General features: G+C 43.7%; 2 protein-coding genes across 2 annotated transcripts; both read left to right on the forward strand.

The window, feature by feature from the left end:
• Positions 1–50,041: 50,041 nt before the first annotated feature.
• Positions 50,042–239,988, forward strand: Ptprj (protein tyrosine phosphatase receptor type J). The gene is made up of 29 exons (XM_058584037.1): positions 50,042–50,524; positions 159,559–159,577; positions 161,741–161,944; positions 167,719–167,982; positions 172,041–172,304; positions 180,792–181,055; positions 186,787–187,050; positions 192,701–192,964; positions 195,628–195,846; positions 196,781–197,011; positions 201,311–201,574; positions 202,778–203,035; positions 207,671–207,922; positions 208,817–209,095; positions 211,527–211,817; positions 216,595–216,726; positions 217,994–218,204; positions 218,317–218,441; positions 219,459–219,546; positions 221,501–221,542; positions 222,062–222,070; positions 222,173–222,260; positions 223,618–223,708; positions 225,619–225,692; positions 225,791–225,925; positions 229,900–230,019; positions 233,229–233,389; positions 234,121–234,256; positions 236,363–239,988. The coding sequence occupies exons 1-29, from the start codon at positions 50,075–50,077 to the stop codon at positions 236,519–236,521; spliced, it is 5,358 nt and encodes a 1,785-aa protein (XP_058440020.1). The 5' UTR covers positions 50,042–50,074; the 3' UTR covers positions 236,522–239,988.
• Positions 239,989–275,660: 35,672 nt separating this feature from the next.
• On the forward strand, positions 275,661–284,690 carry LOC124099997 (olfactory receptor 4B13-like). Its single transcript, XM_046455319.2, has 2 exons — positions 275,661–276,581; positions 284,660–284,690. The coding sequence occupies exons 1-2, from the start codon at positions 275,677–275,679 to the stop codon at positions 284,688–284,690; spliced, it is 936 nt and encodes a 311-aa protein (XP_046311275.2). The 5' UTR covers positions 275,661–275,676.
• Positions 284,691–288,358: the final 3,668 nt, after the last annotated feature.

Here is a 288,358-nt window from a genome sequence, read left to right on the forward strand (position 1 = left end):
CAATATATATATTTAGAAATAGATTGTAAATATAATTGTGAATTAAATTAAAATTATTTTGGTAAAGAATGTATTCTTATGGTTCAAAAAGTTACATAAAGGTTTATGCTAAAAAAAAAAAAAAAACAACTTCCCTTTTCCCATGTAATCTAGTTCCCTTCCCTGTAGCCAGTCCTCCTCATAACCAGGTTTTTGTATCTTGACTGTATGAACAAGTGAATGAATATATGTATAGCCCCCTCCTGTTTTTTTTTAAACCAGTGATAGCATACCTTAGATTTTTTTTTTTAATTTAATAAATCAGGGGAATTTTTCTATATTAGTTTACAAAGGGCTTTCTCACTTTTTTTTGGTATAGGGTTTGAACCCAGAGTGCTTAACCACTGAGCCACATCTCCAGCCCTTTTTTAAAAATTTTATTTTATTTTGAGACAGGGTTTCACTAAGTTGCTTAAGGCCTTGCTAAATTGCTCAGGCTGTCTTTGAACTTGCGATCCTACCATAGCCTCCTGAGTCGATGGGGTTAAAGGCACTTGCCACCACACCTGGCCTTCCTCACTTTTATAGGTGTGCATGGTATTGTAAGGGGGATTCACTTGATGCTTTGACTATATGCCTTGTAGCTTTGAAATTTACATGTTTTTTTCTTTTTCCAAATCTTTTCTCTGATCTCTCCTTCCGGGTCTCATTTTCTCTGCATCACCGCTATAAACACCCCCTATTTCTGCTGATGGGCGGAATCACAGCCTTTGGGACAGGAGTCCCCTGTGTTTCTCCTTTTCTAGCAAAGCAATAAGCCTACCTTTTCTTTTTTCTCAAAACCATGTCCTTGTTATTGGATTGGCATCCAGGACAAGGACCGAGCTTTCAGCAACAGTATCATCATTGCATACAGGTATCATCATTTATTAGCCAGGTAAATATTAAGGTTGTTTAGTCTTTTGTTACTATAAAGAATGGTGTAATAAATAACAATGATGAATGAGGTTGAGAGCTTCTCTTGGTTCCTTTAAGGGAACTAAGTCAGACTCACCCTCATAATCAAAGTCACTCTGAGTTTAAGAGTGTGTGTATTGAGCTGGGCACCATGTCACTCACCTGTAATTCCAGCAGCTCAGGAAGCTAAGGCAGGAGAATTGCAAGTTCAAAGCCAGCCTTAGCAATTTAGCAAGCCCTAAGCAACTTAGGCCCTGTCTCAAAATAAAAAATAAAAAAGGGCTAGGGGTATGGTTCAGTGGTTGAGTGCCAAAAAAAAAAAAAAAAAAAGAGTTTGTGTTTTTATACGTTTGATAGATACAACCATTCAAACCATTTAGCCCGTGGAAAGTTTTGACAAGTATCCATCCACCAAATGCCCACTTCAGGTTACCACTGTTTCATAATGCAGGAGATTCAGTGGTCTCTACTGGCCTTGTTCTTGCAGGGATGCAATTTGACTGGGGACTGGGGGGAGACACCAACAATCAAAAACCCAAATGAGTGAATAAGAGAATTTGATAGCCATATATGCTGGGGTAGAAAAAAAAAATCACATCCTCCACAGGTGATGTGACAGTCCTTGTCTGGGGCGCCATTTTGGATGGGAACCAGGCTGACCCTTGGATAATTAAGCTGCACTTGGGAGGATGATTTTAGAAAAGGAGAAAATGAACCAGGTCTTTGAAATTTGTGTGATTTTGAAGGTTTTCCAGACTTTCTCCATCAATGGATTGCCTAAATAGCAGTAATTACTTTGTTGGGGGTTGGGGTGGAACTGGATGGATGCATTTTCTTTTGTTTCCTCTTTCTAATTCTGTTCTTGCAAAAGAGTAAGCATCTTCAACTCTCTGCCCCAGTGAGGCTGCCCCTCCCTCTGAAGATAGGTGTTAGAAGAGTAGCATTGGCCAGTTGGGAGACCTGGTGTAAGGGTAAAAGAAATTGAAGTTAAAGCGTAAAAGTTAAAGGGTAAAAGACCGGGTGTTGTAAAGTTTCTAAGCTGCAAGGTCTGAGTTAAAATGTAAAGGATTAGGTATTGTTAGGTTTCTATGCTACCTGCAAAACCTGAAATTTCTGTAGCTGTTAAGACAATGCTTGGAACTGCCCAGTAAATATTTCCCCTGACTATTTGGTTGTTTAATAAGGGCTCTGTGTGGTCGCACATAGGCATTGCAGGGCCTGGACCAATCAGTTTAAATGTAACCCCCTCCTTAGGAATGACCTATCACTCCAGCCTGACCTGTTCCCGCCAATGAATGAACTAATCATGTTTAGGAGTTGTTGTTCAATTTTCCCGCGCCTCATGATGATTTGTTCTGATGTATACAAAGCCCTCTGCCCTCCCCAAAAAGTGTACTTAAGCAGTGCTCAGCCCCTGCTCGGGGCTCTGGGCTGCTTTCCCTTCTTGAGTGGGCACGGAGCCCCAGCATGCTGGTTCAATAAATCCCCCTTCTGCCAATTGCATGAGTGGTCATTTGGTGGTCTCTTTCTCCGACGTTTCGCGGGACCCTTACACTGGTATTCAAGTTGCCTGAATTCAGGGTTTTCCTGTCTTCTAAGGGAACCGCAGTTTTCCAAAACTGAGTCTCATGGAGGTACTGATGGTAGCAGTAGCTAAATTGAAACATATTGATGACAATTTGTTCTTCACTTTACTCAACTGTTTGATTCGGATGCATGAAGAGTCAAAAAAAGTCCTGAGGGCAGGAAATGTGGACCAGAGACCTGAGCACAGAAGCTGGTACTCTTTCCCTCCCTTCAGGGATAATGTTAAAAACTGACCAATCAGTTTAGCAGCAGCACCAACCAATCAGGCAGAAGCGAACCTGATGGCTGTGTCTCTCCCACTCCTGCCTCTGCCACAGACTTTGCTGGTGTCCCTTCTACCTGTAAGAAAGGCAGCTCCTTGTTGTTTCTGCCTTTTAAGATCGTTCCTACCTTCACGTCCCAACTCAAATGTTCCTCATCCATGAAAACTCCCCTTATCCTGGTTTAAAGCCTTGGGGTCTTTAAAGAGCATACAGCATCTTTTTTTTTTCTTTCTACAAGGTCATGTGGGGCAGAAGCCTCGGCACTCCCACTTCTGTCTGTCCCTGAGCCTGCACAATAGAGCCCTGTCCATAGTAGGACAACACACACGTTGAGTGTGGAGTAAAAGTGTTGCTTCTGATTTGTAAAGTGACACTCTGTCCATAAATGTACATGCTGGCGAAGCTCAGCAGGGCGATTAGCAAGTTGTTGTTGCTCGGAATTGTCCTAGAGGGTCTATTTCCCACCCAACTCAGCAATTTTCTTATTTTCTATTTTGGGTCCTATTTCACCAGAATGATTAAACAAAGGGGGAAATCATCAAAAACCACAACAGAGCCTGATGGGGTGGAGAAATGAGTATGTGGGGTTGTGGGGAGGGTGATAAAAATAAAGTCAGTGAGTGAGAGTCTTAGAAATAGGGCAGGGTGGACTAAAACCAGACCAAATAGCAGATGCAAAACAGGACCAGATGGCAGAGTCTTTGGGGAAGAGAGCTTTAGGAAAAGGGGGACTGAAGTCCAAATAACTTTATCCTGGGAACTGGTCAACCATCCCAACTTGTTAGAGAGAAAAGCCAAAATTACTCCAGGAAAAAAATTTTTTTTTTTTCCTGGAAAGAAGAGTGAGCAGGGCCTGGGGATGTGGCTCAAGCGGTAGCGTGCTCACCTGGCATGCGTGCGGCCCGGGTTCGATCCTCAGCACCACATACAAACAAAGATGTTATGTCCACCTAAAAAATAAATGAATAAATATTAAAAAAAAAAAAGAGTGAGCAGAAAATCCAGCCCAAGGGCTCATTTCCTCCCCCTCCCCTGGTTCCTTGGGGCTGGGTGTGTCATTCCTCTTTCTGGAGAAGAGGAACCCACTGAATGCATTCCATTCCTGGGGCTGCACTGGGAGAGGATGCTGGCCTCCCCAGTTCCTCCCCTTGGGGGGGGGGCGGTGCTGAATCTCAGACACTCCCTTAAACAGAGAGTCTGGTTCTCTAGTGGGTTACAGGACTGTTCCCGAGGGAAACTCTGAAATGGAAGATAAACTGCAAGGAGCAAGAACCCCCACCGCCCAAGGGAGTCCCCAGGACTTGAAGTGGTCTAAAGAAGGGGTCCAGGAAAGGAGAGGGAAGTTCCTTTCCCAGCTACTGCGGTGTGAGATTTTATACTGCCCCTTCCTTCAGGGCCTAAGTGGGAGCTGACTCTCTCCTCCAGAGATCACAGAGCAGCTCTGTCCAGTGCAGCAGCGCTTTGCCACGTGTGGCTATGGAACACTCGAAACGTGGCTGGTCCAAACTGAGATGTGATGTAGGTATAAAATACACCCTGAATTTTGAAGGCTTTCTATGAAAAAAGGAAGTAAAATATTTCATTAATAACTTTTATATTGGGCTGGGGGTGTAGCTATTGGTAGGGTAATTGCTTAGCATGCTCAAGGCCCTAGATTTAATCGCCAGCACCACAAACAAAACAAAAATAATTTTATACATATATAGATATATACCCATAGAGTCAACATATACACATTGAACTGATGATAAGATTTTGGGTGCATTGAGCTAAGTAAAGTATATTATTAAATTTTATTTTGTCAGGGTTTTTTTTTTTTTTTTTGGTACTAGGATTTGCACCCAGGTGTATTTTACCACTAAGCTACATCCCTAGTCCCTTTTATTCTTTATTTTTATTTTATTTTTAAATTTTAATATTTATTTTTTAGTATTTGGCGGACACAACATCTTTGTTTGTATGTGGTGCTGAGGATTGAGCCTGGGCCACACGCATGCCAGGCGAGCGCGCTACCGCTTGAGCCACATCCCCAGCCCTTTACTTATTCTTTAACTTGCTGAGGCTGACCTCATCCTTGCAACCCTCTTCCCTCAACCTCCCTAGTTGCCAGGATTACAGGTGTGCACCACTATGTCCAAATGCCACTGCCAGATAAGTTTTGTTGTTGTTGTTGTTTGTTGTTGCTGCTGGGGATTGAACCCAGGGCCTAGCACATGCTAGACATGCACTCTCCCACTAACCTATATCACCAGCTCCCCAGAAAAGTTAAAACTATGTAAGTGGTTAAAACTATTTCTGGTGATGAGATAGCTCTGGGCTAGAGTGTCTATACCTGAGGCTGAGGGTGGGACTATATGGGCCTGGGAAATTTTAAATTGACAAGTGCCACCAGCTTAAATACTTTTTTTTTTTTTTTTTGAACTGGGAATTGAACCTGAATGGGCTTAACCACTGAGCCACATCCCCAGTTCTTTTTAATATTTTATTTAGAGACAGGGTCTTACTAAGTTGCTTAGGGCCTCACTAATTTGCTGAGACTGGCTTTGAGCTCATGATCCTCCTGCATCAGCCTCCTGAACTGCTGGGTTACAGGCATGCACCACCGTGCCTGGCCTAAATACTTTTTTAAAATGCATCATTTTATTGGACCAATAACAAAATTCCATGAGTCACAGAAAGAAAGGGGTTCTGTCACATTTACTATGCCAGGAGATGGGCACAAAATCTGGAAGAGGGCCCCAAAGAGACAGGAATTCAATGTTCTTTCTACATTTATTCAAAAATATGTATTTTGAGTACCTATATGTGTATGTTCTAGGACCTGGGGATCCATCAGGGAAGAAATAAGAAATTCTTGCTCCTGTGGAAAGGCTAAATGCTTGGTGCAGAGATGGATAATATGATCTGGGTGCAGTGGCACATTTCTATAATCCCCCTACTCCATTTGGGATGCTGATATAGGAGGATCACAGGTTCAAAGGCAGCCTCAGCAACTTGGCAGGACCATGAACAATTTAGCAAAAACCTTTCTCTAAATAAAAATTTTAAAAGTCTGGAGGGGCTGGGGATATAGCTCAGTTGGTAGAATGCTTGCTTTGCATGCACAAGGCCCTCGGTTCAATCCCCAGTACTACACACATACAAAGAGAGAGAGAGAGAGAGAGAGAGAGAGAGAGAGAGAGAGAGAGAGAAGAAAGTCAGGTTGGGGGTTTTGTTTTGAATATGGTGGCTTCACTGTGCTGACTCTGAGAGCAAGCCTTGGGGAGCTGAGAGTGTTATGAGGATCTTGCATAGGAGCATGTTCTGGCCAAAGGCTGGGGTGGGTCTGACATGTTTGGGGACAGCAGGAGGCCAATGTCTGGAGGGAGTACACAGGGGAGACGAGGAGGAGATGAGGGCAGGGAGTGGCAGGGAATGGACTGCTTAGGGCGCTGCAGGCCATCATCCTGCCTTTGTGCTTATTCTGAGTGAGATGGGGCACTTGGAGAGGATGAGATGACCCACATTCCCACAGGATCACTGTGGCTGCCAAGGAGGTAATAGACTCCAGGGGGCAGAGGGAGAAGCCAGGAAATCGTCAGAAGACCATGCAGCAATTAGGGCAAGATAAAAGGGTGGCTGTGACCAGGGTGGTCAGAGTAGAGATGAATGGCTGGACAGGAACTGCCGGCATGGCCTTCAGTTTTCACTTCTCGCCTGACAGCGTAGGTGGCACTATTCCTGAGGCAGGAACCACTGGCCGTCCTTTTCTACACCCCCAGTGCTTTCCTCTCCACCTCCCAGCCTCCATGCCTGCCCCCCCACTTGTCTATTGGTCCATCAAGCTCTGTCCCGCCTCAGGGTATCTTCTCTGCCCATGCCACTGCCCTCTCTGAGGCCAGTTCCTTCTCAGCCCTTTGGAGAGGACTTCCCTGTCCAGTGCCTCAAGGAGTGCCCCCCCGCCACATAATCCATGACCATCATAATACTGTTCAAGAATTCCTTTGCCTTAGTCACTGGCCTGAGATGGTCTTCTTTCTTTATCTGTTTACTCCTTCATTGTGGGAACTTGGTTGTGGTCATCGCTGTGTCCCCAGTAAGGGCAGTGCTGAGAGGGATGACAAGACATACAAGTATAGATCTGTCTGTCCTGTCCCTTAAACTAGACACAGGAGGCAATAAAGCATGGACTCTTGGGCCCTGTGGACTGGATTCACCTGCTTCCTCTGTGACCTTGGGCAAGTTTCTTTCACCTCTGCAAGCCTCAGTTTTGACATTTTTAAAACATGTGTTTCCACTTTGTGAGGATGTCACAAGGCATGAGTGACAGAATGCATAATAAAGTGCTTGACCCAGGGCCTTTTATAAAAGTTAGACATTCTCTATTGTCTAACATTTCCTTGAATGTTCTGAGCTCCATTTTCCCTTCACCAAACACTTTAGAACAATGCCGTCCAATACAATAATGGCTGGGCCAGGGATGTAGCTTGGTGGTAGAGTCTTGCCTAGCACACACAAGGCCTGGGGTTCCATCTCCAGCACACCCCGCCCCCAAGAAAACAAAACAATAGAATAATTGCCTTTGATAATTGAAATGTTCTATGTCTACGCTGTCCAATATGGTAGTTACTAGCCTCCATGTGACTATTTGGCTCTTGACATGTGGCTCATTTGATGGAGGAGTCAGTTTAAATTTTTTAAATTTAATTTTAACTAATTTAAATTTACATCTAAAGAATAAGTAAGATGTGCTTACCCGGAGTAGAAGCCACACACTGGTAGGACTCATAAATGGCTAGTAGCCGCCATTTTGGGCAACACAGCTCTAGAAACTACAAGTGATAGGAAGGACAAGCTTTCAATGAAAAAAACTTGGGGGGATTTTAAATACATACTGTACTTTAAAAGGGTTCTTTAGAGGTGAAAACTCACTTTTTCTGATTTGTGATAATACAGCAATATATTATATAGGCTTTGATTAACTTGCAAAAACTTTGTGATATTTAAATATATAAAAATTCTGTGCTGGGGCTGTAGCTCAGTGGTAGAGCACTTGCCTCGCAGGTGTGAGGCCCTGAGTTCGATCCTCACCACCACATAAAAAATAAATGAATAAAAAAAGAAAGATATGGAAAAAAAATTCTTAACAAAAAGATGTCTTCTTCCACTCAATTGCCTATGTAATATGAAAATGTATTAGTTCAAACTAATAAAATATATGCTGTATAAAAAGAAAACAAAAGCGATGTCTTTTTCCTTCATTTCCTTTCTGCTCCTCTACTTTCTCCTTCCTCCCATTTCTTCCACCCCAGTTACTTTGCTTTTTTGGACGATCGTGACAAAAAAAGTTATTTATAAAGCCCCCCCCCCCTTTTCCATTCACTTCTTCCTCTGCTCCTCCTCTTTTTTTTTTTCTTCCTCCTACTTCCCCAACTCTATTTGCTGTTTTCTTTGTTTCTCTTTGCTTTCTTTCTGGGCCCTTCCCTCTCTGGCTAGAGCTGAAAACAGCCTCAGTGGATAGAGAGGGTTGACAGGGAGAAAGTGCCCCAGTTCTTTCTGTTGTCTAACCGTGTCCGGTTGCAAGTGGCAGTGACCCAGGACTGCACCATGCTGTGAGAGGGCTGCCTCTGGGGTGATTTTTTTGGTACTGGTAATTTGAACCCAGGGACGCTTTACCACCAAGCCACATCCCTAGCCCTTTCTTTATTTTTTATTTTGAGACAGTTCTCGCTAAGTTTCAGAGGCTGGTTTTGAGCTTTCGATCCTCCAATCTCAACCTCCCTAGCCAGTGGTATTACAGGTGTGTGCCACTATACGTGGCACCACTGGGGTCTTCATTAGATGCAGTTAATGAAGAACGATGCAGGATGCTCTGGTGGTAAAATCATAAATTTTTTTGACCTGAGAAATTCTTTAGAGATTGTCTGCTTCAATCCCCTCATTTTATAAATAAGGGAAAAAAAAAAATCCAGAGAAGGGAACTGACTTAACCAAAACCCAAGACTCCTGACCCCAGCTCTGTCACAGCCGATAGTCCACATGTTTTTCCAATTCTTTTTACCAAGAACAAAAGCAATTAAAACTCAACTACACTAAACTGAACCAGACTTTTTAGATTTTGTTTTCCTACTCCTGAGCCTTTTGGACAGATCTCAGTTTTAGAAAAAAACAACAACAACAACAACAAAAAAACTTTTCATCTTGATGTATGGGAGAAATGTTAAGATATTCTTTGAGTTTCTTTGGAAGAATGAATGACTCCATTGTATAAACATCTCTAAGTACTGCATCATCATCATGCTTTAAAATCCTTATTGTAAGTGACATAACTGAATATTGCCTAATATTGTCATTTATTTGGTGCATTTTGTTTTTAGAAAGACATATGTGCCTGAGTATTTGTGGTAAACTACTAATCAAAGCAGAGTGTTTCTTTTTTTTTGGGGGGGGGTACTGGGGATTGAACTGAGGGGCACACGACCACTGAGCCACATCCCCAACCCTATTTTGTATTTTATTTAGAGACAGGGTCTCACTGAATTGCTTAGCACCTCGCTTTTGCTGAGGCTGGCTTTGAATTTGTAATCCTCCTGCCTCAGCTTCCCAAACCACTGGAATTACAGGCCTGTGCCACCGCGCCCAGCTGCAAGGTATTTTTCATATTAAACATTCGTCTGATACTAAAACTAACCTTTAACAAAAAGGTGAGACCATGCCTCTTAACAATTTAGCTGTGTTTGGATAAGGTACCTATTTTTTCCTAGCAATCAGACAGCATTATATGTAGGGAAAAATGTTAAGCCTTTGGAGTCAAATCTTTGCTCTGATACTTAGAAACTGCTTTTGCTTGGACAGGTGACTTACCCCTCCTAATCCTGGTTTATTCATTTTGTAAAACAGGGTTAACAATAGTACTTTCATCAAAGAACAGGGCTACAGTTTAAAGGGAATCCTTGTAGCTGAATGACAGGGTGTGTAATTATAGTCCCAGCTTCTTTCGAGGCTGAGGCAGGAGAATTACTTGAACCCAGGAGTTCAAGACCAGCCTGGGGGGGCTGGGATTGTGGCTCAGCGGTAGAGCACTTGCCTAGCAAGGGCGGGACCTGGGTTCGATTCTCAGCGCCACATAAAAATAAAGGCATTGTGTTGTGTCCATCTGTACCTAAAAAATAAATATATAAAAAAAAAACCAGCCTGGGCAACCTAGTGAGACCATGCCTCTTAACAAAAAAGATGGGGTTACCTATGTAAAGATTATAACATGGGGGGCTGCGGATATAGCTCTGTTGGAAGAGTGCTTCCCTTACATGCACAAGGCCCTGGGTTCAATCCCCAGCACCAAAAAGAAACAAGACAAACAAAAGATTATAACATGGTACCAGGCACATAGTCTAAATATTCAATAAATTGTCATTATTATAATTTACTTATTATTAGGTATAAGATATATTTGTTTTACAAATTAAATGCTATGCAAGTTTAAATTATTTAAATTATATTGTTTTTTAAAAAATTAAGTGCAAAAAATACCACAGACTTTTTAAAGAAAAATTTAAAAATAAAGAAAATGTGGAAAAAATTAAGATCACCCATAATGTCACCATTCAAATATAGTCATGGGCTTTTTTTTTTTCAGTTTCTTTTTTTTTTCTAGACATGGTGTAATTTTACCTTCCATATATTGTTCAAAAATTGGATCTCAGGGGCTGGGGCTGGAGCTCAGTGGCAGAGCGCTCGCCTCGCATGTGTGAGGCCCTGGGTTCAATCCTCAGCACCACATAAAAATAAGTAAATACAATAAAGGTATTGTGTTCAACTATAACTAAAAATTAAATTAAAAATAAATAAATAAATAAATAAATAAAAATTGAGTCTCTGCCTTAACGTCATTTCATCATCCATATCATTGGAACTCGGAGGAAATGTGTAGCCACCAAAGCAACATGAGATTTCATGCATTGCCTCTTATTGAAACCCCTCCTTCTGGTTTAGTTTTATCTTTACATTTTTTATGGATCTCTGTAACTTGTCTACAAAAAATAAAAACATTCTACAAAAAGATAAAACTTTTTTTTTTTTTTTTAATAAGGCCGAGTAGAAACCAATGACTCTGAACCCTAGTTGCACATTAGAATCAAACAACCTCCCAGCTAGGCACTGTGGTGCAGGCCTGTAGTTTGGGACATCCCAATTTAATAAAAAGTTCTAGAAGTCTGGCTGAGCATCAGTCTTTTTTAAAAAACTCGCCAAATGTTTGTTTACATAAATAAACAAATACACAAGTCTCTAATAATTTTCTATATTGTTGTATATCTTTCCTAAAAAATACTAGATTTTTTTAAACTCAAAAATAACTTTTGGTGGTATTGCTGCCAAAAATGCACAGTCTGAATCTAGTCATTAGGAAATATCCCAGAAGCTTGAATTGAGGAACATTCTTTATTCTTCAAAAATTCCAATGTCTTGAAAGACAAAGAAATTTGGAAACTATTCCACAGTAAAGGAAACTAAAGAGATATGACAATTGAATGGAAAATGGGATGTGGGATTTTTTTTTCTGGTCTAAAGATTATTGAAATAATTTAATGAATTCAAATAAAGTCTTGCAATTTGATAGCAATATCACATCATCATTAATAGAGGTAAAAAGGGCTTCAGTCTAATTTACTCTGAAATGATTCATAAAAAATGTATGTGGATGTATTATGTGTGTGTATAGGCAGAAAAAAGAGTTATAAAGTGAAGGGGGTAAAATGTTATCATCTGGGGAATCTGAGTGATTCTTGGCATTTTTTTTTTGAAAGTCAGAAATTATGTCAAAATAACTTTTAAAAACCTAACAGTTTTACAAGCTCCTAAAAAGTAGAAATGAAAATTTAGTAGGAATGAAATTTTAAAATAGAAAACAAAAATTAAAGCCCTTTTTCGTTTTTGTAAAAATAATCCACAGCTACACGGGAAGGGACATTACTTAAAAAACTGTTTTCAGGTACATCTGTTGACTTAAGGCTTCCACAAATGCTGGCAGAGGCCCTCCAATAGAGGGCAGTGTAACCTTACAAAGACTAAAACCACATCACACCGTTTGGGGTTAATGCTGTTTAATCCTGAATTCTCAAGTGTTAACAAATGGGACATAGGTACTGAGAATCTTAGGGCTGAGTTCTAGCCACATCCTATGTTACAGATGAGCAAAACTGAGACTCAGTGGGAAAACAACTTGCTCAAGGTCATGGCCACAGCAACTCAACTGCCTTGCACACAGTAACTACAGCTGTCACTCCTTGAAGGTTGTGCTGTGCCAGGTGCTGACCAAGCGTTTGCCGTGCATTGTCTATTTAATCACACAGTTGCCTGTCCTTTTTTTAATTTCTGAGGTTGAGGATCTCCTAAGTCAATAACTTGTTGAGTGTCACTAAAAAAAGAGATTCTGGCTCTGCCCATGGCTAAAATGGCATTCTGTCCCCAAATTTTGCTAGGGTACTTAGTCTTACAGAATTGATCAACATGTAGGGGAGGCAGAACCCAGCTGTCACAGGAGAAACTGACTTCAGCATCTCCTGCTGGGGACTCACCCTCAAATTGTCAGAGTCAATGGAGGAAAGTTCTTGGAACTAAAGAAGGCAGAAAAGGAAGGTGCTTCTGGAACCAGAAGAGGTGAGGAATCTATAAAAATGGGTAGGTTCAGAAATGGTGATGAGAAGGCAGAGTAGACAGTAGAGGTAGAGAAAATGAAGAAACTCTTGGTTCTTGTACCCCAGGTCCCCTTCAGCGAGTCTCATTAGCTCTATTTCCAGAAACATCCAGGCTCCCTCTACTTTTCTTCACCTCTCATCTGCACTGTCACCTCCTGGCTCTGGCTCTCACATCAACTCTTCAAAAGCCTCCACGTGGCTTCTCGATACGGTTTAGATATTAGGTGTCCCCCAAAAACTCATGTGTTAGACATTGCAAGAACATTTACAAGTGAAGTGATTGGGCTATGAAAGCTTTAACCCAATCTTTGTGTTAATCCCCTGATAGGGATTAACTGAGTGGTGACTGTAGGCAAGTAGGGTGTGGCTGGAGGAGGTGGGTCATGGGGGGCTTGCCTTTGGAGTCTATATTTAGTGAGCTGAGCTTAGTCTCTCTCTCTCTCTCTCTCTCTCTGCTTCTTGGTGACCATGTCCTGACCTGCTTTCCTCTGCCATGATGTTCTGCCTCAGCTTGAGCCCCAAGGAATGGGGCCTCTGAAACTGTGAGCCCCCAAATAAACTTTTTCTCCTAGAATTGTTCTTGTCAGTTCTTTCTTGTATTTTTCATAATTTTTTCTCCATACAACAACCAGAGTCTTTTTTTTTTTTTGGTGGTACTGGGGTTTCAACCCAGGGGCATTCTACCACTTTGCTAGGTTCCAAGCCCTTCTTGCCTTTTATTTTGAGACAGGGTCTTGTTTAGTTGTCCAGGCTGGCTTCAAACTCGCCGTCTTCCTGCCTCAGCCTTCTGAGTTTCTGGAATTACAGACAGGCATCACTAGGCCCAGCCAGAATCATCTTTTAGAACATATATCAGATTACATCACTTTCCTACAAATATCTTCTAACAGCTTCCTGCTGCACTTAGAATAAAATCAAAACTCCTTACCAAAGCCGGTCATGGTGGCCCGTGCCTATAATCCCAGGGGAGGCTGACGCAGAAGGATCGCAAGTTCAAAGCCAGCCTCAGCACCTTAGCAAGTCTCTAAGTGACTCAGTGAAACCCTGTCTCTAAATAAAATACAAAAAAAAAGGGGGGGGTGGGGATGTGGCTCAGTGGTTGAGTACTTTATTTTGGTACCCTGAGTTCAATCCCTGGTACCAAAATAAAAAAACAACTCCTTGCCCATCTCTGCTTGAGCTGGCCTCTGCCTACCTCCCTGACCTCATCCCCTGCCACCCTGGCCTTCTTTTTACCTGGAAGACACATGGAGCCTATGTACCTGGTCTTCTCTAAGGTGGCCCCATGGAGAGGACTTCCCAACCACGGATCTCAGGTAGCTCCTTTGCCTTTCATCACCACAGCCTGCTTTGTTTCATGCTACTGTGTCATTATTGTCACAGCCCTCATCACCATCTGAAATAATCTGGTTCACTTGTTGTTGTTTATCATCCATCTCTCCCCCTCTAGATGCATACTTTATGAAGATAGGATCTCGTTCACCACACCAGCACCTAGAGCTGGGAGCATCCGGCAATAGGAGAGATGTAACAATTGCTGAATAAACAAATGATTGAAGCAGGGAATTCTGGTGACACAAACATGGGATGGGGTAGGTAGATATATTTGAAGGGGTTAAGGCAAAACTGACAAGAGCTTCCAATGGCACTCCAAAGCCTCCAGCTATATTACAATACTGGGGATTGAATCCAAGGGCACTCTACCATATCCCTAGGCTCTTTATTTTTTATTTTGAGACAGGGTCTCTTTAACTTGCCTAGGCTGGCCTCAACCTTGCAATATTCCTGCCTCAAATTCCTGAGTTGCTGGGACTATATGCATGTGCCACCATACCCCACTAGCTTTTTGATTTCTTGAAAGTAAATTTTGTCCAACAAATAGCAAGCAGTATGTAGGATGGATTGGAGAGGAGAGCCTAGAGGTAGGCTGTCAAGTTAGGAGACTACTGGAAATCCGGCTAGTGCAGAGTGACTTATTTATTTATTTATATATTTTTAGATGTTGATGGACCTTTATTTTGTTCATTTATTTATTTGCAGTGCTGAGAATCAAATCCAGTGCCTCACACATGCTAGGCAAGCACTCTACCATTGAGCCACAACCCCAGCTCCAGAGTGATTTATTTTTAAACTAAATATATTGCCTTCTTTGACCATATAACAACAAAAACTGCAACCCATGTTTATGTAGATCTCACTGTGTGCTTTTGTTTGAGTGTCTCAATGGACCAGCTGGAATGTCTCCCAGTGGTGGTGGGATCTGAAAGAGAACTGGAAATGGAATCAGATAGACTGAGGTTTCAGCTTGTCCTGATTCTGCAAGTATGATTTGTGGGGGACATCGCTTAAGTCAGTCTTTAGAGGATTAACAATCAGGTTTCAGGATTTAAGATTTTAAAAGGCTTAGCCCCAGAAGGGAGCCAGTTCCTTTTTACTTAACAAATAAAGGAAAATGAGATCAGAGGAGGGAAGTATCTTGCCCAAGGTCTGGAGGCCAGAAAAGCTTTCTCTGTCTCTCAGAGACACTTCACCTCTCTGAATTAGGTGACATTGCCTGAAAATGCAGAGACAAAGTCTTCTGCACAAAATCAAATATTGAGAGACCTTTGCAAACCAGGAGATGAAGGGCACACATGGTATTTTATTATTGTTTGGTTCTAACTGCCAGCTTGGCTGTGGCTGAGGCCCAGATTCATTCTTTCGACAAACTTCTATTTAGTGCCTACTATTGTGGGTCTTGCTCTTAACACTGGCTACATTGAAACGAACACAGCACTTTTGATTTTTACCTTCACTGTGCTTCCATAGTGTGTGTGTGTGTGTGTGTGTGTGTGTTCTGTGATGACAAGTGCTGTGGAGAAAAGTAAAGCAGGGAAGAAGAATAGGGAGTTGCCAGAGGTGGGGAAAGGGCTGGAATTGTACATAGCGGTTCATGGAGGGCCTCTCAGAGAAAGTGACCCAGATTCTGAGCTGTGCTTAGCACCATGAGGGGACTTTTTCTTTTTAATTTATATATATATTTTTAAAGAAACGTCTTTGTTCTTGGGAAGCAGAGGATTGGGGAAAAGGCTGATGATGCTGGGGTGTGTGGTGAAGACCAGTGACACTGTGGCTTGCAGCGTAGGCTGCTGAAACAAAACCTTAGCTATCGATGCTCTTTTGGAACATCAGAATTAACTTTCTGTTTCCTTTTGGAAGACCCCACCCAAGCAAAAAAGACTCATCCTCAAGTCTTCTTAGAGTACCTTAAGAAGGGTAGGGAACAACATTGGTTGACCCCTACTATGTGACAGGTGCAGTGCTAGGCTTCTACAGACCCCATCCTTTTTTTTTTTTTTTTGTACCAGGGATTGAACTCAGGGGCACTTGACCACTGAGCCACATCCCCAGCCCTATTTTGTATTTTATTTAGAGACAGGGTCTCACTCACTGAGTTGCTTAGCAATACAAGGGAGGTGTTGTTGTTTCATTTTGTAGATGAGGAAACAAGCTCAGAATGCCCAGGTGACTTGCCCAACATCAGCTGCCATTGGGAAATGACAGATCAGAGATTCAAACCCAGGTCTGTGTTCTCTCTGTGATGTCACAGCCTCTTCCACCCTCTGAGCCTTAGAAATCAAAGGTTGTAGTGTTGATGAAAGGGAAGAACTCTTAGGCCCACACTTCTGAGAGCTAGAGAGGTTTTTTTTTTTTTAAGAGAGAGAGAGAGAGAGAGAGTGTGTGTGTGTGTGTGTGTGTGTGAGAGAGAGAGAGAGAGAGAGAGAATTTTTTTTGATATTTATTTTTTAGTTTTCAGTAGACACAACATCTTTGTTTGTATGTGGTGCTGAGGATTGAACCCCGGCTGCACGCATGCCAGGCGAGCGCTCTACCGCTTGAGCCACATCCCCAGCCCCGAGAGTTGTTTTTTGTTTGTTTGTTTAATTTTTTTTAGTTGTAGATGGACACAATACCTTTTTTAAATTTGTTTTTATGTGGTGCTGAGGATGGAACCCAGTGCCTCACCTGTACTAGGCAAACGCTGTACCACTGAGCTATAACCCCAGTCACATTGTAATCTTCTGGGGAAGAAAATTCAGAAGTTACCTCGCCTGATTCCTTCATTTTATGGATCAAATGGGATAAAATTATGAACAGGAGCCTAAACACCTGTTAGCAAATGTTTGTTTTCTGCCTTTGCAGATTAGAAATAAAGCTGTTTGCCTGAGGTCACACAGCAGGTTAGCAGCAAAGCTTGCCCTCTAGGACAGTCTCTGGACTTCTAGATCCCTCTGTCCTGAATTTGCTACCCTCTGAGCCTTAGAAGTCAAAGGTTGTAGTGTTGATGAAAGGGAAGAACTCTCAGGCCCACAGAGGACTTGATGCCCAGTGCACAAGAACCCTGGGCAGGAGGGGAAGGAGAAGAAAGTCTGGAAGCTTTATCCCACTATCCCACTCCTCTAAGATGGGGGCGGGGTGGATTTCATTTAGATTTACAGTCAAGCAGTATTTTTTGGTGTTGTTTTTTTTTTTTGTTGTTGTTGTTTGGTACTGGGGATTGAACTCAGGGGCACTTAACCATTGAGCTGCATCCCCAGCCCTTTTTATTTAGAGACAGAGTCTCACTGAGTTGTTTCATGTCTCACTGAGTTGCTTCATGTCTCACTAAGTTGCTGAGGTTGGCTTTGAACTTGCAATCCTTTTCCTTGCTGGAATTATAGGCATGTGCAACCGCACCTGGCTGAAGCAGTATTTTTTAATTGGTGCATATAATTATATAGAATAGTGGGTTTTCATTGCGTCAAATTCATATGTTCATGTAACATGTTTTGATCATTCCAGTTCCCCTATTATCCCACCTTCCCCTTCCCTTCCGCTTCCCTCAGATTCCCCTTCCTCTTCACTAATAGTATCCCTTCTATATTCATGTCATACATATCCGCCCCTACCATACCACCACCAGATTTAGTATATGAGAAAAAACATATGATACTTGTCTTTCTGAGTCTGGCTTATTTTGCTTAACAGGACAATCCCTAGTTCCATCCCTTTTCCTACATATGACACGTGTTCTTTCTTCTTTATAGTTGAATAATACTCCATTGTGTGTGTATGTATATGTGTGTGTGTATCTCATATTTTTTTTGTCTATTCATCTGTTGGTAGACACCTAGGCTGATTCCATAACTTGGCTATTTAGAATTATGGTGTGACAAATATGGGTATGCAGGTATTTCTATAGTATGTTGACTTGATTTTTTTTTTTTTTTTTTTTTTTTGGTACAGGGAATTGAACCCAGAGGCACTTAACCACAGAGCCACAACCCAGCCCTTTTAAATTTTATTTAGAGACAGGATCTCGCTAAGTTGCTTAGGGCCTTGCTAAGGTGCTGAGGCTGGGTTTGAACTTGCAATCCTCCTGCCTCAGCCTCCCGAGCTGCTGAGATTGCAGGCGTGTGCCTCTGCGTTAAGCGACTTTATGATTCTTTCCCGTATATACTGAGGAGCGGAATAGCTGGATCATATGTTACTTCTATTTTTAGCTTTTTGAGGAGCCTCTGAACCGATTTCCATAGTTGTTGTGCTAATTTACATTCCCAGCAACAGTGGACAAGAGTTCTCCTTGCAGTACCAGACACTGGAGATAAATTAGTGATTGCAGAAGCAAGGCCCAATCTCAACCCTCCACAGCGCTGGCAGGTTAGTGGGAGGAGCCTATAGGCAAAGGGACACTGACACTGGCAATCATAGTACTTTGTCTTCAAGGCTGCAGGGCTGGTAGGAGCTTTCTGCCTTCACATGGTTATGTTTCTGGCAGAAAATATCCATACCTATGTTTGTCTATGAGACACGATCATTCAAAACTCCCATAAAAAATATTATTACAGGACAATAGCAGGAGCATGGGGGGAGGGTAATGGGCCAGTAAATAGTAGTCGAGAACCACGGGGGTGGTGCTTCATAGACACACATCTGTTACATCTCATTTGCTCTTGAAAGTCTCTGCTTTGAGAGGCAGGGTGGTGGCGAGTACTGAGAGCTGATGTGTGGGTTGGTTGTCTAGGCTCCACATCCACTGGATGAACCTAAGTAGCAGCTAATGACAACAGCTAAGATTCAATGAGCCTAAACGCAGTGATAAGGCCACACCTGGGGGCCTCACAACTCCTGTTGTGTGCCTGGGCTGGGGCAGGGCTAAGTCCCAGGGCGGGGCTAAGTCCCAGGGCGGGGCTAAACCAGAAGGAGGCGTGGCTTGCATTACATTTTCCCAGCACCCAGGAAGGTCATTCGAATGTACTTCCTTTTTCGCAGATGCAAAGGCAGAGGCTCAGGGATGTAAGGTTACACAGAAAGTGAAAATTAGAATTCAAGTCCATCGAGGCTCCATTTCCCCCATCTGTGTGTTGGGGTGTGTGTGAAAGGGTGACTTAATTCCTTCTTTCTATTTTAATGAGAAAATGACACTTGGCAGAGGTGGGGAGCGTGGGAGGGGTGCTGGCAATTTCCGTTCAAGGAGTGAAGGCTGTCTACTTCGGAGCTGTCTCCCTTTGTTTAGGAAATCGAACAGGAGGGACATTTTGCAGACGTGAGGCAGATCCCCACCCATTGTCCTTGGGGACAAGGGTGGAGTCACCAGAGTCTCCACACAGATGCAGTGGACTGCTCTAAGAGTTTTCTTTAGTGACCTGAATTGGGTCTTTTCAGCAGAACTTCACTGAGGAGTTGGGGAGAAATGGTGTTTCTCAGGGGATATGACAGTTGGTCCCTCCCTGGGAAGTTATTGAAGACTGAGTAATGGAGACTCGTGACTGCCTTCTTAGAGCCAAGTCATTCATTTATTCATTCACTCATTCCTTTGAGAGTTCTGCTAGGCTTTGGGAATACACTGACTAGTTACCCTTAGCTGAACTTTGGAGACTTGCAAGGGAAACAAACCAGCCCCAAATAAGATAGCTAAGACAGAACTGACATTTGGACCATTGAAGCCACCTGGGGTCTTGGTGTCATGGAAGTGCCCTCATAGAAGAAAAACAGTTTTGGAAGAATAGAAGGTTCTGAATGATATTAATATTGGGGTATTTTAAAGTGCCCTCATAGAAGAAAAACAGTTTTGGAAGAATAGAAGGTTCTGAATTATATTAATATTGGGGTATTTAAAAGTCAGAAAAATGAAGTGGGAGATAAGATATATTTACAGTTAGAGACTGGCATCTGGGAGTGCAGCCTAAAGATGTGTTTGGCTTGTAGAGATTATCTTTTAAATTTGAATTTAAACCTTTAGATGGAAATTGCAAACTTTCTAGGTTCTCACTGCTCTCTAACAGCCCCACATGACTCATAATGTATTCATCAGCCATCTGTCTAACCCCTGGTAACTAATTGCATTTTCTACCCTAACAGTAGATGTCTCCAAGTCTTGGGGTTTATTCATTTAAGCATTGGTGAACCAAAGGTGAATTTGTTGTATGTGATTTGTTTTTTGTATTGGGTATTGAACTCAGGGTCACACTACCATTGAGCTATGTCCCCAGCCACCACTATCCCCTGCCTTTTTTATTTTTATTTTTTTTTCAGTTGTAGATGGACACAATACCTTTATTTAATTTATTTATTTCTATGTGGTGCTGAGGATTGAACCCAGTTCTTCACATGCACTAGGCAAGTGCTCTACCACTGAGCTACAACCCCATCCCCCTTCCTTTTTAATTTTGAGACAAGGTTTTGATAAATTGCTGAGGCTAGCCTTTAACTTGTGATCCTCTTGCCTCAGCCTCCCAAATCTCTGGGATTATAGGTGAGTGCCACCATTCCTGGCTGTGAAATTTTCTCTGACTCTCAGTGTAATGAAATAGTAATGGTGAACTTTATTAGTGATCTCTGTTTTGTTTTGTTTTGGTGCTGGGAATGGAACCCAGGGACACTTTACTACTGAGCTACATCCCTAGTCCTTTTTATTTGGAAATAGATTCTTACTAAGTTTCTGAGGGTCTTGCTAAATTGCTGAGGCTGGCCTTGAACTTGTGATTTTCCTGCCTCAGCCTCAGTTACTGGGATTACAGGTGTGTACCACCATGCCCAGCTTGGTGATCTTTATAGCAATAATGAGAATTGATAAAAGATGGTGAATAAGCTGAAATTCATTTGTGTTCATTCCACATGTGTTTATTGAGAGCTGTTAAGTTCTGGTACTTTTTCTATGTCTTGGGAATACAATAATGAAGAAAAACAGACAAAAATGGAACTCAAAAGCTGGGCATAGTGGTACATACCTGTAATTACAGCTACTTAGGAGGCTTGAGGCATGCATTTGAGACCAGTGTGGGCTACATAGCAAGACCCTGTCTCAGAAAAACAAACAAACAAACAAACAAAAAAACAAACTTGCATTCCAGTGTGGGTGGGAAATCTATAAAGAAGATACATATTAGGTGGTGGTAAATGGGGAAGGGGTGTTAAACAAGCATTATGTGGGCCCATTCTTTGACTGAGGTCCTTCTTGTCTTATGTCCCAAGAAATCAGCCCAAATCAAAATGGAGTCACTCATGCTAAATGCCACAAAATCAAGCTGAAACTTTAAGGAAGCAAATATATTCTCAAAACAGATTAATTTTTCCTTAAAAAAAAGGAAATTCTCGTCTAGGTTACCTGAGTCAGTGTAATTAGGAAAACTCCTACTTTAACCCTTACAAAAACGTGACCTGATGTTAAACCAGTCAGCTTTTATTTTTTCTATTGTTCTGCTTTCTTTTCCTACCTTAAAAACCTTACTGGAGGCCGAGGAAGATGGCGGCGAGGGGAGTGCATTGCCCCCGTGTGCTGCTTCACTGTGTGGGAGTATGACAAGTCAGGACGGCTAAAGGCTATCTTTTTTTTTTTTTTTTTTATAAAATGCTTTAGGTGAGCAATTTTTTTTTTAATTTTAATATTTATTTTTTAGTTATCGGCGGATACAACATCTTCGTTTTGTATGTGGTGCTGAGGATCGAACCCGGGCCGCATGCATGCCAGCCGAGCGCGCTACCGCTTGAGCCACATCCCCAGCCCTAAAGGCTATCTTGTTAGGAATTTCCAGCAATAGTGGGGTGCTCCGGAACCTGGAGGAAGGATTTCCATCGCATGAGGATCGGCTACGGGGACTCAAACGCGAGAGGTTTGTCGCACGGAGGGTAACACTGCTTATTCAGCAAATCGCCCCGCGGCTGGAGTCTGCAGCGCGCGCTGGGAAACGAGGAGATAGCGACGCAGGGATACAGCGCTGCAGTTTCTGCCAGCCGTGCAAGCACCGTACTCAGGGCTGAATTCTGGGTTTGAGACGGGGGAAGGAAGCGGTCCATCTCGGTTCTCCACACCGGTCAGACCACAGAGGAGGCCGGCAGCCACCATGTTGGAGAGCTGACGTCACCATCCCTGATTTTGACTGACCGCAGCTCATTCAGCCATAGAACAGGTAATTTCAGGCTGCCATTCGCCTGCGGCTTGCAGACAGATTGCTAGGGTTCAGTGCCTGGGTGCTTCTTAGAACCTGATCTTATCGGAGCTTACACCGAGCACGGAGCGGCCTAGTTACGGCTCCCGGAACTTCCCTGGCCCAGGGCTAGGAGCCCACGGAAACTGCTTCTCGGTCCGGGACCTGCTGAGGGCCGGTCAGGACTCACCCGTTGCTTTGGTTGCCCTGCAAGGGGAACGAAATGCTGCCATTCGCATAGGATACCAACATGGCAGAGATCTGATGTCATCAGAAAGCGGCGGAGGAGAGAACTTCATCAATACCAGCGGCGACATAAACAGTTGGTCTCCTGGTAGGGGGGGTGAGGCACAGACACCCGAGTCTCCTCAATTTGTCGTCGAGCCAGAGGGGAGGAGCCGGGCCGCCGCCAGCACCCGGAGCAGGCCCAGCGGCTTGCCAGCATGGTGACCACGTGACCCCAATTGGAGAGGGGGCGGAGCGGAGCCACCACCCGCACCCGCAAGGTGGGCAGACCCGCGACCCAGTGGTACATGGGCGTGGTAGGAGGGGCAGGGCAGAGCCGCCGTTCGGCTTGCAAGGTAAACAGACCTGTGACAGCCTGGCGGGTCAGGCCCAGTGGCCTGCCAGTGTGGTACACACGTCACCCCAACTGGAGTAGGGGCAGAGCAGATCCTTCTCCCACGCCTGGATGAGGCCCTGCCGGTGTGGTGGCCACGTGACCCCAATTGGAGTGGGGGCGGAGCGGAACCGCCACCTGTGCCCGCAGGGTGAGCAGACCTGTGACCAACCTGCAGATCAGGCCCAGGGGTCCGCAGGCGTGGTAGGAGGGGCAGGGCAGATCCGCCGCCCGCGCCTCCAAGGTAGGCAGACCTGCAACAGACCGGCGGATCAGGCCCAGGAGCCTGCCGGCGTGGTACACACACCACCCTAATTGGAGTAGGGGCAGAGCAGAGTCGCCGCCCGTGCCAGGAACAGGCCCAGCGTCCTGCAGGCGGGGTAGTCACGACACCCCAATTGGAGTAGGGGCAGAGCAGAGCCTCACCCGTGCCTGAAAGGTGGGCAGATCTGCGACCGACCAGCGGGACAGGCCCAGTGGCCTGCCGGTACGACACATACGTCACCCCATTTGGAGTAGGGGCAGAGTAGAGCCACCGCCCGCGCCTGCAGGGTAGGCAAACCTGCAACCGACCGGCGGATCAGGCCCGGTGGCCTGCCGGCGTGGTACACTCGTCACCCCAATTGGAGTAGGAGCAGAACAGAGCCGCTGCCAGCGCCCAGAACAGGCCCAGTGACCTGCCGGCGTGGTAGCCACGACACCCCAATTGGAATAAGGAGAGAGCAGAGCCGCCGCCCGCGCCTGCAGGAAAGATACACAAGCAGTATGAAAAGACAAGGAAAGAAAGGACCACAAGCAATGCAGGTCAACGCAACTTTAGAAGAGGTAACAGCTGCAGCAGATGGAATGTCAGATAAAGAATTCAGGATATACATGCTTCAGATGATCTGGAGTATCAAGGAAGACATTAAACAGCAAAATCAGACAATGAAAGATCACTTCGACAATGAATTACGCAAACAAATCCAGGAAGCAAAGGATCAACTATACAGGGAGATAGAGGTTATAAAAAACAAACAAACAGAAATCCTAGAAATGCAGGAAGCAATAAACCAACTTAAAAACTCAATGGAGAATACTACCAGCAGAGTAGAACACTTAGAAGATAGAACATCAGACAATGAAGACAAAGTATTTCAACTGGAAAAGAACATAGACAGCTCAGCAAGACTGTTAAGAAACCATGAGCAGAACATCCAAGAAATATGGGATAACATTAAGAGACCAAACTTAAGAGTCATTGGGATACAGGAAGGTACAGAGCTCCAAACCAAAGGAATGAGCAGTCTATTCAATGAAATAATACAAGAAAACTTCCCAGACTTGAAGAATGAGACAGAATCCCAAATCCTAGAAGCCTACAGGATGCTGAATGTGCAAAATCATAAAAGATCCACACCTAGACACATTATAATGAAGATGCCCAACATACAGAATAAGGAGAGAATTTTAAAAGCTACAAGAGAAAGGAAGCAGATTACATTTAGGGGTAAGCCAATCAGGATAACAGCTGATCTTTCAACACAGACTCTGAAAGCTAGAAGATCCTGGAATAACATATTTCAAACACTGAAAGAAAATGGGTTCCAACCAAGAATTGTGTATCCAGCGAAATTAAGCTTCAGGATGGAAGATGAAATTAAAACCTTCCACGATAAACAAAAGTTTAAAGAATTCGCAGCTAGAAAACCATCTCTTCAAAACATCCTCACCAAAGCATTACAGGAAGAGGAAATGGAAAATAACAATGAAAACCAACAGTGGGAGGTAGGACAGTAAAGGGGGGGGGGAATAATCAAAGAGGAAAACAAACCATGTTTAGTAACAGAAATAAACAAATATGGCTGGAAGAACAACCCATATCTCAATAATAACCCTAAATGATAATGGCTTAAACTCACCAATTAAGAGACACAGGCTAGTAGAATGGATCACAAAACAAGACCCAACAATATGCTGCCTATAGGAGACGCATTTGATAGGAAAAGACATACATAGGTTGAAGGTGAAAGGTTGGGAAAAATCATATCACTCATATGGACTTCGGAAACAAGCAGGAGTGTCCATACTCATATCAAATAAAATAGATTTCAAGCCAAAGTTAATCAAAAGGGATAAAGAGGGACACTACATACTGCTTAAGGGAACCATACACCAACAAGACATAACAATCATAAATATTTATGCCCCAAACAATGGTGCAGCTATGTTCGTCAAACAAACTCTTCTCAAGTTCAAGAGTCTAATAGACCACCATACCATAATCATGGGAGACTTCAACACACCTCTCTCGCCACTGGACAGATCTTCCAAACAAAAGTTGAATAAGGAAACTATAGAACTCAATAACACTATTAATAACCTAGACCTAATTGACATATATAGAGTATACCACCCAACATCAAGCAGTTACACTTTTTTCTCAGCAGCACATGGATCCTTCTCAAAAATAGATCATATATTATGTCACAGGGCAACTCTTAGACAATATAAAGGAGTAGAGATAATACCATGCATCTTATCTGATCATAATGGAATGAAACTGAAAATCAACAATAAAAGAAGGAAGGAAAAAGCATACATCACTTGGAGAATGAACAATAGGTTACTGAATGATCAATGGGTTATAGAAGACATCAAGGAGGAAATTAAAAAATTCTTAGAGATAAATGAAAACACAGACACAATATATCGGAATCTATGGGACACATTGAAAGCAGTTCTAAGAGGAAAATTCATTGCTTGGAGTTCATTCCTTAAAAAAGAAAAAACCAACAAATAAATGATCTCATACTTCATCTCAAAATCCTTGAAAAAGAAGAGCAAAACAACAGCAAAAGAAGTAGAAGGCAAGAAATAATTAAAATCAGAGCTGAAATTAATGAAATCGAAACAAAAGAAACAATTGAAAAAATTGACAAAACTAAAAGTTGGTTCTTTGAAAAAATAAACAAAATCGACAGACCCTTAGCGATGCTAGCGAAGAGAAGAAGAGAGAGAACTCAAATTACTAGCATACGGGATGAAAAAGGCAATATCACAACAGACACTTCAGAAATACAGAAGATAATCAAAAACTATTTTGAATCCTTATACTCCAATAAATTAGAAGATAGTGAAGGCATAGATAAATTTCTTAAGTCATATGATCTGCCCAGATTGAGTCAGGAGGATATAGAAAACCTAAACAGACCAATATCAATTGAGGAAAAAGAAGAAACCATCAAAAGACTACCAACTAAGAAAAGCCCAGGACCGGATGGGTATACAGCAGAATTTTACAAAACCTTTAAAGAAGAACTAATACCAATACTTTTCAAGCTACTTCAGGAAATAGAAAAAGAGGGAGAACTTCCAAATTCATTCTATGAGGCCAACATCACCCTGATACCTAAACCAGACAAAGACACTTCAAAGAAAGAAAACTACAGACCAATATCTCTAATGAACCTAGATGCAAAAATCCTCAATAAAATTCTGGCAAATCGGATACAAAAACATATCAAAAAAATTGTACACCATGATCAAGTAGGATTCATCCCTGGGATGCAAGGCTGGTTCAATATATGGAAATCAATAAATGTTATTCACCACATCAATAGACTTAAAAATAAGAACCATATGATCATCTCGATAGATGCGGAAAAAGCATTCGACAAAGTACAGCATCCCTTTATGTTCAAAACTCTAGAAAAACTAGGGATAACAGGAACATACCTCAATATTGTAAAAGCAATCTATGCTAAGCCTCAGGCTAGCATCATTCTGAATGGAGAAAAACTGAAGGCATTCCCTCTAAAATCTGGAACAAGACAGGGATGCCCTCTCTCTCCACTTCTGTTCAACATAGTTCTCGAAACACTGGCCAGAGCAATTAGACAGACGAAAGAAATTAAAGGCATAAAAATAGGAAAAGAAGAACTTAAATTATCACTATTTGCAGATGATATGATTCTATACCTAGTAGACCCAAAAGGCTCTACAAAGAAACTATTAGAGCTAATAAATGAATTCAGCAAAGTGGCAGGATATAAAATCAACACGCATAAATCAAAGGCATTCCTGTATATCAGCGACAAATCCTCTGATATGGAAATGAGGACAACCACTCCATTCAAAATATCTTCAAAAAAAATAAAATACTTGGGAATCAACCTAACAAAAGAGGTGAAAGACTTATACAATGAAAACTACAAAACCCTAAAGAGAGAAATAGAAGAAGATCTTAGAAGATGGAAAAATATACCCTGTTCATGGATAGGCAGAACTAACATCATCAAAATGGCGATATTACCAAAAGTTCTCTATAGGTTTAATGCAATGCCAATCAAAATCCCAATGGCATTTCTTGTAGAAATAGAGAAAGCAATCATGAAATTCATATGGAAAAATAAAAGACCTAGAATAGCAAAAACAATGCTAAGCAGGAAGTGTGAATCAGGCGGTATAGCGATACCAGACTTCAAACTATACTACAGAGCAATAGTAACAAAAACAGCATGGTACTGGTACCAAAACAGGTGGGTGGACCAATGGTACAGAATAGAGGACACAGAAACCAATCCACAAAACTACAACTATCTTATATTTGATAAAGGGGCTAAAAGCATGCAATGGAGGAAGGATAGCATCTTCAACAAATGGTGCTGGGAAAACTGGAAATCCATATGCAACAAAATGAAACTGAATCCCTTTCTCTCACCATGCACAAAAGTGAATTCAAAATGGATCAAGGAGCTTGATATCAAATCAGAGACGCGCCGTCTGATAGAAGAAAAAGTTGGCTACGATCTACAGTCGGTGGGGTCGGGCTCCAAATTCCTCAATAGGACACCCATAGCACAAAAGTTAATAACTAGAATCAACAAATGGGACTTACTCAAACTAAAAAGTTTTTTCTCAGCAAAAGAAACAATAAGAGAGGTAAATAGGGAGCCTACACCCTGGGAACAAATCTTTACTCCTCACACTTCAGATAGAGCCCTAATATCCAGAGTATACAAAGAACTCAAAAAATTAGACAATAAGAGAACAAACAACCCAATCAACAAATGGGCCAAGGACCTGAACAGACACTTCTCAGAGGAGGACATACAGTCAATCAACAAGTACATGAAAAAATGCTCACCATCTCTAGCTGTCAGAGAAATGCAAATCAAAACCACCCTAAGATACCATCTCACTCCAGTAAGATTGGCAGCCATTATGAAGTCAAACAACAACAAGTGCTGGCGAGGATGTGGGGAAAAGGGTACACTTGTACATTGCTGGTGGGACTGCAGATTGGTGCAGCCAATTTGGAAAGCAGTATGGAGATTTCTTGGAAAGCTGGGAATGGAGCCACCATTTGACCCAGCTATTCCCCTTCTTGGTCTATTCCCTAAAGACCTAAAAAGAGCATGCTACAGGGACACTGCTACATCGATGTTCATAGCAGCACAGTTCACAATAGCAAGACTGTGGAACCAACTTAGATGCCCTTCAATAGATGAATGGATTTAAAGTGTGGCATTTATACACAATGGAGCATTACTCAGCACTAAAAAATGACAAAATCATAGAATTTGCATGGAAATGGATGGCATTAGAGCAGATTATGCTAAGTGAAGCTAGCCAATCCCTAAAAAACAAATGCCAAATGTCTTCTTTGATATAAGGAGAGTAACTAAGATCAGAGTAGGGACGAAGAGCAGGAGAAGAAGATTAACATTTAACAGGGATGATAGGTGGGAGGGAAAGGGAGAGAGAAGGGAAATTGCATGGAAATGGAAGGAGACCCTCAGGGTTATACAGTGGAGGGGGTAGAGAGAGAGGAGGGGAGGGGAGGGGAGAGGTGGGGAGGGTGGAGGGTGGAGGATGGGAAAGGCAGCGGAGCACAACAGACACTAGTATGGCAATATGTAAATCAATGGATGTGTAACTGATGTGATTCTGCAATCTGTGTATGGGGTGAAGGTGGGAGTTCATAACCCACTTGAATCAAAGTGTGGAATATGATATGTCATGAAATTTGTAATGTTTTGAACAACCCACAATAAAAAATTAAAAATAAAAACAAACAAACAAACAAACAAACAAAAAACCTTACTGTTCTGCCATTACCCCATTGGAACTTTCATTTTCTATTGTGTAAACTAGGGGCTTCCCTGATTCATGAATTGCAAATAAAAGCAATTAGGTCTCTAAAATTAGGTCAAATAAAAAAGAAATTAGATCTATACTAAATTTGTTGCAATTTTGTCTTTTGGCAGGGGGGTAAGAAATGTTGGAGGAGGTGGGGTTAAAAGAGTTAGCCATCAGAGGCTTCACTAAGAAAAGGCATATTTAATAAGAACCTGAATTAAGTGAGGGCGCTAGCTCACTGGGCTCACTGGGGCAAGAGTGTTCTAGGCATAGAAAACGCCTTGAAGTGGGACCAGGCTTGGTGTATTCAAGAGGTGACCTGTCACCACAACAGGTTCTATTCTTCACTTTCTCACCACTATGAGAGAGGTAGTGTTATTATTCCCTCACTGAGTTGCTTAGTGCCTTGCTTTTGCTGAGGCTGGCTTTGAACTCATGATCCTCCTGCTTCAGCCTCCCAAGATGCTGGGATTACAGGCATGCGACACACTGCACAGGGACTTCAGGTGAATTTTCAAAGCCTTGGAGGAAAACCCTGGGTGTGGTGGCAGGAGAGGGAGTGACTCAGGCCCTGGCTGGCTTCCTGCTGAGTCACTGTTCTTGCGCTGAGAGGGAGGCCAGTGGTGCTCAGCCCTCTCATGGTGGTAGGCTCCTGCCTTCTGGGGAAGATGCCTATAACAGGCCTTCACTGTCCCCTGACAGTGGATGAATTCACCTGACTGTCCTGACAGCTCTGTTGTGAAATTGTGGGTGGGCTCCTCTTCTTAACTAGGCCCCACAGCCAGCAAGAGTGAACAGCCAGCCGTGGAGGTTGACTTTCTGCCCAGCCCAGCACTTCATTCTCTACCGTGTCCTGGATGGCACATTCTGTCCCTTGTCAGGCCGACTCCCTTCCATCTCAGGTTGAACTGTTCAACAGCAGCTGTGTGCTTGGCCTGCCAGGACAAAGATGGGCAAGAAGCAAAAGGGGGCCATCCTTGACACTCTGGGTTCATGAAGCTCCTTCTTGACACATTCACAAATACCTCAAGAAAGAAACGGGTAATCACTAGAAGTGCACACCAGGCTCATGAAGTCTGTATAACGTGGATCCACCGGTCATAACTACAGTTAACATCTACTGAGCACTTCAGGTGGTGCGAGAAGGTATCCTAAACACCTAACTTGTTTAATTTTTCATAACCTTCACAACACCTTATAAGGAAGGAATATCCTACTTTATAGATTAAAAAAAAGGGGGGGGGGGATACAATGAAAGCCAAAGGGAGAATAGAAAAGGAAAAGAAAGAGGGAAAGGGGAAGGGAGGGAAAATACCAGGGATGATATTGGCCAAATTAGGTTGTGTGCATGTAAAAATACCTTACAGTGAATCCAACATTGTGCATAATTATAGTGCACCAAGAAAAATATGGAAACAAACAAACAGAGGAAAAACAAAATGGAGATACACTGATGTCACAGGAAAGGGCAGTGTGGGGACAAAAGCCTGAGGTCAGGAAAGTTCAGGTTGGATTTAGGAAGCTGGGTGTGGGGACTGGGCCAAGAAGATGGAAGGGGAGTTACAGTGAAGGACAAGGCGGGAGGGGGCAGCAGGCCCAGACCCTAGATTTGGTCTTGAGTTCATGGGTGGTAGGGAGTGAGCCATTGACATTATATTTCTTGGTGCTGGGGATTGAACCCAGGGCCTGGTTCATGCTAAGATGCCATAAGGTATACCCAGCCTAAGGAAGGTTTGTTCTTTTACATTTTATTTCAGGAGATAGAGTCTACTATGTTGCCCAGCCAGGCCTGTGACTCCTGGGCTCAAGCGATCCTCCTGACTTAGTCTCCCAATTAGCTGGGACTGCAGGCTCCTGCTACTGCTATGGCACCTGGCCTCGCTGGAGATTTTTGAGTCTGTTTCTCCTTGGTGCCTCAGAGCTGCATCTTTGCTAATCTGCCTTAGAGAGTGAATAGTGGAACGAAGCAAAGACAGCAGAAAGAACTCAGATTGTGTGGCAAGGAGACCTCTCACTTCCTCCTCACTTGCCAAGAACCCTCTGTGTTTTTGAACTTCTGCTCTAGCATGCTTAGATAAGAACAAAATGTCTCAGGTAATATCCTGACAGGTGTTGTCCTTAGCAGGACTGTCCTCTCTTTTTGTCTCCCCCTGATTTAACACTTTCACTTTTTTTGACTTTGATCTCCTCACTCCTCAATTCTGATGTGTATACCGGTTGTTTCTGTGTGGCTAGCACTTTCGATTCTTTGGCAAATTTCTCCTTCCCATTCTTTTTTTGGGGGGTGGGGGTGGGGGGAGGGTACTGGATATTGAACCCAGGGGTGCTTTACCACTGAACTATATCCCCAGTCCTTTTTGATTTTGAGATCTGGTCTTGCTAAATTGCTGAGGCTGGCCTTAAATAGCAATCCCCAGCCTCTGGAGTCACTGGGATTTCGGGCACGTATCCCAGTGCCTGGCTTCCCCATTCTTGTTATATGATCTGGTGAGGCTGCTTTACAATACCTCATTGTGATACATGCCATAGTTATCTACCCAATTTCGTCTCTCCCCTTTCTGCTGCTTGCTCAGGGTGAGTGCATGGCGAGTCCCAGGTGATGATAGATGGTCATATATTTAAGCTAACGATGGCGACTCTGTTTCCCACTTTTTCAGTCTCCTTTGCAGCTTTGCCAAGGACCTAACTAGAAGTCTGCTCTGTGGCTTCTAAGAAAGCTTTTGATTTTTTTTTTTTTTTTTTTACGAAAGGGGAGAGTCCCAGCTTCCTCTCACAGACAAACTCTTCCTCCCACCCCAAACTTAAAACAGTCATAATGGCTAGAACTCTGCAATGGAAGAATGTGAACTGAGGGTTATCAACAACCATGGTTTGCAGAAAGCCTGCCTGCTGGGGAGCAAGGATGATCCAACACAGAGAGGAAAGCAACAAAGTTAGGGGGCAGGTATGGATAAAAGTGGAGGCCTTGTTTGAGCATCTGGATCCATTCCTATCTGAAGCCAGCCCTGGAATTCCTAGTGATGTGAACAATACCTGCCTTTTTTTCCCCCTAATACTTGTTCGTGATGGATTTCCATTATTTGCAATGAATGGAGTTGACACCCACATATTTCCTGTCCTAACAATGAATGTCCAGTAGGGCCCTCAACCTTCCTCCACCTGTGTCACTTGTGACCTTGACTGATTATTCTGAGGACATGTGGGGGCTGCAGGAATAAGCCCATCCACCTGCGTACCCTCATCCTCAGCAATCCTCCCCTCAAGATATCTCTACTCTGTGCTCTTGGGCAAAATGGGCCCAAGGGAATGAGGAAACCCAAGGTGTCTCCACATACCAAAGCCACTTCAGCTCCATGATGTCCTCACAATGCCCTGGTGACAACCATGTTGAGAAACACTAGGTTAAGCAACGGGAGTTCAAGAAAGTAAGCAAGTGGGTGGGGTCTGACGGGGACCTGAGAGGTCATGAGTCCATTTTCTCATTAGTTCATTCATTGACACCACATTTTTTGTTAAGTGCCTATTTGGTGCCAGACTCTAAAATGGTCCCTGCCTTCTTTGTGTAGGGATGGAAACATGGTAACATTTGGGATAGGTTTTTGTTGTTGTTGTTGTTATTGTTTGTTTTTGTTGTTATTGGGTTTTTGTTTTTGTTTTTGTTTTGTACCAGGGATCGAACCCAGGAGTGCTTAACCACTGAGCCACATCCCCAAATATATTTTATTAGAGACACAGTCTTGTTGAGTTGCTTAGGGCCTTGCTAGGTGGCTAACACTGGCTTTGAACTCATGATCCTCCTGCTTCAGCCTCCCGAGCTGCTGGGATTAGAGGCGTGTGCCACTGTGCCTGGCTTGGGATGTTAAAATGTGTGACACATTGGGATTTGGAATTTCCTTTCCTGGAAGTCTTCAGGAATGAAGACTTAAGCCACTGACTCATCTTTAGTAGGTAGCTCCTGGGACGAGGTATGAAGCAAGGGCTTCTGAGTGAAAGGACTTGTTGGAATCCTGCTTTTTTCTGGAAATGTGATTTTGGACAAGTTGCTAAGCCTCTCTGAGTCTCGGTTTCCTTAGGTTTGTTTTGAACATTGTTTGAAGATGATAACACTACATAGGATTTATTGAGGGCTTAGTATCTTCTGGCTCTGATCCAAGTTTTATATGTGCATTAACGCATCTAATCTTTGCAACAAATGAAGGAACCAGACACAGAAAGATAAATTACTGGGCTGGTTGGTTGTAGGGTCTGGGGTCTCTGTAGGTAACATCACTTACTGCCACCCCCATTGGTAAAATAGGAATGATGCGCTCATTTTAGATTTGACCATCATTGATCAAATAATCTCCGTAGCCATTTCAGTGTGTGTTGGGGGTGGGGGGTAGAGATTTACTTCTTACAGCTCTCTAGTGAGAGGAGGTAGCAAAGTGGTAAAATGCATGGGCTCTGTCGCAGACTGTTCTGGTTCAGATCCCAGGCTTATCCCTCATTAGCTGGGTGACCTGAGTGATTTTGAGCAAGCTATTTAACTTCTCTATCCCTGACTTGATTTTGTTCATCTGTAAAGAAGAGCTGATAATATTCTTAGAGTGTGGGGGAGAATTAAGTGACTTAATACAGGCAATTTAGAATTGCACCTGGTACATTCTAAATGCTCTACAAATGTTGCCTCCTACTACCTTGTGGTCTTCCCTCCCTTCTCGATCTTAGTTATGCTGTTCTGCACTGTTCTTTTCCTATAGAGCACTCAGGCCCATTTGTAATCACATAGAAGAGGAACCGGCTCCCAGGGTGAGGATGATGGTCTGGTAGACAATGAAGGTAAACCACAGTGCGGTACGTGTTTGGTTCTCAGCCAGTGTGAGTTGTTATAATTATTATCATTATTATTACACTGGATTCCTTCCTGGGTTAAAATCAATTAAATATCTACATTATTGACAATTTCATCAAACCTAAGGCACCATCGATTATAACCCATACCATCCATTACTGCTGATACATTTCTAAGAAAAAGAAAAACTATGACACAAAGCGTTTCTGTCCCTCAGAAATTTCATGTTATGCATATTGAAAGAGCTCCTTTAAGTCTTATTGAGAAGTAGATTTTTCATCATATGTCAAAAAGCTGCTCTGTTTCCTTGCCTTTTTTAGTACATAAGAACTTCATTTTGGTGACAAGTCAGCATGGAAGCTTTTTGAAGTCAATGTAAATGGCGATTAAACTCAACACCTCTTGTACTAAGAATGCACATGCCTTAAGGGGAAGAATGACAAGAGAGAAAGAGCTGTGACCAGGTTTTACATGTGCAGGCAGTGACAACCACCTCAGGACCATCGCCTGGATGTCAGGAATTTCAGATGCCATCAATGGCAAGTTGATTTACACATCTATGTGAAAAATGTGAAAAAACTGTTGTAAGTTTGGTAAAACACAACATTTTTAAAATTTAAATGTTCCTCCCAGTAGACATGTTTCCCAATTTGACTTTCCCAAAGCTACCGTGGATTAACTCAAACTTGTTTCAGTTTTCCTTCTAAATAATGACTTCATCTCACATTTAGGTCTGTGTTAGTTACTACAATGCTAGCTGCTATAACAGGTAAACCCTAAAACCTCATCAGTTCCCACTGTACAGGTTTCTTTCTTGGTCACATGAAGTCCAAGTCAGGCGTTCCTTATTGGTAATGAGGGCTCTACTTTACATGGCAATTCAGGCATCCTGCCACATGGAGATTCTTCCAGGTTCAGCTGATCTTTTCAAGGGCTGCCATAGAGAGTAGAAGGTTTTAGGCTGAGCCCATTCCACTGCTAGAGCTGAGCCCATGCCTTACCTAACTGCAAGGGAGATTGGGAAATGTAGTCTAGGAAGAAAGGAAATGGGTTTGGTAGCGATTTCAAGCCTTGTGGTGGGCATGCTGGATAATTAATTCATGTCATCCTCACAACACTACCACAAGTGGATATTTCATTTTACACAGATAGAAACTGAGACTCAAAGAGGTAAAATGACTTGCCCAAGGTCATATAGCTCCACAGTTAGAGAGCCAGATTGAGCCATTGTCTACCTATGCTTTTCCTATTGCATCTATTTGCCTCTTTGGATTACTCGAGAAAGGTGAAGAGGAAGAGACTACAGTCCCTTATGTTTAGGCTGTCGTTTGTCTTTTTCCAAAGCCATAGAGTTTATCCATTGTCAGTGCCTCTTACTCTTACATTGGCCATCCACAAATGGTCCAGATTTCTTTTGTCTGGGTTTTGTCTGTGTCCTTTTCTGATTACATGATGCTTGGTAAGAGTCACTTTGGCACTGGAGTTGTTTCTATAGATGTAGATGAAATAGATGTAGATATTAAAAGGACATTTTAAAGTATAATTACCAAACATAATGTGTAGATGCTGATTGGACCTTAGTTTGAAAAGCCAGCAATAAAAAATATTTTGGGGACCATTATTTCTATGTTTATATATAGACAGTGTATTTGATTATACTAAAGAGTTATTGTAAGTTTTATTGAATGTGATAATGTGGTTAAGTAGAAAAATATCTATTTTTAGCGATGCATACCTAAGTGTTTAGGGGTAAAATGTTTGCAATTTATCTATTTATTATTTATATTTATTTTGGTACTGGGAATTGAACCTAGGGGAGCTTAATCTCTGAGCCACATCCCCAGCCCTTTTTTGTATTTTATTTATTTTTCTTTTTAAAAAATATTTATTTTTTAGTTGTAGTTGGACACAATACCTTTATTTCACTTATTTATTTTTATGTGGTGCTGAGGATCGAACCCAGGGTCTTGCATGTGTGAGGCGAGCGCGCTACTGCTGAGCCACAACCCCAGCCCTGTATTTTATTTTGAGACAGGATTTCACTGAGTTGCTTAGGGCCTTGCTAAATTGTTGAGGCTGGTTTTGAACTTGCCAGCCTCCTGCCTCAGCCTCCCAAGCCGCTGGGATTACATCTGTGCACTATCATGCCTGGCAATGTTTGCACTTTAGTTTAAAAAAAATATGAACAACAATAATAGCAGAAGAAGCCAGGCACAGTGATGCATGCCTACAATCCCGGAGGCTAAGGAGGATGAGGCAGGAGGATCACGTGTTCAAAGTCAGCCTCAGCAAAAGCAAGGTGCTAAGCAACTCAGTGAGACCCTGTCTCTAAATAAAATATAAAATCGGGCCGGGGATGTGGCTCGTGGGCGAGGGCCCTGAGTTCAATTCCCGGTACTCCAAAATAATAATAATAATAATAATAATAATAATAATAACAGAAAAATAGATGAAGTAAATATGGTAAAATGTTAAGAATTGTTAAATACTGGTAATAGGTACATGAATGTTTATTTTATTATATTTCTCTATGACCTTTACTTTTTGAAGTAAGATGATGGGATATTTGGATGAGGCTTAAATATCACTGTCTGATATTTTTCTTGTTATGTTTGTTGATTGATTGATTGTTTATCTTTACTTGTCACCCCCCACACACACTTGACCGTAACGCCATGAAAACAGAGACTGCTAGTTTTCATTAATTCCATATCTTTAGCACCTAGCCCTATAGCTAGGTGCTAGAATAAAAATCAAGTTTTTTATTTTATTTTATTTTTTTCTGCTAAATTAAATTCCTGGTGAATTTAATACATCCATTGCCTCTGGCTTTTAGTTCTCGCTGGTTCTGGTCAGATCTCTGTGTCTCTAGCTTTTGTTGTCACTTGCCTTGTCATAATCTGTCCCTGGTCACAGGTCCAGTTAGGTGGGAAGCAAAGGCTGCTGGTGGCCTAAGTGCTGGCCACAGTCTCAGCAGCAGCCTGTGGCCATCTCCCACCTGCCCTGAGGTTGCTGCCATTAATTACCATGATGACTCCTTGGCAGCTGATGAAGCGCTTGGTGCTGCACATAATTGATGCTCAGAAGTCATTTGTCAATTGATTGCTTTTATTCATCTCCTTCCTGGTCCTACTTCTCTCTTTTAAAATGAGAAATATTTTCAGGTTTGTTTGGGGTTTTTTTTTTTTGCTACTGGGGATTGAACCCAGGGGCACTCTACCACTGAGCTATACATTGCAGTCCTTTTTATTTTTGTTTATTTATTTTTTAATATTTATTTTTTGGTTGTAGTTGGACACAATACCTTTATTTATTTTTAAGTGGTGCTGAGGATTGAACTCAGGGCATTGCATGTGCTTGGCGAGTGCTCTATTGCTGAGCCACAACCCCAGCCCAGTCCTTTTTATTTTTATTTTGAGACAAGGTCTTGCTAAATTGCTCAGGCTGGGCTTCAGCTTGTGACCCTCCTGCCTCAGCTTTGCTAGGGTTACAGGTGTGTGTCATTGTGCATGGTGAGAATTTTCTTCCAAAGCAAGAGCTATTCATCTATACCATCATTTCCCATCCCCACCCCATAACACACACAGAAAATTATTTTTCTTTCATTTGACAGAAAAGGAAGAAGACAGTCTGGGAGGCTGGATAGCTTGTCTTCCAAGGGTCATCCAGGGACCTGGGCTATAAGACTTCTGCCACATGTCCCGAGGATTTTTCCTCTTTATCATGGTGGAAACTGGTCATCTCTAATAAACCAAGGCTGTAGTTTGGAAGAAGGGGAATAGAAGAAATGAACACCACGCTTTTTTTTTTTTTTTTTTTTGGTACTATTGGGATTCAACTCAGGGGCTCTCTACCACTGAGCCACATCTCCAGCTGTATTTTGTATTTTATTTAGAGACAGGGTCTCACTGAGTTGCTTAGCAAGCCTGTCTTTTGCTGAGGCTGGCTTTGAACTTGCGGGCTGCTGGGATTCCAGGTGTGTGCACTGTACCGGTTAAGCAGCTTCCTTTTAAGGACACAAATTGGAAGTTGCGGCACCCCTCTGGCCCCTTTACCTGGAAGGGAGTTTGAGAAGCATGGCCTTCAGGTGAAGAGCCTCACACCCAACACAAGTTCCTGAGGTTCTAGTACCAAAAGGGAAAATGGGAGAGTGATTGTGGGGCAGGCAGCTCATTGTCTCTGTCTCTGATATCAAAGGCTCTCCTCAGATGTCTGAGGGTTCTGGGCTATCCACTCATATTTAAGACCTAGGCATTAAGAAGCTGATTAGAAACTGATTACTGGTACTAAGCAGTGTTTGAAGAGAATCCGGCTTTCCCGATGGTTCGTTTGGCAGCTGGCCAGTAGCTCCATCATAGGTGTGAAATTCCTGAATGTCAATATTTGTAGACTTTTGTTTTTCTGGGACTGTTCCAATTTTTCAAGAAAATAGTCCTCCAATTCTGCCTAAGAACAAAAGTATCCATTTCCTAGGGCTGTTGGAACAAAGTACCACAAACTGGGTGGCTCAGAACACCAGAAATGTTTCCTCATATAAGGCTGGAGACCCGAAGTCCAAAATCAAGGTGTCAGGGTGGCCGAGCTCTGAAGGCTCCAGGCTCCCTTGTTGATGCCATCGTTTTCCCTACATTATTTTATTGGTGTATTATAGTTGTACATGATGGTAGGATTTGTTTCTTACATATTTGTACAAGCACACAATATACAACATAGCAATATAATTTGGCAGATATCACTCCCCAGCCCTCCTACCCTGTTCCTTTCCTCTACTCTACTGATCTCCCTCTGATTTTCCTGAGACCTCCCCCAACACACCTTTCTTTATCTTTTTCCTCTTTAGTTTCCAAATGTAGCAGAAAACATATGACCTTTGGCCTCCTGAATTTGACATTTCACTTAATATGATGGTCTCTAGTTCCATCCAGTTTCCTGCAAATGACATAATTTCATTTTTATTTATGGTTGAATAAAAATCCATTGTGTAGGGGCTGGGGATGTGGCTCAAGCGGTAGCGCGCTCGCCTGGCATGCGTGCGGCCCGGGTTCGATCCTCAGCACCACGTACAAACAAAGATGTTGTGTCAGCCGAGAACTAAAAAATAAATATTAAAAAATTCTCTCTCTCTCTCTCTCTCTCTCCCCCACTCTCTCTTTAAAAAAAAAAAAAAAAAAAAAAAATCCATTGTGTAAATATATCACATTTTCTTTATCCATTAATTTTTGATGAAAACCTGTTTACAGTTTGGCTATGCATGTATCACTGTAGTATAATGACTTCAGTCCTTTGGGATAAATACTGAGGAGTGGTATATTTGGGTCATATGTGGTTCTATGTCTAGTTTTTTTTAAAAAATACCTTTATTTTTTAAAATTTTTATGTGGTGCTGAGGATCGAACCCAGGGCCTTGCACATGCTAGGTGAGCGCTCTACCACTGAGCCACGCCAGCCCTCTTCCAGCATTTATTATTGTTGGTATTCTTGAGCCATTCTGACTCATGTAACATGAAATCTCAGTGTACTTTTGATTTGTGTTTCCCTAATTGCTGATGACATTGAACATTTTTCATATATTTGTTGACCATTCATATTTCTTCTTCTTTTTTTTTTTTGGTACTGGGAATTGAACCCAGGTTTAACCACTGAGCTACATACCCAGGCCTTTTTTATATTTTATTTAGAGATAGCATCTCACTGAATTGCTTAGAGCCTCACTAAGTTGCTGAAGCTGGCTTTGAACTCGAGATCCTCCTGTCTCAGCTTTCCAAGATGCTGGGATTACAGGTGTGCACCACTGTGCCTGGCCGTATTTCTTCTTTTGAGAAGTGTCTTTTAATTTATTTGCCTATTTATTGTTTGGATTATTTGGTTTTTGATGTTAAGTTTTTGAGTTCTTTATATATAATTTAGACCATAATACTCTGTCAGAAGAGTAGCTAGCAAAAGTTTTCTTCCATTCTGTAGGCTCTCTCTTCATATTTTTTTTTTTTTTTTGGTACTAGGGATTGAACTTAGGGGCGTTCAACCACTGAGTCACATCCCCAGCCCTATTTTGTATTTTATTCAGAGACAGGGTCTCACTGAGTTGCTTAGTGCCTCACCATTGCTGAGGCTGGCTTTGAACTCGAGGTAGGTCCTCCTGCCTCAGTCTCACGAGCTGCTAAGATCACAGGCATGTGCTGCTGAGCCTGGCTCTCTTCACATTCTTAATTGTTTCCTTTGCTGTACAGAAGATTTTTATGTTGATGCCATCCCATTTATTCACTCTCGGCATTATTCCCTGAGCTTTAGGAGTCCCATTGAGAAAGTCATTGCCTATGCCTCTATGCTGGAGTGTTGATCCTACACTTTCTTCTAGGAGTTTATGCCATCATTTTTAATATCTGTCTTTTATAACTTCAGTCCCTTATTGTTGGCCATTTGGGTTGTTTCTAATCCACTACTGTGTGGAGCACCCTCACATTCCTCTGTGTTGATGCTCACATCATTCATTTAGCAATTTTTTTTTTTTTTTACATATATACATAGAATCTCTTCTATGTATCAGGTTCTTTTCTAGGGGCTGGAGAAACAGTAGTGCTCCTTCTGGGGTAAAGATCACATCATCATCATCATTATTCCTTCCGCCTCCTTTTTTTTGGTGAGACAGAGTCTTATTATGTTGCTCAGGCTGGTCTCCAACTCATGGGCTCAAGTGATCTTCCTGTCTCAGCTCCCCTGGGACTACAGGTGCATACCACCAAGTGTTGCCTCCAGAGACCCTGGATTGGTTTCCATTCCCAACTGCAATGTGTGAGTCTCCTGTGACCCATCCCCCCATTGTCCTTAAGAGCCAGCTTCAGACAGCCTCTGCAGGGAGGTGCCCTGCAGTATGTTGGGCCTCTGTTCCCTGCTCAGCCTCTCCCCTCCTTCTAGGTCTTTCCTTGGCCTCACACCCTTTCAGTCTAGCTACATTTTGCACTGTCTGACTCTGGCTCACTGACCCTGGCTTCCTGTTTGGCTGTGAATAGGTCTTCAATTTTGAGGTTCCCTGCAGATATCCCCATGCAGTGCTCCCCACAGAGTCAGCTGCCACACAGTTGCCCCCAAATAGAGGGCTCAGATAACCACCAAGAAAGAAGCAAGCTGGAGTCTGGGGCTCCCATGACTGAAGGTTTTATCCTTCTTTTGTCTTTCTGTCCAATGTCATCAATACCCTCAGGAACCAATCAGAGGTCTCCCTTGAAACGCATGCAAGAGGCCCAGCCATAGCTGGAACTGACTCTCACCTTTGGCTTAAGTCTTTTTAGAAGGGATGTCCCTTGGCTTTCCAAAGATGTGTGTGACATAAGGCAACCTTGTTTAAGGAAAACGGGAATGGAGGGATCAGTAGTCCTATGCAAAGAGTAGTGTGTTCTAAGAGCCCAGAGGCCAGGGTTGGAGCCATGCTTCTGTGTGTTGTGTGATCTTTGGGGTGTCTGCCCAGCTCAACGTCACCCCTGTCTGTGCATTTGCTCCCCAGTGCGGGTGATCTTTGATAGTCATTTTCATATAACGTGACCCTGTCCTTTCAACCACATTGATTGGACTAGAGGTGGGCCTGGAATACCAGCTGGGCCAATCAACTGGGATTTGAGATGGGCTAGGAATAGCTGTAAGAACCTGAAACAGAGGCGAAGATAAGGGGAGACAAGTGTACAGAGAAACAGAAAGGGGGGCTATGAGAGAGAAGCAGGAAACAGAAGTATATAAAGAGAGACAGCTGGCTGGGCTTTTGGTGGCTTTCTAATTCTTAATATGAGTTCTTCTGGTGACCCTGATTTGCTCTAAGGTCTCTGAGGCCCACCATTACCCTCATAATAAAGCCTCTTTTTTTTTTTTGTGCTTAAACTACCTTTGTAACCTACAAACAGGCAAACACAGATCTTATGTAAGATGGTGAACAGAGTTCAATGTCAATCCTAAGCCTCTGTGCCTCTGTTTCCTCGTCTTTAAGGATGGGAACAGTAAGAGTGCCTGCTTCTCAGGGTTGTCCAGAGGGCCAAATGTATTGTTTGTAGGGCCACAAGCTGGTATCCATCTTGATTCATCAGAACCTGTGTCCAACTGGTTAAAATATTTAGGCTGTCATCCCTGATTATATGTGAAAGAACTTTTTAAACTTTAAAATGATATAAAATTGGGTACGCACGTGTATACTTACATTTGTATGTTTCACTGCCCATCTCCTTCTCCATCCTCATCCTGACGTTTACTCTAAACTTCTCCATGACCTTAGGCAAGTTTTTGTTCTTGTTTGAGTCGTCACTTGTTCATCAGTAAATCGGGATCCAATGTATGACCTTTCAATTCCCTTCCAACCCTACAAGGCCAATGTGGAGTTGGCTGGCCAACACCTGGGTAGGCCCAGGCATGCAAAAAGCACACCTGCTTCTGGTTGGTGCTGAAGGGCGGGCAGCAGGGAGCCAGGGATCCTCCCAGATAGCAAGTGCCAGGATGAGTGAGAGAGTCAGGTAGGACCCTTCACTGTTCTGCCCTGTTCAGATTGATGGTTCTGCAATGTGATGTCTTGCTCCAGGCAAAACAAGCCTCCAGATTTGTCATTGTGTCAGCAGGGACAACAGAAAGGCAAGTCTGGCTTTGCCAGAAAAACCAAGACCCCTGGGACACCTGCTGTAGCCTCGCCTGTACCAGGATCAACAGCTGGTCTGCAAGCTCCTCTCTGCCAGATTTCTCAGCTTAGGATGACGGCCAAGTCAGCCAAGTGAGAACCAGGACCAGGATCAGCCCAGCCCAGCTTGCTTTTCCAGGGCCCAGAGGCTCCAAAATTGCTTCATATTCTGTGTGTCTTTGGTGACTGCAAATTTCAAGGCTTGGCTCAGTCAAGCGTACTGACATTTATGAACAGCCCATAAATTAATGGAGGTCAATTGAGAAGGGCTAGAATGAGGGAGATCTCATTTTTCTTCCCTGCTAGTCACACAGAGCAGAGAGATGGCAGGACTGTTAAAGCATTGCTGATTTCTAGGGACAGCTGAGTTACCATTTGCAAGTGACTTTACCTCCCTGATCCTCCGTCGTCTTATGTGCAGGGTGAATTGGATGGGATCCAAGGGTTCCTTATCATATTCCTTTGCACAGTCTCCTGAAGTTCAGAATGATAAAGCCTGAGAGCAGCAACAACAGTAGTAGCCTTAGAAGAGTGGACATAAGGACCAGGGGAAAAATGTCCAGTGAAAATTTCAGCAGTAGATGACTAAAAATTGAAGGAGGTTAGGAATTTGTCTCTATCTCCCTAAAAATGTTCATTTACCACATGCATCCAAGGAAATCAGAAATATCTGTATCATGCTGCCCTTGGCAAGAGGCTGAAAGTTGAGGGCCATGCAGGAGACTGCTCTGAGTGGGGAAGAAGTTCTGCAGAGGGACTTCCTTAGACTAGGAATGCTGGTCCTGGGGAGTGGCTCATGTAGTGAACATAAACTTGAGCTTATGGATCTGTGTGTCTTTGAACAAGTTACTTAAAGTGTGCGTACTTTGGTCTCTCATGAAATAAGGATCAAGATGTGCCTATGGTGTAGGGTTGGGGTTAGTGGTAAATGAGATAAAGTGCATAAGTAGCTTGCATAGAGCCTGGTACACAGTAAATTGCTGATGATAGTTTTTGACCCTCTCCCTATCTTAAACTATAGTTTAGAAGAAAGTAAATGGAAAATCCCTAAAGTATTTTTTTTTAAAGAGAGAGAGAGAGAGAGAGAGAGAGAGAGAGAGAGAGAGAGAATTTTTAATATTTATTTTTTAGTTTTCGGCAGACACAACATCTTTGTTGGTATGTGGTGCTGAGGATGGAACCCAGGCCGCACGCATGCCAGGCGAGTGCGCTACCGCTTGAGCCACATCCCCAGCCCTAAAGTATTTTTCTTATCCTTGATAGTCCAGGCCTTTCAATTATTTTTTTAATTTTTTTTTTGCTTCATAGAAAAGAAAATGCATCCAGAACAAACTTGAGAGTATCTTCTCTAAGTGGGTGGAGGAAGGTAATGCATCCGAGTTACCTGTGTCTGCTTAGTGCAGATTCCTGAGCTCTAACCCACTAAGTCTAAGGCCCTAAGAAGAAGCATGCTGACTAAACCCACTGATAGAGGCTGAGAGCCACACTCAGGCAGCACGCTGCCCTGGTACCCTATAGACTAGGCTAGTTCTCCTTTGATATTCATGGAAATTTAGTGTAGAGGTTATAACTAACTAACTAACTAAATAAATAAATGTCCATCAACAGCTAAAAAATATTTTTTAAAAAATGTGGATTCTCATTCTAGTTCTGGGGTGGGGCCAGAAATATTGCCTTTCCAATAAGTTCGCAGGGGAGGTCCAAGCCTCATCTGGACCCCGCTTCAATAGCAAGGTTTCAGAGGTTCTTTGTGGTGGTTCTGTGATGTTCCCAGACATTTCCACCTCTATTTATGGGGTGGATGGTACAACTGTACTTCTCAGCCTTTTTGTGTTGGGTGGGTCCATCTGACTGGTTCTGGCTAATGAGCTGTGAGTAAAAGAGATGAGTGTTGCTGGACCTGGTGGTGCATGCCTGTAATCATCCCCACTCCATTCCCCCCCCTTTCTATTTCTCTCTCTCTTTTTTTCCCCCCATGCTGGGGATGGGAACCCTGGGCCTCTTGCCTGTTAAGTAAGTGTCATACCAATGAGCTCCACCTCGGATTCTCCTGCCATTATCTCACTTAATTGCCAGCCAAGTCTCTCTAGATAGGCACTGTTAGTATTTTTATTTCACATAAGTTTTAGTCCAACCATTTCAGCTTAGAGGGGAGGGGGAAGAATGATATGAGTGTCACCACAAAGCACAGTATTAAATTATTAAATTGCTGTTTTTTTTTTTTTACTCTGGTAGCTTTCAATCAATGTAATTGATAAAAAAGATAATCAACTTATAAGAAGGAAAGGTTTATTTTGGTTCATGGTTTTAGAGCTTTCAGTCAATGCTTCCTTGGTCCTGTTGCTTTGGGGCTGTGGTAGAATGGTGCAAGTCTATAGTGGAAGAAATATGTTCATATCATGTTGGCTGACAAGCAAAGAGAGACAGAGAGGGAAAGGGATTGGAATTCCAATATCCCCCTTAAGAGTACCCCAATAATCTAACTTCCTTCTATTTGGCTCCACCTCCTAAAGGTTCCACCACCTCCTCAGAACACCACAAGCTGGTGACCAATCCTTTAGCATGTGGGCCTTTGGGAGATGTTTAAGATTAAAACTGTAACAAAGACCCTCCCCCCCAAAGCTTTCTGTCCCTTTGCTGCAACAGTTATCAATATGCCTGCAGATAGATCCTGGAGTGAGGGAGGACAACATGAAACACACCCCTTAGCTGACCTGGTGTGGACATGTAGTGAGAACAACATGTGTGTTGCCTCCAGTCACTGAGATTTGGGAGTAGTTTGTTACTGCATCATAACCTGACCCATCCTGACTGATATCTAGAGTGATTTCTCTGTGTTCTGATACCTAAGTTAATGAAGTCTTAGGGCTCTGACTTCTAATATTCTTTACTCTGCAACGATGATTGTGTCTTTACTACCTGAGTCTCCTGAGATAATGCCCCAGGTACTTCACATGTGTCATTCACTTTCATCTTCACAACTATTTGAGGAAATGGAGGCCAAAGTTGTACAGTGAGTATATAGGATTTGAGTGTGTGACCATCTGATCTAAAGCACGTATTCTCCCTAGCACACCATCTGCGTCAGATCCTCCAAGAAGATACTTTAATAACTGCAAACATGTCCATAGTATTTACTTTACTCCAGGAAGTATTATAACTGCGTCAACTATTTTAATATGTATAACAATCCTATGAGTTAGATAAGATATTATCAATTTCTACATCTTCATCTATAGATAAGGATACTAATGCATGGAGAATTTATATAATTTGTCTAGGGCCACAGAGCTAAGGGGCAGGACTAAGATTTGAACCCAAGCAATTGATTACATGATAAGAGTCGATTATTGTACCTACTATGCTTGATTCCTAAGGGCAAAGTTCATGCATGTATCTATCTAACATGATATATACACACACACACAAATGTGAATATATCATTTATATGTAATTTAACTATATATCGTATATAATTTATGTTTGCATTTTCAGATTGCCAGTTACTTCTTCCCTATCAGCTATTGTCCCAAGTTAATTTCTTAGCCTGACTATAGGGACTCAGGTGTTCTATACAACCAGCACAATGTGATGAGGAATTTTTTTCAATCTGAAAACAAAAAGAGAACATGGCTTTTCAAATTGAAAACAATTAGTTTATTTTTAACAGGCCTGGAAGAACCCAGCTGCCCAGGAGCCTGGGCCTCACGCTTCCTGGCCTCTTCTTGTCTTTACACCTCTCAGCCCTTTCTTTCTTTGTTTGAGGTGATATTTCTGCTGTAAGCTTGACTGCCTCCTGCCCCCTGCCTGCCACTTCTGGGCTTTGTGCAGGAGGTGGTGTTCTCAAGCCCTGGACAAAAGCTCCTTGTCCCCTAGGCCCCTGTCTCCTTGTTATACATTGCCTGTTTCCAGGTACCTAAGACCATGGGTTCTGCGTCCATCTTGCCAGAACTGGGAGCTTGATGTGGGTCCTAGCTGCTCTGGAGGTGGGCCGGGAGCACAGAAGCCAGTGGGCTCATCACTGTGGGTGTCTGCCATGGAAAAAGTGGGGATCCTTGAAGGCCACAGCTCTGTCACTGTGCACCCCAGACCCTGAGATGGCTGCTACAAGGCTTTTTAAAAATGCGTTTCTTTTTTTTTCTTGCATTGAAAATCTATCACATGCAACTATGTCTTTGGAATGAGAGAGAGAGAGAGAGAGAGAGAGAGAGAGAGAGAGAGAGAGAGAAATGAGGGAAATGTTTAATGTTGCAAGTGCTTGACATCAGAAACAAAAAAAGATTTCTAAGGCACTACCAGGCCCTGTGCATGAGCAGGTGATTAAGGGCCTTTTTAGAGAGGAACTGAGGTCTAGTGGACAAACATGGAGTTCTAACCACAGCCCAGTTATTAGTCCACGGGAAACATCCTGTTACTATTATAAAGATGAAGTGCTATTTTTTTTTTTTGAAATAACTTTCTAAAAGTCTCCCTTTCCATTCTGATTCAATTCAAGTCTGTGAGGCAGGAAGGTCTCAGGGCAGCCATGCCTGCAACATTAGCTAATCAGACTCTCAAGAAACATTCCATTCCGCTTAGGAGGGCTTTGGAGAATGGTTTGCTCATGGTGGCTTTTAAAATAAACGGAGGGTTGCCAGTCTGAATGGACTCCCCGAGGGGCTGGTGACCTGGCTCTAGGCCGGTGCCCAGCAGGCCTGCCTCCTGGTGGATGGTGGACCTGTCATTAAACATGGTTGCCTTGCCTATGCCCAGTTCTTGTGGGATGAAATGGAAAGTCTTGTATTCTGTCCCTACCCATTTTACAGTTGGAGAAACATGCCTAAACTGTCTTATTATTATATATTTTATTATTACTCTATAAGAGAGTAATAATAAAATATATAATAATAAGACAGTGTATAGAGTGCTTTATATTACCTGCAAACATCAAGGGAAAAGGCACCATGGCATAGTGACAAGATTCAGTTTCAGATCCTGGTTTTGCCACTCCAAAGCTGTGCAACTTTGTGTAACTAAACCTCTCTGAGACTAAGTTTCCTTCTTTGTAAAATATTGACAATGATACTGGTTCTATAAGGATAATGGATATAAGGTTCCTGGATAGTGCTTGTGCCTGGTGGGTATCTGATACATGATATTTATTATTATTAGAGACACAATGTGGGCCAGTTGTAGGGTAAACAATGTTTTCTAATCATGCCTGACAGCAAGAATTACCTTGGGAGCAGGCTAAAATACAGATTCCCAGGCTTCACCCTTTGTAGTGTGAGGAAAGACATTGGAATGTCACCAGTGCTGGTGACTCTGATCAGGCAATTTTGGAATGCATCCAGGTATCATCCACCCACTCTCTTAGTCTGACCCTTTTGTTTCTTATGCTTCTGAACCTACATCCAGTAAAGCTTTACCCTTTGTGTGAAGGGGATATGGCTAAAAGGTCAAATATCATTATATTGTATAATTAATCTCAAGGTGAATGTATCCTACACTTTGAATAGATTTATTCCTAAAAATTTGTTTGCAGATGGAATTTGCTGTATGTATGTGAAAATGACATATTTATTGTCTTAATTTGTTATTCAAAGAAATCCACTTAATTTAATGAAATAAATATTATTTGAGTGACTGCTATGTGCTGGAGACACACCGATCAACAAGATGCAGGCCCTGTCTTCAGGGGGCTTACTTGGAGTTTAGTGAGGAAGGCAGACAAATAAGCAGAATATTACAAAACCATGGTTAGATAAGGTTGAGCACAGGGAGCTATGGGTATGTGGAGGGGGACGTGTACCCAAAACAAATCAGGAAGTTCTAAGGATAGTGACATCTGAGGAATAGATTTATAATCTGGAATCTAGTCTCAAAACCTTTTGCAAAGGGAAGAATCCTTTCCTAATTTGTCTCTGAAACAATCAACTGTCACATCATGGTACCCCTGGATTTATTTTTGCAGCCTCGCATCTGCACTGAAGAGTGAGTTCCTGCTACCAGCAAAGCACTGAGTGACATATTGCAGGGCAACCAGGAACAATCAACCCCTGCCTTTATGGAGTTTATACTAATACTTACTTGGCCATGGGTCCAGTGTGATGTGTTTATGACTGGAGAGGTAGTTTATGATTCATGTCTTAACTCCCTTTACTGAAAAAGCTGTTTTTTTTTTTTTTCTGTTTTATCACTATGCAGTGGGGGAAATCCAGTTGGAGCTGACACTTAAGCACAGGCACGTATTTTATACAGGAGAAAACCCAAGTGCATACAGGAGTTCACAGATCTGTTTGCAGACCCAAGCCATGCATCTGCGGAGGCCAAACTGGGTCTTTAGGGTCTCAGTAGGTCTGTGTCTGTGGTAGCATCAGGCTTTCCTTTCCTCTGGGATTTTTGGACAAGAACACCTTTTAAACCACCTGTCTTTGCCTCAGAAGGGGGATGGAAACAGGGAGAAACAATTCCTGGTGAATTATGATATTCAACATTATGTTTAAATAAAAGCATGGGGTGTCAGTGGACATGTGAGGTCCCTTTACCTTTTGTGTTTGTCTGTAAGTGTGACACTGGTGGGAACTGCTTCAACTTTAAGTGAAGACATGTAAGACAGGGAACCTACAATCCAAGGGGTACCTGGGGGCGGGTCTGGCATCTCATGGTCTGCACTTAGAATCCTGCTCCAACTCTTTATTCTGGTCTTCGAAGTCTCCCTAAGTATGAACCCTCAACTTCCCATTTTGGCTTCTTAAAAGGCCCAGGCTGAAGCATCTGCCTCCCAGTTTTTGCCAAGTTGCTCCTACTTCTGGAGACACCACTCCCCTCTATCTGCCTGGTGAAACCCAACCCAGTCTTCAAAGTCCAGCTCAGGTGTCACCTCTTCCACTGGATGGAATTAATCACTCCTCCCTAGCAGTCCTTCCTTTGGCCCTTTCTCTCATTACTTCTCCTTGGGCCAGTGGCTTAGCCTCCTCAGTTCCCTCCTTGGTGCATGGGCATAAACTGCTCTTTTCAGATTAGACACCTTTTTTACAATGTGGTGAGAACTGCCAGAAGAGCCCTGTGTATTGAGGCCCTGTGTCAGGCCTGCTCTTTAGGATTTTTTCCCAGTATCCCCACCACCCCCACTACCCCCCATACTTTTTTCCCCCCATGCTGGGGATGGGAACCCTGGGCCTCTTGCCTGTTAGGCAAGTGCCATACCACCGAACTACACGCCAGGATTCTCTTGCCATTATCTCACTTACTCTTCAGCCAAGTCTCTCTAGGCAGGTACTATTAGTATTTTTATTTCACACAAGAGCAAAGGGAGGCCCAGAGAGGTGAAATGTCTCTTCCTAGGTCACAGAGCTAGTATTACTAGCACAGCTGGGTTTGCCATATGCAACAGTTGGGGTTCTAATCACTGGATGGAGTCCTGGCCCTCTCTGCTTCCATTGACCATGGACTGGGAGAGAACACAACATTCGGCGTGCCCCCTATAATTTTGGGGTTCACGTATCCCCAAGCTCACCCACAATCCTGGCCTTGGCCAGACTGCTGTCTGGAAGCAGACCTGGTTGTGACCTCGGCAGGAGTCTCGGTTAACATCTGGTGATCCAAACCCGGGACCTTAGAGAAGATCCGAGGCTGGGGAGCCCATATCTCTCGGTACTGGCTCGTGGAGCTCTAGAGTGGAGCCGTGTCCCGGGTCCCGGGTCCTAGGAATGCGGGAGAGCGGGGCGAAGGGCGGGCAAGGAGGGGGCGCTTCCTCTGCCCGCGGGAGGCGAGCCGCTAGGGCGCGCGCGGGGCACGCCGCCGCCCCCTCCTCGCCGCTCGCCGGCTCGGTAGGGGCGGGGGCAGCGAGGGGCCACGGTGTTGTGCAGCCGCCCGGCCGGGGCGGGAGGAAGCGATGAATATTCAGAGGGGGAGGGGGAAGAGAGGGGGCTGAGCGCTCGCCGCGGCTCCCTGCAGCCGGAGCCGCATGACGCGCGGAGGAGGCAGCCGGAGCAGCGGGAGCAGCGGGAGCAGGGATCCGGGCGTCGCGCGCTGGGGGTGGGCGCCGTTCGCTCCGCCCCGAGAAGCCCCTGCACGCCCAGGGACGCGGCCCCCCCGCGGCAGCCGCGCCAGGCTCCGCCGTGTGGCCGCCGCCGCCGCCGCCGCGGCCGCTGCCATGTCCCCGGGGAAGCCCGGGGCGGGCGGAGCGGGGACGAGGCGGACCGGCTGGCGAAGAAGGAGGCGGAGGCGGCGGCTGGAGGCGGCGACAAGGGCGCCCGAGCTCGGGCACACGGCGGGGCCCGATTCGCGCGTCCCGGGCACGTTCCAGGGCGCGCAGGGCATGAAGCCGGAGGCGCGGGAGGCGCGGCCGCCCCCGCGCTCGCCGGGGCTGCGCTGGGCGCTGCCGCCGCTGCTGCTGCTGCTTCTCCTGGCCCAGGTAAGCCGCCGGGTGGGCCCGCGTGTGGGGGCAGGAGGACGGGGACGGCACTGGCATCCCCTGCACCTGCCTGGGTGTTCCCCTCCTGGGGGATTTGGGGGAAGGTGGCAAGGGGTCCGGATCCTTGGAGCCCTCTTCTTTGGGCGGGCTTGTGGGGACCCTGCTGGCCTCGCACGCCGGCGACCAAGCCCCTTCCTCAGCTGGCCGGTACCAGGGGGAGGGTGGGATCGGAGGCTGCAGGGTGCCCGTAACCGCTCTGTGGAAGCCCTCGCGCGGGTTCCGGGCGGTCTCCGGCCCGGCCTTTCCTGGAGGTGGTCACATCTGGCCGGCGCGGGCCCGGCTCGCGCGCCGGAGGCGGCCGGAGGGGGCGTGTTTGCCGAGGGCTCTGCATGCAGAGCAGGGCCGGCCTGGCCAAGCCGCGGCCGACCTCCGACCTGGCCTGCAGGGGCCCAAGGGGCTGGCCTGAAGGGCAGCGGCGGCGGCCGGGGGCGCCCGGGCAGGGCCGGGCGCTGGGCAGCTGGGCAGCTGGGCAGCTGGGCGGTGGGCGAGGCGCCGGACCTCGGGGCCGAGGGCGCTGTTTCAGGGGGAAGTTCCCAGTCCTGGGAAAAGGTGGCCGGCCCTCTTCCCGTCATCTTTCCGAAGAAGGTGCTTTCAGGGCTCTCTAATTCGGGCTTTGTGGGCGCCAGCTTTCCTTTCCCTACTGCTTTTTTTCCCCCTTCACTTTTTAGATAATGCTGTGCCTGGCGTTTTGGTGACCGACCTTTCTGAAAGCGCTGTTTCCCCTTCGTGACATTTCCATAGGGAGTGAGGCAGGGCAGCTGGGGGACATTCCCATTTTACAGATACGGAACCGAGGGAGAGAAGTGAAAGAGCGGAATCGCCGGCCGGGGCCGCAGGAGCTGAGCAAGCAGGTTCATGCTCACAGGCTTCTGGGAGCCTGCTAGAGCCTTGAACCCGCAGCGGCCAGGGGCCTGGTGGTGCCCCTGTTGTGCACTGTGCTCATGAAAACCTTGCTTGTTTTGGGCACCGACTATAGGGAGATGGAGTTTGAAAGCCGGGTAGAGAGCTATTGGTTGTGGGTGGAACCTGGTTTCGGGGAACACTTTTCATGCACAGATACAGGATTGTCTGAGGACGGAAACATACACCCTGGGGCAGCAATGTTGCCCAGCAGGCAGGACAGGAAGGGGGCTGGGGCCTGGGGGCCGTCCCAATCCTTAGTACCCAGAAGGTCAATCGGTTTCTTTTCCTCAGCAGGTTTCACACTGGTTCTCTTGATGGCCTGGGAGGTACTGTGATCTCATGCAGAGAATACCACACTGGATTAGGTGTCAGAAGACTAGGCATGAGAGATGAACTTGTGGGCCTGGAGTTGTGGCTCAGTGGTAGAGTGCTCACCTAGCAGGTGTGAGGCCCTGGGTTCTATCCTCAGCACCACATAAAAACAAACAAATAAAATAAAGGTATTCTGTCCAACTACAACTAGAAAATAAATATTTGAAAAAAAAAGAGTTGAACTTGCCTTCCCTACTCCATCTATCCTCAGTTAATAGCAAGTGTAGAATGGATACAGCACCAACTGTGTAGCCCAGTGTTTATGGGCAGTCTTCTCCCTGTCTCTGTAAGGAAATTTGAAGAAAAAAAATTGCCTCATATTTGAAGATCTCTTGTACCAAAGTTTATACTAAAGAAATATTCAAGCTTCATTTACATTTAGTTTAATTTGGTACATACAGATTATTTACTTTTTTGTTTCAACCATGGTGGTTGCTAGCTGTGCTTTGAATCAGCAAAAAGTTTCTTGGGTAAATTTATTTCTTTCCCAATCCTTCCTTGTATTTCATTACTGTATTGCCACTCTCCACTCACCTTGTATTCAGATATTTCCTTCCTCTATGGTTTGTTCTGTAGAAACTCAAGAGAGTTCTCTTTATATTTCTCGTTTTTTTGGTTATGTTATAATATAGGACCTCTGAAAAAGCATCTTCAAAATTCACATTCAACGGTTCATTTTGGTATTGGACATTTCAGGGAATTATTGCATTTTTTGAGGTGACTCAGAAATATCTTTGGAATTTGAAGATAGTTCGGAGCCCTCAAACTGCTTAGATGAGGTTTTTGAGGTCCAGAGGAGACAATGAACAGACCAACGTCACCTGGCCAGATAGTACATAAGCCAGGATTGGAACTTGGGTTGCCTGCCTATGCTTATTATTTTTATAATGATGTTTTTGTTGATGTTTTCAGTTTGATCTTACTTTTAACCATAGGCATGGTGCTGTGTCACTGTGTACTTTCCAAACTGTGAGTGTAAATTGAATTTAAAAAAATCAAATCAGATTTGAGATATTTCTGCAGTTTGTTTGTTTAGGAAACAAGAGGGAAGGTATCTGACTCCCTCCCTAGTAGCTGATTGGTTCTGTGAGGCTTGGATTGTGTGTGTGTTAAAATGGGATCACCTGTAATGGGTTAAAAAAAATGGAGAAGTCATGGAAAAGAAGTAGCTCTGTTAGGACACTAATGAGAATGGGGTATGGAAACTGGAAAACTGAGATACCGGAAGACTCAGTACTTAGTAGGCCCGGAAAAGCAATTTTTGAGCCTGGCATCTCATTCCCCTTCTCTAAGACAGGAAGGACGATCAGAGATGATTCCAACATGAGGACTGTACTGGTTGCAGTGTCTGACTCCACCCATTCTAGTAGCACTTTTGCACCCTACTTTTGTGTGTATGTTTCAGGCAATGTGACAAATACATTCTCCCCACTTTTCCTCCTTCTCTTGAGATGTATTCCTGATAGATTTTTTTTTATGACATCAGCTTGATAGTGTGCTGCTTTACAATGACAAAATAAAATGAAAAAGCTGGCCACTGATGACCAGTTTTGTTGGTCTTGCAATGTTTTGGTTTGTTTTTTCTTTGCCTTCTTGTTTCCTGGTGAATAATAACTGTTTGTGTATATTATCTATTATAACTATTCCATAAGCCTGATTACTTACCTGCTTCTTCCAGAGTACAAAAAAAAATATTTTGACTTCTCTTTATCACAGACGTGACTTTAAGTATTTTTGTTTTGCTTCAGAACAAGAACAGAAAAACAAATGGTTATGTTTTGTTTGCAGACAGTTTAAGAAAACAGAGCAAATTGGTTTATGGTTAGACTGTGACTTTGAGCTTTCTTCAAGTTCAGCCCCATGATAAAGATAACCATGGAATACCCAAGCTTTCCTAAGCAGAGAGAATCCTGGCTCCTGAATGAGTAATTTCGGTCAGCAAGAAGCTATTTAGCTCCTCAAAATAATTTTTGCTTGGGTTGAGGCTGAGGTAGAGTTGCTGAATGACTGTAGGCCTGAGTTTAGCCAGTGCATCATAAGTAATTACTTCTTAGTTCATTCACTTCTTGGCCAAGGGAATTATTTTAAGTGCAGGATAAGATGCAATTTTCTGTGTATTTTCTCTAACATAATGCCACTGATAAATATTATAATTAATAGGTAACATTAGGTGTGGCAAGCACTGTTAGGGATTTTAAGGCATTATCTCATTTGACCATTTCAAAATGCTAAGAAGTCGATGCAGTTCATGTTCTCATTTTATCAGAGAGAAAACTAAGTTTCAGAACTTCCAAAGAGTCCTAAATAGTATGTGCAGGGCCAGGTCTGATGTGTCCACTATCTCAGTTTACTGTCCTGCACTGTGAGAAGTCCTGTGTGTCAGAGGTTTTCAGCCGATTTTTGTGGCAGGAGTTAGCCTTGTGGTCCCTGAACCCTGATATGGGGGGAATCATTTTTGGTTCTTTGTGTCTCAGATCCTGTAGGGTGGATTCCATTTGTAACACAACATCTCAAGTTGCCTTTTCTGCTCAAGTTTCCTTGGAGCCTGAGTTTAAAAGGCAAGCCTGCCTTAGTGGAGACATATTGGGGTCTGGAATGGGTTTGGGTCCTTGTTTGGACACTTAGTGGCTGCATAAGCATAGACAAGTCACTTAACCTCTGTGACTCTTCATTTCCTTATCTGGGAAATGGGACTAATACTTCCTGCTTCCCTGGGTGGTTGAGAGGATCAAATAAGATAGGAGAAGAACTGCCAAGTACAGCCTAAAGTGCAATCCCATTGCTAGCTGAAGCTGCTGTGGGGGGTAAAGAGGGGGGGATGGGGCTTCAAGTCATTAGTTGACTGAACAAATATTTATCAAGTGTTTCCCTCAGAATGGTATGGAACAACTGTGGAGCATGCAAGATGAACCCAGCTCAATCACAGTACTTTTTAAATTTTTTTTTTCATTTCTGGGCCTTGTGCAGGTGAAGCACACACACTACCACTGAGATCCACTCCCAGCCCTACAATACACTTTTTTAAATGCTAAGAATGATTTATTTTAGGGGGTATTAATAATTTAAAAATGTAAGCCTCCTATCAAGCCCTTGATTTTATAGGTAGCATGAGGCTACGTGTGTCATGATAAATCAGTTTGTTTAAATTTAATAAAGAGTTGTTTAAAGAAAAACAGTGAATAAATAGTTACGTATGTGTGATGTGGTTGTCACAAAATTATAAAGATGGTAAATCGCTTAATCTTGGGGGACAGGCGCCGAGCGGAAGTCAGGGTGAGGAACAAGAGCCTGCTCTCGCAGCTATCAGCGGCTAGGACATGAGATATAACTCACATCACACCCGGCTAACCAGTTACAGTTGTGACATTGGCTGTGAACGTGACATCCCTGTTGCACTGTCAGAGAAGGGGCTGGCACTGGATTTGCCAGAGGAGAAACCATGGTGATAAGAGGGGCAGAGAGTCCCTGAGTGGCGATCCCTTAAAGTGGCAGATAGCTCACACCGGAGAAGTCCACACAGTTTTGTTGCCACCTCTCAGAGCTGGCTTTCCAGCAGCTTTTCTGTTGACCCCGGAGAGGACAGGAGCTGTAGGAAATTTGTTATTACTTCCTTATTAGTGACAGCTGTAGTCATCCTATTGTTTGAGAATTTCCATGGCATGTAAATGCCTGGGTGAGGGGTGGTGGTAATGACACAGTGGACTGGGGTGGGGGGCAGGCTGGGGAGGGGATGGCGATCTGAAAGGGAAGTGGCCAGCTCCCACAGATCTAATTTTAAACATGCAAATAATTTTCAGTTCCACTTTTCCTTCTTCCTGTTAGAGGGAAGCTGTACCCTGCTGCCATTTCTGAGGCTTGGGCGGACAATGTCGTTATTATGTCACAAAAACTATCTGCTTCTTCAGGGCAGGAGTGGGGTGGTGTTTTTCTGGGTGCCCTGCGCCAGGACCCAGCCTGGTGAATACTAAACGGAGCAGCAGTGTGCAGTTTAGAACACGGTGGTTTTTAATCTTCCTGGGGTGAGGGTGGGGGGTACAAGACCCTTACAGAGAATGTGAAAGGGAATAATCCTTTTCCCAGAGGAATGCATGTGTTTACAATTTTGTATTGCACTCCAGGAGTTTCATAGACTGGAGTTTTTTTTTCTTTCCCCCTCAGGGTGCTGGATGGAACCCAGGGCCTCATGCATGCTAGGCAAGTACTCTACCACTGAGCTCCACCCTTAGCCCCTCGACTCTTTAAAATAGGTTTAAACGCCCCAATCTAAAATATACAATAGCCCCCCCCCCTTCACTTATGTGTGGTTTTGCTTTCAGAGGTTTCAATTACCCATGGGAAACTGAGGTCTGAAATACTAAATAAAAAAATTCTGTATTTTGAGAGGAGAGACCACATAACTTCTGTTGCTGCATATTGTTATAGTTGTAGTATTTTATTAGCTGTTAATACTTACCTTGCCTAATTGTCGAGTTAGACTTTATCATAGGTATTCTATCTAAAGGAAAAAGCAGTCAGTCTTCTGAGGTTTCAGGCATTCACTGGGGGTCTTAGATTTCATCCCTGTGGATAAGTGGGGAGCGGAGACTGGGCTACTGGGAGACTGGTAAGGTTAGAAAAGTCAGTCCTCTTTAAAGGTGAATGTCCTTCCAGGAAAACAAGAGTGTTTCTGTGTGATGTACAGAAGTACTGCATTCATCTAGGAAGTTACCTTGTAGAGCAGTTAAGTGCACATGCTCTGTACTTAGTGCACCCTGCCCTTCTCGCCCTCCCACATGCTGGGGGTTGAACCCAGGGCCAGGCTGGAACTCTACCATTGAACCACATCCCCAGTTCTGTCCTTAGCCTCTGAGTTTGTTCAGTTATTTTGGAGATTATATCATGTTTGTGCCTATCCATCTGACTCATTCTTGTCAACGACTGGCTAGAATTCTGATGGGTAGATTACCATTGTTTATTTGATGGTTCTTCTGTTGATGGGCACTTAGTCGTTTTGGTGCTCCTCCTTTCCCCATGGCAAGTCCCTTCTGGGAAGAAGGTCTTTGGTGCATGGTTCTTGTACCATCAGGAGTGTCACCATCCAGTATATTGCTAGTGTTAGTGTTGCTGGGTTTGAAGATGCATGCATTTCAGAATTTGAGAGTTGTTGTTCAGTTGCCCTCCAGAATGTTGCTGTAGTTTGCACCTGAACTCCTAGGTTTGGAGAGGCTATTTCTCCACACTCTCACCTGGATTGAGGTTTGTTACATTTTTTTTTTTTTTGCAAGGGTGGGTACCAGGGATTGAACTCAGGGGAACTCAACCACTGAGCCACATCCCCAGCCCTATTTTGTATTTTTTATTTAGAGACAGGGTCTCACTGAGCTGCTAAGTGCCTCACTTTTTTTTAATATTTATCTTTTAGTTTTAGGTGGACACAACATCTTTATTTTATTTATTTTTTTACGCGGTGCTGAAGATCGAACCCAGTGCCTCACGTATGACGAGCACGCTACCACTTGAGCCACATTCCCCAGCCCCCCGAGGCTGGCTTTGAACTCTTTGAATCTTCCTGCCTCAGCCTTCAAAGTGGCTGGGCTGGGATTACAGGTATGTGCCACTGCTCCTGGCGAGGTTTGTTACATTTTTAATGTGTTCAAGTCTCTTGGGAGGTCAAAAATTCTATCATGTCAATTTAATTATACTTTAAAATTTCATTTAGTTGGATATCATTTCTTGGGTTAGGAGTCACTTACATAGCTTATTTTTTGGTTAGTTTCTTGTTCATTAAAAAAATTCTTTTTGTTATTAGTTTATACGAGCTCTTTGGAAATTAAGGAAGTCAGTTCTTTGACTCTCATTTGTGTTGCAAACATGTTTTTTCCCCCCTAATTTAGATGAAGTCCTTGTTCCCTAAACTCAGAGATAATAAGAGAGCATTAATTTGGAACCAGACTGCCTAGTTGGAGTCCTGGTTATCACCCAACTAGCTGTGTATTCTTGGGCAGGTACCTTGACCTTTCTGATCTTTGGTGTTCCTATTCCTAAAATGCTAATAATAGTGGTACTTCTCACACAGGGTAGGTGATAAGTTACTTGAGATCACATTTTCCTAAAATTCCTTGTTACTGGACAAAGAATTATAAGAACAACATTTTAGAAAACGTCGAAATATCCTACTTACTCAAGAGATAGATTCTAAAGCTAGGGCAAGAGTCATAGTTATGAATTTGTTAAAATTATGCTATAAAATCTAAATGCACAGTGGGTTATGTGCATTCTGTACACATATATACCACACACAGACAAATGTATTACAATGTTATGTGAAAGACTGGAGTTTTCTCCGGTATCACAAGATACCACAATTCAAGTTATATTGCTCTTTTGACAAACGTGTGTAATTTGATTAGTATAGGGTAAGTGACCACAGGAAGTGACTGAGGAATGGCCATGTGGTCCTAGCCCGAAAAGGAGCACAGGGATATTGACCGTGTGCCTTTAAAGTACAGGGTTCTCTTTGTGTTGGCTTGAGCATTTCTCTTTATCTTGTGACCTGTCCAGCTCTGGCCGTGGCCATCTCCTGTCACTGGGTACATTTTCTGTAGGGTCAAGAGGAGTTATTTTAAGCCACCAATGGAAAGCCCTAAAGGCATAATCCTTGGCTTTAGTTGCGGGAGTTGGGAGGCTGCAAGAGTCCGCTCTGACTGTGCCACCTGTTTCCTCGGGGCAGCGGAGTGATCCTGCATTTCCTGCTGCTGGCTCAGGGGCCATCGCCTTCTCAAGTGGCATGGGGTGGGGGTCTTCCTCCCCCAGGAGAGCAGACCTTGCTGCGGTCCTGCATGCCGCTGGTTTGGAGCGTGGAGGGAGTTGCCACCAGTGCTTAGTGGGTGGACTTTGGAGTCAGACTGTCCTGACTCCACCACCTCTAGCCCTGTGACCTTCAGCCGACTCTTAGAATGGGGACATCTGTGTAATGGGGACAATAAGAATACCTATCCCATGGGACTACTGTGGTGGATTGAAGGAATCTGCATGAAAAGTGCTCAGCAAGATATAAACCCCCATTAGATAATGGGGGTGGCTGCTATTTTACCATTTTGCTGGGACACGGACATAAATTACTTGCCTAGCACACATGAGGCACTGGATTCAATCCTTGGCACCACATAAAAATAAATAAATAAAATAAAGGCATTGTGTCCATCTACAACTAAAAAAATTATTTAAAAATAATTAAAAACATGGGGCTGGGGTTGTGGCTCAGTGGTCGTTTGTCTAGCATGCGTGAGGCACTGGGTTGGATTCTCAGCACCACATATAAATAAGTAAATAAAATAAAGGTCCATCAACAACTAATAAAAATATTAAAAAAATGAAAAACAGTTTTTACTTTATAGTGTAGGGCCCTTGACCATCCATGAGCCCACTCAGTCCTCACAGCGTCCCTGGGAATTGTCATCGTTATTCCTATTAGAGATATGACTCAGAGGCTGTCAGCGATGCCCCTCTTCTGATGTCCACGTGCAGACATATACCTGTCTTTTGCCCTGCACTAACGTGCATTTGTAGTGTAGCCCACTTTTAAGGATTATTCAGATTTATGGTTAGCTTACAAGGGGTGAATCAGCTGTGTCCTCTAGTTTGGTCCCTACAGAATGACTAAGTTGAGCCATATAAAAATTCTGTACCCTTTTTCATCCTCTGACTATTGACAATTTGTATGGGTCCACTGTAATATATTCCAGGCAGTGTACTTGTAAAATGAAATTTGGAAATCAAAGGCAGTGTACTTGAAGTTGTGGGTAAAGAAGTCAATTTGTTAAGTTTCGATCGGTATTAAAAAGAAGGCTAGAATAGAAGATGTCAGCGTTTCTGGTGAGCACTGTGCAGTGAGCACACAGCCGGTGGGGGTGTGTGCATGTGCGATCGGGTGCTGAGCAGCATATAAAATGAATTTCAAAATCCCCAAGAAACCCAAAACAAAAAAGCAACTGGACATCACTGTCAAGGGAGTGAGGTGGTAGAAGGTGCTGGGGGTGAGGGAGGGGTGGAGGTGGATTCTGTTTCCAGAGATAGTGAAAAGCCCAGTGAACTCGCCAGTTGTGCTGGGCACCACCATGCAGGAGCCGGCCCTGGAGGACCGTGTTCTGGAGCCCTGCTTTAGGCAGGAGTGGGCTAGCTGAGAGCTGAGGAGCCCTTTAGCATCTGCCCTTCTGGAGACTTCTTGGGACCACTGCTGGCAGAACAGGCTGTTGGTCAGTGCTTGATGTTCTGGCAGGTGGGTTTGGTAGACAGCTACACCGACTGCCTGCTGGGTCGTGTGCTTTGACTGAGAACTTATGACCAGCACAGGGAGCTGAGGCCTGAGAGGTCGCCACCACCCACTGGGTGAGCACAGGAGGCACAAACTGCTTGTCTGACCTTACAACGCAGGCCTGACCCTCTTGGCTGTGCTGATCTGCATCTGACAGAGTGGCCCCCTTGTGGGTGTCTGGGCACTCGTAGCCCAGGGGGCTGGAGGAGCCTAAGCTCTGGTTGATTCCCTTCCCATAGGGGTCCTTTTTTTTCTTGGGTACTGGGGATTGCACCCAGGAGTGCTGTACCACTCTTCTACATTCCCAGCTCTTTTTATTTTTTTATTTTGAGACAGGGTCTTGCCAAGTTGCTGAGGATCTCATTAAGTTGCCCAGGCTGACCTCAAACTTGGGATCCTCCTGCCTCAGCCTCCTGAGTTGCTGGGATTACAGGCATGAGCTACTGCATCTGGCTGTACTTTTTTTTTTTTAAATATAAACATTTTTTTGAAGATACAGTAAATAAAAAAGAAAGTGGGGCAGGGGTTGTAGCTCAGTGGTAGAGAGCTTGCCTGGCACACGTGAGGCACTGGATTCAATCCTTGGCACCACATAAAAATAAATAAATAAAATAAAGGCATTGTGTCCATCTACAACTAAAAAAAAAAATACTAAAAAAGAAAAAAAAAAAACATCGAAGAGTTTAATCTTCCCACTCTCTCCAAGTTAACACCAAATACCTTTTGATGGGTGATCTTTGTCATTTTTAATGCTTGTTCTGTATATACTAACATAGGATACCCTCCCACACCTGTTTCATAACTTAAGATTTTTCATTTTATTATTATTATTTTTTTTAACAATTGGTGTAGATGTCTCCCTAGGGGTACCCCAGGAAGCCACAAGATAAACACAAGGCTTCTTCCTGAAAGGTCACTGTTACTCGGTGGAAAGTATTTTTAAATGGTTTTTGAAGTCAAACATGGGCATATTATAGACTAGATATCAATTTTGCATCAGAATTTTTTTCTGCTGATACAGGAGACAAAGAAATCTCTACCTCACAGACCCTTGAGAGGCATGAGAGCCCCCTCTTCTGTTGTTCTCAGGAGCGAGGGGGGCCAGTTTGGCAAGGCATTTCCCCTTGCCAGTAGCTCTTCTTCTCTGGTTTCTTCCATTCCATTATATGCAGGTGCCTTAATTTACCTAATTAGTCCCAGGATTAGTCTTCAGTTTATTTGCAAAATTTCTTGCCATGAACATTATTTAGACGACTTTGTGAATAAATCTCTGAGCATATCTCTGGTGCTTCTCTGGTCTTAGGATAAATTGAGATAATAGAAACAACTACCATACACTGAATATTTATTCTGAATGGTTGTCAGCACTTTGCACACATTAACTCATTTAATCCTGTGGTCTGGTGTGGGAAACCAGGGCTCAGAACCTCCACCAGTTAACTGGAGTCTTCTTTGGGCCAAGGGGGATCTGGACAGGAGAGTCTGCAGGGGCCAGAACATGTCTGAGTCAGGAAGGATACGGGGGATCATGGTAGATCCCCGCGTTCTCTCTGCGGGGATGGTTGCCGTCTTGTGGGGCGGTCGACCTGTTGACTTGCTGCTCAGAGTCATGATGTGGCAGCAGAGACATGCTTCCCAGAGCCACAGGACACAAGAGTGTCTTTGCCATGGGATGTAGATCCTGGAGCTGTGTGGTGTGATGAAGCCTTTCCAGTCCCAATAAACAGGATGACAATGGCATTGTATAGGGGTCTTGGCCTTCTTATTGTGAATGAATTTGAATTTTATAGAGGTTGAAATTAGGCACAGATGAAATGACATCAGGACATCCCATAAAAAGAGGAACGTGGGAAGGGACTGGGTGTTGGTGTCAGCAGAAGCGTGGACCCAAGTGCTTGCTCTTCACCTGTACCCTGTGATCTCCCACCTGCCCAGGCACTGCAGCCTCAGAACCTGTCACCTCATCTGGAATTGGAAATATGTGGAATTGGTAATATTGGATTATGTGGGGGGAGGTGTGAGACGCACTCTATCCAGACTGTGGCAGTTAGTAGGTCCTTTTCTGTTCCCTTTATTAACACAACCCCTCCTGGCGTTGGGGCTGCAGAGTGGTGTGGAGGCCTGGCTCGGGTTGTCATGTACCCAGGGTGTGTTCAGACAACTTCTGGATGCCAGGGAGTGTCATCTAGAGTGGTCGCTGAATTGTACTGTGTGGAGGGAAATTGTTGGGGACGGAGAGTAGCAGCTCTTATTTCAGATGGTGTGTTTGCGGTTGGGGGCAGGTTACAACGCTGACCCTCAGGCTGGGTCTGACTACAGAGTTTGTGCCCGGCTTTTGACTTCTTTGGGAAGATGTGCATGTAGTGCTTATTTAACCTTGGCTCTTCTATGGGACCTGGCATTTAGGCTTTGCTGTCTTCCAACAGCATGGTTGGGCGAGTGGGAACAGCTTCTTTTCCTTTAGCCCAGAGTTTCTAGACCTTGGCAGTGTTGCCGCTCGGGGCTGGGTTATTTGTTGATTTGGGTGACTATCCTGTGCTCTGCAGATGTTTAGCAGCATCCCTGGCTTCTACTTTTCTGATACCAGTAGCACCCCCCCAACCCCCTTGTGACAACCGACATCTCTAGGTGTTGCCCCATGTTCCATGGTTGGGGGGAAGGGTGCAGCCTTGGTGAGAACCATGCTCCAGAAACCCCCGTTTTGCAGTCCCGGTGAGGATGGCCCATGCCCTGACTGTGCGAAGTAGGACCAGCTGTCCTTTCACACCATGTGATCATCCTGGTGTCTGTACCTTACTTCCTCCCAGTGGGTCAGTACGCCCCAACTAACAGGAGCATTGAATATGGGACAGGTTGCTTGGGCTCAGAGAGGATTCCCCTCCGACCCCTCTGCCCGCCCAATGAGTACTTTTTAGGGTTGGGAGGGGAGAGTAGGCACCCTCCCAGGAATCTCAGTGCCCTGTCCCTTCCTCTGCCACACTTTTCCCTGTGTTTCTAGCCTCAGTTTCTTTCTTGTGAACTGGGAACAATGGTAGCTTTCCCCGCCTTGCCTGGGGTGGGAGAGGAAGCCTGTGTTAATGTGATACGGGTGGTGCTAAGCTCTGCTGCAGGGCATGTGGAGTTGAGAGGAAGGCTGGGCAGCACTGGGAGCGTGAGGCCAGACGTGCCAAGTTCCACACAGGAGATAGGCGGCAGTCAAAGGGAGATCCCATTACAAAGAGATTCACTGCCAAGTTCGCCTGCCCACCAGCTCCCTGGAGCAATTTTCAACTTTTAGAGTGTTCAGAAGCCTCAGGGCTTAAAATTAGAGAGCATTCCTCGAGAGCCAGCGAGGGTGAGCGCAGTCAGAAGGAGAAACCCTCTTCAAGTCTTACGCCCGCCAGGGGCCAGTGAGGCTCTGTTGGCTTTCTGGAAACTCGGTGCTCACACAACTTATCAGGAATCAAAAGAGAGCTCCCAGATCAGCATTGGACAGACCTGGCCAGGGCATCCCCCACACTTTGGCAGGTTGTTCCCGAATGTCCACTGAACTGTCTGTCACACATGATGTGCTTGGCTCTCTTTTCTTCCTTACAGTTAATTGTGTCCATTCTAGAGATGAGGTCCAGAGAGGTGAGGGCAGTTGCCCAGGCCCGGGGTATGTGGCTATCTTGTAATCTCACTTCTGCTTTTTGATCAATAGTCACTTAATAGCTTTCAATGGCTAAATTTTCTCACGTGCCAAATAGGGATCATAAATACCTCAGAAGATTGTGATCAGGATTCCATGAGAAAATGTATGTGAACCGCTGCATGGTGCCTGGCATTCAGAAATGCTCCGTAAATGCCAGCTGCTACCGTTATTATCATTTCAATTGCTAGTGACAGCAGAGAGCACCTGCGTTGATGAACTTTTCCAGGAATACGGACTGCTTTTCTTTGCTCTAATCTTACAGTTTGTATCAGGCCCTGGCTAGTAATGTTGGTGGTGCAGCTGCCAGGGGTGGGGCGAGGGGGACGTTTACCTGGAAAAGACAAAGAGGCTGAGATTCAGGAAATCAAGCAAAACCCGCCCTCGGGGATGGAACATGTGATCTTATGGTCTGACCAGCCTCAAATGGGCTGAGCTCATTGCCAGGCAACTTGGTAGTTAATGATTGTTACTAAGATGATAGAAAGGAGCGTTGCCTCACAGAATGTCGGGATTGAAAAAGACTTTAGGGACATTAGGCTAGGAAAGACAAATGAGTTCTAGTTTGTCCATCTTCAAATGATTGATAGTGGCTGCTTGGGCCCTGCAAAGAAGGGATTCTCAGACCTCTTGGGATGTCCTGGCTCAGCAGGAGAGCATGCTGGGATCAATTAGTGATGTCTGCTGTGGCCTTGGGAAAGGCACACATGCTGTTTATTTGTTGACATTGGTTCCAGTTGAGGACACTGAAGCCTAAGACTTACCCTCTGGAGGGTCACCCAACAAGTCATAAAACCACAAAAATCTCTTGGAAAGGGTCCTTTGAAGAATGTCTGAAGCTTGAGTTTCATCTTTAGAAAAGACAAGAGAGTACTTTTTGCTTGACTGTCTTCAGCAAGGAGGGACCCAGCTTCTTCTTCTTCTTCTTCTTTGAGAGAGAGAGAGAGAGAGAAAGAGAGAGAGAATTTTAATATTTATTTTTTAGTTTTCGGCGGACACAACATCTTTTTTAAAATTTTTTTTCCTTTAATTTTTATTGTTGGCTGTTCAAAACATTACATAGTTCTTGACATATCATATTTCACACTTTGATTCAAGTGGGTTATGAACTCCCATTTTTACCCCGTATACAGATTGCAGAATCACATCCGTTACACATCCACTGTTTTACATATTGCTATACTAGTGTCTGTTGTATTCTGCTGCCTTTCCTATCCTCTACTATCCCCCATCCCCTCCCCTCCCATCTTCTCTCTCTACCCCATCTACTGTAATTCATTTCTCCCCCTTGTTTTTTTTCCCCTTTCCCCTCACTTCCTCTTGTATGTAATTTTGTATAACCATGAGGGTCTCCTTCCATTTCCATGCAATTTCCCTTCCCTTTCCTTTTCCCTCCCACCTCTCACCCCTGTTTAATGTTAATCTTCTTCTCATGCTCTTCCTCCCAACTCTGTTCTTAGTTACTCTCCTTATATCAAAGAAGTCATTTGGCATTTGTTTTTTAGGGATTGGCTAGCTTCACTTAGCATAATTTGCTCTAATGCCATCCATTTCCCTGCAAATTCTATGATTTTGTCATTTTTTAATGCAGAGTAATACTCCATTGTGTATAAATGCCACTTTTTTTTATCCATTTGTCTATTGAAGGGCATCTAGGTTGGTTCCACAGTCTTGCTATTGGGACACAACATCTTTGTTTGTATGTGGTGCTGAGGATCGAACCCAGGCTGCACGCATGCCAGTCGAGCGCGCTACCGCTTGAGCCACATCCCCAGCCCTGCCCCCCCCCCCCCGCTTCTTCTTTTTTCTTTTTTTATTCGTGCATTAGAGTTATATGTAATATTGGGGTTCATTTTGACACCGTCATGCAAACATGACATATAATTTGCTCCACTTCGTCCCTGCTACCTCTTAAGGCAGCACGTTCTGTGTTTAGGCAGCTTTCCAAGTTCAGACTTACACCATTGAGGGGAAAGGCCTTCGAAGCCCCCTTTGGTAGGTTCTTTCCAGCTGTGGCTGCACCTGGGGAGCTCTTGCTATAAAGTGCCAACTGGAGGCCCCCACCCCAGACCAAGCCAATCTGGTATGAGGATGGGTGGGGACACACCATCCCCAGTTGTGCTGTTTTATAAACTCCTCATGAGATGTTAATATGCAGCCAGGGTTGAGAGCCATATAAGCCAAATCTCTGTTGGAAATAGAGGCCCAGAAAGGGGGCATGATCGATCAGGGTTTTGTGGGGTTAGTGACAAAGAGAAGGAAAATTTAGGGATAATAGGACCCTGGACCTTCCTCAGGTCTCAGCCACATGCTAGCTGCTCTTTCTCTCTGTGTCTTTGCAGAACTGGTGGTTGAACCTCGTGCCTCGCACTTGTTAGCAAGTGTTTTGCAACCGAGCCACGTCCCCAGCCCCATGGGCTAGGCGCTTGGACTTTCTGAGATGTTTCTGGTCTCACAGACGGCGTCATGTTATTCCACTGCTTCAGTCCCTCCAGGACGACGTATTGCTCTCCATTGAGATCCAGCCGGTCGCCCACGAGACCCTGAACCCTCTATCTGAATGAGCAGAGTCTTCCTCTCTTCTGACCTTATCCCATCCACCTGTGCCTTCTTCCTGACTCGGTCACCTGGTCTGTTAAAGCAGAGGTGTGGCCTCTCTCCCTTGGGCCTGGTTCTTGCTGCAGTGTTCTTCCATGGGTCCCCTGACCCCTTCTCATCAGGGTTCCTCTCTTTATCCTGTTTTACCTCCCGTGTAAGATCTTACCACCTTCTCTTTTCTTTCCGGGTCCCCATGTTCTGAAGTATGACCTTCAGGAGGGTAGGGACCCTGTCTGGTTCCCTTACGTCTAGATATTTGTTGAATGGATAAATTGAAGAACAATGACGTGAGCTGGTATTATCCCCAAGTTACTGTGGACTGAACCACCTTTCAGTCCCATGTCACTTTGAATTAGCTTATAATTTTCTTACCTTTTGCAGTGACAACCCTATATTGTGTGTGTGTGTGTGTGTGTGTGTGTGGAGTGTGTCATAATAATTCTTGTGAGTGGATTTTAGTATGCTCTGGTAAAAAGAGCACAGAATATTACTGAATCTCTCTGAGCCTCAGTTTTTTTTTTTATCTGCAAAAAAATAGAACCACAATAATTAACTGATGTTGACTGAATGCTTTCTATGTGCCAGGCACTGTACCAAGCGCTTTCTGCGTGTTTAATGAGTGAATCCTCATGGCAACCTAAGGAGGTTGGTCTCTACTTGGTTTCATAGAAGAAAATGAGATACAGAGAACTGAAGCAGCCTGCCTGAGGTCACACAGCTGGTCAATCCAGGAGACAGGATTGAAGCCTAGCCCACTTAGCTCTGTAGTTAGTGTTAGGAATTTGTGAACTCACGTCCAGACAGCCTGATGCAGGCAGAGAATACACCAGTAAGCCCAGTTGGTTTCTGACTGTAGTTACTGGCTGTTGTGGTTCCTGATTCCCTCTTCTCCCCGGCTCCTGGCAACCCTTAATTTACTTTCTATTTCTATGAGTTTGCAGGTAGTGTTGCAGAGGCTCAGTAAACATTAGTTACCGTCACCCTTCCCCCTTTGACATTTACTCTCATGGTGACATTTAAGTTTTCTCACTGATTTGTTCTCAAGTTGGTGACAAAAGTATCAATTTCCTGTCAGTTGAAGGTGCTCACTTCGAGACTGAGCTTCAGTTGATTAGACTTCAGGGGACCACTGTCAGGCTGCAGGGGTCATTCCAGGTGGCTGGGGCCTTGGTGTTCGGGGAGTGTGGGCAAATGACTACATTTTCCCTTTCAAAAACATTTCTGCCTCAGATATTTATTGAGTGACTACTTTGTGCCAGTTATTGTGACTATAACCAATAAAACATTTTCAAACAATAAGTTGCTGTTCGTCGCCCCCACTTCTGCAAGTTCTGTATTTTTCTGTGACCTGTTACCTGGATGCTTTTCTTGGTTGTGACTAGACTTATTGGTGATGCAGATTTGTGACTGTGGTGGGCCTGAGGTGGGGGTCACCTTGCTGAAGTATAGTTTGTTTTGCTTTGATAAACGGAAGAGTGGGCAAGCCAGCCTGTTCCAGGTGGAGTAGGCAGCCCTGGGGGGTTGAGACAGAGCCTCTATAAAATGAATCTGGGGGGCTGGGGATGTGGCTCAAGCGGTAACGCGATCGCCTGGCATGCACGGGGTGCTGGGTTCAATCCTCAGCACCACATAAAATAAAAAAATAAAAGATGTTGTGTCCACCGAAAACTGAAAAATAAACATTAAAAAAAAATTCTCTCTCTCTCAAAAAAAAAAAAATCTGGTCATTGTTTTTTAGACTCATTCTTTCCTAATTATGTAAAAATGGCATATAACAACATTAAAAGAAATTTAGAACTAGAGAAAGAAAAAAAGTTATTTAACCACCTCATCCCAGAAGAGTGATCATTTAAAGTAGTTATGGCTATGATTTATTCCAGGTGGCTTCTTATTTCAAATAGTCGTATTCACACAGTGGGGACAGTTTCAGATTCTTTAATGCCAAAAGACTGAATGAACAGAACATTTTTTCCCTGATGCTTTGTGGATGATATAACCACGGTTGTTAATAGCTGCAGCCCGTTGCTGAGTGGATCGCTGTAATCCACTTAACCTTTTTCATATTTAGAGATTTAGGCAGCAGCCAGTTTCTCACCATTGCTAGTAGTGCAGGGATGTATATTTTCATACACAGCTTTTTATATGAAGTAGAGATTACTCAGGATTAAATTCCAGGCATCTTTCTAATAATATTTGACACCATTTGCCAAACAACTTCCAAAAGAGATGCTTTGTTTTCATGGTCGATAGAATGTAGGAGACTGCCTTTTTCATTACGCCCACTCTGGCACTGGGTGTTATCATTTTTTAAAAACAGATTTTGATGTTTAATATTTGCATTTGCAGACATGCCAACTGGCCTGTGTGGTGGCTGCTTCGCATCATTTTATGACCTTGTGTGACTCATGCAGGACCTGTTTTGTGTAATCCTTTTTAAAAATTAAGTATTTTTGAATGTGTGGAGAAAATGCTAAGTCACATTCTGTGTTTTATACTACAGCCTGCGTTTGGTGGTGAAAAATTGTAACTGGAGCCAGAAATCAGATAGGCCTCGTTGTATATTATCTGCCTGCAAAGACTGTCAGGTGTGACTGTTTGATTTTTAGAGCTAATTTTAGGGGTGCCTTCTCTCCAGGATCTAGCTTTAAACCCAAGCGATGTGATTGTCGGATGAACACTTGCAGAATGAAATCCAGCTGTGCGTCTACTGCATGCCGAGGCCAGCCTGTGCTCCCAGTTGGGGGAAACACCTGGCCCCTTGTATCATGGCCTTGATCACGCTCTCCTGGTCTTCCTCCACCACTAGCCTTAGTTTCCCCATCTATAATGTCAGCAGTAAGGACATCGTGTTGTCAAGGATTTAGCGCAGGGGAAGCCAGGAAGAGGCTGGTGTTGGTATTGACCCACCAGTGGCCCGAGGGGCAGGGATAAAAGAAGAGGGAAAAGGGCTGGTCTCCTCCTCTTTCCTGTAGGCAGTTCCACTTAGTTGGGGAGATAAGCCGGGCTGGCAGGAGAGAGTTTCAAATCACAGACAGTGCAGGTTTCAAGGTGACAGCGTGCGCTGAGACAGGGATAAGGCCACGTGAGTTACCATCGCTGCTGCTTGGGGTGATTATCAGGCGCCCAGGCTGCTGTTGGGGAGACCCACTGGGTTGGGAGTTGGAGGTCCCACATGCCTCTTGACTTAGACTGGATCTTCTAGAGAATGAGGCATCATGGCAGAATTTTCTTTTCATGTTGTAAACATTACCATTTTATTGTCTTGTATTTTTATGGCAATTAAAAATAAGCTTTATTCAGAAGTTATTCACACACCATAAAAACCACCCTTCAGAAATGTACAGTTTAGTTGTTTTTAGCATGTTCAGGTACACAGCCATCATCACCATCAAGTTCCAGGGTAGTTTTGTAACTGAAAGCTTGGTCCTCGTCCTCGACGCCAATTCAATAATGAAGACAGAGTCTTGAGAAAAAGGAAAAAGAAGGTTTATTGCTTTGCTGGCAAAGGAGAAATAGGGACTCCTGTCCCAAAGGCTGAGATTCTGCCCATCTGCAGGAAAAGGGGGCTTTCATAGAGGTGATTCAGAGAAAATGAGAAAAGGGAGAGATCAGAAAGGAGAAGATCAGGGAGCAGAAGTTTAGGGAAAAGAAGATTGGGAAAAAGAAAAAAGAATATGCAAGTTTCAAAGCCACAAGGGATATAGTCAGAGCATCAGGTGAACCCCTGTTACAGTTTCATGACCTCCAAAGGAAACCCCATGTCATTGGGGGTTGTTCCCAGTCCCTCCTCCCCCAGCTCCTGGCAACCCCTAATTTGCTTTCTATTTCTACGAATTTGCCTACGTGGTGTATTTCCAAAAAGGTGGAATCAACAACATGTCTCCTTTGTACCTGGCTAATTTCATCTAGCCTCGTGTTTTCAAGGTCAGTGCACCGTGGGGCCTGCATGGGACCTTGTCCCTTTTTATGGCCCTCATCATAGGCCCCAGGAGTAGGCCATGGTTTGATCACTCTTTCATGGTTGGTGGACATTTGGGTTCTTTCCACTTCTGCTCTTTTGAGTGAAACTGCTGGGAACCTTTGTGTACACAGATATTATGGATGTGGGTCTTCAACACGGGAGCATTTTGACCTTGGGAGTGGCAGGGGTTGCTGCCAGGATCCCTGTGTATGTCCTGACCAGGCCAGATCCAGGGCAGGCTTCGTGTGCTTCATTTCTTGTAAGTGACCCTCCGGGCAGGGTCCGTCTTCGTCCCCTTTTACAGCAGGCGACACTCAGGCTGCACAGCTGGAAAGTGGCAGCCTCCAGCCCTGTGGGCTCTCAGCCAGCCTGTGGCCACCTCTCCCCGGTAGGCCAGGTGAGGTCTCAGTGGCGAGTGGTGTCATAGAGGCAGCAAGCTGGGCAGGGTGGTGTGTCCGTGACCGACATGGGGGGTTGTGGGGCGAGGGAGATGTTTTGGAAGACGCATCAGCAGGGCCTGGCTTTGGATGTGGCCGGAGAAAGCATGCTGACTTAGCAGAGAGGGCTTGATTCTTGGGGTGACCTTTGTGATCTTGGGCCTATCCTGCCTGTCTCCTTTGAGCATCAGCTTCTTCATCTGGAACCTGGAGCTCTGGTCCTTGCTTCTTGCCAACCCCCAAGGCTGATGTGAGAGAGGGAAGGAGGGGGGAAGAAAGAGATGGGGGAGGGAAGAGGGATGGGGAAAGAAGCTGCAAGGGTAGGGGGAAGGGGAGGTGGAGTGCAGATGGAAGAACCTGCTGGAACCTGTGGAGTCCAGCTGGGGCTGGGGGCGCAGGAAGGGAGGAGCAGCAGGTGTGGGAGGTGTGGGAGGGGGAGCCTGCTGGTCTGGGAGGACATCCCTGCCCGCTCAGGGAGTTTCTGGATCCTGCCAAAGCTCCCACCCGGAGGCTAATGAGCTGGTTGTAATCCAGAGGCTATTGATTTTTCTTAGTATTTGAATTTGAGCCTTCATTTCTGAGAAAAGTCTGGTGTGGAACCAACCACAGTGTCAGTAGCCTCCCTCGCCCACAGGGCACACCCCCCCCCCCCTCCTGCTGGGTGTTACCTTGACACCAGGGAGGCTTCCCTCGGCTGTGGAGGTCGCTGTGGAGGTCGCTGGTGGCCTCGCCCATCTGGGCTTGCCTCTGTTGGAGTGGCAGGGCTCACTGTGCCCTTTATCACTGACTTGCAGCTGGCCTGGGGTTTTTGAAAAGCTTGTCACTGCCGGTTAGAAAATAGAGACAGAAGCCTATCCTTTGGAGCTGGTGTCCTGATGACTTGCTCTTGTTCTGACTCCACTCTTTTGCTGGGTTGTCATGAATCAGTCACTTATTTTTGAGTATGATGAACACACTTGTCTTCGTATGAAAAGCGAGGCCCAGGTGATGCAAATTAGATGATTTTTAAAAGCGCAAAGCCAGACTTCTCTCCCTACATTCAAATCAGAAAGCAGTTGTTCCTTTGTGTTTCTCTTTATCCTGACCAGTGCCCCCGTAATGGACATGGGGTGGAGGAGACCCCTTCTTTCTGCCTGTCTCTTCCGTCCAGGCCACAGCTGTTGGAGCTGTGGAGTTTGCATTATGAATATAGTCAGGGCATGTTTATGAAACTGGTCAGGCCCAAGGACCTCATTCTGAGCAAGAGGGGATCCTTGATGGCTTTCTAATTTAAACTGTTGGTTTTGTAGATGTTGAAACCAGGGCTCAGAGAGGGGAAGTGACTTGTCCAAGACCACACAGCTTGTCACAGTGTGAACTCAGTGTCCTGACTTGAGCCCTTGTTCTTTCCAACATTAAAGTTCTGTAGCATTTTCAAGGAATATACCTATCTTTGACCTGTTGATTTCTGACAACTTGCCATTCCGTTCAGTGAAGAGTTGAAAGAATCAGCTGGATTCTGGAATCTCTGCTGTTTCCTGTCATCTGAGACCAAGCCTGCACTCTGGTGACATTGGCTGCCAGATCCTACCGCATTCACTGCATTTGCATTCAGTAGAGAAACCAGCTCAATAAGCAGATGAATTTACTGCTGCCAAAAATGTGAGGTTGAGTTTGGGAGGTGGGTTGGGGGAAAAAAAAAGTTGCTTCTATAATAAAACTTGCTGATATAACTTTGAAAGTCATTGTCTTACTCATCCTCATCTGAGATAAGTCATGCAATGGGTGGTATCAGGGGTGCAGAGTTTCCCCCTGTGAGGACACAGCGGGATGAACTGTGTGTGGATTTGTCTGTTAAAGACAAGCCAGGCTGGGGCTGTAGCTCAGTGGTAGAGCCTGTCATGCCTGAGACCCTGGGCCTCATACTCAGTATCACAAAAAACAAAATGAACAAATATAAAAACAAAACAAAAAGTCATTTGTTGGAAACAACCTAAATGTTAAGTAATAGGGGATCGCCAACTACTCTGCAGTCGTGACACTCTTTGAAAGACTGTTGAATGATATTCATATAATGGGAAGATATTCATATAAGAAATTTAAAGTTGTAGGCTACAAAATAAAGTCCAAACCTAACTGGGCAAAACAGTGAAATAGATCTGAAACTTAATAATGTGCTTTGCATGGGTGCATGGGTGCATGGGTGCTGTCTCTCTAATGTGGCTCTTTCTTTTTTTTTTTTTAATATTTTCTTTTTAGTTTTTTAGGTGGACACAATGTCTTTATTTTATTTTTATGTGGTGCTGAGGATTGAACCCACTGCCTCACGCATGCCAGGGAAGCACGCTACCACTTGAGCCACATCCCCAACCCCTCTAATGTGGCTCTTAAAAGCGTGTTAAGTAGACCTGACTGGAACCAAGTTCTGCCACGTAAATGTTGTGTGGCCTTGGATGTGCCCGATCAGGCTTCTCATGTGCAAAATGAGAATGGTACCTTCTCTCTTTAGGTCATAGTGAGAAGCAATGAGGTGTCTGACATTTCGGAGAAAGCGGTACCCCTGCTCTTGGACCTCCCCAGTTGGATCCTTGCACTGTTGTTTTGATCAGATAAGACCAAGTTATCTACTGCTCCTAGCCCAGCAAGGCTCCTGGTGTCTTCTGGGTACTCTTAAGTCCTCTGGGGCTCACCACACCAGTTTTCTTGCAGCTGCCCATTTTAGTCCTCAACCCTTGCACATGCTGCTGCACATGCTCTTTTCTTCTGTCTCCCTGAATAAACTGGGTTCCCCAGGGTACCATGTTGTGAGGCCTGGCCACCCAGCAGGTGCTCAGTGAATGCTGAATGAATCCAAGAGGTGGGTCTTGAGTTGGACCTTTAAATAAAAAAAGGGTTTGGTGAGCAGAGCAGGGGCACTGTTTAAGGAGATAGGCAGGACAGAGGGCAGAGGTGGCTACTACTGCCTATTCAGAGACAGGCCAGGGGGGAACAGGCTTTGGAGCCACCTGCATTTCAGTGTTTATTGTCACATAGGAGTTACCTTAGGATGTGGAATGGGTTTTGCTACCTTCTGTACTTGGGGCCATGTGTGCTTGTTTCTAGGAGTGCTCCATCAAGATGAAGCCTGTGCAGATGTGATGTCATGTGTACATGTGTGCGTGTGTGCGTGTGTTTGTGTGTGTGTGTATGTGTGTGTGTCTTCCCAGGTTGTGTGCATGGTTGAGATGAGAGCTGGACCTGCAGGCAGAGGGAGCCTGGGCTCTGCCTCTGGCCTTACCATTTTCTCGATTGGTCAACTTGAGCCGAGTGACTTAGGTTACTTATCAGGGGCCCATCAGGTTCCATGTGGCTTTACTAGCAGTATTCTCACTTGGCAGGGGTCCAGCGCAGAGTGGGGTGGACCACAGGTGCGTGGTTGGTGTGGATGAGACAGTAGAGTATGGTGGAGACTTTGGCAGATCTCGAAAAGAAGGCACTAGAAATGTGCCCTGTTTGAAGGACAGTGCCTCTTCTCATCACCCTTTTAAATGAATATGTATATCCATTCACCAGGTTTCAGGTACATTTTTAAAAAATTGTAGTAAAATTTATCATTTTCACCAGCTTTAAATTCATCATCACTAAATACATTTTCAGGGCTGTGCCTGCCTGAGTCACCACTGTCTCCCCAAATCCCGCTTTTTGTGCTTTGCCAGTGTTAACTGATTTCATCCTCACTGCGGCCCAATGAGGAATCTACATTTCAAACTTTCATTTGTCTGTTGAGGAGCCTGAGGTCCCAATGTAGCTTCCCCAGAGGCCATGTAATAGTTAATGCTGGAGCTGGGATCCTAACCTTAGGGAGTCCAGTGTTGTCACTGATTCTGATTCTTTTTTTCTTTCCCCCTGAAGAGCTGGAAATAGAAATATTTTTAAAATGTTAAATCTCCTTTAAAAATATATATGTATATGTATATGCATATATAATATCTTTTTTTTTTTTGGGTGGAGCTGAGGCATAAACCTAGGGCCTTGTGTGTGCTTCACCCCAGGCCTTCCTTTAAAAAAAATGCCTTTGTCTTTATTTATTTTTCTTTAAATTTGAAATAATTTTTGAATTAAAGGAAAGTTCCAAAAAAAATAGTGCAAAGTTTCCAAATACTTTTGCCCACCTTTCCCAAAGGACACAACATGCAAAATTAATTTTTACAAGTTGTAAGGAAATTAACAGTGCTGGTGGGACTCCGTTAACTCATCTGCAGCAGACCTCGTTCACATTTCTCTAATTGTCTTGTGAGCGGCCTTTTCCTGGTCCAGGATTCAGTCTGGTATCCATCTCATGTTGAGCTGTCACGTTGCTCAACACGTTTAGAAGAGGGGGAGGGAACTGCAATCACTGGTCCATGGCAGTTCTGAAATCCAGGGTGGCATGTAGAGCCCTGTCCTGTTACCTGGGTGAAGGAAATCTGCTTTTCAGCAATCCCACTCACATTAACCCAAGAAAACCCTCTTGGGGCCAGACTGAACCATTTCCATTATAGTTGGGGCAGGGTCTTCATGATAACTCACTGGCGTCCCCTACCTACCCTGCCTGTCTCCAATGGGGAGGAGAGAATGGAGGGCTTAATGCATGTGGGAATGTTTTATAACCTGTGAAGAGCAGTCACATGTCAGATAGAGGGCTGGGTTTGTGGCTCAGTGGCAGAGCACTTGCCTTGTATATGTGAGGCACTGGGTTTGATCCTCAGCACCACATAAAAATAAATAAACAAAGATACTGTGTCAATGTATAACCAAGAAAAATTAAAAAAAAAGATATAGGGGTAGGCGTTAATGGCTGAGACATATTGAATGCTGCTGCATATACATCAGGCTTGCTCTTCTGAGCACTTTAATTCTCATAAGAGCCTCTGAGGACAGCATATAATCACGCTCCTTGTGCAGAGAAGGGAGCTGAGGCACAGAGAGGGGAAGTAGCACCGATGAGGTTGCCCAGCAGAGAGCAGTGGCGTTAGGATTGGAGCCCTGGTAGAGGGGCTCTGGCGGGCCGGGGGGACTCTGTCCACTGTGCTGTTTTCCTTAGCTTGTGCCCAACTCTGCAGAGTTATCAGGGAAGGGGAAGCGATGAACTTCCATTCAGACACCACTCTCTGTATTTCGTGGAACCCTCTGGACAGTCCTGAGGCCGTGGAGGGGTTCTAATTATACAGATGTGGAAACTGAGACCCAGAGAAGACTAGTGACTTGATAGGAAGGAGGTGCAGAGTTATTAGGGTTTGAGGCTGAGACACTGCCAGACCCATGAGCTTCTGTCTGCCACATGGGAAGGTCGTAACCAACTGATTTTTGGTGTTTAGAAATACCTGAGTCCAGAGACGCACCTGAAAAATGCAGTCGGGGATTGGAGGGCAGCTCTGTTGAAGGGACAGAGTTCACTTGTTTCCCTTCATGCATATGTTGGGTCACTTCTTGCTGGGGGAGTCACATGACTTTGGGTGGAGGCATAGTTTGGGGGAACCTTGAAGCGGGGGTTCCTGGGGTGGCTGTCCTGCTAGCCTGCTAGCCGTTGTTCCTCCTTTACTCTCGTTTTTTCCTCCTGCGATGTTTTGCTAGTCGCAGCCTTGCAGATCAGCCGTTGGCGTCCACACCCTCTCTAAGTGGTGCTAATTGAATTGAGCCACAGTCCAAGGCTGTGCTTTCAAGGTTGGCATCTGGGAGGCTGTCAGGTCTTGTACTGCATTCTCTCCAGCCAAACTGCTGACTGCCTGTTGATTCAGCAGGATTTCCCTGAGCGCCTGCTCTGTGCCAAGCCCGAGTAGCACAGGGGAGAGAAGGTGGATGGCGAAGGCAGTGCCCCATAGTAGTCATGGCATTCAGGCTGGTGGGGAGGGGGTGGGAGGAGCAGCCACTCTGCCCGAGACATGGCAGGGGTAGCCTTTGAGGAAGGATGTTGCAGACAGGTGGAGGTGGGACAGTAAAGACACCTCTGGAGGGGGCCTTGGGAGAAGAGCCCTTCAGGTGAGCCCTTGGAGGGAGGGCTCTTGGTCCTCCACCATCTTTGTGTCCTGGGACCTCACTCAGGGCCTGCACACAGGGGCTGCTGAGAATGGGTTTCACGGTTGCACTGAAGATACCAAGCCCTGTGGGACGGAAGGTACGAGGTGACACTGAACTCCATTTGGGTCCACGTTCACCTATAGGCCACCTTATTTATTTTTATATATATATGAACTGGGCACCCAGAACTAGAGGACTGTTAATCTGGTGGCCACATAGGGTCCCCACTAGGTGTGGACTGTGGGCCTGGAAATCCAGCAGCATGCAGAGGTCAGAAGTCAAGGCCAGTGTTGTAATCAGAACCTGGGTTCCTGCAGGAGCCAGGGCAGGGTTCTAGGTAGAGTGATGAGGGAGTGGGCCTCAAGACCTGCAGAACAGCTGGGGACAGGAGGCCAGCTGCCCGGAAGTGTTTGGTAAACATTTGTTAATCATTTCCTTCCTGGTGAACTGGTGAAGGTCTGTAGCATGCCCCGGAGAGCCCTGCTGCGTGCGTGCGTGTGTGTGCGTGTGTGTGTGTGTGTGTGTGTGTGCGCACTTGTCATTTGGGTATCACCTGACCTTCTGCCCACCTGCTGGCTCTCTGGAAGCTCATGACGTGGAACCAACTGCAGATTCCGTGGACAGTGAGAGTGTCTGTGAGGGTAAATAAGCAGAGGACACAGTGAGGAGAGCCTGTTGCCCAGCACCCCTGGGCATGGTGAGCTAAACACAACCATGTGGTAACACCCTGTGGGTGGCCTTTCAGGGACTCCAGGACAGGACCCAGATCCTTCCTGCCTTGCTTGCTTCTCAGAAAGTACTGCACTCCCTGGGGTGGTGAAGACCCTCCCCTGTCCCCGGTATCCATGATGTTGGCTTTGGCTTGGACGCATTCAGGTGGCCCTGTGCCAGGGGGTTTGGAGCAGGCTTTGCTGAAGATGGGCTGAGCAGGTGGATTCTGGAACGTGCAGGGCAGCTGGTGTGTCCATCTGTCCATATAAAGGGAACTGTTTAGGTCTGAAGGACCCATTGGGTTTTCCAAAGTTTATAGGTGGTGGTGGTGGAGGGGGTTGGCATGGGGAGTGGGGGTGCCCTTTGTTCTTTTGCTGTTATGGGACAGTTATTGTCTGTGGGCTGGTGGCCCCCTTTCCCTCTTAGGATAGTTTAGAGTCCCCTGGGGGTCATGAGAACACTTGTGGGTCCATCTCCCATTCTTTGGGGGGAAAAGAAAGAACATTGTGTTCAAATGAGTTTGAACAATCTGGGCCAAACACAGTCAAAGAGATGTCTTTCTTGCAGAACTCATAAGAACCTTCAGTGTGCTTGTGGTTCTTTAAGAGGAGGGGACTTGTTAGACCTTTATTTTCCCTAGATTTTTGTTTTACTCTGTATCTGTCTTGTTTCTTTAGACATAGCTCATGAGACCAGTGTTTTCAGGAACTTGCTTTAGGAAATTTATTTATTTAACAGATGTTTATTGAGCACCTACTGTGTGCTAATGACTACTTCAGATGCTTGGGCTACAACAGTGATCAATCCACACCAAGATCCCCAGCTCTTAGAAACTTACATTCCAGCAGAAGTGATGGTGTACCTACTCTGTGTTAGGCTCGAGAGTTTCATGTTATCCTGTTTAGCTTTTATAACAGCCTGGTGAAGTAGATTAGATAACTGAGGCTCTAGGGGTAGAGTGACTTGCCTGCTTTGGCTGAATTGTCCTTTTACCTTGGAAATGCAAAAGGAGATGCTTACAGAGGGGCTGGAAGGAAGAGGAATACCTGGTGGAGACACTAGGGTCTGCGGTGGAATTGCTATAGCCTTGCTGTTCACCCACTTGCCCTTTGTGAAGGTCCAATGGAGAAATTTCCCCGAGCCTTTAAATCAAGCAGGGAAAGATAGGTTTCTCCAGAACTGCTGGTTTGTTTTCATGTTATGGGCACAGAGAATCTCGTGGCGGATCATGTTTCTCTTTGGCTTTGGTTACTAAGCACCTGAGAGCTAGATTTGTGGCCCATCTTGACACCTCTGCAGGAAGAGGCCATATGCTGTGCGTTTCCAGGTGCTAATCTTACCCCTGGCTTTCTTATTATGTTCCCTACATTCATTTTCTCTTGGCTTGGTTCCCATGCCTGTTTATTCTTTTGTGTTGTTTGTGTTATTCTAAGTCACTGTGAATACTTGGTGGAATGGAGCTGGGTATAGCTAGAATTTAAAAAATAATGGTAAGATGATTTTTATAACATTCCTCAGGGAGTCTGTGGGGAGCCAGGTTCCAAGCCCAGCTCTGCAGACCGTGGATTCCACCCTTTTCCCATCACACTACCTGTCTTTCTGGATTAGGACTTACCAGCTTCTTTTGCAATGGGAGGCAGATCAGTTTGGCTTATTAGCCATCATCTTGTGGGTTCCAGAGGAAGCTGGTCTGGCTGGACCGGAGGCTCGAGTGGTAAATTGACCTGAGTGTCACACACGTGGCTTGAGGAGGAGTCTCAGCAGTGGATTCCTTCTTGGTGAGTGCTGCTCAGCCTTGTCCAGGAGAGAATCCAAGCCTCTAACTCTTGCTCTCAGATTCCAGGCAGCATCAAGATGAGCCCCGTCTGCTCTTCCCAGCCACTTTCCATTCACTGTGCTCGTAGTGGTGCTGGGTTGATGAGAGGAGAAGAGCAGGTGGTGTGGATGGAGAAGCTGAGGCCAGCCGAGGTGCAGTGACTTTGCCCACTAGGTGATGGCCGAGCCTGCACCCCAACGTAAAACCTCGATTCCCTTGCAGTTCTTAGGTCAGACAGCTGCAGGGATCATTCACTGAATCATCTACGGGCTAGGAGGTGGCATGGGAAATGGGCCAAGCTTAGGGTTTGGGAGCTGGGACCCCAGCCTTTTGTATAGGGAGAAGTCTCTTTTTGAGCCTTAGTACCCTCCTTCTTAAAATGTGGTCCTTAATTCCTGCCCTGCCAGCCTGTGAGAAATTGAACGAGAAGAGAAATTGAACAGGAAGCCTCTGGTCTGGTGTTAGGCACTGTGTCCGTCCTTGGCTGTGCCTGTGTTGCGCTGCTCCTGCCCCCGATGGTATTATTAATAATGATAATGTGCCGAACATTTGAAGAACATTGGCGTCTGGGCTGGACACTGGTCAGTTTTCTGTACATGATTTTAATGCACAAAACAAGCAGATGAGTGGAAATGGTCTATTCCTTTCTTCTCTCTATTGGTGCAAACAGAGGCTTAATAAAGGTTAAGTAATTAGCCCAAGGTCACAGAGGTTTTAGGAGATAGAGGCAAGACTTGACCCCTGGCGGCTGACCCCACGGGGATACCACTCTGATCATGTAGGGAAGAGCTTGGGACTCTTTTTGAGTGTTGACATCTCTGCACATCAGTCTGGTAGGGACAGCAGGACCATCAGGGGAAGGAAGTTGGGTGTGGGTGTCAGCTGGCCCTGGTGGTGGTGTAGAACTTGGGATGTGGCTGGGTAATAGCTCTGGGACACTGAACTTGTCTTCAAGCTTTGGGTTTGTCACCTGTGAGACGGAGAGGTAAAAATGTGTTTCATGGGGTAAAATGAGAGAGTGGCTACATGTCCCCTTGTGCATGGCTGTAACAATGTCTGTGATGGCTTGTGACAGTTCCAAGAACATGTGGGGTGGATGTGAATGAGTTGGAACGGCCAGCTCACCGTCCGTGTGCAGCACGGGTCACCGCCCGCTGGGAACAGGCCTGTGAGCTGGAGCCCCGCTGTTAAGCTGGATGCTTGCCGAGCCTCAGCTCTCTCGCCAGCCAGGGGAGTGCTACTGCCGCCCTTACCTGTGTGCCTCACGTCTGTGGACACGCTCTGTTGGATTCAAAAACCATTTTGCAGAGAGCTGCCGAGGGCCGGCCAGCTGTAGGGGCCGGCCTGGTGGGGGTGTGGACAAGGCACAGGGTGAGGACGGTTCATTGCGTCACTGTTTTTGATGGAACTCTGCACAGTGACAGCAGGCTTAGCCCAAGGTGGGGGTGGGGGTGCTGTCAGGAAGCAGAAGGTTGTAGGACGGTGTCCACTCCTGGGAAGCCTTGCGGTTATAAAGTACCGTATAAACTGTAAAGCACTTTAGAAATGTAAATTTGTTCCTTCACTGACATGGAACAAAAACAAAATGCATAAAAATTGATGGATTTGCCAGGCGGGGAGGTGAATGAGAATGCATGTGTGGATGTGATTTATTTCTGGTTATCAAAAGTGTATGCTTACTTATGTAAACTTGGAAAATAGAGAAAAACATGAAATTGAACATAAGAATCATCCATAATCCTAACAAGTAGCCATGTCATTTATTGCATTAGTATATGTCTTTCTACTCTTTCTGCAAAGGGTTTAATTTTTTAAAATTAAAAAATATTTAATTGACAAAGTGTGTGTGTGTGTGTAGTCAAGGTATGTGATGAGATGATTTGATATGTAGAACTCCTTTTGAAGATAAAGTAGGTAGTTGATTGATTACAAAGTTCGACACGCTGGACTTCCTGCAGAAATGCTGGTTGATTTTAGCTTAAAAGTTTGAATTCCAAGATATTACTTAAATAAGAAAATTCAGGCATTGATGTAGGCAAAGGGTTTATAACTCTTTACGTTCTAGAAGCTGTTCCATGCATTCTTTTTTCCCCTGACCAATTTGTTGAGAGTTCATTTTGCCAAGTCCTAGCACAGTGCCAAGTTCAAGTCAAGAGAATATTCTGAGTTTGAAATACAGACATAAAAGTTCATTCATTTGGAAGGTCTCACTTACAAGCAGGTTTAGAAACAGGACAACAATAACCTGTGGATATTCAAATTTTTCTAATTTGTGAGCCTTCCTGTTTCCTTCTCAGATTTCATACCGTCATTCAGAAAATAAGCAACATTGTCCTCATTTTGGAAAGAACAGAGATTGTCATCTCACCAAGGCTGTGTTTATTCTGGAAACAAGTTAATTAAGGAATGATAAAAAAAAATATCATCTCTCTAAACTGTACCCTTAGCTGGCAACTAGACCACCAACCCAAACAAATCATTAAAAACTGCTCACTCCTTTACCTCAAGGCACCGCGCTGGTACTGCAAAGTCCCCAGGTCCCACAGATCACTTTTAAAAGTTGGTGTGACTAGTAGAAAATTAAAAGGCCTTCCTTAGTGTCCCACCTTCTCATGCCTACCTTGATACCCCCACCCTACTCTGTATTCCTCACATCAAACTTGGAAGTTTAGATCTCAATGAAGCAGATTCTTCTCAGGAAAATAGATCAGGCAAAGGGAATGAGGAAAGAACAGGAGGCAGATGGCAGGAAGCAGGAGATCCTCGATACTCATTCATTGGGCCACAGTGGGACCGTGGGGGCCCTTACTTCTGCTCCCCTAACAAGCCCAGCAGGTCACAGTCTTCTGTTATCTCATCTGGGGCCTTTAATTTTTTTCAATATTTTTTTATTATGGTAAAATTCATGTGACAAAAACTACTATCTTAAGTGTACAGTTGGTTGGCATTAAGTACACGTATATTGCTGGGCAGCACCACCTTTCCAACTCCGGATCTCAAGTCGAAACTTTATTCTCATTAAGCAACTCTCCATCGCCCCCCCTTTCCAGCATCTGGCAACCATGATTCTACTTTCTTCCTCTCTATTTAATGATTTTAAGGACCTCATGTCAGTGGGATCCTACAGTGTTGTGATTGGCATGGCATTGCCACTTAGAATATCTTCAAGGTTCAGCCATGTTGTAGCACGAGTCAGAATTTCCTTACTTTTTTAGGCTGAATGATATTCCGTTGTAAGTGTATACCGCATTTTGCTTGTATTCATTTCTTCATCAACAGACATAAGAATTGTTTCCATGCTTAGCTACTACAGATAATGTTGCTATGAATGTGGGTGTACAGATACCTTTTTGAGACCCTACTTTCAATTTTTGGGGGGTTTATGCCCAGAAATGGTGTCGCTGGATCATAAGCTGCCATACTATTTTCTATAGCAGTTGTGTAACTGTGCATCCCACCGACCCCACTGACAGTGCACAGAGCTTCTGATTTCTGTGCAACCTCTCACACACCTATTGTTTTGAGAGCAGCCAACATCAGGGTGTCAGATGGCATTTCAGTACAGTTTTGATTTGGGTTTCTGTAGTGGTTAGTGATCCTGAGCATCTTTTCATGTGCTTATTGGCCATTTGTATGTCTTTGTAGAAATGTCTACCCAAGTCCTTTGCCTACCTCTGATTGGGTTGTTTATATTTATGTTGTTGAGTTTTAGGAATTCTGTTTTTTTGCATATCACTCCCTCACTAAATATATGACTTACAAACGTTAAAAAACAAACAAACAAACAAAATATAGGCTTTGATGTAGGCAAAGGGTTTGTAACCCTTTACATTCTGGAAACTGTTCCACGTATTTTCTTGCCCCAGCCAATTTGTTTGAGAGTTCATTTTGCCAAGTCCTAGCACAGTGCCAAGTGCGAGTCACACACCCAGGGATGTTGCCTGGTGAGAGTGAGGATGTTCCAGCTCAGCTGAGGTTGGGGCCTGGAGGTGACCATGGGTGGCACAGAACCCTACCTGGGCTTACCTGTCGGGGAGCTGGGAAAAGTCTTCAAAATGAAGTTCCTGTGACAAGAGACTGGAATTCCTGGGTTCTGAGACGGGAGGAAGATTTTGCAAAATTTCATTGTTTGCTTAGATTTTTTTTTTCCCCTCCAATGCTGGGGGTTGAACTTGGGGTCTTGAGTATATATTAGGCAAGTGCTCTATCCTGAGTTACATCTCCTGCCCTCAGTAACAGTGATACTTAAAAAAAAATCAACCTAAAAAGCAGCTAATTAAAAATATAAGTGCAGTCAGTGCCCTTGGAGACTAGAAACAGGTTAAGTGAGAACAGCAGCCTTTGTAAGTGCCAGTGGGGGAGGGGCACTGAGCACACCCCTCCTGAGTGACAGCCTCTTTTATATGCGGCTTTGTTCTCTCCCAGGTACAAGTTGACCACAGTCTTCTTCCATGGGGATGGCAGCAGGCAGCCACCTTGGGCAGGGTTAGATACCTGGGAGTACAGAGAGGTCTTGCTTTTTTCCCTCTGCTTCTTCAAGCCACCCTGAGGGAACAGAGAAGTCAGGTCCATGCTTCCATGCTTTCTTGGCACACTGTGTGTGTGTGTGTGTGTGTGTGTGTGTGTGTGCGCGTGCGCACGCGCAAGAGGGAGAGGAGGAGAGTTGGAGTGGTGAGGCTGGGGTCAGTGGAATAAGGCTGTTGAATAAGGTCCTGCTGTTGTAGGTTGCTGGGAATTTGAATGGTTCCCAATCTCCATCCTCTTTCCCTTCCTTTAGGACACCCTCTGGTTAGGAATACAGGGGTGGCAGGAGCTAGGAGGGCACTTGGCTTTTATGAGAGCAGCAGAGGAGGATTCTCAGTGGAAAGGAAATGACCTGTCCTGCCTGCCTGGTTCTCCTTCTAGCTGGCCAGTGGGCAGATGCACAGGGACAGGTCTGTCCTGGCCAGGAAGGGGCCCTAGTGGTGACTGATCACCACTCATTTTCCCAAGCCTAGAAAGTAAAATACTGACCCAAGTTAGGGGTGAAAAATGTTGTGATGGACAATTTACTGGGGTGCCAACAGTGTTACCTGTTCCAAGGCTTTGCACTGAGATTTAGGAACAGTTAGGTTTTTTTCCTCCTATTATACTTCTTGCTATCTGCTTTCTCCTTCCAATTGTTCCTTAATAATTTGAGGAAAGTTGATTGCTTTTAGAAATCAGCATCTAAGCATGCCTGGTCATGCTGCACAGGGTTGAGAGATTAGCACAACTCTTTAGAATTAGTGGCCTGTGTTTTGTGCATAGAGATAGGCCTGGGTGGTGGTTATGTGTGCAACTGGGGACAGAAGAGGAACCATAAATTTTGCAGGAAAGATTTGTTTTGGTACCCTGTTATATTTGCTTTGCATTACATATTGTTTAAAAAGAGGCTTTTTTTTTTGATTGAAGGAAAAGGAACTGTGTATTTGAGATAAGAAGTAAAATAAAATGAAATAAATAGTTGGGTTTTGTCATGTGGCTATCAAAGTAGCATATTTCTGAGAACACTGTTTCTGTACTGTTCCAATATTTATACAAAAATTAGAAAATACAAAGTATAGGCATGTCCTGAGATCCTGGGGAGATTGTAATTTATAATGGTGTTCTTTTTCCTTTGTTTTACAGAGCTGCATTTGGTGAAGTATCAGGAGCATTTAGCCAGTGGTGATCCAAAGACAATAAATGTTACTTTGTGAGGAGGTCTCCACCCTGTGTCTTACTTGGTGACAGTTAACCGGTAGCCAAATGTCTGAGCCCATATGCAAATGTGAAAGTGGACAGATTTGAGTCAGTGGCCTCAGCTAATGGCATAAAATACCATGGTTTTTGGTGGTGGTGGAGGGTGTGGTGTGGGGAGTGGGAATGCTCTTTGTTCTTTGCTATGATGGGACATCCCTTATCTCTCTGGCACCTCATTTGATGGGGCCCCTTTCCTTCTGAGGACATTTGGAGTTCTCTGGGCTTGTGGGAACCTTTGTACCTGCTTCCCTCATCTCACGTCTGAAGGTCTTCTGACTCAACCGGGTGTAGTCGGGTGCAGAGCAAGTTCCCAGGCTGCAGTTGCTCACAGCTCAACTCTTTGAGGTGGGCAGCCGCTGAGCAGGCACTGGTTGAAAACCCTCCGAAAACCACACTGTGTGTCTGTTGCATTGTCACCAGCTTCTAGCTTGGAGCTTCTGGGAGGACCACCGACTGCTCTGCTGGGTCTCAGAGCTGAACGCCCCTGTTCTGCTCTCTGCCCTGCACTGGTGTGGACATGTGTATGAGCTAAGAACAGCCCGTGGGCAAGTGAAGATATATCTGGTTTATCTCAGATTGTTTGACTTTATTTTGGGGAGCACATGGCAATGTTAGGTGGGAAAAGATCCTCAGAGACAGATTGCCAAAGGCACATGCTGGCTACTGGTGATTTTTTTTCTTTTTTTTCCCCATGGTACTGAAATTTGAGTCCAGGACCTTGCTGGGTGAGTGCTCTGCCACTGAGTTGCGCCCCAGCCCTTTTAATTTTTTCATTTTGAGATAGGGTCTTGCTAAGTTGCTGAGGCCAACCTCAGTCTCCTGAGCAGCTGGGATCACAGGTATGTGCCATAGTGCCTGGCTTGATTTTTTTTTTTTTCTTTTTAAAGAAAGGACAGGGGACTTTCATTCTTCTGTGGTAGGAGGGAAGGCTGACCACAGTCAAACTATTAACAAAAGGTTAGGTTTTTGTACCCAAGCCATTTCTATCCCGGGGTGGGACTGAAACAAAACGTGGGTATGTCTAAATGACAGCTCATCAAGAACAGGCAGCAAAATTTAGGCCACCATGTGGCTGAACACACACAGCACCCACTACACCCTGAGCACATGCTACCTGAGGAAGAAAGCTAATGCTCTGCCGTGGGCTGAGTCTGCTCAGCCTTTCATTGCCATCTCCAGTGTCACTGTTTTCTCATTTTATGAGACTTTGACTTGCTTTTCCAGGAAAACTTGTTTCTTTTCTTTTGGACACAATACCTTTATTTTATTTATTTATTTTTATGTGGGGCTGAAGATCAAACCTGGTGCCTCACCAGCACTAGGCAAGTGCTCTACTGCTGAGCCCAACCCCAGCCCGAAACTCTATTTCATTTATCAGGTGGTTAATGACATGGCATTCCCTTTTCTGCCTGAAGGCAGCAAGTGATTCCTTCTGTCACACTGCTCAAGAACCCTGGGCACAGAGCCAGGCTACCCGAGTTCAGACACCTACTCTGGTGCTACCCTTGGGTGGCACTGGCCAAGTTACCTAATTTCCTGTGCCTCATTTTCCTACTCTGTAAAATGGAGAGAATAACAGAACATACGTCATGACATTTTGGGAACTAAACATGTGACCCTGGGTGCTGGGAGGAGTGCCAGGCACACAGCAATGTGTTGGTTATTTGAGAAAATTAAGATGCAGTGTGGGGCCGTGAGAAGAGCCCTGATCAGGTGAGTCTAGAATCTGACTTTGTCCTGTTCTTAACAAGCTCTGTGTCCTTGGGCCAGGTACTTTGCTTATCTTGGGTTCTGATTTCACACCTGCAAAATGAAGAACTTTGATTTGAACAGCGCTTTTCTTAGACTCTGAATACTAAGGAGTAGAGGTCGGGGGCAGCCCCAGGAGCAAGTCCGAAAACCACACTGCGTGTCTGTTGCACTGTTGCCAGCTTCTAGCTTGGAGCTTCTGGGAGGACCGCCGACTGCTCTGCTTTGTCTCAGAGCTGAACGCCCCTGTTCTGTTCCAGAAGCTTCTAGCCCTCTGTCCCTGCTTTAGCTAAATAGAGCAGCTTGGGTTCATTTCATTTGTGGATTTTGGTTTTGGGGAGAAAAGGTTCTCTTGTATGTGCAGGTGATAAAGAAGGGTGTAGAAGTGACCAACAAGATGATCTGAGTCCCCCGAGTTCTCAGTCAGGGGGAAGATGCAGGAGGAAGTGGGGGAGTCCAGGGGAGGTGGGCATGGTAGACATAATGGGCCTGGGGAGAGGAGTTTGAAGACCCAAGGTTGCGTGGTATGGGATGGGTCAGCGGGGAAGAGCTGTGCACAGTTGTATCTGGATGGTTAGAGCAGATTTATATTGGGGAGATAGTGTGAATTAATAAGGTGTCAAGTTCTTCCTTTGGATATGGTGATTGGAGTTTGGAGGAGAAATTTATAGTAAGACAGGGAAGAAAATGTGTATAGAAATTCAGTTTGCAGGAAGTCTCTTGTTTGAACAGAAGGGCTGCTGCCTGTGCCAGAACTTAGACCAGAGGGTGCCTGTCAGGAGTAAATTCTCTGGCTTCCTCCCCCATCTCTCCTTTCCATTTGGATAATCACTAGGAATTTCCCTGATACCAGTGCCCATTCATTCGTCTGCGTTGCCCCTCAGCTGAGAAGTTGACTTGCCAAGTGGAAAAACTATTCATAGGCAAAATCTGCAGCGTTCCGAGTCAGAGTTTTCCGTGAATTTTTAGAACTTTACCCCTTTTTTTTTAAACTGCTTTTTCTTTTTTTTTTTTTTTAATTTTTTATTGTTGGTTGTTCAAAACATTACATATTTCTTGTTATATCATATTTCACACTTTGATTCAAGTGGGGAACTTTACCCTTTTAAAAAGGGAATTTAATGTCTTTTGCCATTTTTTAAATTGTAGTTTTATTATATTCACTTTTTTTTTTTTTTGTTCAGGGATTGAACCCAGGGGTGCTTAACCACGGAGCCACATCCCCAGCTCTTTTTATATTTTATTTAGAGACAGGATCTCACTGAGTTGCTTAGGGCCTCGCTAAGTTGCTGAGGCTGGCTTTGAACTTCAATCCTCCTACCTTGTCTTCCTGAGCTGCTGGGATTACAGGCATGCACCACCTGGCCCAGCCACATATATTTTTAGACACAACTAGAATTCTTGATTGTGTGTGCCACTTCACCTATCCAGAATTCTCAGCACTCAGCTCTAGCAGTTCATCCAGCAGGTCCCCCCCCTCCCCCCCGCTCCTGTTCACACCCCTCCCACACCTACACTCAGTAGCTTCTTTCAGCTCTAGGATTCTGTGTTTTGTTCCCCAGCTAGCTCACCCAAGATGGGAACCACATTCTATTTCTCTTCTACTTTACTTCCCTGACCAATCTTTTCTCTGTAATCAAAGTGGTAGCGTCACCAACGGTTGATGTTAACGGGAGTGACTGTGCTGTCCATCTACCCTTTGCCGTGCCTCCTGCCTTATTTATGGGCTGGAGAGTGTTGAACATTTGGTTGTGCAGTGTATGTGGACTGCTAAGTTTCACGCGTGAGCTGTGCTGTCATTTCCTGTATAGTGTGTGGCATCTAAGCCAGGGCTGTCTGGAGTTTCTCCAAGTCCAGCAGACCTGGTAAAGGCAGGGTTCCTGTCTCATTCAGCTCGATTTCTCGAGCCCTGCTTAGAAGGCCTGACCCACAGTAGGTAACAGGAAGAGCTGAATTCACAGAGTCCTCCAGTGCTAGAAGGGAGAGTAAGGTCTATTCGATTTCTTCTAGGCTTGCTGCCCAGTTTCCTGGAGGGGCCTCCTGATTTGTTTCAGCAGTGCCATCTGGCAGGGCCTGAGGGTATGTGGGAATGAGAGAGGTGCTGCGTTGTCGGTGCCCGACCTTGTAGGTGGGCTGAGGGATCTGAGTAAGGGGTTCGTGCCTGGAACTGGAAGGAGCAGGAATCTAGTGGACCCATAAGTCTAAGTTAAATGTGGTGGGTTGTGCAGACCAGGGGCCTTTTTGGTGTGTTGTAGGTATTTGCTGAATGGTGACACGTGACTAGTGGACATTTATTCTCAGCCTTAGAGATTAAGGAGGTGATGTGTGGGACACCGGAGGTTGGGTGTTCTGCAGTGGGGCAGCTTCAGTCAGCTTCTTATTTGTCGTGTAAAAATATAGATCCAGAAAATCCAAGTTTTTAAAATGTGATGGGTCCCCTAATTTATAAAATTTGGTAACCAGTTCAACAACAAAATCACACCTGCTGACCTCTAAGCAGGGGGTGGGGCAGGTGAGGCCATGTGGCAACCCTCCCCCATGTGCACTCTAGGGTCAGATTAGATGGGTGTTGGTTGCCATCCACATGGTCAGATACCAGGATCACCACAGAAAGGGAGGCGACATGCTGAGCAGGCAGAGTTGGTGTCAAGGAGGTGTTGATGACAAAGTCCTTTGTCCTCCAGCAAGCCTTCTGTTGCTTGTCTGCCTCCTTCCCCCTGTTTGCAGGGGCTTTCCCCTGCTCCCTCTGGCATAGATCCAAATTTTATGGTCTGGCATTCTCAGCCTCCCGTGACCCTTATGTGGTGCCCCGGCTTCACTCTGTGACCTCAACTGGACACTCCAGGGTTTCCTCCCAGACACCCCAGGCTGCAGCTGCCCCAGACTGGTGGGTGTTCCGAGACACACCCTCGGTTTCTTCCCAGATTTTACTCATGCTGTCCCATCGTCCGGGAATGCTCGTCCCCCAATTTATGGAAATCCTACTGCCCACTCTGTCTTCAAAAGGCTCTGCACAAAAGACACATTCTCCCTGACGTCAGCTGCCCTCCTCAGTCTGTAAATTTGGAATCAATCGCGTCTTTCTCTCAACTTCCACAGCACCCGCCCGTCACCTCCACCACAGGCCTCGGGTCACAGCTCTTAAGAGGTGTGTCTTCGTAGATGAGGAGGTCCTTGTGGAAGGTGCCATCTTGTTCATCACTGTGTCCCCTCTGTGTTTGTCTTGGGATAACAGTCGATGAGGTTTAGACACTGGATGTTGGACTGTGAAGAACTGATTCTCTAGAGGCAGCTGCGTAATGTGTGCGGTGACCACAGGAAAGGGGGCAGTGGCTGGAACAGAGGCTGTGAGGGACAGGGAAAGCTGAATCCAACTCTTCCTCAACCGAAGGTGACACCATCAGGCCTCCCTGCTTGGGAGGACAGTCCCCTGTGTGTCTTCCATGCTGTGTCAGTGAGCCTTGTGTGGGCCTGACCTGAGTGCTAGGATTTGAGGTCTGTCCTTGACACCTGCAAGATGTCAGAGGCAAGGACAGATTTGAACAAACCAAGTCCACCTTTGCCCAGATAGGATGGCTTCCTCCCACATACATTCCTCCTGCTCGCTGTGACAGATCTTCTGTGGGTTCCCCGAGGACAGCCGAGGGTCGTGAGCCTGCAGAAGCCCACCTTCCGGGAGAGCATGAGGAGAACCCTGGTGTGTTGTCAAGAGAACCCTGGTTCTGGAGCACGGAGAACTGGATTCCAGGGCCAGGTCTGCCACTCCCAGCTGGGTGACTTTGGGTGAGACTCTTAGCTTCAGAGTTTATTTCCTTACCTGGTTTATGTGGTTGCTAGGGTCCTTTTGGGTCCTGGCATCTCATGACTCAGGGTCAGGTGGTCATGATTGTAGGCTTGTAAACGTATTTGTCATTCCCTCTTTCCCACCACCCACGAAGAATGAACGGATCCAATGCAAGCATTAGCAAGGGATGGTTTGGAGGAAAGAGTGTGTGTATGTGTGTTTTTAAGGGCCCTTTTCAAGGTTTGAAACTTGGTTCCATGACAGTGGCCAGGTTTGGGTGAGCCTCAGAACCTCCTTGAGATATCATGGCCAGAATGGACAAGATCCCAGGACACAAAATCTTTCCATAAAAGGAAGGCCACCAGTCAAGATACACAGCTTGGTCCTGAAGCAGCTGAGATTAGTATTTCCATATTGTTGCCAATAATGTGGAACTGAATCCCCACCAAAACAAAACTAAACAAAATAAAACAAAACAGAGTAGGTGTGAGACATTTGTGACTTAAGACTCCGAGGTTCTATTGGAAAGATAAGGCAGATTTTTTTTTCCCTTTATTTTTTTTTTTCTGATGGGTTTTGCCTGGGGCCTTGGGTAAGAGAGCAAATGTTGTAGGTAATATTTTTGTATTTTTTTCAGACGTGTTCGATAGTCTGTGTTTAGGTTGGGAAATCTGCAGGTCGTGGCCCACTTTGTGCCTGTAAACAAAGACCGTTGTAGGGGCTGCAGGTGAAGTGTCACCAGATCAGGCCCTTACTAAGTAGTGAAAAGACCAAGTCAAAGATGTTGTTTCTTGGTTGACTAACAGGATGCAGGGATGGTCAGCAGGTGGCTAGGGTTGGGACCCAGAGGTAAAGACGCAAGAGTCACCATACAGAAAGCCTGTGGCCTGGGAGGAACATAGTACCCCATGTTTTTACTTTGGAAGGAAACAAAGGACCTAGAATGTCCCCTAGTTCCCAAATCCAGCCTTTTATTGTTGTTCTGCAATTTACTGGCAGTGACCTTTAACAAATGAGCTTCCCACCTTGTTTTTTTCTTATGTAAACATGGGGTGGGTGAGACCTGAGTCCTGAGGTGGTGAGGATGAAATGTGATCACACATGTAAAGCACCTGACGTTTTGCCTGATTAGGTAGGTACTTAAGAAATGGAGGTTCTGGGGCTGGAGATGTGGCTCAGTGGTAGAGTGCTTGCCTTGCCCACCACACTATTTGGAGAGTTCTAGGTCCCAAGGTCACGTGCATCCAGGGTCTAGGCTGTGAATGGGCCTGAAGAAGGCCCCCCAGGCAGAAGTAAAGGCCTCCAGCGTTAATAGTATTTCTGAACAGGGGCGTTGAGTTTGCATTTAAGACCAAGGGAAACCGCTTCACTTTTGCTGAGTCTTTTGTGGTCTCACTTTTTTTGGAGCACAGGTTCTTCTTGGTTTATCTTTTTATTTTGTGCTTTCAGCAGAGGATGGACACAGACGTTTCTATTTTGTTGAGAAACGGAGGCCAAAGAGGGTTGATGGCCCCCACAGCAGTGGTGCCAGGTGTGGCTTGGTGGCTTCCATGCCTCCTTTATTCATCTCCATCTCCTGTAGGTTCATCCTGAGAACGTGGACCAGTGTTGGCCCATCATCCAAATCGTCATGAAAACTGGAAGTCTGGACTTTAAATGCAAAATCTCTTACTTGTTAAAGGCTTCCTTAGGTTTGTTTTAAAACATCGTGTGGATGAACCAAACTCACGTGCAAGCCTGGTTTGACCTGTAGGCCATCAACTCTTGTTGGAGAGGGAGCTTGAAGCTACAAGTGAGGAAGTGAATCTAAAGCAGACATTTTATGTTTTCATACCTTTTTCGGGTAGCATGTGCTACATGACACAGGTTGTCCCTGTTATGGTGACTTTGAGCACAGTGTTGGTGTTGGAGCTGCTGTGTGTGGGCCAGGCCCTCTGTCCAGGGCTGCATGTATGTAGGCAGTGCGGTGGTCATGGTCCTGCCCATCCAGCGTCATGAAGCATCCCCACTCATGCTTGGAGGACGTGCGTCGGTGGGCTCATCTTCTTGGGCCAGGTGAGCTTCTCACACCTGTGTTCCTTGTGTATTGTGACTTCATTGCATATTGCTCCTGTTCCTTCTCAGAGCCATGGAAAGTAACTATTATCTTTTTTTCTTTGATGATGATTTGTTTCCTTAATATTTTTTATTCTTTTTAAAAAATATTTGTTCTTTTTAGATACACATGACAGTAGAGTGTATTTTAACATACATCCATGGAATATAACTTATTCTAATGAGGGGTAACTGTTACCTCTTTAAAGAGAAAAAAATCAAACTAATGCACAGTTCTATAAATTTCAGATTATACAGAAAGATAGAAGGAAAGGGGGAAGTACTCTTTCTTCTATTCCCTCATCCTCTCTCAATTCTTTTAACAAGAAGGATGTCTGACTAGCCGTGTGACCTCAGACAAGTCCTTTGACCTTTCCAAAACTAAGTTTCTGTGATCATGATAAAACCTAACCCATATTACTCTTATTATCATTTTTAACATCTATTAAGTGAGTTGACAAGAAATTCCTGACATCCTGTGCACGCATAAAGGGAGCTCATGGGCCTTTTTGTACGGTCAGGATTTCTTTAGTGATCCCCTGTGTAATTGCTACAGAAGCACTAAAGTTAGATCTGTGGGATTTGGGGGACTGGATGCTATAGTGGTTCAGCACAGTTTGTGTTCCATGAACATATCTGTACCTGTGTAAGAGAAAGAATGGAAGACAGTAAAGACGGACTGCACTGTTTCCAACATGAAGTCCTGCTCTTCTTTCCTTTTCATTTGGGAACTTAAAATTGCTTTCTGCACCCTCCCACCTCCCAGATTCATGAAGGCCCGACAGTGCAGTGACTCCTCGTAAAAGCTGGGGGATGTTTTTCTCTTAATTAGAAAAGGATATAGAATCTTGGTTGCATGTTCTCTGGAGCCAGTGGTAGAGATGATGGTATATGAAGTTCAGGAAATTCAAATGTAAAACAGATTCATTTGTAGGAATGTTGGATTTTTATCTGGACAGACGTTTTGCTTTTGATGGAGTTGGTTGGCAGTGAGAGGTGGGGGCAGGGTTTTAGTGATGCTTTTGTTTTTGCTTTGGGCTGATGTTTTTAGGATTAACATTAGTTGCATTTAACAACAACAGCTTAACAGTAATTGAATAGCGACTTAACTGATGCAGTTTTAGTTCTCTCTCTCATACCAGTCAGTTGCAGGTAGCAGGTAGCAGTTCAGGACACTCAGAGGCTCCAGGTTGACATCTTTCTCCTACACATGGCTTCTGTCTTATAGGTCAGTCTCAATTGGGACTGGCTCCTGGAACTCTGTCTCTCCTGTCTGAGCCATATGTTGGCAGAAGAAGGAAAGGCACAGGTCAAAAAGGAGGCTTCCCGCTGCACTAGCTCCCTCTGAGCAACTTTGCTCCAAGTCCCACGGAGCACTTCTGTGTGCATCTCACCGATCCTAATTTAGTCACACGCACACACCTAGCTGCAAAGCAGGCTGAGAAATGTAGTCTTTAGTGTCAGGTGCAGTTTATATATAAAACCAAGGGTCCTTTTTTCAAGGAAGAGAGTGGATATTGCGAATATGGGCAGCAATCTGTGATTTCATGGCGGTCTAATCTAGGCAGAGTGACCAAGGACTTAGCTCCTCCAGCATGCCTGTGGGATGGATTAACTACTGAGGTGTGAAATGCCTTGCTGTCAGACAAGGGCAGTGGTGAGAAGAGTGTCACTGACAGGTGAGTGCTCGAGATGTGGCCCTGATACTTGTGTGAGGGGTGGTACCATTGCTGGTGGCTCTTCAGAGGACCTGAAGGTTTAAAGAAGGAGGAAGTGGAGGAATGGTTTAGATCAGCGGTGGGGAACAGAAAAAGACACTTGTCCCACATCTCTGTGGCCTCTTTGGGGCTGATTAGTAGATAACAAAGTATGTGACCCTGGTAGCTGGCCGAGTGGTCAGCAGATGCTGTGCTTACTGGAAGGCTTCTCTTCAAAGCTCACTGGGGCATGTGAGGACTGCAGCAGGACTTGTGAGGACTGCAGACTCCAGGTGCTGGCCCTGTTGACAATAGTCTAGTGACGCCCTTCTCTCCTGGTTGAAGAGTAACCTGCAAACTTGGCCCATCTCTCCCTTTTTCCTGTCCTCAGGCCATTCCATCCTGCTGTGGACGTTGGCTCTGGCCTTCTGGCTGGCCATCCTTTCAAGATGACCCAGGAAAAGGGTGTGCTGTGTGCAGATGAACTTGGCCGTCTAGGCAAAAACTCAAGCTAGAAAAAGAACAAATGGTTATCACTTCCCATCAACCATAGGAAACCTGTAAGAAAGGACTGTTATCAGGCCTTCTTTAGAATTTAGGCCTCCATTTCGCACCATAGGATTCTGTTTTTCCTGGGTTTCAGTTCAAAGATTAGCTCACATAGTGGCTATGAAAGCATGATGTAGGTATTAGTAATTGTTCTGTGCATTAAAGCTCATCTCTGTTTCCCTTACTGATTCATCTTTTTAAAAAAATATTTATTTTTTTTAGTTGTAGTTGCACACAATACCTTTATTTTATTTATTTTTATGTGGTGCTGAGGATCAAACCCAGAGCCTCACACTTGCTAGGCGAGTGCTCTACCTCTGAGCCACAACCCCAGCCCTCATCTTATTTTTATTAATGAAACAGATCATTAGAATAGTGCCTGGCACGAGCCAGGTGTGATGGTGTATGCCTGTAATCTCAGTGACACAGGAGGCTGAGGAAGGAGGATCACAAGTTTAAAGCTAGTCTCAGTGACTGTCTCAAAAAAAAAAAAAAAAAAAAAAAGAAAAGAAAAGAAAAAAGACTCGGGATGTAGCTCAGTGGTAAAATTGATAAAATGCCCAGTGGTTAAAATCTCTAGTACCCCCACCCCCTGCCCCAAGCCTGTCATTCATGTGTGTGCATGCACACATACACATCTGCTGTATAAATGCTTTGTATGTATTAACCCATTTAATCCTCACAGTAGCCCCAAGAGGTCAGGATTGTTTTGCCTTTTCACCTGTTTTACAGATGAGGAAACAAGCACAGAAAGATTGAATGAGGTCACTCCAAGGCCTATCGGTTTCCTACAAATCTTTTTTTTTTCAATTTTTTTTTTTTTTTTTTTTTTTTAGAGAGAGAGAGAATTTTAATATTTATTTTTTAGTTTTCGGCAGACACAGCATCTTTGTTTGTATGTAGTGCTGAGGATCGAACCCCGGCCGCACGCATGCCAGGCAAGTGCGCTACCGCTTGAGCCACATCCCCAGCCCTCCTACAAATCTTTTTTAAAGAATAATGACAATGTCCATGCAAATTTCTGTTTTTTATATGGCGTGCACTATGTTGTGTATTTCAGATGCATGAATAAGAATTTTCATCTTCGCAAGGCATTAGAAGCCCATTTTACAGAGGAGGAAACGAAGACGCAGAGTCGTTAGTCTGGGGCTAAGGAGTGGACATGGGATTCACATTTGGGTCTCTCTGGCGTCTGAGTCCTGCTGTGTCCTCAGCACAGGGGCCATCCTCGGAGCTGTCCCGCTCTCTTCCTTAGTGACCACATACCTGGTTGCCTCCTAGTCAGACTCACTTTGTGGCCCATGGCTCCTGGTTGTGCCACTGGGGGATCGTGGCCCATATTTCTCAGGTCACCCCAGGGAAGCCAGCAAAGCCAGAGCTTGACTGTGAGATCTGGTAATCCACCCAACACCCTCTATATCCATCCCTTGCTCCGTTTTCCTCCTAAGGTTTCCCTCAAGTATTGTGGATGTCCTTTTCCTGCAAGAAGTGATTGTGCAGATGTCCACACTGGGTAATGCGTGAGCATCTGGTCTGGTCAACATCAGGATGAGCAGTTTCCCGTGAAGTGCCTGACCCTGGAGAGCCCTCCGCAAGGGTGGGGACCATCTGTGCTCTCCTGTAAAGGAAGTTGTGGTTTCTTTCTTTTCTTCTTCTTTTTCTTTCTTTCTTTCTCTCTCTCTTTTTTAGTTTATGGGAAAGGGAGACTTGTGTCTCAATTGAGTCTTTGTGGCGTTGTATTACAGAGAGTCACAGAAAATGTTCTATGTAAATGACTCTGTGCCCTGATTAGATCCTCAATAGGCACCATTGTGCCATATTGCTATTATTGGCGATTGCAGGATACTAAATGATATTCTCATCAGGCTGAAAAACTTCAGTGTTAGTGGCGAAACTTGGGGTTAATTATACTGCTCTGAATTGGAGCATGGAATTAAGTTGTAGGGAGAGCAAGGCTCTTGCTCCCTGTCTCTTCAGGGCTGTTGCTGGGGGTTTGATCAGAATCTTTTTTAACCCATCTTCTAAATTTGTACCACTGGCATTTTGCTCTCTTGTGAGTTACTACCCCTTTTGGTGCTGGGAAACACAGGGCCAATTTATAGGACAGTCGGAGAGGGGGAGATGTGGTCTACTTAATAGTGCATTCTTCTCAGTCAATAGCTGGGTAAAAAATAGCATGGAGATTGAAGTCTCTGGGGAGTGCTGGGCTCTCTGGAGGGGCCTTCTTTAATTTAGCTCTTGTCTCTTTTGCCTTTGAATTCTCGGCTCCTCTGATCTGGACTCACCTCTTTGAAGAAATGACACACTGACCTACATCTTGGCTGGAACAGATAGAAGAATGCCCTTCTTGGCATTCCCCACGCAACCTCCGAGGGAAGTCTGTCCGAGGCAGGTCCTCTTGGGTTTCATGCCGTTGACTTCTCTGCCTCCTTATAATTGCGGTCTCCCTCTTTTTGAGCCTTTCCCAGTCCTAAACTTCTGGCATTCCTTTCTCTCCTTTTCTTTAGTCTGCAAATTTCACATTGCTAGAATCAGATCTAAAGCCATGTAGTTTTAGCTCCCCTGTAGGATTACTTCGATTTTGAATATAATTATTACACCCCCAATTTTTTTTGGAAAGTGTTTTTTTAGTGGTGGCCTTAAAGTTTATCATATATGTGTGTCACTGCTTACCTTGCACCATTTTTGGATATTTGGTTTGAATCCTGTTCCTCTGACCCCCCCTCCCCCTTGCTATTGTAAGGCATATTATATTGGCAATTAGCCCAGGACGGATTCCTAGAAATGAGTTTACTGAGAATCCGAACTTAAAAGAAGAGAAAGTAGCTGGATGCGTTTGGTGCACTCCTGTCATCCCAGAGACTCAGGAGGCTGCAGCAGGAGGAACGCAAGTTTGAGGCCAGCCTCAGCATCTTATCCAGACCCTAAGCAATTTAGGGAGATATGTCTCAAAATAAAAAGGGCTGGGATATAGCTCAATGGCAAAGGACACTTGGGCTCAATCTTCAGTATCATCCCCGCAACAAAACAAAAGCAAAAACAAAACAACAATAAAAAACAAAGTTGGGTTTAAACCCAGATTGGCCTGCCTTCAAATCCAGTGCTGTTTCTACTGGTATTAGTTCTCCTGACTTTTTACCTGTTAGAATTCTAGAACCTTCCTAGAGGAATCAGGTACATATTGCTCCTCATGAGTGAGCTGCTTCTCACCTGGGTGGTCTAGGGTGAGTTGCTCTGGATTTCTTTTCCTCCGCCTTTAAAAAAAAAAATTTTTTTTTTTTTTGATAACAAACTTAGCCACATCCCTACCCCCTTTTATTTCTTATTTTAAAATGGGGTCTTGCTAAGTTGCTTAGGCCTTTGCTAAGTTGCTGAGGCTGGCCTTGGACTGGTGTTCCTCTTGCCTCAGCCTCCCTAATTTCTGGGATTACAGGCATGTGCCACTGCACCCAGTTTTCTTTGTAAAATTTGACAGTGGTTCACGTTCTTAGGAGCATCTTGGGATAAACTAACTCCTTCACCCTGAATACCTACACACCTTTTGTGTGTAGCACATGCAACTATCACATGTTCAAGATGATCACACTTTTCAAGAAAATTACACTTAAGAGTAAAGTATAGTGTGAAGATCACATTTAATCAAAGGAATGCTCTTTAATATGTACAACTCATGGCTCCCATTTGGAAACACCGGTATCAGCTTGGGTCAGTATAGTAACATGTTCTCTCTGTTGGTAACTTGTAAAGTTGACTTCCTGAAGCAGAGCCCTGGTTGACACCGTAGTCTTCCTCAAACTATTCGCTTATAACAGGAGATAATATGATCGAGGAGAAATGGTCCTTTGGTCAGATGAACTGGGGAAGGGCTCTGGAATTAGGAGCCTCCAGAAGCACTTGATGGCTCAGAGATGCTGCAGTCAGGGAGCCTGTTTGGTCTCCCGGAGGCCCGTGTGTCCCATGGAGCTCTGGCGGACACCCAGTGTCACACGCAGCATGTGGGATATTGCTGAGCCGAGAATGAGAGCCCTATAGGGTGGCCCCCATCCCTGCTCTCTCTTTTTGCTTCCTGTTCCTCCTGGCCCCTGGTCTGTGCATGCCGGCCTCTGCTTGGCCTGCCCTCCTGCTTCCCTCCATGTGGCTCAGTTTGATCCACTTTCCAAGGCTCAGTGTAGATCATCTTTCTTTGTCTTGTCCTTATGCATCCTCTGTACGGTTTCCCTCTTGGCCTCCTGTACTCACCTTTGCTGTCTGTACCTGCCAGGTGAACCTGACCGCTGTGGAGCAGATGCTCATGGTGCTGGGTGCCTTCCAGTGGAGGGAGGGCCTGGTGGTAGTGTTGGTAGTGCAGATGTTCTCTTGGAAGATACATTAGCCACGTTTGATGCTGACTCAGTAGGTTCCTACCTGAGACACAGAATCTGCCTTTGCCTTCCTTCAGCTCTCTGGGGAGGATAGCCTTCCGGCTTTCTTCTGATCAGTTAAATGAAGATTTCATCCTAGAAAACTACTGGCAACAGCTTTTGTTTTCCTGGGCACTTACTATATGCTGACTGCTATATGCATGCTCTCTCATTAATCCCTGACCTCTACCTGGTGAGTTAGGTTTGCCATTCAGGTATTGACAGGCCTGTGGTTCAGAGAGGCTAAATAACTGGCTCAAGCAAGGTTATCTCATGAAAGGCAGAGCTGGAATTAGCCTCAGATGGCTCTGTGGTCATCACACCACATACACACTATGCTGGGTGTGTATGTGCATGTGGCCTTTTCCGATTTATGGATTGCTCTTGGAATCTACCCTTCTGCCTTCCTATCCCCTTTCTATTTTTGAATAGCAGTATTTCTTTTTCTATTTCGGACATAGATGTTTGTGGATTTAAATGTGGCTAATGTACCTGCTTTACAAATTTTCTTAATTCTGTTTTCCCCTCACTCCTCTTGTTTTTGAAACTTTACTGAGAAACTGGTTGATGTGAGTCTACAGGGCTCCCACCATCTGGTAAGACAGTAAGGGTTAAGGCCGCCTCCTATCTGCCAAGTTCCGAGTCTTTGATTTGTTTTCTTTGGAGACAAACTCCAAATAGGTGTTACTTCTTCCCAAGGGTTCCCAGATGGCACAGACTTTGCTCAACGACAGAGCACCAGGGACTCCACCAGGAGACCCCCGTGAGGCCGTGTGTGTGCACACATGCATGTGTGCCCAGTGAGGTGCCCACCTTTGTGGGAGTACAAGAAATTCTTTCTCCAGAATCACAATTTGAACAGCTCCTTATGTTCCCAGCTTTGACCACGATTCCATGTACTTTGCTAAGCTCTGCTTGTCTGCAGCTCCACAAGTTTATTTGCCATCAGCCACCACCAACCAGAGACATGTTGCCTGGAAGCCATTCTGATGCTGCCGTCCCTCCACTAGACGTCCTCCTTGGCCCTGTTGCCTTCAGGGTTTGGGGCCAGGTGGCTGCTCACCTCTCCCAGTGTCTTTCTTAGGTTTTGGGTTTTTCTCCTGTGTTCACCCGGCCTCGCGTTGTTTCTCCCTGTGTGAGCCTCTCTCTCTTTTCCAGGCCTCTTGGGCTGGCTGCACCCTCTGTCTGGGTCTCCCTCCCCTCCTCCATGGCTGGTTCCTCTTGGTCCTTCTGGAAATTCACGCCAGTCCGGTCTGTCCTGGGTCTGTCCTTCTGGTGCCTCATTCAGCCTTCTGTGCTGCGTCTTTCCCAGCCAGCTCCTCCCCTTCCCAAGGGCAGACAAGGTGCCTTCATCTCTGTTCCTCCCAACCCAGCCCCTGGCACATGGAGGAGCTCAGAACTGTGCAGTGAACGAGGATTAGTGTGGAAACACGGAGGTGGAAAACAGCATTTTGTGTTCCTTGTGCGTAGGAACTGCCATTAGTCGAGTGCCTGCTGCGTGGATTCATGTGTGTTATGCAGTTTGTTGTTAATCCTCTAGTATGTCCAGATATGTGGTGTGTCATTACCAGCTTTATCACAAAGATAAGAGCCTGGAGATCTTTCTCTTTATTTCTTTTCTTCTTTTTTTGGTATTTGGGATTGAACCCAAAGGCACTTAAGCCACATCCCTGGCCCTTTAAAGAAAATTAAAAAGTTTCTTAGGGCCTCACTAAATTGCTGAGGCTGACTTTGAACTTGTGATCCTCCTGCCTCAGCCTTCTGAGCTGCTGGTAGTATAGGTGTGAGCCACCACACCTGACTTCTCTTTCTTTCTTTTTTTTTTTTTTTGATTTTTTAAGATAAATATGATAGTAGAATGTATTTTGACATATTATGCATACATGGAATATAACTTATTCTAGTTAGTATCCCATTTTCGTGGTTGTACATGATGTGGAGTTTCACTGGTGGTATATTTATTTATAAGGTTAGGAAAGTTATGTCCGATTCATTCCACTGTCTTTCTTATTCTCATCCCCATCCCTACCCTTCATTCCCCTTTGTCTAATTCAGTGAACTTCAGTTCTTCCCTCTCCCTTTCTTATTATGTGTTAGCCTCTGCATAGCAGAGAAAACATTTGGCCTTTGGGTTTTTGGGACTGGCTTATTTCACTTAGCATGATAGTCTCTAGTTCCATCCATTTACCTGCAGATGCTATAATTTCATTCTTCTTTAGGGCTGCTGATTTCTCTTTATTTCTTAAAGTCTTTGCTCCAGAGTAGACCATGGCTTGTGAGCATTTCAAAGCATCTTCTGGATTTAAAGCTGGAAAACTTCACCCCAGATACATAGAGAAATACTAGGATGGTATTTTAAATACAATTTCAGGTGCTTGGGTCCTGGGAGGTTGCCAGTTGCCTAACTCTTGGGTGCAAAGCAGGAGTGGGTGGGTGGATGGCTGTTTTCCTTTTTCAAATGGTTTGCGTTTATGTAAAGATCAAAATGGACTTGTTTATTGAATCAATAAAGAAACTATCTCTTTGAATACTTCAGATTTGATATCCTTCCTAGACTGAGTCCACCTTTTGTGAGGGCCGCAGGGCTGCTGGATGGGGCCTTGTGGTGACGAGGAATTATGTTATAAGGGTCTCTTTAGTGTCTTCTTGGTCATATGAGTTTTATTTGCCCAGTAGGACATGACTGAGACTCTGAATAGTCAAAGAAAACATCTCTCTTATGTTCTGCTCATGAATAGAACACTCTGTCCTGAATGGTTGCCCCATGGGGACAGCACGCGGTGTGTTTTCCTAACATTTGAACCAATGGGCTTTTTCTATTTGGGGCGATCCAGGTAAAGGTTTTTTGGTGCTCTTGAATGGCAAGGAACCTTTTTCTTACTTTTCTATGTCTGAGTTTGAGAAGGTGTATTTTAGCAAATTCACTAGAATTGTTCTGCCAGGGATCAGGGATTCCTTTCACTCCTCCACTCGCCCGACCAAAAAAAGTGCTATCTCCAAGAGCTGAAGGGCTATTCAGTAGGACTAGGGGACAGCAGTTTAGAACACTTGAGACATTTGCATGATGAATCTGTGTCCCTGGGCTCTGACTGTGTGTGTGTGAAAGTGTGTGTGTGTGTGTGTGTGAGAGAGAGAGAGAGAGATGGGGGGGGGGGGAGGAGAGCTGTGCATGAGAGATACTGATTGATTAGGAAGCTGTGGCCCAGAGCGGAACAGGCTTTTTAAAATGTGAGCTCCAAAGAGACATCATAGATGACTGTGTTTTCCAAGCCTAGAGTCAGGCCTGTGGTCTGATAAAAGGTTTTCTTATGACTCGGGGTTCCGTTGGTGTGAGAAGTCTTGTAAAAGTGTGACAGTGCCCGCTGGTGGGCCACCTTGGAAGAAGAATGCCCTCCTACAGAGGGCATCGACCTGCGAGGTCCGGAACCTAGTCCCTGCACAGACAATGGTCTTCAGAGCCTTTGGCAGGCTTTCTTTTAGGCAGAACTTTCTCTTTTAGCCTCACATTCGTAAATGAGGTCACACTTAGTCAGAACTTTTTCTTTTCCAGAAGAACAGAACCACACCCCTCAGACCAGGAAGCCCCGGGGGAGGCGGGAGAGGCCAGCGCTGTGTGGCTAGAGGGCAGTGGGAGCAGAGAATCAATCGGTATAGAAAAAAGCTGCAGTTTTTGTCTTTAGAAAAAATTCAGTGTTTAGTGAATCAGAACAAGTGCCACCTGTATGGGATGGTGGGCGGTCAGAGCAGAAGAGGGAAGGAAATGGTTGGCTAGTTCTTTTTTCTTCTTTCTTGAATGATTTTCCTATACCCCTCCATCAAGAGGGACGTTTCAGATTTTCAGTGTCTAATGAGATGGATCGTGGGATCCCTGGGGGTGGTGGTGGGGGATTCCTGAAGGGCCTCAGCCACAGGTGGCTAATGGCTGCTGTGTGCCAGGTGTTGGCTGTGTGCCAACCTCAGCTTAACCCTCAGGACCATCCGACAGGCAGAAGAAGCTGGGCTTAGGGAGGGTGAACCACATCTCCAGGATCTATAGCTTCTAAGTGGCTCATAGCACAGTGGCTGGCTGGTGGGTGGCACCTTTGACATCTGGAGAAGAGCAGTCATACAGTCCTCTCCCCTCCCTCTGAGGGGAGGTGGGACCCTTCACAGGTGCTTTGACACTCTGGAAGATTCCACATCCACGTTTCAGTTTGCTCGGTGGGTTGCTGTCACACTGAGCGTGTTTCCTCTGGCAGAGGGACTGGGCATCAGGAATGTTGGGTGCATAGGCCTTCTCTGGGATGGTGAGGTCCACCCTTGGCTTTCCATCTGTGTTTATTTTGGGGTCAAACTAATTCTTTGCCCAGCTGGATGTAGGGTTGACTGCCTCAGTGGGGGATGGAGGGTGGGGGGCTCATCCTCCAGTGAAGGACACTGTACGGTTGGGCAGATTCACAGCTGCTCTGAGGTCAAGCCCGATGGGTGTGGTGAAGGTCTAAGAGGAATCTGAGCATCCAGGGTCTAGGCTGGAGCTTGGATGGTTGCATGTGATTCTCAGCAGGATTACAATCCATTTCCAACGTTGGTTGGCTTGCTAGTGACATTAGACAAGGAATAACTTGTTTGTATAATGCTTTCGCATGTGCCCACTGAGTTTTGGGTTTCAGAAGAAACCTGTAAGGTTAGTAGGTCAGCTCCAGTGCTCTTCCTCGTAGCGTACGTGAGATAGTGTAGACTTGCATAACATCAAGTGTTGGAACTCTTCCAAGTCTGATAATTCCTTGTACAACTCTGTCTAAACCAGGGTGAAGCCCGGCGTGGTGGCACATGCCTGTAATCCCAGTGGCTTGGGAGGCTGAGGTAAGAGGATCACAAGTTCAGAGCCAGCCTTAGCAATTTATCGAGGTTTTAAGTAACTCAGTGAGACCCTGTCTCTAAATAAAGTACAAAAAAGTGCTGGGGATGTGGCTCAGTGGTCGAGTGCTTCTGAGTTCAGTCCCTGGTACAAAAACCAAACCATGGTGAAGACACCTGCCAAGTCGTGCCTTTAGCTGCAGGGGTGTGGGAGGGCTAGCTGGACTTTGCAGTGACCGAGACAGAGTCAAAGCCCTCATGGTTGTTATTGGTTTCATTCAGTGCTTTTGTGCCTGGTCTCCAACAGTGCTGGCCATAGTAAGTTCTCAGTGTTTGCTGAGGACTTGGAAGAATCTCTTAGGCGTTGGGGATGAACTCATCTATTTGCCCAGCACCTTCTGGAATTTCCTCTTCCCCATGTGACCTCCCTCTCTTTCCTCCCTGGGTCACACCTCTTATCCCAGAGTGGGATCAGCTCTGAGCAGTACCCTTGGCCTATACATCTTTTTTTTTTTTTTTGGTCTTGTGTGTTTGATCTGGATTTCAAACTTGCTTCTGGTACAGTTGACTGCTTTGGATTTGGGAGGGAGCTCTTGGACCTTCTGTTTTTCCAGGAGAGAGTAGATTCCACCAAGCCTTTGGAAGATGCCCTGGTACTCTGCAGCAGAGCTGGACTTGAGCAACCTCCCCATCCTCCTCCTTTTTGGTGGTGCTGGGGATCGAACCCTGGGTCTCACACATGCTGGGCAAGTGCTCCTCTGCTGAGCTGCACTCCCACCTCGAACCTGCTGCTTCCCTTCATGGTGTTTCTTGGTCCCAATCCCACGGGTGGCCGTGGACTGTGAAGTGACCAGGAACCTCCTTGGAGATACACATCTCTCCAGTTCCTGCCACATGGAGCTGGGAGAGGGATTTCTCTTGGGTGTCTCCTTGTCCGTGTGAAAACCTGGGATTGTTTGCTCAAGACTGTCGTAGCGCTTGGATATTTCCTTTGCGGGCTCGTTTTTTCTTCCCTTACTTCTCTCTACCTATCGTGTGTTGTGGCCCCTCATGGCTGCCTGGGCAGTGATGGGTGGAGGGGAACTGGTGGAGTTCTGAGTGGGGAGCTGTGTCCTGGGGGTGTGGGGCCCCTTCCTCTGCCTCACTGGGTAGGGGCAGGTGGTGGTGGTCCTGTTGCTTCTCCTTGTGGCTGACTTCTACAGGCCGCGGCCTGCCCTGCTGCTTGCTGGTGGCCACCTGCCATGGATTTGGTTTTGGGTGTATTCCCTCAAGTGGAACAGAAAGTGAAAAGCCACCTGGAGATGTGCATGTGCTGTGCACCCGTTCCAGACTGTTCACCATCTTCTCTGAGCTACTTAACACCCTAGTGGCCGGGTGTGGTGGTGCCCATCTATAAGTCCAGTGGTTCGGAGGCTGAGGCAGGAGGATCACAAGTTCAAAGCCAGCCTCAGCAACAGTGATGCGCTAAGCAACATAGTGAGACCCCATCTCTAAGTAAAATACAAAATAGGGCTGGGGATGTGGCTCAGTGGTTGAGTGCCCCTGAGTTCAATCCCTGGTACTGTCTGCCCTGCAAAAGGAAAAAACAAAACAAAACAAAACAAACCACCACTTGTGGAGGCCCTGATCTGACACGCCCCACCCAGTAGCTCATTCAGTCTTCAGAGAACACAGCAGGTTACTGTCTGTCTTATAGACAAGGAGAGGTGGGGGGCTCTTTGCTAAGGGTCACTTTCATTCATTTCTTCCTTCACATGATTGTTATTGATCATCTGCTGTGTGCTGAACCCTGCCCTCAACAGTGGACCAAGAATAGCAGGCTCTCAATTCTCAAAGAGACAAGAGTATGGTGATGAGGATCCCTTGTCAAGGATTCTGTGGCCGTGTTTCTGGGAGAGGAGGTGATTAGGGACTGGGGCAAGGGAACAAGTTAGGATTTAGCCCATTTTACCAGTTGCTTTGTAATGTACCATGTTACCAACCTTTTCCCCATGACCCCTTCCCCAGGCCCTCTCCCATGTGGATGGGTAGTAGCACTGTTAAACATATGGTAAACCTAGGCTGAGAGAGGCAGGGCCACTTATCCAAGGTTGCACAGAAAATGGCCTAGAATTCAACAGAATCCAGTTGTGTTGTATCATCTTTTACTGCCTATTTGTGAATAATGTGTTTACTTAAAAATGATTTTAAAAAGCAGTTTGCAGAGGAACAATCAATAATCTGTCAATCTTTTTTTTTTTTTTTGCTGGGGGGCAGGTTCTAGGAAATGAACTCAGGGGCACTCAACCACTGAGCCACATCCTCAGCCCTTTATTTAGAGACAGGGTCTCACTGAGTTGCTTAACACCTCGCTGTCGCTGAGGCTGGCTTTGAACTCAAGATCCTCCTGCCTCAGCCTCCTGAGTTGCTGGGATTACAGGTGTGTGTCACCCTGCCTGGCTACAGTCTGTCAATCTTTTGTTGAACTCTCAAAACATATTTTGAAGGAAGTTCAAATTTGCTACCAAATATGGGTGGAGGCCTGGATCAATTCTTGTAATTTGGACTCTGAGGAGTGTGGGTTATCTGTGGTCTGAAGGGAGGGTCTCATCTAAGAGATGAACTTGGTCATGGTCTGACATATGCTGCAGTTGGGATTGGGGTTTACAAGCTTTTCAAAATAAACTTCTCAAATTTGTTGCCAACATTGACCTTTCTTAGTATTTGAAAACTCTGCTCAAAATTTTAGAAAACGGAAGTCTGGAAATTCCTTCCCTACCCTCACGTGAGCATGAATGTGACACGGGATGGGGGAGGGGGAAGATCACACTGTCTCTGCAGTCTCTGCAGTGGCTCTTGGGAAACAGAATTTCCAGTGTGGTGCCGTCTTCACCTTTTATGGGGCTTTTGTGGGGCCTGTGAGCCTCCTAGACTGGTTATCACCGGCTCTGTTGGGTTCTTGTCATGAATGGCTTTCTTGGAGGATGTGTTGTAGGTAGTTGGTGGCATCTTTGCGGAACCTGCTTGGGGCCCCGAATACTGCATTCCCAGTTTTTGTGCACGTTGATCAACAGACACATGGACGGGGGTGTGGTTTGGGCCACTCTTCTTTTCTGGGGGTCTTCAGTGGGGCCCTGATTGATGATGGTTGTCTTTGGTAGGTCTGCCTCTTCCCACCCAGTACAGGCCTAAGAGCCGCCCGGAATTTGGACTCTGCTTTCTCCTTGCTTTTGCTTGAGAATTCATTGCTCCCCTCTCAGACATCCTGGGGGCGGGGCCAGGTAACCCCAACACATTCTGCTCAGTTGTTATTGTCTCTTCTCAGAGAACTCTGATCTGCCCCAGATCTCTGGGTCTCCTCGGGCCTTGCCTTGCTCAGGAAGCCTCCTGTCCCTGCCCTGTGTGTCCTGGGTGCTCGTGCCCCGCAGGCAGAGCTGCGTCCACCAGTGCAGCCTGGAGGACCTCTCTGTGCTCCGGTGGTCTGGGGTTGGGAAGTCAGGCACGGGGTGCTTTATGGACATAAGGCTGTCATGTCATTTTCACAAGTGTTTTGGTGACTTGTGTTTCTGTTGTCCCTATTTTACAGCCGAAGAGGCAGATGCCTGGAGGGAGTGGGTCGTTATCCCAGCTCTCACAGGCAGTGGTGGAGGCTCTGCCTGCCCACAGGGCACTGTTAGGCATGAACCCCCACTTACAGTCCTGAGAGTTGTGTGTTAGAGTTCTCTCAGCTTTCCCTTACCAGGGGGCTCCTGAGCCTTGGCACTGCTGCCATTTGACACCTGGTGATGTTTGGGGGCTCTTTTATGCATGGTGTGACTTCCAGCAGCATCCTTGGTCTCTACCCACTAGATGCCAGGAGCACCTCCCCTCTGCTCCCAGCTGTGACAACCAGACTGTCTCCAGACATTGCAGAATATCCCCTGGAGAGCCAGATTTCACCTCAGGGAGAACCACTGTGCTATGGTGATCATTTCAAACCCAGTGCTGGGATGTTCAGCGTACGGAGTTGGGGACAGGTAGAATATTTTACACCAGCCTGTCTTCTGAGAACACTGGGAACATTCCGTTTCTTTAACTACAGTCTTCTGCCTGGGAAAAGAGATTGACAATGGACTTTATTTGGAGATAACCTTTCATAATGAAAATTACAGTGCTGTGTGCCTCCTGGGGGGTCTTGTAGATGAAGCCCCTTAAAATATTCTCTTTCTGCACTGGAACTTGCAGGAGAAAAAGGAATCATAGCCTTAGATTTTTTAAAGCACTTAAAAAAAAAAAGCACTTTTTTTTTTTTGTTGTTGTTGAAAGGACAAGGTGAAAGTGGGAAGGGCTTCCTGCGAGTCTCCTGATCCTTAGAGCACATGTGGTGTGCAGAACGTTCCCCTGCTTTCTCAGTGCCCCTGGTGAACCTGCTCTTCTGGTTTCATAGCCTCTGCAGCCAGATGGTGTGAGAAGATGCGTTCTGAGGTGTGTGTACACGATCCCGTGTGAGTTTGATTTTACTAGTACACGTGGCTGGTAAACCTGCCACGTATTGTCAAATATGATTTTTTAAAAAATGGTGTTTATGCTTTTCGAGTAGTTTTAGGCTGATAGTAAAATTAAGTAGAAGGCACAGAGAATTCTCCTGGGCTTCCTGTGCCCCCCTGTGTACAGCCTCCCCCGTTCATCAGCATCCCTTACCAGAACGACACATTTGTTTTAATCGGGGAATCTACGGTTGCACATTATTTTCCAAGTCCAAGTTCACATTAGGATTCACTCTGGTGTTGAGTGTTCTGTGTGCTTGGACAAATGCATCATGACTCGTATCATGATTCCTTTTCTTCGGTTCCATGTGTGGTGCTCATTTGTTCACACATTTCATTTGTTAGAATGCTTAAGTGCCTACTGTGTGCCGGGCTGCATTTGAAGCCTCCCAGCATTTATTTGGAGAGTTAATTAAATATTAGAGCGTTCCATCCGATGAGATGCCTTTACTGAGAAAATCTAATTTATATGACCTCAAATGGAACAGTGCGATCTATGTTTTTGGATGGTGCGTTCATTTCTTGTGTTCTGTAGAACAGAGCTCCTGCTTGTTATGTCATGAGTGGACTTCATTTTGCTGCTCCTGTTTGCCTATGCTTTCCTGGTCCATGGCTGAGCTAGCGTGTAGTTTGCTTCCTTCTGTAGCCAGCAGCCCTTTGAGGGAGTGTCCTGCTGATCTTACCTTTAGTCCATTTCGTGAGCTGGGATGGTTTTCAGGAAATGGCTCACTTGTAACTCTAACAGGAGTTTTGCAAAAATGCCTGGTGGATATTTCTGCCTTCCTATCAGTGCTAACGCAGCTCCCTTGGGGCAACAGCCAATTAACTGATGACATCTTTTATCTCATAGTATATCATTATTTTTATTCCCAAGGCTTAACCCCTTCTGCATTATAAAGGTGGTAATAATAGCTACTGTTCAGGGTCCTTGCTATTATTAGAAATGTTATTAACTCAGAGAAGGTAAATACTTGGCTCAGGGTCACCAGCAGGTAGGCGGTGGAACTAGAATTACAGCCCAGGGCTCTCTAGCTTTGGGTGGTTGTTGGAGGTAAAGAAGTGGAAAAATGAATGAAGGTACAATGAAGAAGAAAAAAAAATCCCTGAATGAACTGTCTAGAGATCAGCATTGTTAACCTTTTACCATTTAACCGTGTTTCCTTATGACTTATGACTCTACATGTTACAAAACTGATCAGATTGTATGTATCATTTTTTTGGGTATCTTGTCTGTGTACGGTGACGTGTGCTTTCTCATGTTGGTAATTCTTATAAAGCTCTGTACTTGGTAGCTATGTGTATGCCAGCATAAGTTGTTGGAGACTGTATTTAACTGTTCTGATGTTGGGCATTTTGCTGTTCTGTTGTTTGATGGTCATGAAGAGTTGTGACTGCGGTGCTGCTCAGTTGTTCAGGGTGTATATGTATGCGCGCGCTCACGCATGTGCACGCATGTGCACGCGTGTGCTTGTGCCACTGACCCCTCAGTACCAAGGCTGTGTGATAGGCTGTTGGAACCCAGGCGAGAGCTGGAAGAGTCAACTTCCACATCAAATGTAAACCTCTGCTTGTGGTTTTTTTGTTTTTGATTTAGAGGAAGTCTTTTGATCATGCTCTCTCTCCTCCCAAGACATAGGAAAAAGAAATTATTTTCCCCCCTGATGCTTGCTTAACTTGTAAATGTGGAAAAACCTGCTCTGTTTTTCCGGAGAGGTTTTTCAAGGACACTGTGGGGAGGGTCTCAACCAGCTGGACAGATTCACTATGCTACCAATAGCTTACGAGAGGCGGCCACTGACCTAAGTGTTCTGTATAACCAGACCCAGTCCTTCTTCACGTCTGCCCTGTGAGGGAGACACCATGATCCTTCCTGCATTGAAGAGGAGGAGCCAAGTTATGTGCCCAAGGGTGTGGGGCTTGGACTCAGGCCTGGCTCATGTCCAAGGTGCTCCTCCGTCATTTCACCTGTTCTGCCATATGTTCTGAACTGCGCCCTTGGTGTACTGTGTGGTTCTCAACAGGGGACACTTTTGCACCCCATGGGACACTTGGCAATGCCAGGAGACCTTTTTTTATTTATTTATTTATTTAGTTTTCGGCAGACACAACATCTTTGTTTGTATGTGGTGCTGAGGATGAACCCGGGCCGCACACATGCCAGGCGAGCTTGCTACCGCTTGAGCCACATCCCCAGCCCGCCAGGAGACCTTTTGAGTTGTCATGATCTGGTGCAAGGAGTTCTAAGGGTGCTACTGGCCAGGGATGCTGGTAGAAGGCCCACCATGGTGGCATATGCAGCCTGAATGTTGGTGGTGTAGAGTAACTGCTGGCAGTGGTGACCCCAGGGCAGCCAGGAGGGAGCAGGGGAGAGTGCCTGGGAGTGAGACCTCTTTCTGGTTTAATCATTTTGGACAAAGTCCAGAAACTTTTTGAGGCTGAAAATTGGGAAATTATTTCTCTTTGGCATCTGGAGTATAGTCTCCAGAGTTTTCTCATTGCTTGCATAGGGCTAGTAGTCACGCTTGGGTGTGCTCCTGAGAGTGAAGTGTGTAGCGTGTGGAGTGGCTGTGAGCGATCAGTGAGTTTGTGCCTTGATGAAGATGGTGATGGAGACCATGGTGAAGAGGAAGCTTTGGCAACCTGAAGGCCAAGTGTGAAGCTGCCTGAGGGCGGGGCTCTTGCTTACCTTTACTCTCACCCTAGGAAGTAGAGGGCAGTGCTGCTATTTTACTGAGAAGTTGCGTTGAGAGAAATGATATCTTTGACATCTTGGCTGGCCTTCCGTGCCACAGGCTCTGTCTGCATCATCTTATTTCAAGTTGACACCTTATCCAGGCCTGGAAAGGTTACCGGCTGGCGCAGCTAGAGACCATCATCTTGTGACTCCTGGGTCCTTTCAGGCCGGTGCACCTTTGCCTCTCTGCAGACTCGCCTGCTGCTCACGTTCACCCCGTCTCTCGTGACGTCGCTCCAGATGATGCCTTTCTATGAGAAAAAGTTGGACTTGAGCTCTGAGCCCGAGGTTTTAATTCTGTACTACCTAGAGTCTGTTTTGTATCAGAACAAGTAAATAACTCCTGGGTGTTGAGTTTCTTCATCTGTAAAACAGGGCCGGTCCCCATCTCTCCTGGGGAGGACTGAAGAGGGGAATGTAAAGCTTTCGCCCAGGACTGGCACACGCCGGCACTCAGCTGACACCCCTCTGAGGTGTTCAGGACTTGACATTTGTGGGTGGGATCTGGGTTCTTTCAGGGCCACAGACTGCATTTTCCCCCTGGCCGGTTGCCCACAGGCCTGGAACTTTTGATACAACAGTGATTGTTGGTGTGTGAGGCTCCAGGTCTCCCGCCACATCTCTGGGTTAACACATGGTCAGCCTTTTACTCTTCTTTCTTAGTGTCTGTTTTTTCCGTCTCCACCAGTGTGACAGTCACGTCCTCTCTAGAACGTTTCTGATGAATTCTGGTCCGGGGAGGCTTGAGAGCTGGTCTCATGACTAACATGTGAAGAACAGTGCCACCCCCTGCTCCAGATCCTGAGAAGGGCCCCTAGGCTCCATGATTCAAGGGGGGCCAGCTTCTCAGCCAAGCTGCTAGATGCCCTCCTGCCATTCCATGCAGCCTGGGGGCATGAGGGTTCCATTCCACTGGAAGGCCTCCGGGTCAGGTGCTGAAGACAGATCCCTTAAGTCAGGGCCAGAGCTGGCCACTGGGGCCAGCTTACCTCTGCTCTGTGATGTTGATCTCAAGGTCTTGCAGGATGCTACCAGATGGGTGGGCTCAGCCACCTGGTGCTGGGAATAATAAGCAGCGTTGAAGACGCGAAGCATTTCAATCCATAGCACTCGGATCCCTTTCCGGGCTCTGGGAGAATGTTTTTCCAGCCTGGTTACTTGCTGGCATGCGTAGGTCAACACACAAGGTGTTCTCGGAGAAGCCGGAGCTGGATGTTGACTTTTGCTCCCTGGGATGTATTCTAGGGAGGAAGTGGGTTTTCAGGTTGTGACGGGTATAGGATGTGGTCTGGGGTGATTAGTATTACGCACTGTGGATAAAGTTAACCGGGACCTTGCAGCCTCTTTTTCCTTTTGTACTTTTGGGCTAAGGCTCCTCAAAAGGAGCTTTGTGTATCAGGGAGGTGCCCTGAATTCTGCATGTATTTTTAACATTTGAATACAAGTCAGGGGTACACATGTTATTTTATTTTGTGCCGCAAATATGGTTCTGCAAAATAATTTCTAAGACATGAGTTCAACTCCTGACTTCAACACTTGCTAGCTTGGTGAGCTCTAGCTAGTACACTTCACTTTGCTCTGAGCTTTAGATTTCCGAATGTAAAACGGAGACAAAACTCATAGATTTCCTGTAAGGTTTCAGTGAGTCATTACACGTGAAACCCTTGGTGTACAGTTCTTTGCTACAGAGCAATTTGGTGATGGTAACTTTTATCCTAATTATTAGAGAGGCATCTCGGTAGGGTAGTTAATGATGATGAGGATGACACTTATTGCCTACTTACTGTGTGTCAGCTCTTCCTCTGAGAACTTTGTATCAGTTAACTCACTTCATCTTTACAGTAAAACAAGGAAGGACATGCTCTCATAATGTCAGTCTTACAGATGATGAAATCCTGGCACAGAAAGGTCAAGTAATTTACCCAGCTCATAAGTAAAAAATAAAAGCTTGGGCTTTAGAATCAGAAGACCAGGATGGCATGCTTGCGTGTCATCTCAGAATGTGGCCTAGTGCAGTGTACTTAACTCTTGAATGGCCTTGTCAGCTGTGAAGTGGAGCTGCTGATTTAGACCCTGTCCCCACCCTTCCCTTCTTTGCCTGGCATGGTGTTGCGGTGGGAGTGCTTAATAATAGGTGCTTAGGAGTCATTTGCTGATTAACCAGCTGAAGGGGTTATTATGAGGTTTCAATGAAACTAGGTAAAAGTTGGTTGTTATTTGAAATACTCCAAGGTACTTAATGTTAGGATTTAAAAAGCATGCGTATTTTTCACATTTCTGAACCACTCAGTGAGGGGCACAGCTTAAAGAATGTTGAAATCTCGCCTTTATTCCTGGTAAAGCCTTGCTGGAGGATGTGGCTCAGGTGTGAACCTGAATTAGGTGGATGTTTTTACCCGTTACCGTCACTGGCAGCCTTGGGTCCCCTGGCACCTTTCTGCATGGGTGTGGGGCTGCCGTGTGCAGCTTGTGGGTGGAGGAGTGGATCACCTGGGTGGGTAAATCACTCTGCTTCCTGGGGTGGGGGGAGCTGTGTGAGGGGCAGATGGAAGCCAGCAGTGTTGAGTGGAAAGCCCTGTTTGGAAGCCACAAGTAGGGAAGAGGCACAGAGGTCACAACGACTGCCCAGAAACAGCAAAGCGACCTTCCCTATTGGTTCCAGCCGTTTCCCTCCCAGTCCACGGCTTGCTCTGCCTTGCGGTTGCTCACATCCCAAACTTTTGAGTCATCCTTGACTCCTCTCTTCTAAACCCTCGGCCAGTCCATCTGCCAGTCTGTGGGCTTGACCTTCAAAGCAGAGCCAGGATTGGGGTCTCTGACCTCCCAGCCACGGCCCTGGTCCAAGGCACTGTTGTCTCCCACCTGGGTTGGTGCCTGGGTCTCTTTGCTGGGCTCCCACTGTTGCCCTTGACCCTAGTCAGTCTGTTCCCATGAGGCAGCCAGAAAACTGAAGTTGGATCGTGTTCCTGCGTTCCCCGTTCCCACGCAGGGAAAAAGGCAAGGTCCTCACACAGCCCAGAATGATCTTCCTCCTCAGCTTGCTGACCGATTCTCTTCCTTCTGCTTTCTGCCCTCCCTGCAGAGCCCCGCCAGCCCCGCCAGTTCCTAACCACACCAGGTTCACACCGCCTTGGGGCTTCAGACAGCCTTGGGCTTTCTGCTCGGAAGTCCTTTCCCAAGCTCGGGGCCTGACTTACGGTGGTTTGACTTATGATTTAAAAAAAAAAAAAAAAAAATATATATATATATATATATATATATATATATATTTATTTATTTTGTAGTTGGACACAATACCTTTATTTCATTTATTTATTTTTATGTGGTGCTGAGGATGGAACCCAGGGCTCCCATGTGTGAGGCGAGTGCTCTACCGCTGAGCCACAACCCCAGGCCCTTGACTTATGATTTTATGTGATAGTGCAAAAGTGATACACACTGACTAGAAACTTTAATTTTTGATCTTTCCCCCCTGGGGTAGCAATATGTGTTCCAAGACTTTGTAATTCTGGGCAGCAATAGTGATTTCTAGCTCCCTGTCCACTATGTGAGGTCAGGTCATCAACACTTTATTATAAAATACATTTGGTGTTGGGGCTGGGGATGTGGCTCAAGCGGTAGTGCGCTCGCCTGGCATGCGTGCGGCCTGGGTTCGATCCTCAGTACCACATACAAACAAAGATGTTGTGTCCACCGAAAACTAAAAAAAAAAAAAAAAATTAGAAAATTCTCTCTCTCTCTCTCTCTCTCTCTCTCTCTCTCTCTCTCTCTTTAAAAAAAAATACATTTGGTGCTAGGTGATTTCACCCAACTGGGTTCTGAGCATGTTCGAAGCAGGCTAGGCCAAGCTCTTAGCTGTGGCAGGGTAGGAGTAGTGAGTGCATTTTTGACTTACTTATTTTAGACTTGTAGTTTTGTTTGGACATAGCTCCATCCTAAGCTGAGGAGCATCTGTGGTGCATGGGGCCCTCCCTCACTTCTTAGGCCCTGATTACCCACTTACAGCAGCACCCCATACTCCTCCTCTCCCCTTAACACTGCCCTGTGTTTTATTCACCATCTTTAGTGTATGATAGTGCCCCTCCCAAACCAGCAGGGGAGATGTCTGGGGATGCTGATCTGTTCTGTCAGCTGATGCATCTCCAGCCCCTCGGGTAGTAGGTGGAGAATATGGTCCTGGAACAAATACTGGAGATTGTGCTGTATGTGCCCACAGAGGAGTAGGAGCCAGGCACATACATCGTCCTCACCCTCAAAGGGTATGACTCCCTGGTGATAAGGAAGTGCACACTTGCAAAGCTCTGACTATGATCTATATAGTACCAAGTGCTTCCTCCCAGACCCCAATAGGTAGCAGTTTTCTTCACCTCCATTTTAATAGGTGAGGCAAAGAAAGGATAATTAATTAACCCCAGGCCACACATCTGGTGTGCCATGCTACCGACAGCCCGGTGAGTTTGTGCCATGCCTACTGCCCCCACAGACCACTCACTTTGCTTTCAGAACCCAGTTCGGCTGGGGCTACCAAGGAGCCTCATGCGTGGTTAACGAGGTGCTCTGAGGGCTGGGAGACTTTGGCCTGGAAGGGATTTTTTTAGTGGGTAGTGGGTTTGAACTCAGGGGGCACTCAGCCGCTGAGCCATATCCCCAGCTCTATTTTCTATTTAATTTAGAGACAGGGTCTCACTGAGTTGCTTAGCTCCTTGCTTTTGCTGAGGTTGGCTTTGAACTCGTGATCCTCCTGCCTCATCCTCGAGCTACTGGGATTACAGGTATGCACCACTGTGCCTGGGGGAAGGGATGTTGTAGATGAAGACTTTCTTGGTAAGCAGATTGATGTTCTCAAGTCAGTTTGCTTTTTGAGTTAAGTGCAATATATCAGTTGCTCACCTGTGAAGATATGCCTGTCTTTTTCCTCTCTGTCTGTGAAGTCGACTTTTGCTGTTCACAAAATTTAAATGATTCTTATGATAACTGAGAATCCAAGAGGTGTGTTATCGAAATATTTGAATGCAGTTTCATCTTTTGAAAGACATTTTCGAGAAGTTCTTTTCGAAGCCAGGAAGCACGCTCCAGGAAGACTCTTCTCCATCAGAGTGTGTGTGGTGTACTATAAACAGATCGTGCTCCTGGGAGCTGCCACTTTTGCATAACTTAAAGAAACAGAAGCTATTTTTTTTCTTTTTAATTTAAAAAAAAAATCTAAACTCATGTTGCCACACAAACAGCAAAATAAACCAGTACGTTCCAAGAACAAACATTTGCTTTACCCACCCACAAACTTGGAAAGATGCAGGATTGAAGAAGTCGGAAGCCAGTGAGGTAATGCCAGGTTTTTTTTTTTTTTTTTTTTTTTGAGGGGTGGTAGGGCTCCTGTTAATTTTAGTAACTCCGGAAGGAGCTCTGAGGCAGTTTAATGTTTTTGTTAGAACCAATACCTCAACAGATTTGTTAGAAAAAAATATCAACATTATGGAAAAGTCCCTTTACAGAGAGGAAAACTACTCTGCATGGTGAAGGGGCTCTTGAGTCCTGTGTGATCAGTGACTTCAGCAGAGGACACTGCCCAGTTTGCCCCAGGGAGCCCTCCTCTGGGAGAGGCATGCTCTGGGCTGCCTGGGTCTTCTCCTGCCTCCATCACTGTGGTGGACGCTCCTGGCTTCCTCCTCAATTGCTAGACTCTCCATCTCCTTTGGACACAAGCGTCTGTGTGTCACTGACACATGGGGTGGCCATGTGACAGGTTCTGGCAAGTGGTTGCAAGTTGCCATCACCCATAAGGCTTCTGGAAAAGCCCCACACAGAGGATTGACTCTGGAGTGGTTGGAGCAAGGCGGTGGTGCTTGGATGTGCACCGTCACGCCCCTGCCACAGCGGATGGTAATCAATACCAGTGGACACGGTGCATCTGTGTGGCATGTTCTTTTCAGGGCCCCTTTTCTGAACTTGTTCCTTGCTCACAGTAACCCTACTGTTAAGATAGGTACTTTAACGATCTCCATTGGATGGATGAGAAAACCAAGGGCTGAGAATGGGCTGTGGACCTATGCAGGACCACACACGTAGCGAGTGGCAGAGTTGGGATCCTGGCTGTTTCTTAGAAACCAAGTTCCTGACACATGTGCACTGCTGTGTTGTTATTGTCACAGCAGGGTTAAGTGATGCAGTGACTATTGATCTCCTACTGTATACCACACTCAGTGCACCTGGAGACACAAATAGCCCAGGAGGGATAAGGAGGGTGGTGGGGGAGCAGCAGGGGAGAGGGGTGGACTTGGAACCATAGACTGAGTTGCCCCTGGGCAGCTTTGTTTCTGAAGCACTTTCTCATCTATTCTCACATGTAATCACCTGCTCCCTGATGACTGCTAGCAGCCCTTTTTTCAAGGAGAGTTTCCTTCCAGCCTGGGGCTAAGATTTGCTCCAGTCAATACTTGGATGGATGCAGGGGACGTGGAGTTGGCTTTTATTCCAGGCTGTGAGCTATCTAGAAATAGGGGCCAGGTAAGAGCACATAGCTGGGTTCCAGGAGGGCACGGGGCCGGGGAATGTCATATGTCCATTTGTAAAAAGAGAACTCAGAAAAGTTAGTCCCACAAACAGAGGGGTTTTGGCTATTTTGTTAGCTGCTCTAATATAGTCACTGGCACATAGTAGGTGGTCAATAAGTATTTGTTGATGGAGTTAACAAAAGGAATTGGCCTCCGTTTTTAGTTCTCATTGAAAATTCCGGTTTTCACAAATGGGGCAGTGTCCAGGAGGGTGGCTGGTTACTGATCACCTCCCCAGTTCCCGACTGAGGGAAGTGTGCATTTTTTAGCTACTTTTGCTCTGACTGATACACTTGGCTGCCTAACAAAAACCCAGAGAAGAAATGAAGATTTTTAGCATCATTCAAAATGCTTGCCATTCCTCTTGCTTTGTGAAATCATGAGCTAGTTATTTCAAGTTCACGTAAAGGTCAGAACTCAGATCTGCAGGAAGGAGGTTCCCCTTGGTTTATGGGAGGGGAACTTTCCCCCCTCCTGTTTATTTTACCCAAAGGCTTCTGTTTTTCTCCCAAGTGAAAATGTGGCATTTGGTGGAGAAAGTTCTCAGCTTGCGTGTGTGTGTGTGTGTGTGTGTGTATGTGTTTTTTTTTTTTAAGAGCTCATGTTTTGGCTTTAGTTTTGATTCCCAGTGATTCCCCCCACCCCCCCATGCCTGTGAGTTGATTTTCCTGCTCCCTGGAAGGCCAGCTCGTAAGTGGGTGCTCAGCATTTAGTTTCAGTTTTAGGGGTGACTTGGAAACCATTTTCTTTGGCCTTCTACTTGATGCTCCCAGCTGTGTTTCCCTCTATTTTTAGTTCACATGTGGACAGGGTCTTTCAGAGTCCATCTTCCCATCCCTCCATCCTAACCCTAGTTCTAGTAGCTGTGTGTCAGCGCTTTCTCCTTGGGGGTGGTTTCGTGCGGTTGCAGGGGGGTGTTGAAGGCCACTGTGCCCTCGCTGCTCATGGCCCTTCCTCTGCAGAACTCAAGTTCTCTTCCCCCAAGGGCTGGGTTAGTTCAGAAAGTGGGAGGGGTGGGATCTGTGGGGGTGGAGGGAGGTTACTGTCAGGCGGAATGGTTGGACCCAAAGTGGGCAGCAGCCCGGGGCAGTTGTGCGCAGAATCAGCCGCCTGGGCACAGGTGTCTACTGGGCATTGCCTGAGCCCACCCTGCTCCTCCAGCACCCTCAGAATGTTCCTGTGGAGCAGGGAGAGGAATCAACTCCGCTAGGAGCTGCCAGTCTGAGGGGACCAGGAGGAGGCTCTCCCGTACCAGCAGGTCTTGGCTGCATTGGTTATTTAGCCCTCCCCACTCCCCTGACGCCCCAGCATGGTCTCTCCCTGGAGGGGGCGACCCTGTGTCCACCTCTACACTCTTCTTGTCCTTGCTCCCTCCCCGATACCCATCAGCTTTCCCCCATCACATGGATTTGTATTTACATGTTCCGGAAACACCTGAAAGCGCTTTTCCTGTGTGTGAATTGTATATCTTCGGTTAGACTTGAAAACGTAAAAACTCAGTGTCTTTCTGTGTTGCTGCGGTGTGTATGTATAGCACATCTCAGATTTCAGAGCACCTCAGGCACTTCCTGACTTCTAAATAACACCAACAGCAGAACTTTGTTGTAGGGCTTGCTCTGAGTCAGGTTCTGTTCAGGGAACTTCATACGTGCTGATTTACTAAACTTCACAACCACACAGAGGGCTGGTGTCCCTCCCTGAATGTAGAGAGGAGAGACGAAGGTAGAGGGAGGTTAAATGACACTCCTGAGGCCACACACTTGCCAAATGGAGGGCTGGGACTTGTACCCAGCTGGTTGAGCTCCAGAATCCTGGTGTTCAACAACCATACCTCCCTGGCCTGCATGTTTGCAGAATTAGGACTTATCACTCTTAATTTATTTTTCAAAAAGGAAAACTTTTTTCAAAAAAAAATTAAAGATAATATGCACTGCAAGAAACACTCAGATAACATGAGATGCATAAAAGCAGAAAGGGAGAATCCCTCTCCTCTAACGCCCTGAGCCAGACCACAGGGGGATGCCCTGACAGACCCTCCATGTGGAGTACTTACATATTTCACTCATTAAGTATCATAACATCTAACCACTCTAGCAGGCCCCCACATGGTCCTGCAGGTGGTGGGATGGAGGCTCCAGAGTGAAGTCTGCTCCAGGAACAGGTGCAGGGGAAGAGGCCAGACTTGAAATCAGATTTCCCCTCTTCAGGGCCGCCTGCCACCTGGAGAAGTGTGTGTGTGTGTGTGTGTGTGTGTGTGTGTGTGTGGAGGGTGCTTCTGTATAGGAATGCTCTGGTCGCGTTGTTAATAGAGGGTCTCTTGAGTTGTTTCGGGCACCTTCCAGGGCCACAGTGAAAAAGGGAATTGACAGAAGAATGCAAATCTTCAGTTTCAGTTTAGAAAATCTGAAACTTGTGGTGGGGACATAGAAAAGAAGGAAGTAGGACGAGTCTTTTTTTTTTTTTCCCCTCTCCCCTCCCCTCCCTTTTTTCTGTCCTGGAGAGAGAGGGGATTAGGAGGCCTCCTGGAAGGGAGTCCCTTTCCTGTGATAAAACCAGCCCTTTCCCTGACCAGAGCGGTTGCAGAGCCTGGGCCTGGAACCTTCCTCACCAGCCTGGAGGAGACACTGTCATACAAACAATGGGGGGAAGGAAGGGAAAGCAATGCGTTGGCCCGTGGTGCCGATGACTTCCTCAATGCAGGCCTCGGGCTTGTGCTTTGAAAATGCTCCACTTGGATCCACCCCCCCCCCCCCCACAACAGGTCGACTACGGATGGGATTTGCTTTCACTCTCCACATCCTATTGTCCAAGAAGGAAAGTTTCCGACCATCTGAAGGGCCCTAAATTCTGTAAATCCTTAGGGAAATTGGAAAGAGATGGGAACCTTATCCCAGGAAGCTGCTCTTTTCCTCAGATTCCACTGGCCAGGCAGTAGCAATTATGTAAGCCACTGCCCTGCACCCAGCACACCAGGGGCCTGAGCAGGCCGGGAGGCTGGAGTCCCCCAGAGCCTGTGAGATGTTTTCCTCAGGGGAGAGTCTTCTCACTCATGCTTTAAAGATGGCCCACAAATGTAGTTCTTCCAGTTTCCTGTCCAGATCAGCAGGAAATTAGGAGGAATAGGAGAGATCTGCAGAATACGAATGAATAGCCCCCGTGGAGGTATGACAGGAGAAACTGAAAAGAGGACGAAAGCCCTCAAATAACTGTGACCCTGGGGACCTTTGCGGCTTTCATTTCTAATGAGTGCAGAAGGTCCATACCTTAGTTGGACTGGAAAATATTAATCCAGCTCATGTAAGTGGTCTGCTTGCTGGATCAGAGTACCCCTCCAAATATTAGAGTGCTAATATTCAACTCAGCATGGTCTGTTTAAAAAAAGACAAGACAGTGTGATTCATACAGATCTCCATCATTTTTAATTCCTTATGCAAAGAGGCAGCAGAGCTGAGCAGGGCCTGTTAGCCATGGCTGCATTAGGTTGATTTTTGATTGAAAGAATGGCCTGCTCTGGGCCATTAATCTGCTGGACGTGTAGGTCTGCCACTGCACAGATTCTGGGAATAGGCAGAGGAAGAGACGCAGACCTTGCCTGAGGAATTTGGACTTCAGCGATGGTGAGAATCCCTGTGATCTGCACTGAGATGGGAGAGCGCCAAGGCCGAGGATCCTGCAGCCAGGAGAAGTCCTGCCTTGAACCTGGCCCTGCTACTCACCTTCTCAAGAAGATCTGGCCAAGTCCCTTTCTCCTAATTCCTACTTGGCTTCTGTATGAATCGAAGATCAGGAACAGTTTTACCTTCTGAGATCTTTCCGAAAAATTAAACAAGAAAAGGCATGGAAAGTGCCTTGTACAGTGTGGCGTGTCCTGTGAGCTTCTGCTTTTCTTACTCTCATGCTCCTTCACACTCCACATCTGCCCAGGGAGCGTTCCAGGGCAGCTTTGGAGAGGAAGTAATGTTGAACCCAGCCTTGAGATCACCATGAGCAGGTGCAAAGGAGGCAACATCTGTTGAGAATAAGATGTGTGCCTACTTTCAACTTTTAGCCGTTCCAGTTGACTGTGATTGAAAAGTGCTTTGGCCTTTATTTGTTTTCCCATGGAATGCCGTATCGCCTGATGGTGGTGGGCAAATGCGGCTCGACTGGATAAGACTTACTTTGCTTTTGGAGCAAGGTCACCAGTAAGGATGCCAAGTTGGTGTTCAAAGAAACAGCAAATGTAGTGAGAGCGCCTCTCATTTGTAGTAGATTCTTCTACTAATGGTGGCAGAAGTGAGGTTTAGTCAAAAGCACAAGTGAAAAATTATCCCTTGAACCGCCTCCCCATATAGTATGCAAAATGATTTGTCCACCATATTGGGGAACACATGCCATCTCTTAGTAAGCCCCACTCTGGCCAGTTACTTCTCCAAGGATGAAAAAAGTGCCATTTATTTGATTGAGCACCAGACAAAATATTATACTTAAGGGCTATGTGGAATGGAAAATCCATATTCTTAAAAAGTTAGATCCCCATGAGGTGGATGAACTCTAGAGTAGATTTAGGTCTCTTGACTCAGGCTCACTCCAGAGGGTGGGTAGAATAACCAGCTGTATTTAAGTTATTTTTCTTTTTATAATATAAATATACCATTGCTCAGAGTTTTTGTTCTGTGTGGAAAATTTCTTTCTTTTTTTTTTGAGAGAGAGAGAGAGAGAGAGAGAGAGAGAGAGAATTTTTAATATTCATTTTTTTAGTTTTCGGTGGACACGACATCTTTGTTTGTATGTGGTGATGAGGATCGAACCTGGGCCGCACGCATACCAGGCGAGCGTGCTACCGCTCGAGCCACATCCCCAGCCCAGTGGAAAATTTCTTAAGTGGCATTACTGAAGTATACTTTATTATTTATCCCTTGGCAGTTTATCCACAGCAGCAAATATCATTCATTATTATTGTTCGGGAGGACAGAACTAGTTTTTTGTTCTTCAATTAAGAAGTGGCCTTGACATTGTCAAATGTAGAGGGAAATCTGGTAATTTTGTGCTATATGCTAGGACCTTTAGCTGGCCTGAATGTCACATGATAGTGCTTCTTGCTGAGGAAATAGGTTGTTACCTGTTTTCTGAGGGATGCCGGGACTTGGTTTTCCTGGGATTTTGTGAATATTTGTTCACTAGAACTTCACACAAGTTAATAAAAGGGTAAGGTACCACCTGTTTCACCTACCTTCCAAGAGCAGGGAATCTTCTATGAGGTTCTGAGCAGATAAAATAGCTTTTGACTATTGATGCAACTCTTATGTCAGACAGTGTGAAAACACCTGTAGAGGTGGATTGTAAGAAGTGTCAAACTAGTAGGTCCTTGACATGGTGCTTAGTACTAGGATGAACCACCCTAACAGTGGACCTAGAGCTATATCGTACTCATCTGCAGGTGAGAAAATGCACAGCATGGAGTTTTAATACACAACTGTCTAATCCACAAGCCAGTGACCTGTTTTTCTGATTTATGTTTCTAAATGTGTTGGTCATGTCACTACTGACGTAGAGGATGATCTTAGATGCTATCTAATTAGGTGAATATTTATTTTAATAGTCAACTATTTTAATATGTATTTAGGAAAAAGAACCCCCATAACACAACGAACCTCATGGCTTCTTGGGTCGTATTGCATAGAATGAAAGCTCATCTCAGTAAAAAATGCCCTGGCCTTCCTGCCCCATTCTTTCCCCACCTGGACTCAGATGCCCCTGGGAGCTCTGGAAATGCTGCTCCCTGATGGTGACACTGGGGCAGTCCAGCCTCCCATCTGGTGTCTACCCCTGGGTCTTACAAACCCATCACCTCAGTTTCCACATTCATAGTCTGGAGAGAGAACACACAGTGCTTACTCTACACAGACGATCATTGCTATTGTGAAGTCACTCAAAATGGATCATATTGTTATTTAATTTTTTTTTGGTTGTTGATGGACCTTTATTTATTTGTTTGTTTATATGTGGTTCTGAGAATTGAACCCAGTGCCTCACACATGCTAGGCAGGCGCTCTACCACTGAGCCACAACCCCATCCAAGTCGTATTGATTTTTGATTATAACTTTGTTAATATGAACTAATCAACTGTAATTTGAAAATTTCCTGATTTAGGACTCTTGGCCTCACAGTGAAAGATCCTCTTCCCAATTCCCTTTCACAATTTTCCTTTCAAATTAAAAAAAAGAAAATAAAAAAGGATTGTTTAATATCTTTTCACTTTCAAGATCATTTTTCTCTCTTCTCCTTTTTTTCTGGGTGATGGTTGGAGTCTTATTATTTAAAAGCAGTTCATGTGCATGTGATGTAAGAATGAATCCATGGAGCTGAAAGCCTCTAAAAGAACTTTCTCCAGTGTTCAGTTGACCAATTCACTTTGAAAATCTTTAGGATATTACATTTAAGATAGCTTGTAGCAGTTTATGTATATATTCATATGTATGTTTTTTTGGGGGGGGACTGGGGATTGAACTCAGGGGCACCCAACCACTCACTTAGGGTCTCACTTTTGCTGAGGCTGGCTTTGAACTCTAGATCCTTCTGCCTCAGCCTCCCAAGCTGCTGGGATTACAGGCTTGTACCACCTCGCTTAGCTGTTTATGTATATTTACATGGCAAAATTATACTTAAAATTTCAAACCATTGAGGAAAAAAACTTACTAAATTTTAAAAACTTTTTTTAAAAAAAGGTGTTTAAGGCACTTTAAATGTGAGAACCTTAACTATCTTCATAGGTTTTGTGTTCCCAATTTATTTTTGTAGCTTTAATGATTTCAGCCGTCCTCAGTTGTTAGCATGTTGGATGGTGGACTAATTTGTGTCTGGGTATATTTAGAGCATTTTGCTTGATAAGAATCACATTTATCATGCTCAAATTTGTCGTCACCCAGCGTGGGACCCAAATTAACATGCACTGTTTAGATTTCAGACAACAGTATATCATAGAAATTGGCATCATTTAGGTGGTGGCGAAGAACGATTATGTGGTAGCAAATCATTCCTCGCCACTTGTCCTGTGAACCTCTGCAAGGTACCTCACCTTTCTGAGCCTTGGTGTGAAATTAATTGACCCTTTCTTTTTGTAAATGAGAGGTTGTTGATAAAATAGGTGTGAGGAAAAAAAAATCAATTCTTGTGTCTGTGCAGTTTGGGTGAAACCAGGAAGCTCAGTGTCAACCTGACTGACATGGAGGCTTTGACCCTTAGCCCTGTGCCACTGCCCCAAAGAATGTTTTGACCATCCTGCATGGTTTTTAGGTTTTTTTTTTTAATTTTTATTGTTGGTCGTTCAAAACATTACATAGTGCTTGACAAATCATATTTCACACTTTGATTCAAGTGGGTTATGAACTCCCATTTTTACCCCGTATACAGATTGCAGCATCACATCGGTTACACATCCACTGTTTTACATATTGCTATACTAGTAGAGGATAGGAAAGGCAGCAGAATACAACAGACACTGGATTTTAGGTATTTTTGAGAGTCAGAAAGTGCTTGCTAAAATAATTGATGAGAATATGGGATTTTCACCAAATTAGGGTCAGGAGTCGGTCCTATTTACATGAAAGATTCTCACTTTTTATGCATTTTATGTAAGTTTTGCTCATTAAGTCCAGGGGGGCACAGTGAGGGGAGCAGTCAGTCCCTTGTCTAGGTGTCTTTGCAAACAGGGGGAGCCTGAGGGAGTACATCAGATGAGCTATGAAGAGTAGCTGAGAACTGCTGAATCTCCAGGATTCTTTGGTCTTTGTTTGCAACTGACTGCTAACTTCTAACCTCTTAGCATTCTTCCCAGAGATGCTTAGGAATAATATTTTGATGTATGATCATGTCCCTTACCTGCTTTGAGGCCCTTGGTGGCTGCTGCTTTCTGCCACATTCTGCTTTGGCATTCTGCACCCTCTGCAAGGCCTCCTCCACTGGCCTCCTTCCCTAGACACAGCCCAGGCTCTGGTGCAGCTAGCCTGCGCATTGTCTCTCTCTGAAGTCAGACGTTTGAGTCTTTCACACAGAATATTCTCCCTTCCCAGCTATGCCTATTAAAGTCCTGGCCATCAAGGTTTTAGCTCAAAGGCCTCTTTGTTCATGAAGCCTCTCGAGGTCTTCCCCCTATCCCACACAGCGACCCTTTCTCTTATTGGAGTACCCTGTGGGGAGAACAGGGCGGCTTGACTTGGGTTCAAATCCTGCCCATTTGCTTACCTGAGGAATGATATGTAATTGACTCAGAGGACATGGTGCAGAGGGTCCCTGACTCTGATGAGACTGAATAGCCCGAGCACCTAATATAGGGCCTGACCTTAGGAACTTCTCTCTAAACAGTGGTGTCTCCTTAATGGTGGTTTTTCCATTTGCATAGAGTTTGTGTCTTATTTTTAATGAAATATAATCTTCCAGAAAATGGCACCGTTTTTTGTTTCTCCAGAGGTGTCTAGCACAAGACTTTGTACATAAGTAAGTGTTGTTGCTGATTTCTATAGAATCAAGTTGGTCTGGAGTCAACTCCAGAAATGGAATGAAATCACAGAGGGCTTGTGTTCAAAAGGGCCTTCTTCCCTTGCTCATTCTTGTGTTTCCTTATTCCTCCTCTTCTTTTAGCTTCCATTTTTACTTCCTTTAGTACTGAGAGAGCACCAGGCTCACTTCAAAGAGTTGACTTCAAAGCCCCCTCGGCCCAGAAATACTCTCCAGTGAAGCCTACGGGAGCTGGCGTCAATGGAGGACCCTGTGGCGGTTGCATTCAAGGGTTTTTTCAAACTTCTATTTTTATAATCTCTTTAATGGGGAAGGGGGGGAGGAGGGTTACTGAAACATCTGCTTCTTTAAAACATCAAATATAAGGCAGTGCAATTTAAAAAAAAATTAAGATATCTTAAAAAAAGTGATTTTATAATTGGTAAAAAAAGAACAAGTCTTTTTCTTAAAAAAAAATTAGTTGTGCTGTTCTGCCCTAGTTACAAGAGCTTGGGATAGAAACACAGCCCTAACTTGTGGGCAGCATTTCCCAAGATGGCCAAGTGGGGTTGCGTGTTACAGAGCACAAGAAGAGTGCTGGGCCTGCTGAGCCCTCTCACCAGCTTTCCTCCGGGCTGAGGGTGTGGGCAGAACAGAGAGAGGGAGATTAAAGACCAGTGGTCTCTTTCCATGGACCCTTTGATGATCTTGTTTGTTGACTTTTTGAGGCTTGATGTAAGTGACTCTTTCAGGAATGAGAAGTGGATCCCTCCTAGTTTGTATGTTGAGTCCCCAAATCCCACTCTTGAGTCTCAGGCCCACGCTGGCCCCTCTGCTCCCCAGCTTTACCCAGCATGCTGTCCTCCCCATGAGCTCACATCTTGCCACCTGCCCCTGCACACACCCTCTGCCCAACCCTGTGCCTTTGCACAAATTTTTCTGGCCTGGAATATGTCTTTCTTTAACTTCCAAACCTTGTCCTCTTATTGTCTGATGAATCCTTATTCAACTTCAAGTTCCAGGTGTAAATCCTTGATGGATCCTTTCCCTAAAATTCCCCTCAGCTGATTGCTTTGTAAATAGCAACTGAATATTTGTAACCTGTGAACAAATGTTAGAATTATTTTATTGTACCGTAATTATGTACTTCCACTTTTTTTTTCCCTTGCACATTTTGATAGATAAATGATTGGCATTGGCAAGGGCTGTAGAAATTGATTCTGAGGTGGGGTTGAGTGGCCAGGGAAGGCTTTAGGGAAGAGATCCTGCCAAATCTTTGCAGATGGATACAGTTTATTTACAAAATTAAATGGGATGAACTTAGGAAGTTCAGGTTGTGAGGAGGCAAGGGCTGAAAAGTGTCCTGTAGCCCTATAGAGACAGGCCTCAAATACCAGCCAAGGTGTTCGGCCATTTTTAGAAAAGGAATGGGATGATTAAAGTGGAATTTGTAGGAAGATCTGCGTGAGCAGGATGAACTCAAGGGGGAGGGGTGGGGTGGGGTGGGGAGCGGGGTGGGGGCGGGTGCTAGGAAGGCTGGGTAGAAGAAAGTTGCAAGATAACAGGGGTAGACCAGGGGCCACATGCTGTGGCTTGCCTAAGAAGGGCTTTTTACATTTTTTTTAAATGGTTGAAAAAAAAAAATCAATGTGACCACATATGTTATGATGTGAACATTAGATAACATTCAAATGTTGGTGTCCGTCCACGAAGTTGAGTTGGAACACCGCCATGTTTACTCATTTATGTGTTGTCTGTGGCTGCTTTCACACAGTTGTGTCAGCCTGAACAGTTGCCGCCGAGGCTGTGTGGCCTGCAGAAGCTAAAATAATGACCTTCTGGTCCTGCTGATGCTGGTGAAGACCAGCCAGGGTGAGAGAGTGTGAGAGAGAGGAAGGGATGGAGGATCAGGGGTCAGTTTAGAGGAAGAGGCAGTGTGGGAGAGCCTTCTCTTCTGATAAAATCCCAGTCTTGGTGATGGTGGCTCCAAGTCCACTGCTGGTCTCCTGGCTGGACCAAGAGCACCTGCCGTCTGCTAAAGTGAGATGAGAATGGAAATTCAGATGTCCACCCCCAACTGATGGAGGAGGCTTTGGGGGCCACTGTGTTCTGCAGAGAAGGCAGGAGGAGAGGAGGAGGAGGAAGAGAAGGAGGAGGAGGAGGAGGAGGAGGAGGATCAGGAGGATTGGCTCCCAGAGGCAGCCTTCACCCCAGCTGTGGCTTCTCAAGGGTGTGTTTGTATATGACCTAAGAAGTTGGAGCGCTTTGTTTCTGGCTGGGTTGACACTTCTCCCTGCCTCTGGGAATGACTCCATTAGCCTCAAGTGAAGACAAGGCTGGGAGGTCAACTTCTCTATTGTCACATGCCAGCTTCTGGGGGTCAGTGCCACCCCTAGCGCTTTGAATGTGGAAATGTACAAAGAGGAAGCACAGGGTGAGAAGGGAGTTCAAAACCATAGTGCAACATCCTGAGGCCTGTTCCCAGAGGGGACAAGGCACAACTTTCCCAGCATCAGGGGTGCTGAATGGGCGTCACCAATGCCATGAGTCAGAGGGCAGTGCCCATCAGTCCAGGAAAGACCCTGGGGAATTAAACTTTTACTTCATCAAAAAAAAAAAAAAAAAAATAGAGCCTGGGGCTGGGGTTGTGGCTTAGTAGGTAGAGCGCTGACCGAGCATGTGTGAGGCACTGGGTCCGATTCTCAGCACAGCATATAAGTAAATAAATAAAGATCAATCAACAACTAAAAAAAATTAAAAAATAGTCTTATTGCCGGAAGTGATTTGAGAGAGGATCTGGCCTCAGCCTCTTGTTTAGTAGGTGAAGACCCAAAGCCCAAAGTAGATGGATTTATCAAAAAGAGTTGGTGTTAGAACTTGGACTTAATCTCAGGCCTTTTAACTTTTTCAAGTGCATACTGGGTTCCAGGCTATGTGCTGGGTAATTTACATACAGGTCCTGTACAGAAATAGTCGCTGATGCTGGTCACTACAACCTTGGGAAGTACCTGTTGTTCCTGTTTCACAGATGACGAAGGCGAACTGGAAATGATGATGGGCCCCTAATCTAACCTCAGAGCCTGTGTATTAAAAAAAAAAAATATATATATATATATATATATATACACACACACATATATATATATATAATTATTAACATACATTAATTTTGCAATTTATTGGGATACGCTGCTACATTGCCATACATGCATATATTGTATATCGACCATGTCCATTCAGCCTCCTCTTCCCACCCCATCTTGGCCCCCTTCCTGGTTCCCCAGTAGTACCCCCACTTCTACTTTCAGTTTTTTTTTTAATTTTTTTTTTTTTTTATGTTTTAAAGTTTCCACCAGAGCCCGAGGCCTTAACCACTAGGTGCAGATAAAGCAGTCTGGAGTGGCTTCCTGACTCACGTTCCCACACGGTGCCCAGGCCATTCTGGTTTTCTATTTGTTCACCAAATGTGGACTGAGTACCTGTGGGAAGTCAGGAGGACACTGGTTAGATGGGGACAGGCTGGACACCACCTTGACTTTGGCCAAGCCAAAGGGGATGCCAGTGCCCACCAAGGTCCCCTCCTCCTTAAAATCAACCTACTGGGCAAGTTGACTTCTCCCAGTATTGAACTCCTCATGCTTTTTCTTTAGCACTTCAGGCTGCATTGCGTCTCTCCTTTGGACCCCAGAATTGAGAGCATGTGCATTTATCTTTGTATTTCTACTTATAAGCTTGGTGCCTATTGAGAATTCTCAGCAACTCATTCATTGAATAAATAAATGATTGAATGAGTGAATGAATGAATACAAACCTAGACAGCCAATGATCCTTAAATATTCGGCAAAAGACTCATTGAGATGGGAATGGTGGTGGTTCATGCTTGTAATTCCAGCTACTCAGGAGACTGAGGCAGGAGGATTGCAAGTTCAAGGCCAGCTTGGGCAATTTAGCAAGACCCTGTCTCAAAAATAAATAAATAGATAGATAGATAAATAAAAATAAAAGAGGTGGGAATATATCTCAGTGATAGCCCCAGGGTACAAACCTCAGTTGGGGGAGGGGTTTCAAATTCCTGATTCTTGCCACCGTGGTTGACTCCCAGTTTTGAGTTGCACCCCAGAAGCTGTATATTGCTGCCCAGGTGTTTCTGATGCGGGTGGCCCGTGAGCCACACTTGGAGCAACCCTGGCACAGGTGCCTAGCCTCCTGGAATAAAGATAGGAACTGAACATTAAAAATAGCTCTTCATTCATTTGTTTGTGCTGAGCCGCCAAGTGTCCCTCCTGCTGGCGACAGGTCCGGATGTGGGCCAGTTCTCAACCCAGGGAAAATGAACAGTGTCTTCTCCACGGTGCCCAGAACAGTCTGAGTCAGTGGAATGTGCTGCCGGCCTCTCAGGCAGAAGGGAACTTCCACTTCTTTTCTGAACCCCGGTGGGGACCCTGCTGGCAAGGCCGACCTGGAGGATAGGAAGCTCAGTGTGGGGCTTGGGGCTGGCGGAAGGTTGGGGCTGGTTGCACTTTGGGTGGCCGCCGAGACCATTGCTGTATGTGCCTCTTTCCTCTCTAAATGGTCACTTCCTTGGCTGGCTTGTGTGTTGGTCGGTGGCCACAAATGCGTGGCAGTTGTTCAGGGAAGCCTCCTGGGATGCTGAAAGGAGAGAATCGGGCAGGGCTGAGGCCAGGGCTTCACAGGAAGACAGGGGAGCTGGCTTTGCCTCGCCAGGCCACTGACTCATTGTAAGATTCAGAGGGCGTGGCTTCTGGGCCCTGGGCTTGCTTTTCTGTCTGTAAAATGGGTGGGGTAAAGGAGCAGAGCCATAAAGCTTCTTTCATCTCCTGAAAGGGATGTTTCAAGGCCCATGTCAAGATTGGACACAGGGCTCCGTCGCTGGAAGCCTCAGGAAGCTGTCACTTCAGAGTTACCCCTTTCAGGGAGCTCACCGCGAAGGGTGTCACGGGACTGTGTGGATGATGGGTCCTTTGGGCATAAGCTCCAGGAGGATGAGGACTTGGTTTTTCTTGCTCATCTCTGTGTCCCCACTGCTTAGAACTGGTCCTGGCACATGGGGTCTCCATGAATACTTGGAGAGCTCAAAACTCCCGATACTAGCACCTGCTGGGTGTTGGGCCTCAGCTCTTTTTGCCTTCACGGGTTTGACTTGTTTGATAGGGGACTTGAGGAAACGGACCTTTGGAAGGAAGGATTTTTACCTGTTTTTAGTGTTTCATTCAATTTTTCTCTCTCTTTTCCTTTTTTTCCCCCCTGCAGTGCTGGGGATGGAACCCAGCGCCTTGTGCATGATAGGCAAGTGCTCTCTCACTGAGCTGCATGTCCCCAGCCTGTTTTTTACATTGTTTTTTAAGACCTCTTGCTCCCCTCTCCCCCCCCCCCCCCCCGTTCCCTTCTCAATTTCTCTTTTTTACATGTAGCAATATCACAGGTTAAAGAAACAGTAAAGATCCGTGTGGTGGATTGAACTGTGTATTTCTGAACTTATTAACTTCACCCAGGCTCAGTTTCCTGATCTGTAAATAGAGGAATAGTGCCCACCTCCTCCACTGCCTGGGAGTCACTGGAGGCTGAGACCAGCCAGCATATGTGAACGTGCTGTGTGAAGGCCTGGGACCGCAGAAGCGATGGTGTGTGTGAGCAGGGAGGGCATGCTGAGCCCTGCCCCAGGGCAGAGCATCTGAGGTTCACCCCTCCTAGAGAATTGGAAAGGAATCCTCAGGGATGGGCTCTCAGCCCTTTATAGGGCAGGTCCCCCTGCTCCACCCCCAGGTCTGCAAGTATTTTGGTATTAAAAAGAAACCCATATTTTATTGTGAAACCCTTAAATTAGCAAATCTCAGGCTGGGTGAAGTAGGCTTCTCAGGCAAACCACATCCCTCATGTGCAAACGTCTGGTGAAACAGTGCTTCATTTTTTTTTTCTTTCTACCAGCACTTACCACTGTCTGACACGAGAGAGCACATTTGCTTGCATGCTTGTGTATCGTTTGTGCATGAGGCCAGGGCTTCATTTTGTTGACTTCTCAATTCCCAGCTCCTGGAGCGGTTGCTGGCATGTAGCGGGTGCCCAGTAAATATTTGTGGGATGGATGTACGAATGAATGAACGAGCACTTGGCTGTGAAGTTTTTTGACTTTAGTCGAAAAGAGAGTGGTTTGGGGGTTCCTGAGACCCCTTTGGGAGCCTGCAAGGTCAAAACTATGTCCATAGTGATAGTCAACTGTTACTTGCCTTCTCCCTCTCATTCTCTCATGTGCAGATCTCTGTGAACTGGTATTTCCCAAGTAACCAATGCTTGATGACAAAGCTATGCAGGGTAAAAGGAGCCATTCAAAGTGCAGGGGACACCCTATAAGTATGTACAATTTTATTTGTCAATTAAAGAAAGAACAACAATCAAAAAACCCCAAAGTACAATAATGGATGCAAAGACCAGTGGATTTTTATACAACAACATGAAAAGTTCATGGACAGTTTCAGATTCCACATTGCAGCCAGCCATCCACTTGTACAGTTTTGGTGTAGCATCAAGAAAAATATCCACACTTATTGAAAAGCCTGTGAAGACACCCCTTTCCCAGCTGCTGTTGGTGTGAGTCCAGGGTTTCTTTACCACCTAAAAAACTGAATTGTAACATATCGAACGCAGAGGCTTGTCTCTCAAGCCAGATCTGAAAGAGACTTGCAAGAATTTAAAATCACGTCACCACTCTTCTTACTTTTGTTTGTACTGGAAAATAGCATCACTTTTCATAAAATGATTATTTATGTTAACGAGCCATAGGTTTATTATAAGTGAAAGCTCTTTGGAGTCCTCAAAATTCTACAAGCATAAAGGGGCCCTGCAACCAAATTGTTCAAGACGGGCTGGTTAAGACGGAGCCTCGGGGACCGAAGTGATCTTGCAGCAGATCTTGTAGCAGATCATTCAGGAGTCTCTTCTAGGTGGTTGATCAGGTTTATTCATCATCCCTGATGTCAGGAGCTGTCTGTCTGAATGATTGATCTGTTTGCCTTCCTAGCCTCGTAGGTTTGGGTGAGTTGCACTCTCCGTGTGTCTTGTTGTCTTGTGTGTTTAAAGATTGGCCCGAGTGGCCTGGGGCTTGTGTGGTAAGAAAATGCGATGGTTTTCCTCCAGCTGTGACACTTTCGTATTTAATTCCTGGAACCTTCTCCATCTGTTAGCTTTGTTCACTCCTCTGAAAGAGATTGGTGAGAACTGCAGCAGCGAGAGTTGGTTTCAGGGAAGAGGCAAGCCAGGGTCGCCTGTGAGCAGGAAGGACCTCTGGATGTGGGGACCACTGCACCTTGCTGATACGTAAATGGGGGCTCTCTGAGACCTGGGGCTGTTACGTTCATCCTGGGTCCCAGGCTTTCCCCAGCCTGTAGCCTGAAGTTTGGTGTCTTATCTTCACCCTGTAGTCCAAGACGACAGCAGTGACCTCACCTGGGGTTCTGTCCTGGTGTTTATTGGGTAACTGAGGTGGTTGGCTTCAGGCCACCTGCCTCTCCCAGCTGACCAGTTAGTGCCAGAAGACACTGCATGTTTATTTTCGTGGCTCCTCTCCAGCTTCCTGCTGCTCTTCCCAGAGCAAGGGTGGTTTAAAAAAAGACTGCGTGCGTGTGCTTCCCCACTTTGAACGTCAAATGATGTTGAAATCTGTTTTTTTCTAACCTGAATGTGTTTCGCATTATTGTGTCCCTGGGGAGCTGCACACTTTTGACAGAAAATGGTTAAAACTTGGGTTGAGCAAATTAAATGAACCAGTGTCTCTGATACACTGGAGCTTGTTGCCTGGCTCCATGATGATGGTGACGATGTTGATGATGATGTAATGCATTGTGGTGATGATCAACGTTGTTTCTCTTGAGTAATCTTGATAGATGATTTGTACAACTCACCTTATATCGTTTTTTTTTTTTCTTCCTGCAATTAAAATGTACTGTAGCTGGGCACGGTGGTGCACGCCTATAATCCCAGCGAACTGGGAGGCTGAGGCAGGAGGATCTTGAGTTCCAAGTCAGCCTCAGCAATTTAGTGAGGCCCTAAGCAACTCAGCAGGACCCTGTCTCAAAATAAAAAGGGCTGGAGATGTGGCTCAGTGGTTAAGCAACCTTGGGTTCAATCCCCAGTACAAAACCTAAAACCCAAACCAAAAATACCAAAAAAACTCAAAACAACAATAACAGAAAAACATTATGTTCTTCCTGTATGCCAGGCACAGTGCTGCGTTTCATTTGCTGGGATTAACAGGGTTAGAAATGCATGTGACAGTGGTTCCCAAACACTGGTCTGCAGACTGTTCCAGTGGTCCAGTTTTTGGGGTGGGGGTCCATGTTAAGAAGAGTGAAAAGGACACAGTACTGAGATTCTCACGGAGTTAACTATTACTCATTTCAAAGAATTATCCTTCAGTTAGAATAAGTCCTTACTGAAATTTTATTTATTTATATTTTTATATATCAGGAGAATGCATTACAATTCTTACTACATATACAGAGCTCAATTTTTCAGGGGGAAAGTATATCCTTTTGTGAAACAAGAATGATGATGGGTGGGAAGGTAAAAAGTTGTGAGCCCTGTATTGATCCTTAACATTTTGGTATGTGTGATGTTTGAAAATGCAGTAGACTGTGAAATCCCAAACACTGGTAGATAAAAATCAAACAGCAGAGCTAGATGGGATCTCAGGAATCAGTCAAGGCACACCACCTTCCTTTTACGGTTTAAGTACCTGAGACTCAGAGATGGCATGTGACTTGCCCAAGGTCACCCAGCAAATTGGAGGTCAGTCAGGGCCGAAATCCAGACAGGATGGTTATAGGCACCAGTTTTTTGAGTTAGCTACACCTGTGCTTAAATCCTCTCTCACTTATTTATGAGCTGAGGTCTTATCTGGTGTACCTATGCAAGTGGTTCACACGATCCTTTAATGAGATGACTTGGCTTAGGAGAAATTTTGGCTCAAGATCAAAGGAAACCCTCTTCTCTTTGCCTGTCCCCCTCCCCTATTAACACATAGGTCCTTGTGATAAGTCAGTGAGGGACAGCAGCCAGAGGGTTTTATTTTTAGCAAAGACTCTGCATTTACTACTTATGATTCTGAGTAATCTGAGTTGTTTCTTGGGCTGTTCCTCAGCCCTCTCTTAGGGCTCTTGTTCTTAACTGCTGAATGGTTTCAAAGATCTGAAACCCTTGCCTCCCTGTCCCCAGCCCCAGGCACAGGTCTAAGGAGGATAGAGTAAGAAAGGCTTTGCTCAGACTCAAGTGCTGTTTATGCAGCTTGTCACTCTTCTCTTTCTTGAGATGACCTGCCTGCCTTTTGGGACCTAAGATGATTGACAGTGATAACATTCAATTATAGCATTTTCACTCTCATCTGGGGCACCCGGCAACAGCCTTTTAACAGAGATATCACAGAGTAGCAAGCATGCAGAAATTCTCATGACGTACCATCAAATTTTAAGACCAAAGAACATTCCGTGCTCCCTCTTGAAGCCTTATAATAACTGACACAAATTACCTTGTGGGAATGGAATGGTCCTGGCGGACCGTGCTTTCCTGGTGACAGTGTGGTGACTCCATCTGTTCACAGATGAAGGAAACATGGTGACTTGGCAAATGGTCCCAAATGCCCCTGGCTTGTTGCCATAGGATTGTCCTCGAGACCAGGGCACAGTGATGTGTGAAAAATGACTGTCTTTGTTCTTCGTGTCCAGTGGCCCTTCCCAGGCGGTGGTCGACACCACTGGGATTCTGGACCCTGGCCAGGTTCTTCTACCTGTTATTTAGCTATTGGTTTTGAAGGATGGGTGAATTAGATTCCCATCATGGGCCTATTTGTGCACCAAGATGGCCCCTTCTCCTTTGCCCCAGGTGAAGGCCAGGAGTCATGTGTGGATTCTATGCTGGGGCTTGTTGTGCTCGGCTCTGGGTGGTGTTAGCGAGGCAGTGTCTATCCCGGCATGTCATATTAAGAAAATTTAAGTTGCACCAGCTGAGTCAAGTCAGCTGAGAAACTTTGCTTTAGAACTCTGCGAGGAGTTCATCGTCTATCGTCTACCCAGTTAGCACACTTCTCTCTCGTAATTTCAGCGTGTGACACCATTTGTCATCGCTGGTCAGAGTGTCATGTGGCTGGGAGGGCCATCTGCCTGCTACGGTTGAGAACCACTTTGAACGTTTTTATTATGGCTGTTTATCGTGCCCAAATGTGTATTACATGGAATTAAATACTATCTCATTTGTTTTTGTTGTGAAAGGAAGCTGTATCCTGTGTTAAAAACACATTGAAAAATTTTCCCACCACCTACCACCTGAAGACACCATTGTTAGTGATTTAGCCTGTGTCTTTTTAAAAAACGTGCTCAAGAATTGATGTCATACTGTCCGTAGACAAAATTTAGGTGGAGTGGATGCATACTTCATTCCAAGGGTGGTTGTAAGATCGTGTGTGTAGGATGCTTAGCACGGTGCTTGACACCTAGCGATGTTCAAAGGAGGTGACAGGAGTCTTTCTGTGGGCTCAGAGGCAGAGCACCCTGCTCCAGGCCCCAAGCCAGGCAGTGGAGTGCAGCCTAACTCCAAAGCAGTGTCACGAGGATTTAATGAAGTAGCCCACATCAGGCCCTTAGGGCAGTGCTGCCTTCTATCAGCTCACAGTAAATGTGACTGTTATCATTCAGGAGGAATGTGGGGAAACACCTTTTTCTACAAAGTGAGTGTTTTATCCTCTCCCTCCACCCCTCTAGTCTGAGTGGATCAGGGACACTCTCTTTAATTTCTGGTATGACCTGTGGGCCCCTGTCAGCCTGGAAATGGCCTGGAGGCAGACACAGGATTTTGTCTCCCCTGCGCAGCCCCAGATGCTGTACGCCTTTCTCCTTCCTGGTGCACCTCTTCGCTCTCACAGCCACTTGCTCCCCAAGCCTCAGGGTGGCAGTAAGAGTGGTCTCTCCTTCCCAGACCTCCAGACCACCTGCCCTTTCTTAAAGCTCCTGCACCCAACATTGCCTTGTCCCCTCAACCTTACCAAGGACGTGGCTCTGGTGTCATGTTCCTGGCCAGAGCAGAGCCCTCTGGCCCTCGGTAGTCAGATCTGCACATCTGGGTGGCCCGAGTGTCTCCATTGCCCTCCTAGACCAGAAGTGGGCACGCCGGCTTCACAGGCCATTTTCCTATGCCCTGGAATATACTGCTGCCCCAGCTCTCAGACTGGCTTGTGTGGCCAGGAATGACCTTTGTCTTTTCCCGAGAGGGTGAGGTCTTGGGTGCTGGTCTCCCGGTTTCCTCCTGGATCTGTTGGCCAGCTGGTCCTTTCTGCCCAGGCATGTGGCCAGTGCTCTCCATTTTTGAGCCATTTAGGCTAAGTCCTGTTGTGCTTCCCACGGTGGAGGAGGACACGGCCTGCCCACTGGAGCGGGCCAGGCTCTGGGCTGGTGCAGGGCTTCCTATCCAAGGCTGCTTATCACTTGCATTCCAGACAGCGCAGACAAGGGCTTTTACCTGTCTGCCCGGGGGTTCCTCAGTCTGCATGCAGGCCTTGCCCTCTGTGATCAAGGCCATCAAGGCCGTGGGCAAGCGGCCTCCTGGGGAGGGAGGGCCTGTGTCAGGCACTTAGCTCCTGGAGCTGCCACATCTAGTTGCATGGCCTTGGGTGATTCCCTTTTTATGTTTGCACCTCACACTCTCGACTTGTAGAATGCAGCTAATAGCATCCCACATTTCACAGGAATGCAACTGGGATTGCTGGAAATGTTGGGGAAAAAATCGCTGGACATACGGGCAGAGCTTTGTAAAAGTGTGCCGCTGTCCTAACGTTATTCTCATTACTGTCATAAATTTGCATTTTTTTGTTACTTCCCTGTGAGGAGTTAAGTGTGTGTATTTGTATTTAAAAGATTAGCCTCCGACATAAAACTCATTGGAAACCGCAGGGCAGGATGGGTCTTGTTTGGTTAGTGGTGGTGGGTGACGGGGGAGAAGTCACATACCCAGCTGTTCTCACCCTTGCTGTCTTCTTTAAGGCAGGTCTGGACTGGCTTCCTCCAAGTGAAAAACAGTAGTTGTTTATGTGACAACTTTTCCCTTTCTGCTCTGGATTTGACCTTTTGTTCCTTCAGGTGATTGTAAAATTTCTCAAGATCACCTGCTTCCTCGGGATTGGTGTCAAGACAGGACAAAGCAAACCAATTCAAGGGAAGTCGACTTTTGGGAAGTAGCTTCCAAGAAGTACTGATTTTTTTTTTTGTACTGGGGATTGAACCCAGGGGCGCTTAAGAACGGAGCCACATCCCCAGCCCTTTTTATTTTGCATTTTGAGACAGGGTCTCCCTAAGTTGCTTAGGGCCTTGCTGAGTTGCCGAGGCTGGCATTGAACTTGTGATCCTTGGGCTTCAGCCTCCTGAGCCTCTGGGATTACAGGCAGAACTACTGATCTTAACTTATTCCAAGTTGTCATGGCTGTCGTTTCTGTCCCTTCCCCACTGGAAGCTTGTTTTCTGGGCCCAGAGGAGGCAGCATCGGCTGGGGGTTGGGCTGGGGCCTGGGGCATGGCTGCTCTGGGGGGTAGGGTTGAGTCTCCCTGTGAAGCCCGTTCGTAGTCTGTAGTGTTTGGCAACAGAACTCCTGGTTTCTGAATTCCCCTGGGTGCTGTCCAGAAATGCAGGTGCTTCTAGCCGTGAGACAGCGAGGCTGTTGCCAGACTGATAAGGTTGGCGACTTGCTTCTGAAAAGTGTTCTTAAATATATACTTTCACAGAGAGAAAAGAATTTGTGTCACGTTTCAAGAGTCTCTGGTAGGCGAGGGGGCAGTATGTGCCATCTCACAGGGTCTTTGAATGATTCTGTGAAATTCGAAGGCAGGCCTGACAAATCTCATTTTATAGACAGAAGAGCAGTGGCCCAACCAAGGCGAGGGATGGAACCCCAGGGATGGAACAGGTAGTTAGATCCAGGACCAGAATGCAGGTCTCTAGATGTACAGGTATTCTTTCTTTGTCCTTAGATCAGTTGTAGAGTAGGAGGGTGGCCTGTGACCATGGTGGCCTCTAGTGCTGTTTCCACGTGACCCAGCCTGCTGACTGGCCGACACATCCCAGCTCCTCCTAGAGTCTAGGTTCTCAGTACCTCCCCACCCTGACTCTGCACCCAAGCTTCTGGTAGCCTGTTTATCCACCCATCCCTTTCCCTCCTAGCTAAGGGCGCCTGAGGTGGCTGTTTGGAGAGAGCCACGGATTTGCTTAACTTTGACAAGAAGCCAACCATTTGTGAGCTTATTAGTAATACCTCATGGGCAGTATTTCTCCTGACGGATGGCCACTCACTTGTCTGTTGCTTCCTTGTTGGCCAAGAATCATTTCTCTGGAAACTAATGATTAGTTGCAAATTGCATAAAACAAGAAGCTTTTTCTTGGGTGCCCATGTGTGCTCATGGATCAGTTTCTCAGGATCTTCTTTAAATGACAGAGCAAGTTATGGTTGAGAGTCTGGCACCTTTCATCTATGCATCTAGCCTACAGGTATTTATTGGGCACCTACTGTGTGCTAGGCACTCAGAAGGGAGCAAAGAGAGTGATAAGGCATGCTCTTTAATAGATACTGTAATTGCAGAAATGAGGCGAACAAATACCCACAGGTGGGTGCAAAGCAGAGCACTGGGCATGGTGCAGGGAGCACTGGCCAAGATGGGGGAGGAGGTCTGGGTTTTGTTTCCTGCCTCCCACCTGGCAGTGCTACCTTGGGACGGTCACCTGGTTTCTCTAGTTCCTCGCCTGTGGAATTGGAGCAGTGCCTGGTGTCTAGAAATCAAGTAATCTCCTGATAAAAGTTAGCTGGTATCATTGTCTTTGATGATGATGACGACAACAGTGGATAATGTCAGTGGATTACAAATTGGCATGTAATATGCGATGATTGGAGAGGATAGAGGGGTGAGTACTGTGATAATGCAGACACCTGTGAATCCACAGCCTGTTCATTCCACCTATCTGTGCTATGCTGCTTCTGTAGCCTGTTAAGTGCCCACCTCAGCCAGACCACCACTATTCTGATGTTACTAGGTCTCAACATTAAGTAGCTTTTAGTATATCTGTGCATGGCTCCAGGTCACCTACTGACCTTATAGTGTATTAAGGTGGGGTCACATGGTTCTTGATGACTTGTTTTTTTGTCACTCAGTATCAGCTTTCTAATATCCATCCATCTTGTAGCGTTGAAGTGGTTTATTCATTTTTATTGATGTGAACCATTAATTGGTATGATATCCTATAGTTTATTAATTTTCCTGAGTGGTGGACATTTGGCTTTTCCTACCTGTTGGGCTGTTGCAGATGCACATGTCTCCTGGTGTGCGTGGAATGAGAGTTGGTGCACGTGTGTGTGTGTGTGTGTGTGTGTGTGTGTGGTAGAGCACCCAAAATCTATTCTCTAGAACACAGTGCACCCTTATTAACTATAGGACCTATACTGTGCATTGCCCTCTAGACGTATTCCTCCCACATAGCTGCAAGTGTGTACCCTCTGATCTGTGTGACCCCACCCCCTGCTCTCCCTCACGCCTTAGGACTTGCAGCTCTGCTGTTACAGTTACAGTGAAGTTGACTTATGCTTAGATTCCACATCCAGCTATACATTGCATAATGATGGACTGCAGCCCCAAAGTTTATAATGAACTACAAAATTCATGTTGCCTTGTGACATTGAAATTGTCATAGTTTTTTTCCCAGTGCAGTCTTCACAAATTTGTGGTGATCCTGGTATAAAACATACTGTACTGCTAGTAACATATGGTACATATAATTACATAGAGTACATACTACTTTGATAATGCTAATAAACTATTATGTTACTGGTTCATGTATCTACTTATATACCTTTTATTACTTATTTAGTTAGTTATTTATTTTATAGTATTGGGGATTGAACTCTGGGACGCTTAACCACTGGGCAACATCCCCAGTCCTTTTTAGTTTGTATTTCGAGACAGGGTCTCACTAAGTTGCTTAGTGCCTTACTGAGTTGCTGAGGCTGACCCTGAACTCGAGATCTTCCTGTCTCAGCCTCCCAAGATGCTGGGATCATAGGCATGTATCATAAAGCCAGGCATTTATACTGATGTTAGAGTATGCTTCTCCTTATTAAAAAAAAAAAAAAGTTTTCTTTTTCTTTTTTTTTGGTACCAGAGATTGAACCCAGGGGCACTTAACCACTGAGCCACATCCCCAGCCTTTTATATTTTATTTAGAGACAATCTCAGGGAGTTGCTTAGAGCCTTGCTAAGTTGCTGAGGCTAGCTTTTTACTTGCAGTCTTCCTGTCTCAGCCTCCTGAGCTGCTGAGATTCCATGTGTGTGCCACCATGCCCAGCTTAAAAAAAAGTTTTTTGCCACCATGCCTGGCTTAAAAAATTTTTTTCTGTAAAACAGTTGCCATGTTATGCTGGCAGCAGCCTCATACGAGTCTCGTGGTAACCATGTCTCCTGATTGCATGAAGAGGCCACATTGAGTGACGGACCTGTTAGGTTGGTGTAAGTTCACTCCATGATGTTTGCACAGTGATGACTTTGACTAACCCAGTTCTCAGAAAGTACCCCCACGTTAAGTGATGAATAACTGTGTGAGTGAGATCATGAGTTTTTTTTTTTTTTTTTGGTCTGGCTTATTTCACTTAATGTATTGCCTTCTAGGTTCAAAAGTCGTTACAAAAGGCAGAATCTACTGCTTTTCTGAGGCAGAAGAATATTGTGGATATGTATGTTGAGGTGTATATCTGTCTCAGCATTTCTTATCCAGTCATCCATGGACCAGCAGTCAGGTTGTTCTCCTCTCTTAGCTGTGGTGAATATGCCACAGTGGGACATGGTTGGTGGCCATTATCGAGCGAAGGAAGTTCTTTTCTAGTCTAAGTTTGCTAAGGGTTTTTCATGGATGACTGTTGAATATCCCCAAATGCTTTTTCTATACCCACTGAGGTGACTTGGTAGGTTTTACCTTTAATTTAATAACATAATAAATGGCATATATTTTCTATTTACAAATCATACTTTTGTTCCTATGGTAAATCAATTTGGTTGTGATACTGCTTAATTTGCCTTTTTGTCACTGTGACGTAACCTGACAAGAACAACTTGAGGAGCAGAAATATTTTGGCCTCATGGTTTCAGAGGTTCAGTCCATGGTCAGTCAAGTCTATTGCTCTGGGCCTGGGGTGGGGCAGAACATCATGGTGGAAGGGCATGGTGGAAGAACACTGCTTAGCTCATGGCAGGTGGAAGTGGAGTCCTGGGAGCGGGGGAGAGAGAAAGAAGGCGGCCTGGGACAGATATAGTCCAGGACTACGCCCCCAGCAACCTGTGTCTTCCAGCCATGTCCCACTTGCCTACATTTACCACCCAGTAGTCCACCCAAATTGGTAATCCATCAAGTGGATTAATCCACTGGTGAAGTTGCAACTCTCACAATCCAGTCTTTTCACCTCTGAACACTGCGTTTCCTTATGCATGAGCCCTTTGGAGGATAATCTTAGATCCAGACCTTAACAGATATTGTTTTTATACATTGATAGATTAATTTTGTTTGGAATGCTTGCATCTGTGATCATGTATATGGTTGGCCTGTAACTTTCCTTTTTCATTTTGTACTTGCTTGTCTTGGTATCAAGGTTATATTGGCTTCCTAGGGTGAGGAAATGCTCATCGTTTAAAAAAATAATCCTTTAGTACAGTTTGTCTAAGATTAGAGTGTAGATGAGTAACAAAAGCCTGTCTGAAGGAAATGCTTTGTGATGTGTTTCAGGACTTTCATTAAATGTTTGGTTAAAAATTTTTTTTATATTTCTTTTTTATATTATTTAAAAGTTTTACCTTGGCAGCTGTCCACATGCTCCTTTGACCTCCAGCTTCGCCAGTTTTCGTGACATCGTTATGAATAAAGTCTCTGCTCTCTGTTTGGTGGAGATGAATTGTTAACCTTGTACCATTTGCAGGTTTACATCTATGCAAATCAGACTTTTATTGATTTAGTGCAGTCCAATGAGATGCAGAGATGGATGGAATGACTTTGGGTTTTGTGTTTTCCTGAGTTGTTTTTTAAAAATAGACTCCATACTCTGTAAAAAGGCACATGTTATAAACTTGTAGTCTTAAAATAAAGGCTTATTAATAATGTTGTCTGATTTTATGTGGGTTTCTCATAACATTTAATTTATCAGGAGGATTTTGCTATTCTAGCATAAAAATGGGAAGCCACTGGTTGCTAATGGCTTCTGCGGCCCTGACGATCCATGATGAAGTGTGCTTTGATTATGTGTCAAGGTGAGTGGGGCGGACCTTTGACAGGCTTGTGGTTGGAGAGAGCCCAGCATTAACTGCTGACCTTGCCATCCCCAGCGAGCAGGTGTTGAATGAGCTCGGTTCCTTCTCAGCCCTTCTTTTTCCCTGGTGGGTCATTGGCTCCTGAGTAAGATAGATGCATGCAATGGAGGAGCTGTTAATAGCATTTACTCTGTCTTAATCCTTTTTAATCCCATTCATATTTCAGCGTCTGAAACTTGGCAGGATGTCAGAAGCTATAGTGCGCGCAGGGAAATTTTTCTTTGAACAGCAGGGACCAAGTTAAAAAAAAAATTCCCTCTTATCTAATTTGTTAAAACATGCAAGAGTAGAAAATTCCCTCTTTCATCACCAAGAGATCTTGCTGGAGCTTCTTATTATCTTTAGCAAATGGCAATAATCAATATGAAGCTTACCGAGTACCCTAATGAGATACTTGTGGCATAAGCTTACTGAGATGGCTTTGACAGAGGCTGTTGTTTGAAATCAGTGTCATCTGTGTTAAACCTGTTGGGAATTTGGACCAGCATTAGTGGTTGCTCAAATGTGTCAGCCCAACCTTATGATTAACTGGACCTGGAGAATCCTAGTGCTGGGCAGACCTAGATCCTGATCTCTACTGAGATGTCTGTCAGACCTGAGATTGGGTGAGCTTTTTGCTGTGTTTACTGTGATGGGTGTATTTGAAGTCCTTTTGTGGCCTTTATGGATATTTTTGGTCTATGGGAGTTCTTTGTAATAAAGCCGCTTCCAAATGCTAGATTTTGGATTAGACTTTGGGCCAGCTTCAGGGTAACGAGAGAATGCTTGCCCAAGAACATGCTGTCTTCCACTTCCTGGCCTTCCTCTTCTGAGTTCTGGCCTTTCTTGGGCAGAGATGGGTCTTGTCTGGAGGGAAGACCCTTTCTGCCACTTGAATTCTTGCCCAGCCCTGGGGTATGAGGGCTGGGCGGGGGGCGGGGGGGGGGCAGGCCATTGTGGGAGAAAGGCTGAGAGCTCCTGGAGGAGCATTTAGGGTTTGAATCAGTTGTGTCTTTAAAAAAAATTTACCCATTTTGGACTTGTCTGTGGAAGCAATTAGGGAGATCACAGGACCGTTTCTGATTCCTGATTCTGTACAGTGTCTATTCAGAAAAATAGAAAACAGTCAACTGGAACAGGGGATTATTTGAGCACACACAGAGTCCTGTTGTCTCAGCAGCATGCCCTCAGACAATTTGCCTTTTAGTGAAGTTTAAGCCCATGAAAGGAAATAAAAAGTGTTTTATTAGATGGCAAAGAAAGATGGACTGGACTTAGGAGACTTTGAGAATTCTAGCTTTTTCTTTGTTAATGCAAACTTTGGAAGAGAGTGACTCTTTCTATAATGCAATTTATTTGCACAATGAGGTAATTATTGTTAATAGCTAATAATTATCTTCAACTGGGTAAAATACCATTGAGCTTGAGAGAGAAAGAGAATCTTTTTCCAGAGTTAGCTATTGCTACTTCTGAAGAAGAGTCTACCTCGTGGATGTAACTGCCTAACATTTATTAAGCCATCTACTTTGCCAGAGCTCTCGGGGGGCACAGCTGTGGGGGGTCAGGCAGCAGCATTTCTCCTGTGGATATGTGCAGACTGAAGCTTCAGGATCATCAGTGACTCACCCAGTGTCCTTCAACTACTAAATGGTGGGGCAGAGATCTTAATCCAGCAGTGACTTCCACAATCATACAATCTTTTTTTTCTGTAAAATGCTGACTTGTTTAATTTAGCACAGTTCATTGCAGTTGACAGACTATGTGTACGTCCGTCGTGCATTTTAAGTGTTGATTTTGTTTCCTGAAAGCACACAAAGCCAAGCCAGGGGTCCACGAATGTGACCAGTAATGTGCTGGGTGGACAGATGGTGCCAGTCAATGGGCAGGAACAGGATTTACTACGTGCTGAGAGGTGGAGGATGGGTCTTCCTGACCTTGATAGGAAAAACATTTCAAGTTCTTGTTTGGTAGGGAAAATCACTCTTAGCCCAAATTCGCAACTAGGCCGACGGGATTACTTTCTAAGATGTGTTGGATTACTGGATTTGTCGCAGGGAGAACTGGAAGAAGCTGTCAGAAGTTTACAGGGCTCCTGAAGGGAGCATTCTCTTTGGCCTGGTTCTCTACCCAGATTAGTCTGGTTCTTGCCCAGTGAGAACCTGCTGGGCAGGTGGCCTGGGTTCCAGGAAACTGGGCCCTTCCTTGTTGAAAAACCATTAGAGGTTATTTCAGTCTATTGGTTGAACAACTCCCAACCCTTCTCCTAGGGTGTTCGGGACCTTTCTGGAGGCTTCTGGGTTGTGGCTGCTGCAGTCAGAGGGGACCCTGGGCTACAGCGTCCTTTCTCCTAAAGTACCAGTGGATCTCACGCTTCAGGGTCACTTAGAGAGCACCAACGTCCAGACCAGTGGAGGTAGGACAGGGCCGGGCCTTTGCATTTCTTACCGAGTTCCCAGATAGTTCTGAACCTGCCAGAGTCCGAGAACCCCTTTTTGTGCTTTCTGGACAGTCTATCCCTTCCCCACCCTCGGCTCCATTGCTCTCTGTTCTTCCCCACGGCCCAATTCCAGCTGGCTTTCACGCTGCCCGCCCTCTCCCCTGTCATCCTTTCATCCCGCATCCTGCTCAGCCCGTCCAGCCGCCTGTCAGCCAGTCAGTGGACAGCCACAGTGCCTCGTGCTCCAGGTGAGCGCCAGGTGCGGAGCAGACCCACAGAGGAGCGCGCTGGCTCCGCTGGGGAGGGATTTCCGTGAGTTATCCTGGCAGGGAAGGAGCCAGAGTCAAGTAAAGAAAGGAGGGAGTGAGAAGGCCTGGCTTTCTAGGTGGCAGGAGCAGCAGTGGCCAGAGTAGGGGATGACCGCGGGTGGTTCAGGGCCCCTGAGGTGTGTGTGCCCGGAAAAGCCTGCGTGCAGCAGGAATGGCGCTTTCATGACTCACCCTTTCCTTTACAGAAGCCCTGAGTACCTCTGCTTAAAAAAAAAAAAGGCGTGTATATTGAAAAATTATGAAGATGACAAAGGAGAGACATAAAGCAGTGGAATATAAAACACTGGTGTTCACGCCAAATTAAAAAATTAAATTTAGTGGTTCCACCTAAAATGAGATAAAAGTCTTTCTCTTGCTGGCCTTTAAAAAGCAATTTGGGATGAGGAGAGTTTCATTCTTGCCCTCCAGTGATCCGAGGGCCTGGCAGAGCCACGACAGTAAATGGGGGATGAATGAATGAGCTTCAGACCCAGGTGTGTGGGACAAATCACTCTTAGCTTTCTGCGCCTGTTTCCTCAACTGTAAATAGAGGCAGGTGGGTTTAGATCATCCCTAAGATTTTATCCTACTGTGTGACTGGTCACATGCATCATTGATTGCCCTTGAGGCCCTGAAGTTCACACACTCAGCTATGCCCATGAAAGCCCAGGCCAGCTGTCTCAGACCCCAGAGATCCCGGTGAAAGTCCTCTGACCTGCCTGTGCTGAATGAGCCCAGAACAGGGAAGGCGACGGGCTAGGCATCCGTGGATAGGAAGAGCAACCGATTTTACCCTGGCAGAGCTTGTACTATAACCAGAGAGAGGACCGGTGGGCATGTGGTCAAATAGATTGGTGCATGCTGAGTGCTCCCAGAGAGGGTCAGCTGCATGCACAGGATGCCACGGGGCTGCTCTGAGAAGGCATCTCCGTGGCCCCATGCTGTTCTGATCACCAGGTATCCTCTGTTGACGATGGACTCACATTTCAAATTATTTTAATCTCCCAAATACCCTGCATTCATTAAGAAAGACTTTGTTCCATCCCATGTCTTATCAGCCAAAGATTTCCAGTTGGAACTTCATTCTAGCCTTGAGAGATCTGTGTGCTTTCCAAAACTGAGTTGATTGAAATCCAGCCCAAAGCAAAGAGACGATGGTAATAATAATAGAGTTGTCCTCTCTTGAACATTGCCTTGTCCCTGATACCATTCCATTTAAATCTCGAAAGTGTTTGAGGAGGGTCTGATCATAATTCTTATTTTTAGATGAGAAAATTGAGATTTAGCTCAGTGCTGAAACTGGTAATTGTCAGAACCAGGATGTGGAGCTAGGATTTGACCACAAGGCCCATACTTGTGGGTTCTGTCCAGGGTAAATATGTGATTTAGGGCAGGGTCAGCAAACTATAGCCTGTGTGCCAGTTTCAATCACTGCTTATTATTGGATGGGCTGTGAGCTAAGAATGGCTTTCACATTTTTAAGTGGTTGAAAAACAATCAAAGAATAATATTTAATGACACACGAAAATCACATGAAATGCAAATTTAATGCTTGTTAATAAAATTGTATAGGGACACAACCATGGGCATTAGTATATTGTAGGTGGCTGACTTCACTACACTGGCAGTATTTTTCTTTTTCTTTTTTTTTTTTTGAGTAGTATTGGATTGAGTCCAGGGGGCACTTACTAGTGAGCTACATCCTCAGCCATTTTTATTTATTTATTTTTATTATGAGACAGGGTCTCACTTAGTTGCCAGGCTGGTCTTGGGTTTGCAGCCTACCTGCCTCAGTCTCCTGAGTTGCTGGGATCTGGGGTATGTGCCACCATGCCCAGCTACACACTGGCAGAGTTGTACAACCTGCAGGGCCTGAAGTATTTACTGCCTGGCCTTTTACAGAAGAAGTTTGTTGACCCTTCAATTTAGGACATTCATTAGGCTTGATGAGATGTTGAGAATCACCTGTCACCTCCTATCACCATCTTCTCTGTGGGCCAGCTCTGCTGCACCAGCTCTCCAATAATTTATTTGATGACTCTGTCTTCTTTTCACTGCTTGGATGTTAAATAAAAAAGTGTCTACTGGGTGATGTTTATGGCTTGACAGCATCTGCTGTGATAACTATGTGGCTTTCCTGTGAAACCTGTGTTTGGGGGCTGTTAGGTTGCTGATTGGAGAACTGTCGTGTGGATGTTCTGGTGATGTGCTGTGCATTGGATGGCTGACTTTCTACTGCCCCCTGCCCCCAGACTTTGAGCCCACTGTGAGACTATCCTGGCACATGGGGAGAAGGGCACCAAGGTCTTGGGCGCTCAGCTAACCTTGGCAGACCCTGCTGGCAGGTGTGGGGAGCGGGGTTGGTGGTGGCTTTTCGGGAAGCAGTGTGTTCCTGGCTGATGCAGCCTGGCCTCCCTGGGGGCTTGGTGCAACTCTGGCTGTGATGGGCAGTGAGACCCGAGAAGTGGCCAGAGAGGATTGTAACCCCAGGTCCCCTCGGCATGCAAGAGAACCCGGAATGCCCACTCGCTCTCCCCTGCTGTGCAGGCTCCTGTGTTGGCAGATTCTCCTCCTGTCCTGCTCTTCTCAGTCTTGTGAGACGGCTCACTCCTCTTCTGCTCCATTACTCCACCCTCCTCCTCTAGGCCCTGCTGGAGGTGATAATTATCATAATAGCTAATATTGATTGTGCACCCTCTGTATGCTGAGTTCTTCACGTGGATTTTATGATTGAAGACTTGTCACAATAGTCGTATGAGGTAAATACTGTTTATACCATGAGAAGAGGGGGGGCGGGGGGACTGACTTTTTAAAAGAGCCGTTTTAGGTTCACAACAAAATTAAGAGGAAGTTACAGATGTACCCCACATATCCCTGCTGTTTTCTTGTAGTTATGAAAATTATCAAATGTACAAAAATCAACTTCCAAACACCCACCTCTCAGGCTCAGTCCTTTTCAGATATTTCACCCTGCCCTTGCTCCAGCTAGATGGTATTGTTGATAATTGTCGAAAGTGGTTAAGTAGACTCCCCAGTGTGTCCTCTGTAATTCCTGTGCTCGATGGCTGGCAGTGCCAGGTCGACTCCCTCATATGGGTGTCTGCTGCCATTTATAGAGCCCCTACTCCATACTGCTTAATTCCTACATGGATCCTGCAGAGTAGACCATAACTTACAAGCTGTCTTAGTCTGTTTTCTGGTGCTATTACAGAATGTCAGAGACTGGGTAATTTATAAAGGAAAGAGGTTGATTTTGGCTCATGGTTTTGTAAGTCTAGGACCACATCTGCTGAGGGCCTCATGTTGTCTTAATTCATGGGGGAAGCAGAAGGGCAACCTGCTTTCATGGTAACCAGGCCAGTCCCCTGAGAGCAAGGACTCTTCGCTTGAGAAAGGCATTGATCCACTCATGAGGGCGCTGCCCCCTTGACCCAAACACCTTGCATCACGCCCCACCTTTCAGCACTGCTGCATGGAGGGTGTAAGTCTCAGTGGGAACTTGGTGGGGACACAGTGTTCTTAAACATGGCACAGGTGGAGTAACTCATGAAGTTAGGTCATTGGCCTTCGGACTCTTTGCTAATTAAGGTGTTGGTGCCAGGATTCAGACCTAACTCCAAGTCCAGCTGATTTTTCTACCCTACCCCACCTTGTCTCAGTCCCCTCAGTTCAGAATAGCAGGGTCAGTGGGTGGTGGCTTGGCGTACGATGGTGGCTATTGGCTGTTTTTACTCTAAGGGTGCTGGACAGGGCAGGAGGGAAGGGGACTGGTGGGATATATGGAGCAGTTTTATTAGATTCAGGGGATGGAATTAAAGTCTTCGACTAGAAGATCTGAACTCTCTGCCTTGCGTTTTGATTTTGGGAGGTTTGGACCTAGCGTTGGTGGCGAGGAGTGGGGAGGCAGTGGGAATTTGGGGGCAGTCAAATGTACATTTAATATTCCCTTTGTGCTCATTCTTCACAGCTGACATTGGCTAGAAGTCTCTTCCTAAGAGAGAACCCGAGAAAGTAAACAGTCTGTTAATGATTGTGATCCGGCTGTTGTGGCTACAAGGTACACTTCAATCAAAGGTCACCAACTCAGATGTCTTCAGGGCCAATTGGGAACATAAATAAATGGATTGGGCCAAATTGTGAAAAGTCACATGCCTCTCAGGCCTTAGTGTGGTGGAGAAAACCCACAGTGTGGGTGCCACGTTGCTTGGCAACTGCCATTTGTCCTCAGCGTTGGGGTGACAGTATCTGGGAGAGACTGTGAACACCAAGCACTCCCCCCTCCCCAAAGGGGATTGACAGTCAGATCCAATTAATAGCTTGAACGTGGCCAGATAAGAAAACCAAATCCTTTTTTTAAAAAATTTTATTTGAGAAGCTGAAAATCAGGATTTAAAAACTGCTAAGTCTCCCTGTTTTTTTCAATACTTAAGATTTTAAGAAACATCACGGGTCAAACAAAAGATGCCAGTGGGCTAGACTCAGACGACGGAGCCCTGATTTAGCACCCCCAGACCTGTTATCTGAGGTGGAGAAGGGGTTCAGACCCTCTGGCCTCTGTGTACGAGGACTGAGCCCTGAGGAGCGCTCTGGGATCTGGGCTTCAGGCTCAGCGCTGGTCTGGTGGAGCTGCTGAACCCCACGGGGGCTTACTTTCGCCTTCAGTTGTCCAAGGGAAGGTAGGCCACTTGTGTTCTTGAGGTCCCTCGGGAAATCCATAAGTGTTGATTTGAGTTTCATTTAATATCCGCCCCACACCCTTTGATTGTGTTTAAAATTATAATGAAAATACTTGTCCCCATATCTCTTCCACCAAGTCTGCATACCGCCAAGGCTCTCAGCATTTTAACTTGGTTACATTCAAAATAAGAGCAGGGCCACTTGAACTTGGAAGAGGCTGCTTTCATTGAAGAATACACACACACACACATGCACACACACACAGGTTTACATTCATACATACATAGATCAAATATGAAATGTGGAATTCTAAATCTATATGTGGTTCTTCATAAGATTCTTAAAAAATAGTTCTGCTGCTAAAAATACCCATGGAAACTTTTGGCCTGGGATTTCATCACCCTCAGCTCTAAATCTCAAAGAGTTCACATAGTCTCACCAAAATAGTGCCTCTGGTGACTCTTATCTCAGTGCCTTTGGTAGAGTCCCTCATGCCTCCAATTGGCCCAGGTGGGGGTGAGGGGCCTCCTGGGCTGTGCAGGGTGCCTGGTTCTCCTCCCTTTCACCGAAGCCTCATGTGGTGTTTTGGAGCACAGAACTGTGGGTTGTGCTCTCTCTTCTCCACCCTTCCTTCTGACTGACAGCAACAAGTTCAGTCTCTTACTTGCCAACGAGGCACAGTAAGCCAGCCATGATCATCTTGCTTTGCCTGCCATCTTGTGCCCTGGGTACCATTTGCCACGCTGCCTGCTGGCTTACCCATCCCCTGCCTTTTGGACTCTAAGGTGGAAGCAGATGCCGGGGGCTCAGGCCACCCCACAACGCCACACCTGCCTGTGGGAAGTGTTTGCAGAGATGTTTGTTGCCTGGCTTCTGGGTTTGGAGGGAGGGCCCAGGGCCCACCCAATCTGCCATTTTCACGATCAATGATTTGCTTTAGGGGCCTTTTTTATTTTAGGGAGCCGTTGGGTGATTTTCACATGGGAGATAAATGAGGACTAGGGAGAATGATGGTCTTTCAGAAATGAAATCTTTGCATGCTCCAAATCCCATAAAATGCTATTTGATTTTAAACATTGCTTGAAGCAGTTCACATTTTGGTTAATTACGTCAGTGAGTAAAAATAACTATTGTCATATGGTGTGTGGGCTTGGTTTTAGAAGGATAAAGAGTCTATTGTTACCCATTGTGCTATTCAGTCACTTATTACCCACCCTTGAAAAACCAACGTGTATAATAGAAAACCTGAAGGTTTGTCAGTTGTTAAAATCCAGGCTCTGCCAATTCGCTCCTTTTTTTTTTTTTTTTTTTTAAAGAATAGTGCAAAAGCCGCATCAGTCATTCAGTTCAGCTGGCCTGATGGCACCTGGCTGTGAGGCGGGGATGGGCCCTGCCACCTGCAGGCCTGGGGTTTGCTTTTGATTTCCTGGTCTCAGTGGAGACTTTCCTGGGGATGAAGCTGCTTAGTGCTGCCTGGGCGTGGTTCAGGTCAAGGGCTTCAGGGCTCGGCAGACCTGGGCCAGAATCTGTAAGATGCCCGAAAGGCTCTTTCTTAACTTTTCTTTTTTTTTTTTTTTTTTTGTACCAGGGCTGGAACTCAGGGACACTCAACCACTGAGCCACATCCTGAGCCTATTTTGTATTTTATTTAGAGACAGGATCTTGCTGAGTTGCTTAGGGCCTTGCTAAGTTGCTGAGGCTGACTTTGAACTCATGATCCTCCTGCCTCAGCCTCCTGAGCCCCTGGGATTACATGGGGGGGGTGGGGTGCCACACCCAGCTAAGCGCTTAACTTTTCTAAGGGCCGGTGTCCACGTCTGTAAAATGGGGATAAACACAGCTGCTGCCTTCCGGGATCGTTTTAAGCCGAAGCACAGTGACTGGGCAGCAGCGAGGGGCTCAGTCAGCCTAACAAGTAGCACCGACTAGGATTAAATTTCACGGGACAGGGCCACTCTTGAGGCTTTTCTGCCACTCTTCCTCTGCAGGCTTCCCTCAAACCACTTGAGCCCCTCCTTTCCTGTCCCCAAGCTCACGAGGTCCTTGCACCCTCTGCCTGCTCTTCCGGTGGCTCCTGGCTGCTTGTCCACATTGTGGTATCAGGCTTTGACTTTTTTTTTGGGGGGGTACTCAGAGTTGAACTTGGATGCCCCACCACTGGCTACTTCCCCAGCCCTTTTGATTTTTTATTTTGAAACAGGGTCTCGCTAAGTTGCTGAAGCTGGCCTCTAAGTGGCTGTCCTCTTACCTCAGCTTTCCAAGCTGCTGGGACGACAGGTGTGCCCCCCCACCCCCGCCCCCCGCCGCACTGTCACTTTCTCTTGGTGGGTCTCTTGCCGGTGAGCTCTTGGGACCACCTGAGTTCCCCCATCTCTTCAGCACTCAGCCCAGAGCCTGGGACAGTGCAGGGTGGAGGAGGAGGCATGAGTGGAGGGACTGGACAGGTCAGAGGTCACCCAGCAAAGCCCAGGGGCAGCGGCCGCAGAGGTTCTTGGAGCGGGGGAAGGTCGTCAGCTGGGAATAAAGGAAGTTTGTTTTGTTCACATCTTGGGAGAACCTAGACGTGGCACCTACATGTCAGGCACCTTCTGTCATTTTGTAGTTGGTGAAGGGGTGGCTCTGTGAGAGCGCAAGGACCAGGAGCAGCTGGATCTGTCACCAGATTCCCAGGCTCTCAGCAGAGACGTTCTGAGGTCTGTGCTGCTGATCGGTGTGCTCCTGTGGCCCCCTGCTCACCTGTCCCCAACCTGCTCTGCCCACCAAGATGAGGCTGACCTCTGCGTTCTACACCAGGGGTGACCTTAACCTCTGGCTTCCCATTGGGCCAGCCCAGCAGCAGGCCCCAGCCAGAGGGCCTCCTGGGAGATGCCTGTTTGCTCTTTCCTAATGTGGCTACCCCAGGATTCTTGCACATCCCTTGCTAATGTCCCTTCCCCTACCCACACCATTGCAAACAGACCTTTCAAACTCTCCTTATCCTGGTTTCTGGAAAGTAGTCTAGTAGTTCTGTTACGTTTCCTCTGTAGATTGAAGGGAGAGGCTGCTAGAGGAGGGGCATCCAGGTACATTAGGGCCCGGCTGTCCCACCTCCGTGTTCACAGAAGACTTTAGGCTTTGGTCTTTTATGTTCCAAACAAGAGGATCTAGAGAGAGTTACAGTGAGAATCTGACAGACTGAAACAAAAATATATGGTAGCAGATAGAATCCTGTCTGGCACTTGCTGATTGTATGTGTATGTGTTTATTGGGAGCATCAAAAAATGGAACCGGCCTGAGTCTGTCTCAGCCCTAGGGTGAGGCTGTTCCATTCGGGGTCATGGGGACTTGGCTACTGTGGAGAAGAGGGAAGTCAAGGAGCATTGGGCAGAGAAACAGAGCCCAGGGAGCAAGAAGTCCAAAGTTTGTAGACAGGGAGACAGGTCTCAAGGAATGGTCACGTCAGAGAGAGGGGAGAAGGAGAAGAGGTTGGGGTGTTTTGGTGTGTAGTGTTTTCATGGAGAGTGAGGTGGGTGGGGATTTAGAAGTTTAAGGTGGACATGACGGGTGAGGTCCTGTTGCGTAGTTGTGGAGTGAGAAGAATCCAGGGTTCAGAGTGGATCACTGATGTCACTTCTGCAGCTTTGGCTAAACAGGGATGGCGTGAGGAGCAGCGTTAACAGTTGCTTTTTCTTTCAGGCCAGGGGGAGATCCTTGTGACTGGAGCCTCAGTTCCTGGAGACTGGTGGTTCCCAGAGAGGGTTTGCCTCTTCAGCAGAAGGGAAGGAGGTTGTGAAACAGGAACCCATCTCTGAGGGAAGGAGCCAGGAGCTGGGCTGGAGGTCTCACAGCAGGGGCTGCTCCCCAGAGAGGAGGAGACTCTCCCTACCCCGAGGCGCTGGGTGTTCTTGGACACGTCTGCTGTCTGATGGGCTGTCCACCACACCTGGGGGGTCTGGGTAGCCGAAGCCTTTGACAGGACAGAGGACACCGCTCCCTTCTTCCTGTCATCGCTGGGTGACTTCTTGCTCCTCAGGGTTTGCTCCTGTTGTCCAGCTGTGGGGGTCAGCAGAAGCATTGGGTCCCCTGTATGAGTGACTTTGCAAGTTTTGAGTACCCAGCCAGGTGTGCCCCCAGGACTGGAGGGGCTGAGGACCCTTGGTGAGAGGGGGTGCGGCCGAGGCCTGGGCTTTAGTTTTGGTGCTCCTCCCTGGCTGTGTGTCCTTGGACAAGCCACTTACTGTCTCTGGGCCTTGATGGCCTCCTCTGTATCTGAATCGTTCCTTTTCATACTTGGGGAAAAAGAATACTCAGGAGAGTAGGAATTTCAGATTATCCATTGTTTTTGTCAGTGGGATCTGAGCCTTGGCCATGTTATCTGTGCAGTGGGGACAGAAGCACCTTGCAGGGTTGTCGTGAAGGTGACCATAATAGTGGCAGCTGAATGAGGTCGTTGACTCTCTTCCTCACTCCCAGGAGCCAGACAGGGTCAGCATCTCCGTTTACAGATTCAGACGCTGGGGAGCAGAGGTTGAGGTTGCAGCCTGCCTGCCCGCAGCCGGGGCTGCTGCATGATGCCCTTCACAGTGTCGGAGTCTAGATCCATCTCGTAGCCTGACGCACGCCTCTACTGAGACGGGGGTTGCAGAGAGCCCATCTCAGCACCCGGCACGGGCTGGCACTTAGTGAACTTGGGTCACTTCTTCATCATCCTCCGGCTGCCCCGGGCTCTGGAGTGCCAGTGTTTTTGGTTCAGTTCAGGGTGACTGCTCTCCCTCTTCTCTGCCTCCCCAAATCCACCTCTCAAGACTTATTTTTCAACAACAGCCTCCCCCCCTCTCCCCCAGCAGTGGCTGAGCTTGATTATTCAGTCACCCACTATTATCTTTTTAAAAAATCAAGGTGAAACCTATATAGCATAAGAGGAAACACTTGACTTCAGCGGCCTTTAGTACGTCTGCAATATTGTGTGACCATCGCTTCATCTAGTTCCAAACACGTTACCCACAGGAAACCCCAAACCCCAAACTCATTAGCAGCCACCCCTCCTCCCAGCCCAGGCGACCACTAGCCTGCTTTCTGTTTCTGTGAAGTCCCCTGTTCCGGATGTTACATGTCCATGAAATCATACAACATGTGGGGCCTCCCTAATGTTTTCAAGGTTCGTCCCCGTGGTAGTGTGGATCAGTACTTTGCTCCTCTTTGTGGTCAAATGATATTTGGTCCCGTGGATAGACTGCATTTCAGCCTCTGTTGGAACGGGTTGGGTTGTCTCTGCCTTTTCACTTTTGCGAATTCTGCTACTCTAACACTTGCTGTCTTTCATGCGAGCATGGCCCCCTGGTTTCAGTTTTGGATTCGGGACTGACTTCTGGTGCCCCTCAGCCCTAGCCAGAGGGCGGTCTGGTTGATAACCCTCTGACCCAAGGGTCTGCCAGGTCCCAAGGGAAGGGCTGGGAGCTCAGGGAGATGTGCCCCTGGCACGGAGCTTGCCCCTGCACTCTTTATCAGGTTTAATTTCCACCAGAGGGAAGTACAGAGTGGGCGGGATGGTCTTATCTGCAGCCTGAAGCCTCTCTTTCCCATTCTTTTCCTCTGTTCCCTCGTCCCTGGGGCAAGTTATGGTTGCTGCGTGATTTTGGGTTGTGTAACCCAGGGTCCTTATCTGTAAAGTGGAGATTTATAGCTGCTGCTGTACAGTACAGGAGTCCCAGCGAGGAGGCTGTGAAGTGCTCACTTCTTTGCCTTCTAGGATTGGGAGAGGCTGGGGTGGAGACCCACTGTTGGAAGGTCATTCACGAGGGATTATTTCTGTGGAGTCCTTCTCCATTAGTGGGGAAGGAGCTGAGGGTTATTCTTGTCACCATGCCTTGCTGTCACTGGTAGAAAATTGTCCCCCCAAAGTTTCTTTTCCTGCTTTGCATGTGCATCTATGGAAACTGGTCTCCTCTGGCACAACTGGTCTTTGAGTTTATTGGAGAAAGATGAGCTTGTTGACTGCGTTCTCTAAGAGGGTGTTAGTGAAGTACCCCCTGTGCCGGGTGTCTTGCCCGTGGTGTCTTTCCCAGTGCCTTTTTATCCAGAGATGGGGGTCTGGCTGATGACCCAGATCCTGGCTCTGCCTCTCCCCGGGTGCTCTGTGGTCCTGGACAAGGACATGGTGGGATTACTTTTTAGAGGGTGGAGGTTAAAAAGGAGCACACAGATATCATCTTTTGAAACTAACTTGTCGGTCACCCCAAACTCTTAGTGTGTTTCTGTGCACTTGGGAGGCACGTGGCTAGTGGCTAAGCCCAGGGGTTCTGGAGTTGCGTGCCTGGGTTCAGATCCAGGCCCTTCACCTCCCCAGCTCATTAGTGACCTGTGCCTCCTTCCAGGTTGTTTGCAGGAGGACACTGGTTTTGGGAAGCACTTAAAACAGGGCCCAGCCTGGGAAACAGGTTGAGAATACAGATTCAAAGCTGTGATTTTAATCTCCCGTAAACCTGCCTTTTCCTCCAAGATGTGGTCCTTACGCTCCTCATGGTAGAACTCACAGCTCTTGGACATGTTGTCCTGTGTAGCGGTCATCAGCCTCTGACTTAGGGGCCAGATCATCGGAACACACAGACCCTGGCACCAGCCCCGCAGCTGCGTTCAGCCACCATCCTCCCGGCGATACACAGGCTGTCTGCTGTAGCTCTGGCCCTTGAGTGGCGTGCTTGGCCCACTCAGGTGCTTGAGAATCGCTTGTTAGACAAGCCATCCGTGTTTCTCCTGAATCACTTATTTTTGGGCACGTCGCATTTCCCTTACTTTCCTGGAAACAGCTTGCAGGCGGGACCGAGATCCGTGAAGATTTTAGGTGATACTTAGATGGATAGGTTCCAGGAGAGGCGATGGCACATGCCGAAGAGATGCCACTGGGAGGGGCTGGGACGTGCCCTCCCAGGGTGTCGAGGTTTTGAGGTCTCACATTTTCTAACTCCTGGGCAGAATACGTTTACTGCCCTGTGCTGCCTGCCTGGCCACTGACTCCTGGGCCTGTCTCAGACCATGTGGACTGGTGTGTTGCCTGGACTGAAGGGCGGGGCGGGGCCCCAGGTGAGGCCTGAGAGGACGAGGGCTTACGGCTGGCATGGAGGGGTGGGGGTGGGAAGTTTGAGCATTGGGGAACATTGCGGCAGGCTTCCCTGCCTGTTGGGTTCATTCTCTTTCCAGTGGCATTCACTGAGGGCCTACTGTGTGCAACAGTCTCTGCTCTCATGAGGCATGCATTGCAGTTGGGGGAGATGGGATATGCCGGGGATAAGGGGCATTAATTTCCATGGCTGACTGGGAGAACTTGGTGAAGTGTTGGCCATGCCATGAGAAGGAAGGTCTGGGGCAGAAAGCTTCAGGAGGGATAAATACCTAAGGCTCTAAGGGGGAAGCCAGCTTCAACAACGTGAGGGGCACTGAGACCAGAGGGGCTGGGCGGGCTGTGATTGAAGGGTGGAATTTTATTCTCAGTGTGGTGGGAAGTTAGTGGACTCCCCACACCCCCCACCACTTTTGATCATTTTCTTCTTCCTGAGCACCATCCTTTGACCAATCGAGCTCACCAAAAAGATATGTTTATGAAACCATGGGACATACAGCCTTGAATTATTTTAGGCTTTAAAAGGATGGAGAAATAATTTATGGATCACAATGAATATCCTTAAGGACCCCCCTCCAACCTGCTGAGGATCTGGAGATGGCGGATTCATCAGCCAAATCTTGAAAGCCTTTCTTTTCAAATCTTTATTCCACCCAAAGCTGCTCGCCCTATGAATAAAATATGTATATATATATATATATATATTACTGCCACCTACTGATAGAAGATGAATTTTTGTACAATGAAAACCCCCAACCCAGTGGATTTCTTCCGCTACATCTGGCTTTGCATGCTGCACTTGTGACCTGGAAATCATTCTGGGGAAGGGGTGCACCGGTCCTGGTTTCCTTTTTATCTGGTCCTGACAGCCTCAGTTCATCAAGAAGGGGCAGGAGAGAGGTGCTGGCCTGGGAGCTGCTCCAGTGCTGTCCGTGGGAAAAACACGGCGTAGCCAACAGCTGCCCAGTTAATCTTTGTAGCTAAATCTTGGTTTCTTTGAGTCCCTATATTTAATGTCCCAAGACACCTGAGCCCTGGCCAGCAAGCCTTAGTTAGCTTAATGCACGTACCACCCCCCCATTATTAAATCCTCAACTGCTATATTTCTGATTTGCATTTTCCATGTCTGAATGAATCTGCTGACTTCTGTTTTTTTTTTTTTTTTTTCCTGTTACAGATTGTGTGCTCAGGTGATGGTGAGTACCATTTTCCTCTGTTCTTGTATTGTTCGCTACTGCCCCCTAGTGAACACAGAGCAACATTAACAGCAACTGTGAAAAATCACAGAATTTTAAATACCCTTAGGTTCAATCCCTGATATTAAAACAAAACAAAACAAACTTAACTATTATATCTAGCTTTGTTTTAGGATAATTTGTTAAAGCCCTGTAACTTTCCAAATTTTCTTTAGAAGGAGTGGGGTGAGGATGGAAACAGCAAATAAAAGGAAAAAAATTTCAAATAGTCATGCAGTCCTGATTATTTATAAAAAATTTATATTTTATAAAATATAAAAATTTATATCCTCTAATTTGGATGCTGTGTACCTCTATTCCCAGCTACTTGGGAGGCTGGGGCAGGAGGATTACTTGAGCTGAGGGGTTTAAGACCAGGTTGGGCAACATAGTGAGACCCTGTCTTTTAAGAAAAATGTATACTGTGTGACTTTTTTTTCCCCCAATACCGAGGGGTGATTTAACTTACTAGAAATTATAACATAGTATTTTTATGTTTTATGTGCTGTTATCCCATAAATATTTTCTTTTGGTGCTACCTTGCTATGTTAAGAAAAAAAAAGCCATATACTGGGATAACCTTTGGAAGATCAGAGATAGCTTCCTGTGTGTTTTGCCTTCACGTGGAGGGCTGGACTGGGGATGTGGTTCAGTGGTGGCAGGGTGAGCGAGCATGTGCTCGACCCTGCATTTTTACCCCAAGCACTTCAGAAAACAAAACAAAAAGGCAGTATCATGTGGAAGGCTGAGCTTCAGTTGCTAGCCAGTGCTAGTTCATTCCCTGGTCTATAGTAAAATGAGAAAAATTAAGATATAATAGTTAAGTTTTTTTTTTAAATTAAAAATCAGGGATTGAACCTAGGGATATTTAACCATTGACCCACATCCCCATCCCTTTTTATTTTTAATTTTGAGATAGGGTCTTGTTAAGTTGCTTAGAGCCTTACTAAATTGCTGAGGCTGGCCTCAAATTTGTGATCCTCCCGCCTCAGCCTCCCAAGTTGCTCGGATTATAGGTGTGTGCCATCATGCCTGGCACTAATAAGTTTTTTTAAAAATATCTTTAATTTTATTTATTTATTTTTATGTGATTGAACCCAGGGCCTTGCATGTGTTAGGTGAGTGCTCTACCAATGGGCCACAATCCCAGCCCCACTAATAAGTTTTTAATGAAACTAAATTAATGAAAGCACCATCCATTCTGGGATTATGACCTTACTAATTTTTTGGTCATAAAACATTTCTAAAGGTAATAGTACTTTAAAAACAGGGTGTCTGTTGGGAAAAAACAAAAATTGGTAGCTTTTGTTTGTCCCTAAAATTTTTCTTTTTCCTTAGGAAAAATCCCAAAGTCTGTGAGCCATAGAGATAAAGATAATTAGGTTGTTCTCAGAGTGCTGTATAAAGGAGGCAGATCTTGTTGAAACCTTCTAATAAAGCAAATCTCAGTTAATAACAGTGATTTTTGCAAAGTGTGTACAAACAGTGGGGAGAGTTCTGTGCTTGGCATTTTTCCCGTTAATCATTTTGGCAAATAAACTGGTAGGTACTTGTGCAGCCTTGAGCCACTAGTGCTAGAAATCCCACAGTACTTCTGCTCACATCAGATTGGCTGGAGCTTAGTCACATGGCTCTATTTGGCTGCAAAGGAGGCTGGAAAATGTAGTCTTTACTTCATATAGTCATGCACACAGCTGAAAATCTAGGGGTATGTGACAAAGGAAGCAGGGGGGATGTATTTTGCGGGTCAACAGCAGGCTCTACTGCAGCTCTGTAAACAGAGGTCCTGGGAGGCTTAGTAACACAGTCATCATAAGGCAGGCGGCAGCGGCCAGGAGTCTACCCCAGAGTGTTCCTGGGGGCAATTGATGGAACCTAGTGGCTCTAGTTTCCTGGGAATGGCTTTGTACAATGTAAGCACACAGCATCTGCCCCCGTGTGGCCAAGTGCCTGCTCCATGGTGAGAAACATGAGTGTCGGTGGATTGGTGCTGTAGCTGATGGGCCAGAGAGCTCACATGGCCTAGTGTGCTTTTCCATCTCAGTGTCGATATTTTGTAAGAGTTTCTCACCCTTGTTTTCGAGGTGCAGATTCTTCATCTAATCATTCTCTGTTTTCCCACAGCCCCTGGTTCAGTTTCTGAAACTGACTTAGCCTTGAGCAACAATGACTCACAGTCCTCTAGGATTCCTCCTGGGCAGGAAAATACTGGAGAACTTAAAAGTGAGGACACCACCAGCCAAAGTATTACCATTGGTAACTTGTCTCCTGGAACCAGTTATCTGAGTGGGACTGAAGGGACATCCAAAACAGTTGACAGTAGAACTGGTAAGCAAGTGGGTGGTACTTTTTGTTAGTGATGCTTCTTAAAGGAAACTTGTAAGATCTGTAAATATCATATTTTCTAAATATTTTCTTTTAATCATCTAAAAGACTTGAAATATCATATGAACCATCAATCAGAAACAATCACTGATGAATTATGATGTTATTTTATAATTTTAAGACATGTGTATATATATTTTCTTCTGCTAGTCAGTTTATTATGAATATTATTCTTCAATATAAATATTTTTACAGCATACTTTTTTTTGGGGGGTGCTGGGGATTCAATTTAGGGGCATGCAACCACTGAGCCACCACCCCAGCCCTATTTGTATTTTATTTAGAGACATGGTCTCAATGATTGTTTAGTGACTTGCTTTTGCTGAGGCTGGCTTTGAACTTGCAATCCTCCTGCCTCAGCCTCCCAAGCTGCTGGGATTACAGGAGTGGGCCACAGTGCCTGGCTATAGCATACTTTTAACACCTTCCTGCCTATCTGTTGTCGGAATCACAGTTGGTAGGTGATAATGACCCATGGTACAAAACAGGTCCATTGTGTGTTTTTGTATGTTTTATATGTATGTTTTACTGGGACACAGTCCTGCTAATTTGTTTTTGTACTCTCTGTGTCTGCTTTCCTGTTAGAATTGAGGAGGCATAACAGGGAATTTATGGGATGGAAAGCCTGAAGTATTTGTTCTCTGGTGTGGGAAGCCACCCTGGATGAACACGCCTTTAAGTCCTGATGCCCTGGGGTCTTGAACAATTATTGCTTTCCTTCTTCAGTAACTTGGGCTTACCCTAGCTTGGATAACAAGGCGTGGCTCCAGACCTAGGTGTCACCTGCTGGGATTGAGTTACACTCACCTGTTCCTTTGTAATCCTACCCCTTCTGCCTTTTTTGGATAGAATGTTCTAAGAAATAGCATCCCCCCAAATAAAAGCCAACTTCCAAACATGATCTCTCTCCCGTCAGCCTCTCGTGACCTTCTCTTGCCCCGCTTTGGGGAGCTTGAGGCCGGAGACGGGGAAGCTGTCTTTAAGCTCATATAAAGGTATTTTGTGTCTGTGTGGTATTGTGCATCACCCCAAATTGATACGAGTGACTTTAGTTCAGCCACACATAATGGATGGGGGTGGCACTCTGGCACTCATAGAAGAAGTTTTCTGACTCTGGGATAGATCATTGGCTCTTAACATAATGGCTCAAAGGAATCTAGGGTTACCCCGCCTTTTTTTCAGAGCTTCGTGAAGTATTATAATACTAACATGTTATTTGGCTTTCTTGCCCTTCATGTTTATTGGGTACACAGTGGAGTTTCCCAGATGTTGTAAGGAATGGGAAGACATTGTCATTCTGATGGCGAATAGAATGTATGCTTGTATATATTTTTAAAAATATTTTCTTAGTTGTAGATGGCACAATACCTTTATTTAATTTATTTTTATGGTGCTGGTGATTGAACCCAGTGCTTCACATGTGCAGGGCAAGTGCTCTATAGCTGAGCCACGACCCCAGCTCCTGCTTCTGTATTTTTATGTTTAAAAAATTAGGAAATTTTTTATTTGTACTATAGTATGAGTAAACATAACCCGTGTAAGCAGAAATTCTGTGGGATCCTTAATTTTAAAGAAGGAATATAGGTCCTTAGTCTAAAAAAGTGTAAGAAATGCTGGTCTGCAGGTTTTCTAAGTTATATAACTAGTCACCTAATAATGTTGAATAGGTAGATTATTTTCATTGTGATGCAATAATTTTGTTAGTTCTATAAGGCTATTTGGTATTGATAAAATTATTCTATGAAAGCAGTTTTAACAAACTACTGAATTGTTCCTAGGTCAAGATAGGGGAATTTTAGGAATTCCTAGGGAGATTATATTCATCAGTGATGTTTTAAAAATTGGTCTCAGTTCAGGGACACCCCCAAGTGCTTTAGTGGCCACAGTGGTGCTGGGCATTGGGAACAAAGCAGATGGTCCTTGCAGACAAAACCAGTCTACAAAGACTGGAATAATTCCTGTCTTTCAAGTGCATAGACATTAATGTCTAGTGACAAGGACTAAGAATAATGAGAAAGGCCATGATATCACCAGAGATACAGTAACAAGTGCTAGCAACTGGACAAAAAGAGATAGAGATGCATGTTTGAATTCTGAGGAATTCAAAAGAACTCCCGGGGAAGCCCAGTGAACTTCAAAAGCGGACAGAGAAAGAATTCAAAGAAGTGAGTATAGTAATAAGTGGCCAGAAATGGAAAATGTAACAGAGAGGTTGAAATAGTACAGACAAAATCAAACAGAAATCCTGGAGTTGAAAAATACAGTGACTGAAAGGACCAGTGCCATAGAGAGCACCATCAGCAGAGCTGGTTAAGCTGAAGAAAGAATCTAGGAACTTGAAGAGAACTTATTTGAAAATATGCAGTGGGAGGAGAGAGAAAAAGAGAGAGAGAAAAGTAATGAAGAAAGCTTTTGGGATTTATGGGATAGCGCCCAAAGAGCAAGTGTTCAAGTCATTGGCATTCAAGAGGGAGAAGAAGAATACAAAAAAGTATGGGCTGGGGTTGTGGCTCAGTGGTAGAGCACTTGCCTAGCATGTATGAAGCGCTGGGTTCGATCCTCAGCACCACATAAAAATAAATAAATAAAATTAAGGTATTGTGGTCAACTACAATGAAAGGATAAACATGTGTGTGTGTGTGTGTGTGTAAAAAGAAGTACAAAAGTCTCCAATCATATTGAATCCTAATAAAGCTACCCCTGTGCAATGTAATTAATCCATCAAAAATCAAATGCGATTTTGAAATATGTAAAAGAAAAGAAGCAAATAATATATCATTATGTTACAATATGACCAGGAGCACATTTCTCAGCAGAAACTTTACAGTCCATGAGCAAGTGGAATAATAGATTAAAAGTGCCAAAGTTTAAAAAAAGACCTGAATCGTACTTGAGACCAAGTCGACCTAACAGATGTATATAGAACATTCTTTACAATAGCTGCAGAATGCACATTCTCAGTTGCATATGGGACATTATTTGGGATAGAGTATATGGGAGGTCACAAAACAAGTTAACAATATAAGAATACTGAAGTATCTTTTCTAACCACCACAATATAAAAGAATATAAAAGTAGAAATTAGCAACAAGAACTTTGGAAACTTGGGGGTGGGGCTGTAGCTCAGTGGCAGAGCGCTTGCCTAGGATGCATGAGGCACTGGGTTTGATCCTCAGCACCACATAATAACTAAACAAATAAAATAAAGGCATTCTATCTATCTAGAAGTACAAGAAAAAATTTAAACAAAAAAGAACTTTGGAAATTAGAAGTGTATGGAAACTAAACATTATTCTCTTATACAATCAGAGGTTCAATAAAAATATTAAAAGGGAAATTAAAAAATTACTGAGGAACATGACAGTGGAAAATCACATGCCCAAACCAATGGGATATGGCAAGAAGAGTTCTACGAGGGAGGTTTATGCATCAAATAACTATATCAAAATGAAGAAAGATCTTAACAAGTGTTGCACCTAAGGAACAAGAAAAATAAGAAATACTAAGCCCAGAATTAGTAGAGGAAAGGAAATAATAAAGACCAGAGAAAGAAAAAAAAAAGAAACAAACTAGAAATATAATTAAAAAATTAACAAAAGGAATAGTTTGTTCTTTGAAAAGACAAACAAAATTGACAAACTTTCAGCTAGATGTAAGAAAAAAAGACTGAGGACTCACTAAATATCAGAAATGAAGGAGAATTACACCTGACACTACAGACATGTAAAGCATAAAAAGAAACATCATGAGCCATTATGTGCCAACTGAGAAGATATGAATAAATTCCTTGACACATAAACCAACCATGTTTTAAGTATGAAGTGAGAAAATCTAAACAGATCACCAGTGAATAAGGAAACTGAATCAGTGATAAAACACTTCCCATTAAAAGAAAGGCCCAGGAACTGATGACTTCACTGTGGAATTCTATTAATTATTCAAAAAAGAACTAATATCAATTTATCTAAATTTTTATCCCAAAACAATCAAAGAGGAGAGAATACTTTCAAAAATGTTTTTACGAGGACATCATTTAACCTGATACAGAAACCAGACAAGGACAGCAACAGCAACAAGAAGCCTTCGAGCCAGGATCCCCAGGGAACCCAGGTGCAGAAATCCTTAACCCAATGCTGGAAGCTGGATTCAAGAGTACAGTTAAAAGACCATTCAACTGTGATGAAGTGGTATTCATTCCAGGGAGGCAAGGATGGTGCAGTGGTGTCTGCCAGTCAGTTACCCTGATATCTCACACGAACAGGCTGAAGGATGATAGCAAATGTAGGAAATAGAGTTTGAAACAAACAGACAAACAAAAAACCCATTTCTTTCTTTTCTGAAGTATTGAAACTTATGAATCTGTTTCCCAGACCTTCCCAGATTCCCCTGAATGAGTGAAGGAAATTTCTTTCTCCTTGAAAATGGTGCCCTAGCGCAGTGTCAGGGAGACGACTGGTTCCCAAAGAGGGTGCTGCTGTTCTTGCTCCCTCTGCCCCTGAAGCTGTTCTTGTTTTCTCATGATCCTCCTCACCATCATCATCTGAATGTAAATGGCAGCACCCAGTGATCATCTGCTAAAACTGCTTCTCTGACACTGGCAATTGTTGCTTTAGAAAGAGGAAACTTCATGTCATGAAACTTTTTGAATCGTGGTCCCTGAGATGATTCCTGCTCATTGCATTTTCCCTTCTCTTTATCACCTCTCCTGTCCCTTTTCACTGTTTGGATAAATATTCTCACCTCCTATAGCCAGAAGAAATGACTTCTCCATGCTCATGCCAAGATGGTGTCACTTGGAAATTCTCTGCTCATTTGGGGTCAGTTACAAACTCCTTGAGAATAAGGGCCACATCATCTGTGTTTTATGTGGTTTCTGGTCATTACTCCTTAATGTTGAGTTTCATTAAGATGCACACATGTAATGATGTTAATAACCATGACGGCTTCCGTTAGTTTATGATTCTGTACATCTGCAATTTTATAGATGGTGAAAGTGATGTTGGGTAGATGAGATGACTTTGAACAAATTACAAGGCTAGTGACTAGCAGGATAGCTTCTTAGCCCAGAGTTCTAAATGTCCAAGTCTGGTGTCTTGTTCCTCATGTTATGGTGGCCAGTACTAATCATTTGCAATTGATGGAGTGTTAGGCCTGTCAACAGAGGAACCAGAGAGTGAGTGATTCAAGTGACAGATTGCAGGTGATGCTGCTAACAGGTGGACTTAATCTTTAAATTGAATTAAGGTGAACTTAATCTTTAAGTTCAGAATGGGATTCCAAGGGCTGCTCTTACGTCTGAGCTTCCTTGTGATGTCAAGGTTTGGCAAAATGGTTACCACATGCTTCTGCATCCTATGCCATCTCTCTACATGCAGAGTGACCTGAGAATTGGGAGAGAGACTCAATTGCCTTTTGCGTCTGTTTTTGTATCTGCTGCTAGACAGAGTTAACCCTGAGTTCAAGTCACAGACAACAAGGCCAACCTCTATGAGTTTTGCCTCATTTTAAAGCCTCTGTTTGATGGACACATGCTCATACAGGTGCATATTTGTATTTAAATGCCTTTTGTTGCAGGAATGTTTAAGAGGCAAATGAAGAGAAATGAAACTGACATTGTAAGATTTGCTTTTGTATAGTAGACACAGCAGACCTGACACTTACATGTATTTTTTGAATGTATTGTCTTTCCTATTTCCTTGCAAACAACCTATAAACAGTATCCAGTCCTGTGTTTGGCATTGATGCTGTTTCCATCAGTCCAACGAGCGTGGTCCTGACCTGGAAAAACAATGACACAGCTGCTTCTGAGTACACGTATGCAGTAAAGAATGAGAGGGACAACAAGTGGAGGATGATTGTAACAAATGAAACAGAGTGTACCATCACAGGATTAAGTCCAGGAACTTCATATGAATTCTCCATCACTCCAGGAATAGCCAATGAGACGTGGGGAAGTCCCATGTCCCAAACTGTCACAACAGGTGAGCTCTGTGGCTCCCAGGGGTGATGACGGACTGTTTCTTCTCATTCTGTCTCTAGACCCCTGTCCATTCAGGTTGCCAGTTGTGACAAGGTGGGTGTGCATTTGCTAGAGGAGGAGAACAGGGTCTGTGTTGTGTCAAGCCCAGGAGTTCAGCTGGCCAGACCCTTCAGTATTAAGCTTCTGCGTGTTTCGGGGAGTTTTAACTATTTCTACCTGTTTTGATTTCAAAAAAATTTTTTTTTGGGTGTTATTGGTTCATGCCTACTTTTTGCCGAGACGTAAGGAGTGGAGACTGCTTTAGAAGTATATTTTGATGATGTCAGTCTTTATGAGCCTTTGAATAATTTATTTATTTAGTTCTAATTAGTTATATGTGACAGTAGAATGCACTTTTGGCTCATCATACATAAATGGAGTATAATTTCCCATTCGTCAGGTTGGACATGATGTAGAATCACACTGGTTGTGTAGTCATATATGTACATAGGGTAATAATGCCCAATCCTTTCTACTATCCTTCCTTCCCTCTCCCCTCCCTTCACTCTCCTCTACCTAATGTAAAGTAAGTCTATTCTTCCCCAATGCCCCATGCTTATTGTGCATTAGCATCTGCATATGAGAGAAAACATTTGGCCTTTGAGTTTTTGGGGTTGGCTTATGTTGCTTAGCATGATATTCTCCAGTTCGATTCATTTACCTGCAAATTATGGAATTTGGTATACTCAGGAAATCCATACTGTGTTTCTATTCCCAGGAGTTTCTTTTATGTTGCAGAGTTTGATATGCATTGTAGAAAACATGTATGTTTCAAATGACAGAAGAGCCTGATGACATTTAGACTTTAGATAATATTAGGCAGTTTAGATTATGGTGTAGCTTGGATATCAGTACCCTAAGTCTCTTGTTATAGCTGGAAGTTTAGCTCTTTTCCTTTCTTTTTAAGGTGAAAGTAACCAAAAAAAAAAAAATTAAAAATTATTTGACAAATGAGTAGATTTTTTTTTTTTTCCAGGTAAGAAGGGAGAACAGGATCTTTGTTGGTTTTCTGGATTTTGAGGCTGCTGTGTGACTCATTGGCTGGTGAAGTCTTTGGAAACCCGGTCTTTGGGGTACACAACTTGATATTATCCTATCTGGACATGTAATAGGCAGATATCAAACCAGTGGCCTTCAGCATTTTTTTTTAATATTTCTTTTTTAGTTGTAGTTGGACACAATACATTTGTTTATTTTTATGTGGTGCTGGGGATTGAACCCAGGGCCTTTCCTATGCAAGGCGCATGCTCTACCACTGAGGCACAACCCTAGCCACACATTTTTTTGTTTTTTAAAGCTAGGAAATTATTTCATTAAATAAAATCTTTTCCAGAAACCCAATGCGTTAAAACAAAAGAAAACTAGAGAAAGGAGCCACAGGGATGAGTGTCTCAGGTATCTTCACAAAAATATTCTGGAGCTCCCCAGATCCCTGATTTTAAAAAAGGTAAATAGGTCCTTAATCAAAAAATGTATAAGAACTGCTGGTCTGCAGGTGTTGTAAGTTATATAACTAGTTATCTAATAATGTTTAATAGGTAGATTATTTTCATTGTGATGCAATAATTTTGTTAGTCCTATAAGGCTACTTGGTATTGATAAAATTCTTCTTGGAAAGCAGTTTAAACAAACTACTGAATTTTTCCTAGGGCAATTAAGGATATTTTAGGAGTACTAGGGAGATTACGTTCATCAGTGGTGTTTTAAACATTGGTCTCAGTCTTAGGAGACCCCCAAGTTCTTCAGTGGCCACAATGGTGCTGCATTTTAGGAACATAGCAGATGGTCCTTGCCGAGAAAATCAGTCTACAAAGACTGGAATGATCCCTATCTTTCAAATGCATAGACATTAATGTCTAGTCACGAGGCCGAAGAATAATGAGAAAGGCCATGATATCACCAGAGATACAATAACAAGTGCTATTAACTGGATAAAAAGAGATAGAAATGTATGTTTGAATTCTGAGGAATTCAAAATAACTCCTCTATGGAAGCCCAATGAACTCAGAAGCTGTCAGAGATAGAATTCAAAGAAGTGAGTATAGTAATCAGTGACCAGAAATGGGAACTGTAACAGAGAGGTTGAAATAGTACAGACAAAATCCACCATAAATCCTGGAGCTGAAAAATACAGTGACTGAAAGGACCAGTGCCATAGAGAGCACCATCGGGAGAGCTGGTAAAGCTGAAGAAAGGATCTAGGAACTTGAAGAGACTTATGTGAAAATATACATGGGATGAGAGAGAAAGAGAAAAGTTATGAAGAGTGCTTTTGGGATTTATGGGGTACCACCCAAAGAGGAAGTGTTGAAGTCATTGGCATTCAAGAGGGAGAAGAAGAATACACAAGAGTATGGGCTGGGATTGTGGCTCAGTGATAGAGTGCTTGCATGGCTTGTGTGAGGCACTGGGTTCAATTCTGAGCACCACATATAAATAAATAAATTAAATTATAAAATAAAGGTCCATTGACAACTAAAAAATATTAAAAAAATAAAAAATTTAGAAAGCTTATTTAAATAAATGATAGCATAAAACTTTCCAAACCTGGAAAAAGATAAAAATATCAAGGTATAAGAAGAAAAATCTCCATTCATATCGACTCCTAATAAAGCTACCCCTACACATTATAATTAATCCATCAAATATCAAAGGCAAAGACCGGATGTTGAAATCTTAAAAGAAAAGAAGCAAATAGTATATCATGGAGTTATAATATGACCAGGAGCAGATTTCTCAGCAGAAACTTTACAGTCCATGAGCGAGTGGAATAATAGATTAAAAGTGCCAAAATTAAAAAAAAAACCTGAGCTGTATTTGAGACCAAGTTGACCTAACAGATGTGAATAGAACATTCCCTCTAGTAGCTGCAGAATATACATTTTTCTCAGTTGCATATGGGGCATTATCTGGCATAGATCATATGGGAGGTCACTAAAGAAGTCTTAAGAATATAAGAATACTGAAATTATCTCAGGCATCTTTTCTAACCATCACAATATAAAAGTAGACATTAGTAACAAGAATTTTGGAAACTATTGGGGCTGTAGCTCAGTGGCAGAGCGCTTGCCTAGCATGTATGAGGCACTGAGTTTGATCCTCAGCATCACAAAAAAAAAATAAACAAATAAAATAAAGGCATTCTGTCTATGTAGAAATACCCCCCCCCCACACACACACAAATACAAAAGAACTTTGGAAATGAGAAGTGTATGGAAACTAAACATTATTCTCTTGTACAATCAGTGGTTCAATAAAAATATTAAAAGGGAAATAAAAAGTTACTGAGACAAATGAAAATGGAAACACTGCATGCCCAAACCCAATGGATATGGCAAGAAGAGTTCAAAAATGGAGGTTTATGCATCAAAGAACTATATCAAAAAAGAAGAAAGATCTTAACCCGGTGTTTCATCTAAGGAACCAGAAAAATAAGAAAATACTGAGCCCAGAGTTAGTAGAGGAAAGAAAATAATAAAGATCAGAGAAAGGAAAAAAAATAGAAAAAAAACAGAAAGTAGAAATATAATTGAAAAATTCACAAAAACAAAAACTTGTTTTTGAAAAGAGAAACAAAATTGACAAAATAACTCCTATGGCGGATCCCCGTGAACTTCAGAAGACGACAGAGAAAGAATTCAAAGAAGTGAGTATAGTAACAAGTGACCAGAAAAGTGACTAGAGGAAAAAAGACTGAACTCAGTAAATATCAGATATGAAGGAGACATTACAACTGACAGTACAGACATGCAAAGCATAATAAGAGACATCATGAGCCATTATGTGCCAACAGGTGGATAACGCAGAAGATATGAATAAACCCCTTGACACAAAAATATACAGGTGCATATTTGTATTTAAATGCCTTTTGTTGCAGGAAAGTTTAAGGGGCAAATGAAGAGAAATGAAACTGACATTGTAAGATTTGCTTTTGTATAATAGACACAGCAGTCCTGACACTTACATGTATTTTTTGAATATATTTTCTTTTTTTTTTCCTTGAAAACAACCTGTAAACAGCACCCAGTCCTGTGTTTGGCATTCATGCTGTTTCCATCAGTCCAACCAGCGTGGTCCTGACCTGGAAAAACGATGACACTGCAGCTTCTGAGTACACGTATGCAGTAAAGAATGAGAGGGACAACGAATGGAGGATGATTGTAACAAATGAAACAGAGTGTATCATCACAGGCTTAAGTCCAGGAACTTCATATGAATTCTCCATCACTCCAGGAATAGCCAATGAGACGTGGGGAAGTCCCATGTCCCAAACTGTCACAACAGGTGAGCTCTGTGGCTCCCAGGGGTGATGACGGACTGTTTCTTCTCATTCTGTCTCTAGACCCCTGTCCATTCAGGTTGCCAGTTGTGATAAGATGGGTGTGCATTTGCTGGAGGAGGAGAACAGGGTCTGTGTTGTGTCAAGCCCAGGAGTTCAGCTGGCTAAACCCTTCAGTATTAAGCTTCTGTGTGTTTTGGGGAGTTTTAACTATTTCTACCTGTTTTGATTTAAAAAAAAATCTTTTTTTTGGTATTATTGGTTCCTGCCTACTTTTTGCCAAGACTTAAGGAGCGGAGACTGGTTTAGAAGTATGTTTTGTTGATGTCAGTCTTTATTAGCCATCATATAATTTATTTATTTAGTTCTAATTAGTTATATGTGATAGTAGAATGCACTTTTGATCCATCATACATAAAGGGAGTATAATTTCCCAATCTTCAGGTTGGACATGATGTAGAATCACACTGGTTGTGTAGTCATATATGTACATAGGGTAATAATACCCGATCCTTTCTACTATCCTTCCTTCCTTCTCCCTTCCCTTCACTCTCCTCTACCTAATGTAAAGTAAATCTGTTCTTTCCCAATGCCCCACACTTATTGTGCATTAGCATCTGCATATGAGAGAAAACATTTGGCCTTTGAGTTTTTGGGGTTGGCTTATGTTGCTTAGCATGATATTCTCCATTTCCATTAATTTACCCGCAAATTATGGAATTTTGTATCCTCAGGAAATCAATGCTGTGTTTCTATTTCCAGGAGTTTCTTTTGTGTGGGAGAGTTTGATATGCATTGTGAAAACATGTGTGTTTCAAATGTCAGACGAGCCTGATGACATTTAGACTTTAGATAATATTAGGCAGTTTAGATTATGGCGTGGCTTGGATATCAGTACCCTAAGTCTCTTGTTATAGCTGGAAGTTTAGCTCTTTTCCTTTTTTTTTTAAGCTGAAAGTAATCAAAAAATTAAAAATTATTTGACAAATGAGCAGGTTTTTTTTGTTTCCAGGTAAGAAGGGAGAACAGGATCTTTGTTGGTTTTATGGATGTTGAGGCTGGTGTGTCACTCACTGGCTGGTGAAGTCTTTGGAAACCCGGCCTTTGGGTTATACAACTTGATATCATCCTATCTGGACATGTAATAGGCAAATATGAAACCAGTGGCCTTCAGTTTTTTTTTTTTTAATATTTCTTTTTTAGTTGTAGTTGGACACAATACATTTGTTTATTTTTATGTGGTGCTGGGGATTGAACCCAGGGTCTTTCCTATGCAAGGCGTGTGCTCTACCACTGAGGCACAACCGTAGCCACACATTTTTTTGTTTTTTAAAGCTAGGAAATTTTTTCATTAAAGAAAATCTTTTCCAGAAACCCAATGCGTTAAAACAAAAGAAAACTAGTGAAAGGAGCCACTGGAATGAGTGTCTCAGGTATCTTCACAAAAATATTCTGGAGCTCCCAAGATCCCTGATTTAAAAAAAGATAAATAGGTCCTTAATCCAAAAAAGTGTTAGAACTGCTGGTGTGCAGGTATTGTAAGTTATATAACTAGTTATCTAATAATGTTGAATAGGTAGATTATTTTCATTGTGATGCAATAATTTTGTTAGTCCTATAAGGCTATTTGGTATTGATAAAATTCTTCTTGGAAAGCAGTTTAAACAAACTACTGAATTGTTCCTAGGGCAATTAGGGAAATTTTAGGAGTACCTAGGGAGATTACGTTCATCAGTGGTTGCCGCAGTCCGGCTGCAGCAAAATAACCGGGGGGTGACGAACAACTTGTGTAGATTGATATAGCAGGAGTGGAAGCCATTTATTTCAGGACAGGAGCAGTATTTATACATTCCACACAGCTTATATAATTAGCATAAACTAGATACATCAGTCAACCAATAAGGAATCTCCACACTTAATGGTTTGCTGGTGTTACTTCACAAACCACTCCCTCTGGCATTTTGCCAGGCACCATCCAGACTTGTTTACAGACTTTAACATTTCTCTGGCAAAATGCCAGGTGCCATCCTGACTTGTTTACAGACTCTAACAAGTGGTGTTTTAAAAATTGGTCTCAGTCTTAGGAGACCCCGAAGTTCTTCAGTGGGCACAGTGATGCTGGGTTTTGGGAACATAGCAGATGGTCATTGCAGACAAAACCAATCTACAAAGACTGGAATGATCCCTATCTTTCAAATGCATAGACATTAATGCCTAGTCACAAGGACTAAGAATAATGAGAAATGCCATGATATCACGAGGGATACAATAAAAAGTGCTATTAACTGGATAAAAAGAGATAGAGATGTATGTTTGAATTCCGAGGAATTCAAAATAACTCCTCTAGGGAAGCCCAAGGAACTTCATAAGCCGACAGCGATAGAATTCAAAGAAGTGAGTATACTAATAAGTGATCAGAAGTAGGAACTGTAACAGAGAGTTTGAAATAGTACAGACAAGATCAAACAGAAATCATGGAGGTATAAAGTGCAGTGACTGAAAGGACCAGTGCCATAGAGAGCACCATCAGCAGAACTGATTAAGCTGAAGAAAGTATCTAGGAAGTTGAAGAGAACTTATGTGAAAATATACAGTGGGAGGAGAGAGAAAGAGAGAGAAAACTTATGAAGAATGCTTACAGGATTTATGGGATAGCACCCAAAGAGCAAGTATTCAAGTCATTGGGATTCAAGAGGGAGAAGAAGAATACACAAGAGTATGGTTTGGATTATGGCTCAGTGATAGAGTGCTTGCATGTCTTGTGTGAGGCACTGGGTTCAATTCTGAGCACCACATATAAATAAATAAATTATAAAATAAAGCTCCATTGACAACTAAAAAATATTAAAAAAATAAAAAATTTAGAAAGCTTATTTAAATAAATGATAGCATACAACTTTCCAAACCTGGAAAAAGATGTAAATATCAAGATATAAAAAATTCAAAAATCTCCATTCATATCGAATCCTAATAAAGCTACCCCTACACATTATAATTAATCCATCAAATATGAAAAGCAAAGACCGGATGTTGAAATCTTAAAAGAAAAGAAGCTAATAATATATCATGTAGTTATAATATGACCAGGAGCAGATTTTTAGCAGAAACTTTACAGTCCATGATCGAGTGGAATGATAGATTAAAAGTGCCAAAGTTTAAAAAAAGACCTGAACTGTACTTGAGACCAAGTTGACCTAACAGATGTGAATAGAACATTCCCTCTAGTAGCTGCAGAATATACATTTTTCTCAGTTGCATATGGGACATTATCTGGCATAGATAATATGGGAGGTTTCTAAACTAGTCTTAACAGTATAAGAATACTGAAATTATCTCAGGCATCTTTTCTAACCATCACAATATAACCATCTTCCAAAGAGAATTTTGGAAACTATGGGGTGGGGCTGTAGCTCAGTGGCAGAGCACTTGCCTAGCATGCATGAGGCACTGAGTTTGATCCTCAGCATCACATAAAAAATAAAGAAATAACATAAAGGCATTTTGTCTATGTAGAAATACCACACACACACACAAAAAGAACTTTGAAACTTTTAAGTGTATGGAAACTAAACATTATTCTCTTGTACAATCAGAAGTTCAACAAAAATATTAAAAGGGAAATTAAAAAATTATGGAGGAAAATGATAATGGAAACATCACATGCCCTAAACTATTAGGCAGTTTAGATTATGGTGTAGATTGGATATCAGTACCCTAAGTCTCTTGTTATACCTGGAAGTTTAGCTCTTTTCCTTTTTTTTTTTTTAAGCTGAAATTAACCAGAAAAAAAAAATTAAAAACTATTTGACAAATGAGCAGGTTTCTTTTTTTTTTTTTTCCAGGTAAGAAGGGAGAATAGCATCTTTGTTGGTTTTCTGGATGTTGAGGCTGGTGTGTGACTCATTGGCTTGTGAGGTCTTTGGAAACCCGACCTTTGGGTTACACAACTTGATATTATCCTATCTAGACATGTAATAGGCAAATATCAAACCAGTGGTCTTCAGCATTTTTTTTTAATATTTCTTTTTTAGTTGTAGTTGGACACAGTACTTTTGTTTATTTTTATGTGGTGCTGGGGATTGAACCCAGGGCCTTTCCTATGCTAGGTGTGTCCTCTATCACTGAGCCACAATTCTATCTACACATTTTTTACGTTTTTAAAGCTAGGAAATTATTTGTTTAAAGAAAATCTTTTCCAGAAACCCAATGCTTTAAAACAAAAGAAAGCTAGAGAAGAGAGCCACAGGGATGAGTGTCTCAGGTATCTTCACAAAAATATTCTGGAGCTCCCTAGATCCCTGATTTTAAAGAAGGTAAATAGGTCCTTAATCCAAAAAAGTATAAGAACGGCTGGTCTCCAGGTTTTGTAAGTTATATAACTAGTTACCTAATAACGTTGAATAGGTAGATTATTTTCATTGTGATGCAATAATTTTGTTAGTTCTGTAAGGCTATTTGGTATTGATAAAATTCTTGTTCGATGGCAGTTTTAACAAACTACTGAATTGTTCCTAGTGCAATTAGGGAAATTTTAGGAGTTTCTAGGGAGATTATGTTCATCAGTGGTGTTTTAAAATTGTTCTCAGTCTTAGGAGACCTCCAAGTTCTTTAGTGGCCACCGTGGTGCTGGTTTTTGGGAACATAGCAGATGGTCATTGCAGACAAAACCAATCTACAAAGAGTGGAATGATCCCTATCTTTCAAATGCATAGACATTAATGTCTAGTCACAAGGATAAGAATAATGAGAAAGGCCATGATATCACCAGGGATACAATAACAATTGCTATTAACTGGATAAAAAGAGATTGAGATGTATGTTTGAATTCTGAGGAATTCAAAATAACTCCTCTAGGTTAGCCCAGTTAACTTCAGAAGCTGACAGAGATAGAATTCAAAGAAGTGAGTATACTAGTAAGTGATCAGAAGTGGGAACTGTAACAGAGAGGTTGAAATAGTACAGACAAAATCAAACAGAAATCCTGGAACTGAAAAATACAGTGGCTTAAAGTACCAGTGCCATGGAGAGCACCATCAGCCGAGCTGATAAAGCTGAAGAAAGAATCTAGGAACTTGTATATTGTGAAAATATACAGTGGGAGGAGAGAGAAAGAAAAGTTATGAAGAGTGCTTTCGGGATTCATGGGATAGCACCCAAAGAGCAAGTGTTCAAGTTATTGGCATTCAAGACGGAGAAGAAGAATACAAAAGAGTATGGGCTGGGATTGTGGCTCAGTGATAGAGTGCTTGCATGGCTTGTGTGAGGCACTGGGTTCAATTCTGAGCACCACATATAAATAAATAAATTATAAAATAATGGTCCATTGACAACTAAAAAATATTAAAAAAATAAAAAATTTAGAAAGCTTATTTAAATAAATGATAGCATAAAACTTTCCAAACCTGGAAGAAGATATAAATATCAAGGTATAGGAAGAAAAATCTCCATTCATATCGAATCCTAATAAAGCTACCCCTACACATAATTAATCCATCAAATATCAAAGGCAAAGACAGGATCTTGTAATCTTAAAAGAAAAGAAGCAAATAATATATCATGTAGTTATAATATGACCAGGAGCAGATTTCTTAGCAGAAACTTTACAGTCCATGAGCGAGTGGAATGATAGATTAAAAATCTATGATTTAGTTTAAAAAAAGTGCCAAAGTTTAAAAATAGACCTGAATTGTACTTGAGACCAAGTTGAGCTAACAGATGTGTATAGAACGTTCCGTCTAGTAGCTGCAGAATATACATTTTTCTCAGTTGCATATGGGACATTATCTGGCATATGTCATATGGAAGGTTACTAAACAAGTCTTAAGAATATAAGAATACTGAAATTATCTCAGGCATCTTTTCTAACCGCCACAATATAAAAGTAGACATTAGTAACGAGAATTTTGGAAACTATGGGGTGGGGCTGTAGCTCAGTGGCAGAGCACTTGCCTAGCATGCATAAGGCACTGAGTTTGATCCTCAGCATCATATAACAAATAAATAAAATAAAGGCATTTTGTCTATGTAGAACTACAAAAACAAGGAACTTTGGAAATTAGAAGTGTATGGAAACTAAACATTATTCTCTCGTACAATCAGAGGTTCAATAAAAATATTAAAAGGGAAATTAAAAAATTACTGAGGAAAATCACAGTGGAAACATCACATGCCCAAACTATGGGATATGGCAAGAAGAGTTCTATGAGGGAGGTTTATGCATCAAATAAGTATATCAAAATGAAGAAAGATCTTAACAAGTGTTGCACCTAAGGAACAAGTAAAATAAGAAATACTGAGTCCAGAATTAGTTGAGAAAGGAAATAATAAAGACCAGAGAAAGGAAAAAAAAAAGAAACAACCTAGAAATATAATTAAAAAATCAACAAAAGGAAGAGTTTGTTTTTTGAAAAGACAAAATTTACAAATTTTTAGCTAGAGTAAAAAAAAAGACTGTGAACTCACTAAATATCCGAAATGAAAGAGATATTACAACTGACACTACAGACATGCAAAGCATAATGAGAGATATCATGAGCCATTATGTGCCAATAGGTTGGACAAAGCAGAAGATAGGAATAAATTCCTTGACAGAAATATCAACCAAGATTGAAGTGTGAAGAGAGAAAATCTAAACAGATCACCAGTGAATAAGGAAACGGAATCAGTGATAAAATATTTCCCATTAAAAGAAAGGCCCAGGACATGATGGCTTCACTGTGGAATTCTATTAATTATTCAAAAAAGAACTAATATCAATTTATCTAAATTTTTATCCCAAAGCAATCAAAGAGGAGAGAATATTTTCAAAAGTGTTTTTACGAGGACAGCATTTAACCTGATACAGAAACCACACAAGGCAGCAACAGCAACAAGAAGCCTTCGATCCAGGATCCCCAGGGAACCCAGGTGCAGAAATTTTTAACCAAATTCTGGAAGCTGGATTCAAGAGTACAGTTAAAAGACCATTCAATTGTGATGAAATGGGATTTATTCCAGGGAGGCAAGGATGATGCAGTGGTGTCTGCCAGTCAGTTACCCTGATATCTCACACGAACAGGCTGAAGGATGATAGCAAATGTAGGAAATAGAGTTTGAAACAGACAGACAAACAAACAAACCAGAAGCCCATTTCTTTCTTTTCTGAAGTATTGAAACTTATGAATCTGTTTCCCAGACCTTCCCAGATTCCCCTGAATGAGTGACAGAAATTTCTTTCTCCTTGAAAATGGTGCCCTAGCACAGTGTCGGGGAGACGACCTGCCTCCAAAGGGGGTGCTTCTGTTTTGCTCCCTCTGCCCCTGCAGCTGTTCTTGTTTTCTCATGATCCTCCTCACCATCATCATCTGAATGTAAACGGCAGCACCCAGTGATTATCTGCCAACACTGCTCTCTGACACTGGCAATTGTTGCTTTAGAAAGAGGAAACATCATGTCATGAAACTTTTTGAATCCTGGTCCCTGAGATGATTCCTGCTCATTCCATTTTTCCTTCTCTTTATCACCTCTCCTGTCTTTTTTCACGGAATGGATAAATATTCTCACCTCCTATGAGCCAGATGAGGTGCCTTTTCCATGCTCATGCCAAGATGGTGTCACTTGGAAAGTCTCTGCTCATTTTGGGTCACTTACAAGCTCCTTGGGAATAAAGGCCACATCATCTGTGTTTTATGTGGTTTTTAGGTCATTACTCCTTAATGTTGAATTTCATTAAGATGATACACATGTAATGATGTTAATAACCATGACGGCTTCCGTTAGTTTATGATTCTATACATATGCAATTTTAAGAAGTTGAAAGTGATGTTGGGTAGATGAGATGACTTTGAGCAAATTACAAGGCTTGTGACTAGCAGGATGGCATGTTAGCGCAGAGTTCTTAATGTCCAAGTCTGGTGTCTTGTTCCTCATGTTATGGTGGCCAGTAGCAATCACTATCATTTGATGGTGTGTTAGACCTGTCAACAGGGGAACCAGAGAGTGAGTGTTTCAAGGGACAGGTTGCAGGTGACGCTGCTAACAGGTGGAGCAGGTCTTTAAGTTCAGATTGGGATTCCAAGAGCTGCTCTTACGTCTGAGCTTCCTTGTGATGTCAGGGTTTGGCAAAATGGTTACCACATGATTCTGCATCCTGTGCCATCTCTCTACATGCAGAGTGTCCTAAGAATTGGGAGCGAGACTCGTTTGTCTTTTACATCTGTTTTTGTATCTGCTGCTAGACAGAGTTAACCCTGAGTTCAAGTCACAGACAACAAGGCCAACCTCTATGAGTTTTGCTTCATTCTAAAGCCTCTGTTTGAGGGACACATGCTCATACAGTTGCATTTGTGTGTTTAAATGCCTTTTGTTGCAGGAAAGTGTAAGGGGCAAATGAAGAGAAATGAAACTGACATTGTAAATTTGCTTTTGTGTAGTAGACACAGCAGAGCTGATACTTACATGTATTTTTCGAATGTATTTTCTTTTCTTTTTCCTTGAAAACAACCTATAAACAGCACCCAGTCCTGTGTTTGGCATTGATGCTGATTCCATCAGTCCAACCAGCATGGTCCTGACCTGGAAAATCAATGACACAGCTGCTTCTGAGTACACGTATGCAGTAAAGAATGAGAGGGACAACAAGTGGAGTTTGATTGTAACAAATAAAACAGAGTGTACCATCACAGGCTTAAGTCCAGGAACTTCATATGAATTCTCCGTTACTCCAGGAATAGCCAATGAGACGTGGGGAAGTCCCATGTCCAAAACTGTCACAACAGGTGAGCTCTCTGGCTCCCAGGGGTGATGATGGACTGTTTTTTCTCATTCTGTCTCTTAGAACCCTGTCCATTCAGGTTGCCAGTTGTGATAAGATGGGTGTGCATTTGCTGGAGGAGGAGAACAGGGTCTGTGTTGTGTCAATCCCAGGAGTTCAGCTGGCCAGACCCTTCAGTATTAAGCTTCTTCGTGTTTTGGGGTGTTTTAACTATTTCCACCAGTTTTGTTTTCAAAATTTCTTTTGCTATTATTGGTTCATGCCTACTGTTTTGCCAAGATTTAAAGATTGGAGACTGCTTTAGAAGTATGCTTTGATGATATCAGTAATTATTAGCCTTTAAAGATTTTATTTATTTATTTATTAAGCTCTAATTAGTTCTATGAGACAGTAGAATGCACTTTTGACCCATCATACATAAATGGAGTATAATTTCCCATTCTTCAGGTTGAACATGATGTAGAATCACACTGGTTGTGTAGTCATATATATACATAAAGTAATAATGCCCGATCCTTTCTACTATCCTTCCTTCCCTCTCCCCTCCCTTCACTCTCCTCTACCTAATGTCAAGTAAGTGTATTCTTCCCCAATGCCCCACCCTTAATGTGCATTAGCATCTGCATAAGAGAGAAAACATTTGGCATTTGAGTTTTGGGGTTGGCTTATTTTGCTTAGCATGGTATTCTGCAGTTCCATTCATTTACCTGCAAATTATGGAACTTTGTATCCTCAGGAAATCAATGCTCTGTTTGTTTTCCCAGGAATTTCTTTTGTGTGGGAGAGTTTGGTATGCATTGTAGAAAACATGTGTGTTTCAAATGACAGAAAAGCTTGGTGACATTTAGACTTTAGATAATATTAGGCAGTTTAGATTATGGCATAGCTTGGATATCAGTACCCTAAGTCTCTTGTTATAGCTGGAAGTTTAGCTCTTGTCCTTTTTTTTTTTTTTTAAGCTGAAAGTAACCAAAAAAAATTAAAAAGTATTTGACAAATGAGCAGGTTTTTTTTTTTTTTCCAGGTAAAATGGGAGAAGAGGATCTTTGTTGGTTTTCTGGATGTTGAGGCTGGTGTGTGACTCATTGGCTGGTGAAGTCTTTGGAAACCCGGCCTTTGGGTTACACAACTTGATATCATCCTATCTGGACATGTAATAGGCAAATATCAAACCAGTGTCTTTCAGCATTTTTTAAAAAAATATTTCTTTTTAAGTTGTAGTTGGACACAATACGTTTGTTTATTTTTATGTGGTGTTGGGGATTGAACCCAGTGTCTTTCCTATGCTGGGTGCATTCTCTATCACTGAGCCACAACCAGAGCTATACATTTTTTTGTTTTTTAAAGCTAGGAAATAATTTTATTAAAGAAAATCTTTCCCAGAAACCCAATTCGTTAAAACAAAAGAAAACTAGTGAAAGGAGCCACAGGGATGAGTGTCTCGGGTATCTTCACAAAAGTATTCTGGAGCTCCCTAGATCCCTGATTTTAAAGAAGGTAAACAGGTCCTTAATCTAAAAAAGTATAAGAACTGCTGGTCTGTAGGTTTTGTAAGTTATATAACTAGTTACCTAATAACGTTGAATAGGTAGATTATTTTCATTGTGATGCAATAATTTTGTTAGTTCTGTAAGGCTATTTGGTATTGATAAAAATCTTGTTCGAAAGCAGTTTAAACAAACTACTGAATTGTTCCTAGTGCAATTAGGGAAATTTTAGGAGTTCCTAGGGAGATTATGTTCATCAGTGGTGTTTTAAAAATTGGTCTCAGTCTTAGGAGACCCCCAGTTGCTTTAGTGGCCACAGTGGTGCTGGTTTTTGGGAACATATCAGATGGTCCTTGCAGATAAAACCAGTCTACAAAGACTGGAATGATCCCTATCTTTCAAATGTGTAGACATTAATGTCTAGTCACGAGGACTAAGAATAATGAGAAAGGCCATGATATCACCAGAGATACAATAACAAGTGCTATTAACTGGATAAAAAGAGATAGAGATGTATGTTTGAATTCTGAGGAATTCAAAATAACTCCTCTAGGTTAGCCCAGTGAACTTTAGAAGACGATAGAGATAGAATTCAAAGAAGTGAGTATAGTAATAAGTGACCAGAAATGGAACTGTAACATAGAGTTTGAAATAGTACAGACAAAATCCACCATAAATCCTGGAGCTGAAAAATACAGTGACTGAAAGGACCAGTGCCATAGAGAGCACCATCAGCCGAGCTGATAAAGCTGAAGAAAGGATCTAGGAACTTGAAGAGACTTATGTGAAAATATACATGGGAGGAGAGCGAAAGAAAAGTTATGAAGAATGCTTTTGGGATTTATGGGATAGCACCCAAAGAGCAAGTGTTGAAGTCATTGGCATTCAAGAGGGAGAAGAAGAATACACAAGAGTATGGGCTGGGATTGTGGCTCAGTGATAGAGTGCTTGCATGTCTTGTGTGAGGCACTGGGTTCAATTCTGAGCACCACATATAAATAAATAAATTATAAAATAAAGTTTCATTAACAACTAAAAAATATTAAATAATCAAAAATTTAGAAAGCTTATTTAAATAAATGATAGCATAAAACTTTCCAAACCTGTAAAAAGATATAAATATCAAGGTATAAAAAGAAAAATCTCCATTCATATCAAATCCTAATAAAGCTACCCCTACACACAATTAATCCATCAAATATCAAAGGCAAAGTCAGGATCTTGGAACTTTAAAAGAAAAGAAGCAAATAATATATCATGTAGTTATAATATGACCAGGAGCAGATTTCTCAACAGAAATTTTACAGTCCATGAGCGAGTGGAATGATAGATTAAAAGTGCCAAAGTTTAAAAAAACACCTGAATTTTTCTTGAGACCAAGTTGTCCTAACAGATGTGTATAGAACGTTCCCTTTAGTAGCTGCAGAATATACATTTTTCTCAGTTGCATATGGGACATTATCTGGAACAGATCATATGGGAGGTTACTAAAAAAGTCTTCAATATAAGAATACTGAAATTATCTCAGGCATCTTTTCTAACCATCACAATATAAAAGTAGACATTAGTATGAAGAACTTTGGAAACTAAGGGGTGGGGCTGTAGCTCAGTGGCAGAGCACTTGCCTAGCATGCATGAGGCACTGAGATTGATCCTCAGCATCACATAAAAAAATAAACAAATAAAATACAGGCATTTTTCTATGTAGAAATACCACACACCCACAGATAAAGAACTTTGGAAACTTTAGAAGTGTATGCAAACTAAACATTATTCTCTTGTACAATCAGAGGTTCAACAAAAATATTAAAAGGGAAATTAAAAAATTACTGAGAAAAATGACAGTGGAAGCATCACATGCCCAAACCTATGGGATATGGCAAGAAGAGTTCAACGAGGGAGGTTTATGCATCAAATAACTATATCAAAAAAGAAGAAAGATCTCAACTCGGTGTTTCACCTAAGGAACCAGAAAAATAAGAAAATACTGAGCCCAGAGTTAGTAGAGGAAAGAAAATAATAAAGATCAGAGAAAGGAATTAAAAAAACCCCTGAAACTAATAATATAATTCAAAAATCAACAAAAAGAAAAACTTGTTTTTGAAAAGAGAAACAAAATTGACAAAATAACTCCTCTAGGGGAGCCCAGTGAACTTCAGAAGATGACAGAGAAAGAATTCAAAGAAGTGAGTATAGTAATAAGTGACCAGGAAATTGCCTAGAGAAAAAACGATTGAGGACTTACTAAATATCAGAAATGAAGGGGACATTACAACTGACACTACAGACATGCAAAGCATAATAAGAGACATCATGAGCCATTTTGTGCCAATAGGTTGGATAATGCAGAATATATGAATAAATTCCTTGACACATAAATCTACCAAGATTGAAGTGTGAAGAGAGAAAATCTAAACAGAACACCAGTGAATAAGGAAACTTAATCAGTGATAAAATATTTCCCATTAAAAGAAAGGTCCAGGACCTGATGGCCTCACTGTGGAATTCTATGAATTATTTATAAAAGAATTAATATCTATTTATCTAAATTTTTATTTCCAAAACAATCAAAGAGGGGAGAATATTTTAAAAAATGTTTTTACGAGGACATCATTTTACCTGATACAGAAACTAGACAAGGACAGCAAGAAGAAGACTTCGAGCTAGGATCCCCAGGGAACCCAGGTGCAGAAATCCTTAAGTAAATGCTGGAAGCTGGATTCAAGAGTACAGTTAAAAGACCATTCAACTGTGATGAAGTGGGATTCATTCCAGGGAGGCAAAGATGGTGCAGTGGTGTTACCCGGATATCTCATATCGACAGGCTGAAGGATGATAGCAAACGTAGGAAATAGAGTTTGAAACAAACAAAGAAACAAAAAACCCATTTCTTTCTTTTCTGAACTATTGAAACTTATGAATCTGTTTCCCAGACCTTCCCAGATTCCCCTGAATGAGTGACAGAAATTTCTTTCTCCTTGAAAATGGTGCCCTAGCACAGTGTCGGGGAGACGACTGGTCCCCAAAGAGGGTGCTGCTGTTCTTGCTCCCTCTGCCCCTGCAGCTGTTCTTGTTATCTCGTGATCCTCCTCACCATCATCATCTGAATGTAAATGGCAGCACCCAGTGATCATCTGCCAAAACTGCTTCTCTGATACTGGCATTTATTGCTTTAGAAAGAGGAAACTTCATGTCATGAAACTTTTTGAATCGTGGTCCCTGAGATGATTCCTGCTCATTCCATTTTCCTTACTCTTTATCACCTCTCCTGCTCTTTTTCACTGATTGGATAACTATTCTCACCTCCTATAGCCAGATGAGGTGACTTCTCCATGCTCACGTCAAGATGGTGTCACTTGGAAATTCTCTGCTCATTTGGGGTCAGTTAGAAGCTCCTTGAGAATAAAGGCCACATCATCTGTGTTTTATGTGGTTTCTGGTCATTACTCCTTAATGTTGAATTTCATTAAGATGCACACATGTAATGATGTTACCAACCATGACGGCTTCCGTTAGTTTATGATTTTTGTACATCTGCAATTTTATAGATGGTGAAAGTGATGTTGGGTAGATGAGATGACTTTGAGCAGATTACAAGGCTAGTGAATAGCAGGATGGCGTGTTAGCCCACAGTTCTAAATGTCCAAGTCTGGTGTCTTGTTCCTCATGTTATGGTGGCCAGTAGTAATCATTTGCATTTGATGGTGTGTTAGGCTTGTCAACAGGGGAACCAGAGAGTGAGTGTTTCAAGGGACAGATTGCAGGTGACGCTGCTAACAGGTAGAGCAGGTCTTTAAGTTCAGATTGGGATTCCAAGAGCTGCTCTTACGTTTGAGCTTCCTTGTGATGTCAAGGGTTTGGCAAAATGGTTACCACATGCTTCTACATCCTATGCCATCTCTCTACATGCAGAGTGTTCTGAGAACTAGGAGAGATTCGTTTTGCCTCTTACATCTGTTTTTGTATCTGCTGCTAGACAGAGTTAACCCTGAGTTCAAGTCACAGACATCAAGGCCAACCTCTATGAGTTTTGCCTCATTCTAAAGCCTCTGTTTGAGGGACACATGCTCATACAGGTGCATATGTGTGTTTAAATGCCTTTTGTTGCAGGAAAGTGTAAGGGGCAAATGAAGAGAAATGAAACTGACATTGTGACATTTGCTTCTGTATAGTAGACACTGCAGACCTGAACTTACATGTATTTTTCTAATGTATTTTTTTTTTTCCCTGAAAACAACCTATAAACAGCACCCAGTCCTGTGTTTGGCATTGATGCTGTTTCCATCAGTCCAACCAGTGTGTTCCTAACCTGGAAAAACAATGACTCAGCTGCTTCTGAGTACACGTATGCAGTAAAGAATGAGAGGGACAACAAGTGGAGGATGATTGTTACAAATGAAACAGAATATACCATCACAGGCTTAAGTCCCGGAACTTCATATGAATTCTCCATCACACCAGGAATAGCCAATGAGATGTGGGGAAGTCCCATGTCCAAAACTGTCACAACAGGTGAGCTCTCTGGCTTCCAGGGGTGATGACGGACTGTTTCTACTCATTCTGTCTCCTAGACCCCTGTCCATTCAGGTTGCCAGTTGTGATAAGATGGGTGTGCATTTGCTAGAGGAGAACAGGGTCTGTGTTGTGTCAATCCCAGGAGTTCAGCTGGCCAGACCCTTCAGTATTAAGCGTCTGCGTGTTTTGGGGGAGTTTTAACTGTTTCTACCTTTTTGTTTAAAAAACAAAACAAAGCATATTTTTTTGGTATTATTGGTTCATGTCTACTTTTTGCCAAGACTTAAGGTTCAGAGACACTTAAGTATGTTTTGATAATTTCACTCTGTATTAGCTTTTAAATAATTTATTTATTGAGTTCTAATTAGTTATATGTGACAGTAGAATGCACTTTTGACCCATCATACATAAATGGAGTATAATTTCCCATTCTTCAGGTTGGACATGATGTAGAATCACACTGGTTGTGTAGTGATATATGTACATAGGGTAATAATGCCTGATCCTTTCTACTATCCTTCCTTCCCTCTCCCCTCCCTTCACTCTTCTCTACCTAATGTCAAGTAAGTCTATTCTTCCTGAATGCCCCACACTTAATGTGCATTAGCATCTGCATATGAGAGAAAACATTTGGCCTTTGAGTTTTTGGGGTTGGCTTATTTTGTTTAGCATGATATTCTGCAGTTCCATTCATTTACCCGCAAATTATGGAATTTTGTATCCTCAGGAAATCAATGCTGTTTTTCTATTCCCAGGAGTTTCTTTTATGTGGGAGAGTTTGGTATGTATTGTAGAAAACATGTGTGTTTCAAATGACAGAAGAGCCTGATGACATTTAGACTTTAGATAATATTAGGCAGTTTAGATTATGGCGTAGCTTGGATATCAGTATCCTAAGTATCTTGTTATAGCTGGAAGTTTAGCTTTTTTCCTTTATTTTTTTTTAAGCTTAAAGTACCCGAAAAAATTAAAAAGTATTTGACAAATTAGCAGGTTTTTTTTTTCCAGGTAAGAAGGGAAAACAGGATCTTTGTTGGTTTTCTAGATGTTGAGGCTGGTGTGTGACTCATTGGCTGGTGAAGTCTTTGGAAACCCGACCTTTTGGTTACACAACTTGATATTATCCTATCAGGTCATGTCATAGGTATATTTCAAACCAGTGTCCTTCAGCATTTTTTTAACTATTTCTTTTTTAGTTGTAGTTGGACACAATACTTTTGTTTATTTTTATGTGGTGCTGGGGATTGAACCCAGGGCCTTTCCTATGCAAGGCGCGTGCTCTACCACTGAGCCACAATCCTAGCCACATATTTTTTTGTTTTTTAAAGCTAGGCAATTATTTCATTAAAGAAAATCTTTTCCAGAAACACAATGCTTTAAAACAAAAGAAAACTATAGAAAGGAGCCACAGGGATGAGTGTCTCAGGTATCTTCACGAAAGTATTCTGGAGCTCCCCAGATCCCTGATTTTAAAGAAGGTAAATAGGTCCTTAATCCAAAAAAGTATAAGACCTGCTGGTCTGCAGGTTTTGTAAGTTATATAACTAGTTACCTAATAACGTTGAATAGGTAGATTATTTTCATTGTGATGTAATGATTTTGTTAGTTCTGTAAGGCTATTAGGTATTGATAAAATTCTTCTTCAAAAGCAGTTTAAAAAGACTACTGAATTTTTCCTTGGGCATTAGGGAAATTTTAGGAGTACCTAGGGAAATTACATTCATCAGTGGTGTTTTAAAAATTGGTCTCAGTCTTAGGAGACCCCCAAGCGCTTCCATGGCCACAGTGGTGCTGGTTTTTGGGAACATAGCAGATGGTCCTTGCAGATAAAACCAGTCTACAAAGACTGGAATGATCCACATCTTTCAAATGCATAGACATTAATGTCTAGTCACGAGGATTAAGAATAATGAGAAAGGCCATGATATCACCAGAGATACAATAACAAGTGCTATTAACTGGATAAAAAGAGATAGAGATGTATGTTTGAATTCTGAGGAATTCAAAATAACTCCTGTAGGGAAGCCCAATAAAGTCAGAAGATGACAGAGATAGAATTCAAAGAAGTGAGTATAGTAATAAGTGACCAGAAATCGGAACTGTAACATAGAGTTTGAAATAGTACAGACAAAATCCACCATAAATCCTGGAGCTGAAAAATACAGTGACTGAAAGGACCAGTGCCTTAGAGAGCACCATCAGCAGAGCTGATAAAGCTGAAGAAAGAATCTAGGAACTTGAAGAGACTTATGTGAAAATATACAGTGGAAAGAGAGAGAAAAAGAAAAGTTATGAAGAATGCTTTTGGGATTTATGGGGTAGCACCCAAAGAGCAAGTGTTGAAGTCATTGGCATTCAAGAGGGAGAAGAATACAAAAGAGTATGGGCTGGGATTGTGGCTCAGTGATAGAGTGCTTGCATGGCTTGTGTGAAGTATTGGGTTCAATTCTGAGCACCACATAGAAATAAATAAATTAAAAAATAAAGGTCCATTGACAAATAAAAATATTTAAAAAAATAAAAAATTTAGAAAGCTTACTTAAATAAATGATGGCATAAAACTTTCCAAACCTGGAAATAGATATAAATATCAAGATATAGAAAATACAAAAATCTCCATTCATATCGAATTCTAATAATGCTACCCCTACACATTATAATTAATCAATCAAATATAAAAGGCAAAGACAGGATCTTGAAATCTTTAAATTAAAGAAGCAAATAATATATCATGTAGTTATAATATGACCAGAAGCAGATTTCTCAGCAGAAACTTTACAGTCCATGAGTGAGTGGAATGATAGATTAAAAGTGCCAAAATTTAAAAAAAAGATCTGAATTGTACTTGAGACCAAGTTGACCTAACTCATATGTATGGAACTTTCCCTCTAGTAGCTGCAGAATATACATTTTTCTCAGTTGCATATGGGACATTATCTGGCATAGATCATATGGGATGTTACTAAACAAGTCTTAACAATATAAAAATACTGAAATTATCTCAGGCATCTTTTCTAATCATCACAATAAAAGTGGACATTAGTAACAAGAATTTTGGAAACTATGGGGTGGGGTTGTAGTTCAGTGGCAGAGCGCTTGCCTAGCATGCATGAGGCACTGAGTTTGATCCTTAGCATCACATAAAAAATAAATAAAATAACTGCATTTTGTCTATGTAGAACTGCAAAAAAAAAAAAAGAACTTTGGAAATTAGAAGTGTATGGAAACTAAAGATTATTCTCTTATACAATCCGAGGTTCAATAAAAATATTAAAAGGGAAATTAAAAATTTACTGAGGAAAATCACAGTGGAAACATCACATGCGCAAAGCTATGGGATATGGCAAGAAGAGTTCTACGAGGGAGGTTTATGCATCAAATAACTATATCAAATGAAGAAAGATCTTAACAAGTGTTGCACCTAAGGAACAAGAAAAATAAGAAATACTGAGCCCAGAATTAGTAGAGGAAAGGAAATAATAAAGATCAGAGAAAGAAAAGAAAAAAAAAAGAAACAAACTAGAAAGATAATTAAAGAATCAAGAAAAGGAAGAGTTTGTTTTTTGAAAAGACAAAATTGACAAACTTTTATCTAGAGAAAAAACGACTGAGGACTTACTAAATATCAGAAATGAAGGGGACATTACAACTGACACTACAGACATGCAAAGCATAATGAGAGACATCATGAGCCATTATGTGCCAATAGGTTGGACAAAGCAGAAGATAGGAATAAATTCGTTGACAGAAAAATCAACCAAGATTGAAGTGTGAAGAGAGAAAATCTAAAGAGATCACCAGTGAATAAGGAAACTGAATCAGTGATAAAACATTTCCCATTAAAAGAAAGGTCCAAGACCTGATGGCCTCACTGTGGAATTCTATGAACTATTTAAAAAAGAATTAATATCAATTTATCTAAAATTTTTTCCCCAAAACATCAAAGAGGAGAGAATATTTTAAAAAACTTTTTTATGAGGACAGCATTCAACCTGATACAGAAACCAGACAAGGACAGCAGCAGCATCATGAAGCCTTTGAGCCAAGATCCCCAGGGAACCCAGGTGCAGAAATCCTTAACCCAATGCTGGAAGCTGGATTCAAGAGTACAGTTAAAAGACCATTCAACTGTGATGAAGTGGGATTCATTCCAGGGAGGCAAGGATGGTGCAGTGGTGTCTGCCAGTCAGTTACCCTGATATCTCACATGAACAGGCTGAAGGATGATAGCAAATGTAGGAAATAGAGTTTGAAACAAACAAACAAACAAACAAGAAACCCATTTCTTTCTTTTCTGAAGTATTGAAACTTATGAATCTGTTTCCCAGACCTTCCCAGATTCCCCTGAATGAGTGACAGAAATTTCTTTCTCCTTGAAAATGGTGCCCTAGCACAGTGTCGGGGAGACGACTGGTCCCCAAAGAGGGTGCTGCTGTTCTTGCTCCCTCTGCCCCTGCAGCTGTTCTTGTTATCTCGTGATCCTCCTCACCATCATCATCTGAATGTAAATGGCAGCACCCAGTGATCATCTGCCAACACTGCTTCTCTGACACTGGCAATTGTTTCTTTAGAAAGAGGAAACTTCATGTCATGAAACTTTTTGAATCGTGGTCCCTGAGATGATTCCTCTTTGTTCCATTTTCCCTTCTCTTTATCACGTCTCCTGCCCTTTTGCACTGATTGGATAAATATTCTCACCTCCAATGAGCCAGATGAGGTGACTTCTCCATGCTCATGCCAAGATGGTGTCTCTTGGAAATTCTCTGCTCATTTGGGGTCAGTTACAAGCTCCTTGAGAATAAAGGCCACAGCATCTGTATTTTATATGGTTTCTGGTGGTTACTGCTTAATGTTGAATATCATTAAGATGCACACATGTTATAATGTTAATAACCATAACAGGTTTCTTTAGTTTATGATTCTGGACTTCTGCAATTTTATAGATGGTGAAAGTGATGTTGGGTAGATGAGATGACTTTGAGCAAATTACAAGGCTAGTGACTAGCAGGATGGCGTCTTAGCCCAGAGTTCTAAATGTCCAAGTCTGGTGTCTTGTTCCTCATGTTATGGTGGCCAGTAGTAATCATTTGCATTTGATGGTGTGTTAGGCCTGTCAAGAGGGGAACCAGAGAGTGAGTGTTTCAAGGGACAGATTGCAGGTGACGCTGCTAACAGGTAGAGCAGGTCTTTAAGTTCAGATTGGGATTCCAAGAGCTGCTCTTACGTCTGGGCCTCCTTGTGATGTCAAGGTTTGGCAAAATGGTTACCACATGCTTCTGCATCCTATGCCATCTCTCTACATACAGAGTTTCCTGAGAATTGGGAGAGTGACTCATTTTGCCTCTTACATCTCTTTTTGTATCTGCTGCTAGAAAGAGTTAACTCTGAGTTCAAGTCACAGACATCAAGGCCAACCTCTATGAGTTTTGCCTCATTTTACAGCCTCTGTTTGTGGGACACATGCTCATACAGGTGCATATGTGTATTTAAATGCCTTTTGTTGCAGGAAAGTTTAAGGGGCAAATGAAGAGAAATGAAAGTGTCATTGTAAGATTTGCTTTTGAATAGTAGACACAGCCGACCCGACACTTACATGTATTTTCTAATGTATTTTTTTTCTTTTTCCTTGAAAACGACTTATAAACAGCACCCAGTCCTGTGTTTGACATTGATGCTGTTTCCATCAGTCCAACCAGTGTGGTCCTGACCTGGAAAAACAATGACACAGCAGCTTCTGAGTACACATATGCAGTAAAGAATGAGAGGGACAACGAATGGAGGATGATTGTAACAAATGAAACAGAGTGTACCATCACAGGCTTAAGTCCAGGAAGTTCATATAAATTCTCCATCACTCCGGGAATAGGCAATGCGACGTTGGGAACTCCCGTGTCCAAAACTGTCACAACAGGTGAGCTCTCTGGCTCCCAGGGATGATGACGGACTGTTTCTTCTCATTCTGTCTCCTAGACCCCTGTCCATTCAGGTTTCCAGTTGTGATAAGATGGGTGTGCATTTGCTAGAGTAGGAGAACAGGGTCTGTGTTCTGTCAAGCCCAGGAGTTCAGCTGGCCAGACCTTTCAGTATTAAGCTTTTGCGTGTTTTGGGGAGTTTTAACTATTTCTACTTGTTTTGTTTAAAAAAAAAAATTTTTTTTTTTTTGGTATTATTGGTTCATGCCTACTGTTTTGCCAAGACTTAAGGAGTGGAGACTGCTTTAGAAGTATGTTTTGATGATGTCAATAATTATTAGCCTTTAAAGATATGAGACAGTAGAATGCACTTTTGACCCATCATACATAAATGAGTATAATTTCCCATTCTTCAGGTTGGACATGATGTAGAATCACACTGGTTGTGTAGTGATATATGTACATTGGTTAATAATGCCTGATCCTTTCTACTATCCTTCCTTCCCTTTCCCCTCCCTTCACTCTCCTCTACCTAATGTAAAGTAAGTCTATTCTTCCCCAATGCCCCACCCTTATTGTGCATTAGCATCTGCATATGAGAGAAAACACTTGGCCTTTGAGTTTTTGGGGTTGGCTTATGTTGCTTAGCATGATATTCTCCAGTTCCATTCATTTACCTGCAAATTATGGAATTTTGTATCCTCAGGAAATCAATGCTGTATTTCTATTCCCAGGAGTTTCTTTTATGTGGGAGAGTTTGGTATGCATTGTAGAAAACATGTGTGTTTCAAATGTCAGAAGAGCCTGATGACATTTAGACTTTAAATAATATCAGGCAGGTTAGATTATGGTGTAGTTTAGATACCAGTACTGTAAGGCTCCTGTTATAACTGGAAACTTAATTTTTTTTCTTTTTTATCTTTTAAGGTAAGAAGGGAAAAAAGGCCCTTTGTTGGTTTTCTGGATGTTGAGGCTGGTGTGTGATTCATTGGGTGGTGAAGGTCATAGAAACCCGGCCTTTGGGTCCCACAACTTGAAGTCAGCTAGATCTAGTATAATATCCTACACGGAATGGCAAATATCAAACCAGTGGCTTTCAGCATTTTTGTTTTTAAAGCTGGGAAACCATTTTATTAAACAAAATCTTGCCCAGAAACTGCATATGTTAAAATAAAACAAAACCGGAGAAAGGAGCCACAGGGATGGGTGTCTCAGGTACCTTCACAAAAATATCCTGGAGCTTCTCAGAGCACAATAGTAGGGGGAAAACAAGCCCACATTACAGGTTTTCTTTGTTGCCTTGTAAAAGACAGAGGGAAAGGAGAGCAGAGGATCAGTAGAGGAGATGAATAAGAGAAAAGCATGTAGAAGGATGGAGAAGGAGAGATGGAAGGTGGCAGGAAGCACCTGGGTATTCTGAATACTCAGGGGCACTGAGTATTCTGCTGTCAGTGCAGAGCTCATCAGCTGCTGTGGATCTAGCACCTACCGTGTGCAGAGCTGTCCTTAATTGATTAGCTTGTCCTCATAGTAGCCCAAAGAGCTACATCTGGAAAAACTAAAATGTGGAGAAGTTAAATTTCTTCCAAGATACCAGAGTTTGAACATCAGGTGATGGAATTGGAGCCCAGGGAACCTGTCTGCAGTCCACTGTGGTACCACGACGCACGTAATAGGCAGCCAGAGTCCTTAAGCTGAGTGGTTTACTAGTGTTACATTTCTTAATACTAGTAGTGCAAAAGAGTGCTGGGGGTGTAGCTCAGTGGTAGAGCTCTTGCCTAGCATGAGTGGGGCCCAGGTTACATCCCTAGCACACACCACACTAACACACACACGTACGCACCTGAGTGACCTGGTTTAGAAATCTTAGAAATCTTTGCATGAGAGATATTTAAGGTGAGGAAGGAAATTAGAGAGCAGACCACCTTGCTGCAGGGCTGGAGAGGGCCAGTGTCTCTATGTTGAGCCGCCTGCAGACCTCTGGCCAAGTGTTTTCCTCTATGTGCAATATTGCCTGTGAGTTTATGGGTTCTACTTTCCCCACTGCTACCAATAATTTGTGTTCTTGAGCAAGCCACCCTGCCTCTCTGGGTCTTTTTTTCATCTCAAAAGTGGAGTAGATGTCATGTTAGAGGCAATGGTTTGATTTATGTCACTGTCAGCCAAATAAGGTAGTGGAAGGAAGGACAAGGGTATGGTGTACATAGATAGACGTTTGGACAATCCCCTCAGGGGTTAGAATACAGGATGTGCTCCTTAACCTAAGTGCCTTGGTACTATAAAATGATGCTATGTGCCTTATCTTGAATTGAGACCATTAGACTTAGGAAATAATAATTTTATTTGAACCTTTATTGTTAGTGTCTAAAACAAACATAATTAAATGCTGCTGTTTAAAGGGACATTTTAAAAAAGAATTTCCAATCCTCATTGGGGTTAGTGTCGAGGGATTGTACAGATCCTAGACAATTTTGGTCTTAAGGTTTATTCTTCCTTCTTTCTATATAATGTCCTTTTACCTCTCCTGTGAAATGATGAATATGTGCTGGATCCTGGTATAAATAAAGTGTTTTAGTGGGTCACATCGAAACGTCAGTGACTTAATGAAAGATGATTGCAGATATCTTGGTCCAGTAATGTCCACTGTGTGTTTTTAAAATAGAGCCTCGTCCAGTGTCTGGGCTTCGTGTTACCTTCATGGGTGTGACGCTGCTTGCTCTTACCTGGATCAAGGACAACGGTACTGAGTCTTACCAGATTCTCCTTGAAACCAGTGGAAGTCAGACAGAGATGACCAGAGACTTGGCAATCAATATTTCAGTCCTGAAGCCGGGGTTTCCGCTTCGTCCAGAATCAAACGAGACACAAGGAGACACCCTGGGTATGGAAAGTGACTGGGGGAAGTTGTGAAAGTGTGCCTCCTAGTTTTGTCTTTCAGCAATGTTTTATTTAAAAAACATTATTCTTATATTGGTAGAGGGTTTCAGGGTTTGTAGAGGGCTTTCCCACCACACTTTAGTTTGATCCAATTCCTTTATGAAGGAGGAAAGAGTGTTCTATTTTACAGGTGAATTGGGGTTCAGAAAGCAGTGGGTCTTCAAACTTCTGGACTCTGCCATCCAGGAAAGGAGGCGGACCTCTTAGCTTTTTATTTTTCACTGGAACAAGTAACAGGTGGATTAACTCAAGTAGAGCCAGAACTATAAAGTTGGTGTTAGGATTCTCTACTGCAAGTGATAGACAGAAACCAGACTTTGGAGAGTGATTTATGGTGCGTGTGTGTTTCCCCACCTCAGGCAGCAAGGCCTTAAAGAAAGAGGGGGGGCATTTCTCCTCTCTTCTTCCTTCTGTTTGGCAGCTTCTGTCAGAGGGGCCCCTTCCATACGCTCAGGGAGTGGTGGCCACCAGGCCTCCCTGTTTCGTACCCTGCATCTCCCCTACCCACTGCAGTCCAGGGAGGCATTCCCCGAGTGGGCTTTGGTTAGCAAAATCTGAATCATGAACCATCTCTGGAAGATCATGTTGGGATGGGAGAAGAAAAATGTCCCAAAGAAGGGAGAATGGTCCAAAATAGCGAACTTGAGAGAGAAGCACAAAATATCTGGGGTGTTACTAGAATAACAGCGCAAAGTAAAATATCAGGGCCTTTTTAAGAGACCATATCTCTCTTTAGGGGAGGAAGGGAGCAGATATTTATGGAGTACCAAGTGTGGGCATGGTCAGATGTGTCATCTTTTGGGGGGTGGGGACACTGAAAGAAGTTGGGGATGTGTTTCTCTTGTGGTCAATGTCTTTGCTTTCTGCACTTAAAACAGATGCCAGCAACACAGGAAAGGAGGTGAGCACACACCAGCTGTGCAGCAGCCCCCTGGGCCCCGTGACTGCATACTGCCGTGTATCTGCAGACCCATCCTCTGGCCAGGAGTCCCAACACATTGACGTCCTGCTTATTGGGTTGAAGTCCAACACTCAGTACAAGGCCACTGTTTATTCTCAAGCAGCAGATGGCACAAAAGGACAGCCCCAGCTCATCGAGTTCAGGACAAGTATGTCGGGTTTTGTGTAATGATTTTAACCAGGGTTTCCCAGCACAGAGTTTTATCTCCTGTGATTATGGATCTGAGTTATCTGTGGCTTATCAATGAGTTCTGTGGTCAGGGGGAGTTTTCTGGGAGAGATTTTGGGCAGCACAGATCTGTGGGGTGTCTCCTTTTGTCTGTGGCTGTAGTACACCTTTCATGAGGCTCAGGAGAGCACCCCGAGCAGCTGCTGTGTGCAGGCTGTGGCCCCGTCTCACGTGTCTTTCCGGTCTCTGCTTGTTAGTTCAAGAGACAAACTGCGGTCATGTTTTTTTCTCTTATAAATAGAAAATCGTTGCCTAATTTTCCCCACTGTTAGATGAGGGAAATGAGTTTCCCTTTTTGGCTTGTCCTTGGAATTCATGCTGATCTTTCTGTGGAAACGCTTGTTGATGAGCACATTGCTGCTCCCTAGCTGTGATCCATCAGCACTTCTGCTCTATCAATTGACCAGTGCTCGGTGGCTTTTGGGGTCAGTGCTGATGAAGGGGTAAAGAAATACACAGTTCCTACCCTCAGGGGAGCTCCCAGTGCAGATGGGGAGTTGAGACAAACCTTCATGGAGAAGAAGGTGATGGGGCTCAGGGACAAAGGCTGCAACATCACAGTTCCTGGGGCCTTGGTGGCAGGACCTGTGAACAGGCCCACAGAACTGAGGGACTGAGGGTGGAGGTTGGCGGAGTAAGGACAGGAAGCACACTGGCACCCAGGAAGCTCTGGGAGAGTTGGGCCATACCAGGTCCCGTGACCCCCTCAGGATTTAAAGTCTCTGGAAGGAGAGAATGTCGTATCTGCTTGCTGGGTGGCTGTGTGGGGAGAAGGAGCCACTGTCCCCCAGCTTCCATGTGAGTGACAAGCAGTCCCTCCCACCAGGGATGTTGGGGTGTTGATGGAAGGAATGCTTACTGCACAGGTAACACGTGGGCACCGACCCCTGGATCTGCCCAGGGAGTGCTGTGGCTATTGGAGGTGGGAGCTGATTTTCACTTCTGTTCCCGAGGGAAGACCTCTTCTGTAGGGAGGATCTGAAGTCCCTGTGGAGGGAGAATAGGACTTGGATAGAGAGAAGGGACAGCAGGACACTTCAGTGAGGAAATGTCCTGAGTGAAAGAGCAAGTGACAGACCCCAGGTATGAAGGTAGAGGGCTGAGGGCGGTGGAGGGGAGATGAATGGGGGTTAATGGGGGACTGTAACTCTCCTTTCCAGGCCCATCTGGGGAGCTTGGAATTTGTGTGTGTGTGTGTGTGTGTGTGTGTGTATGATATGATGCAGTCAGACACAATACCTTTTATTTATTTATTTATTTATTTTTATGGGGTGCCGAGGATCGAACCTAGTGTCTTGCATGTGCTAGGTGAGTGCTCTACTGCTGAGCCACAACCCCAGCCCCTGAATTTTTTTTTTTTTAAATACATACTTACAAAGTCTCCCCTGGGCTCACAGAGGCCCCTCTCCCTAAGGAGTGACCAGATAGGTGGGTGTTTAGAAGAATGGTAACTAGTGGAGCTCAGAGCATTGAGAGTCCTGGGTGGGAAGCTCGGCTGGGAAGAAAGGTCAGGAGCCCATGTCCTGGTTGATGAAGGCTGGAGGTGGGATGAAGGGTGTGGGAAAAGGAGGGGACTCAGTGACACTCAAGGACCCTGGTTCACTCCACAGTGCCTGATTTAATTCCTAGGGAAATGTTGCAGGTGTTCTTTGAGATTTTGAGAATCGTCTCTGTCTCCTTTAGAGACTGAAAAGGGGAGGAGGCTGGAAATGCCTAGCCGGTCTGTATTACATGCAGGGCTTGGCAATTCGGGGAAGAAGTGAGTGCTAGTCATGTGTCAGGGATGGCAGGCTCTCCCGGTGCCCTGTTGAAGGGGTCACATGGGTATGTCTTCTTTCCTTCTCTCCAGGTGATGCTACTGTGTGGGTGGGGAGGGAAGGATGTGGCCATAGGAGTAGCCATTTGGCCTCAGAGGGCCCTCAGTGGCCCAGCGGGGTGGCAGGTGGAGGCTTCTGGGTAGGGAGGGTGGGGAGGACTCCAGAGGGTCGGGCTGCTCCATGGGTGCCATTCACTTGAGAAGCTTGTGTGAGAAGGTGAGTGGTGCCGAAATCTGGCCTGGGGGCCTCTCACCAAGCCAGGCACTCCCAGCAGGGTCTGCTCAGAGGAAGGTTCCTTTGCCCGATTTACTAAAAGGGGCTGTTATGGTTTGGATGTGAGGTGTCCCGCAAAAGCTCACGTGTGAGATAATGTGAGAGGGTTCAGAGGGGACATGATTGGGTTGTGAGAGCCTTAACCCAATCAGCGAATTAATCACCTGATGGGATTAATGGAGTTGTAACACCTGTTGCTGGAGGAGGTGGGGCATTGGGGCCGTGGCTTTGGGGTCTGTATTTGTATCTGGAAGTGGAGATCTCTCTCTCTCTGCGTCCTGATCATCATGTGAGCTGCTTCCCTCCACCACACTCTTCTGCCATGTTCTGCCTCACCTCGAGCCCCGAGGAATGGAGCCTGCTGTGAACTGAGACCTCTGAAACCGTGAGCCCTCAAATAAACTTTCCTCCTCTACAGTTGTTCTGGTCGGGTCCTGTTAGTCACAGCAGCAAAAAAGCTGATTGAAACCGGTCCATGTTGATTAAGGTGGGCTTTGGGTTCCTTCTTTTTAAAGAGGTTTGAGTAAAAGTGATTGTGTCTTAGTTGGTGTTCCACATATGTACATATCATGGTTTGTGTCAAAGTTCCTTAGGGCTTGATAAATCGTAATCACAGTAGCTATACCCCACTCTGTGGTATGTATAAGTGTGTGTGTGTGTGTGTGTGTGTTTGCATTTTACATTTTAGTCAGTTTGGGCTGCTGTAACCAGTTACCACAGACTTGGGATAGCTGTTGATTTCCCACAGTCCTGTAAGCTGGAAGTTGGAGATTGGGGCACAAGCATAGTTGGTTTCTGGTTGCGGGCCCTGTGCTGGGTTGTGGACCCTGGGTCCTCACACACAGAAGGGGTAAGACAGGGCCTCTTTTGTGACAGCACTAATCCCACCCACAAGCCTCCACCCCCATGACCTGGTCACCTTCCTGCCTACCGTCCTACCTCCTGTACCATTGCCTCATCAGTTAGGATTTCAACATATGTGGGGGACATAGCACTCAGTCCCTTGCGACACATGCACACACACGCCTGGCATTCTTCAAGTGACTAGTTAGGTGGGGCAGGGTTAAGGAAACCAGAGGGGTTTGAGGTGCCCCACATAAGCCCATGGCAGGGATACATCTTGAAGGCAAGGGGAGGAGATGGTTTTTCTAGATCCCAGGGAGCACTGAGCCAGGGGAGGGCACAGAGGTGCCAGGACATGGGACCCAGCGCGGATGGAGGAAGGACCCCGACTGCTCTCCTGCAACCTGCCCTCAGCAGCCCGACATGTCATTCACTGTGGAACCTGCTCATAGGCCACGTGGTAGGGCCCCCAGTGATGCTCAGCCCTCCATGGCACAGAGCAGAAAAGAGGAAAGAGGATGGTCTGGGAGGTTGGGGTGGGAAGTGACAGTGATGAGTGTGTTCTTGAATTACTTTTCTTTTTTTCCAGTACTGAGGACCAAACTCAGGGACGTTCTACCACTGAACTGCATCCCCAGCCCTTCTTTAAAATTTTGACACAGGGCCTTGTCAAGTTGCTTAGACTGGCCTTGAACTTGCAATCCTCTTGCCTCAGCCTCCTGAGCGGTTTGACAGGAGGGCCCCACCGTGCCTGGCTTCTCTTGTTCTCTTTGCTTGAGGTTAGGGTTGTTATCTCCATTTTATAGATGAGCAAATTGAGCTGAGATGATTTTTCTAAGGTCTGCCTGGTTATTAAAGCTCAGCCAGACTTGATCAGATGTCCCTCAAGCCTGAGCCTGTGGTCTTTATTTGTTCATGTCGAGTGCAGTGTTCGCTCCAGGATGGATATACTTGAGGACTTTCCTGGGTCACCTGGGCACCAAGTGGGGGATTGGCATCAGAAGAATCCATGTTATTGTTTGATCAGGAGCCTGTCATTTCTCTGAAGGTTGATTCACAAAAAATAACAAAGAGCATCTGTGCAGGGCCAGGTGGATTCTTCTCCCACCGGTGATGCCTGACTTTTCCAGGACCCGCGTGTGTTTCCAGTCCTGGCAGGGGTAGCATAGAGGAGGAGCCATTCCTGCCGGTGTTTAGGCCCCGTGACATGCTTCGTGGTGGCCCTCTCCCTTTCCCCACTCTGGCTTGGCAATCCGATTAATTTTCACTTCTCTGTGTCTTAACAGATTCTAATCAGGTTTCTGACCTCAAAGCGGTGAACGTCAGTGCCACAAGCATCACCCTGACCTGGAAAGCCATCTATAATGGGTCATCCTCTGCTTACTCCTACAAGATACAAGTGGCCGGGGAGGCCAGTTTCCTCAATTTCACTGTCAGGGAGACTCATGCCATGGTCTCGGGACTCAACTCGAGTACCTTGTACAACATCACGGTGTGGCCTTTCCTGGGGAATGCCGAGGGCACGCCAGGCTTTCTCCAAGTGTATACCCGTGAGTTCACCCATTGCTCATTTAATTTTTTAAAATATATATGTTTTTAGTTTAAAAGACCTTCATTTTATTTATTTATTTTTATGTGGTGCTTGAGGATCAAACCCAGGGCCTCACAGATGCAAGATGCACACTCTACCACTGAGCCACAACCATAGCTCTTAACTGACCTTTCTTGCATCCTGCTATGTGCCAGGACCAGCTCTAAGACAAAGAAGCTCTGTTCTTGCTCTGAAGGAGTCCCCAGAGCAGCCTGTGGACCCACAGGGACTCTTCCCTTCTTTGGCCTGTGTGATGATAATGTAATCACCGGTTGCCCCTAGCACACACTGAGCTTCTTGTGACATTCTTTCCTTGTGCTATCTCATTGAATGCTCACAACAACCCTGTGATGTGGTTGTCATTAGCCTTATCTTATGGATGAAGAGGGCAAGACTGAGAGGTGACGTAGGCAGGTGTCACACCTGCTAAGTGACAGAGGGGAGATTAGACCTCTGGTCTGTCTCCATTCCAACCTGTGCAGGTAGTGACTATTCTAGCATGGTAGAGACCTAGGTGCTTCTAGAGCCAGGCAGCCTGAGCACCAGCCATCACCTCCACATTCCAGCTATAACAAGGATGCCCAGCAGAGCCTAGAGCTTCACCCTTGAGGACTTTACTTGCTGCCAGAAGTCCCACAGTACTTCTGTTCACATCAGATTGGCTGGAGCTTAGTCACATGGCTCCATTTGGCTGCAAAGGAGGCTGGGAAATGTAGTCTTTATTCCCTATACTCATGTACCTAGCTGAAAATCTGGGAGTATGTGACAAAGGAAGTGGAGGTGGGGTGGAGATGTATTTTGCAGACTCTGCTCTGTAAACAGAGGTCCTTCCTAAGAGGCTTAGTAACACATTCAACAGAGAGCAGGCAGCAGTGACCAGTTATCCATGTTCCTGGGGGCTCTAGCCTCCTCTAGTTTCCTGGGAATGGCTTTGTATAATGTAAGCACACAGCATCTGCCCCCGTGTGGCCCGGTGTCTGCTCCATGGCGAGAAACACGGGTGTCCGTGGGCCGGTGCTGTAGTTGATGGGCCAGAGAGCGCAGACGAGAGCTCAGGTGTCCTGTGTGCTTTCCATCTCAGGGTCTATACTTTGTGAGAGTTGCTCACCCCTGTTTTCGGGGTGCAGATTCTTCATCTAATCATTCTCTTGTCTTCCCACAGCCCCTGGTCCAGTGTCCGACTTTCGAGTGACAAATGTCGGCGTCAGGGAAATTGGCTTAGCCTGGAGCAGCGATGACTCACAGTCCTTTAGGATTCTTACTGTGCAGGAAAAAACTGGAGAACTTAAAAATGACATAGCCACCAACCAAAGTATTACCATTGGTAACTTGTCCCCTGGAACCAGTTATCGTTTTGAAATATTTCCACAAGGACCAAATGGGACTGAAGGGACACCCCGAACAGTTGACAGTAGAACTGGTAAGCAAGTGGGCTGTGCTGTCAGTGAGGCTTCTCAAAGGAAAGTTGTATGATTTATAGATGTCACGTTTTCCACGTGTTGCTTTTCTTTTTATTAAGGAAAAAACCTTTAAAAACTTTTTCATGACACTTTTGCATATCATGATTTAAAAAACAGGCAAATGAAAAAAATATGCATGTAACCTATCTGGTGATTCAGTTGAGGTCATTTTATGCATGTGGTTTTGTAACCTGTCTTAGCCCACTTAACAGTTTGTTATCAGTATTTTCCCCTGTCAATGTGAGTGTTTCTACAAGATATTTTTGACACCTACCTTGTATTCCATTGTCTAAATGTTGGGACTGGTAGGTAGTAATGGTTGATGGGTGTGTGTTTTTGTAACTACAGTTTTACTGGAACACAACCATGCTCATTTGTGTACTGTCTATACCTTCTTTCATGCTAGGAGTTGAGTAACAATGACAGAGAATTTATGGCTTATAAAGCCTAAATACTTATGTTCTGATCCTGACTGAGAAAGTTTTCTGACCCCTGATCTAGAACAGTGTGGTCCAGGAAGCTCTAACAGTGTTTTAGTCAGCTTTTTTCTTTTTTTTTTTTTTTGCTGCTGTGACCAAAAGACCTGACAAGAACAAGCAGAAAAGTTTATCTGGGGCTCATGGTTTCAGAGGTCTCAGTCCATAGATGACCAACTCCATTCTTTGGGGCCCGAGGTGAGGCGGAACATCATGGCGGAAGGGTGAGGGTGAGGAAAGCGGCCCGGGACGTCACAACATGGAAGTAGAGCGAGATGACACTCAGCTCTCAAAATATAAACCTCAGAGACACACCCCTGGGACCCACCTCCTCCAGCTACTCCCTCCCTTCACACTCTCACCACCCAGTTAATCCATATCAGGGATTGACACACTGATTGGGTTAAGACTGTCACAACCCCATCATGTCACCTCTAAACTTTCTTGTCTCATGCACGAGCTTTTGAGAGACACCACATATCTAACCGTAACAAATGGCCCCCTGTTTTCTTTCAGGGGCTCTGTGAGGTATCATCACCATCATCATCATCATCATCATTGTACTAAAATCTTTTTTTGACTTTCCCACTCATTCTCTCAAGAGTATATAGTGGAAATTTCCAGATACTATGTGAAATGGGATGTCATTTTCATTCTGATGGCCAGTGGGATGCATGCTCTGCATTCTTATGTTTTAAAAAATTCCTTATTTTAATTTCTAATACAGTAAATATTGGTAAATATAACCTATATAAAAAAAGTTCTCTGAGATTCTTAATAACTTTTAAGAAGGGAAAGGGGTCTGGAGACCAACAGGTTTTAAGAGCTGTGGTCTAGATGTGTTTGTTGTAAGTCAACTACTACCCTGTGTTCAGGCACCTCAACTGTTTATGATGTTTCAGAAAGAACTTTGTGACACGGTTATGTTAGTTCTATAAAGATACTTGATATTGATGAAACAATTTCATGAAAATAGTTTAGATAAATCATTGAATTATTCTTAGGTTGATTGGAGAAACTTTTGGGAATTCCTTGCTCATTATTATTATTACTATTATTTATTTGTTCTTTTTAGATATGCATGACAGTAGAGTATCTTTTGACATATTATACATACATGGAGTTTCATATATGAACATAGAAAACTTATGTCCAATTCATTCTATTATCTTTCCTATTCCCATCTCCCCTCCCTTCCTTTCATTCCCCTTTGTCTAATCCAATGAACTTCTGTTCTCCCCATCCCCCACCTTATTGTGTGTTGGCATCCGCATACCAGAGAGAACATGTGGCCTTTGGTTTTTGGGGATTGGCTTATTTCATTTAGCATCATAGTCTCCAGTTCCGTCCATTTACCAGCAAATGCCGTATTTCATTCTTCTTTATGGCTGAGTAATATTCCAGCTCATAGGAATACCACATTTTCTTTATCCATTCATCTATTGAATGGCATCTAGGTTGGTTCCATAGTTTAACTACAGTGAATTGAGCTGCTATAAACATTGATGTGACTGTGTCCCTGTAGTATGCTGATTTAAAATTCTTTGAGTATAAACTGAGAAGTGGGTAACGAGGTCAAATGGTGGTTCCATTCCAGGTTTTCTGAGGAATTTCCATCCTAATTTCCATAGTGGCTCACCAATTTGCAGTCCCACCAGCAATGTATGAGTGAACCTTTTTACCCACATTCTTGCCATAAAGTTAATTTTTGTTGTTTTTAAAGTTTGGCATAAATTTTTTCAGAAAGCATGGAAAACATACAGTACTCCTCTATCTTTGACTGCAAGATATTAAGACACTTTATATCAAAGGCAAGAAAAATAATGAGTTGGAGTCTTTGAGACACACAGGTCCTTCTGGCTGGAGAGGTGTCTTCCACCCTCTTGGGTTGGTTAAGTGGTGCTGGTTATGGCAAAGTATTACTAGTCTGCTTCCAAAATACTGGAACAGGTAAAATCTGTCCCTCAGGCAAAATTCAGTAGCTCACCTTTTAGGTGAGACTGTTGAGATGGTGGTTCAGTCTTATTCTGAACATTGGTAAGAAGATCATCTCTGAGAACCCTTGATATACTGTGTGACTCGCTAATACCGAGTTACTGTAATAATCATGTGATGTAGTGGGAGTCTGCGGAGTGCTGGGTTCTCCATGCTGTATTTAAAATCTTCAACTTGGTGGGATAGGTTCTGTTATCTCTGTTTGATAGAACAGGAAATGGGGGGCTCTGAGAGTTTTAGTAAATGGCCCAGAGTGACAAAACGGCACATGGAGACCAGGAGTTTGACCACCGTGTGGACTGACAGGGACATGGTGCAGCCCAGCAGTGTAGTATCCACCAGGAGAAGATGTCTTTCATGGCAGCTTGAAGCTGGGTCCTGTAGAAGGGAAATCAAGAAGGCTCGCAGGGAGGCCCTAGAAGCCTAGGGTTACCAGTCCATTGTTGAGTAGCCTTCACTGTTATTGAGAAAAACCAGTTTAACAGCAGGAACAGCAATTTTGAAGAAGGAAAATAAATTCCATGTGACCCAGCAATTCCACTTGTAGGTATACATCCACGGGAATTGAAAGCAGGGTGTGGAACAGTTCCTTGCACACCAGTGTTCACAGTGGTGTATGCACAATTGCCAACAGGTAGCTGCAACCCAGGGTCCATCAGCAGGTGAGTGGATGGACAAAACATGGCTTCTCCATGCAGCAGAATATCTTGAGCCATAAAAAGGAGTGGAGTTCTGATAACGTACAGCATGGGTGGAGGTTGGAAATGTTGTGCTTGGTAGGATGAATGCTGTGGGATTCCACCACATGATGTGCCTAGGTAGGCAGGCTCGTGGAGACAGAGGGTAGAACAGGGGTTACGGGGGCTCGGGAGTTATTGTTCAGTACACACAGAGCTTGTGTTGGGATGATGAAAATGTCTGGGGTGTGATAGTGATTACACCAGAAAGGGAATGTGTTTAAAGCCATGAGTGGTACACTAACAGACGGTTACGACGACTCCTGACCTGATCAAATTCTGTTTCTCTCTGGGTCTAGACTTTATTTACATCATCATAGTTATTATGCAGATGATTTTATTTTGTATTTGAATTTGTGTTTTACTCAGCGGACACCATTATGTCCTCATAGTTATCATGGCCCACAGCTCCCCCTCCCACCCTTATCAGAATATTTAGGTTATTTCTGTTTTTTTTTTGTGTATGTTTATAGAAAAAAGCTGCTTTGCATAGTCTTTTGTCTGTGGGTCCCTTTGACATCAGGAAATTGGGGGTAGGGAAACAAGGCTTTGCACACTGCTCCCTTTAGGAGGACCCATTTAAAATATTAATTATTTTTGGAGCAAATAGTACATACGTGTATTACTGTTATAGTGGAAATGTTCCCCTTTCTTGTCCCCCAACCACCCAATTCTTGTCCCTGGAGGTGACCTTGATGACTGGGTAGAGAGGAGGCTTTTGAAAGCGAGGGCAGAGAAGACGCCCTGCTTACATTGTTATTTCCGGGCTGCAAGTTTGCATTCACTTTGTACGTGGTCAGGTGTGGTCCAAGTCCAGGCTCGCACTGACTTCTCTCTGGGCTCCCAGCTCTGTGGTGGGAGCACTCCTGGGCTTTCTTCCCTTCCTCCCCCAACTTAGGAATAAGTCAACTCCCCTTTTCAGTTTTCAGTGTTCCAGGCTCTGTCACAACAAAGCATTTTTTATTTTGAGGGAATGACTTAAAACAAACAAGCTCTCTATTGAGGTGTGATGTACAAACCAAAAAGTGCACACACATCCTCGGTACATAGTTTGATACATTTTCACGAACCAAACACATGGGAGTACCAGCTCAGATGAAAGAACCAAAACACGATTTCCACTTCAGAAAACCCCTGGAAGGGGTCATTTTTCAACAAAAATCAAAAGACCCGAGAACTGGTAATATGAACTGGTAAGTTCATCCAAGTCACGGAGGAGCCTGGATTCTTGAAAGAACTTGGTGTATTTCTTTCTCCAGTTTTGGAGTTTGCCCTCTGCGAGCTTGGTGAAGAGTTTGATGACAGAAGAGCAGGTTTTTTGGTTGGATGCATCGAAAGGAAGCACGTTGTCACGATGGTTGTGTTTTTCTTTCTTTCCTCTGATTAGACTGTAGTGCGGTGTTTGACATCCGTGTGGTCTGTGTCACCACCACCGAGATGCAGCTGGAGTGGCAGAACACAGATGGTGCAGCTGAGTACACCTACCGTTTGGTTGTCTGGTCTGAGAACTACATCAGGGAACAGAACATCTCGGGGAAAGCCGTCACGCTGCGGGACCTCAACCCGGGCACCTTATACAACATCTCAGTCTCTCTAGATGCTGTCCAGGGGCACCCCAGCTCCATTGTCCAGTACACACGTAAGTCTCTTAGGATGCCCTTTTAGGTGAGATTCTCCCTGCCTGTCACTTGGGGGCAGCACTGGTTGGATGATGGGATAAGGGTCCATTGTGTTTCTGGGATCCAGGGTGACCTTGAAGTGGCTTCAGTGGAAAACCTCAGCTTTGGCAAAGGTTCTGCTGTTCTCGTCGGGCAGCACCTGGTGTGGAATTGTCTTTGTTTATTTTTTGTGATCCTGAGGATGGAACCCACGTTCTAGGCAAGCACTGAGCTACATCCCTCACTCCTTTTATTTTGAGACAGGGCCCCTTTAAATTGCTCAGACTGACCTGGAACTTGAAGTCCTCCTGTATCGGTCACTGGGATTATAGGTGTATACCACTGTACCTGGCTTTCGAAACAAAGGGATCTACTCCATGGGAGTGGAGGACATAACTGTTCTACTCATTCCTTGGGAACACAGACTGGAGGAGAGTCACCTGGTCACACTGCTATTGGAAAATCCTGCTTGGATGAGGAGCTTTGCTTGTAGGGAGGGAGATGTTTTGCTAACATTCAAACCAAATAGACAGTAGCAACGTTAGTTTATAATATACCTTCAGTATATTTCCCCCTTTTCATCAGTCAGATTTGAAAAACAGACTGGAAATCAGACCTTAAAAATACATTTCAGATACACTTTGAGGTATTAGAAGAAGTCTGAAAAACTTTAACTCTTTTCAGATTTGACCTGTATAATTATTTCCTGAGTGTCTTTTTGGGAAAGTCTTCTGTCCTTTGAGCCAACACATATTAGCTTTTATTCATTCTTCTGAAGGAAACGGGGCTGTTTTTGCATATGGTAAGTAAAATAGTCCTGGAATTCAAATTAGTCTGTGCTTTTCTTTAAATCTTTTTTTTTTTTTTAAATCAAGGGCCAAGCAATGTGTCCAACATGACAATAGAGACCACCAGCACAGCGGCGACCCTGCACTGGTGGAACCAGGACGCGGCCTCTTCCACATACTCCTACCGCCTTCTGATTGAGAAAGCTGATAATTCCAGCAACACGACTCAAGTGGTCAGGACGGACGTTGGGGTCACTGATGCCTCAGTCAGGGACCTGATGCCTGGCTCACATTATAGAGTGGAGATCTTTGCACAGGTGGGGAATGACACTGAGTCGCTGCCATTCCTGGAGTCATTCTGTACAGGTGAGCAGCCCCAGGTGCCTCTCGGTCCTCTGCCTGTGTGGTGCTGACCATGTCCTCACGTCGTCCTCCCTGGCCGGTGGTTTCTTAGGTCCCAGGTGGTGTGCAGTAGTAGGTGGCTGGCTGAGACATCCTGTTGTCCTGGTGCCCTTCAGTCAGCAGATGTTTACTGCACGCTTGTTGGGTGCCAGATTTTATTTATTTTATTCTGGCTGGGAAGACAAATAATAAAGATAAATGAGTAAATTGTTAGGTGATCACTACTGCTAAGGAGAGGAGGAAAACACAGAGAAGGGCAACATGGGGTGTTTATCTAGGGTGTCCAGGCAAGGCTCAATGAAAAGGCAATTTTGAACAGAGATTCCAAAGAAGGGAAGGAGCCAGCCTGTGGCTGTCAGAGTGTCCAAGCATTACACATGAAGGAGCAGTCGTGCAAAGGCCCTAGTGCCGGGTTTCTGTTCGCGATTAAAAGGCTCAGGGGTCACTCCAGTTGAACTGGGATGTGCAAAATAACCACACAAGAGACACAAATACCTTTGTCTTTGGGGTCGCTGTGACGGCTCCTCTGACCTTAAGGGTCCACAGGAAGAGAGAGAGAGAGAGAGAGCGAGAGAGAGCGAGCGAGCATACACTGACCCCTTTTATTGAGGAGAAGCTATTCAAATGAGGCAAGGGGTCAGGTTTCAGGGGCTGAGTCCATCTTCATGATGTCCACTGTCAGCAGGTTGACTGACACCTGGGTAGGCCACACCCGAGGGCACAGTAAGAGAAGGGGACCCACACAGGCACTTCCATGGAATATTCTATCCTAAACAGGGCAAGGGGTTAGATTACAAAGGAACAGGTGAGCATAGCTTCACCCATGGGGCTGTAACAAGATACACCCATGCACGAGACACGGACCCTCGGACCCAAGAAGGGTGGGGAAAGCTCTGCCACATTTCTGTGACTGAGCGCCTCAGCACCCAGCCGGGGAGTGTGACTCAGTCAGGTGTAAGGTTGGTCTCCCACACCCGAGGCTAGAGGGAGCCTCTGTGCTGGAGGAAGAGCAGGAGGCCAGTGGTGGAAGTGGACCACAGGAGCTAGAGGTGACTGGCCGGGGCATGGACCACATCCTTGTAGTTCCTGGCCTGATTTTTCCATTGAAAAAGATGAAGAGGATACTGCTCAACATTTTCTCCCTTCTTGATTTTTACCCATCTCACAACTCAGAAGGTGGGATGGAGAAGAGCCCATGCTGAGCCCGGTGTGTTGAGAGAGCATCCAGGGAAGGCGCTGAGGTGGTTTTGATGAGTGCTCCTGCTCTCTGTTGATGGTGGCGCATTGTCACCTCTCTACCCTGGACCCCCTCATTCTCAGCTCCCTTAGCTCCTGCAGCCTCTCTTCCTTAGACCACATCATTTAAGTGGGTTCAGGTTCCGAGGTGGGAATCTCATGGGACCACGGCTCCCCTGTGTGTTGGAGCAGGACCTTTGGCCTCTGACCTTTCCCATGGGGTGGCTACAAAACCTGCAGCTTTGAGTCACCCCTGCCAACTTGGGCTGCATCCCAACTGGTCTAGTCTCTGATCTTTGGCATCTGGGTGGCTTCCACTGCTGACGCCTGTCATAGCTATAATTATTGCAGCCTGTAGCAAGAGAAAAAATTCACACGCCTATTTATGGGGATGGAACAAGAGCTGCTGAAGTGGGCGCGCTGGGTGGGTTACTTTTCAGGCCTCAGGGTGAGGGGGGGATGTGGGAGCCACACAAGTGACTGGTGAGAGCTTTCCCTGCTCTAGAATTCTGTGGCATGAGTGATAACAGCCTCCTCCAGTATGTGGGCACAGTTTCCCATTGACATCAATTTGATGTTGCCATTGGTGAAACTGCTGGTCTTCAGACAGAGACACATAATACTGCATTTTTCAAGGCAAAGACACTGATGCCATTGGGCCTGGATCCCTCAGCATGCTGTGTGGATAGGAAGTGCCCTGAGCATGCAAAACCTGGGATCCAGTTTTGGCTGTGCTGATCCCCAGCTGTGTCTTGTTCTGCAGATGACTCACCTGGCTAAGCTGTAGCTGATTTATCTGCAAAACAGGACAGTATGGACCTTACTTTGCCCCTAAAGAGTTGTCAAGAGGGCTCCAGGTGGGGTGTTGCAGGTGAAGAGCTTGCCACCACTCACAGTATGGGACTTGCCAGGGAGCCCACTTGCCTTCCCACTTGCTCAGAGACTGACACCCAGTGTTTCCTCTGATCCTAGAAAGTTCTGCAATGGAGGCTCAGAGCAGGTGGGGGCTGATCCAAGGCTGCACTATCTTGTATTGCCCAATTCAGGTCAGGCCTGTCTGCTCATCATGGCTGGGCCAGTATCCTTCTGCTCCCCATGTCTGCATGTTTGCAAAAGCAAAAGTTCCAGAATCTCACAAAGCACTGTGCTTGCTTTGCAGAGCCTGCTCCATTGGCCTCCTTCCTCTGTGAAGTGGTCCCCAAAGAGCCAGCCTTGGTTCTGAAATGGGCCTGCCCCCCTGGCACCAATGAAGGCTTCATGCTAGAGGTCAGCAGTGGAGCCTGGGACAACGTGACATACCTGGAGAGCTGCACCTCAGAGAACGGCACTGAGTACAGGAAAGAAGTCACGTATTTGAATTTCTCTACCTCGTACAACTTCAGCATCACCACCCTGTCTTGTGGAAAGAAGGCACTCGCCACCCAGAACACCTGTGTCACTGGCATCACAGGTGGGCTGCATGGCAGGAGGGAGGTCATGCCTGGACAGGTGGACCCAGTGGCTTTGCAAATGTAGCCTAGAAATCTATTTTTTAAGTTTCCCCCCAAATGTTTATTTTAATTTTTTTGTTATAAAAAATTATTTAATTATTTATAAATCATTTATTTATTTATATTTACTTGGTGCTGGGGATTAAACCCAGTGCCACACATGTGCTAGGCAAGCGCTCTACCACTGAGCCACAACCCCAGCCCCCATATACTTATTTTTATTGGCATCGACTGGTATCCCATTCTGTAGAAATTCGTCTAGAAGAGCAGAATAAGAGGGTCTCATTTTTTACATCCTAGGAGGTTCTCTTGCTTTGTAGACTAGCATATTGCCACATTTTCTTTTAAGTAGGGAGTTCTCTTCCTGCATTGAAAAGGCATTTCTATAGCTGGATGTGGTGGCGCACACCTGTAATCCCAGTGGTTTGGGAGACTGAGGCAGGCAGATCTTAAGTTCAGAGCCAGCCTCAGCAAAAGTGAGGTGCTAAGCAACTCAGTGAGACCGTGTCTCTCAAATACAAAATAGGGCTGGGGATGTGGCTCAGTGGTCGCATGCCCCTGAGTTCAATCCCTGGTACCAAAAAAGGAAAAAAAAAAGACATTTCTATAGAAATCCTCACAAAGTAGACACATATGATAAAACTCATGCACCCAGCTGAACACGCGTGAAGAGCACTCGGCCAATCTCATTTTATTTACTCCCCGCCCCCCACCTTTCCCATGTAGGATGACTTTTAAACCAGTTCTGATGGTTGTGTACTTTTAATTGTAAATATTTCAGTAGGTATTACTTCAAGTCAGGGACACCCGTCTTCTTTCTTTCAGACATAGCTACAATAATATTACTTAAAAATGGAACAAGACCTTTAAAAAATCATTATTAGATATTCAGTCAAGATTCATATTTCCCTGGAGTCCGCGTTAACAAGCTCTGGAGCTGCCAGGGGAAGCAGACACTTCCTATGCAGGGGATCCTCCTCAGTAATCTTTTCAGGCCTGGTCTTTGCTGCATATGTGTGTGTTTGTGCTTGGGAAAAACCAGGTTCTATGAATTTGTGCTCCATTGCTTCTGATCTTTGTTTCCCTGTGTCTTTGCCAGAGTTATGTCTTTGAATGACCTGGTAGGGATCCATCTTACTTTGTGCTTTTTGACTTTTGGATATATGTTCTTTAGGACATAAGAATGTTCCTAACAATCTAAAGAATTAGTGCTTGCAATAGTAAGGGGGGAAAAAGCCTCTTACTTCAGAGAGCTGCCTTGGAAAGTGGTTGAGGCATTGTATGGACAGAGCCTTGATTTAGGCAGACCTGGGTTGGATTCCAAGTTCTGCCATTTATCAGTTGTGTGAGCTCAGAAAAACTATTTAACCTCTCTGGGCCTTGTTTTTCTTAGTTGTAAAAGGGGAAATAATACTTATTTTCTAGGACTGTTGTACAAATTAGATGAAGTAATGTGTGCCAGAGACCACTTTAGAGTTGTCATTGTGGCTGCTTAGGTTGTGCACTACACAATTCCTGGGGACACCATTTAGGAAGACTGAGTGCAGTGTGGGGGGGTGCTCTTTGAAGTTATGTCGTACACAACTGCATGGGACCCTGGGTCACACCCCTTTGGGTTTCTGCATCACTCTAGAACATAATAGAAGCAATGAACATTTTGTTTGCTTTTTCATATTTCTGTTTTTTGATATTTCAGTGTGTATAAACTACTAAAGATCAGAAACCATGTTGGATTCAGTGTTTCCAGGACAAAGCACAGTGCTTGTATGGAGCCCAGGAAAGCCGCAGAATTAGTTGTTGAGGCTGAACAGCGTGGGTTGGGGTTGGATAATGACCATACATCATTTAGTCCAGTGATTCTCTCACTCTAATTCACAGCTTCCTTTTTGCAGATGAATTTTTATATATAAATGTAGCGTGTATCACATGAAAGTGGAGCTGCATTTTCTCTGAGTTTGGAGCTGTTGGAAGGTGGGGTGGATCCAGGAGAGCCAGGGTGATAGTCTTTGCCAGGATTCGCTGTTTGTTACTGTGTGCCAGGGTTGGGGGGGATGGTGGTGGTACACTTAAGGGACACTGTGGTAGATAAGGTCGGCAGGGACCCTGTTGAGTTCAGGATTCAGATAGAGAATGAGAGGGAAGGATTTCCAGGTTTAGTAGTAGGGGAGCTGGCATGCTGTGCCAGTCTGAGGGCAGAGAGCTGGGGACCCTCTCTGGCTAGCTGAAAGGCAGAGCTAATGGAAGGTGTGGGTGTCTGTTTGGAAACCACTGTTGGAACAGTTGACATACGTGGGAGTAGCACCTCCAAGTGGTCACTGCTGTCCGTTACATGAGAGGTTTCCCAAGCATGTAGCACAGAGCCGCCCCTTCACTAGAATGGGCGCCTCATTATCATTCATGGGAGCCTCACTATCATTCAGAATTTTCTAGGAGCCATGTCAAAAATGTAAAAAGGAAGAGCTAAAATCAATAACGCTTAATTTAACTTTTATATTAAAAATATCTTGCTGGGTGTAGTTGCACATGCCTGTAATCCCAGTGGCTCGGGAGTCTGAGGCAGGAGGATTGCAGGTTCAAAGCCGGCCTCAGCAATTTAGCGAGGCTGTAAGTGACCTAGCGAGACCTGTCTCAAATGGAAAAATAAAAAGGGCTGGGAATGTGGCACAGTGGTTAAGTGACCTTGAGTTCCGTCCCTGGCACCAAAAAAAAAGGTCAACATGTAATCTGTTTAAAATATTAATGAGATATTTTGCCCTTTTTTTCCTACTAAGTTTGATAGCCATTCTCTGTTTTGTGCTTGTAGCACACCTGGATTGGCCCTTGTCACATTTCATGTGCTCAACTGTTGCCTGAGGCTGGAGGCTGCCATCTTGGACAGCGCGAGTTCAGAGAATCGAATTGTGGGTTCTTTTGGACTTTGGTGTTTTCATTCTCTCTGAATCTTTATGTAGTAATGAAAACAGCCCAAACTGTCTATGGGAGACAGGTTAGGTAGAGAGGGATTCACTTTAATTCAGCATTTCTTTTTTTTTCTGTGCTAATTCAGAGCCTGGCTTGGAAAGGGAAGGTGTATAATCACGAAGGTCACCCGTGGAACATTCTAGTGTGGGCTTTTCTGCTTTCTGGTAAAAGGGTTGGTTCAGTTTTTCTAGGTGGCATTTCAGATTAACTCCACCAAAAATGGGGATTATAGCTTGAAGGACGTGAAGCAGAAGCGTGGCCAGGTCTCAGGAGAGATTGAGTCCTCTCCTGATCTCGTCTTTGATTCTTCTCTGGGGCATCTGGTTCATCCTTGTTCTGAGCTGGTGATGATCCTGGCACCCATCCATGTGTGAGCAGATGTCTGTGTACAGCTCCCTAGTCTACACCTCGGGTTCTGTCCACATGGTCTCTCTCACTGTCCTTCCACCTGTTTCTCTGGAAAAGGGACCTGGCCCAACTTAAGCTATAAGGTCTGTGGGGAGATGGAAAAGGCAGGTTATCTTCAACAGGGATGCTGGCTTTTCACTGTATCGCTTGTTTCCGTTGCTGTGCAGAAGAGGCTATCTTTTCTCCCCCATTGTGTATCTTGGCACTCTTGTTGAAGATCAATCAGCTGCATATGCATGGGTTTAATTGTACACTCTCAATCTGTTTCATGGCTCTATGTGAGTCTTTATGCCTCTCCTATACTTTTAATTATTGTGACTTTGTAGATATTTTGAAACTAGGAAGTGTGAGGCCTCCAGTTTTGCTCTCCTTTCTCAAGATCACTTTGGTTATTCTCTCTCTTTCATAGGCTCATATGAGTTTTGAGATTGTTTTTTTCTATTCCTGTAAAAAAGATGCCATTGGGATTCTGATAGGGATTGCATTGAATCTGTAGACTTCTTTGAGTAGCGTGGACGTTTTGATAATATGAATTCTCCCAATCCATGAAGATGGGATGTCTTCCTATTTATCTGTGTCTTTAATGCTTTGAGCAGTGTTGTGTAGTTTTCAGTGTAGAAGTCTTTCCCCTCCTTGGTTGTATTCTAATTACACCTCCACAAATCTGTTTAAAAAATAAAAGAAAATAAAGGTATATGTTGTTAGAAGTCAAATGAGGTTTCTGGGAGCCTACCCTGGAAATGTGGTTAGACACACTGAAGGAATCATTGTGATCAAGGCTTCTCCAGGATCCACAGTCTCTCCATGTCACTGGTTTTCTTTCCTGCCTCTCCCTTCTGGATTTTCTTTGCATTGACCTGTCATTCAGCTCCCAGAGCATGGACAGAGCATGGACAGAGCATGGACAGGAGGACATTCAAGCACATTCTTCCCCTATTTTTTTTTGTATTGGAGATTGGACCCAGTGGTGCTTTACCATTGGGCTACCTCCCCTGTTCTTTTTTTTTTTCTTTTAATACTTTTTAATTGTCAATGGACCTTTATTTTATTTATTTATTTATTTATATGCAGTGCTGAGAATTGAACCCAGGGCCTCACACATGCAAGGAAGTGCTCTACCACTGAGCCACAACCCAGCCTTCCTCTGTTCTTTTTTAAAGTTTTTTTTTTTTTTTTCTTAAAAGTTTTAAGACAGAGTCTTGCTGAGTTGCTCAGAGTGGCCTTTGAGCTTGTGATCCTCCTGACTCGGGCTACCCTGTTGCTGCGATTTTAGGCATGTGCTATTGCTTCTGGCTAAGGAATGTTTTTGTTCCTGTTTTGGTTTTATGTGTTGGGTGATCACGTTGGTTTTGATTTGTTTTCTTTCAGACCCCCCTCCTCCAGATGGATCCCCTAATATTACATCTGTCAGTCATAATTCAGTAAAGGTCAAGTTCAGTGGGTTTGAAGCCAGCCACGGACCCATCAAAGCCTACGCTGTCATTCTCACCACTGGGGAAGGTAAGGAGAGGCTGCCACAGGTAAATCAGTGTGCGAGAGATGCCGTGACCACTGAGGCATACTAGTGACACAAGCACGTGCCTCTCTTCACACTTCAGCCCCTGTTTTGGCACCCAGAGCAGGAGTTGGCTGTTGGCCTGATGGTCTTGATCTAAGGTCAGCAAACTTTCTATGAAGGGCCAGAGAGCAAATGTCTTAGGCTTTGCGTGCCCTACAGCCTCTGCCTGTTGAGCTCGGCCGTTGTAGTAGGAGAGACATCTAGATGGTGGTGGCTGTTCTCATTAAACATTATTTACCAAACAGGTGGTGGCTAGATTTGGGTCATAGACCATAATGTGCCAACTTCTGATGTAGATTTTTCTTTTCTTTTGCAAAGGTCTTTTAGTGGCAGAATGTTATTTAGTCTTAACCAATATTATCTTCCCTCCCATCCAGATCATCCTTAAAGGATGACTTTCTTTTGAAAGAAAACAGAAAACGATTTCCTTTGCATAGTGCATCCCTGCAGAAGTGGATTCAGGTTGCTTTTCCTTAGGGGGCTCTGTTATATTCCTTGGTGGTCAGAAGGGACTGACAGAGTGTCCTCAATTGCTGCCTGTGAGGGCACCGCATGGGCCTGAATTTAAAATGCCAAGCTTTGTTGTTTTGGGCAATTCTTTCATGTGAAAAATGCAGGGCCACCTCTGCCCTCCCTGTATCTCAACCTGTGGTGCTGTCCTCATCTCCGTGAAGAAGACGGGGACCAAACACACTCTGCAGGGATCCTAGGAGATAAAAGTTTGCTGGCTCCAAAATTTCAAAGAGCAATGTTGAGACACATTTTTCTCTCTCTTTCTCTTTCTCTCTTTGAGTCTGTTTCAAGTTCTTTTTTATTTCGCTGGGATGGTTTTCAACAAATCCCACGGCTCAGACCTTTGCTGAATGAGGGTGCTGATGTTGCCTGGTGGCACTGCTGACCAGTACTGGCCTGTGATGAATGGGACTCCAGGCCTTGGGCCGGATGGTCTGGCTTAGGAATCCAGGACCATGTGGGCCCTGTGACCTTGAGCCAGGCCCTGTCCGTTTACCTGTGCTTTTATTTTCTTGTCTATAGAGTGGGGATAATAAGCTTTTGTGATGGGATCCACGGGGGTGAAGTGAGTTAATGTAAGCAAAGCCCGACAGTGAGAGGCCACTGGCACGCAGCGTCAGTGTCATAGTGTAGGTAAACGGGAGACTTAAGTCTCTGCTGTCATTTAACGATTTGCTTTCTCTGTGCCTTTCTTAGCTGATCACCCTTCTGCAGATGTTTTGAAGTATACATATAAGGATTTCAAAAACGGGGCCTCGAACACTTACGTGACATACTTCATAAGCACAGAAGAAAAGGGACGTTCTCAGGGCTTGTCTGAAGTCTTGAAATACGAGATCAACGTTGGGAATGAGTCAACCACCCACGGCTATTACAACGGGAAGCTGGAGCCTCTGGGCTCCTACCGGTGAGGTCCTTTGTTCTTGTGTTTGGGGCCCAGCCTCCTGAATACAGAGCTCTGTGTGCCTGTAGTGGCAGGCATGTCCCAGCAGCCTGATTGTGGTCCTTGTCATCCACAGGGCTTGTGTTGCTGGCTTCACCAATATTACCTTTAACCTTCAAAGTGATGGACTCATCAACGGAGCTGAGAGCTACGTGACCTTTGGTCCCTATTCAGAGGCGGTTTTCTTGCCCCAGGATCCAGGTAGAGGAAAGACAGGAGTCCCGTCATCAATTCCGGTGTCCACCTCCTTTGGACCCCAGGGGGTTGGAGTGCCTGCCTCTCCCCTCTTAGAAGTGGAGATGTCACTTGTTCATTGGGCTCAGCTCAGCTTTCCCCACTCTGAGGTCCCTGGCAGCCCTTGTCCCTCACTCTCCCTTTTCGAAAAGCCAGCTGCATTTCCAATCTGCATAGATTATTTAGTCCTTTAATCTCAGAGTAGCTGGGCACACTGTGTGACTTTTGGTGCATAGAATTCTTGAATATTTGCATCAGAAGGAATCATAGAAATTGCCTCATTCAATCTGTTTTAGAAACAAGGCTGTTAAGACCCCGAGATGGAAAGTCACTTCCCCAGGGTTACACAGCAGCTTAGAGGCCTGAAACTCTGGCCTTGGACTCCTTGTCAAGTGTTGCTATCCATCGTCATAGAACTGAGTGGTATGGGAGCTTTGGAACCTAAGGGAAGTACCTCCCCCACCTCCATGCCAGAGACAAATTGACTTGTCTGTTTTTTCTACTTGGGAGTTGTTGGATATAAAAGAGTTCCATAGGAGCAAAATCTGGGGAGTCCCCACTCCTCCCCAGTAAATGAGAGATCCACATCACCTTAGCATGGTGCCGTAAAGTGTTTTTTGCTCATATGGGGTGTTGGGCTCAAAAACCCTAAAGTGGTAGGATAATCAGTGATCTAGCCCAGTTCCCTAAATTTGTAGTTGAGGAACTAAGACCTGGAGATGAATTAGGCCTTTCTCACAACTGTTCAGGGAGTGGTGGAATAATGGGGATAAAGAGCCCAGTTCCCAAATGCCTGGACTAGTTTAAGGTCCAAAGATAGTTGACCATGCTCCATGTGTGTGTGCACACACATGCACATGCGTGTACTCTGGCACTCTGACCATACCCCCCGCCCTGTGCTATGAGGCCCCTGGCCAGTTATCTGCTTGTCGGGGGTCCTGCAGGAACACCTTTCCAAGTGCCTCCCATTTGGACTTTGCCCAGGTGTCATCTGTGGAGCTGTGTTTGGATGTATCTTTGGTGCCCTGGTCATCGTGGCTGTGGGAGGCTTCATCTTCTGGAGGAAGAAAAGGTGACATTATTTATGTTGATTGTAACACTCTACTCTGTAATGGAGCTTTTTATTGTGGGAAATTTCAAACATTCCAGGATTGGAAGGAGTCACTGAGAGAGCTCCCTGTTCCTTCCCGTCGTCCTCAGGGGTCCTCACCTGCCAGTCTTGCTTCATTTTTGCCCCAGCCGGGGCACTTTCAGGCCTGTCCTGGCTGCTGCTTTGGGCTGTTGGTGAACCCCACAGCAGAAGATGCTGCGCTCCCTCAGAGTGTTCTAGTCCACAGGCAGTTCCACAGGGTAGTGGTCAGAGGTTTCCTTTTAGAGTCAGCCAGGTCCCAACCTAGGATCCCCCTCTCACTCGCTGTTGGGAACCTGAGCCTCAGCGGCCTCCTCTGTAGTGTGAGGATAACAAGCATGCCCAGCTCGGGAGGCTGCGGAGCCTTGGAAGGTGAAGTGCTTTGCACACTGTCTTATCCCTTGAGAGCTGGTATTTGACCTGTATGAGCACCCTGTGGGTAGTTAAGTAGTGATGGAAAATGGCAGCCCTGTTTTAGGTGCCCGTAGTGTGCTTGGGTTTGTGCTTTCCATGAATTATTTCCTTCCCAAGGATCTGGAAAGGCAGATCTTGTGAGCCCCATTCCATGGATGCAGAGGCGTGGAGCATAACTTGAACGTGGTCTTTGCACTTTGTCGCCTACCCTCCTGCCTGACCATGGGAAGCCTCTGTCAGTTGGGGTTGATTTGCATCCAGGTGCCGTCAACCAGGGGATTTCCACCCTGACCCAGGATTTTTAATGTGACCTGTGTCTGGTTTCTGGTGCTTCCACCTTGCACTGTTGAGATGATAGCAGTGCTCACAGTTCTTAAATTTTGGGAAGGAGAGATCAGTGGCTGGGTGAAACAGCTTTATAGTGTTTTTGTTAAAAATAGAGTAGGCCTAATGTGTGGTGGCTCATGCCTATAATCTCAGCAACTCAGGAGGCCAAGAGAGGAGGATCACAAGTTTGAGACTAGCCCCAGCAACTTAGTGTGACTCAGTTTCAAAAAATGGTGTGGGGCTGTAGCCTAGTAGTCGAGTTTAATCCCCAGTACTGAAAAATAAAATTAATGCATGGAAAAAAAAAACCCAGAAAAGAAGAGCAATAAATAAATAAATAAATAAAAGGAATCCATAATTGTAGACCCACACAAGACTGTTCTTAACTTTTTTTTCTTACCATTTTGATGTGCTTACAAAGCTCACACATGGGTGGAGTCATATCTACATGTTAGTGTCTAGCCTGCCACATCCACTTAAGACAGAGTGGACAGCTTCACTTCATCAATATTTCAAGTGGCCACAGAATATTTAACTGTGTGGATGTGCCATCTATTTAACTGATTTATTGGATGTTTCTAATGTTTGGCCATAGTTACATATCCTTGGGCACACTCATGATTATTTCTTTAGGTTAAATTTCAAACTGGGCAATTACTGGGTTAGTGGGTATGCATGTCTTCAATTTTGGTACATGTCTGCCAAATTGCCTTTCAGAAAGTGTATTTTAATCACCAGAATGGAGTTGAGCTGGCAATGGGGAACAATGTGGGTGCCCACCAGCGTGGCAGCTCTGGGTCTGACATGATTTTCTGGTTTATCGCGTTAACTTACCAGAACAGGTCTTCACACAAATGGGAGTATGAACAAGTCTTGATTTTCAGTAAAGAAATGCCACTGATATGTATTTGCAAGGAAATTCCTGACAGTTTCTTGAGTAAGATTTCCTCCTACTTTCCCAGAATATAAAAGAGAATAACTTTCCAGATTTGTAACCAGCATTTGCTGCTTGGGCTGTTGAGTTTGGTATTAGTGAGCAGGATTTAGTGTCTGATATGAACCCAGGCCCAGGGACAAGGCTTTGGTGCAGGTGTGAAAGGGGGAAGTGCAAATTGAGCCTATTTTGTCTAATGGATCTCTTTTTCTTTCTAAACAGGAAAGATGCAAAGAACAATGAAGTGTCCTTTTCTCAAATTAAGTAAGTTTCTATAGTTATCAGCTTTACTTTAGGACACCCAATTCCCCCAATCTGTTCAGTGACAAAAGAATTTCTGATGGAACTTGCTGTCATTTTTCCTGATTGACAGAGTTGGCTATGATCATCTGCAAGTTCTTGCTAGCTGTTTTCTACAAGAAATCTGAAGCTAGCATCTTGCTGTGTTCTATTGTTTCACCAGTAAACACATACTTTGTGATTTGCTTTTTTAAAAAACTAAGTGAATTATTAATTTTGGTACATGTCTGCCATGTACCAAATTTAAGGGGAGAGAAGAACTCACGTAAAGTCACAGATATGATCAGTTATAGAAGAGCGTTTGATTCCCTGATTCACAGTTCAGTGTTTTATGAATAATATTATTCTAATCTCCAGCCCTCATCCTGCCCTCCCCCCCAACAAATTATGTTCTGTGTTTTGTTCTTTTGAGATGATTTTTACTTTCCAAATGAGCAAGTCTTTCTAATTGCTTACTTTTTTCTTTCCCCTTCTGTGATGAAGACCTAAAAAGTGAGTAACACCTTTTTTTAATGACTTACATTTTTCTATTTTTAGTATGAACTTCTGCAAATGTAAACACAATGCTAATAAGTTGTTTTTTGGTTTTCTTAGGTCCAAGTTAATCAGAGTGGAGAATTTTGAGGCTTACTTTAAGAAACAGCAAGCCGACTCCAACTGTGGCTTTGCAGAGGAATATGAGGTCCGTGGTTGCAAATGTTGTGTTTTCCATTGCTTTGTGTTTTTTCCTGAGTGTCTGGACCTATCTTTGTGTTAAGGTGATGCTTTGTGTAAGAGGTGACTATGTCAGAGGGCTGAAACTTGTGCCTGTTCCCTGGAGATCCCATTGTTGACCCTGAGAGCTCAGATGGATGGACTGTCACTTCTAGTAGACTATGTATTTAATCCTGATATTTGGGGATTACGCAGAGAGGTAGAGAAACTAGGAATTCAAGTTAGAGGACTGTTGAATAGAATAACTAGCACACTGTAGGAGCTAGAAAGAAAACCAGATGGAGCTTTGAGAGGTCTCCAAGTTTGATTTTGAGGATTATGTGCAGTTTCACTGTCCTTGTCTGACTTCCATCCCTGCCTTTGCCCCCCAAACCAGCCCTGGAACTGCCCTGCTCAGAGCATCCCTGCACACTGGTCCTCCACATTTACACCCCCGAGACCCTGCTCACCACCTGGCACAACTCACACACTCCCTTCTTCATGTCCTTTCCTCAGATCCCATTGGGGGGAACATGAAGTCTCTGTCTGTCCTTGCAGTTCTCTGTCCTTTGCAGCGTCTGTCCTCAGACTGCCTTGTTCCACCTGTGGCACGTTGCTGTTTTCCACCTTCCGTGTTTGTTCAGTTCTGTCTTGTCATGTTGGCGATTTCTGTCTACACCTCTCCTCTAGGTTGCAAGCCCTGAAAGGCAGGAATTGGCCCTTTTTTTTTTTTCTTCTTTTAGCTGTGTGTTGGTTTTCTGGGCCTAAAGCACACAGAAATGTATTTATGTAAACAAACCTATGCTCTACCACTGAGTCAAACCCCCAGCCCTTTTTATTTTTTGAGCCAGAGTCTTGCTAAGTTGCTGAGGCTGGCCTCAAACTTGCAGTCCTCCTGCTTCAGCATCCTGTGTCACTGGGATTAGGCACAACTTAGCCTCTAGGGGAAGGTCCTTGCTTCCCACCTGCAGCTTCTGGTGGCCCCGGTTGTTCCTTGGTTTTGTGGTAGCACCACTCTGATCTCTACCTTCATCTTCTCGTGGCATCTCCTTTGCCTGTGTGAGTTTCTCTCTGCCTCTTTTCCACGTACATCAACACACCCATATGAGATTAAGGGACCACCCTGCTCTAGTGTGACCTCATTTTAATTTGATGACATCAACAATTATGGAGTTTTCCAGTTAGATCATTGGTACTGGAAGTTGGATGTTCAGCATATCTTTGGGGGGGGGGGACACAAATAAATTATCACCTCTGCATTCCCCCTTGGTCCTGCCACACTCTGTGCTCAGTGTAATCATATGTGAAGACTGAATAAATAATCAACTCATTCATTTTGTTTTCAGGATCTGAAGCTTGTTGGAATTAGTCTACCTAAATATGCGGCTGAGCTGGCAGAGAACAGAGGAAAGAATCGCTATAATAACGTTCTGCCCTGTAAGAGACTTCGCCCACACTCCCTTCCCTTCTTTCTTGTTGGCCGGCACCTCTCTAACGGGGTCGGGGCATAGTGGCTCTAACTAATAGCCACATTCCAGAACTATTCGGTGGTCACCTATTTTATGTTAAATACTGTTCTCAGGGACATCTCATTTAATTGAGTCCTCATGCTCACATTGTGAATTGGGTAGCAGAATAAACTGAATGCATAGAACTACTATGAGTAGATGCGGAAAATGCAGCACTTAGTGTAGGTGATTTGTTCAAGGTCACACAGGCAGGAAGGGCAAAACCAGGCTCTGGACCAGACCTGTAAGCCTCTTTCAGGGAAAACCAGAGTTTGTGTTCCTAACCCCGCTGTCTGTCTCTCAGCCCCTTTATTTCAATTTGTAAAGTTCAGGGTGAAGGTGGGCACATGCATAACAGGCTGGTTGCACTTGCTGCTTGTCCAGACAGATGCTCGTTTGATTGGCTAAGCACATTCCACAGCTAAATATGAGTTATGTGTGGGTTCCTTCCTATTTTTAAGAATTACCCATGTTTGCCACACAACCAATAGGGAAAACAGCAAGTTGAGTTTAAAAGGAGAATTATTTATTACATCAACTGTTAGATGAAAGTGGGTTGTGGTCTCTCTTTGTGGGTGGGAATTAGTTAGGGCCCAGAGAGAAGTGCAAGTGGATTGCAGCCATATTCTGATTTAGCAGAAACTGACAGACTTGCGGGTAATTTGTACATCAGGCTATTTAGAGACATTGTCTTTTCAATTTGAAGCCATATTTTCTCTTTCCTGGGCTAAAACATTAATTTCTCAGTTTAGTCTCAGCATTTTTCTCTAGCTCTTGGGTTCTTTTTTCTTCATTTCCTCCCCTTACACTTGACAAGGAGTATTGACTCCATTTCTGAGAAAAATCTTTTTAGTCTAGGTTGGGGGAGCTGCCCTAGCACTGCTTCTGAGGCCACCTCAGATTATCAGCCTGCTCTTGTGAACATCTGTGCAGAGTTTCAGATCTGGAGCAAGGGCTGGGAATTTGGTGTCTGGGTATGGTTTCTGTTGGAAGACTTTTGACTGAGACTCACACTGGTCACTGGGTTTAGCATTGCTGTGTTATTTTGTCCCAGAGAAGGTGAGATGGGTGTGGGCAGAGACAGGGCAGCCCTGGTGGTACCACTCAAGGCCTGTCCTGACTCTTGGAGTTCTAAGGTTATTTCACTGCTGGGGAATCAGGCAAATTTGTGTGTCGTGCTTTTGAAAATGATAGTCATAGTTAGAAAATGTGAGTACTTTGACACTTCTATGCATAGTAGTTTTATACATTCAGTTTATTCTTGAACTTAGTATTTTTTATAACAACCTTTTTATATAAGGATAGAGGCAGGGTGGAAGAGGTTTACCTGGGCGTGTACCCTTTCGTGGTAGAACAGGCATTAACTTTGCATTGTTTGCTGCTCACCAGATACAAAGACTCCCATGAGTCACTTCAACTCATAAGCCCCAGTTTTCTCATCTGTAAAACAGGGTAAAAGTTTGTGGGGTGCTTTTGAGGAATGAATAAGATTGCTTAGCACATTTCCTACTCTGCTCATGGCAGACACCTGCGGCCTCTTGCTTTGTCTGAGCAGGGAGACTGGTGTGGTTAGGAGCTGGGGCCTTGGTGTCCAGCTGCCCGGGTTCTAACCCCGTCTCTGCCATTTATGAGCCCTACTTGGGCGACCATGTAACTCCTCTGTGCCGCAGTCACATAGGGTGACCGTGAGATTAAATGAGCTGGTGTAGAGGATCCCAAGCTGCTCCTCTTCCAAGAGACACGTCCCGGGTCTTGCACTTCTGTTCTCTTTCATGTCTGCAACTTCTCTAAAATGCTGGCTTCTAATGTGGACCTTGATTTCTCCTTTAATGGTTACAGATGATGTTTCTCGTGTCAAACTTTCAGTCCAGACCCATTCCACTGATGACTACGTTAATGCCAACTACATGCCAGTAAGTGGGCAGATGGCTCATAGTCCTGGGTTGTTATGATGGAAACATCAGGGTGCTCCTTTCTGTTTTCTTTGACACTATGTATTTCCTGTCTTTAGGGCTACCATTCCAAAAGAGAGTTTATTGCTACACAAGGACCTTTACCCAACACTTTGAAGGATTTTTGGCGTATGGTTTGGGAGAAAAATGTCTATGCCATTGTTATGTTGACCAAATGTGTTGAACAGGGAAGGGTAAGTCTTTAAAAATTTAAAAATCAAATGAAATTAATTAATGTTTTTTTTTATTGTGGTGCAACTATGTCTTTAAAAAAAAAAAAACTTCTTCATAAATATTACTGTCTTTATTCTTAGAACTTTATTTTTCCTTTTATTCCTTAAAAAGTTTTTTCTCTTTTAAGCTTTTATTCATTTTTATTAGTGTTTTAATTATGCAGAATAATGGATTTGATTGTGGCATATTTGTACATGCAGATAACAGTTTGATTATGTTCACTTTTCCATTAGCCTCTCTTCCCCCTCCCCCAGATTCCCTTCCCCTCCTCTAAAAGTCTCTCTGTTGATTTTCATGTCATATTTTTTTAATCTTGAAAAACATCTGATTTTTCATTATGTTCATTTGTGTACAAATAGCAACATCCTCAATTCATTAAGTCACTGCTACTGGAGTTAGTAAATAGCAAGAGTTAATTTTTTTATCACTGTGACCCAAAGACCTGACAAGAACAACTTAGAGGAGAAAACATGTATCTTGGCTCATAGTTTCTTAGGTTCAGTCCATGGGCAGCTGACTCCACAGCTGTGGGCCTGAAGTGAGGCAGATCATCATGGCGCACGGGCACAGCAGAGGGAAGCTGCTCAGAACGTGACAACCAGAAAGCTAAGAGAGAGCTCTGCTTATCAGGGACTAAAACATAAACCCCTATAAAAGCACATCCTGGTGACTTACTTCCTCCAGCCACACCTGACCTGCCCAAATTACTGCCCACTTAATCCATATCAGTGGATTAATCCACTGATTTAGCTCATATCTCATAATCTAATCATTTCACCTCTGAGAATTCTGGCATTGTCTCACACACGAGGTCTTGGTGGACACTGCATATCTAAACTCTAACGGAGATGCGTAGCTCTGTCCGTAATCAGCTGTGTGCACGTGAGCAAGCTCACCCTGTCAGTAAATAGCAGGCTTCTTCATCTCTCAGCTTGGAGGTTTCACCAATTCGGTGATTTTCACACTTAGGTTTTTAGCAGCGAGGCCCCTTCTTGAAGTAAAATCGCAGCGTTATTCTCAGATAAGTCTCAGCAGCAGCTCTTCCTGGTGTCCTGGAATCCTCCTATTGTTTCCATCAATGATAAGATTTCTTCTGGTAATAAGACTCTTGTGTTTCCATAAGTGGATATAAAGAAGATAGAAAAACGTGCTAAATTCAAAACTTTGGTGCCTGATGTTACTCTGTGAATTTTTTTCTGTTGTTGCTGGGAATTGAACCCAGGATTTTGTACATGCTAAGCATGAGCCATACCACTGAGCTGCATTCTCGATTAAAAAAAAAATGTAGATTTTACTTCTTGAGGAATAGGAATGGATTCCTTAAGCTGGTGGTTCTCACATTGTATGTCCTTCAGAATCACCTGGAAGGTGGTTCTACCCCCAGTTTCTCATTGAGAACAGCATTTCTGGCAGTAGCCAGGTGATACAGATGCTGAAGTCCATGGTACATACTAAGTTGGTACCATCCTAGTGATAGTGGGAACTCATCAGGTGTCATTTAAAAAAATGTTCTTTTAAAAAAAGTTTTGGATGGTTGCTCACTTTTCTTGTTTTCTGGTTATTTTTGAAAGTAAAATTTCTGTCAATGTGTATAAGTACATACACACTATTATTTCATAATAGAAATTATACTGAGGCTTTTTAAACCTCTTATTTTTATCTTATGAGTGTATCTTAGGAATGTGGCTAAATTATTAAGTAGTTCTTTAAAACATAAAGTTATCAGATGTTTATCCAGCTCCAAGTGTGGGTAAGCTCCTGTGCTAGTGGAGGTCACAGAGGAGGGGGGATCACAAGGGTCGGCAGGTGATGGTGCTTGGCTCTCGGTTGCCTGTGATACACAGGGCTGGGTTCTGCATTCCTTCTGTTTTTTTTTTTTTATTGTTGGTTGTTCAAAACATTACATAGTTCTTGATATATCATCTTTCACACTTTGCTTCAAGTGGGTTATGAACTCCCATTTTTAGCCCATATACAGATTGCAGAATCACATCAATTACACATCCATTGATTTACATATTGCCATACTAGTGTCTGTTGTGTTCTGCAAAATCATAGAATTTGCAGGGAAATGGATGGCATTAGAGCAGATTATGCTAAGTGAAGCTAGCCAATCCCTAAAAAACAAATGCCAAATGTCTTCTTTGATATAAGGAGAGTAACTAAGAACAGAGTAGGGACGAAGAGCATGAGAAGAAGATTAACATTAAACAGAGATGAGAGGTGGGAGGGAAAGGGAGAGAAAAGGGAAATTGCATGGAAATGGAAGGAGACCCTCAGGGTTATACAAAAGAACATACAAGAGGAAATGAGGGGAAAGGGAAAAATAATACAAGGGGGAGAAATGAAGGTCTGCATTCCTTCTTGCATCAGGACAATAGGCTCTTAAGGGCATGAAAGAGCAGTAATTTTATGAATGCAGATAAACTTTATAGTACTGCTGAGCCCAGGACCTTGTATGTGGAATATTATCATAACTGTTAGACAAGTGAAAATGAATAGTTAAATGTGTGGAGAACATGAAGATGAATTTAGATGGGCCATTCATCTTAGGTCAGGGTAGAAGTGGGTGTTACTGACTGGGTCAAAGGGAAAGGAAGCCAATGTATTTTCTGCATTAGAATTGCATGGTTTTTTTTTTTTTTTGACATCAGAGATTAAACCCAAGGGTTCCACATGGGCCACATCCCCCTTTTTAAACAGTTTTTTATTTTATTATTTTTTAAAATTTTGAGACAGGGTCTCACTAAGTTGTTTACAGCCTAAGTTGCTGCCATATTTATTATGCTTTTCCTAGATCTACCCTGGGAGGTATTATCATACTTTATAGAGGGAGAAACTGAGGCTCAGAGAACCTTATAACTTGCTCACAAAGTAGCAATAGAATCCAGCGGGTAAGAGGCTGATCTGGGAATCAAATCTTTGTGAGAATGTGTCCCAGTCTTGAGTTCTTTCTTGAAGCAGTGGTACAGACACCAGGATCTTTAAAAAAAAACAAGCAGAGATTCCCCAGCCAGAGTCATATCTCTGGAGGGGAAACCCAGGCATTTGTTTTTAAAACAAAACAAACCTCTCTGATAAGTCAGATAATCAGTCAAGGTTGAAGCTACTAGCAAGTGAGCACACCTTGGGAGGTTGTGTATTTGTGCATTTGTGTGTAAGGTATTTGCTAAATGGGGATTCAGGTATTCTTGAAGAGCAGTTATTTCCTGGTTTTGATTTCTGTTTACATTTGCTCACCAACTTTATCAGAATCGAAGATCTCAGTGTGATTTAACTTGATCCCCTTTATTGCTGTGTGTATTTGGACTGCAAATGGGGTGTATCTACAAGTGCTGGGAATAGTTCTCATTTCTTTGGGCTGCTTGGGGTTATGGGCCAACCTGAGTTTAGTGCAGTGATCTGTCGTGGAGTGGCTCCTCAAAAGGCCAAAGGGAACTGGATGGGGACTGTGTCCCAATGTCGAGATAGCAGGTGTTTGGCTCTAAATCAGAAATGCAGAAATGATGGGACCCAGTGGTGCACACCTGTAATCTCAGCTGTCTGGGAGGCTGAGGCAGGGGGAGCACAAGTTCTAGGCCCTCTGGGAAACTTAGCAAGATACTCTCTCAAAATAAAAAATATAAAGGGCCAGGAATGTAGCTCAGTGGTAAAACTGGGGGTGGCAGGGGAGAGAAAATGATGACCTAGTGTTGGCAGATCTGATTTTTACAAAGTCTGAATTTTTATGAGAAAGCTCCCATTTTAAAGGAGTTGACAAGAATTAAAATTAAATTAAAAGCCAGAAAGGGTCAACCCAGAGCCCTGCTAAGGGACCAGTTCTGTCCCTTGTGCCAGTTTCTGTTACCTGGTTTTCCTTGTGAGGCTTTAGTGATAGTAGTTGATGTGATCTGAGTCTTTTCATAAAAAGTGCAATTTTGCAATTTTATTTCAGACAAAATGTGAGGAGTACTGGCCCTCCAAGCAGGCCCAGGACTATGGGGACATAACTGTGGCAATGACATCAGAAATTGTTCTTCCGGAATGGACCATCAGAGATTTCACAGTGAAAAATGTAAGTAAGAGGTGAAAATAGATAGATCTTAAAAAGCTAGCAGTTCCTGATTTGGGGGTGTATGTTTAGATTGATGTTGACTGTTAGGTTATTTTTTTTTTTAATCAGGAAAACGATTTTTGCTTTCTTTCTTTTTTGCAGAATAAAGCTATTCTTATGTAAATACACTCAAAGGCAACTCCTTGTATTTATTTTCTTGAGAGAAATTTCATAAATTTTTCCTGAATAAAATGAGTCTTAAGAGCATGGCCCTGCATCAGTAGTTCTTTCCTCCCTCATCCAAGTGATTTGTTCAGGGAGTTTTTGTCACACACTGAAGCCTTTTGGATTATTTGTTTGGGAATATGTCATTGGGGTGCCAATTGCTGTTAGGAGTGGTTTATACCTTTATTTTATTTATTTGTTTTTATGTAGTGCTGAGGATCGAATCTAGTGCCTCACATGTGCTAGGCAAGTGCTCTACCACTGAGCCACAAGCCCAGCTCAGGAGTGGTTTATAAAGTTATATTAATAGGATTTCAGGGCCTCTCTATGCACATTGCATCTTTTCCCCAAAAACTTACAAACACAAATCCAATTAAATTGTGCAGGTGTTCTAGGACATCAAGTCTATATGTTCTTATTTTTTTTTAAACAGTGTTTGAAATACAGGCCATGCCATGAAATGACAGTGATACCTCCTTATGGCTGTGTAGGTGGATTTAACTATTTGCAATTTATTCTCTTTTATTTTCTGGTTCCAAGTTTAAGTCTCTCCCGTAAAGAAATAGTAGGAAATACAGGAATAGGCTTTGTTAGTCATAAAGATGAATCTGAGCATTATTTATAATGGATGAAAGATGGAAACTGTGCACATGCCCAGACTTTGGAGAAAGGCTAAACTCTGACTTATCTTACTATATTGTTACTCACTTATTTGAAATGATGCATATACATAGTATGTATACAGCTAGCCCTCTGATATCCGGGTTCTAGATGCATGGATTTGACCAACTTAGCATCAAAAAATGTTTAGGAAAAAAAAATCATATCTGCACTGAGTGCATAGACTTCTTTTTCCAGTCATTATTCCTTAAACAACACAGTGTAACAACCATTTACGTAGTATTTATATTATAGGTTAGGTTTTATAAGTAATTTAGAGATGATTTAAAGTACAGTCATGTGTTGTTTAATGACAGGGGTAGGTGCTGAGAAGTGTGTCATCATGTGAACGACATGGAGTGTGCTTACACAAACCTGATGGTACAAACTACTGCGCACCTAGGTCAAGCACACACTATCTTCTACATGGTCTGTTGTTGAAACTTTGTGCATGACTGTGTTCAGGAGGATGTGTGTAGGTCATGTGTAAATACTATGTCATTTTATACTATGTCGTTTATTTAAGGGACTTGAGCATCCATGGATTTTCATATCCAGGGGTTCCTGGAACCCCCAAGGTTGCTGAGGGATGACTGTCATCATGAGATGTTAGAACATAGTGTGACTGAGACACTTGAGGAGATGAAATTTTATGTGTGTTATGAAAAGTGTATGGAAGAAAAGCCGGGCAGCAGATCCAGTGGTGCTGACTCTTATGGGAATTGGGCTGTTGAGTTCTAGTTGACAAGGATTATTCTTGAAGGTTCTGTAAGTCAGAGGTAAAGCACAGGATAATAAATATTAATTCTTTACTTATTGTTATGTCTCAAAGATTCTAGGCTCAATTAATATTTTATTTAATTATTGGAGATGTTGTCAAAACTGTTACCAGGCACTGGCTGGGCCACCTAAACAGTTAGGTTTATAGTTGAAAAACCTTGCTTACTTCTGTATGTTTTGCCCATTTAAACTGAGTGGCTTATTTCTGGTTGCTTCTCCTGCTTGGAGTTTGCCTTTGTGGAGGGGAACTGTGGGTCAAATTGCCCACATCATATAAAAAGATTGTTATGGCTGTCATTATTGTTTCATTAATTAAACTCCAGATTGATTCAGATTTCACTTTTTTTCTACTAAAGCTTTCTCTTATATTAGAATCCAATCCAGGTTATCAGATGACATTTAGTAAAATATTATTCTTTTAATTTTATAAAATGCACTAATACATTTTCCTTTAAAAAATGAGAGCATTAATACAGCTAAGAGTTTTCCTTTTACCACCACCCCTAACCTGAGCCCCTCTGCAGAAATAACAGTGAGAACTATTTCCTTCCTTGATTTCTTTTTCTCTCCCTCTCTCTCCTCCTACTTTGCCTAGCTATACCTTTTCCTTGGATGAGGACTTTTGGTGAAATTTGGGGATGTTAAGTTTGTTTGTGATGAGGCTTCTGGATATCCTCTCACCTCACTTTGCCCTTTCTTCCAACTGTTTTCCAAATCTTGATTAATGTGAAGTCATTGCTTTTTATAATAAATACTTAGTAAAAAGTTAGCCTCAAAGCATAACATTCATAAAAGAGACGGAGATGCCTGCGGTCCAGCTGTGGGTCCACTTGGTGAGGCCAAGGCTCAGTTGTGGGCTGTAGCTGGGGCCGTTCTGATACTTAAAAGTACATGTTTGGCCAGAGGTAGGAAATCAGTAGGCATAATAACTAGTTCTGTTGGAACAGGACCCAGTTTCTACTGTCAGATGTTGAAATAGATTTTGGCAGGGGGGAGGGTGGGCAGGAACCTTTCTCAAAACCCTACAATTGTAAATATTTGCTTGGTGCTTGCTAATTGCCTGCCATTCTCTTAGAGTCTCTGAAGGACCTTGATGAATTATGAGGTGTGGATCCTCATGGCTTTATTTGGATAAACTACTTTTGGTTTTGTGGTCAGCGACATCCCCAGGTGGGCTTAGGAATAGGGTTTGTGAAGCTCTTAGGAGGTGCAGGTTCAAAGATGTGAGTCCGTTGTTGGCCAGCAACTGGAAAGGGAAGAAGAGATCGGAACAGGAGGAGGAGTAGATGTCTCGGCTGGCTCTGAGGTGAATGTCGGGGAAGCCACTCACTTTCCTCTGACTCTCCCTTTCCTCTTGCACACGTTATGAGGATTTGATGAGGATAAAGGATGTGGAAGATCCGCAGCAGGCATTGGTACTGTGTGAAGTTCTTCTCTGAGCTGTGCCCACTCCTGCTGCAGTGCCTGCTGTCTGTCCCAGGCATGCAGTGAGCAAGCTCTGCTCTCCTTTGTGACATTGTGAAACAATTCTTGTCTCTGAACCTGACTCCTTGGTTGTCTTGTAGATCCAGACCAGTGAGAGTCACCCGCTGCGACAGTTCCATTTCACCTCCTGGCCAGACCATGGCGTACCCGACACCACGGACCTGCTCATCAACTTCCGATACCTTGTTCGTGACTACATGAAGCAGAGTCCTCCTGAGTCACCCATCCTGGTGCATTGCAGGTATGCAGATGGCACTAAATGTGTGACAATTCCACATGTGATTTATGAGCAGTTCACAAAAATAGCGTAAAGGATTGCAATAGCCATTTACAAATTCAAGAAAGATCTGGATTGATTCCCTAAGCTCCAAGGTGCTTGAATAGTGGTTGGCAAACTGTAGCCTGTGGACCAATTGTGATCAGCCACCTGTTTTACAAATAAAATGTCATTGGAACACAGCCAGCCCATTTGTTCACATATCTTTTATGGTTGCCTTCATGCTACGGTGCTATTATGGCCTGCAAAGCTGAAGATATTTGCTATTTGGCCCTTGCAGAAAGAGTGTGCCCACTCCTACTCTAGAACAATAAGAAGTGAACTTTAAAGCTAAAGGAATTAATTTGGGGTTGAAGAAAGGAGGAGGGGCTTTGTTGCTCTGTGGGGAAATAAATAGATGCAAGGTGCTCTCCTAGGTTAGGGCGGCCACTAGAGTGGGATGAGTGGAGACTCTGTGACAAGGTGTTTTATTTAAGACAATTAACTCAAAAGTGAGTTTGGGACTTAGGCCCCAGGCTCGAGCTAGTGCAGCCTGACTTGCTGCCATTTCAGTTGAGCCAAGGTTGGCTGATCCTGGCCATCGCTCTCCAACAGTGCTAGTGGAGAAGAGCAAGAAATGAGAACAAATGGGGGCATTTTGAGAAGTCCACAGTTGAGGCAAACCACGGTGATGGGCTTCTTTCCCTTTCTTTCAGTGCTGGGGTTGGAAGGACGGGCACTTTCATTGCTATCGACCGTCTCATCTATCAGATAGAGAACGAGAACACTGTGGACGTGTATGGCATCGTGTATGACCTTCGGATGCACAGGCCTCTCATGGTGCAGACAGAGGTGAGGCCAGGATCCGTGACGGGCACTCTGCCCTGCCCATCTGTTTCTCAAGGTGGCATTGGGTCACATGCTTGCGTTAGAATATTTCACCTTTCCAGATCTTCTAGCTCTTGGCTCTGGAGTAACACTGAATTTCATTGCAAATCCTAAACTGAGTTGGAATTAAATGACCTGATACAAGTGACGTAGTGGCACTGATCCCAGTCGTGGAACTACCTGGATAGTGTCAGGATTCTTCACTGTGCTGCCTCTGACTTATCAAATAATCTTTTCACGTCTCCAAACTTTGGGGTCCAGGTTTTAGTAAAACTGATCCTTCCACTCTTTTTTTTTCTAAGAAGATCTGACCATCTTTAAAGTAAGCTGACCAAACAGATGTCTTAAACAGGAAAGCTAGGAAATAGCATGATTCTGCTTAAGCATTAATGCAGCACTTAGTCCTCACCCTTCCTCGTAGCCATTAAAGAACATTAGTTGTCAAGAGATACAGAGGTGACGACCAGTGGAAAAAATGAATGTTGACTGTGTACCATGGAACGTGTGCAGGACTGTTAGATTTATTTTCCCCGAAATGTTCCCGATCAACAGTGTTTTCAAGGCATGTTCTCATCACAGTACAGTGGGGACTAGCCTTCCTCTAAGGGATGGATGTGCCTTGACCAAGATGAGAGTAGAATATTAATTTTGTATCCGGCTGTTGCCCTGTTCCAATTTAGAACCCTTTGAATATGCACTGTGTTTTTGAGTCTAGCAGGGAATGTTCTGGAGGCCCAGGTACATTGTGTGCTTCAGGGTGAACTGTGCGGTTGAGTGAAAAGAGTAATATTTATCTCCTGTATTATTTCTGCTATAATTGTATAGAGTCATCTCTCAGTCTGCTATGTTCTTTTAAGAAATATAGGAGTCTTGTGCCTGTGGATTTTTTTCTTTTCTTTTTTTAATGTTCTGAAAATAGTACTTAGTCATATTAAAAAATTTAGCAATACAGGACTTTGTAGAATATATTTTTCCTTTTTCCCTTTTCTTCCCCAAGCCTGCTTCCTGGAGGCTGTCAATGGATCTAGTTTGGAATATATCTTTTATAGGCCACTTCATGTTCATCAGTATACATACAGCCTCACTCACTCACTCACTCACTCACATGGAGTAGAGTATTTTGAAAAAATGGATCCTGTTTTCTATATAAGGCTTCCTCATTTTTTTTCCTTACAGGATTATGGTTACTTTTCTGTGTTGGCATACACCTCTTTTTATTTTTGGTACTGGGGATTGAATCCAGAGGTGCTTAACTATGGAGCTACACCCCTAGCCCCTTTTATTTTTTTGAGACAGGGTCTTTAAGTTGCTTAGGGCCTCTCCAAGTTACCAAGGCTGGCCTCGAATTTTTGATCCTCCTGCCTTAGCCTCACAAGCCACTGGGATTATAGGCATGTGCTACAGTGCCTGGCCTCCTCCTCTTCCTCCTCTTCTTCCTCCTCCTCCTCCTATTCTGATATATTTTTAGTTGTAGATAAACACAATATCTTTATTTTATTTATTTATTTGTGTATGTGAAAGAACCAGTGCTTCACACATGCTAGGCTAGCGCTCTACCACTGAGCCACATCCCAGTCCATCCCCTCCCTCTCTCTCTCTCTCTCTCTCTCTCTCTCTCTCTCTTTTCCCCCATGGCTACTTGCAGATCCTGATGTGGTTCTCACTGCTTTTCACCTGATCACTCCTTTATCCCATTTTCTATCTTGAGAATTATGATTTACTTCCGCTATGCAGCTTCCCTAGCCCAGGAAATCTTGCTGGACTTGTTATTTTTTGGATGTCTGTGCATTATCTCCTCCACATCCTTCCTTTCCCCAGGATTCTGATATGTGTCCATGGGGAGGGCAGGGGAGAATGTGCCTCTCTGGTTGAGAATCACTGATGCAGAAATCTTGCTGTCTGTGGTTTCAGATTTTACCAGAATGTTGTGAACCTCTTAAAACCTGCTTGCTGTTTGCCATTGAGTGGGGTGGAGTTTGGGTGGTTGGTGACAGGGATGATGTGTTGGAAAGTAGTTTGGGTGCTAATCTTGGGACCTGTGCTCATTGGCTCTCTCCTATTCTCTCTCAGGACCAGTATGTTTTCCTCAATCAGTGTGTTTTGGATATTATCAGATCCCAGAAAGACTCCAAAGTCAATCTCATCTACCAGAATATGACTGCAATGACAATCTATGAAAACCTCGAGCCAGTGAGCATGTTTGGAAAAACAAATGGTTACATCGCCTAATTCCAAAGCAGATCCTTTTTGAAGTTAACCAGAGCGACGCACCCACAGCAGAGGAAAACGCCCCGATGTTGACATGTCTTCATACGTCTCTTATCTCAATTCTGTGTTCTGTTCTGTTAGAACTACTCTGGAGGGTGTGAAGCTGTGCATGTCAAACGTGGCAGATGAGAAGCTGGGGCTTTCAGGGGCTGTGGATGGGGGTGAGCAAATCAACTACATTCCTGTTACCAATGGGATGAGTTCACTTTTTTATTTTCTTTGAGAATTGTGGAAAATCAGGAAAAGTGAGCTATGATTTTTTTTTCTTTTTCAAAACAGGTTTCTTTTTCTTTCTTTTCTTTTCTTTCTTTTTTTTTTAAAGAGACTATTTTATATGATTCACATGCTAAAGCCAGGATTGTGTTGGGTTGAATATATTTTAAGTATCAGAGGTCTATTTTTACCTACTGTATCTTGGAATCTAGCTGATGGAAAATACATAATTGTGGGTGATAATTGTGTAGGGAGGGGGATGCGGTGCCTCTTCCGCATAAGTTTTCTATTTGAACATGTGCCTTTTCTGAATTATGCTTCCACAGGCAAAACTCAGTAGATATCTCTATTTTTGTATCGAATCTCACAATTGGAGTATGTGGAATATTTAAACAATAGTTTAGCATCCGAGGTTCGCCTTCTCGCTAACATTCCTGTTCTCACCCAGCCCGAGGAGGCCTCTCTTTGCTCCCTCCCTCCCCCCACGTACATCTGTGCTCCATTTCTTTCTTGCTTTTATTTTTTTTTCCCTCCCAGTTTTCTCCAAAGACTTCTGTTGGCAACATTTTCAGCCCATTGGTTGGGTGAGAATGGAAACTAAAATATCACAGTGAGAATTTCTGCGGGTGGGAATGGGAGAAGCAGAGGAATCCTACGGTGACAAAAATCCTTTCCTTGTCCCTGTCTCAACCCTTTTCTCATTTCTGTCTTTGGTAAGAAGGATTATTTAAAGGTGCAATATGTGACTTAGTGATTCATGATGCTCTGGGTTTTTAGTAATGTTTTACTCAGGTTGGCATTTTATGTGTGTCGTATGTCTGTGTATGTGTGTATGTGTGTGTGTGTGTGTGTTTAAAAGTGTGGCAATCTGTGAACACTTCGGTGTGAATTCAGTGTCAGATGAATCCCCCTCCCCCAAAGTCCACTGGCTTTAGTCCCTATCTGCAGTGACACATATCGGTATCTACTGTACATATAAATACTAAACTCTTAAAACAGTCATTCCTATGAATTGAGGTGTACAAAGTCTGATTTGTATCAAAGATGTAATTATTATTTTTAAAACCTCTTTTCACTATACTGCTGCTGTAATTACTTTGATTTTTAATGTAGATTAATTTTTTTTTGGCTTCAGGTGTGTATTCACCAAGAATTTCAGAATTTATGTGGATTTATTTTATGGGTACATCATCTGTAAACTTCTCAAGGCATTAACATGAAAGGATTTGTTTCTTTTATATTGTGGCTCAGGTTATATTTTGAAGAAGTTTCGAGTTTGTTTTCTAATAGGCAATGAAGTATACAAGGTCTTATGAAGGAATCACTGAGTCCTTGGAGTCCTGTGGCCGTGTCCCACAGTAACACATCCTGCTGCACACTCAGGACCATGTGTCCTGTTGAGAACCGGAGCGGGGACTTCTCTGCCTCCCTGGTCACTGTGGGCCCGAGGGATCCTGCCTCCTGATGCTGCCATGTTCCTCACCTCACTGGCACTTTGAGAAGCGACTGGACATGTTAGTGGGTATTTTAGGGTGATATAGGATGAACCTCAATGTACTGAAAGCCCTCGATGTGGTTCAGAGGTTTCATGCTGTATGTCTTGTGTCCCCCTTTCCCTGTGAGGTACTGAAAGGATTAAAAGGAGAGGTCATGGTGGTGTCATGATTTGGGGAGAGTTTGCTTCTCAAATGGAAATTGCACTTTTTGCTGAATCCTTTGCATTCTTAGGTAGTAAGCAGTCCATTCAGTATCAGGCTTTCAAGCATGAGATGGACAGGCCAGGTTGGGCCTTCCTAACTCCATGGCACAGAGGGCTGTGGCTCTGTAGGTGGGGACCAGGGAAGCCACACCGTCTGTGGGTATGGGGCGGAGCTGGTTTTGGGTCTGTTGCTCCGGCACCTTCACACTGATCTGCCCCCAACTCATGCAGGCTGTGGAGAGTCCCAGGCACCATTCAGAGCTCCCTGTCCCAATAGCCACTCTCTGGGCCACACCTTTCCCACTCATGGTGGGAGCCTGAAGTATCAAATCCCATGTAGTTTCTAAGCCCTGCTCTGTCTGCACTGCTGCCACGGAAAAATCAGAGGAAAGGACTTGCCCCTAAAAATGTCCTTTAAAATATCAGAGTCCCTCAAAAGATTAAGGCAACATAATTGTAAACATCTTGTGTAAAAATTGCAAAGCACAGAGACCGTCCTTCCCCTGCCTGATGTGAGCTTGGGAAATAGTTGGGCAACAGCCCCAGCAAGCCACTCTCCAACGTCACCCCCATCCTAGGAGGAAGGCTTGAGGTGGAGAGGTCTGGAATTCCAAATGGGTAGGTCACACGAAGGTCATGATGCTGCTCTGCAGCCTGGGAAGGACTGGGGACCAGGCTACTGGGGGTGGCCAGTGTATTTATAGCACTGTCATTGGAAGGGAAGATGAATGTGTAAATAGTAAGGACAGGCTGGGAGCGGGTCTGATGTAAGACCACGGTGCCCTTAGCTTCTGTCCCAAGCCCTCCCAGGAACAATGAACTAGAATTTGGAGAGTCCGTTGGGACCATGGGGATGGTTTGTGCTCCCTGCTCAGTATTTGACAGTTGCACATAGAAAAGCAGCCAGTGTGGATTCGCTGTCCATGCTACAGATTGGTGACCAGCTGGTTTGGGGGATTTGGGCCATTAATATCTTCTCCCAAGAGCAAAAATATTTTGCCTCCAAAGTTGAATCTAGTAACGACTGGTACCAGTGGGAAGTGACATTTGGTGTCTGTTCCCCATGGCCACATTGTGACCTCCAACCAGACTTGGACATAATTGACTCCATTGGATTTGTACTTGGCAAAGTCAGAGGCTCTCGGGTGTGGGGGTGGGGTGGGGTCAACTATGCAGCTGATTCATATTTGTATTTCATGTGGGATGAAAAAGCTTGATTTTTATTTTATTTTATTATTTTTGAAATGCTTGATTGCGCTTGATGAGCTAAACAAAGTCTTGGTGACTGATGTTGATTTGCCTCAAAAGTCCAAGTTTCTGAGTTTTCAGACTACTGTGTAGCAGTTGTGTGTTTAACATACTGTAGCTTTTTCTCCCTTGGGGGCACATATGAGTAGGACATGTTGATGTGGACTCTAAACTGTAATTTTCTTGTAACTATTTTGGAATGATGCATATTTCTAATGTTTGTTATACTTGTACAGAGTATTGCTGTTGGTTCCTTTTTTTTTTTTTTTAAGGAAAAAAAATGGCCTGAAAAAAATTTTTTTAAAGACTTACAAATACCAAATATACAAAATGTCAACACGTTATGCCTTTGTTTCTTTCTTTTATTTCCCCTACTCTCTTTACTTCACGTTCACACCATTTACCAAACAGTTTATTGGCTTATATTTGGCTGGGGTAGGCTTTAAAAAAAAACAACATAAAATAGATAAGCAACCCCCTCCCACCAAAAACATGATTCCCTTTGGGATTTTCCACACAGAGTTAGTTTTCTAAGGCTGCCATTACAAATACCACAGACTGCGTAGTTTAAGTAACAAGAATTTATTTTCTCACAATTCTGGAGGCTAAAGGTCCGAGGTCAAGATGTCAGCAGGCCTCTTTCCTTGGCTGGCTTCTCCCTGTGTCCTGACATGGTTGTCCCTCTGTGCACGTCTGTGTTTAATCTCTTAAGGACTCCAGGCACACTGGATTAGGGCCCATATTACCTCATTTTACTTTATTCCCTCTTTAAAGATCCCATCTCCAAATGCAGTCACCCTCTGAGGTACTGAAGGCTAGGTCTCCAATATATGAATTTTAAGGGGACACAGTTCAGCCCATAACACATATGCCAGGTGATTTAGTGAAGACGAGGCTCAGATGACATGGCTGTGGGTTCTCAGAGATTCAGATGAATGGATCGCAGATGGGCAGGTACCTGCTTGGTGGAGGCATGCAGGCCTTGGGCAAGTCCCCGGGATTTTTATTTATTGACTTTTATTTTGAGACAGAGTATCGCTAAGTCACCAAGGCTGTCCTTGAACTCATGATCTTCCCAACTCAGCCTCCCAAGTTGCAGGGTTTATAGGCGGGTGCCACCACACCTGGCTCCCAGGATTCTTACTTTTATTTTTTTGCTCTCAGGATTTTTGCTCATTTGTTGGACAGGTTTGGGGATCTCCAAATTGCTGGCATGTTAAGATGCCTCTGTTGTGAGACAGATTCATGCTGCAGTGACTGACAGAGTGCTTGCTGTGGGGCAGGCGCCACAGCTCAGAGACTGAGGGTTCAGCAGAAATGAAACAGACTAGGATCTCTGCCTCTGTGGGGTTTACGTTTTGATAAGAAGGGATGAACAAGAAACACACATAAACCACATCTTTAGTAGGTTAGAAAGTGAAAATATGGAGAAATGTGGCATTTCTTGTCTCCACGTAGCAACTCTCCATTTTCACTCAGCAGCTGTAGGGGGAGAGCTCTCTGACCCACCCTCCACACCCACCCTGCTCTGGGGGAAGAGAGGAGAGGAGAGAGAGTTTGTGCATGTGGGGAGGCGAGGTTGAATGAGCAGGAGCCCTACCCTTAAGGGGGAGATAGCCTAGGAGGAGGGGCCTGGGCCTGTGTGTTGCGGAAGCCAGTGAACCCCAGGCTCAACCTGCCAGAGGTGTTGAGGAGGTGTAAAGGAAGGGGTGCCAGGGATGTGGGGGAGTTACGAGTACAGTAGTACTGAAGTGGAGTCTAAAGATACAGAGTTTTAGCAGCGGGTTAAAAGGGAGAGGTGGAGGGCATGAAAGCGTAGGCTTTGTTTGGGGAACAAGAAGGTTTTGGGGGTGGCTGGGAGAGCAGGATTGTGCAGGCAGAGGCCTGGTGCCATGAGGCGGTAGCATGTAATGGAAATAGGTACGTGATTAAAACGGTCTTGCCTTTAAACCATTGCACAGGTGTGTGTGTGTGTGTGTGTGTGTGTGTGGGTGGATAGGTGGGCGTACACACACACACACACACACACACACACACAGAATTTTACCTTCAGTATTTTTTCTTTTTCTTTTTTTTTTTTTGATACTGGTAACTGAACCCAGGGTTGCTTAACCACCAAGGTACATTCCCAATCATTTTTGTTTTTTATTTTGAGACAGAATTTTGTTAAGTCGCTGAGGCTGATCTTGAACTTGGGATCCTCCTGCCTCAGCCTCTCTAGTTCACTATTTTCTTGTGATGGGAAGTGCATGGTGGTCACACGAGTGACCATAGCATGAAGGAAAGATACACCAGACACAGGCAGAAGGTACAGTCCTGTTAATGTGGACACAGGATAACAGTTCACAACAGTGAGCAGGGCATGCTGTGACACTTTCAGTGGGTGACACGTTTCCCTGGTCTTAGGTCCCCCCAGACTCTCAGCAGGCGTTGATAGGGGCAGGTCAGGAGTTTGCCCTTACCCCCCCCCCCCATTCCCTCCCGCCTCTGTCCCTGTCCTCCTCGTTCTCTCCTCCAGCCTTTCTGGAGGCCATGCCTAAATGTTGGCCTGCTTGCTAAATGCAAAATAACTAGACTCCCGAGTCACGGATGCGAAACAGTGGGTGAAATAAGGTCAATTTCATGCACATTGTCCCTTAGTATGCCCAGGTCAGTCCAAGGACTATTGAACTATTTTTTTTCTGATTAGGCATAAGTCATTCCAAATATAAGTGTGCTGGTTGAGGGTAGAAAGTATTTTGCTTTTAAGAAGATCCTTCTGGGGGCTGGGGTTGTGGCTCAGCGGTAGAGCGCTCACCTAGCACGTGTGGGGTGCTGGGTTTAATCCTCAGCACCACATAACAAAATGAGATAAAGGTTTGTGTCCAATGATAACTAAAACAAAATATTTTTAAAAAGATCCTTTTGGATATGTGGCAGTACACAGAATAGTGCAAAGTAGGAAGTCCCAAACTTTCCCTTCACCTGGATTCTCCCTCTACCTCAAGGGGTGGAGTGGAAACCACAGACCATTTCTCCTTGTGGTCAGCACTAGGTGGCAGAGAACTGAAGTGTTCCTTGAGTGTTGGGAGTGCAGAAACTGCTTGTCCAGGGTGGTGGGAGTGGTGTGGCATCTTGTTAATTTACATTTACACTCAGACTGCTAAAGGGCAGCTTCCCATGGGTAAGTTTTGGCCCTGATATCATCTGGCCATCACACTTTCAAGGGGGACATTTCCAGGGACCCACTTTCATGTTTCCGACTCTGCTACTCACTTAAGTTTCAGTAGGAAGGAAAAGATGACGAGTCTTTTGCACATATGAGTGTTAAAGTCTTGATGCTGTTGCATGCGGAGACGTTTGGGATGTTGCCTGGACCACAGTAAACAGTGGCAGCTATTCACTCTTCAACTTAAGTTTCTACTGAAGATCTATTTTGGGCTGGCAGTGAGTTCTGGATATGTACATGTGTAGACAAAGCAGCCACAATTGTTACCTTGTATGTTTCAGAATCTATGGGAGAGACTGGAATTAAAAAGGGACCAAGTGGGTATCCACACTCACAGTGTGGCTAGGATGAAATGTCAGCCCTGGAGGGAAGGAGCAGAAGGGCCAGGCAGGACAGAAGTTAGGACTAGAGAGGCCAAGACCCCAAGGCAAGAGTGAATTTGGCACTAATGGAGACTAGTCCAAAGACTGAGGTCTCTGGGGTGAAGCTGGGGAAGGAGCTAAGAGTGTGATAGGGAGCTGGAGGGGTATCAGAGATGTGGTCCTGTTGGGCTTCATAGACCATTATAAGGAGGTGGGGTGTTAGTCTGTGAGCAGTGGAAAGTCACCAGAGTTTTAGACCAGGGAGTGTCATGATTGTGCCACTCACTGTATGGACAGTGGATTATGGAGGGAAGATGAAAGGCTGCCATGGTTCTGGTTCAGCAGTGGTCTAGGAAAGAGATGATGGGAACTCGGTAATGCTCTGGGCTGAACATCTGTGTTCTCCAGGCCCTCCACTCACATATGGAAATCCTAATTCTCAAAGTGATGGTATTACCTAAAACACTTAGGTAATTCACAGTAGGAAATTGGTGGTCCTGGGATTTGAATAAATTCTAGAGCTTTAAATAGAGTTTAAAACAGTCTTTTTTTTTTTGATATAGACAACTACGAATAGAACCTGAAAATATCAGGAGATAAAACAGTAAGAAGTTTTTCCTACACCTTTATCCCAAAGGCCTTCACTAAAGATCCTGTTGTAGGTAGATCCTGAGCTTCCTGCAGTGACCACACTTGGACTAGTGGTAGGGGCAGTGTGTGTACTCTTCCTGTTGTGCCAGGCCAAAGTTGTCCCACCGCTCTGGTGCGTACACTATTGGTAGGAGGATGCAAGAAACCTTCAGACTCTCACTGACATATTATCTGTGTATTTTGTATAAAACCAGGCTAATCTGACCAAAATAACACAGCATTCAAGTGTCTTCTGAACACTTGCACTTAGTTGAATTAAGATGGCCTGGGTATAACCTAGAGACGGAGCTATCATGGGAAGGAGCAATCAAATGATCACCTGTCAGGCTTAAGTGAGAAAAGCAACGTACAGAACTCTAAGTAGAAAATAATCTCATTAAAAATTGAATACATAGGAGAAAAAAGAGACAATTCTAGAGTAACGTAACAATAGGATTGTGAGTGGCTTTTATTTTTACTTGCCTGTATTTTCTAATTTCTCCAATTAAGCACAGAGTACATCATCATCATCATCATAACTAGTTAAAAACTTGGCTGGGTGTAGTGGCACTCATTTGTTATCGCAGCAATGTGGGAGACTGATCACAAGTTCAAGGCCAGCCTCAGAAACTTAGACTGTCAGCAATTTAGTGAGATCAGACCCTATCTTTAAAAAAAAAAAAAAACAAGAAAGAAAAGGAAAGAAAGTAAAAGAAAAACGGACTGGAGATGTAGCTCACTGGTAAAGTGTTCCTGGTTTCAGTCCTTAGTACCAAAGTCAAACCAAAGCAAAACAACAACAACAAAAAAAAACATACAGTATATTTTCCCCCTTGCCTCAAAACCCAAAGTTACAACATATCTTAAAATAGTGAAGTTTTGTCAAATTCTTTAGATGCGTGTGAACCATCTCTGTTTTTTGAGCACCCCCTGTTGCTAGCAGCTTGCTAAAAATGAAAAATTTTGGATACTAGATTCTGAGCTGAAATGCGATAAGAAACAAAGCACCACTTTTCTGCTTCTGGCTGAGCGTGGTCTGCGAGGGCTCAGGGCCTGACTGGCATCTGGGGAGCCAGAGGAGTGAGCAGGCAGCACAGAGGGCTTTAGGTTCCCATTCCCCAAACTTGTGGCAGCCCTCCTATCCATTCTTGCATTTCACAAGTCCTTGTTAATGGGGACTGAATGTGGAGGAGCTCTGTGGCCCGTGTGGGAAAAGAGATCGTGGGCTTTACCTGTTGCATCCTATCAAAGTCACCCTCTTGCATGCAGGTGAGGTCTGACCCCAAAGTTGGGCAAATGTCAGCTAAAGGTGGCGGTTTTGGATGCTGCCACTAGGTGGTGCCAGAGGTTCAGACTAAAGAAGAAACGCTTGGCCAGGCTTCAAGAATGGAGTTAAGTAGGATTGGGAAAGGAACCAGGAGGCAGGTGAGAGAAGCTCCGATAGCAACAAAGGGGCTAAGCAAGTGCCCTTGTCAGCAGTTAGTTTTCTAGTAGCTTTTCTCTTATAATTTTATACATAAAATATATTCATGGTGAAAAATTTGGGAAATTCAGAATGGAAAGAAATCCCATGTAGTCACCAGCCAGTGAGAGGCCCCCCAGTGACCCTGCCACTTGGCATGCACACCGTTGGGTAAGTAGCCTCCCGCTTGTAGCTGGTTGGTCCGTGTGACTGCAGAAGACAGCGGCAGTGGGGATAGCTCACTTCTAGGATTAGGCTATAAAATTCTGCAGTGTCTCTCTTGGTTTCTCTCTCTCTTCCTGGTGCCCCCCTTTCTCAGATCTCTTGTTCTTGGGGAAGCCAGATGACATGTTCTCAGCAGTCCTATGGGAGGCCCAGGTGGGGGGGTCTATCCTTCAGCCAGCAGCTACAGGAGAGGGCTTGGAAGCAGCTCTCCAGCCCCAATCAAACCTTTGGATGACTGCAGCCTCGTGGGAGACCTTGAACCAGAAATACCCAGATAAGCCACTCCTAGATTCCTGATCCTTGGACACTGAGATGGAATTTGCTATCAAAGCTGCTGCATTTTGGAATTATTCATTTCATGGTGAGAGATAACTAATGTATAGGTGAGAACATTCTACCAGACACGTAATACCACTGTTAACATTTTGGTTTCAATAATTCTAAGAGCTTTCAATGCTTATATTCATCCTCCCAATCTCTCTCTCTACAGAGCACTCACACACATCACAATACACACACACACACACACACACACTCCTATGTTTTTCTTTTTCCTTTTCTTGCAAAACTGGAATCAAATATGTTGATATCTCTTTTTAAGATTAACATGTCTTTGAGTATCTTCTTTGGAAACATGGTATACAGACAGAAAAGTGGACCAATTATGGGTCAGTAGTTTGAGGAATTAAAAAAACAACTGAGCACATCTATGCAACTGGCCCTCAAATCAAGAAACAGACATGACCAGCGCTCCACAGCACCGCAGGGCCTCCTCCAGGCGCACCCTGGCAACGCTTCCCACCGTCCTGACTGTTGACATAATGAGTTGATTTTGCACTTTTTGAATTAATACACTGAGGTGTCAAGCACTTTTCTTCTATGCCATTAGTTATTCATCTTATTCACCATTTAATGACTGCATAACATTCCACAGGACAGCTACATGTCACTCTAGCTAAACTACTCTTGTTGATTGACATTAGATCATTTCTGATTTGACCCTCTGTAAGGCTGCGGCATCTGTTTCAGTAACCTAATCTTGAAGACGTTCCAATTAATGTTTTTATTAATGCATTATAGTTACTTATAAGAGTGGAGTTCATTTTGACCTAATCATACATGCATGGACTATAATTTGCTCTTAACCTGAGTCCCCAGAACTTCTTTCAATCCCCTCTTTCTTCCCTCCCCCATTCTCCTTCCTCTACTGGTCTTCATTCTGTTTATTTACTGTTATTTAAATTAGTGCTTTATAGATGTCCATAAAGGTGAAATCCACTCTGATGTATTCACATATGTACATGGCACAATTTGGTCAATTTTATTCCGCAGTCCTTCCCTTTTCCTTTCCCTCCTCCCTCCCCTTTCTCTATTCCATTGATCTCCTATTTTCTTGGGATTACACCCCTTTATTTTCCCTTACTTTCATCCAGCTTCTGCATACAAGAAGCATTTGACCCTTGATTCTCTAGTTCCATCCATTCCCCAGCAAAAGCCATAGTTCCATTCTTCTTCATAGCTGAGTAATACTTCACTGTGTATATATATCACATTTTCTGTATCCATTCATCTGTTGCTGGGGAACCTGGCTTGTTCCATAATGGCTATTGTGAATTGAGCTGCTATAAACATTAATGTTGCTGCTTCAGTATACTGACAGAACAGGGTTTAGTTTATTTGAATAAATACCCAGGAATGGGATAGCTGGGTCATATAGTGGTTCCATTCCTAGTTTTTTTGAGGAATCTCCATTCTGTTTTCCATAGTGGTTGTATTAATTTTCAGTCCCGCTGTCAAGGTAGAAGTGTACCTTTCCCCCACATCCTCACCAGCATTTATTTTTATTATTTGTATTCTTGATGATTGCCATTCTAACTGGGGTGAGGTGAAATCTCAGTGTAGTTTTGATTGGCAGTCCTTTGATTTCTAGGATATTGAACATTTTTTTCCATATATTTATTGGTTATTTGTATTTCTTCTTTTGAGAAATGTCTATTTAGTTTTTTACCCATCTATTGATTGGGTTATTATTTTTTTTTTGGTGTTAAGTTTTTTGTGTTCTTCATATACTTGGAATATTAATGCCCTATCTGAGGAGCAGCTGGCAAAAGTCTCCCATTCTGTAGGCCTCTAGTCATGCTCTGAATTGTTTCTTTTGCTGTGTGTGCAGAAGTTTTCAGTTTCATGCCATCTTGCTTATTAATTTTTGGTTTTATTTCTTGCACTTCAGGAAGTTAAGGAAGTCGGTGCCTGTGCCAATATGTTGGAGTGTTGAGTCTATGTTCTCTTCTATCAGTTGCAAAGTTTCTGGTCTAATTCTTAGTGTTTTCTGCTTTAGCAAATTTTCATACATATAAAATGAGTGAATCAAAAATGCATATAAAAAGTTAAGAGTTGAGATAAAATCCTGTGGAATTTCCTTCTAGACAGCCATTTCCTTCTAATCAGTGTTTGAGAAGGGTTCTCTGCACCTTTGACAACATAAATATTAAATTAAACAAATCCCCCTTGTATTTATGTGTGACTTTTCTTCTTTTTTTAGTGCTAGTTATTGGGCCTAGGGCCTTGCACTTCATAAGCACATCCTTTGTGGAGCTAGGTGCGGTGGTGTACACTTGTAATTTCAGCGACTCGGGAGGCTGAGGCAGGAGGATCACAAGTTCAAAGCCAGCCTCAGAAACTAAGCAAGGCCCTAAGCATCTCAGTGAGACCCTGTCTCAAAATAAAATATAAAAAAAAGGCTGGGGAGGGGCTGGGGTTGTGGCTCAGCGGTAGAGCGCTTGCCTCGCATGGGTGAGGCACTGGGTTTGATCCTTAGCATCACATAAAAATAAATAAACAAAATAAAGATATTAAAAAAGGCGGGGGGCTGGGGATGTGGCTCAGTGGTTAAGGCCCATGGGTTCAATCTCCAGCACCAAAACAACAACAACAACAAACCCCAGAAGCTTTGTGACTTTAATAGACAAATTAAAAAGAAAAAAATCCTCTGGGGACCTTTAGGTGGAGTTGGGAACCCCAATTCTCCCACTTAGCCAGAACCATGCATTGAAGATCTACGGAATTTTGTGGGGTTCCCATGGCTACAGCCCTGGGTGTGAAGCCAGGTGTCATGACTGTGTCTTGGGCAACCTGATCCACACCTGTAGGTCCTGACCTCAGCAGCCTTGGCAGTGAGGTCCATCCAAGGCACTTCTCGTTTCCTGACACGGGTCATCAGCTCCCAAGATGGGAAGGAGCTTTAAAGACCTTTTTAATCAATCTTTTGTCTATGCCTGGGTTGTATCTACCGGACCTGGCCTGGAAGCTTACATAAGTGGCAGGATCTTTGGAGGAAGGGAGAAGGCGGGCTGTTTCTTGGAATGTGTGAAAGGTTACCACGGGTAAGAAGGAGCAGATGTGTCTCGTGAGGCCCCACAGGCTGATGGAGGACCTATGAGCAGCAGTGACAGGAAGGCAGGTTTGCTAAACAGGAGACAAAGCCTCCTGAGGAGTGGAGTCCCCTAGAGGTCAGCTGCCCCTCAGCGCAGCTCAGGTGGAGAAGGCCAGGCCCAGGAGCCTGGAGCATGACCTCGAGTCTGTGCCTCTGTGAGATCTACATCCTGGTGCTGTGTCTTCAGCTCTGGGAGCAGCAAAGGTGGAATGAACGCATCAGAGAACAGGACGGATCAGCCCTTTGAATGGACCTCTGATGGCAGGACCTCATCTCAGTCCCTTCATTGGTACCCAGGGGAGGCAGGAGGGTGGACTGGGACAGACCTGTGTGCTACTTCAGTTTAATACTGGAAGGTTCTATGGTAAGATCCAATTACCAACCTCCTCTGCATTCTGCTCAGAATCCACCCTCCAGCCACAGTGAACCTCCTCCCCCGGTTCTCCACAGAAGCTTCTTTTTGCTCAGATGCTTCTGTTTTCTCTGTGCTCAGCCAAAATGACATAGAACTCAGTTTCGGGCATTCCTTATCCCAGAAAGTCTCCTCTATTCCTCATTCCTATTTAGATCTGCACTACCATAGAGTCTCTTAGGTAACCTTGGGGCCCAGTGTCCTCATCTGAAAACTTAGGGTCACAGGGTTGTTGTCAGTGTTAAGTGACGTTTCACACAGTGCCTGCAACACACTAAGGCATCTATAACTCTTTGCTGCCCTGTCTATCACAGCTCCGGCATGGCATTTGCAACTCTGAATTGTAATTGTGCCTTACCCTCTCTCTGTGGGACAGGAACCCTTTCCTATTCATCATGGTTTCGCAGAGGCCAGCACGGGGCCTGGTGTCTGGTCGGCATGCAGTGTTTGCTAAATGAATGAATGAGTGCATGCAGAAATACATATCCAGAGTGGGCCATTCTTGCCATAACACAGTTAAAGGACACCAGAAAACACTTCCACCCAAATCCTTCCACTGCTTGAAGTTCCATTCTTGAAGGAGAGAATGACCTGATATTCATGGAGTGACTGGTTGCAGGTTGGACCTGAGGCTGTCTCGCACTTTATAAATGTTGGATTAATCCTAGGAGATAGGCATTGCTGTGGGGTTCAAAATGTACACCCCAGTTCAGCTGAACAAAGGTCTTGATGGTCCAGAGCTGACCTCATCTTGCTCTGAAGCCCATCTTGCTGATGGCCAGGGAAAGCACAACTTGTCACAGGTGATCCAGTGTCTTCGGGTTAAAAACCGTTTTTTAGATGAACTCAGATTCTTTTGCATCAGTTCTCAGCCATCAAGTTTTCTCCACCGTCCTCTCTGTCTTCCTATGATGGAGGCTGGTTGTGGGGGAGGCCCGTGGTTTTTCAGCTGATGGGTGAGGGCCCTTCTCTTGATGCATCTGCTTGCTTCTGATCATTGCTGAATCTTAAGGAGATGAATTTGGCTCCTGGACATCATGTCTGCTGCTGCTGGCCATGGATTCTGTTATTACTACTGTCTTGAGGTCTCTGCTTTAGGCTACTTTCTTGTCCCCATCTCAGGTCTAGTGTTCTTCTTAGCAGCCCTGAACCTTCTGGGATGGGGCTACATGGAAAGTCCTGGGTCTCCTGTACACAGTACCACTGTCACTCTTCCTTCACCAATGAAGCTCCACCATTCATTCTATTGGAGGTCGGGGTGCAACTCCTGTCTCGATGTTCTCACCATCTGGAATTTTCACCTGACTTTGTCTTAAATTTCTGAGATGTGGTCTCACCAAGTTGCCCAGGCTGGCCTCAAATGTGAGATCCTATAATCCCAGCCTCCCGAATAGCTGGGTTACAGACATGCACCACTGTGCTCAACTCCACCTGATTTTTTAAAAAATATTTTTTAGTTGTAGTTGGACACAATACCTTTATTTTTATTTGTTTTTATTTTTTATTTGGTGCTGAGGATCGAACCCAGCACCTCACACATGCTAGGCAAGTGCTCTACCGCTGAGCCACAATCTCAGCCCCTCCACCTGATGTTTTTATTGCCTTGAGTCCCAACTCTCCTGCCTTTAGGTCAAGTGGCAAAAGGGCCAGATGCTAGGATCCCTGTCAGGAGCCAGGCAAGTCCTCAGGGGCTGCAGTCTCATGTCTCTTTCTATTCAGCTTTCAGCCACAGCCTCTTCACCTCCTCCCCGTCACACATTCTGTTTTATTTTCCTGTAGTTACAGTTAAATTGTGTCCTTAGAGTCTGAGTTTTATTCTTGATAAATTCATTGTTTCTGGAAGTTGGAAGACTGTTGGAAAAGCTGTTCTCTAACTTTGAACTCTCAGAGATGCAATTAGGGATGGATTCAGGGTGACATTGACTCTGCTCCGTTGAACTTGGCTTTGCATATTCTTTTCACATGAGTGTTTCAACCATTTATTTTTAAATTTTAGTTTTTATTGTTTTCTAAGTTATGTATAACATTAGGATTCATCTTGACAGAGTTGGGTAAATTTACTATTATTACAACAAATATAATTTGTTCTAATTTGGTCCCCAGTACTTCCCCTCCCCTTCCCTCCTCCCTCCCCTGTTCCCTTCCCCCAATCTACTGATCTTTCTGCTATTAGAAATTGTTTGAAAAATTAGTGTCTTATGGATGTACATGATGGTGAGATTTACTGTGGTATATTCATATATGTACACAGGAAAGTTAGGTCACATTCATTCCACTGTCTTTCCTATTCCATTCCTCCTTCCTTCCCTTCATTCCCCTTCATTGACTCCACCAATCTTTCTTTTATTTTAAAAAATTTTGTTTTATCCTCCCCCTTATTTTGGATTAACTTCTGCATATCAGAGAAAACACTTGACATCTGACTTAGTGGGACTGGCTTATTTCAACCGTGTATTTTAACAGCCAAAGCCAAATCAGAACTTTTTGTAGCCCACATCTATCCTTCTCATGAAATATTAAAATCTGTTGAGAGAAACAAAGGGAAAAACAGATTTGTTTGGCATCAAATTAGAATAGCAGTCCATCTCTCTCAGGCCCTACAAAATCCTTATCAGGAAACCGGAAGTGACCAGCATTGCCAAAGCCACACAGTCAGCAAGTGACAAGCCTGGGAACTGGGCCCCAGTCTATTTGGCTTAAAAGTCAGGGCTGTGTCCACGGCTCCACCCTGGCTTTGCAACAGGGAGCTGCTTCTTAGGTCAGCTTTCTGATGTGGACCTTCCTTCCAACTTAGTGAGCAGGGGACAGGAGGCGTGGTGACACATGGGGTCAGGGGAGTGGAGAAGCTGCAATATGGAGAAAAGGTCACTGAAAGAGGCAAAGGAGGAGGCTTAGAAAGGAGTGAGGTGGGGAAGAGATGTGCAAAAGATACTTGGTAGATTCGCAGGGCTGGTGGGGGGAAGTGGTACACGGATGGGAAAACTTTGGACTCAGGAGCCAGATGCATCTGTGTCTTGGCTAACCACCTACTAGCTGTGACACTAGGCAAGCCACTCCACCTCCCTGTAGAGTGAAAATCATGATAATATCCTACTTACAAATTTTAAATGAGATAATGTGTGCGAAATTCAAGATTAACTATTGTTTTATATAAGCAGAGGCCGAAAATTTCCTTGGAATAGATGTCCTTGTTCTGATAAATTAACTGTGTGCCTTGCATGAGAGTGCAGATGTCGCAAGTGTAGATACCTATTTGTCCTGAGGTAGAGCAAAAAAATGTCTCTCCTCTTATAAGTAAATTTTTCACAAAGAACGAGGGGTTTTCATGAAGGAAGAGGATAAGATTCCTCAACTTTGAACTCTGAGATTTGCAATTAGGTCAGCCTCTTCGGGTGTTTCAGGGTGACATTGACTATGCTTGCTCTCTCCGCATAAAAGAATATTAGAATTCCCAAGAGGGATCCTACCTTGAGGGAAAGGGACACCTGTGTTGGTGATGTAGATTCAGAACTGGAGTTTTGGTGGGGAGCTTGATACAGTGTAGCATTTAGATCCAGCCATCCTGGACCACTGTGTTTTGGGGATCGGTAGCTGAGCATGTGAGAATTAATGAAGAGAACTCTGACCTTGGAGTATGGAGACTAACCATGGCATGGCCGAGTCCAGACCTGCAGCAGCATCCCTGCAACTTTGGGCAGTAGACCCATCCCCCACCCCAGATTGTGCAGGGCCAACTAATAGCAATGATGGAAAACAATCACTGGTCAGATTTTTTTTTTTTTTGGTACCAGGGATTGAACTCAGGGGCACTTGACCACTGAGCCCCATTTTGTACTTTATTTAAAGACAGGGTCTCACTAAGTTGCTTAGCACCTCACTGTTGCTGAGGTTGGCTTTGAACATGTGATCTTCTTGCCTCAGCCTCCCGAGTGGCTGGGATTGAAGACTGGTCAGATTTTTAATTTTCTTCCCCCCCCCTCCAGGGCTTTTGGCAGCAGAAATCCTTTTGGTTGAGTGTTCTTTGGATTTTCTTGGACAGTTTGGGATGGAGGTGGATCAGACATTCTATGAGAGATAGTGGATATTTTGCTAAAAAGGCAGGTGAGGATTTGAGCCATTGGCTGGGGAAACAGAAGATATGATTTGATTAGTATTTTACAGGTGGTGAAATAGATTGTGAGTTGGGTAAATTTACTCTTATTACAAACAACCACCAGATCACCCTGACTTTATACCCATGTGACAGGTGGCTGATAACCACTCAAGGACTTAGGCTGGATGAGATTTTATGATCTTTAACCCACACCTCTTAAAATCACCCACAGTGTCTCCATCTAGCTAGAAGATAGAAACAGTTTGCAGAGTGGGTCATGGGTCAAGTTTGGAAGTGACATGTATCGTTTTCATCTACATTCCTCTGGTAGGGAAATAGCATTTAGCCGTGTGCCCAACTGTGGATGATGCTGGCTGCTGGCATCTCTGCCACATTGGTCAGGTATTGGATAAAGGGCTCAGCACAGTACTCAGTACACAGTAGGGATTCCATAAATGGCACTATCCTTCCTTTCAGAGCAACCTGTGGGGAGAAAGAATAGGGGGCAAAGAAGTGGGATGTGGCCTCTGTTTTCCTGTGTTGGCATGGCAACCCACTCCTTCTCAATGTGTGTTGTGGACCTAACAGGGTTCCTGGCAAGGCCACAGCATGGTCTACACTATGCTTCAGGAGGAGTTGGAGCTGCAAGTCCTGGCTCATCAGCAAGGATGTGCTCACCTGGCCGCTAATTGTGCCACTAATTATGTGATCTGAGGCTCCTGGGAATCTCAAGGAAGCAAAAGAAGTTCTCAGTCATCTCTGAAGAACCTCCAAGGGATGGCATTAATTTGTTTCTTTGAAAACTTTCCTAACTCTTTGCCTCTGCTCCTTAGGGTATAATTAGTTGCCATCGGCTGTCACCATGCCAAGAAGCCTGGGCACAGACCCAGAAGGCAGAGGACTGAAGGATCATCGAACTCACAGAACAGGACTAATTGGCCCCTTTTCTCCCCTTGGTGATCACAGTATCAGCAGAGAGCATTTCTACTAAACTCAAAGAGGACAACATCTGATTTGTGGAGAGTTGTGGGAAATAATGAAATACATGGATTTAACCAACAAGCATTATTTTATTATTTTTTTTTACACCTATGGCATTACACTCTGAACACTATCTTGCAACTTGCTTTTTTTTTAACCCAACAATATATTTTGGATTTCTTTCAATGACATTCATTCTTTTGACTGTTTCTTAGTATTTTATATGTACATGTCCCCAAGTATGTGTGTGCAGCTGCGTATGTGTATCAACCTCAAGATTGAGCTCCTTTCACTATTTTGTCACTGAACCATGTAAGGTCACTTTTATTTTATCTTCTTTCTTCTTTTTTTTTCCTCTCATTCCTTTCAAGCAGGCAATGTTCCATTGTATTTAGGTATAATTTTTTGGTATGTTAAAACTATGCTTTATGTCATAAGTAATGATATAGTGCCTTTCTTTGTGTACATCTCTCTTTGATCATCTGCAATAATGATCTAGGAGAAGTAAATAGCAAGAGAATTTCTGGGTCAATGGGATGCTTATATTGCATTTTAAAGGGGGAGGCTGAATTGCTCTGCAAAAACTCAACAACTCAGTTTCTTAAGTTAGGATTGGCCATGCTAATGGAAGGTCCAGAAAACTCCAAGGGTTTAACTAGTGTCAGGTAGCTGCTCTGGGCATTGTTGGGCTTATGGGTGGCTCTTCCCTACATTGTCGTTCAGGGATGTCTACTAAGGACTCAGCATCATCTGTATCCAGGTAGTGGAAGAGGAAGATCATAGAGTGTGTGCATGGGGGAACTTCCAGAGTCGGTAGCTTACATCATTTCTCATGCTCAGCAGGTGAAAAACTATTTAATTGCCTTTCTGATTGCATTTTCGGTCAAAATACACAAAGAAAGGCACTATATCATTGCTTATGACATAAAGCATAGTTTTAACATACCAAAAAATTATACCTAAATACGATAGAACATTTGATTGCCAGCAATGTGGTCAAACTGTGTGCCTAAGGAGGGGGATATCAGGTGTTGGTGGATAGTTAGTGATCTCTGCCCAGTTACTTATGCTCCCTCCAGCAATATCTGAGGGTACTGTTGCCTGCACAGTACCAAACAATGGACATTATCAACCTTGTACTTTTTTTTAAACCTACAAACATATTTCCCAATTCAATCTGGACCTTCACAGATACATCCTAGTGCAAACCAAAAGTCAATCTCTTTTTTTCTTTTTGCCAAACTGATGGTGAAAATGATGTTTTCTAAAGCAATATATATTTCCCTACTAGGGGGTTGAGAATTTTTTCATGTTTTATTGACTACTTGTATTTTTCTTCTATTGTCTTTCATTAGTTTTGGTTGTTTTCCTTATTGATTTATAGGATATTATGGGTTGTGCTTCCTCTCTCCTTTACTGGTTTCTCCCTGAGTTCCAGTCTGTTCTCTGTATGACTTTGGCTTAGTCTATTGGTCTTGCCACCCCTGTGATAGGGTTATCTCATTATTGTGGTCTCTGTAGAAGATCCCATGATTCTCTGTGGGAGGCCACCAGGCCATGTGACCAGCATTTTCCTTCCCTGATTGGTGAGGCTCTGTCGGTCACTTCCCAGGATCTGGCCACATCAAGTGGCCCAAAACTGCAGCCCTGATCTTGGAAGTAGTAAAAATGTCGCAAAATGCATCTTCATGTGTAGGCATGCCTTCCTACAGCCCCAGGGGTGGAGTTATCTTACCTGTCCTTGTAACCCCACCCCTCTTGATCTTTATTGGATGGAAATTTCTAAAGAATAAGACTCTCCCAATAAAAGACCACTCCGGAACATGCTAGCTCTCTCTCGCCAGCCTCTCGTGACATTCCTCGCTCTCCCATTTGGGAAACTTGAGGCCAAGGGCAGAGGAGACATCCTGGGGCTTGAATTAAAGGTAAGTTGTGTGTCTGTGTTTTATTTGATGTGGGAGACCAACCTTGCACCTGACTGAGTCACTTCCTGCTGGGTGATTGAGGCTTCAGGCAGATGCTGCTAGATGCCCCGCCCTTCTTGGGTTCCTGCTGGGTGTACCTTCCTACAGTCCCAAAGGTGGAGCTACACTCATCTGTTCCTTCGTAATATTACCCCTTGCCCTGTTTGGGATAGAATGTTCCATGGAAACACCTTTTGTGTGTCCCCTTCTCTTACTGTGCCCTTGGGTGTGGCCTTCCTAGATGTCAGTCAACCTGCTGACAGTAGATATCATGAAGCTAGACTGAGCCCCCTGAAACCTGACCAAGAATTTCCAAAGAATAATGAAATACATAGAACCACAGAGCCAAGGATCCAAGAGAACTCCAAACAGGAAAGACAATGACAAAAGGAACGTGGTCCTACCTGCTGAAAATTGAAGTACAGGACAAGTCCCCAGGTGGCCTCAGTGTATCCAGCTCTTCTCACTCTCTTGCTATAGTTCTCAAGAATAACTGTAAAACGGGGTCAAGAGGAAAAGAGGAAAGGCAAAGAGGAAAGAGGAAAGGTCCTGAATAGCCTGGGCTCAGCAACATCTCTCCTGGACACATTGTTTTATAGGGCTTAGCCCAGAGGATCAAGCAGCTCCCAGGTGCCAGCCCCAGCGTGCTTTAGCTGTCCATCAGCCATAGTGTGACATGGGTGCAGATGAGATTCCATCCACCCTAGACAGTTTTCCTGAGCCTTGGAGGACTGGCTCATCGTGAATCCCAGGCTGCTGTTGTCCCTCGGAGTGTGTCTATGAGTAGTGAAGTTGTTTTGTTTAACTCATTGTGGGAGTGTTGTTTTTCACCGAGGTTCATGCAAGTGGGCTGATACCAGTGCACAGCATTGCTGAAATGTTGGTATTGATATAGTGCATGGTGAATCCGATTCACACAAAGTCAATGAGAAAAGGGACAAAAACATCCAGGGAAGAATGCACATTATATAAAAAATAAGAAACAAATCAGAGCAGGCTTCTCATCATAAATTATACAAGTTAGAAGATAAAGGAGCAATGGCTTTAAAATAGTGGGAACCTCCCACTCTTCATGGCCCAGCTAACCTCTAGTTTGATACCATTGTAAAAGTTTTTTTTTTTTTAAAAATAAAAAGCTAATGATGATATTCGGGGAAAAATCTTGTGGTATTTGCACAAAAAATTCCACACTATATGAAATATTAAAGTTCTTCAGGAAGACAGAATGTAACACCTGATAAAAATCTGGATGTACACAAAGAAATGGAGAGCTCCCAAATAGTTAAAATAAAGGTGAACATAGAGGAATATTTTTTGGAAAAGTTGCTCTTAAAAATAATTGATGGGCTGGGGATGTGGCTCAAGCGGTAGCGCTCTCGCCTGGCATGCGTGCAGCCCGGGTTCGATCCTCAGCACCACATACAAACAAAGATGTTGTGTCCGCCGAAAACTAAAAAATAAATATTAAAATTCTCTCTCTCTCTCTAAAAAAAAAGGTAATTGATTATCTAAGGCAAAAGTAGTAGGCGATATATTGCAGGTTTTTAGCTAACGTAAAAGTGAGCGATACGAGGACAGCACAAATGTGGGGATGGGCTTTAGAACTTGGCTGCTGCATGGTTCTGACACGGATGTGGGGAGGTATAAAAATGTTTAATGGTAGACTGTGAACAATCAAAGATGCATACTATGTTTCTGAAAGAAACTACTAATTTTTTTAAAAAGAGGTATAAATAATAAGCCAATGGTGAGGTACAATGTACAACTAATCCAAAGTTAAGCAGGAAATAAGGAAAAAAGAAACGCAAGTCAGGCGGAACAAATAGAACACAATGATTAAGATTGGATTGAAATCAAACCAACCAATAATTGTACTAAGTGTCAATAGTCTAAACATACAAATTTGAAATTCAAATTGTATAAAGTAGCAAGCCCAAGTTTATTCTGCTCACAAGAAACCCATTTTATTTTTTTGAATTTTTAAAATTTTAATGACTTTTTTATTTGTTTATTTATTTATTTTTTATGTGGTTCTCAGGATGGAATCCAGTGCCTCACATGTGCTAGGCAAGTACTCTATCACTGAGCCAAAACCCCAGGCCAGAAACCAACTTTATTTATTTCTTCCATGCTTTTTATTGGTCCATTATAGTTGTCCATAATGGTGTATAATGGGATTCATTAATATAATTGTGTGTGCACACAATATAACAATATAATGTCGCCAATATCATTCCCAGTATTTCTGCTTTCTCTCTTCTCCTCTCTCCTCTTGGTCCTGTTACTCTACTGATCTCTTTAGATATCCATGAGATTCTACCCACCACCTTTCTTTCCCCTTTTCCTCCCTAGCTTCTACACGTGAGAGAAAACATGACAATTGCACTTCTGAGTTTGGCTTATTTCACTTAAACACAATATTCTCAAGTTCTGTCCATTAAGAAACCCACTTTAAATATGAAGACATACATAGGTTAAGAGTAAAATTATAAAAAAAAGATATACCATAGAAGCACAAATCAGAAGAGAGTTGGAGCAGTTATGTTGTTATCAGGAAAAGTAGACTTTGGTACAAGGGATATAACCAGAGGTAATGCGGGACATTGCATAATGATAACTGGGCCAAGTCTCCAGGAAAACATAATAATCCTAAATGCTTATGCACTTGACAACAGAGTCTCAAAAATACATGACAAAATGTATAGAGCTGATGGCTCTTTTACCAAAGTTTTCCCAATCAACTTTTGATTGTGTTTTAAGTCAGCTTTTTCACTGCTGTGACCAAAAGAACTGATGAGAACAATGTAGAGGAGGAAAGGTTTATTGGGGGCTCACAGTTTCAGAGATCTCAGTCCATAGATGGCTGGTTCCATTGCTCTGTGCTGGAGATGAGGCAGAAAATCAGGGCAGAAGAGTGCAAGGATAAAACCATCTCAGGACATGACAATCAGGAAGCATTTTTCACTAGGGACAAAGCATAAATCCCAAAGGCACATCCCCAGTGACCCACCTCCTCCAGCCACACCCTATCTGCCTACTGTTACCACCAAATCCCTACCAGTGAATTAACAAACTGACTAGGTTAAAGCTCTCATAATCCAAACATTTCACCTCTGAATGTTCTAGTATTGTCTCACACATGAGCTTTTGGGGAATACCTAATATCGAAACCATAACAGATTGGATGAACTTCATCATGTGGTAGATTCCTCAGAAGGGTGCTTATGTGCAGCATTTATTGTATTGTTATGCATTAAAAAAAAAAGGAATGGAGACGCATGGATACGTTTAGATATGACCTGCTGAGAAACTCCTAGCAAAATTCCACTAAAGAGAGATCGGCCGGGAATTGGAAGGATTTTTGGAGGTGACAGTCTGCGCTAGACGAGTGAATCTCCGCCACGCAGCGCAGAGGTCCAGACCCGCCAGCCGCTGCCCGCGCGACTCGGCGACTGTCGGCTGCCTGCACGCCGCCCCTGCGTCAGGGCGGATAGCCTCCGAGGCGCAGCGCAGCAGGAGTGGTGCAGGGACTCTATGAAGAGGTCTCTCGCCAAGCCTTCATGAAATAGCAAACCGGGAGCTGAAACCAACCAGAGACAGACCAGTCCCACCCCTCCCTTCGGACACTCTGGCAAGGAGCCTGGGGCCTGCCATAGCAGAGTGGTGACATCACCAGAGTTCCGCCGACAGAATTCCTTCCCAGCGGAATCCACATTAGCAGGTGTGTGACTCCCACCCCCTCCAGATACAAGCAGCCAGGAAACCACCGGGGGCGTGTCTGTAGGGAAGCAGAGGGGACTCCAGATCCCCACCTCCCCTTAACACCAGCGGCGACACCCAAGATCTTAGCCGCCAGTTTCTGGGGGCGTGCCCACCAAAGGGGTCCTGAAAAATTTAACTGTTGGTTCCCAGATCACCCCACCACAGCACTGGGGCTTAATTGAATGACAGAGAGGGTGTTCATCGTTCGGGATATAGGACACGCGGTGGGGCTGCAAGTGTAATCAGATCCTTGGGGAATCGCCTCTGGTGAACAGGACCTGGCTGGCTGGCTGGGAGGAGGAACAGGGGGAGGGGCCGGATAAGTGAAAGGGCTCTGGACTAACAGGATTGAGAGACTCCCAGGAGCCACCGTACAGGGATTTCTGTCAGCACATAGAGGGCAGAAGCTCAGCTCAGAGGGCACAGCTCCGCCTATTGGAAGAGAAGAAAATGGGATTCAGCCATAGAGCAGGGGATGCCAGCATGGCAGAGATCTGATGTCATCGGAGAGCGGCCGAGGAGAAAACTTCATCGGTGCCAGCGGCGACGGAAACAGTTGGTCCCCTGGTAGGGAGGGTGAGTCACAGATACCCGAGTCTCTCTCGCTTTGTCGTTGAGCCAGAGGTGAGGAGAGGGGCCGCCGCCCACTCCCGCAAGGTAGGAAGACCTGCGACCAACCTGCAGATCAGGCCCAGCGGTCTGCAGGCGTGGTAAGAGGGGCAGGGCAGAGCCACCGCCCGCGCTGGCAAGGTAAGCAGACCTGCGACAGACCTGTGGATCAGGCCCAGCGGCCTGCCAGCGTGGTACACACTCCACCCCAACTGGAGTAGGGGCAGAGCAGAGCCTTAGCCCGCGCCCAGATCAGGCCCAGCGGCTCGCCTGTGTGGTGGTCAAGTGACCCCAATTGGAGTGGGGGCGGAGCGGAACTGACACCCTTGCCCACAAGGTGGGCAGACCTGCGACCAACCTGCAGATCAGGCCTAGCGGTCCCCGGGCGTGGTAGGAGGGGCAGGGCAGAGCCTTCGCCCCCACCTGCAAGGTAGGCAGACCTGCGACAGAACAGCGGATCAGGCCCAGGGGTCCGCGGGCGTGGTAGACACCTCACACCAATTGGAGGAGGGGCAGAGCAGAGCCCCTGCCCGCACCTGCAAGGGAGAATTTTCAACTATACAAGAGCAACATAAATATATAGGGGGGGGAAAAATTTCAAAAACACAACAGTTTCACCAAGAAGAAAGAAACACAAGCAGTATGAAAAGACAAGGAAAGAAAGGATTACAAGCAATGCAGGTCAGCTCAACTTTAGAAGAGGTAACAGCTGCAGCAGATGGAATGTCAGATAAAGAATTCAGGATATATATGCTTCAGATGATCTGGAGTATCAAGGAAGAAATTAGACAGCAAAATCAGACAATGAAAGATCACTTCGACAACGAATTACACAAACAAATCCAGGAAGCAAAGGATCAACTATACAGGGAGATAGAGGTTATAAAAAACAAACAAACAGAAATCCTAGAAATGCAGGAAGCAATAAACCAACTTAAAAACTCAATTGAGAGTACTACCAGCAGAGTAGAACACTTAGAAGATAGAACATCAGACAATGAAGACAAAGTATTTCAACTTGAAAAGAACATAGACAGCTCAGCAAGACTGTTAAGAAACCATGAGCAGAACATCCAAGAAATATGGGATAACATTAAGAGACCAAACTTAAGAGTCATTGGGATACAGGAAGGTATAGAACTCCATACCAAAGGAATGAGCAATTTATTTAATGAAATAATACGAGAAAACTTCCCAGACTTGAAGAATGAGACAGAATCCCAAATTCTAGAAGCCTACAGGACGCCGAATGTGCAAAATTATAAGAGATCCACACCTAGACACATTATAATGAAGATGCCCAACATACAGAATAAGGAGAGAATTTTAAAAGCTACAAGAGAAAGGAAGCAGATTACATTTAGGGGCAAGCCAATCAGGATAACAGCTGATCTTTCAACACAGACTCTGAAAGCTAGAAGATCCTGGAATAACATATTTCAAACACTGAAAGAAAATGGGTTCCAACCAAGAATTGTGTATCCAGCGAAATTAAGCTTCAGGATGGAAGATGAAATTAAAACCTTCCACGACAAACAAAAGTTAAAAGAATATGCAGCTAGAAAACCATCTCTTCAAAACATCCTCAGCAAAACATTACAGGAAGAGGAAATGGAAAATAACAATGAAAACCAACAGTGGGAGGTAGGACAGTAAAGGGGGGGGAATAATCAAAGAGGAAAACAAACCATGTTTAGTAACATAAATAAACAAATATGGCTGGAACAACAACCCATATCTCAATAATAACCCTAAATGTTAATGGCTTAAACTCACCAATTAAGAGACACAGGCTAGTAGAATGGATCTCAAAACAAGACCCAACAATATGCTGCCTACAGGAGACGCATTTGATAGGAAAAGACATACATAGGCTGAAGGTGAAAGGTTGGGAAAAATCATATCACTCATATGGACTTCGGAAAAAAGCAGGCGTGTCCATACTCATATCAAATAAAATAGATTTCAAGCCAAAGTTAATCAAAAGGGATAAAGAGGGACACTACATACTGCTTAAGGGAACCATACACCAACAAGACATAACAATCATAAATATATATGCCCCAAACAATGGCGCAGCTATGTTCATCAAACAAACTCTTCTCAAGTTCAAGAGTCTAATAGACCACCATACAATAATCATGGGAGATTTCAACACACCTCTCTCGCCACTGGACAGATCTTCCAAACAAAAGTTGAATAAGGAAACTATAGAACTCAATAACACAATTAATAACCTAGACTTAATTGACATATATAGAATATACCACCCAACATCAAGCAGTTACACTTTTTTCTCAGCAGCACATGGATCCTTCTCAAAAATAGATCATATATTATGTCACAGGGCAACGCTTAGACAATATAAAGGAGTAGAGATAATACCATGCATCCTATCTGACCATAATGGAATGAAACTGAAAATCAACGATAAAAGAAGGAAGGAAAAAGCATACATCACTTGGAGAATGAACAATAGGTTACTGAATGATCAATGGGTTATAGAAGACATCAAGGAGGAAATTAAAAAATTCTTAGAGATTAATGAAAACACAGACACAACATATCGGAATCTGTGGGACACATTGAAAGCAGTTCTAAGAGGAAAATTCATTGCTTGGAGTTCATTCCTTAAAAAAAGAAAAAACCAACAAATAAATGATCTCATGCTTCATCTCAAAATCCTAGAAAAAGAAGAGCAAAACAACAGCAAAAGAAGTAGAAGGCAAGAAATAATTAAAATCAGAGCTGAAATTAATGAAATCGAAACAAAAGAAACAATTGAAAAAATTGACAAAACTAAAAGTTGGTTCTTTGAAAAAATAAACAAAATCGACAGACCCTTAGCCATGCTAGCGAAGAGAAGAAGAGAGAGAACTCAAATTACTAGCATACGGGATGAAAAAGGCAATATCACAACAGACACTTCAGAAATACAGAAGATAATCCAAAATTATTTTGAATCCTTATACTCCAATAAATTAGAAGATAGTGAAGGCATCGATAAATTTCTGAAGTCATATGATCTGCCCAGATTGAGTCAGGAGGATATAGACAACCTAAACAGACCAATATCAATCAAGGAAATAGAAGAAACCATCAAAAGACTACCAACTAAGAAAAGCCCAGGACCGGATGGGTATACAGCAGAATTTTACAAAACCTTTAAAGAGGAACTAATACCAATACTTTTCAAGCTACTTCAGGAAATAGAAAAAGAGGGAGAACTTCCAAATTCATTCTACGAGGCCAACATCACCCTGATACCTAAACCAGACAAAGACACTTCAAAGAAAGAAAACTTCAGACCAATATCTCTAATGAACCTAGATGCAAAAATCCTCAATAAAATTCTGGCGAATCGGATACAAAAACATATCAAAAAAATTGTGCACCATGATCAAGTAGGATTCATCCCTGGGATGCAAGGCTGGTTCAATATACGGAAATCAATAAATGTTATTCACCACATCAATAGACTTAAAAATAAGAACCATATGATCATCTCGATAGATGCGGAAAAAGCATTCGACAAAGTACAGCATCCCTTTATGTTCAAAACTCTAGAAAAACTAGGGATAACAGGAACATACCTCAATATTGTAAAAGCAATCTATGCTAAGCCTCAGGCTAGCATCACTCTGAATGGAGAAAAATCGAAGGCATTCCCTCTAAAATCTGGAACAAGACAGGGATGCCCTCTCTCACCACTTCTGTTCAACATAGTTCTCGAAACACTGGCCACAGCAATTAGACAGATGAAAGAAATTAAAGGCATCAAAATAGGAAAAGAAGAACTTAAATTATCACTATTTGCAGATGATATGATTCTATACCTAGCAGACCCAAAAGGCTCTACAAAGAAACTATTAGAGCTAATAAACGAATTCAGCAAAGTGGCAGGATATAAAATCAACACGCATAAATCAAAGGCATTCCTGTATATCAGCGACAAATCCTCTGAAATGGAAGTGAGGACAACCACTCCATTCAAAATATCTTCAAAAAAAATAAAATACTTGGGAATCAACCTAACAAAAGAGGTGAAAGACTTATACAATGAAAACTACAGAACCCTAAAGAGAGAAATAGAAGAAGATCTTAGAAGATGGAAAAATATACCCTGTTCATGGATAGGCAGAACTAACATCATCAAAATGGCGATATTACCAAAAGTTCTCTATAGGTTTAATGCAATGCCAATCAAAATCCCAAAGGCATTTCTTGTAGAAATAGAGAAAGCAATCATGAAATTCATATGGAAAAATAAAAGACCCAGAATAGCAAAAACAATGCTAAGCAGGAAGTGTGAATCAGGCGGTATAGCGATACCAGACTTCAAACTATACTACAGAGCAATAGTAACTAAAACAGCATGGTACTGGTACCAAAACAGGCGGGTGAACCAATGGTACAGAATAGAGGACACAGAAACCAATCCACAAAACTACAACTATCTTATATTTGATAAAGGGGCTAAAAGCATGCAATGGAGGAAGGATAGCATCTTCAACAAATGGTGCTGGGAAAACTGGAAATCCATATGCAACAAAATGAAACTGAATCCCTTTCTCTCGCCATGCACAAAAGTGAATTCAAAATGGATCAAGGAGCTTGATATCAAATCAGAGACACGCCGTCTGATAGAAGAAAAAGTTGGCTACGATCTACATACTGTGGGGTCTGGCTCCAAATTCCTCAATAGGACACCCATAGCACAAAAGTTAATAACTAGAATCAACAAATGGGACTTACTCAAACTAAAAAGTTTTTTCTCAGCTAAAGAAACAATAAGAGAGGTAAATAGAGAGCCTACATCCTGGGAACAAATCTTTACTCCTCACACTTCAGACAGAGCCCTAATATCCAGAGTATACAAAGAACTCAAAAAATTAGACAATAAGAGAACAAACAACCCAATCAACAAATGGGCCAAGGACCTGAACAGACACTTCTCAGAGGAGGACATACAATCAATCAACAAGTACATGAAAAAATGCTCACCATCTCTAGCAGTCAGAGAAATGCAAATCAAAACCACCCTAAGATACCATCTCACTCCAGTAAGATTGGCAGCCATCATGAAGTCAAACAACAACAAGTGCTGGCGAGGATGTGGGGAAAAGGGTACACTTGTACATTGCTGGTGGGACTGCAAATTGGTGCAGCCAATTTGGAAAGCAGTATGGAGATTTCTTGGAAAGCTGGGAATGGAGCCACCATTTGACCCAGCTATTCCCCTTCTTGGTCTATTCCCTAAAGACCTAAAAAGAGCATGCTACAGGGACACTGCTACATCGATGTTCATAGCAGCTCAATTCACAATAGCAAGACTTTGGAACCAACCCAGATGCCCTTCAATAGACGAATGGATTAAAAAATTGTGGCATTTATACACAATGGAGTATTACTCTGCATTAAAAAATGACAAAATCATAGAATTTGCAGGGAAATGGATGGCACTAGAGCAGATTATGCTAAGTGAAGCTAGCCAATCCCTAAAAAGCAAATGCCAAATGTCTCCTTTGATATAAGGAGAGTAACTAAGAACAGAGTAGGGACGAAGAGCATGAGAAGAAGATTAACATTAAACAGAGATGAGAGGTGGGAGGGAAAGGGAGAGAAAAGGGAAATTGCATGGAAATGGAAGGAGACCCTCAGGGTTATACAAAAGAACATACAAGAGGGAATGAGGGGAAAGGGAAAAATAATACAAGGGGGAGAAATGAAGGTCAATAGGGGGGGTAGAGAGAGAAGAAGGGTGGGGAGGGGAGGGGAGGGAGGAGGGGGGATAGTAGAGGATAGGAAAGGCAGCAGAACACAACAGACACTAGTATGGCAATATGTAAATCAATGGATGTGTAACTGATGTGATTCTGCAATCTGTATATGGGCTAAAAATGGGAGTTCATAACTCACTTGAAGCAAAGTGTGAAAGATGATATATCAAGAACTATGTAATGTTTTGAACAACCAACAATAAAAAAAAAAAAAAAAAAAAAAAGGAATGACATACTTTACCAAAGACAATATGAGGTCTTAAAAGGTAGAATTAATAATTAAAAATAAACCCAACACAAGCAAAACTATTGTGCTATAGTTTTGGTTATCAGAGAAAAATCTTAGCTGGTTAAAAGATTTTGTTTTATATTTTTTAAATTTCCTTAAAAGTGCTGCTACGCTATTGTTTTGCTTTGTATACTGTTTTTAAAAAATCAGTTGCAATAGAATTCTCTTACTTCTGTAAGTTATTTTATTATTCTCCTGAGAGTACTTGGGGATTTTTTTTCTTTATTTTAAATCTATAATAGTTTTACTAGAATACGTCTTAATGTTGTTTTTTAAAAAATATATTGTTTTAGTTTATATATAGTTTATTTATAGTTTAAAAAATATATTTTTTAGTTTATATGGAGTGCTGAGAATTGAACCCATGCCTCACAGGTGCCAGGCAAGCACTCTCCCGTTGAACTACAACTACAGCCCCTGTTGATTGTTTATGTTACTTTTTTCTGACATCCAGTGGATCCTTTCACTGTGTAGATTCAGATACTTTAATATATATAAAATATATACTTTAATATATATATGGTGTAGATGTATACAATACCTTTGTTTAATTTATTTTTATTTTTATGTGGTGCTGAGGATCAAAACCGGTACCTCTGAATAGATTCATATATTTTTAAAATTTCTGGAACATATTTTGGATTGCAGTTTTAATATTGGCTCCATTTCATTGGCCTGATTTTCTTTTTTTCAGGACATCAATTATATAGATGCCAGACAGCCTCAGTTTAGTCATTTTTATCTTTTTCTTATTGACATTTTTTTACTTCTTTTACATTTCATTTTACTTTGATTATTTGGTTTACTTTCATTCTTTTTATTATATTTTAATTTAAATATTCTCCCTTTGGCATTTTAATCTTCATTATCCATATGATTTCTTTTTTATTCTATTTTTTCTTCTTACTTCATTTCATCCTGATTATTAAAATCTATTTTTGTCTTAATTTTTTGTATTTCTAATTCAAAGGTTTAATTTTATCTATAAATTTGTGTTTGTGTATTTGCAATTCAGTTGTGATTATGGTGTTGCACAATTCTTCAGCTTTGTGTTTGTGTTTTTAGGAAGAATTTACATCATTTTCATCAACTGATGTGCTGTTGTTCACACTTTCAGATTTTTTTCATAGGACATTTGTTTGGAGGAATTTTTTTCTATGCTTATGTGTGTGGTTTTAATTCACTTTATTTAATTTTTTGAAAGCATGATACAGATCCTGTTCCTCATCTCTGTCCCATATGGCTTCTGCAATACTTCTCCAAGAATTGGCCTCTATTCTTCAATGTGTAATTAAAATTAGAGTAGTTGGCACCCAGTTGGCAGAAAAAAGAGGGAAGGAAGGAGAGGAAAGAGGAGCAGGTGTGTTTCTGGGCATACCAATTAGGTTTGAACCCTTTAACATTTTTCAAAAGTTCCACCCAGTGACTTGCTTACATTTCTTCAGCAGACCAGACTTGGGTCATAAGATCGTGTCTAGCTGCAGGGGAGTCTGAGAGTGTGACTGTTTTATTCTGAGGACTAGAAAGGAGTAAAGGTGACAGAGGTAGGAGCAGTAGAAGAAGAGATGTCTTTATCCAATTTGTTGCAAGAAAGAAATATTATTAGTTCTTTTGGATGCTGCTGAACTTGCTCTTTTTTAAAAAAATATTTTTTAGTTATAGACGGATGCAATATCTTTATTTTGTTTATTCATTTTTATGTGGTGCTGAGGATCAAACCCAGTGCCTCACACCTGCGAGGCAAGCACTCTTCCACTGAGCAACAACCCCAGCCCGAATTTACTCTTAATTAAGTGTCCCTTCCCCTATAAAATTCAATACAAACCCTCACACATTAAACTGGGTAATATTTCAACCACATAATTAAAAATCCTAATGCACATTCATGGAATACCTACTATACATCAAGCACCATGTTAGATAAATATTTCAACCCAGGTCATTTTTATTTCTCATTTTAACAACCTTGAAGGTATATATTATTATCCCAGTTTAACAGGTGAGAAAGCAGAGGCTTACAGCTGTTAACTAAATTTTCTCAGGTTACTAAATGATAGACAATCTATATCTGTTTTTTCCCTGATGCATACTTTCCATTATGATATTTTTTTCTCTTGAACTAAACATTTTTTTGAAGAACATTTTTAGACTAGACATTATCTCTTCCTATTGTGCATTGTTATTAATTGGTTCCAAAAGTCCCCTTTCCTCATGGGTACAAAAGCTGTCCCATATGGCATCTGCAATACTTCTCCAAGAATTGGTCTCTATTCTTCAATGTGTAATTAAAGATAGAGTAGTTGGCACCCAGTTGGCACCCAGTTGGCAGTCTATAGCCCCAGACCAGCCCTCTTTTTTCTTCTCCCTTTGGTCTCATCTTCCCATGGTGACATAGAAACTCAATGGCATAAAATCTCTCCCAATGTCCCTTCTCATGTGCATGCCCACGGATGCTTTAAACTGAATTAATTGAAGCACATTTTGAAAATTTTTCTAACTCAATTGCTTGGCCAAGTTTCACATTGGAGACAAGAAATTCCAAGGGTAATTTGGTTTCCTGATCTACAAAGTGAGCCCAATTTATTTGAAAGTGTTCAAGGATCTCAATATCGGAAAACAATCCTTGATCTTCTAGTGAGTGAGTGAGTGGGCTTCCTTCCTATTCAAATGTCCACTTCATGCATTTAATTATAAATTTGTTGTTGCCTTGTAAAATGGAATGTATCTTCATTACTATTATCATTAAAGACTCATTTGTTATGCAGTGACGTTCTGAAATAATGAATTTTAAACCATTTAAAGAAGGCAAAATGCTGTTACTGAATGAACACATGACTGTATAAGCAGAATATCTGGTGACTGATTCCCTTTTTTCAAGGTTTGATGTGCAGAATCCCTCCTAAGCATGCTAGAGAAGGGTCATCATAGATGGCACTGAAGCTCGGCTAGGCGGTCACAGGGCTCACATACTGGACTAGTGGGAGGTCACAGGAGGAAATTCCAGATGGGGACTTAGAGTCTGGAGAGATTCAATTCAGTTCAGAAAATTATGCACCTTTATTATATCAAAGTAGTAAGGATTTCAAAGGACACACTGATGGATTCTGCAAGATATTTTGATAAATGGAAGCCAAAAAGCAAGGAGAAAATCTTACTATTTACCAGTTATTGGGTTTTATACTTCTCTGAATTAAAAAAGTTTTTTTAAAAAATATGGTATGATTTTGAAAGTAAGATATAAAAGGATCTTCTTTTACATTTCTGGGCAAATGGCTTATACAATTAGATTCTTTTTTTTTTTTTTTTTTTTTAATTTTTTATTGTTGGCTGTTCAAAACATTACATAGTTCTTGATATATCATATTTCACAATTTGATTCAAGTGGGTTATGAGCTCCCATTTTTACCCCATATACAGATTGCAGAATCACATCAGTTACACATCCATTGATTTACATATTGCCATACTAGTGTCTGTTGTATTCTGCTGCCTTTCCTATCCTCTACTATCCCCCCTCCCCTCCCCTCCCCTCCCCTCCCCTCCCCTCCCCTCTTCTCTCTCTGCTCCCTCTACTGACATTCGTTTGTCCCCCTTATATTATTTTTCCCCTTCCCCTCACAAATCAAAACCACCCTAAGATACCATCTCACTCCAGTTAGATTGGCAGCCATTATGAAGTCAAACAACAACAAGTGCTGGAGAGGATGTGGGGAAAAGGGTACACTTGTACATTGCTGGTGGGACTGCAAATTGGTGCAGCCAATTTGGAAAGCAGTATGGAGATTTCTTGGAAAGCTGGGAATGGAGCCACCATTTGACCCAGCTATTCCCCTTCTCGGTCTATTCCCTAAAGACCTAAAAAGAGCATGCTACAGGGACACTGCTACATCGATGTTCATAGCAGCACAATTCACAATAGCTAGACTGTGGAACCAACCTAGATGCCCTTCAATGGATGAATGGATAAAAAAAATGTGGCATTTATACACAATGGAGTATTACTCTGCATTAAAAAATGACAAAATCATAGAATTTACAGGGAAATGGATGGCATTAGAGCAGATTATGCTAAGTGAAGCTAGCCAATCCCTAAAAAACAAATACCAAATGTCTTCTTTGATATAAGGAGAGTAACTAAGAACAGAGTAGGGTCGAAGAGCATGAGAAGAAGATTAACATTAAACAGGGATGAGAGGTGGGAGGGAAAGGGAGAGAGAAGGGAAAATGCATGGAAATGGAAGGAGACCCTCAGAGTTATACAATTAGATTCTTCAACAATGCAAATTGGCTACTTCCAAAATAGGGAACATTTACTGAGTACAGATCTTGTTCTAACTGTTTTACTTCCATCATTGAATTCTCACAGAAATCCCAGAGGATAAAGACTGTAAGTAACATCACTTTGTATCAAGAAACCAAGGCTCATAGACTGTGCTTAACTTGCCCAAGATCTTATAAGTGGGAAGTGGACCCAGTGAGAATGGGTTTTCTAAACAAAACAAAAACAAAAATAATCCCCAGAATCTAAAAACAAAAATAATCCCCAGAATCTAAAAACAATTGGTAGGCTGCTCCCTTTAGTTGTTTTTCTATTTCTAAATAATTGATCCAAAGATTGGCCATGGGACTGATTTCCTGAATCCTTCCTTTTGTGATTTGTCTATGTCACCATAAGCTGTTCATTTTATGAAAGGAATTTAGGACTTAGGGAATTTTGTTACCAAAAAAAAGTAAGATTTATTTGTTGATTGGTGATAACAACCACAAAATAAAAACCTGGGAACAGCATTTATTTGTATGTTAGAATCCTGATCAATAACTAGCTGTGTGACTTTGAGAAGTCAGTTAAACTCTCTGTTCATTAGTCGTATCGTCTGGGAACTAAAGAGATTAGATTAACGGTCTACATATTCCTTTCAGCTCTAAAATGTCTTTGACTTCACTTGGTGCCTTGGCTCAGATGAAGTGGTTTAGTCCCCTGGGTGCCTTCAGTGCAGATCCTGGAACCGGCTGGAGGAGTCTTGCTCAATCTTGTTCCAGCCACAGCCCTTCAGTATCCTCAGGCCTGGCCACCTATCTGGGTGATGAGGCCTTGCCACCGAGGGAGGCCGTTATTCAGAACCTAAGGAGTGGAAAGTCCATGTTCAACTCTTTGTTCTGAGATGGAATATTTACCCAAGGAAGGTAAGTAATGCCCGACCACGAGGTTTCTCAGGTGCAATGAGTGGGTAAGAGGCTTCAAATCGCTGTGTGATCTGCGGTGAGTCACTTTTTGTCCCTTAGGCTCAGGTGCCGACTGTATAAAGGAAAGTTCTGGACAGAAAGTTCCTCCTTGGTGTCCTCTTTCTGGGGTTCCATGCAGGACCACGTGGGGAGGAGACCTTCCTGCTTGGAATGCACGGCAGTGGGTCTTTCAGACTCACTTATGACTTTGTCCATTTATGTTAGTGAATAACTTTTGACCTGGTTAGTGTCTCCACCAACATTTCTCTACCTAGGCTTTATATGTAATCCATGGCTCACCTTGTAATTCATGACCCTAGGTTGAGGGTTTTTACCTGGGGAAGCTCTGGAGGGAAGAGGAGGTAACTTGTTACCAACTGTCTTTCTCCTTGGCAAGGGAGATGAGAAAGTAGAAATGCAATGAACACCAGGAAGTCTGAGCTAATGATAGCTACTGTTTATGGAGAGATTCCTATTAGTTAGACAAGGCCGTTAAGTGCTTTATATATTTCATCTCAGAGCTAATTCTTGCAACAACCGCATCAAATATGAATTGTTTCCTTATTTTAAAGAATCCCATTCACCAGGATGTGAAACGTGGTTGGCAGAGTTGAAAAGGCAGCCAGCTGCTCCACTCCCCCCTGGGGCCACGTTAGACCAGTCCCGAGGAAAGGGCAAGGTATTCCACTAGGTACTTGCTTTGTTTTCCTCAGTCCTTCAGAGATCCAGGAACTTAGAACTCTGCCCTCCACTAAAAGACAGGTCACTTACCTGTGGAAGTCATCCGCTCTGGACTCTCACAATGATCCCAGGGAACCATAGGACATATTGTATTAAACCCCTCTAATGCATTCACTGAAATACACATCACGTGGTCCATTATGGCAACCTAGTCTGCATGAGGACTCGGAAATGACGTGTGTGTTTGTAGGAGTTTTGGCCTTTCAAGAGAGAAGTGGAGTGGGCTGGTAAAGTACTGGAGAGGATTCCAAAAGCCAGGTGGAGGAAATTGGGTCTGAGTGCCAGGCAACAGGGAGACAGTGAGCATTGCTGAGCAATGTGAGCCGAGGGAGACTCAGGGAGACTTTCTAACTTCAGTATAAAGAGCAGATTGGGGGTGAACACCGTGGACACCTGGGGACAGATGGAGCATGTGATGGTCTGCAGTCATCCTCACACGGGCTCCTGTCCTACTGGGAGATGGCTGCAGGAAGACAGACACAGGGACTGGTGAGATCATTGGATGTGACCTTGGGGCTGCTGGTGGGAGGGCCTGAGAGAACAAGGTGCTGCTATGAGACCCAGTGCAGGAGGGGTTCTGTCTGGTCACCTCTGCTGGGAGGAGCAACAGATTGCACGGCTTAGTCTACCAGCTGCAGCTGGGACCCCTGTCCCAGTGCTGGCCATGGGCTGGAGGAAGGAAGGCAGATCCCTGAATCTCACACTGTGTTGAAGAACCCACAGAGCTTCCTGGTCTCTGATGACCAGAGAAGGTGGAATGAAACACTACCAATGACTTGGAGGTTTTACAATGCCTGTACTAGTCCCAGGGAGGGACTCATAAGTGGATTTGGGAAAGCTTTGCATTGGCCATGGGTCTTGGTGCCATTTTCTAAGGCACTGGAGTGGCTCACCCCTGTGTCCTCTCTCTGAGGTGTGGTGGTTCCTTCCTTTTCTTCTAGATAGCCTGGGTCTGGCCTGGGATTACTCACTCACCAGGTGTGTTTCTTTGGGCAAGATGCTAAACCTGTGTGAGGTCAATTAGCTACCTCAAAGGGATAAGGAAGAATGAAATGAGGAGGTGGTGGGGAAGTGCTTACAGTACAGCACACAGTAGACCCTGGGCCCTAGTGATCGCCTGTGGGTGTTGGGATGACAATGAAAATGGTGACCATCAGGCACACAGATGTCCTAGTTTCCTTCAGGCCACCAGACTGCATTGCAGCCTTCTGGGGCTATTCTGATGCTTTGCTATTTCCATTCCTCTGGTACAGTAGGCGAGCGCCATCTTGCCTCCTGTCTCCCATGAAGTTGTTCTTCCTGGGTCCCCTTCTATTTTTTAAAATTTATTTTTATTTAAAAAATTTATTTTTGTAGTTGTAGATGGACAGCGTGCCTTTATTTTATTTGTTCATTTTTATGCAGTACTAAGGATTGAACCCAGTGCCTCACACATGCTAGGCAAGTGCTCTGCCACTGAGCTCCAACTCCAGCTCCCTGGTTCCCCTGTTTTTACCTGAGCAACCCTTGTGTCTTCTCTAGCTCTATCCAGAAACCATACTGAGGGTTCTCTCAGCAGATTTTCACCTCGTATTAATCTTCATATTTCACTATGACAGAAATTTGGGGTATATTTTATATATATATATATATATATATATATATATATATATATATATATACACACACACTAAGATGGAAGCATATGGAAGAAGGAAAATTCAGGACAATAAGAGATAATTCAAAGTAATTTTAAAAGCAGAGAAAATCTTGAGAATTTCTTTCCCTCAGCTCATAAATGTGCTCTTTAATCACATGGAGTTGCAAGTTTCCTGAGGGTGGAGCCATCTTCCATTGTCTTCTCCTAAGTCCTGAGTTGCCTAGGTACGTGTTGTCTCAGAGTTGCTTATCACAATCTTTTTTAAAAAAATATTTTTATTAGTTATGGATGAACACAATACCTTTATTTTATTTGGTTATTTTTTTTATGTGGTGCTGAGAATTGAACCCAGTGCCTCACTTAGGCTGGGCAAGCGCTCTACCACTGAGCCCCAACCCCAGCCCTTAACACTGTCTTTGGTTCAGAGAATTATATAAAAGAAATCCTGAGAGACTGAAATAGAGAGAGGGGGTGGGAGGAGGAAGGAAAAAAGGGGGATGCATTCCATAAAAATAGAAGAAAGATCAGTGGAGTAGGTGAGGGAGATTGAGGGGGAGGGAGAAGAAATGGGATACGGGAAGAAAAGTGAAATTAATCTGACCTAACTTTCCTATGTACACATATCAATATATCACAGTGAATCTCACCATCATATAAATCCATAAGACACTAATTAATAAAATAAACTATAAGTAAATAGCAGAAAGATCAGTAGAATAGAGGGAAGGGAACTGGGGGAGAGAAGAGAGGGACTGGATTAAAACAAATTATATTCCATGCTTCTATAATCATGTCAAAATGAATCCTAATGTTATGTATAAATAAAAATAACCAATAAAAAATAAAGAAAAAATCCTAACCTGCTGCTGATAAGAGTTTGCCAGTGATGGGCAAATTTGGAACAAAAATAATGAAGTAGTGAATGACCAAATGTTATGTCTGAACTGTGGTTTGAGAGTGAGCTATATTCTGATCTACTTCCAGCCATCCACTTAGCTCTCAGGTGACAAAATTTTGAAAATATGTTTAAAAATTCATGAATGTGGGGTGGGCCAAAACCATAGAGTCTGATAGAATTCAGAGGTTTATGTCCTTATGACTGTATATCCTTTGTTACAGGAGTCTGAGATCCATCTTTTCTAAATGGAAATCAGAGCAAGTACAAATAACGTGACTGAGTTAATTATCACAGGACTTTTCCAGGATCCAGAGGTGCAGAGAGTGTGCTTTGTGTTGTTTCTCCCCGTGTATCTGGCCACTGTGGTGGGCAATGGCCTCATTGTTGTGATGGTCAGTGTCAGTAAGAGTCTGCGCTCCCCCATGTACTTCTTCCTTGGCTACCTCTCCCTGGTGGAGATCTGTTACTCCTCTACTGTGGTCCCTAAATTCATCATGGACTTACTTGCCAAGGTTAAAACCATCTCCCTGAAGGGCTGTCTGGCCCAGATCTTCTTCTTCCACTTCTTTGTGGTCACTGAGATCCTTTTGCTTATGGTGATGGCTTATGACCGCTACGTGGCCATCTGCAAGCCTCTTCATTACATGAACATTATGAGCCGTCAACTGTGTCACATGCTGGTGGCTGGTTCCTGGCTGGGGGGCTTCATTCACTCCATAATTCAGGTTCTCAACACCATTAATCTGCCCTTCTGTGGTCCCAATGTGATTGACCACTATTTCTGTGACCTCCGTCCCTTATTCAAGCTAGCCTGCAAGGACACCTTTGTAGAGGGGATCATTGTGTTGGCCAACAGTGGATTAATCTCCATCTTTTCCGTAACCATCTTGGTGTCGTCCTATGCCATCATCCTGTTCAACCTGAGGAAACGCTCTGCAGAGGGGAGGCGCAAAGCCCTGTCCACCTGCGCCTCTCACATCACAGTCGTCATCTTGTTTTTTGGACCTGCCATCTTCATCTACATGCGGCCCTCGTCCACCTTCACTGGGGACAAACTAGTGGCTGTGGTCTACACGGTCATCACCCCCATGCTGAACCCCATCATCTACACACTGAGAAACGCAGAGGTGAAAATCGCCATGAGGAAGCTGTGGGCCAGAAGGGAGAACCCAGGGATGGGAACATGATAGAAAGATGTACGTCTGATTATTGTGTGTTTGAAATGGATTTTCAGTGGGATATTTTAGTATGGCAGCAACAAATAAAGGATTTTGTGTTACTTCTTCTGTGGTTCTCCTTGGTAACCACGACACCCTGGTGTAATATTTGAGGGATAGAGGTGAGGAATTCTCCCTGAATCTTATTGGCTGCATGATATCCAATAGTATGAAGGTTTGGGGAATTGGAAGGCTCAAACCAAGTGCAAATGCAAAATGGTGGATTTTGACACGTTTTATAAGTTAAAACCACTTCTTTGATTTCTTTCTGCTTCCCTCTGTAGTAATTTTACATATTTATGGGGCACCGTGTGATATTTCAATACATGTATGAAATGTGTAATGATCACATCAGGAAAATTTAGCATATCTATCACTGATGATTTATCATGTCTTTGTACTGGGAATATTAAATATCCTCTCCACTAGCTAGTATAGAGTATTCCTTAATTATTTTCACCCATGGTGATCTCCCTGTGCTATCCTAATGTTCTAGCTACTTGCATCCCTGTACAGAGGAACATTTTGCAAATGTTTTGAAGGTTGAAAGCACTTCACCTTCCTTCCCCGTAATATCGTCCCTTCCTTTTTCCTCCCTCCCTTCCGTCTTTCCTTTTCCCTTATTTGTTCAACATTGCTCATGATATTGGCTTGTATTTTAATAAGAAAGGAAACCAAGCAGAGGAATTATCAGGGAATTTGAAGACGAGAACAGCAATCTGTTTTTCTCTTACAATGTGAAAAAGAGTTTCTTTGAAGTTTCTATTCTTCTAGCGGGCTCTTGGCATCTAGTACCATAGACTGTGTGATCATAGTCATCAGAAAAGTCCCTGAAGCATTTTTACTTCTTTTGACATGTTGGCACAAAAGATAGCATTGGGCCCTTTCACAATGTCCAATATTGTGAAGTGGCCCCTGTTGACTTGGGAATTACACACAGTTGTGGGGAGTTTGCACGCACTCCATCCACTTTTCCTTGAGGATCAGTTGAAATCATACAGGCAATTGCCAAGCAGAGTGTTGGAGCATCCTGGGTGTGTTATAGGTCTTGAAGATTTCCCCTTTCTCCTGAAGGTACTAATTCAGTATGCAGGTGAGTAGACGTAAGTGCTCCAGGAAATTTTCCACATTTCCCTGGAGTAGTCCCCATTGATCATGTCTATGGATGCCCACCATTAACCCCAGTGAAAATGCTACTGCTTCTGCCTGGAATCCATTGCCTTCCTTTTCTAAATGCAAAATTCCTGCACGATTTTAAAACCTAGGTTAAAATTTCCCCACTTATAAGGCCTTGTCTGACCTCCATCTTTCTTGGATAGAATTGTGGTTGTTTCCATGGCCGTTTTACATTTATATGTCATCATTACCCCATCACTTTGACTGTGATTATTTCCCATGGTTTCTCTCTCATGAGACTGTAAGCTGTCAAGGGTAGCACTCTGTGCTGTTCCTCTTCCTGGCAGCTCTGTGAATCTCGCACATAGTTAGTTGATGCTTCAAAAGTACTTGCTGAATAAGCAAACTTTGAGGCTCATGTCCAAACCTTGCTAAGTCAACTCTCACAAATTCTTCATGAACACCATCATGGTGGGGCAGCATTTCTCTCTTGTTAAATTGTAAGAGCTCAGGCTCCAAAATTTTATTAGGTGGTTCCAATTGCCTGTCAGTCACAACCCAAGATCCTAGTCACTTAACTTTTATGATCGACTATATTGTTGCTCAGTAGCAATAAAAAATCTCCAGAAGCTTATTCTGAATATTATATGACATACATGTTATGGTTTAGATATGAGGTATCCTCCAAAAGCTCATGTATGAGATATCCTCCAAAAGCTCATGTATGAGATAATGCAAGAAGTTTTGGAGGTAAAATTATTATATTATGAGAGTTGCAACCTAATGAATGAATTAATCCAGGGATGTGGATTAGCTGGGTGGTAATGTAGGCAGGTAGGGTATGGCTGGAGGAGGTAGGACACGACTTTCAGGTTTATATTTTGTTCCTGGTGAATGAAGCTCTCTTTCTGCTTCTTGTTGCCATGTCCTGAGCTGCTTTCCTCTGCCATGCTCTTCTGCCATGATGTGCTGTCTCACCTTGGCCCAGAACTCTGGAGTCAGCTGACTATGAACTGAGACCTCTGAAACCATGAGACAAAATAAATTTTTCCTTCTCTAATTGTTTTTTTCAGTTATTTAGGTCACAGCAATAAAAAAGCTGATTAAAATAATACATGTAATGCTTTTAGAAAAGGACAAGGTACAATGGAAAAGAAAAAGGGGAATGAACGGAAGGGAGCCCGGATGGGATTGGGAAAGACAGTGGAATGAATCAGACCTCACATTCCTATGTACCTTTGTGAATATACCACAGTGAGTCTCACCATCATGTACATCCATAAGACACTGATTAAAAACAAACAAACTATAAGTAAATAGCAGAAAGATCAGTAGAATAGAAGGAAGGGAACAGGGAGAGGGAAGAGGGGAGGGAAAGGGAAAGTCCTGGGAAGTGAATTAGAACAAATTATATTCCATGCTTGTATAATTATGTCAAAATGAATTCTATTGTCATGTGTAACTAAAAAGAACAGTAAAAAACCACGGTACAGAGATAAATATTAGCTATCAGTATGATCAACATTAGTGCGGGTCCTTAATTTTGTGCGCTTATTGCATCTCTGTCCACCCACTGGTCTTTCTGTTCTGTAGTGCTATTCAGAATAGACCTTGGTTCCACCTTGAAAGATTTCAAGCACTTCTTGGCAGTTCATTCCTTTGTTTTTGGTAAATATTTGTTTCCTTGTTAGAGTCTGTAAATAAATCAGGATGGCACCAGGCATTTTGCCAGAGAAATTTTAGGGTCTGTAAACAAGTCAAGATGGCGCCTGGCAAAATGCCAGAGGGAGTGGTTTGTAAAGTAACGCCAGCGAGCCATTAAGTGTGGAGATTCCTTATTGGTTGACTACTGTATCTAGTTTATGTTAATTAAGATAAGCTGTGTGGAATGTATATATACCCCTCCTGTCCTACAATAAACGGCTCCTACTCCTGCTGTATCAAGGTACACAAGTTGTTCGTCACCCCCTGGTTATTTTGCTGCAGCCGGACTGCGGCATTTCCTTTCTGTTACTTAACTGACTTTGAGTGCTTTACATAGTATGTGGTACAAAACAGGAATTTAATGTTTTAAAAAGTAGATGTTTACTGTAATGTAACCTCTATTCTATGTCTTATGCTTTTAAATTCTGATAATGCATATTTCAAAACATTTGGTCCAAAACTAAGCAGATTAAAAGTAGTCTCTGTTCTCTTCTTTGGTTCCCTGCCTGCATTAAAGCAGGCTGTGATAATAGTCCCTCCCTTACTCATGTGCAGATTTGGTTTCCCCGGTGAGAAAGACAGATAGAACCTTCTTTTGAGAAGTGTCTACTCAAGGCCCATTTTTGATTGGGTTGCTTGTTTTTTCTTGTTAAATTTTTGAGTTCTTCCTATATTCTGGGTATTAATCCTGTCAGGTGAATATCTAGCAAAGATTTTTTTCCCATTGTGTTGGGTTTCTCTATACTTTGTTCATTGTTTTCTTTGCTGTGCAGAAGCTTTTTAATTCGATGGTATCCATTGGTCAATTCTTGCTTTGTTTCCTGAGCTATTGGAATCATACCCAGGAAATCATTTTTTGTGCCAATATAATATCTTTTTAAAAAATTTTTAATTTTAAAATTTGTTTTAATTAGTTATATATGACAGTAGAATGCATTTATACACTTTGATTTATAATACACAGGGGGGATATAATTTCTCATTTTTCTGAGTGTACATGTTGTGGAATCATATTGGTCATGCAGTCATATATATACATAAAGTAATGATGTCTGTTTCATTCTACTGTCCTTCCTACCCCCACATCCCCTCCTGTCCACACCTCCCCTCATTTCCCTATACCTAATCTAAGGTAATCTAAGGTAACTCTGTCTCCCTGTTGAGATACTCGAGTGGGGTTGCGGGGTGGATTTTCACAACCTATTCTGAGAAAAGTTTTTCTCTGGGCCTCAGTCTGTGCATCTCATGGACAAAGTGAGTGTTAGGAGCTATTTACCCCCTGATTCATTTTATTGTGGTGCTTGCCAGGTGATAAGTGACAGGGATTTGTGGAATTCCTCTCAGCTACTCTGTGTGTTGGAATGAGCTAGTGTGGAATATGGAACTCACCAGGCAGATTCATTTAGGATCTTTTTGAGCTGTGCACTCCAAGGATGGGGCAGAGCCTGGTGCTGCAGCATATTAACTATATTTGTTTAGGAACGCAGAGCTCCCTAAACAAAGATTCTCTCCGGAGCTTTCTAGGCTGTGCACAGTAAGGCAGGGCAAATGTAGGCACCTGTGTCTTCACTGAGGGGATATTCCCTTCCTCCTGCTATGATGCTGTTTAGCTGGTGCTGGTCACTCTCTTTCACCCACTATTCCATTATCCAAAAGATATGGGTCTCTCTAGGTCTCTTCCTCTGTTGTATCCCATACTCCGCCACATCACCCACTTCAACAAGCAGCTGCATACCTGTTAGTATGATTCTATTTTGTGGAGAAGCAGGCAAGTGCTGGGTGCTTCTAATCTGCTATTTTGAATCTCTCTATACTATATGTTCTTAATCTTCTCATCCATTGATGGACATCTCAGTTGATTCCTTATCATGGATATTGTAGACATGCTATAATAAACATTGGGGAGCAAATGATATAAAGATGTATATCAAGTAGAGAGATTGCTGGGTCATATGTAGTTATATATTTTTTTTTTTAAGTTTTTTTCCCCCTCTATACTGTTTTCCAAAGTGGATGTGCTAACTCTGCTTGCTAAGGATTGCTTTAGCTATTCTGAGTCTCTTATTTTTCCAGATGAATTTCATGACTGTCTTTTCTATTTCTATGAGGAATGCCATTGGGATTTTGATCGGAATTGCATTAAATCTGTATATGCTTTTGGTAGTAAGATCATTTTGATAATATTAATTCTGCCTATCCAAGAGCAAGGTAGATCTTTCCATCTTCTAAGGTCTTCTTTGATTTCTTTCTTTAGGGTTCTGTACCTAAAGATATGGGTCTGTAGTTTTCATTGTATAGGTCTTTCACCTCTTTTGTTAAGTTGATTTCCTAGTATTTTATTTTATTTTTGAGGCTATTGTAAATGGGGTAGTTTTCCTTTCAGATGATGTCTTCTATTTCATTGCTTGATATTGGTCTGTTTAAATTGTGTATATTATCCTGATTCAATTTGGGCAAATCATATGACTTAAGAAATTTTTTGATGGCTTCAGTATTTTCTATTGGAGTACAAGTTTTCAAAATAATTTCTGATTATTTTCTATATTTCTGTAGTATCTGTTGTGATATTACCATTTTATCAGGTATGTTAGTAATTTGAGTTTTCTCTCTTCTTCTCTTTGTTAGCATAGCTAAGAGTTTGTTAATTTTATTTATTTTTTCAAAGAACCAGCTTTTTGTTTTGTCAATTTTTTCAATGGGTTTATTTTTTCTTTTTTTTCAATTCCATTGATTTCAGGTCTGATTTTAATTATTTCCTCTCTTCAACTGCTTTTGGTGTTGATTTGTTATTTTTCTAGGGCTTTGAGATATAGTGTTAGGTCATTTATTTGTTGACTTTTTCTTCTTTTAAGGAATGAACTCCGTGCAATGAACTTTCCTCCTAGTACTGCCATCATAGTGTCCTAGGGATTTCGATATGTTGTATCATTGTTCTCATTTACCTCTAAGAATTTTTATATCTCCTCCTTGATGTCTTTTGCAACCCATTGTTTATTCAGTAGCATCTTTTTTAGTCTCCAGGTTTTGGAGTAAATTTTATCTTTTATTTTGTCATTGATTTCTAATTTCATTCCATTATGATCTGGTAAAATGCAGGGTAGTATCTCTACTTTTTTGTATTTGCTAAGAGTTGCTTTGTGGCATATTATATGGTCTGTTTTAGAGAAGGATCCATGTGCTGCTGAGAAGAAAGTGCATTCACTTGTGGAAGGATGAAATATTCTATACATGTCAGTTAAGTCAAAATTATTGATTGTATTATTGAGTTCTATAGTTTCTTTGTTCAGTTTTTGTTGGGAAAATCTATCCAGTGATGAGAGAGGTGTGTTAAAGTCACCCAGAATTATTGTGTTGTGGTCTATTTGACTCTTGAACTTAAGAAGAATTTGTTTGATGAACTAAGATGGTCCATTGTTTGGGGCATATATATTTATAATTGTTATGCCTTGTTGGTGTATGGTTCTCCTGAGCAGTATGAAATGTCTTTCTTTATCCCTTTTGATTAACTTTGGCTTGAAGTCTACTTTGATATGAGAATGGAAACCCCTGCTTGCTTCCATAGTCCATGTAGTGTTATGATTTTTCTCAACCTTTCACCTGTGTATGTCTTTTCCTATCAGATGAGTCTCCTGGGGGCAGCATATTGTTGGGTCTTTTTAAAATCCAATCTGCTAGCCTATGTCTTTTGATTGATGAGGTTAGGCCACTAACATTCAGGGTTATTATTGAGACATAATTTGTATTCCCAGCCATTTTGTTTGCTTTTGGTATTCAACTTGACTTGGTTTCTCCTTTGATTGGTTTTTCCTTTAGTGGAATACCTCCCTCTGCTGATTTTCATTGTTGCTTTTTAATTCTTCTTTATGGAATATTTTGCCGAAGATGTTTTGCAGTGCCAGTTTTCTAGCTGTAAATTCTTTTAACTTTTGTTTATCGTGGACAGTTTTTATTTCATCATCAAATCTAAAGCTTAATTTTGCTGGATACAAAATTCTTGGTTGGCATCCATGTTTTTTTTTTTAGAGCTTGATAATGTTGTTCCAGGATCTTCTAGCTTTCAGGGCATGGATTGAACAATCTGCAGTTATTCTAATTCGTTTCCCCCTGTATGTAATCTGATTCCGTTCTCTCATGGCTTTTAGTATTCTCTCCTTATTCTGTATGTCGGGCATTTTCATTATAATGTACTGGTGTGGATCTGTTGTTATTTTATACATTTGGTGTCCTGTAAGCTTCTTGAATTTGGATTTCTAATTCATTCTTCATGTTTGGGAAGTTTTCTGATTTTATTTCATTGAGTAGATTGTTCATTCCTTTGGTTTGGAGCTCTATGCTTTTCTCTATCCCAATAACTCATAAATTTGTTTTTTTTAATGCTATCCCATATTTCTTGAATGTTCTTCTCATGGTTTCTTATCATTTACACTGTGTGGTCTACATTCTTTTCAAGATTATATATTTTGTCTTCATTGTCTGAGGTTCTGTCTTCCAAGTGATATACTGTGATGCTTTGAATTAAACTTTTAATTTGGTTTATTGTTTCTTTCATTTCAAGGATTTATGTTTGTTTTTTTTAAAAGAACCTCTATCTCCTTATTGAAGTAATATTTTGCTTCCTGTATTTGTTTATGTAGCTCTTTGTTGAAATGATCTTTTGCTGCCTGTATTTGCTCTCTTATATCATCCCTTAATTCATGTAAATCATGTACATCCTGAACTTCTTCTCTGTAATTTCTTCCACTGTGCTAGCCATGGATTCTAATCATGTGATATCTTGATTTGTTTGGGGCACTTTCTTCCCTTCTCTTTTCATGTTGCTGGGTGTCTTCCCTTCTAGTGCTGTGGGTCTGAGGCATTATCATTTTTACCTATTGGTTAATAGTGCTCCTGTAGGGTTTTAATACCTCTCCTTTGTGGGGAAGGACAATGTTAACAGATCCTGATAGAATCCCAATGTAGCACCTATAAACAATTCATTGTTATTAAGATGTTTACAGTTTGGTCACAATGTACAGAAATGTTGAATTCTATTATTATCTATAATAAAATAGGTTGGTTTGTAAAAAGGTTTACAGTTTCTGATGGTGGACAGTGAACGTAGTGAGGCATAGGATGATAAGCTGAGGAGGCAGGATATGAGGATATAGAGTTAGTAGATCTTAGAAGTGTGAAAGAGAAATCTAATGAAGAGGGTTTGTAGCAGGAGAATAGACAGGAAGTAATTTTGGGTAGACAAGTACATGGGAAGACAGTAGAGTACATAAAACAAACACAAGTATGTATTATGAAAAGTAAAGGATGTTAAAATAGTAAAAATTAGAGCAAAAAGAAGAAAAAAGGCATATACAACACCAGTGTAATATACTATTCGTTCATTTATTTGTTTTTATTGATTTTTAAAAACATAAATGACAGCGGAATGCATTATAATTATTATTACACATATACAGCAGGATTTTTCATATGTCTGTATATAAAGTATGTTGACACCAATTCGTGTCTTCATACATGTACTTTGGATAATGATGTCTATCACATTCCGCCATCATTGCTAACCCCCTACCCCTCCGTTTCCCTCTCACCCCTCATAAATAATTATACTCTAGAAAATTATTAAATAGGAAGAAAGGAATAAATTACTGGTCACAAATAATCTGAGACATCTGAATAGTATATTACATGTGTAATTTAATTAAGGAATAAATTTCTGGTCATAAACAATCTGGGACATCTAAATAATATATTACACATGTAATTATTTTTAATAATTTTCTAGAGTATAATTATTCATAGTAAGTTCTAGGATCTTTTGTTTTTCTGTGCTATCAGTTGTAATGTTTCCTTTTTCATCTCTAATTAGGTTTGCTCATTTGATCTCAGAAAACCAACTATTTTCATTTTGATGTCTTGTATTTTTTAAGTCTTGATTTCATTTATTTCTGCTCTGCTGTTTTTTATTTCCTCCCACCAAATTTGAGTTTGTTTCATTCTTGTTTTTCTAAGTCCTTAGGTGCATTGTTAGGTTGGTTACTGGAAATCTTTGTTTTTGTTCATGTGCACATTTAGTGCTACAAACCTCCCTCTAGGTACTGCTTTTTCTGTGTTTCATATATTTTGGTATCTTTTACCTCTATTTTTGTTTGTTTCAAGAAAATTTTGTATTAATGCTTTCTTTGCCTTTCTCCATTGGTTGTTCTGTAATAAGTTGATATCCATATAGTTTCCTAGGTTTTTCTTGTTAATGATTTTTAGATTTATTGCACTGTGGTGAAAAAGGATACTCAGTCTGATTTTTTCCATATTTTTTATTGGTGAATTATAGGTGTCAATAATAATGAAATTTATTGATACATATTTGCATTTGATATGCTTTCTTAAAGTTTTGTTGGGACATATTTTGATAGGATCTATCCTGGAGCAGGTTCATGTGCTACTGAGAAGAGTGTGTATTCTGTAGCTGCATCTACAGATGGAATGTTCTGTAGATACCTGTTCCATTTGGTTTAGGGTGCAGTTTAACTCTGCTGTTCCCTGGTTGTTGTTGTCTAGATGATCTTTCCATTACTTCAAAGGGGTGTTAAAATATGTAACTGCTATTATTATACTGGTCTATCTCTCCCTTTAGAGCTATTGATATTGGCTTATATATTTGTGTGCTCTGATTTGGGGTGTGTATATATTTAGAATTATCATTTCCTCTTGATGTATTGGCCACGTTATCATTATATAACAATGTAACTTCTCCCTTTTTACTGCTTTTCACTCAAAACCAATTCTGTCTGATACAAGTGGCTAATGCTGCTTTCTTCTGGATTCCATTTGTATGCATATCTTATTCCATCCCTTAACTCTCAGTCTGTGTGTGTGTCCTTAGAGGTGAAGTGACTTTCTTGTAAGGAACATATGTAGTTGGGTCTTGTTTCTTTTTTATCTATCCAGTCATTGTGTTTTAATAGCAGAATTGAATCCATTTCTATTCAAGATAGTTATTGACAGGTAAGGTCTTGCTATTGTTATTTTGTAAGCTGTTTTCTAATCATATTGTAGTTTCTTTTTTCTCCTTCTCACTCAATTTTCATTGTCTTTAGTAGCGTGTTGTGATTATTGCTTACTATTTTTGGTTTGTCAATTATAGATTTTTGCATTGTGATTACCTTTTTGTTGATGGAAAAATATTTGATTATAGAAAGCTATTTTGAAATAATAGCAACTTAAATTAATAGCAACTTAACATTGTAAACATGAAAGAAGGAAAATAGAAGATACACTAAGAAGAAAACTCCTCATCTGCATAGCATTCCTCTCCACATTTTAAATTTTTAATATCTCATTTTATATCTTTCTACAGTGTCTCTTAACATATAAAGGCAGTTTTTATTTTTAGTTGTTTTGTTTTTTAGCCTTCACATTAAGATATGAATGATTTGTATTTATAATATTAAGGCAGTCTGAATTTGTTTATTTACTATTTCAAGTTTAATATCTTCTCATCTTTTCTTCTTAGTCATCGACATATCTTTCTTTCAATGTGAAGAATTTATGTTACATTTCCTGTAGGACGGTTCTGGTGGAGATATGTTCTCTTAGTTTTTGTTTGTCACATAAAAGATTTGTTTGTAAAAGTGAGATAAATAAAAACATATATAGTATGTTTTTATATGTATTTACTTAAATAGACTCTGCAAGAAATATGGGACACTAGAAAAAGAAAAGAGAATAAGGGCAAAGAAGAAATATTAAATAAAGAATAAAATTTTTTGTACGTGTAGCTTTTATATTTTAAACTTTATGAATATATTAATTTTGCACAAATTAAATAAAAATGAAAGTAATTTTTCAATAAAAATATATAATGCATTAATGGTGTAAAATAATTAAAATTCAAACAGAATGGAATAAATAGAAAAATGAATCGTTTTACTGTATAGAAATGTAAAATTTTAAACATTGAGAATATTTTACTGGGATTTTTGTATTGCAGTGCTGGGAATCAGTTGAATAATATAAAAATAAGAATCAAAGCCAATTAACCAATCCCTAAAAAACAAATGCCAAATGTCTTCTTTGATATAAGGAAAGTAACTAAGAACAGAGTAGGGACGAAGAGCAGGAGAAGAAGATTAACATTTAACAGGGATGAGAGGTGGGAGGGAAAGGGAGAGAGAAGGGAAATTGCACGGTAATGGAAGGAGACCCTCAGGGTTATACAGTGGAGGGGGTAGAGAGAGAGGAGGGGAGGGGAGGGGAGAGTTGGGGAGGGTGGAGGGTGGAGGATGGGAAAGGCAGCGGAGCACAACAGACACTAGTATGGCAATTTGTAAATCAATGGATGTGTAACTGATGTGATTCTGCAATCTGTGTATGGGGTGAAGGTGGGAGTTCATAACCCACTTGAATCAAAGTGTGGAATATGATATGTCAAGAAATTTGTAATGTTTTGAACAACCCACAATAAAAAATTAAAAAAAAAAAGCCAATTAAAAAGAAAACAACTGTCCTCACAAAAAAATCAGAGAAATGCAAATTAAGCAACAATGTGTGTATAATTTGAAAAACATTTAAAATATTTTATTGTAAAATAATTTAACTTTTAAAAACTTGTGAAATTACAAAGAATAATTTGTTATTCCTTAGTACAATTCTCAACTATTAGTATTTTTACACATTTTGTTTATCATTCTCTCAATAAGTAGATAGACATGTAGACAAAAGATGGATATATATTTTTTTCACATACAATGCAAATAAGGTGACATAGACCAAAGGATACAAACCTGCAGTTATGTACCATGAGTAAGTCTAGGATCTACTTAAAGCATGAAAACTATAGTTAAGAAGATTTATGTGCTAAGAGCTTAGATGTTAAGTATTCTTACTACAGAAAAAGCTA

This window comes from Marmota monax, unplaced genomic scaffold (assembly GCF_021218885.2).
Source record: "Marmota monax isolate L192 unplaced genomic scaffold, Marmota_monax_Labrador192_F-V1.1 WCK01_AAM20220418_F8-fsc00047, whole genome shotgun sequence".
NCBI classification, from domain to species: domain Eukaryota; kingdom Metazoa; phylum Chordata; class Mammalia; order Rodentia; family Sciuridae; genus Marmota; species Marmota monax.

Coding starts and splice junctions, on each gene's coding strand:
- Ptprj (XM_058584037.1), top strand. CDS start 50,075: ATGACGCGCGGAGGAGGCAGCCGGAGCAGCGGGAGCAGCGGGAGCAGG. Junction 225,693..225,790: donor TTAATGCCAACTACATGCCA/GTAAGTGGGCAG, acceptor TCCTGTCTTTAG/GGCTACCATTCCAAAAGAGA. Junction 234,257..236,362: donor CTCTCATGGTGCAGACAGAG/GTGAGGCCAGGA, acceptor ATTCTCTCTCAG/GACCAGTATGTTTTCCTCAA.
- LOC124099997 (XM_046455319.2), top strand. CDS start 275,677: ATGGAAATCAGAGCAAGTACAAATAACGTGACTGAGTTAATTATCACA. Junction 276,582..284,659: donor AAAATCGCCATGAGGAAGCT/GTGGGCCAGAAG, acceptor TCTAATGAAGAG/GGTTTGTAGCAGGAGAATAG.